Genomic DNA, 261,649 nt, shown 5'->3' on the forward strand with positions numbered 1-261,649 from the left:
TCCCTTAATTTTTGGAATAAAATATCATTAATTATTTTTTGGGGGAAGGGGGGATTGGGTCATGGGGGGCCTGGGTTTAGCTCCCATAAGGTTTTTTTGTCAGGGGGCAGGCCTTGGAAGGCTAGGTTTCAGCTCCCATAAGTTTTTTGAAAAAATGTGATTAATAATTTTCTTTTTTTTGGGGGGGGGGGGTCATTGAGGTCCAGGGGTCAGGTCCCATGATTTTTGGAATAAAATATCGTTAATAAGCGGTTTTTAGGGGGGATCGAGCTATGGAGGGAGAAACAGGGGTCAGCTCCCATGATTTTGGAGTAAAATATTGTAAAAAAGTTTTTTTTTTGTTTGGGGGGCACGAAGGGAGGGTCAGGGGTCAGATCCCATGATTTTTGCAATAAAATATCGTTAATAAGTGTTGTGGGGAGGGGATCAGGTCATGGAGGGCGGGCCCCGGGTCAGGTCCCATGATTTTTGGAATAAAATTTCTTTAAAGATTTTTTTGGAGTGGTGTCGATCCATAGAGGGAGGGCCAGGGGTCAGCTCCCATGATTTTTAGAATAACATGTCGTTAATATTTTTTGAGGGGAGGGGGGTCAAGCCAAGGAGGGCTAGGGATCAGCTTCCATAAGTTTTATAATCAAATGTCCTTGTAGTTTTTTGGGGGAAAGAGGACCAGGCCATGGAAGGACAGGAGACAGCTCCCATAAGTTCTGGATTAAATATCTTTCTTTTTTTTGGAGGGGGGGGGGTTGGTCCATGGAGGACCAGGGGCGAGGACAAAGCTCCCATAGGGTCTGGAATAAAATATTTGGGCCATGGGGCCAGGTATCAGCTCCCATTAGTTTTAAAATAAAGTATCGTTCCCATTTTTTTTAGGGTTTTCGGGCCATGGGTCAGTTCTCATAATTTTTGGAATAAAATATTGTTAAAATTTGTTTTGGAGGGGGGGGGGGGTCAGACCATGGAGGGCCAGAGTTAAGCTCACATAAGTTTTGGAATAAGATATTGTTAATAATTTTTACTGGGGGGGAGGCTGGACCAAGGAGGGTCAGGGGTAAGCTCCCAAAGTTTTTTTAAAATAAAATATCGTTAGTAAGTTTTGCTTTTCGGATGGGGGGGGGGGTCAGGCAATGTTAATCTTTTGAGAATCCCCAAACCATTTTATGATTTGATCTTATAAACGAAAAGGGTCACCCAAATTGACTATTCAATTTTGCTTATTTATTTTTACAGTTCTTAGGTCTATTATGTTTTTGGATAGGTTAGGTTTGGTTAGACTAGCTAGATGGCTCTTGGGTGTTTGTTTTATAAACGACTTTCAAGACTTGGAGGAAAGACAAAATATTGAAAAATGTGATTGAAAAACCGGTAAAACAAGAAAAATAGTGAGGATAAAGGTGCTCCCCCAGGTAAATATGTTAACTAGGATAATTTTGCGCATTATGAAGTAAGAATTGTTTTTCTAACATGTCTCCTTATTCTGGGGATTGGTCCTAAATTTATACCAGTATTAGATCTCGAATAAAGGAAATTATTAAATATTTTTGGCCTCTAAGAATTGCAGTCGAAAAGTTAAATTTGAAAAAGTCAGAAAACGGCGTTGAATGGTTTTAATGAATTTAGCTTCAGTATTAATCAAACAACAAAAGGAGGGTGAAATATTAATACTTTCCTTCCAATTAAAACTGTTTTTCTTTCACAAACAGCTCACTTTGTTCAACATACTATCTGTCATCCTTATACAGTATTCTCATCTTCAACTGTAAGCTTGGGATGCTTACGGTTAAGCATATTCTTTAATCTCACCGCCAGAGCCTGGCGGTAAACGCCGGGCCCCGCTCCAATATCAAGAAGAAATCTCATATGAGTGAAGATAAAAATAGGGTTTTATAGTCTTTTTTGACGTTAGTACTGCTTGATTTTGGAATTGTAAAATGTGTTATGTGACATTATTTTGTATTAATTTAAATAAACTTTCCGAAAAATAAGTTTTTCAAAGAAAAGTAAAGACCATTTTAAACTTAAGCTCAGGAGATACAAATACCTGTTAAAATTCAAACTCAATACAACCAGAAATTACTATTAAAGAATAAATGAAACCCGAAACGGAACAGATATTAAATAAATAACCCATAGCAAACAAACATACAACAAGTAATAATATAAATGAATAAATAGATCTTAAAGCGAGTAATGCTTAGATTGAATATGAAAATCAAGCTTAAAACGAAAACAAATATTTTGCTATTAAAGAATAAATGAAACTTAAAACGAACAGAAACTAAATAAAAATCAATGCAAACAAACATACAATATATATTAATGTAAATGAATAAATAAAGCTTAAAACGAGTGAAACTTAAATTGGATATGCAAATCAAGTTTGAATCAAATAAAAATAACTACAAAGAAGAGTTTGGGTATCGTATCACTGCAGAAGCCTAAAACCTACTGCGTCATTGGCGCTTTACTGAAAACGATTCTTTGAAATATTTTCACTTTTGTAACTTTAAGAAATCAAAAATTAATTAAGATTTTAGGGAATAAATATCAGCATATGTGTATTAAATTGACAATGCACATTTTTTTTTCAGTAAACTCATTTGAATTTTTTTTTCAGTAAAGTACAAATTATATTCTTGTTTTTAGAAAGCATAGGGGTTTTGAACCCTACTCACATTAATTTATGCTCGTTTCGAGTTTGACTCTAATATTTATTTTAATTTTTGTTCGTTTTGGGTTTCATTTATTTATTGACACTAATTTGGGGTAGTTGTATGCTTTGTAGATTATATGATAGTCCGGATGCCAGGTATTGAAAATGTGAACCATACCACGACAGAATGGGGCTGCTACGAGAATTAGCCTACCCTCCACCCCCTAAATTAACCATGTGGATTCAAAAATACCAATGGCACTTGCTTGCGAGTGGTGGAACACTCCGAAACTTGACATTTTATTATATTTTGGTGTTTCATGCAAGAAAATGCATGTTCCACAAAGTTTGAGGTGCAGTTTTCCGCTCAAATAGAAATGCCTAGAAGCCATAGAATGTTTTCATAACAAACTAACACGATTAGTTACAAAAATGGCAGACTTAAAAAAAAATGGCAAAACTATATGAGTCTTGGAAAGTATAAACAAAATCAAATTGAATATTAGATATATAATGATATTAATTGTTGATAGATCCATCAGTTCAAGATTTTTTTTTCACTGCAATTTTTATTTTCATTTTCAATGCTGTAAGAACTGGAAAATAGTAAATTTGTAATATACGAGTAATTCGTTTTCATTGAAGCACCAATGACGCAAAAGGCTTTAGGTTTTTACAGTTAAAGAAGCGAGCAGTGTCCAAATTTTGCTTGTAGTGAAACTATATTTGTCTTGACCAATCTTGAAAAGAACTAATAAATTAAACTGAATATTTGATGCATAATGATATTAATTGCTAAAAGCTCATCAGTTGAAAATTTTACTGTAATTTTGATATTTATTTTCAATATTAAGTACAAAAGAAAACATTTGTAATATAATTCGTTTTCAGTAAAGCGCCAATGACGCAGTAGGTTTTAGGCTTCTGCAGTGATACGATACCCAAACCCTTCTTTGTAGTTATTTTTATTTGATTCAAACTTGATTTGCATATTCAATTTCAGTTTCACTCGTTTTAAGATTTATTTATTCATTTACATTGATATATATTGTATGTTTGTTTGCATTGATTTTTATTTAATTTCTGTTCGTTTTAAGTTTCATTTATACTTTAATAGCAAAATATTTGTTATCGTTTTGAGCTTGATTTTCATATTCAATCCAAGCATTACTCGCTTTAAGATCTATTTATTCATTTATATTATTACTTGTTGCATGTTCTTTGCTATGATTGTTTATTTAATTTCTGTTCGGTTTGGGTTTCACTTATTCTTTAATAGTAATTTCTGGTTGTTTTGAGTATGAATTTTAACAGGTATTTGTATCTGCTGAGCTTAAGTTTAAAATGGTCTTTAGTTTTCTTTCAAAAACTTATTTTTCAGAAATTTTTTTTTTAATTAATTTTTGTTTGTTTGTGATTGCAAAAAGTTTCAAGTTTTAATGGCATGGGGGGGGGGGTTGCTTACAGTCCGATTATTCTTGACTTTAAAAAAAGGATCCAGAGCTTTCAATTCAAATCGAAAGAGGCTTTTTCAAAGTTTATACGATTACTTGTTTGATAAAAACCTTATATTAGAACAAAAGAAAGCGTGCACAACTTGAAGACAATGATTGAAAACAATGAATGGATTGAAAAATAGCTCCAATAAGGGGGTTTAGACCATTTCACTTGCTGACACAAAGGGATCATAACTGTTTGGAATTGACCTTAATAGGAATTTGTGTGCCAAAGCAATTTTGCACCTATCAGAGAGTATGTATTTTAACCTTATAATTGGATAATTATAATAGATTTCCTATGTGTTCTTCCCATACAAAACCCCTTCCCATAAGTTATAAACCCCCCTTAATAAGTTATGCCCCAGGGCATTACTTACAACGCCTACCCCTGGGCCCTGGTGGGCTGTGTTAACACCGGAGTGCTATCAGAACTGTGAACTATTTTAACAAAATGTATATCTCAAAATTTTTATCTGATGCATTTAGGGCGTGGAGGAGTGAGAGGGGCTAGTTGCCCTTCAATCTCTTTTTACTCTTAAAAAGTGAACAAGAACTTTCAATTTTTAATCAAAAGAGCCCTCTTTAAAGTTTATACGAGCATCCCTTCTATAAGAAATAATATAAAGGATTCGGAGAATCATTAAACTACTACCCTTGCCCTGAAAGCTTTGGGGAACTTTAATCCTAAAAACCTAATTTTCAAAACTGAAAACTACGCTTAATAAAATGGCTGTCTTAAAATTTTGATTGGATGTGTTTGGGGAAAAGGTGGGCGTGAGAGGGGGGTGAGTTGCCCTCAAATCACTTTCGACTATTACAAAGGGCACTAACCCTCGGAATTTCCAATCGAATGAGCCTTTTTTGAATTTTCTACGACACCGCCTTTTTTAAAAACCTTATATGCCCCCAGGGCATAACTTAAAACCCTTGCCCCGAGGGTTGTGGGGGATTGTCCTCCTCAAAAACATATTTTTATCGGGAAATCAACTACGCTGAACAAAATGGCTATCTCAAAATTTTGATTGGATGTGTTTGGGGAAATGATGGGCGTGGAGGGGAGGGGGGCTAGTTGCCCTCCAATCGCTTTCGACTATTAAAAAGGGCACTAGATCTTTGAATTTCCAATAGAATGAGACTGTTTTGAAGTTTCTACAACATCGTCTTCTATAAAAACCATATATGCCCCCAGGGCATAACGTAAAACCCTTTCCTTGAGGGTTGTGGTGGAGTGTCCTCCTCAAAAATATATTTTTAATCTGGAAATCAACTACGCTGAACAAAAAGGGCTATATCAAAATTTTGCTTGGATGTGTTTAGGGGAATGATGGGCGTGGGAGGGGGCTAGTTGTCCTCCAATCACTTTTGACTGGAAAAAAGGGCACTAGCCCTTAGAATTTCCAATCGAATGAGCCTTTTTTGAAGTTTCTATAACGCCGCCTTCAATAAAAACCTTATATGCCCCCAGGGCATAACTTAAAACCCTTGCCCTGAGGGTTGTGGGGGATTGTCCTCCTCAAAAAGATGTTACCTATATGAAAATCAACTATGCTGAACAATATTACTATCTCAAAAATTTTGTTTGGTTGTGTCGTGGGCAATGATGTGGGTGGGGGGGGGCTATTTGCCCTCCAATTACTTTTGACTATCAAAAAGGGCACTGGCCCTTTGAACGTCCAAACAAATGAGCCTTTTTTGAAGTTTCTACGACAACACCTTCTATAAAAACCTTATATACCCCCAGGGCATAACTTAAAACCCTCGCCTTGAAGGTTGTGGGGGAGTGTCCTCCTCAAAAACATATTTTCTATCTAGAAATCAACTACACTGAACAAAATGGCTATCTCAAAACTTTGATTGGATGTGTTTGGGGAAATGATGGGCGTGGGGGGGGGCTAGTTGCCCTCCAATCACTTTCGACTCTTAAAAAGGGCACTAGAACTCTCGATTTCCAATCGAATGAGCCCCCTTTGAAGTTTATACGACGACCCCTTCCATATGAAGTGCCTCTAGGAAAAAAAAAATAATAATAATAAAACATTGGAGCCGTATGGCCTTGACTATAGGCAACGCTACAGCGTTGCCTCTGAAAAGGGCACTATTGCTTCGAATTTCCAATCAAATGAGCCTTTTTTGAAGTTTCTATGACACCACCTTCCATAAAAACCATATATGTCCCCAGGGCATAACTTAAAACCCTTGCCATGAGGGTTGTGGGGGATTGTCCTCCTCAAAAACATGTTTTCTATCTGAAAATCAACTACGCTGAAAAAAATGGCTGTCTCAAAATTTTGATTGGATGTCTTTGGGGGAATGATGGGCAGGAGGGGGGGCTAGTTGCCCTCCTATGACTTTTGACTATTAAAAAGGGCACCGTTCCCTTGTAATTTCCAATCGAATGAGCCTTTTGTAAAGTTTCTACGACAACGCCTTCTATAAAAACAATATCTTAAAACCCTTGCCCTGAAGGTTCTGGGGGAGCGTCCTCCTCAAAAACATATTTTCTATCCGGAAATTAACTACGCTGAACAAAATGGCTATCTCAAAATTTTGATTGGATGTGTTTGGGGGAATGATGGGAGTGGGGGGGGAGTTGCCCTCCAATCATTTTCGACTATTAAAAAGGGTACTAGCCCTTTAATTTACAATCAAATGAGCCTGTTTTGAAGTTTCTACAACAACGCTTTCTATAAAAACCTTATATGCCCCCAAGGCATAACTTAAAACCCTTGCCCTGAGGGTTGTGGGGGAGTGTCCTCCTCAAAAATATATATTATATCTGTAAATCAACTACGCTGAACAAAATGGCTATCTGAAAATTTTGATTGGATGTGTTTGGGGAAATGATGGGCGTGGGGGGGGGGGGTGGGGATCTAGTTACACTCCAATCACTTTTGACTATTTAAAAGGGCACTAGCTCTTTAATTTCCAATCGAATGAGCCTTTTTTGAAGTGTCTACGACAACGCCTTCTATAAAACCTTATATGCCCCAAGGGCATAACTTAAAACCCTTGCCCTGAGGGTTGTGGGGGAGTATCCTCCTCAAAAATAATTTTCTATCTGAAAATCAACTACTGTGAACAAAATGGCTATCTCAAAATTTTTATTGGATGTGTTTGGGGGAATGATGGCCGTGGGGGGGGGGCTAGTTGCCCTCCAATCATTTTCGACTATTAAAAAGGGCACTAGAACTCTCGATTTCCAATCGAATGAGCCTGTTTTGAAGTTTCTACGACAACTCCTTCTATAAAAACATTATATGCCCCCAGGGCATAACTTAAAACCCTTGCCCTGAGGGTTGTGGGGGATTGTCCTCCTCAAAAACATGTTTTCTATCTGAAAATCAACTACGCTGAACAAAATAGCTGTCTCAAAATTTTTATTGGATGTCTTTGGGGGAATGATGGGCAGGGGGGGGCTAGTTGCCCTCCTATGACTTTTGACTATTAAGAAGGGCACTATCCCTTTGAATTTCCAATCGAATGAGCCTTTTGTAAAGTTTCTACGACAACGCCTTCTATAAAAACAATATCTTAAAACCCTTGGCCTGAAGGTTTTGGGGGAGTGTCCTCCTCAAAAATATATTTTCTATCTGGAAATCAACTACGCTGAACAAAATGTCTATCTGAAAATTTTGATTGGATGTGTTTGGGGAAATGATGGGCGTCGGGGGGGGGGGGGGGGGCTAGTTACACTCCAATCACTTTTGACTATTAAAAAGGGCACTAGCTCTTTAATTTCCAGTCGAATGAGCCTGTTTTGAATTTTCTACGACAACGCCTTCTATAAAAACCATATATGCCCCCAGGGCATAACTTAAAACCGTTGCCCTGAGGGTTGTGAGGGAGTATCCACCTAAAAAATATATTTTTTATCTGGAAATCAACTATACTGAACAAAATGGCTATCTGAAAATTTTGAGTGGATGTGTTGGGGGGAAGGATGGGCGTGGGGGGGGGGGGGGCCCTAGTTGCCCTCCAATCATTTTCAACTATTAAAAAGGGCACTAGAACTCTCGATTTCCAATCGAATGAGCCTTTTTTGAAGTTTCTTCGACAACGCCTTCAAGAAAAACCTTATATGCCCCCAGGGTATAACTTAGAGCTCTTGCCCTAAGGGTTGTGGGGGATTTTCCTCATCAAAAAACTGTTTTCTATCTGACACTCCACTATGTTGAAAAAAATAACTATATCGAAATGTTTATTCGATGTGTTTGGGGGAATGATGGGCAGGGGGGGGGGCTAGTTGCCCTCCTATGACTTTTGACTATTAAGAAGTGCACTAGCTCTTTGAATTTCCAATCGAAGGAGCCTTTTGTAAAGTTTCTATGACAACGTCTTCTATAAAAACAATATCTTAAAACCCTTGCCCTGAAGGTTTTGGGGGAGTGTCCTCCTCAAAAACATATTTTCTATCTGGAAATCAACTACGCTGAACAAAATGGCTATCTCAAAATTTTGATTGGATGTGTTTGGGGAAATGATGGGCAGGGGGGGGGGGGGAGGGGGCTAGTTACACTTCAATCACTTCCGATCATTAAAAAGGGCACTAGCCCTTTAATTTCCAATCGATCGAGCCTGTTTTCAAGCTTCTACGACAACGCCTTCTATAAAAACCTCATATGGCCCCAGGGCATAACTTAAAATCCTTGCCCTGAGGGTTGTGGGGGAGTGTCCTCCTCAAAAATATATATTCTATCTGAAAATCAACTACGCTGAACAAAATGGCTATCTCAAAATTTTCATTGGATGTGTTTGGGGGAATGATGGGAGTGGGGGGGGGGGGAGTTGCCCACCAATACCTTTTAACTGTTAAAAAGGGCTCTAGCCGATCAATTACCAATCGAATGAGCCTGTTTTGAATTTTCTACACCAACAGCATCTATAAAAAACGTATATGCTCCAAGGCATAACTTAAAACCCTGGCCCTGAGGGTTGTGGGGGATTGTCCTCCTCAAAAATATATATTATATCTGGAAATCAACTACGCTGAACAAAATGGCTATCTGAAAATTTCGATTGGATGTGTTTGGGGAAATGATGGGTGTGGAGGGGGGGGGGGAGGGGAGCTAGTTACACTCCAATCACTTTTGACTATTAAAAAGGGCACTAGCCCTCTAATTTCCAATCGAATGAGCCTGTTTTCAAGTCCCTACGACAACAACTTCCATGAAAACCTTATATGCCCCCAGTGCTGAAAGTAGAACCCTTGCCTTGAAGGATATGGGGGATTGTCTTCCTCAAAAGTAATTTGCTATTTGGAAATCAACTATGCTGAACAAAATGGCTATCTCTAAATTTTGATGGGATGTGTTTGGGGGACGGCTGGGCGTGGGGGGGGGAGGCTATGGGCCCTCTAATTACTTTCAACTATCAAAAAGAGCCCTAGAACTCTCTACTTCCACTCGAGTAAGCCTTTTCTTAAGTTTCTGTTATAACGTTTTTAATAAAAACCTTTTATATTTCCCGGATCGAAAAGATCTTCCGGGCCTTATGGGTTGTGGGGGCATCCTCATGAAAATTATAGTTTATATCGGTACATCAACGACGCTGAAAAGAATATCTATTTCAAAATAGTGATCGGATATATTTGGGGGAATGATGGGCGTGTGGGGGGGGGGGCTAGTTGACCTCCAATTACTTTCGACTATTAAAAAGGGCACTATCTTTCTGAATTTCCAATCGAATGAGCCTTTTTTGAAGTTTCTATGACAACGCTTTCTACAAAAACCTTAGATGTCCCCAGGGCATAAATTAAAACCCTGGCCCTAAGGGTTGTGGGGGAATATCCTCCTCAAAAATATATTTTTATCTGGAAATCAACTACGCTGAACAAAATGGCTATCCGAAAATTTTGATTGGATGTGTTTGGGGAAATGATGGGCGTGGGGGGGGGAGGGGAGCTAGTTACACTCCAATCACTTTTGACTATTAAAAAGGGCACTAGCCCTTTAATTTCAAATCGAATGAGCCTTTTTTGAAGTTATTAAGACAAATCCTTCTATAAAAACCTTATATGCCCCAGGGCATAACTTAAAACCCTTGCCCTGAGGGTTTTGTGGGGGTATCCTCCTCAAAAATATATTTTCTACCTGGAAATCAGCTCCGCAGAACAAAATGGCTATCACCAAATTTTGATTGGATGTGTTTTGGGGGAATGATGGGCGTGGGGGGGGGGCTAGTTGCCCTCCAATCACTTTCGACTATTAAAAAGGGCACTAGAACTCTCGATTTCCAATCGAATGAGCCTGTTTTGAAGTTTCTACGACAACGCCTTCTATAAAAACCTTATAGGCCCCCAGGGCATAACTTAAAACCCTTTCTTTGAGGGTTGGAGGGGAGTTTTCTCCTCAAAAAAGTATTTTCTGTCTTGGAATCATCTACGCTGAAAAAAATGGCTATTCCCAAATTTTGATTGGATGTGTTTGGGGAATAATGGGCGTTGGGGGGGGGGGCTAGTTGCCCTCCAATCACAATCGACTATCACAAAGCGCCCTAGCTTTTTTAATTTTCAATCGAATGAGCCTTTTTTGAAGTTTATACGACAGTACCTTCTATAAAAACCTTACATGTCCCCGGAGAATAGCTTAAAACCCTTGTCCTGAGGGTTGTGGAGGAGTGTCCTCCTCAAAAATATATTTTCTATATGGAAATCAACTACGATGAACAAAATGGATATCTCAAAATTTCGATTGGTTTTGTTTGGGGAAATGATGGGCGTGGGGGGGGGGAGGGGGCTAGTTACACTCCAATCACTTTCGATTATTAAAAAGGGCACTAGCCCTTTAATTTCCAATCGATTGAGCCTGTTTTGCTGTTTCTACGACAACGCCTTCTATAAAAACCTTATAGGCCCCCAGGGCATAACTTAAAACCCTTGCCTTGTGGGTTGTCGGGGAGTGTCCTCCTCAAAAATATATTTTCTATTTGGAAATCATTTACGCTGAACAAAATGGCTATCTCAAAATTTTGATTGGATGTGCTTGGGGGAATGGTGGGCGGGGGGGGGGGGCGAGGGGCCCTCCAATCATTTTCGACTATTAAAAAGGGCACTAGAACTCTCGATTTCCAATCGAATGAGCCCCCTTTGAAGTTTTTACGATAACCTCTTCCATATGAAGTGGATCTGGGGAAAAAAAAATAATAAATAAATAATAATAATAAAACATTGGAGCTGTATGGCCTTTACTATAGGCAACGCTACAGCGTGGCCTCTGAAATGAGGTTACTGCCCCATTCTCTTTAATAGCATAACAATGGTCCAATTTATTTTTAGGTGGCATATTTGGTTTCCATGAGCCGAGAGGTTTCTTTTTTTCTGAATTGAGGTATATGCACTTTTAAACTTGAAAAATAAACTTGATATTTAAACATTGATATAAAAAGATATTTGCTGCGTCTTGTATGCATTTTCAAATTTCAATTTCCAATCAAATAGCCCTCTCTGAAGTTTTTACGAGCATCCCTTCCATAAGAGCCATATATTCCCCCAGGGCATAACTTACAATTTCTGCATTCGGGCCATGGGGGCTGTGTCGACCCCGGAGTTTTGGTTATATGGTCTTTGAACTATTTTAAAAAATGGCTATCTCAAAGTTCTTATCGGATTGGTTTGAGAAAAAAAAGCGTGGAGGGGGGGGGGGTTAGGTGGCCTCCAATCTCTTTTGACTCTTTAAAAGTGAAATATAAATTTCAATATCCAATCAAATGAGCCCTTTTTGCAGTTTATACGAGCATCCCTTCCATAAGAACCATATATGCCCCCAGGGCATAACTTACAACGCCTGCCCCCGGGCTCTGAGGGGCTGTGTCGACACCGGAGTTTTTTTTTATATTTGAACTATTTTTAACATAATAGATATCTCAAAATTTTTATCGGGTGCATTTGGGAAAAAAGGGCGTGGGGGAGGGGGGGCTGGTTACCCTCCGATATCATTTGACGCTTAAAAAGTGAACTAGAACATTCAATTTCCAATCAAATGAGCCCTCTCTTATTTTTATACGAGCATTCCTTCCATAAGAACCATATATGCCCCCAGGGTATAACTTATAACCCTTGCCCTGAAGACCTTTGGGTGGGGGATGTCAGGCTCAAAGATATCATTTCCAGAATTTTCAACCACGTTGAACAAAATAGCTATCTCAAAATTTTTATAGGATGTGTTTGGGGAAAAGGTGGGCGTGAGAGGGGGGTTAGTTTCCCTCCAATCACTTTCGACTATTAAAAAGGGAACTAGCCCTTTGAATTTCCAATCGAATGAGCCCTTTTTGAAGTTTCTACGACAAAGCTTCATATAAAAAGCTTATATGCTCCCAGGGCATAACTTACAACCCTTGCCTTGAGGGCTGTGGGGGAGTGTCCTGCTCAAAAACATAATTTTTATCTGGAAATCAATAACGTAGAATAAAATGGCTATATCAAAATTTTGACTGGAAGTGTTTGGGGCAATGATGGGCGTGGAAGGGGTGTTAGTTGCCTTCTAATCACTTTCGACTATTAAAAAGGGAACTAGCCATTTAAATTTCCAATCGAATGAGTCTTTTCTGAAGTTCCTACGACAACGCTTTCTATAAAAGCCTTATATGCCCCCAGGGCATAACTTACAACCCTTGTTTGTGAAACCATTGTGCATATAGCAAACTTGTCTATGATCAATGGAGTCTTCCCAGAAATAATTAAATCAGCAATTGTTATCCCGATTCATACAAAAGGCGATCCGTCTGAGATAAGTAAGTATCGTCCAATCTCACTTCTCCCAGTTTTATCAATAGTGCTCGAGAGAATTATCTTCCGACGTCTTTCTTCCTTTTTATTTGGGATTAATCCTTCAGATTCGTTGATTTCTTCTCATCAATATGGCTTCCGTTCCAAATTTTCAACTGCTCATGCACTAATCGACGCCACACAGTTTATCCGTTCCCAACTTGACCTTAAAAATACTGTAATTGACTTATTTATGGATTTTTCTAAGGCCTTTGACATGGTTGATCACAGTGTTTTATTAAGTAAACTTAAGAACATAGGGATTCGTGGAATTCCTTTCTCATGGTTTGGCTCCTATCTCTCTTGTAGAGTAGAGAGTGTGAGTCTGGGTGGCATGACCTCTCATCCCCTACCTGTCCGGAGGGGCGTCCCGCAGGGCTCTGTTCTTGGTCCAATACTTTTTCTCCTTTATATTAATGATTTGGTTACAGTCCTGGGTCCATCAATGCGCCCTGTACTTTTTGCTGACGATACCAACTGTTTTATCACCGGCCCTAATTTACCATCCGTCGTCACCTCTGCTCAAATTCTTCTGAATAGAGTACAGGAATGGTCTCTCGTTAACTGCATGATAATTAACAGCAAGAAAAGTCAAGCTGTATTATATCGAACCCCTTACAAAAAAAATGAAGCTCAGCAAGCACTTGACCTAAAATATTCCACCACTCTCCTCCTGCCGGTCAAAGTTTCCAAGTTTCTTGGTGTCCACGTCGAATCCTCCCTATCATTTACAACTCATATATCCTGCATCAGAGCCATAATCTTGCGACAGGTAAGTATGATTAATCGTGTGAATAATTTTCTTCCCCCTGATATTCTTGTCACCCTTTATTACTCTTTTATTTACCCATATATCTCATACTGCGGATCTGTTTGGGGCAGCACTTATCCTTCAGTTACCAATAAATTAAAAACTGCCCAAAACCGTGCCATCAAAGCAGTTTTTCGGCTGCCCCGACTATATCCCACCCAGGACGATTTTGGTATTATTCCTTTTGAACAAATTATTAAAAAATTAAATTTATCCGTTGCATACTCCGCTTACCATAAAAACCTTCCTCCCCAATTATTATCTTATTTTAATTGCAATAATTCTGAAGGCCTATGTCTCCGTTCAACCAACCGGTCCTTTAGTGTACCCAAGTGTGTCTGTAACTGCACCCAGCGATCCCCCCTTTATATATCTATACTTCAATGGAATATGATACCCCCAGTATCGAGCTATCCACAAGTTTTCGCACGCTGTATAACAATGTTACTAAACTTTGATATTATAAATCTCTAAATTTTTAATCAATTTGCTTTAATTTACCCGTGTTTTCTCTTTTTTTCTGTTTTTTTTCTCTCTTGTTCATTTTCAATTTTTTGTTGTTATGGTCCTCAACAAGTTCACTTCCAGGATCCATATTATTATTGGTGTTATGTTTCATCTTGTTTTTATTTAAAGAAATTGAATTGAATTGAATTGCCCTGAGGGCTGTGGGGGGTTATTATCCTCAATGACCTAATTTCAAGAATTTTCAACTATTTTGAGCAAAATGGCTATCTCAAAATTTGATTGGATGTGTTTGGGGAAAAGGCGGCCGTGAGAGGGGGGTTAGATGCCCTCCAATCACTTTTGACTATTGAAAAGGGCAATAGCTCTTTGAGTTTCTAACCGAATAATCTCTTTTTGAAGCTTCTATGACAAAGCTTTCTATTAAAACCTCATATTCCCCCAGGACATAGCTGACAACCCTTGCCCTGAGGACTGTGGGTGGAGTATCATCCTCAAAAACATAGTTTCTATCTGAAAATCAACTACATAGAACAAAATGGCTATCTCAAAATTTTGATTGGATGTGTTTGGGGAACTGGTTGGCTTGGAAGGGGTTTTTGTTGCCTTCCAATCACTTTTTACCCTCAAAAAGGGCACTAGTACTCTCAATTTCCAATCGAATGAGCCCCCTTTGAAGTTTCTACGACGACCCCTTCCATATGAAGTGCCTCTGGGAAAAGAAAAATAATAATAATAATAATAATAATAATAATAATAAAACATTGGAGCCGTATGGCCTTTACTATAGGCAACGCTACAGTGTTGCCTCTGACAATTGCAGGCCAAAAACTTGACACACTTTCATCTGTGGTAGGACTTCATGACTCAGGAGCAGTTTTTGACTTGGATTCAAAGGTAGAAGAATTGAGGCTGTTTCAAAATCCATTTGAAGCAGATGTTGCCACTTGCTCAGAAGACTGCAGCTCCAGGTCATTGAGTTGCAAACAAATGACCTCCTAAGGGACAAGTTCGAAAAGGAATTTTGATTTTTTACCAATTTTTGCCAAAGGAAGACTTTCCTAATGTCAAAGCTTTTGGATCACACTACCTATCAATCTTTGGAACAACATACTTGTGCGAACAGACATTTTCAAGGATGAAATACATGAAGAGCAATATGAGAACTAACTTGTCTGATGATAATTTCAAGCCACTGTTAATGTTAGGAACATTAAACCTAAAGCCAGAAATATTTACTATTTTGGCATCCAGAAAAAAATTTCACCATTCCCACTAATGTGCAGCGCATCGGTGTAAAATTAAATAATAAAAAATATAACATTAAGTAATATTAATATTACAAACATAATAATATCAAATATACAATCACCTCTAGTGTGTAGTTTGCCCCCAAACTGCTTTTTGAAAGTTAATACAGCCCTCTGACAGAAATGTTTGGTGACCCCTGATTTAAAATATAATTTGTTATGAAGTAGCAATCGCGATAAAACAGAAAAAAATAGTGTTTCAGATAGATTTGTGCGATATGTTTCCACATAATTGGCGTACGATAGATTTGCTCGACAAGTTTTATATTGGGAGAGCCCAGTCAAAGATTAAACCCCTCCCATCGTTTGATATTTAAAATTACCGATACGCCAACATAGGTGAAATTCATTATATCTCAGTCTTCAATCTAAATTAAATGTTTCATCAATTGTTAAAGTCCTCTACATTATTTGACTTTTAAAGAACAGTTGTCCTACCCAATTTAGATTCATTTAATTGTCCTTAACTTTTACTAAAAACTCACCCCTTTCACTTTTTCCAAAATCTTAGCTTTTCTACCAAAAAACTCAGCTCAGTCCCCATCCAAAACAGCGATTGTTCTGCATTTTATATATAATATTCCTTTTGATATTGTGCCCTTCTAAAACATAGATATCTTCTACATATATGATATATTTCGAAATATCGGCAAATCTTGTCTAGTCCTGGTATTGAACAAAGGCATATAATTAGAAACTTTTCCAGGGTGGCATAGTAAAAAAATTCTAAGGAAAATTGCCCAACATTAATATTTAAGGGATGGGGTAGGTGCCCAGCCCCCAAGACTTGTTTCTTGTCAGTATTGTTTTATATGCCAAAATGCAATAATATTTTTCTAGTGCCCGTCATTTTCCAGTGCCTAAGCATAATCTGATAGTGTATCCCCTCCCACGCGCATGGCTTATAATTAAATAAAGATAAAGAAATGTAAAAATCTACGCTAGCAAATAAAAGATGTTGGGAAGTTTACAGCCTCCATAAGAGCTTATTATGCGGGTTTATGCGGTAATAAAACTTTATTTTCTGATCAAGTTCAAACTTGAAATAATATGTTCTTGGGTTGAGGGAGATGGTCAAGGAGACAATTAGAGCATAAAAATAGATATCTTACATCAAAAAACAAAATTCTTAGATAGGGATAAAGGCGTGACAGATGCTTTTAGTTTAGCAGCTGGCTGTTTCGGTTGCACTTTAAGGCTGCTTAAGAACGAGACATAGGAAATGTCCAAGGAAGTGATGGATTTCTATGGCCGATGTTATGATGAATGATCAGCTCCTGTAGCCGATGTCTTGAGAAGTATTGAAAAATATAGCTTCTGGGAAGCCTGGTACCCACTCTTCTAGTAGCATCGAGCTAAAATGAAATTGTTCTGTGGAAAGCGGTGTTAATCACTCCTCTTGGTAGTTATCGCATCGCTTTAGCATTTTTGTGTTTTTCGGTTCAAGTTCTTTCTGCTTTTTTTATATTTTTTTATATTTATTTGATTTTGCTTTTATTTTTTGTCAGCAATCCTCTTCTTACTTGTAGAGAAGATCACTGAGTATGTGTAACTCATAAGAGTCGAAACTGGTGCCAGTATCACAAAAACACATTCTCTTATCCCATCTAGCGTTTGGAATTTTCTGACGTTTTCTAGTGTAAAAATATACTAAAAATCTGATCTTGTGTAAGTATTAAATTAAAAAAAACAAATTTTTTTTAACTGAAAGTAAGGAGCGACGTTAAAACTTAAAACGAACAAAAATTATTCCGTATATGAAAGGGGTTGTCCCCTCCTCAACGCCTCGCTCTTTACGCTAATGTTTTTTATTGTTTAAAAAATAGAGTTGTGAGAATGTCAAACTTTAGCGTAAAGAGCGAGGCGTTGAGGAGGGGACAGCCCCTTTCATATACGGAATAATTTCTGTTCGTTTTAAGTTTTGACGTCGCTCCTTACTTTCAGTTAAAAAAACTAGTTTTTTATTTAATTTTTGAACGTTTTTGAATTAATGCAGGTTTTGATTTTGGACCACCGTACATGAATAATTAAAACAAAATTTTCATATTAATTTTACTTTTATTTGGTTAAATGGCTTTCTCGAAACTTGTTTAATTTAATTTACGAACGTTTTTATTAATAATAAATGAATAACTTACGAATTTTGGATTTTACCAAAATTTTGCCATCTCAAAATTTTGATCGGGTGACTTTGGGAAAAAATGAGCGTGGGAGGGGCCTAGTTGCCCTCCTTTTTTTGGTCACATAAAAAGAGCACTATAAATTTTAATTTTCGTTCAAATGAGTCCTCCCACGATATTCTAGGACCACTGGGTCGATATATAGATAGGAGCTTAAAACCTCTACAGAAGGATTCTCTAATACGCTGAATCTGATGGTGTGATTTTCATTAAGGTTCTATAGCTTTTATGGAGTGTTTCTTCCTTTATCGAAAACCAGCCAAATTTTGAGGGGTGATGGGTGATGGGTAGGACTAAATTTGATGAAACTCATATATTTGAAATCAGCATTAAAATCCACTTCTTTTGATATATCTATTGGTATCAAAATTCCGTTTTTTAGAGTTTCGGTTACTTTTTAGCCGGGTCGCTCCTTAATTACAGTTCGTTACCACGAACTGTTTGAAAGAAAATATAGTTTTTTCGTAAAAAATTGATTTTATGATGACAATTATTTTTGTCAATTACAGAAGGCTTTTAAATACGCCAATTTCCTTTAAAATGAGCCATTAAACAGCTCTCTATGATGTTCCAGTGCCCCGCTTGCTGCGGAGGAAAAAAAAATCGGAAAGAAAAAAAGATACCGTCGATGCAGAATATCGTAGTTCAAGCAACTTTTCGTGTTTTTCATACCAATGGATTTTCTTCGTTATTTAAGCTAATGAGTTGTAAGTCTTCTACATAAGGGTTTCTGACAAGGCGGTTCTAATAATGTACTTTGTTTTTGATCTGATTCTGGTTTTAGGAGTTATGGGCTATTTTATTTTTACTAAGGGGTGTGATTGTCTCTTACTAGGTTGCTAGCTACCACTGCAACCCGGATTTGTAGTAATCGGATTAACTACGCTTCTTGACTACTAAGGTCCGTGCGTCAGTCCTGTAGTGTATTGCTACAGCCAGGTTTGATCTCTGGGTCCCCTATTACCAAGCGAAGGTCAAGGCCACTGCGCCACCTCAGGAATCTGATTTTGTTAAAGAAATACAATTGTGAAACTTGAAAAAATACCAAGATACACTTAACGCTTGATGGCATTGGCGATTTATCCCCCCAACACTAGCACCAGTTTCTCCTCTTATCAGTTACCCGCACTCTATGGAGAAGACAACAAATAGATTATTATTACCATTATATACACTAGAGACTTGGTTCTAGGAAATGCAAATTTCAAAAAACTTTTTCAAATAAATACCCCAATTTCTATCCTAAAATATATGCCTGCCGAATTGATACTCTGATAATTAACGACTGTATTGTACTGTAGTTAACTGACTGAGATTAATGCTACTAACAGAAATGGTGATTAAACTTAAAAATGCTATAGCGGAATGGAGTATTAATTTGTTGTTGAATGTATTTATAAATTAAAAAAACTAAATATTTTGTTGAAAGATTTTAGACCCGTGATTCCCAAAGTTGGGTGCAGGTCCTACCGGTGGGGTATGGCAATATTTTGGTGGGTCCTAGGCAGGAAGTGTAATATTTGGTTGACTGACTATACTTTAAAGCCTTAATCTTGAAAAAAAAAAAATTCCACGTAAATGACGTCAGATTCATCTGCATTTAAATAGCTAAAACATGTACATAGCAGTATTGTGCAAAATACACAACATTACACAACACAATCTACAAATGTACGAATGTAAGAAAAATGTACATGAAAGTATTGCAATAACGGCATGCATTGTATAAAACATGTTTTATATGCAGAACATTTTTCATTAGCATAAAATATGCCTAGAGGATGAGCCAAGCTAATGGCCTTTGAAGCTTCCTTCAGATGAATGCTGAATAACAAAATTAAAAGATCAAAAGGAGGGGGGCAAATATCAAAAGGAGGGGGGATTTTAGAAATTCCTAGTGGAATCGTTCGGTTGGAAACCACTGGTTTAGACACTATGTGAAGCATTTGTAGACAGTAGTTAAATCTATTTTTTTTATTATTTGGGATTTGTATTTGGACTTTTTATCGTATTTTTCTTTTTTACAACACCATAATTTTTTTTATCCTATTCAGCTCAAAGAATAACAAAGAAACTAATTACTTTGATTAAACTTTATTTCCCATTTTGGACCCTAGCCCAAATATAAACTATTCAAAATCACTACAACAAATACAGAATATAGCAATAAATAGAGAGACTAACAAAAATTGATAAAACTTCACTAAATACCATTAAAGCAAAATATTTTTACACTATATTTTCTTCACCTCTTTTATTGTATCACAACTAAGACAAAATAAAATTGTTAATGGGCAATTCCAGGTTATTAATATTTACCAAATAAAAATATAAATTCATAAAAAATAAACAAAATTATTTCTTTCATTAAGAGTTTGGATTCACGGCAACTCACTTAAATCTATAAGGGGGAGGGGGCAAATTTCTGGAAATGAGATTATTTTTCCAAAAGCTGCAAGTTTTCAAACAATTTGTGTTTTTCTCTTTTTTTAAGGGGTTAATTTCTTGTATAAGCCCCTCCCCCTTGCTGTGGCCTCCCCCTTGCTGAGGAAGTGCTGAATCTGAAAAATTACGATGATACTCTGAGCTACAGGCATTGGTGTAAGACAAAATGGGTTTAAAACGTCCCCCAAACTAAGTAGAAGCTAACCATAGGTTTACTCAGCTGCAACTCTTTTTTTGACGCAAAGTTCCTCGGTCAGAGTAAATGGAACTGCGCAAATCAAACAGGTTATTTCTGTTTGTTTTTGCGGCAAAGTTAGAAACAGGAGATCCAGTAACAAATTATTACCATCTTTTTAACTGATGCATTTCTTTCTATATTTTGGTTGAAATTTTTCAACAAAGCCGTCGGACCGTCACGACGCAGGATCTCCCAGCAAAAACCGAATGAAATATGACAAAAAAACGTAAAACGGCTTTTTATATGGTAAGACGCGCCTGTGTGAGCTTAAGACAAAAATGAAATCGTTACAAGAATTTCTATACAGATTTTCAATTTTTTTTTTTTTTTTTTTTTTTTTTTTTTTTTTTTTTATTTATGAGAGGCTACGGTTGACATCAGAGGCTTTAATTGTGGGCAGAGAGGGTATAATTACCCCCCTAGATTTTGAAAATACTTTTTTCGTATTTTCATTACAAAAAATTAAAAAAGTCATTACCTCCCCTACATTCACTTGAATTGACGTACCTCTTTGACATAAAGAAAGCAATTAATTAATTTTTTATAAATATCTTTGGGGTCTGACATATATTTTCAACCAGAAAAACAGTTTTTAAACTTTATAACCAAACGTGTTTATTTCACTTACTTTTTCATGTTTAAGGATTAGGGGTTGAAATGCGGTATGGTCTTGTTTAAAAAACTGTATATAATTAAAGCAGGATAAGATAACATTTCTGTAGTAACCTGGAATATACCCCTATATGCATGTTATGTAAGATCTTATGACTAGGTTAAATTAGCGCCATTGTAAAGGTATGAAAAAACAAAAAGTATACACAGATCTTTGTTTATGCTAATCATCAACAATTGAGATTCATAGAGAAGATGAAAGGTAAGGTGCTAAGGACCTGACCTTAAGGTAAGGTATAGAAAAGGTAAGGAACAGTCACTCACTACGAACTCTAGCTAAATATTATAGTGATTGGAAAGCTTTTTGTGACTTATACTAATATACAAGGTTGAAAATATAAATAATTTTCTGATATAATAAATATTTTATTTATTTTGCTAATTATTTATAAAAATTTTAATCTCACAACTACTACTACTCACAGTTCACTGCAGCACTAAGCTAAATGAGGCCAACCCAGCTGAGCGTCTGCTCCTCTTCCACCCTACTCTATTCAAAGCTTAGGCTTTATCCCCTCTCATGAAATTCCAGTAGATCCTTCTTTAAGACCTCCTTCCACCTCATTCAGCAAGGTGCAAGGGTGCTTTTCGTTTGGCCTTAGATGTCTTACTGTCTTTCAACCTCTATCTTTACTATCTTTTTTAACCTTCTTTATCCTATTTTTTAACCTTCTGTTTTACTATCCCCAGATTATTTACTATCTTAGGGCGTAGAACACTATTTATCTTTCATTGTTTTGAAGGGTAGTTGGGAAAACCCGGTAACAAAGGGTAACCCTTCACTATATGACGGGCAGCTGGATAAGTTTTTCTGGAAAATGGGGAGAAAGGGAGAGAGTTGGAAAATCTTCTAGTGAGGAAAAATGTTTGAAAAGGTCATGTTATGCCAAAAATGAGAAGTTTGCAAATTTTTTTTGATTTTGAAATATCTTTGCTTTTTTAGAGAAATGGGAAGGGAGCAGTTTCCCACTGTCCTCATCGTCTGCACGGAAACCATATGTTTTTCTTTTTGCCCTTAAGAAACTTTTTTGGATATAGTATTTTTACTATAAAAAAAAATTAAATCTGAAGAAGATACATTTAAAAAGAAGAAGAATTAAATATAGTAAAGAACGAAATAGAAAAAGAAGAAAAGAAATAAGTATAGAAAAGAAAAGAACTACATATAGAAAAAGACGAAAAGCATTAAATATAAAGAAAAATTAGATATGGAGAAGATAAATATATAAAGAGGATGAAGAATTAAATATAGAAAAGAACTTCACATAGAAAAAAGAAAAGAACTAAACTTAAAGAAGAATTAAGTTATGGAGGAGAATTCCTAATAAATTCAAGAACCTGTTGCAATACAGATATATCGTAAACTAAGAACCTTGAATATCACAAAACAAGTACTTTTTTTTAAATCTAGAGTGGCACATTCAAAACTACACGTCAGTTGGTGTAAACGTGGCTTAAATTAGTTTACTGATACATCAATATGAATACTACATCAAATGCAATATTTAAGCTTTAAAAAAATTTAAAAGTCGGAAAAATTTAAGCTTTTTTTCGACTATATATAAGGGTTATGGAAAAGCTTCATCACTTTATTTAGCTAAAATTTTGAAAAATGAATCGAAAATACAAAATAAAATTAGCCTTAATAAAGGGGTAAAAATATTTAGGGGGCTTTAAATTTTAATCTTTGAACCCCCTTTATCTCTTTCCCTATTTTTTCGGCAACTATTAATTTAAATATTTTCATGATGTTAGGGTATAAATTTAGGAAGACGTGTTATCATGAGGTGACATGTTAAGAAAACAATTCTTACTTCTTATTATGCAAAATAATCCTAGTTAACATATTTTCCTGGGGGAGCACCTTATCCTCACTATTTTCAGTTGTACAATTTTTTTTAACAAAATTGTGAAAAAAAACATATTTGACTGCATTTATCCATTTTAAAATATTTTATATATGAAAGTTTAATAGCATCACTGCCATCTACCAAGAAGATGCAAATAGGCTAATATTGACAAATTTGACGTAGATAATTCCGGAGACCACACTGCCTTTCCATGACGATAAATAAAAGTTCATATAGGGATAAAATCCATTTAATAGACAGTGATGATGATAACAGTGATAGAAATTCACAAAAATACCAGATATTTCGGTCACATATACAGTGACCGTCACCAGTAGTAAAAGTTTCCCCGTCATCAGTTTTACTACTGATGACGATCACTGCATATGTGACCGAAATTTCTGGTATTTTTGTGAATTTCTATCACTGCTATCATCATCACTGTCTATTAAAAGGATTGTATCCTTATTTGAACCTTTATTTATTAATAAATTCAGATTAGGTTAGATTAGCTAGATGACTCTTGGGTATTTGTTTTAAAACGATTTTCAAGACTTGGAGAAAAGACAAAATATTGAAAAGTGTGAATAAAAAAACGGAAAAACAAGGAGAATAGTGACGATAAATGTGCTCCCCCAGGAAAATATGTTAACTAGGATAATTTTGCGAATTATGAAGTAAGAATTGTTTTTTTTGTAACATGTCTCCTTATTATGGGGACTGATCCTAAATTTATACCGAAGTTAGATCTCGAATAAAGGAAATTATTAAATATTTTTGGCCTCTAAGAATTGCAGTCGAAAAGTTAAATTTGAAAAAGTCAGAAAACGGCGTTGAATGGTTTTAATGAATTTAGCTTCAGTATTAATCAAACAACAAAAGGAGGGTGAAATATTAATACTTTACTTCCAATTAAAACTGTTTTTCTTTCACAAACAGCACAGTTTGTTCAACATACTATCCCGATATTGTCGTTCTTATACAGTATTCTCATATTCAACCGTAAGCTTGGGATGCTTACGGTTAAGCAAGTTCATTAATCTTACCACCAGAACCTGGCGGTAAACGCCGGAACCCACTCCAAGATCAAGAAGAAATCTCATATGAGTGAAGATAAAAAGACTGTTTTATAGTTTTTTTTTTTTACGTTAGCACTGCTTGATTTTGGAATTGTGAAATGTGTTATCTGACATTATTTTGTAAATGAGGTTGCTGCCCCATCCTCTTTAATAGCATAACAATGGTCCAATTTATTTTTAGGTGGCTTATTTGGTTCCCATGAGCCGAGAGGTTTCTTTTTTTCTGAATTGGGGTATATGCACTTTTTAAACTTAAAAAATAAACTTGATATTTAAATATTTATATAAAAATTATTTGCTGCGTTTTGTATGCATAAGAGCTGCTTGTTTAAGCAGATTAATTTTTCAGTTTCTATGCTCTGCTCTGAAATTTAAGCTACATACCAGCTTTTGAATTACAAAAAAATCTGCCACAATCAACTACAAGGCTTTCAAGTTTTTACTGCCAAAGTTGCCAATATAAAAAACCTGAAAAAAATTCATAAATAATTTACTTTCTGGGTTCAAAGATTTAAGTAAATAGACAGATGGTATCAAGGCAATTAATAACGCATAGTTAGACAAAACAAAATATAAATCTAGGCTCTGACAGAAGTCGAACTTCGGTTAGGATGTGGAACCTAACTCGCCAAGTGAAAAAAGTCTGGTTTCGCACCTGTTTCGGTTCAAAGCCGAAAACCGGCTCCTCAAACCATATAAATCGTAATTCACAACAGGGTAATATACTTGTTACCGGTCAAATATCATTACAGCGGTACTGTCCTATTTTTGTCATCATCGTTTGCTATCATTGGTTGCCATTATGTGTTGTTGGAAGTGGCGTCAATTGGGGGGAGGGGAGGGGGGGGGATTCGCCCGGCCCCTCAAGATCTTCATTATAAAAATAGAAAACAGCAAAATATCGAAAAATACGTTTTTGTCTCCCCTGCATTGCCGTGATTTGACGGCAATGATTGTTTTGGTTTTTATTAATATCCGGTTGATGGCTGGGTAAAGGGAGATTTAAATTTTTAGGGGTGCCACTTCACGAAAATGTAAACCCGGAGAGGGGCACGGATTTTTCTCCAATTTTTGTTAATGAAGATACAAAAAAGTGTTTCCTAAATCTAGGGAGGACAATTTTTTTAGTTTTTTCAGTGAAAATACAAAAAGATGTTTTTTAAATTCAATCACCTCCTATCCCTCCCTCAGCCTCCATTGGTGCCTCTGGCTTCTTTTCAAGCAGCCAGAAAGGTAGCAGCTTTTTAAAGGTAGCAGCATTATTAATATGAAAATGGTAATTTTTCAACATTTCCAGTGGACGCATTTTAAAATAATATGTTCTTCTTGGAATTTAGTAAATTGCAAGTCAAACTATCATTATTTAAAGTTAAAATGTTTTTCGTTACCTATAAATGGTACATTACCCCAAATAAAAGCTTATGCTTTCAAAATAAAACTCCCACAAGCTTTCTAAGTAAAAAGTTTCTGAATCAAAGCTTTCTCTTTTGCCTCGATAAAACTAAAAATTGGTATTAAACAAAGTTATTTTTCTAGAAAGTTTCTAGTAATTATTAGAACTTTTCTAGGAAGACATCACCAGATCTAACTTTTATTAAGACACACTAGCCACGATTCTCAGCCAAGCGACAACGCTTGGCTGCGATTTGCTTACAAAATTCGTCGACTTCTCTCAAAACTTAGCCTAAATCTAAATATATAAAACATCAATTACAATTATTTATGAAATAGAAATAAAAATTTCAAGCAAAGGTTTTCCTAGATATGGAATGATTACAATGATATGAGTTGATATGCTGACAAAGTCACCTAATGATATTAAATGACTTTTACGTATGTTCCAGCAAATTCATGTGTGTGAGTCAAACTATAAACTAACACCAAAACATTCAGCGAACAAAGAGACGAAATAAATCCTCTGATACCTTACTATTCCAATTTTTCAATTAATCTAAGTAATAATAATTACAGTAGAAATAATTATAACAAACAATTACTGTAACAGGCAAATTTCATAACTATTGCAAAGACAAATCTTTATTACTGTACAAGGCCTATCTGGAATAAACTTAAAGTGATCGAGAAAGGTCATTTCTATATTTTATTATTCATATATTTTATATAATCTTTTTCTTTTCTTTTTTTCTTATTGATTAAATTACATAAATTATTTATTAATAAGTTTAATATTAATTTATTCGTTATATTCTTTATTTTAATGATATTCTTTAATTTAATTAAATTAACTAATTTAATTATTTTTGTTTTAGTTAATAATTTATTTAATTTAATTTTGTATTTGTTAGTCGGGTTTTTTTTACTCTGCCGTATTTTTTCGATTATACGATAACAAAGCTTTCAATATATTTAAATGTACACTTTTTAGTTTGATTTTAAATCATATTTTAAACTATCCTTCTATGTCACCAAATTAACCCACATTAAACAACCAACTTTCGAAACTTAGAAGATTCTCATTTTCACTAGAGACGCATGTGCTCTCAATAGAGACGCATGGGAAGGGCTCTTCGAGAGCATGATTCCCGAAATATCTAGATTTTTACGACTTTTCACACATTTTTGCTTTTTTCATATTTTTTTCGGTTTAAATTTACGAATTCCTCTCCCCCTCATTCTGGGTAGAAGTGATTTGTGCAAACACGCCTGAATCTAGATAGCTAGAATTGTTTTAGTTTTGTATAGTTTGACTCACTTTAAAGGACCATAATGTACACAGTTAAGACAAAATTAATAAAAACACGTTGCTAAATGGGACTAATAAAAATAATCCCAGCTCAGAAATTATATAACAAACTGCTCATCAAATACTCCTTCACTTAACAATCTCTGGTAGAATCAACACTTAGATAAATCTTTAACAACCATGGGTACCTCCAGAAATGACGATGGGAACCCCAAAAAGATTCAGTAAAGCTGGAAAAGGTTTGAAAAAAAGACTATTATCCATCAAAAAATTATTCTATCTTTTTTGAATTTGAAGAAGAGAGTGAGTTAAATACCAGGTCTAACCCATCTTCTTGCAAGCATCAAATCCCCTCCAAGATGTAACAAATTTTAGTGGTATTTACTGTGAAAATTCTGCCACCTGTGGCACTTACACACAAGGCCGAAGTGCCACAGATGTTTGGCAGCTCTAACCAGTGGAAGGCCAATAAAAAGTTTAGTTATAATGGCCCACCGATTGACATATTTGAAGGTAATATTCTTTTATCACTATAATTTTTGTATATTAATTTTATTTCAAGTTGTCATAAGTAATTTTTCTACTCAAAATTTTGGATTTTATTTCATTTTCAGTTCAAAATTTTTACCATTTTATAGATTGAAATTCCAAGTGAGGCCGCTTTCACAAAAAGAATGTCAAAAATATTAAATTTTTATTTGAAAAAAAAGCAAATTTTACCTATTCGGCTTTAAATTTGATGTAGTTAGCTTAAGGAAAAATGTGATGACAATTATAAGGAATTCTTAACTAAAAGTCGAAGTACATCACGCACTAGAAAGTTGAAATATCTTTTAAGTTAACTATTTACTTGAAACTATATTTTCATTAAAATAATCTACAATAGCTACTAGTTCAGAGTTACAGAACATTGAAAGACAATGTGAAATACAACTAGGGAACAATTAGAATCTAATTCATTAAAATGAATATAAAATCATTATTTCCTACCAAACTTCTTTGAGGGAGATAAAACATACTATCAATTTCATCTCTTAATTCATTAAAATGAATATAAAATCATTATTTCCTACCAAACTTCTTTGAGGGAGATAAAACATACTATCAATTTCATCTCTTAATTCATTAAAATGAATATAAAATCATTATTTCCTACCAAACTTCTTTGAGAGAGATAAAAGATACTTTCAATTTCATCTCCTAATTCATTAAAATTAATATAAAATCGTTATTTCCTACCAAACTTCTTTGAGGGAGATTAAACATGCTTTCAATTTCATCTCCTAATTCATTAAAATGAATATAAAATCAACATTTCCTACCAAACTTTTTTGAGGAAGATAAAACATACTTTCAATTTCATCTCCTAATTTGTTAAAATGAATATAAAATCATTATTTCCTACCAAACTTCTTTGAGAGAGATAAAAGATACTTTCAATTTCATCTCCTAATTCATTAAAATTAATATAAAATCGTTATTTCCTACCAAACTTCTTTGAGGGAGATAAAACATACTTTCAGTTTCATCATTATCAGTTTCACCTAATTCATTAAAATGAATATAAAACCATTATTTCCTACCAAACTTCTTTGAGAGAGATAAAAGATACTTTCAATTTGATCTCCTAATTCATTAAAATTAATATAAAATCGTTATTTCCTACCAAACTTCTTTGAGGGAGATTAAACATGCTTTCAATTTCATCTCCTAATTCATTAAAATGAATATAAAATCAACATTTCCTACCAAACTTTTTTGAGGAAGATAAAACATACTTTCAATTTCATCTCCTAATTTGTTAAAATGAATATAAAATCATTATTTCCTACCAAACTTTTTTGAGGGAGACAAAACATACTTTCAATTTCATCTCCTAAGATATTTCTTTAGAGATTTACAATGATCAAATATTCTTCAGCATCATCAGATACTGATACAACACATCATTTAAATGCAGTGATACAATATATTTTTGATAGTTCAAACATATTCAAAAGCTAAAACACAAGATCTAAAAATACTAAAAAAAAGTTTAACAAAACAACCAAATGATATCATTGAGATACACCCAAGCTAATTAAACGTCAAACTTTAGTAGTCTCCTCAAGGCCCATTCACACCTAGAAGTAGCTAATACAGGGATTACGCTAACATCAAGATTTAACCAATTCCCAGACTTTGGCTAGACTCATTCATAATTAAATGTTGTTAAGTTCCAGAATAAGATAGAGCCAGCCAATCACAAACCTTCGCTTAAAATCCCAAGCAGCATAGAAAAAAACTGTATAAAGATTTTATATATAGCACAAAGTTTCTATTTCAATTAGCCAGCCAGATGAACCTTAGTTCAAATGAGTCAGGTATACTAAATTCTTGACAACAGCTAAATTTCAGTGTGAATGAGCCTTTAGCTTTTAGCATTAAAAGCTATTCATCAAGTAAAAGAGACAACACAACATCAACAGCGTATTAAAATTTTAGAATGGACGGATTTCTTCGGCAAGGCTAAAATTGAATTTGTGCAACGTTAGACCAACCGCACAAAAATTTGAATTGCCTTTTATACCGAATCTATTTACATACTCGATCGATACGGGGGTTTAATATACACCAAGAACAATGCGCCGTCATAATGAAGATTAGAAAAATATACTAAAAATTAACAAACGATTCTTTGGTTTTCTAAAGTAACTAAATTTTAAAGGAACTCATTAGTACCCATTTTTCTGACAAAATACCAACACAAAAGTCACTTACTACCTATGTCGAAAAAGTGCTAATGAAGGGGATGAGTTTAGAGAATTGTTTGAGGGATGAGTTTGGGGAATCTGGATGAGTTGAGCTAAAGAGGGATGAGTTTGGAGAATCTGGTTTATTCAGCTCAACAACAAAATTTTAACTGTTTAGGATTATAAAATATTACAAGGCTTAGAACTAAAAGATATAGTGGAAAAAACTCCATAGATTGGCTATTCAAACCAAAAAATTTGCACTACGAGACGAATAGCCTCCAAAGGAGCTTATATTTGAAATTCAAAGGTATTAAATAAGAATAAACTTCCTTCATGTCTCTTCTATGCGATAAGGATAGAATTATCCTTCAGCAATAAATACCCCTTCGAGGGATCTAACTGGACCATGCCCCACCAAGGCATTTCTAAAATCCTGATGCCCCCCTCGGGGTATTTAAATGTTGTAACTCAAAATTTTATGTATATTCATCTGAAGGAAGCTTAAAAAGCCATTAACTTGGAATTTGTTTTTGGCAGTCCTCTAGGCATATTTTATACTAATGGCAATTTGTGTCTGTATACAATATGTTTTATCCATTGTATGACTTCATTGTAATACTATCATGCATCATTTTTGTTCTTTAAATGTGTTTGAATATGACGTCATTAATAGGAAAATGTTTTTTTCAAAATTAAGGCTCTAAAGTATAGTCACGCAAATGTGTTTGAATATGACGTCATTAATAGGAAAATGTTTTTTTCAAAATTAAGGCTCTAAAGTATAGTCAGGAAAATGTTTTTTTCAAAATTAAGGCTCTAAAGTATAGTCAGGCAAAGGGTGTACGTCCTACCCATGACCATAATATTGTCATGGCCCATTACCGGTGGGGCTTGCGCCCTACGTTGGGAATCACGGACGTTCAATTTAATGTTATTATGCAATCTATGTAAGGTATAAATATATGTCATTGATTATTCAGAATTCCTCCCAAGTCATATGATCATTTTGCCATTTTTTTTCCGTTGTATCAATAGCGGAAACTGCCAAAACTCAGAGAATACCAGAGCCACGCCCCACTCATACATCTCAATAAAAATCCAGGATTTATGAGTCACTTTAGCTTTTTTCCTGATTTGAACGTCCCATTTTTGTTTTAGAAGCATAAAATTCAGATTGCAAGAAGTTGGTTTGAAAAGCTTGTATCACTAAACTTTTGACGCAACAGAGAATAGATGATTCTATAATAGAGTCGTTGCACCAGATTGTAAAAACTCGTCCATTGTAATATTTGGGTACAATGAGCTAGATTACTGTTAAAAGCGCCGCTTTTATCAAGAAATGTATAAACCGAGACAAAAATAAATAGAAAAATAGGTTTTCTATTAAGTGCCATCTAAATTTCGGATGCAAAATCATAGATAACTCTAGGAGAGGGCTGGTGCATCTGGTCTTTAAATGCCATCTAAGTTTCTATTAAAATTTCTAGTAGAAATTTTCTATTAGAATAATTTAAAAATTTCAATAAAAAAAAGAAATAATTAAAAAAAAATATATAGAAAAATTTATATTCTATTGAGTTTCTAAGAGGGCTGGTCTATTAACCGCCATCTAAGTTTCGGATGCAAAAACATAGATAACTCTAGGAGAGACGGCTGGTGCATCAGATTGTCAAAACTCATTCATTGTAATATATTGGTATAATGGGCCAAGTTATAAATTCTACAGGTTGCAAAATTTATTTCTCCAAACGTTGGAGAGGGAGGGGGGTGGGTGGGTGGAATTCGTCATTTTTCCAATGGAGATACCAAAACAGCCATTTTTCAATGAAAATACTAAACAAGAGTGTCTTCAAAAATATTAGGGTGGGGGAGCACTCCCCCCTCCCCCTGATTCACGAAACTAAATCATCAGCAGTTACGGGATGAATATCTCTATAAGAATCATTTGAAGACAAATTAGACAATAGGGAAATTGCGTATAGTCCTACGCAAAGGAATTGTGCATTGTGCACAGCTGCATAGTCCTAATTGTCCTCACAGTTAAATTGTGAAAGCAATTTCAGCTTCTTATACAAATGACTAGTTAAGTCACAAATTCACAAAATAACGCAATTTTTTCAAACAGGCAACACTGTATCGACGGTTAACTTCATTATCACACTTTAATCGACATGGCTGGCAGCACAAGCACCACTAATTTGGTGGTGTGAGTCTTCACGAACCCTTGAATTAAATATTCTCGCTTGAAAATAGTCACAAGTCTAGTAAGTGATGATTGTATTGGTAAGTTGGTAAGTGTATCGATTATTGCTAACAGACGATAATCTGACTAATCTGTTCACTATGTTTACTAATCTGTTCACTGTTCACTATGCTGATTGTCCAGGGCGTTAATTTAAATTAGGAAAGGAGGCCAAAGGAGTTTTCGAGTTCACTCTTTGCCCATCGAGGATCCCTGAAAAAAAGAAAATTATTTTTTTGTTACATTATAGTTTTTTTTTATTATTTATATTTGTAATATTTTTTTTTATATTATATTTTTTTATTATATTTTATGTTGATTATTATTCAATTTTTAAATTAAATACTATATTTTTAATATTTTAATAATAATAATATTTTATTATTTCAATACTGGAGATTTACTGTAATAAAATACCCTACTGTGATATATTAACATATCAAAATATGTATATACATACCAACGTTACACATCTAAACTATCTATACTTATAAAAGGTTAGATTTTCTAAAATGCTTTATTTATGAGTGATTTAATAAATATACAAATTTTGATATTTTAATAATTTGATTGATAATTTCATAAATTGAGGATTTGACATTTTTAACATTAATTCATCGGGGCAGATTTTTACACATTGAGCCTTGATTATTAGCGGCACATAGACTATGATTGAGGTCAAAATAATTTAAATATGGCATGAAGGAACAGCCCCTGAGAGCTCTTATCATCACCCCGTTGTCTCTTGTTTTGTTTTTCTAATATTTGTAACTAATAAGTTCGTCAGAAGCGTCATTTTCAACTTATACATCATATCTCTTAGGCAATTATTATGACAAATATATCTGATTCAATGACAAAAAAAGGTGAAGTCACAAAAATGAAAAAAAGAGAAAGCTATAGAAAAAAAACAAGCATCTAGATCTTCATATTTGCGATTTTTTAAAATCTTTTTTAACTTTATTTCCTTTAGCTTTGACTTGTGCTCCAGATTCATATCAGTCTCTATATATAAGCTAAACTGTTTGCTTATACCACTAGTATTTTAAATTTATAGCTGTTGTAATTACAGATAAACTGTTAAATGGTTTAAGTTCAGGCAATGCAGGGTGATCTTTTGACCAGTGTTACTTTCCATGATATTAATAACTTTGTTAGAATTTCTCCTTTGATTTGTAAAAACTTTTCGAGTTATTTGCCTTGTTTGTTTTTTCCAAATACATTCCCCCCCCCCCGAAAAAAAGGTATTTTTCAAAATCTCGAGGGGTCAAAAAATTCCGGGGGCACCCCTCTTCCCCCTTCCAAATAGTGCCACTGATCCTAAATAAGAAAAAAGTATAAAAAAAACTCGAGCTAAATAGGCTTCCTTCTTGCAGTAGAAATGTCTAAATTTATTTATATTTTATAACCCCTCAACCAGAAGAGTAATAATCAATTTAGCCTTTTTTAAAATTAAAAAGTATGTTCATTACTAGTCCATTTCTTCAACTTAAGCACGAGCTTTCTCTCCCTAGTTCAATTAGAATTTGCCCTTTCATTTGATTATCTCCAAGCAAACAACTCTTTGTGAAAACGGTGTCGTGAAACACAAGCTAAGAAATTAGTCAATGGGGAATAATGTCACGTCCCAGTCCCTTGATCTTTCTATCAATAATTAATTTCTATTTTGTGGTTAGGCTGTGTAGATCCAAATAGAAGGAAAAGGGAAAATTTTCACTTTGTTTCAAGGGGGCTTTATTTTGTCCTGACAATACCCAGGGAGGTTAATTTACGAAAATGTACGGTGGGAGAGAGAAACGAGGGTGGTAAATTAATTGTTTCTTTAATTTTTGTTCAATGCAAATGGGAAAACAATATATCTTTCAATGAAAATCCCAAAGAAAGGTGTTTCAAAAAATCTTGGGGGGGGGGGGTCTAGTGGGAGTATTGCCCAAAACACTCCCCTACCCATTTGACGTGCCTGATTATATGAACGCTCCTTGTAATTTAATGTGTTTATACGTTAAATTACTCAGTAATGTAAATGACAAAATTTGATATAAGATGACATATTATGATATAGGCTATGAGGATCCAAATAGAAAGAAAGAGGGGAAATCCTCTCTCTTATTGAATAGGGATGCGTCTTTATTCTGACCACACCTGCTCTCTTTACATTTCAACAAAGTATCAACACATCAAATTACTCAGTAAGGTAAATTGCAAAATCTGATATTATTATGATTTATTATGATGTAGGCCATGTCTTCATAGGCTTTATTTAGGGAGAGGGGGGGTGTTGTTTAATTTTTTTTCTATAGGGGAGAATCAAAGGAGAAATTGACCCCTGCCCTCCCCCAACCAATTAACGCGCCTGACTATATCAACACTCTTTATAATTTAAATACTAGTTTCACTAATTTGCTCAGCAATGTGAATATTTCAACAAGTTTACATTTTAACAGATATCTGTATGCCGGATTATTCAGTATTTAAATTATAAGTCTAATTTTTTATGATGTTTTATGATTTAGGCTGTGTGAATCCAAATAAAAAGAGAGGAGAAAAAGCTGCTCTTACTGAAGGGTATCTGTATTTATCGTGACTATATCTACATCATTATATTCTAATAAATGTCGCTATAATAAATTCCACAATTATGTTAAATTAATAAAGTTTAATGCTATACAATGTATGGGCTGTTTGGTTCCAAATAAAAAGAAAAATGAAAAAATCCTTAATGTTACTGAAAGGGGATTTATCTTTATCTTGACTATACCTACACTCTTCATATTTTAACGCTATTTTGATATATTAAAACTCAATAACACAGATGATAAAATCTGATATTATATAAGAGCGTGGCTAAATTTTGATTTTATTATTAATATTCTCATTTAAGCCGCTTTGGCGGAGTTGTCTAGGCCACTCGGCAAAGACTATCTCGGTAGACCTTCTTCCATGTTGGAAGTCGGGAAAGCATTCGTTCGTACCTCTTCGGGCCCATTTTTTCGACGCCCTATGTGACAGTAATGGCTCAGTAGGATCTTTATCTTTTATTTTATCCTATTCTCATTTCATTTTGTTACTTAATTATTTAGTTTTATTAATCAATTATATTTTATTTTTAATTTATTTCGTTAGTTAACAATTTGGTTTTTACGAGAAAAGAGACTTTCGACAAAGAATTCTGATTTATAGACAACAAAAATACCTAATATTTTTAGATAATATAATAATAATATTATAAGTATATAAACTATTATTCTATAGAGAACAAAATACTTAAAGCCTACCTGACTAGCCATGACAAAATTATAAAAAAATATCGAAAAAAAAGGAAACGTGGACTTCAGTAAGATTTTAAGAAGAAAAGTATATCGCGAAATTTACAAGAAAAAAAATAAACAAGAAGATAGAAAGAGACGAAAAGACACTAGGGAACTAAAAGAAATAGCGAAAAAGTAGAGAGAAGGTAGAAGTGAATCTAAATTTTAAATTCAGACAAATAATTGGATCGTTCCTTTCCAGTCAAAAGCTTGCTGAGAGGAATTATGAACCATTTGTTCTACAATTATATTTCATGACAAGCATCCTCAGCTGAAGGGGAAAAAAATAAACAAAAACGAGATTAAGAAAGAAAAAAACAACAAGAATTTAGAAACAGAGAAGAAACACCAAAGCGCTTAAAGTAATAAGAAAAAGAAGAACAAACAGCAAATCTAAAATTTTAAAGAGGAATAACGAACAATATTATTCATTTTCCAGAATAATTAAGTTTTACATGCCTTTTCATGACATGCAATGTCGCTGTAATTTTTCATTCTCGATACATAATTTCCTCAAGATCGGTTATTCATGAAAAGTTGGATCTTAAGTTTCTTCCCAGACTCCATATCTTTCTCGCCCCTAATCCTTTCTCACTTCTAAATTGGGGGCAAAAGAAAATTTCAAGAATTAATCCAGATACTTAATTATCCCTAGGGAAGGCATTTTGAAGTAGCTATCTTCCCTTCTTCCCCCATCAAAGGGCACTGACCTTTGATGATCTTTTATAATATCTGAGTTAGACAAATGAAACCTTGGGAAATAGACCTACTGCTCAAATGAGACACAAGGGAAAAATTTTTAGCCTCGTACCTTTGCTCATTCCTGGCTTGTAAGGTTTTAAAATTTGTAAATCGATTTCTTTTAAACTTGAAAAAAAAACCTTGATAAGACTTAAAATCCTACTGAAGTGCTCAGAATTGTCTTTCCAAAATTTACAGCCAATGGACAAGACATTGAAAACCCAAACTTAATATAGAGTATTTTTTTACAGAGGCGGTTTTAGGGGTGTCAGAGGAGGTACTTGCCAAGAGCGTAAAAATTTTAGGGGTGCAAAATTTCAAATAAAAAATCTAAAAGTTTTAATAATTTTGTAATATTTAAAATTGTATTTTTATAAGAAATAGAGTACAGAGCGAAGTTGGGAGTAAATATAAGCCAATTCAATCCAAAATTCTCATTTACCCTCCTCTCCATTCCTTAAAAATATTAAATAGAAAAAAAAACAAGTTTTTTTTAACTGAAAGTAAGGAGCAAGATTAAAACTCAAAATTTTATTCCGTATATGAAAGGGGCTGTCCCCTCCTCAATGCCTCGCTCTTTATGCTGAAGTTTTTTATTGTTCTAAAAAGTAGAGTTGTGAGAAAGAGTCAAACTTTAGCGTAAAGAGCGGGGCGTTGATGAGGGGATGGCCCCTTTTATGTACGGAATAATTTCTGTTCGTTCCAAGTTTGAATGTCCCTCCTTACTTTCAGTTAAAAAAAACTTGTTTTTTTTATTGAATTAATTAAATAAAATTTTTCGGAAAAATAAGTTTTTCAAAGAAAAGTTAAGAGATTCAGTAAGCCAAAAATGATTAAAAATAAAATCATATAGTCTACGAAGCGTTAAAGTATCACAAATCAGCATCGATATACAAATGAAAACCAAAATGAACGGAAATTACAACAAACAAGCGTGTCAAACTGAAAAAAAGCAGAAATTAATATAGGTAGGGCGCAGAAACCCAATACCTTCTCAAGGCCAGAACATAATTTGCAGTTTACTGAAAAAAATTTGAATGTTTTTACTTTTATAACTTTAATAAATCAAATAATATTAGCATTTTGATTACTAAATATCAGTATAAGTATATTAAACTGACAATGCACAATAATTTGTATTTTTTTCAGTAAAGTGCAAATAATGTTCTGGCCTTGGCAAGGTATAAGGGCTTTGAGCCCACCTTGTGTTAATTTCTGCTCGCTTTGAATTTGACTCGGTTATTTATTGTAATTTATGTTCGTTTTGTAATGACATAAGCGTTTCAGGGAAGAAGAAAATCATTCTATAAATCTTTTCGTTTTTTTAAGACTTGATAGTTTGGCCTGCTATTTGTGTGCTGGAGAAAAATTTTCAGCAATTCTTAACACTATACACCCTTTTAAAAATCTGGACACAAATAGTAGTGTTTAGTTTTGTTTCATACCTCATCTAGTTGGCCTGAAATGGAAAACTTGATACCATTTGCAAAAAAATCTGTTCACTTTCTTTGATAGCTTAGATTATTTGGTTAAATTTTAAGAGCAGAAGTAGCCCCGAAAGTTTCAACATAATACCCTCAGTCGTTCTTGGGATACTGCTGAGATGCCTTATTGGGAATTAGTATTAACACAGTACATTTTGATTTAATCTTAAGGCAACATTTAGTTTTTAAACATAATGACCAAATGGGAGGGTGGGCGTGGGAGGGGGATTAGTTGCCCTCTAATTACTTTCGACTATTAAAAAGGGCATCAGCCCTTTCTATTTTAATCGAATGAGCCCTTTTCGAAGTTCCCACGACAGCTCCTTCGATACGAAGTGTCCTGGTCACCAGGGCACTTAAAAAAACCTTATATTCCCCCAGGGTATAACTTACAATCCTTGCCCTGAGGGCTGGGGGGAGGGGGTTTCATTCTCAAAGACCTAATTTTCCAGAAGTTTCTACTACGTTGAACCAAACTGCTATCTAAAATTTTTGATTGGATGTGTTTAGAGGAATGGTGGGCGTGAGAGGGGGGTTAGTTACCCTTCAATTACTTTCGACTATTAAAAAGGGAACAAGCCCTCTCAATTTCCTATTGAAGAAGCCCTTTTTAAAGTTTTACGCCGTAGCTATCTGTAAAAACCTTATATGCCCCCAGGTTATAACTTAAACCTTTGCCCTGGGGGTCATGGGGGGTTTGTCATTTTTAAATAGATAAGTCCCAGAACTTTCAATTACGTTGAACAAAATAGCTATCTATAAACATTGATCGAACGTGTTTGGGGAAATGGTGGGTGTGAGAGGGGGTTAATTACTCTCAACTCACTTTCGAGTATTAAAAAGGGCACTTTCAATTTCCAATCAAATGAGCCCTTTTTGAAACTTTTCTATAACAGCTTTCTATATAAACCTTATATGCCCCCAGGGCATAAAATACGACCCTTGCACTGAGGGCTCTGAGGGGGTTATCATCCTAAAAAAACCTAATTTCCAGAACTTTCAACTACGTTAAACAATATGGATATCTCAAAATTTTGATTGGATGTGTTTGGGAAAATGGTGGGTCGCTCTCCAAACACTTTCAACTATTAAAAAAGGTACTAGCCCTTTCAATTTCCAATTGAATGAACCCCTTTGAAGTTTGTACGAAAACGCTTTCAATAAAAACCTTATATGCCCCCAGGGCATAACTTACAACCCTTACCCTGAGGGCTGTGGGGGGGGGGTTGTAATCCTTAAAGACCTAATTTCCGAAACTTTCAACTACGTTGAATAAAATGGCTATCTAAAAATTTTGATTGGATGGGTTTGGGGAAAAGGTGAGAGTGAGAGGGAGGTTAGTTGCCCTCAAATCACTTTTGACTATTAAAAAGGGCAGTAGCCCTTTGAATTTCCAATCGAATGAGCCCTTTTTCAAGTTTCTACGACAAAGATTTCAATAAAAACCTTATATACCCCCTGGGCATAACTTATAACTCTTGCCCTGAAGACTGTGGAGGGAGTGTCCTGCTCAAAGGTACAATTCCCTGAACTTTGAACTGCTTGGAACAAAATGGCTATCTCAAAGTTTTAATTGAATGTGTTTGAGGAAATGGTGGGCGTGGGAGGGGTATTAGTTGCCTTCCAATCACTTTCGACAATTAAAAAGGGCACTAGCCACTTCAATTTCCAATCAAAGGAGCCCTTTTTGAAATTTCTAAGACAACATGTTCTATAAAAACCTTATATTCCCCCAGGGCATAACTTACAACCCTTGCCCTGAGGGCTGTGGGGGCGTGTCCTCCTCAAAAATATATTCTCTATCTGTAAATCAACTACGCTGAACAAAATGGCTATCTCAAAATTTCGAGTGGATGTGTTTGGGGGACTGATGGGCGTGGAGGGGCTAGTTGCCCTCCAATCACTTTCAAATTTTTAAAAAGGCACTAGCCACTCCAATTTCCAATCGAATGAGCCCCTTTCAAAGTTGCTGCGACAACTCCTTCGATACGAAGTGCCTTGGTCTGGAAAAAAAAAAAATAATACATTGTGCCAACATCGTTCTTTACTTAGGCAGCGCGATTGCGCTGCCTATGATTTCTGAACGTTTTTAAATTAATGCAGGTTTTGATTTTGCCTCACCGTACATGAATAATTAAAACGAAATCTGCATATTAATTTTACTTTTTCTGGCTAAATGGCTTTCTTGAAGTTGTTTAATTTTATTTACAAACGTTTTTATTAGTAATAAATATACGTAACTTACGAATTAACTTACGCAACGAACTTCTATATTCGTATATTTTTATTACGTATATTAGGCGGGTTCGACCCCCTAGTCAATGCCTCGCTCTTTACGCTAAAGTTCGAATTTGTTTTTTCCAATTCTTTAAGAATGACTTCTTTATCACGAGGGCCGTTTAATTAGAATAAATAGCTCTTGTGAAAGTACTAAAAATTTTAGCGTAAAGAGCCAGGTATTGACTACGGGATGAAACCAATCATATACGTAATAGTTTCTGTTCATTTTAAGTTTTAATGTTGAAAAGTTTTCAGTTTAAAAGTTTTTCAGTTGAAAACTTGTTTTTTTTAATTTAATTTCTGATCTTTTTTTTTTAAATAATGCTGGGATATCTGGCGCCCCCTTCACAGCAATATCCCTTCCCCAATAAAAACTTGCTCCATGGAAAGATCCTCCCAAACGACCCCCGACCCCCTCCCCTCACTACCAGAAGAAATTCCCCCTGGAAACGTCTGTATGCTTCCCAATAACCAATACTATATGTTAACATTGGGCAATGTTCATAGCTTGCAGCCGTCTCTCGGGGACTGTGGGGGATTAAGTAATCCTCAAAGACATAGTTATTATATTTTTCGACCATGCTGAACAAAGTGGCTATCTCAAAATTTTGATCGTGTGACTTTGGGAAAAAAATTAGCGTGAAAGGGGACCTAGTTGCCCTCCATTTTTTTGTTCACTTAGAAAGGGCAATGGAACTTTTAATTTCCTTTTGAATGAGCCCTCTCGCGATATTATTGGACCACTGGGTCGATATGATCACTCCCGAGAAAAAAAAAAAAAAAAAAAAAAAAAAAAAAAAACACGCATCTGTGATCTTTCTTCTGGCAAAAAATACAAGATTCCACATTTTTGCAGATAGGAGCTTGAAACCTCTACAGTAGGATTCTCTGATACGCTGAATCTGATGGTGTGATTTTCACACCATGACTTTTAGCGCGTGTTTCCTCTTTTTTTTTCGAAAATAAGACAAATTTTCTCAGGCGCGTAACTTTGGATGAGTAAGACTGAACTTGATGATATATTTAAAATCAGTATAAAAATTTGATTCTTTTGATGTATCTATCGGTATCAACATTCCGTTTTTTTTAGACTTTCGGTTGCTATTGAACCGGGTCACTCCTTACTTACAGTTCGTTATCACGAACTGTTTGACAAAAGTGAGCAGACCAAATTTAAATCGTTTTCATTTGTGTGACATTTTGTATTGAAATTTTGTTTTTACTGATAAAAATTTCGAAAAAATTTGGTCTGAAAAAAACTTTTGAATGCAGGAAAAACGGGGGGGGGGGGGGCACTTATCAAGATTTTGCTTTGGGCGCAAAAGAGGCCAGGACTACCACTGTTTTTTTTTTTGTCAAAATTTAGTTTGGTGTAGACCTGTCATTTATGCAATCTTTTTAGCTCTTGAAATAAGAAAATGGTAGAGGTAGTAGCTTGAGAAAATATTCCCGGCACAGGTCTTAGGCTCTGGATTCATTCCTGAAAGCTTTCTTCACCCAGCTCAAAGACGTTTCAAAGTAGCAAGGAGTCAGGTATTCGAATGTTTTCAAATCAAATGTCCCAAGTAATGGTAAATCTCTAGTTCAAAATTACATACTCGAAGAACTTTACACAAATCTTTGTTTAATTTTAAACTAAAAAATTGCGATAAATTTACTTTTTGTAAAATTGATTTTTTAATTAATATAAAATAATATAAGTTTTATAATCTATAATTACAAATTATGTAATGAAATTAAAACAATATTTTGATTAATTCAATGTAACTTAAAGTGTAATTAAAATATTCGGATATTTTCAGATTAATAGTATTTCTACTGTGATATACATTGCGTCCCAAACAACGACAAATCTTTATTTAAAAGTTACATACTTGAAGAACTTTACACAAATCTTTGTTTAATTTTAAACTACAAAATTACAATAAATTTACTTTTTTGAAAAATTGATTTTTAATTAAAATAAAATAACTTAAGTTTTGTAATCTATACTTATAAATTTTGTAATAAAATTAACACAATATTTTGATTAATTTAATGTAACTTAAATTATAATTAAAGCATTCAGATATTTTAAGATTAATAATATTTCTACTGTGATATATATTGCGTCCCATACAACCAAAAACCTTTATTTAAAAGTTACATACTTGAAGAACTTTACACAAATTTTTATTTAATTCTAAACTACAAAATTGTAATAAATTTACTTTTTTGAAAAAATTGATTTTTTAATTAAAATAAAATAACATAAGTTTTAGAATCTATAATTATAAATTTTGTAATAGAATTAACAAAATGTTTTGATTAATTCAAGGTAACTTAAATTATATTTAAAATATTCGAATATTTTCAGATTAATAATATTTCTACTGTGATATATATTGCGTCCCATACAACGAAAAACCTTTCTTTAAAAGTTACATACTTGAAGAACTTTACAAAATTTTTTATTTAATTCTAAACTACAAAATTGTAATAAATTTACTTTTTTGAAAAAATTGATTTTTTAATTAAAATAAAATAACATAAGTTTTATAATCTACAATTATAAATTTTTTAATAGAATTAACAAAATGTTTTGATTAATTCAAGGTAACATAAATTATATTTAAAATATTCGAATATTTTCAGATTAATAGTATTTCTACTGTGATATATATTGCGTCCCATACAACGAAAAACCTTTATTTAAAAGTTACATACTTGAAGAACTTTACACAAATTTTTATTTAATTCTAAACTACGAAATTGCAATAAATTTACTTTTTTGAAAAAATTGATTTTTTAATTAAAATAAAATAACATAAGTTTTATAATCTATAATTATAAATTTTGTAATAGAATTAACAAAATATTTTGATTAATTCAAGGTAACTTAAATTATAGTTAAAATATTCGAATATTTTCAGATTAATAATATTTCGACTGTGATATACATTGCGTCCCATACAACGAAAAACCTTTATTTAAAAGTTACATACTTGAAGAACTTTACACAAATTTTTATTTAATTCTAAAATACGAAATTGTAATACATTTACTTTTTTGAAAAAATTGATTTTTTAATTAAAATAAAATAACATATGTTGTATAATCTATAATTATAAATTTTGTAATATAATTAACAAAATGTTTTGATTAATTCAAGGTAACTTAAATTATATTTAAAATATTCGGATATTTTCAGATTAATAATATTTCTACTGTTATACACATTGCATCCCATACAACGACAAATCTTTATTTAAAAGTTACATACTTGAAGAACTTTACACAAATTTTTATTTAATTCTAAACTACAAAATTGTAATAAATTTACTTTTTTGAAAAAATTTATTTTTTAATTAAAATAAAATAACACAAGTTTTATAATCTATAATTATAAATTTTGTAATAGAATTAAGAAAATATTTTGATTAATTCAATGTAACTTAAATTATATTTAAAATATTCGGATATTTTCAGATTAATAATATTTTTACTGTTATACAAATTGCGTCCCATACAACGACAAATCTTTATTTAAAAGTTACATACTTGAAGAACTTTACACAAATTTTTATTTAATTCTAAACTACAAAATTGCAATAAATTTACTTTTTTGAAAAAATTGATTTTTTAATTAAAATAAAATGACATATGTTTTATAATCTATAATTATAAATTTTGTAATAGAATTAACAAAATATTTTGATTAATTCAATGCAACTTAAATTATATTTAAAATATTCGGATATTTTCAGATTAATAATATTTCTACTGTGATACACATTGCGTCCCATACAACGACAAATCTTTATTTAAAAGTTACATACTTGAAGAACTTAACACAAATCTTTGTTTATATTTTTAAACCACAAAATTGCAATTAAATTCATTTTTTATTATTGATCCAATCTATCTTTCAGGTATGACAAAGACACGATACATTGCATGTAAAAGAAATTTACTTTAGGGAATTCTATAAAAGTTTCAATGTTGATTTTGGACCACAAGAAACTCTGGAAATTTTGTGGAATGCAATACTATTTCGGTGCATAATCAAGACAAAATTTTGGAAACTATGTTTAACATAGATTTAGCAAAGACAGAGATTTGTCGAAAAGTATTCATCAATCCAAGGAAAGAGAATTTAGCTCAACTAGGAGAAACAAAATGGAACTTAGAACTTACTGTTGACTGCACGAGTGCCCATACAAATTTTCCAATGGGACCGTCTATAAACAAAATTACAGAGAGGGAGGGGAAAGACAGAGAAAGGGGGGCAGAATCCAGGTTAAAAAAATTCCCTGGCTTAATTATATAATTCTTGATGTATATTACAACAATAAAAGGGGTTGGGGGATAATGGCTAAACCCGCGCCTTTGAACTTATTCCTGGCTGAATGGGTCACTATAGAAATTTTCTGACTGAATAGTCTCTTAACAAAATTACATACAAATAAAAAAATTTCTGGATACTTTAGTCACATATATATAGATTTTTGTTGTTGTTTCACTGTCAAATAAAAGGATTTGTCCCAATTGAACTGTTATTTGTACGTCATGGAAAGGCAGTGTGGTCTTAAAAAACAACAAAATTACAGAAATGAATGGAGAAGACAGAGAAAGGGGGTAGGGTCCAGGTTAAAATAAAATATTTCCCATGCTTGTTTATATAATTTTCTTTCTTATTATAACGTTAAAAGAGAGGGGGGTCATGGCTAACCCTACCTCTTTGGACTTATTGAGGGCCGCATGGGTGTCCATAAAATTTTCCAATGGGTTAGGCTCTGAACAAAGTTACAGTGACAGAGGGGGAAGACAGAGAAAGGTGGAAGGGTCCAGGTAAAAAAAATTCCAGGCTTATTTATATAACTTTCATATCATAACTTTAAGGCCAACCCCGCTCCGTAGGTGTCCATGGTAGGGTATAAAGTTTTTTTTTTCACCCGGACCAAAAATAAATTTGTGCACAACTCATTGCAGGAGCAATTCCATAGTAAGAATTTCAATAGTTGGAAAGCATTCAATACATCGGGAAGAATTCAATAGTTAGCTTTACAATTAAGAAACTTCTTCCCTTATAAATCAGATTGTACGAACGCAGGACACGTATCGACAAGTTAAATTTAAACATTCAACTCTTATATTATTTACTCCATTTATTTCATACACACTAACTATTTTCCGAATTTGTGGACCAATCTTTCATATCATCATAATTCGGCATAAGCTGTGTTATTCCCCTTTCCTCCAAAATCCTCAAAACGAATTGAGTGTCATTGAATTTTATTGAAAACAATATGCATTTGGAACGGTGTATTTTTATTTATAAAAAAATTAAAATTACAGTTCGTGGTAACGAACTGTAAGTAAAGAGCGACCCGGCTCAATAGTAACCAAAAGTCTAAAAAACGGAATTTTGATACAATAGATACATCAAAAGAATTAAATTTTTATGCTGCTTTCAAATATGTCAGTTTCATCAAGTTTAGTCTAACCCATCAATAGTTACAAGCCCGAGAAAATTAGCCTTATTTTCGAAAAAAGGGGGAAACCCCCTAAAAGTAATATAATCTTAATTGAAATCACACCATCAGATTCAGCGTATCAAAGAACCCTACTGTAGAGGTTTCAAGGTCCTATCTGCAAACATGGAGAATTTCGTATTTTTTGCCAGAAGAAAGATCACCGATGTGTTTTTATTTGTGTTTTTTTTTTTTTTTTCAGGGGTGATCGTATTGGCCCAGTGGTCCTAGAATGTCATGAAAGGGTTCATTCGAACGAAAATTAAAAGCTCTAGTGCCCTTTTTGAGTGACCAAAAAAATTGGAAGACAACTAGACCCCCTCCCACGCTCATTTTTTCCCAAAGTCATCGGATCAAACATTTCAGATAGCAAATTTGTTCAGCATAGTTGAAAAATTAAATAACTATGTCTTTGAGAACGAATTAATCCTCCACAGTCCCTGGAGGAAGGGCTGCAAATTTTTCTGGCGGGGGGGGAGGGGGTCGGGAAGGTGGTTACATGGGAGGATCTTTCCATGGAGGAATTTTTCATGGGGGAAGAGAATTTTAATAGGGAAGAGATCGTTATTTAAAAAACCATGAAACATTAAATAAAAAAAAGGTTTTTCAATTGAAAGTACGGAGCAACATTAAAACTTAAAACGAACAGAAATCATTACGTATAAGAGGGGGTTCGCCCCTTCGTCAATACCTCGCTCTTTACGCTACAGTTTGAATTTTGTTCTGATTCTTTAAGAATGGCCCCTGAATCACAAAGCCCGTTTAATTAGGATAAATGGCTGTTTTGAAAGTACTAAAAAAACTTTTTACTAGGGCAACTAGGGGGCCTAATTGCCCTCCATTTTTTTGGTCACTCAAAAATGGCATTTGGACTTTTAATTTCTGTTCGAATGAGCCCTATCATGACATTCTAGGACCACTGGGTTGATACGATCACCCCTGGAAAAAAAACAGCAAAAAAAAAAAAAATAAATAAACACGCATCCTTGATCTTTCTTCTGGTAAAAAATACACAATGCTACATTTTTGCAGATAGGAGCTTGAAACCTCTACAGCATGGTTCTCTGGTACGCTGAATCTGATGGTGTGATTTTCATTAAGATTCTACTACTATAAGGGGGTGTTTCCCCCTATTCAAAAATAAGGCAAATTTTCTCGGGCTCGTAACTTTTGATGGGTAAGACTAAACTTAATGAAACATAAATATTTGAAATCAACATAAAAATCCAATTCTTTTGATGTATCTGTTGGTATCAAAATTCTGTTTCTTAGAGTTTCGGTTACTATTGAGCCGGATCGCTCCTTACTTACAGTTTTTTACCACGAACTGTTTGATTTCAGTTTATTTTAAGTTTGAATTATGATACACATTATTTCCACTCATCTTAGGCATTACTATGGCTCTTTAATTTTCTTCGACAGAGTCTCTTTCCAAAAAGTTAAAAAAAAAAATTCATATTACAGCTAGAGAGAATTTACAGTCCATTTTCTCCCTATAAAATCGAAGAAATTATTTGTAAATCGGAAATCTTTGAACATACATAGTTATAGAGAAATTACCCCTTATCTGAGGTCCCCCTATAAGAGAGTTGGATCCCCTCCAAAACAGATGACCTATGATTAGTGTGCCCTTCCCTACTAAGATGGTTATTATACCTTTGATATAGTTTTCTAATTTTCGGAAGAAAGATATTCTCATAATATACACAAAAGATTAATGGATAAAATTTGAATAAATACTAATAGATTCGAAGCCGCAATCAACGAAACCATTAATATTTCTAACGATATTCCGGAAGTAAGAAAAATAAACACGGAAGAATTTCTTTTTGCCCAGGAAAGTTAATTATCGGAGAACAAGTTTGAGGAATGACCTCACATAACATTCACTACGCTTTGTTAGGGCAGACAATCAAATTTCTAGACTGGAGGGAAATTATCGACTTGATATATGAATCCACCCTTACACATTTCCTTTATAGAGCGTTAAGACAGAAAACAATAATAATTGATTCATTATTTTGGATCAATATTTATAAAATTTTAAATTATAAAATTATTATAGATTGGATCAGTAATGATTAAATTATCAAAACAGAGATAATAACTGTTTTAATCCTTATAAATGAATCAATTTTGATTAGCTTTCTAAACAAATATGCCCTTAAAAATCTCTTTAAAAAGTTCTACGACAAAAAATGGATCAATATTTATAAAATTATAAATTACAAAATTATTACAGATTGAATCAGTAATGATTAAAATTATCAAAACAGAGATAATAACTGTTTTAATCCTTATAAATGAATCAATTTTGATCAGCTTTCTAAACAAATATGCCCTTAAAAATCTCTTTAAAGAGTTCTACGACAAAAAATGGATCAATATTTATAAAATTATAAATTACAAAATTATTACAGATTGAATCAGTAATGATTAAAATTATCAAAACAGAGATAATAACTGTTTTAATCCTTATAAATGAATCAATTTTGATCAGCTTTTTAAACAAATATGCCCTTAAAAATCTCTTTAAAGAGTTCTACGACAAAAAATGGATCAATATTTATAAAATTATAAATTACAAAATTATTACAGATTGAATCAGTAATGATTAAAATTATCAAAACAGAGATAATAACTGTTTTAATCCTTATAAATGAATCAATTTTGATCAGCTTTCTAAACAAATATGCCCTTAAAAATCTCTTTAAAGAGTTCTACGACAAAAAATGGATCAATATTTATAAAATTATAAATTACAAAATTATTACAGATTGAATCAGTAATGATTAAAATTATCAAAACAGAGATAATAACTGTTTTAATCCTTATAAATGAATCAATTTTGATCAGCTTTCTAAACAAATATGCCCTTAAAAATCTCTTTAAACAGTTCTACGACAAAAAATGGATCAATATTTATAAAATTATAAATTACAAAATTATTACAGATTGAATCAGTAATGATTAAAATTATCAAAACAGAGATAATAACTGTTTTAATCCTTATAAATGAATCAATTTTGATCAGCTTTCTAAACAAATATGCCCTTAAAAATCTCTTTAAAGAGTTCTACGACAAAAAATGGATCAATATTTATAAAATTATAAATTACAAAATTATTACAGATTGAATCAGTAATGATTAAAATTATCAAAACAGAGATAATAACCGTTTTAATCCTTATAAATGAATCAATTTTGATCAGCTTTTTAAACAAATATGCCCTTAAAAATCACTTTAAAGAGTTCTACGACAAAAAATGGATCAATATTTATAAAATTATAAATTACAAAATTATTACAGATTGAATCAGTAATGATTAAAATTATCAAAACAGAGATAATAACTGTTTTAATCCTTATAAATGAATCAATTTTGATCAGCTTTCTAAACAAATATGCCCTTAAAAATCTCTTTAAAGAGTTCTACGACAAAAAATGGATCAATATTTATAAAATTATAAATTACAAAATTATTACAGATTGAATCAGTAATGATTAAAATTATCAAAACAGAGATAATAACTGTTTTAATCCTTATAAATGAATCAATTTTGATCAGCTTTCTAAACAAATATGCCCTTAAAAATCTCTTTAAAGAGTTCTACGACAAAAAATGGATCAATATTTATAAAATTATAAATTACAAAATTATTACAGATTGAATCAGTAATGATTAAAATTATCAAAACAGAGATAATAACTGTTTTAATCCTTATAAATGAATCAATTTTGATCAGCTTTCTAAACAAATATGCCCTTAAAAATCTCTTTAAAGAGTTCTACGACAAAAAATGGATCAATATTTATAAAATTATAAATTACAAAATTATTACAGATTGAATCAGTAATGATTAAAATTATCAAAACAGAGATAATAACTGTTTTAATCCTTATAAATGAATCAATTTTGATCAGCTTTCTAAACAAATATGCCCTTAAAAATCTCTTTTAAAGAGTTCTACGACAAAAAATGGATCAATATTTATAAAATTATAAATTACAAAATTATTACAGATTGAATCAGTAATGATTAAAATTATCAAAACAGAGATAATAACTGTTTTAATCCTTATAAATGAATCAATTTTGATCAGCTTTCTAAACAAATATGCCCTTAAAAATCACTTTAAAGAGTTCTACGACAAAAAATGGATCAATATTTATAAAATTATAAATTACAAAATTATTACAGATTGAATCATTAATGATTAAAATTATCAAAACAGAGACAATAACTGTTTTAATCCTTATAAATGAATCAATTTTGATCAGCTTTCTAAACAAATATGCCCTTAAAATCTCTTTTAAAGAGTTCTACGACAAAAAATGGATCAATATTTATAAAATTATAAATTACAAAATTATTACAGATTGAATCAGTAATGATTAAAATTATCAAAACAGAGATAATAACTGTTTTAATCCTTATAAATGAATCAATTTTGATCAGCTTTCTAAACAACTATGCCCTTAAAAATCTCTTTAAAGAGTTCTACGACAAAAAATGGATCAATATTTATAAAATTATAAATTACAAAATTATTACAGATTGAATCAGTAATGATTAAAATTATCAAAACAGAGATAATAACTGTTTTAATCCTTATAAATGAATCAATTTTGAACAGCTTTCTAAACAAATATGCCCTTAAAAATCTCTTTAAAGAGTTCTACGACAAAAAATGGATCAATATTTATAAAATTATAAATTACAAAATTATTACAGATTGAATCAGTAATGATTAAAATTATCAAAACAGAGATAATAACTGTTTTAATCCTTATAAATGAATCAATTTTGATCAGCTTTCTAAACAAATATGCCCTTAAAATCTCTTTTAAAGAGTTCTACGACAAAAAATGGATCAATATTTATAAAATTATAAATTACAAAATTATTAAAGATTGAATCAGTAATGATTAAAATTATCAAAACAGAGATAATAACTGTTTTAATCCTTATAAATGAATCAATTTTGATCAGCTTTCTAAACAAATATGCCCTTAAAAATCTCTTTTAAAGAGTTCTACGACAAAAAATGGATCAATATTTATAAAATTATAAATTACAAAATTATTACAGATTGAATCAGTAATGATTAAAATTATCAAAACAGAGATAATAACTGTTTTAATCCTTATAAATGAATCAATTTTGATCAGATTTCTAAACAAATATGCCCTTAAAATCTCTTTTAAAGAGTTCTACGACAAAAAATGGATCAATATTTATAAAATTATAAATTACAAAATTATTACAGATTGAATCAGTAATGATTAAAATTATCAAAACAGAGATAATAACTGTTTTAATCCTTATAAATGAATCAATTTTGAACAGCTTTCTAAACAAATATGCCCTTAAAATCTGTTTTAAAGAGTTCTACGACAAAAAATGGATCAATATTTATAAAATTATAAATTACAAAATTATTACAGATTGAATCAGTAATGATTAAAATTATCAAAACAGAGATAATAACTGTTTTAATCCTTATAAATGAATCAATTTTGATCAGCTTTCTAAACAAATATGCCCTTAAAATCTCTTTTAAAGAGTTCTACGACAAAAAATGGATCAATATTTATAAAATTATAAATTACAAAATTATTACAGATTGAATAGTAATTAAAATTATCAAAACAGAGATAGTAACTGTTTAACTCATATAAATAAATTAATTTTGATGAGAAATCTACGCAAATCTGCCCTTAAAAATCTCTTTAAAGAGCTCTACGACATAAAATGACAATAATTGTTTGATACAGCACCGTGAGTGTTTCGGGCTTTGAGAATTCTTGTTTTAGTCAAGTATTTTTGGTCAAAACAAATTAATCAGACCCTCTTTGATTAAAATATCATTTGTCAAGATATTTTTAATCCAGGCCTTTGCCAAAGCTTTTTTTTTGCCAAAACATGTTTTAACATTTTTTCAAGTAATTTTCTAGTCACTTTGTATAACTTAAGTCTGGAGATTGACAAACAGAATCCTAAAACAAAAATTTTATCTGTGAATCCTCTTTTTTTTATCAATTATTGGTCAAACATCCAAGAAACATATTAATGGGTCAAATATATAGTATATTGGTCAATAGATTTTGGTGACAAAAAAGTTGTTGATCCATAATTTATCAGGAGAATAACTTATTTTCAGTAACTTCGATCAATAAGATCGTGAATAAAACGCTTTATTATTCTACCTGAAAAGCTGCTGTTTTAAGCACCTGCGTATGTTGTCGGCTTCAGTTACTCTTGTTTTGGTCATGATTTATTGGTCAAGACTGAATTCGTCGACTATTTTTGACAAAGGCATTTTTTGTCAAAATATTTTTTGATCTAGGCGTTTGCTGATCAAGTACTTAGTCAAAGCTTTTTCTTGTCTAGACATTTTTTTTGCCAAGGCTGCTCCCCGTCAAAACTTTTTGGTCAAATAATTTTCCCCTAAGAAGCTTCAAGTTTAAGGACCGCGTTAATCGTAATTTTTATTAGTGATTCCAGTTTAGAAAAAACTGGTTTAGTCAAAGTGTTTTGGTCAAAATGATTTTCGTCAAGTTATGGCATTCAATAATTCCGACTTTTTGGTCAAAACTTTTTTTTCGAGGCATCCTTTTTCTCAAGGCCTCCCTAATTCAGCCCATTCTTTTGCCTAAAAATTCTGCACTTAAGCATGGTGTTTACCAAGGACTTCACCGGTGAGTGTGCGTAGCGAGAAAAAAATTGTGAACTCTGTGAACCTCCTTGATTGACAAAAAGTGCATTTATTAAACTATGTGCTGACGAGTTCACATCACAAGTACCTTAGCACAGTCTTGAAGACTGGGGGGGAGGGCACAAATTTGACCAACGCAGATTTGATCTACAGCTTCCATCTACCAACTAACCTTGCAATCGCATCCTTTACAGCCTGCTCTGACATGCAATGTCCCATATTAGCAGTAACATAAAATGGAGCACCGGATACGTTCTGGATACTGGGGTTTGAAACTTGTTGGTTGACCTGGGCTGAAGTAAATATATTGGGCAGTGATCCTTGTAGTGACGCCAATGCTGCAGGATTGAAGGAATACCCCTTAAAAACGAAAAGGTCAAGTTAGAAAATGTGTTTTTGAAAGCTTAAATAATTTTCATGGTTTTTCTTAAGTGGAAATTGTTTTTAGTTTTTCCCATATTATTGGTTGATTTTTTTACTGTGAATTACTAATTCGGTCCATGTGTGCATATGATAGTTGGTTTTTTAATAAGATTTTCTTAATGATGGTATGGAAAGTTGGTGTTAATCAACTGACCTGGGTCGAAGTAAGTTTAGTGAGCCTTGTAGTGATGTCAATGCTGTAGGATTAAAGGAATACCCCTTAAAAGACAAAAAGATAAATTAGCAACTGTACTTTTTGAAAGCTAAAAGAAATTAAATGCCACTTCACAAAGAGACTTTACCAATACCGAGTTTTAGCTAGCGCTAATTTAACTCAATCAGAATTTCCCTTAGTATTTTTCAGCCAATCAGAGAGTTGCATGAAACAGCTGAAGTTATCTCAAGTTTAGCTCAAGTTACCGCTACCTAATTCTTGCTATTAGTAGAGCTCATCGTGAATGAACCATAAGTAAGTTTTGTCTTTCCTGTTTTTTCTGATGCTATTGGTTTGTGTTTGAATCCAAAATACGAATTAGGTCCATCTGGCTTTTTTGAAATAAATCTCTATTTAATGACGATGTGAAAAGTCTGTTTCATTTCGCTGGGTTACAACCACACATTCAAAAATAAAAAGGGAATGGAAGTTCCCTTATCCTAAGATCTGCCTCATGAACTATCCTTTCTAAAACAAAATTGTGGCTCTAAAAACATATCTTTTTTCTATAAAATGCTCGGTAGAAATGACAATCAATTATATAAATTGCAAATCACAAATAGTTTTTTTTTTTTTTTTTTTTTTTTTTAGAAAATTATACATTTCGACAAAGGGCTTCACTAAACCAGAAGCCCTTGTTTGTTTTTATTGATTTTAAGTAAAAACAATTTTTATGTCTGCTTTATTTTTCTTGCCGTTTTAGTTTATTTTACTAAACTTTCAAACATGTAGAAATTGTACATAAATTAAGAGGATATGATATTCTGGACCAACCACGTAAAAAACCATCTTGTTCTTCAAACATTCGAGTTTTTACGATACGTATAAATACGAACAAAACTCACAAAAATATGGCCTTTTTCCGTAATAACATATAATCTGCGCTAATTCGCTATCACGGTATATAAATTATAGGCAGTATGATCTTTCCATATCTCACCCTTTGTACAAACCCGAACCGAGGTGCGAGTGCTCCAGAGAACGTATAAACATAAGCGACATTAGATCTTTTCACGGGTAGACAAGTCAGATTCTCTTGAACACGAAACTTGGCTTCAACGTTGGAACACTAAACTTTGAAGAAACTAATCTTAAATTAATTTATTCCAATACATATATGAAAATCGGTAATTAGCAGTGCGATGTTATTATTTCAAGTTGGTTTCAAAGGCATTTTGAGAAAGTTTCTGCCAAAATACGTGTTCCAGGGTAATTGGACCGCTGATGGCAGATCAAATGAGAGTAGCTGTTTGTACGCGCTAATGCAAGAATAAGTGGGAGGAGCTGTTTGTCCGCACCGAGAATGAAGAGCCAGAAATTATCTGCAGTAAACTTACTGGTTTATATTTATACTGTGTTCGCTATCTTGGACACGGAAACTATACAGGGGGATTCCAGCTCCTGAACACATTAATACTATTAGTCATTGTCTGGCATTCATCCAGATAAAATATTAACAATGTAAAAATTAAAAATACACATTTATAAGATAACTATGTAAATAGTATATATACAAATTTATAAAACATCTCATGTTGTTAAAAACGTAACATATAGAAAAAAAACTAGAAAAAAGTATTTTACACAGGATCTTTGTATTCAAAATGAAAGTAAAGAGAAAAATTAAGACTTGAAAGAATATATGAGGATTATGATATATAAATATGAGACTTAATCCCCTATTAATCACACAAACTTTATGCCAAAGCCTGACTAATGCTTCCCAGAAAGTATATTACGGGATAGCAAATACAGCCAATTTGTGATTCATTGAATTTTCTTTACCAAGCGCCCCCCAAAACAGCTGAACTAAAAATCTTAAAATCGAAAGCAAATGCAAGATTCAGCTTATGTGATAAAAAGAGTTAGGAGTACCACGGACAGTGTAAATGAAATCCAATTGTTTGTGCATTTGGTCACTTGCCTGGTTAAGTGGCCACGTGCCTGACCATATTTAAGGAATTAGCAAAAACTAAGAATTCAACTTTTAACGAAAAAGATCTCCATATACCTACAGCTATCCCGTTTTTGATAGTAGCAAGCCCCTCCTCCCAAACACATCTAATCATACCCCCCCCCCTCCATAATAACTGGTACACAGCTACACAGGACTACATACTGCTATTACTACTAACAACTCACCGCAGCACCAAGCCACCTGAGGCCAACACAGCTAAGCACGCCCCACCTCCATTTATTCTATCCAAAGCCTTCCTCTTCACACCCTGCCAAGAAGTTCCAATTTCCGTCAAATATTTTCCTACGACATCTTACCACTCGAATCGAGGACGACCTGCTTTCCATTTAGCCCTAGACGGTTGGCCGAAGAGGTCAATCTTTGGCAATCTGTCATCTTTAATCCGCAGAACATGCCCTAGCCATCTCAACCTTTCTTTCATTATAGCCCTAGAAAGCGGGCTTGACACACATGTTTTTGCACAGCTGACTGTTTGAGACACAGTCAGTCAATTGGGTCAGACCCTGACGTTGGCAGCTATCCTGACTGAACAGCAATATTGAAATTTTAACGCGATGCCAAATTTGCCCTTGAGCATTTCCAGTGCTTAAAACGGGCACTATAGCTCATGATTTCCGTTTGCGCGGAACCCATTTCTTAACTATATGACTACTTATTCAATACGATCACCCCTGGTGAAAAAAGGTATACTCTTGACGTGAAAAATTTGAAATTTATATTTTTTTTAGTGTAGGACTTGATAATTCTGTTGGTCCCCTAGAATTTTGTCGTACAAGTTTTTGTTATGATATCCTCCAACATCCTCCCACCACATTCGGAGATGATTTGTTTTTCGTTTTGCCCTGGACGGTTGGCCGACAAGGGCGATCTTCAGCAATCTATCATCCTTCATCCGCAAAACGTGTCCCAGCCATCTCAACCTTTCTCTCATTATAGCCCAAGAAAGAAGGACTGATCCACACTTTTCGTATAGCTTACTGTTTTCTTCAGTTTTCGCTTGTTTTTTCTTTTTTTTTTAAATAATAAAGTGATTACATTAGAATTTTCATGAAGTTTTTTTTTTGGTGACATAAAAAGATTATTTTTTTTCACTTTTTAAGCATTGAAGTGAAGAGTTAGTCAAGATCTAGTTTTCTGAAACGAAACCGAAACTCTAAAAACCAAAAACTTGATACCAATATATGCAAAAATAGAATACGATTTTTTGTTGATTCTGAATATGTAACAACTGTCCGGTCTGTAAAAACTGTTCATTTATATAGCCTAGGTATAGGGTACGCACTAGGGTGGAGGTAAATTCACCACTACGTGGGAGGGTCGTTTCTGAAATTAGGGGGTTATATAACTTTATAACTTTTTATTAATATATAACTTTTTGATGGTTCTAAAGCTGTTAGCTAGTTGAAGAAGAATTAGTTTATTAAACGGATTTGTGGATATTCAAAACTTCTAATCAGAATTTTTTCTGGTTGAATTTGTTAAAAATTATATACCCTTGACCTTAGAACCTTCAGTTCAAGTAAATACAAAAATTTCACTAATAATGAAACACAGAAATGGCAAATGATCCACAATGGAGACGCGATTCAATCCACATTTTCAGCTGTTTAAATTCCTAAAATATACTTTGAATTTCGTTATGTCAGATATTTCGGTAAAAACAGCGAAAAATAATAACTATTAGCACCCAAATTTCAATTCTAACGCCATGCTTCAGCTAAAAGAGGATTAAACAAAGAGTGTACAGCACTATTGCAAAGTGAACACACTGTAGATTTTTCAAATTTAAAACTTCTATATAAATAATATATAATATATATAACAAAGATATTTTTAAATTGAAATATTAAAAATAAAATGTTGACATGAAGCACTTAAAAAAAAGGAGGAGGAGGCATAGCGACCACGTGCCAATAATACACGTAAATAATACACGTGTCAATAATATGTGTCAATAAACCTAATTGAAATAAAAATATAAACGGGTAAAAGTATTAATGAAGAGAGTGAATGTTGGAAGAAAAGCCAAAAACATTTATGAGTCTGAATAGTTCAGTTTCATATCTGGAAGTCTTTATCCACTGAAAAGGAAGAAAAAAATACATTGAAATTTTATTTTTGAACGTTCACGGTCTTAATTAAGAGTTTTACCAATTTATTATGTTCGTATTTCACAGTGGTAATAAGACAGCACTAGGGAAATGGTAGCCCGTTGGTACCCTGTAGATGCCCCATGGAAAACATCTAACCTCTGTCGACCTTAACGACTTTAATTTTACAAAATTACTACTAAAAACAAATTTGGCTCTTTTTTAAGCTATTCTTAATGGCTATTCCATTTTTTCATTTAAATTACCGGATTGTCAATGAAAATACAAATTTCAACAATCCAGATTATGGTCACAATCCTGCAGTAATCAAACTTGTTATGAAGGAATATGACATTTAGGCAGTAATTAAACTTTTCGCAAACGAACCGCCTTGAATCCACCCAGGGCGTATGTTACGAAAGTTAAGCTTGGAAACATCTTTAGAAAGCAAAACGATCATATACCAGGGGGGGCATTTCCCTAAATAGTCTAAAAGTGGATTGAAGGAAAACGAGACAGTCCAAATCTCCAACTCTGCCTTGGTAGGCGGGTTAACTCAATGTATACACCAAGAAAGGGAGGTCTAGAGAAGGATTAAAAGGGAAGGAAACTGATGCAAAAGGAGGAAAAAAGAGCTCAAGATGAGATAATTTCAGAAAAAGAAACAAGAATACTCTGCCCTTAAAATAGTTTTACTAAGTAGCTCGATAGGTGCAAAAAGAAACAGGACAACTCACGTTCTCATGAATTGAGCTTTATTAGTATAGATAGTGGTATTTTTCTTGTTACACATCATAGGAGGAACTTTGCATATTGGGGATAGACTTTCATTTGGGCTTAAACATTCGGTTTATATTTCTTCTTTTTTTTCAAAGTATGCTAATTTTCAGTAGTACATTTCTATGTTGTTTGTGAAAATGAAAGAAAATAAAGCATGCACTAGTTTTCTGCCCAGAGTCCTTGTTGATTAGAGAATAATTTTAGGTTTCCCCCCTCCCTGGGCATAGCGTAAACGCTAGTAAAATGTATTCTCCTGCGACTCATAAAGTTTATTTAAATTTTTTGAGAACATTTGATTTATAATACACATTAACTAAATAAAGAAAAAGATGGATGGAGAACTTCCGCTTCGACAACCTCAAGATAGCCCAGTTATCACGTATCACACCAGACAGAGCAATGTACCGATCCCTTACGCACGAGCTAGCAAGAGGAGTGACCCCAAAACGTCCCACAAGGATGGTCGGAACCTAAATAAGTAAATAAGTAAACTAAATAAGAAAAACATTGTGACCAGGGCTCAATCTCTGGGCATCAAAAATCAGACGAAAATTTTTTTTAGCCGAGAAAATTTGACAAATGAGTAAATTAAAATTTCAAAGGAAAAGAACTAAAAACATCCTCTTGTAAATTGACTTAAAGCGACAAGGACAACGAAATAAAAAAAATTCTCGGGCTCTGAACCTGTCTTATGTCCATTCATATCGGAAAACTGCAGTTTTTTAAGATTTTGATTTTGGTTGTTTCAAAATAGTGAAGTCTTTACGGCTGTGCCACATTTTCATCAGTGTTGCCAAGTTGAAACGTGAAAATAAATGACTGAAAGTAATCAGTTAAATTTGACAATACTTTCTTCTGTAAAAATGCAGACGTTAACTGTCTGTTAATTCTGAAAGATAACACCTTCAAAGGAAAGCAATAATTCTTAACCTGTTTGATGCCACAAATTGGTGCCGTTGGTGCGATTTGGTACCATGGCTTACTTTTTACCCATATTTCTTTTTGTTAAATTTGGCGCTATTACCGACACATATTGTATACAGAGGTGTATTTCATTAGAAATTGAATTCCCAAATTTACCTAACCTTTTAAGTTACGTAAGGTTGTGTAAGTATTTACTTGGTCAGTTTAAACAATCAAATATTATTTTTCAGTGTTCTTTCTACTTTAAAAATTAGTGAAGTATAGATATCGTTGGATAAAAAAGTCAACAGAAAAAGTTGAAAAGGACAAGAAAAAAAAGAATATAAATCGAAAAATAAATCCAAAAACATAAATAAAAAAAAATTGGTCAGTATATCCAAAAATACAAATCAGGCCCATAAAAAGCCCTTCCTCCACCCATAAAAATATAGTCTTTAAGAGTTTAATAATTTTCCTATAAATCACATGCTAGCTTCAGTTTGGGAAAATCCCCCACCCCAAACCCGAAAAAATATCATTCAAAGTGAAGGACATAAATTCATAGCTTACAGAAAGTAAAGATGATATAAAGCTACTCATAAATGTCACTGTCTTTCGATTTTAGATTTCTAATGATATAGAAGTGATGACATAATCAATTAACTGTTGACATAAACATATTTCTGCATGATTAATTTCTGTTTTGCATTTTTGACATACAGAAGATGACAGAACTAGGCTTGGAAACTATTTGAACTACTTCATTTAGTTTAGTTGGTTTAACTTCTGCCCAATTTTTTTTAACGAATTAATTAAAGTCTTTTGTTTTTTTGAGATTCAAATATTTAAAACTGATTTTGCATCAGGAAAGTAAAATAGTAAAACAAAAATAAAAATATTTAACTTAGTTTCTTAGAATATTAAAAAAACGATCGCAAAAAAATGATCGTCTTCATAATTCATTTTGTGTTTATCTTAAACTAATTTAGTCACTCAAACTAAACTGATTTAGTTATTTTAATTAGTTCAGTTTTAATTTATTGTTTCAGAGCGGACAAATTGGCTCATTAAGACTCGTTTTCTTATGAAAATTAATTATTTCAAAACCAGCTTCTTTACATAAAAGCAAGAAGCGATGCTAAAAATTCAAACAAAAAGAAATAATCTCATATTAGGCGGGCTTCCACCCTTTTAGACTCCCAAGTTTGACTAGTGCTTTCCTGAAAGCATTTTAGAATGAAGCAAATGTAGATAACTAGTAGTTGTAAGTGCTTTTTCCCCCCATTAGTAGATATTTGAACTAAGAATTTCACTGTTTGAACCAATTACAACAAAATACGTCTTTCTGATTGCTCTAAGAAGTCTTTCTAATTTCATTCCCTAAGCAATGGTACCCCACTTTGTAAGCAAAGTTATTTAACCTCATTTTAAGTTTTAATGTCGTTCATTACTTTCATTTAGAAATATTTCTTTTTATATACTTAATTTCTTTCTTTTTAATATGATTACAAGGGCTATCCCATGGCCGCTGCTTCTTTAACCTTCCGCTCTAATTTCGAAGAACCCCAGGAGATTCATCCTATACATACTATTCATCCTATTCTTTAACCTTCCGCTCTAATTTCGAAGAACCCCAGAAGATTCATCCTATACAAACAATTTTGTCTCCTAATTTTTAACTGCCCCTAATTAGTTGAGTAATTCAGAAGGCCACTTGAAAGCAACCACTAATCTAATTGTAGATTATCTACAAATAATTATAAAAACATCAATGAGACAGCACTGGGGAAACGGTAGCCCACTGGTAGCATCTAGATGCCCCATGGAAACATTCCTCTGTTGACTTTAATTGCTGTAATTTTTACAAAAATCACAATCAAAAACAAATATAGCTCAAATTTAAGTTATTTTCAATGACTTATTCATTTTCCACTTGGTATATCAAATTGTCTATTGAAAATACAAATTTTTACAATCCAGATGATGGTCAAAATCATACAGTAGTCAATCTTATTGTGAATGAATATGACATTTTGGCAGTCATTAAAAAATTCAGTTTGTTAATTACAAACAAATACATAATCCAACTATCACATCATACAGTAGTCGATCTTATTGTGAATGAATGACATTTTGGCAGTCATTAAAAAATTCAGTTTGTTAATTACACACAAATACAGAATCAAACAAATGAAACAATCATAATCGTACCTTAGTCAATCTGGTTTTGAATAAATATGACATTTTGGCAGTCATTAAAAAATCAAGTTTTTTAATTACACACAAATACAGAATCACAAAATCATAATCATACAGTAGTCGACCTGATTGTGCATGAATATGACATATTGGCAGTCATTAAAAAATTCAGTTTTTTAATTACACACAAACACAGAATAAAAAAATCACAATCATACAGTAGTCGACATTATTGTGAATGAATGACATTTTGTCAGTAATTGAAAAATTCAGTTTGTTACTTAAAAACAAATAATGAATCACAAAATCATAATCTTACAATGGTCGATCTTGCTGTGAATGAATGATATTATGGCAGTCATTAAGAAATCAATTTTTTTAATTACAAACAAATACAGAATCACAAAATCACGATCATACAGTGGTCAATCTGTTTTTGAATAAATATGACATTTTGGCAGTAATTAAGAAATCAATTTTTTTAATTACACAGAAATACATAATCAAACGATCACAATCATACAGTAGTCAATTTGATTGTTAATGTGTATGACATATTGTCAGTCATTAAATAATTTAGTTTGTTATTTAAAAACAAATACATAATCAAACAATCATATTCATACATTATTCGACCTGGTTGTTAATGAGAATGCCATATTGGCAGTCTTTGAGAAATTAATTTTGTTAATTACACACAAATACATAATCAAACGATCACAATCATACAGTAGTCGATCTGATTTTGAGTGAATATGCCATATTGGCTATATTTAAATAATTAATTTTGTTACTTCCAAACAAATACTTAATAACAAGATCATATGAATACCGGTGTCGATATGGCTTCTCGAGAATTCCATATTGGCTATATTTAAAAAATTCATTACTTTAATTACACACAAATAAAGAATCCAACAATCACAAGCATACCGTAGTCAATCTTATTGTGAATGAATATGCCATTTTGGCAATCATTAAAAAATTAAGTTTGTTAATTACACACAAATACAGAATCACACGATCACAATCATACAGTAGTCAATCTTATTGTGAATGAATATGACATTTTGGCAGTCATTAAAAAATTCAGTTTTTTAATTACACACAAATAGAGAATCATAAAATCATAAGCATACATTTGTCAATCTTGTTTTGAATCAAAATGCTATTTTGACAATCTTTAAAAAATCCATTTTGTTAATTAAACACAAAAACAGAATCACACAATCATAATCGTACCGTAGTCAATCTTATTTCGAGTCAGTATGACATTTTGGCAGTCATTAAAAAATTAATTTCGTTACTTAAAAATAAATACAGAATCAAAAAATCATAATCGTACAATTGTCAATCTAGTTGCTAATGAAAATGACAGAATGACAGTCTTTGACAAATTAATTTTGTTATTTACACACAAATACAGAATCACACAATCACAAGCATACCGTAGTCAATCTTATTGTGAATGAATATGACATATTGGCAGTCTTTAAAAAATTAATTTCGTTACTTACAAACAAATAATTAATCAAACGATCACATTCGTACATGTTTCTATCTGGTTTCTATTGTGAATTAAATATTGGCAGTCTTTAAAAAATTCATTTCTTTAATTCCAAACAAATAATGAATCCAAAAATCACAATCGTTAAGTAGTCGATATGGTTGTTAATCAATATGACATATTGGCAGTCATTAAAAAATCAATTTCTTTACTTAAACACAAATACTTAATCAAAAACTAACATGCATACCGTATTCGATCTGGTTGCTTATGTGTACGCCATAATTTCAGTCTTTGAAAAATTCATTTCGTTAATTACAAACACATACAGAATACAACAATCACATCATAAAGTAGTCGACCTTGCTTTTAATGAACGACATTTTGGCAGTCATTGAAAAATTCAGTTTGTTAATTAACTATTGGTTTTGTACTGAATAGTCTAAATTCTTTACTGGAATATCTGAAACTATGAATTTTTTTTCAAGTTTCATTTTCGTCAAATTGGAAATTGGAAAACTGATTATGATATTTACATTCAAAAAAGGGCATAATTGAAAAGCAAAAATACAAGCAAATACGCTGGTCCCTTTGGGTCCTTCTCTTTTCTCCAAAATCCTCAGCTTTTTTAAATTCTTCGCCTTATTTTTTGTTATATAATTTCACTATTTTTTGAACTTTGTTTAAAATAATATATTTCCCAAAACAAAGCCTTGCGCACGTTGAAAGTAAACGCAAAAATATAAACCTTGTGAGAATGGAAAAGTATCTGATCAAATTGTAAATAAAAATGCAGTCAGAATATTTAGATAGAATAGGTCAGAACAGAAAAATATTTTGACAGTGAAAACACAAATGATTATAGTTTGAAATGAAAGTAAAGAGCAAAGTTAAAACTTAAAATGAATATAAGATATTCTACTGATGACGTGGCTAATCACCCCTTAAAACATGCTTTTTAAGTTAAAATTTTAATTTTAAAAACAATTTAAACAACATGGTTAATATATACAATATTTATATCTACAAGAGATTTTAAACATTCAGTAAAGAAAATTCGGTACTTGTGCATAATATGGTACACACAAAAGAAGTCAAGTTTGGTTAATGCTAATAAAAAAACAGGATGAATATATAATAGTTTAGAAACAAATTTGGGCTATATGTTTGCACATTAGGGGGTAGGGGGGGGTGGGGGGTAAAGCATAGCATATATTAAATACGTAACCTAACCTAGGTACCCCCCCCTAAACCCCAAAAAACAACAGTTTAAATATGGTAAACGCAATGAAGACCACGCTTTGTATTCCACTTCTCTATTGCAAATACCCGTTTTGCGGGTTTCGTGTCTCGTTTCCTTGATACAGTTATAGCGGTGGGTACCAGATTTGACCCCCCCCCCCTCCGAAAAGTTTGTCTGACTCGTAAAAACGTAACAAAAATGGATATAAAAAATTTTGTATGCGTTTTTTTAGTTTTTGTTTGTGTACCTCCCCCCCCCCCAAAAAAAAAAATTAGTAAAACCCCCTCCGAAAAAAAATCCTGGTACGGCCATGCAGCTTAGTAAACGGTTTTTGGCAATCATTTATGAAGTGTCAAGTACAACCTTTAGGGCTGACTGCCAACTGGACAAATTTTATATGAAACGGACGTATTCCATGTGCCGGGACGTATTGTCATAAAAGGGAAAAAAATTACATATTTTAGAAATTTGAGACACAAAAGGACAAAAAGAGACATATTTTGTAAATTTATGACATAAAACAAAACATTTCTCAACTAGATATATATTTTGATAAAAAAAAATGTTACTTTTCGCCGAAGTAATGCTTTTTCTTTTTTTTTTTTTTTTTTAGCATCCAGGTTTTGCAAGAGTAAATGATCGTAAGTAAATGATTTTTTTGCAAACTAAGGGATTTACATATTTACATGACTTTCGTACATTCACACTAATTCATTTTGTATTAATGATTTATATGGATTTCTTTTTGTTTTCAATACATTTCATGTTAATTGACCACTTTACAAAGCGGGTTTTGGTCTATAAAACAACTGGTAAAAAATAACCTATAGTTTTGGAAATTCCAAGATGGATACGTTTTAGCTAAAAAAAACAACAACACATTTTTGGATGCTCAGGGGACACATTAATCGACCAAAAAGTCGGCAACCCTGAATGAAATAGTGTGAAATAACAAATTAAAGCTAAAGCATAAGTAGAAAAGTGCAGAGAAGAAACTATTAATCACCGTAACTACGCTTGCCTCCCCCTTTCCCAAGTTCCCCAAAAGTCACGGCTGTCCAAAAAAACGTACTGGCAGTTGAGGATGAAGTGCTGGGTGAACAAGAGCTGCGTGCTGCAGTGCTGCATTTGTATGTTCATTGGCAAATGCTGCCGAATAGGCTAGTGCAGGATGATGTGTCCAGATATCTGCTGCGGTTGGGAAAAATGCTTGACTTAGTTCCTCTGGAAATAAAAACAAAATAAAAAGTTGGCTAGAACCTAAAAAAAAAATAGTTTACATGAATCAGCCGATACTTAGCCTGGCCTTAATCGGTATAATAATCATTTTAAGAGTTAGAGAGGAAGCTTATACAAAAATTATGAGAACATATTTAGCCTTGTCTTAATTTCTACATAAGACTACTAAAAGAAGCCCCCTACTTCCCAACTTGTTAGTCCAATATTAATAGATATAGGGGGATTAGAAAAGACAAATCTTTTCTAATTTTATCAAAATAAGTTTAATTAACATAAACAGCAAATTCTTTTAATTTACCTTTTTTTATTCAATTTTTTTTTTATAGCTTTGGTTACTCGTCGCACGAGCTGCTTTGTATATAACAAATCAACTTAAAAACGCGTTGTTCAAACGTTTATAAATAAAAAGTCCCTTCTCGATATATATTAATAGATATATAATAATATTAATTATATATATTAATATATATATATATATATATATATATATATATATATATATATATATATATATATATATATATATATATATATATATATATATATATATATATATATATATATATATATATATATATGTGTGTATATATATATATACGATATATATATATATATAGACCTTAATATATATAGACCTTTAGGTATAGACCTTAAACAGAGACAATATAGAGTATAAAAGGTATAATAGGCCTTTAGCAGAGACAGACACAAAAAATTCAAACATTTTTTTACCTATTAGAAATTCAATACAGAGTAACCTGGCTTATAAACCGGATGAGAAACGTAAAAACCAACAGAGAGAAAAATCTCAATGAAAAAAATAACAAACGAGACTGCGGACAGTGGAAAGAAAAGACGAAAAATAAAACAACGCGGATATTTCGCCTGTATCCAAACAAGGCGTCTTCAACACGAAAGAAACACAAGAAGAACATAAAAAAAAACAAAAAAAAACAAAAACTTAAAAACAAATAAAACCACCACCAAAAAAAATATAAAATTAGCGCAAACTAATCCACGTCAGGAGAAACAGTTATTATAATTACTTCAGTGAGGACACCAAAGCAAGATAAAAATGAGAAAAAAAAATTTCTTTAATTATTCTGTTGCGAAATGAGAAACGTGCAATTTTGAAAAAAAAATAAACAAAGAGAAAGACAGGCAAAATATACGAAAAACACTGGAAAGCAATGAAAAATCGAAAGAACGTTGATATTTCGAGGGAGAACCCGGGCGAGGCCCCTCCGCATGTCATTTCACTTGATGCTTTAAGTTGTTTCACTGATTTTAGAAAAGAAGCTGGGAAAAGACATTTATTTTTTTTTGTTCCAATCCTCGTACATTTTCCCTGGATACGACCTTGATCCTACATCAGATTTGAATTTTCTCCACAAAGTCTGAACTTATTTTCAGAGAAGTCACGAAGTAGAACCTCGGCTATACCTTCCACACCCCAACTTGGGGTTTCAATCTAGCTCCGAAAGCTTTCCATTTAGAAAAAGAATTTTCAGAGTCCGTGAAAATTCAAGCACTCTAACCAATCAAACAAGTGAGGCATGAACTTGAAAAGACAATCGCAACTTGAGCTTTAATTCCATTCCCGAAAATTTCATTCACTCCATTTTCAGAGTTAGAAAGACCCCTCTTTTTCCATTACTGATCCTCAGCCCCTCTTTTAAAAATCGAAGTTCTTATAGGTTCCAGAAGTTAAAATATGGGGATGTTCCATGCCCCTTGTTTGGTTACAGAATAGACAAATCCAACAGTCATTCTACAATATAATCCCGGTGCATTCCTTGACATATCTCTAAACTAGATTAATTAAGGCACTCCTGTACTAAACGGACTCTTTTATATACTGCAATGGAAACCAGTCACGAAATAGACCGAGACGCGTGATAATAAACAGGTTTACGCTACCTTGTGGGATATAAACAAAAGGTTTCTCACTTCAGGAACTATATTTAAACTGTTGTTTTTTGGGGTTTAGGGGGGGGGAGGAGGAGAAGGTACCTAGGTTAGGTTACTTATTTAATATATGGTATGCTTTGCCCTCCCCCCCCCTAATATGCAAATATATAGCCCAAATTTGTTTCTAAACTATTATATATTCATCCTATTTTATTTTATTTCATTAGCATTAACCAAACTAGCACTATATAAAAGAGTCCGTTTAGTAAAGGAGCATCCCAATTAATTTAGACTAAAATTAGACTGATTAATCAGCCAATGATGCAAATCATTTATGTTGCTGCAAATAATACTCAATTCTGTTTCCAAGAGCAAGGCGATAAGAGCAGAGAAAACATCATTCAAATGGCATGTATGTTCCATTTTTTTTATCAAGGAAACCAAGTAACACATGTTTTAACAGGTGGTGACACAGACAATTAGGTTCATTATTGATTGGAGGGAGGTTTACAAATTGGGATTTCCATTAGTTTCACCTGGCGAAATAGACGTTGTATGAAAAGAGTATCACCCCACAGAGACCTATTAAAAACAACAACAAAGAGTTGGTACATCTAGAATTACTATGGGGAAGAAAAAATACAAATCTCGTGGAAAAACTAGGGAGATTAATGAGAGATAACAATTTTTTATTTTTTCAACTATCATAAAAACATGTTGTAAATAGAACGTAAGTGTTTTGGCCCTTTCGATTAAAATTAAATAAAACAGAATTTTTTCAAATAAAAGTAAAGAGCGACATTAAAACTTACAACACTCATAAGCTATTCCCCCCCCCCCCTGGCTTCGCGATAAAGTTGCATAGTGAAACCATTCGTGAATGCAAGTAATTGGCATTAATATGTGCAAAAACGTTCAAATGATTAGCTAAAACAGTATTTAAATGTGCAAAAATGAAAATTAAAAAAAACAATTAAATTGTTTAAAGCAAATGTACATAAATATGCTCTTCCATTCTTACGGTATAGTGAAAAATACTTTCTATACAGTTCCAATCGCCCTTGTGCTAGAGCAGTCGTTTTTAAAGCATTTGGGACATAAAGTTGAACTTTGAAGTAAAGAGCGGAATGCTGAGGAGGAGACAGTCCGCCACGTATACCCAATGATGTCAACAATTGCTCTTTACATTCATTTGAAACAACTTTTTCTTTTTTTTTTAAATTAGCTATCTGTTAACTGCTAATACCATTCCCAGGATTACCCTAGATGTGATGAGGATAACTGAACCCGTAAACCCGACTTTTTAAATCTACGTTTTACTTGGCAAAACAGTGTTTTGATAATAAGTAGGCCTATTTGACCGGAAATTAAAAGCAAAAAGGATTATGTCACATTGAAGTGGCGTTTTCTGCCACTTTGTGGGACAGGGCAACATTTTTATCCCAAAGAGGGAGAAAAGCTACCGATTGAGAAATTACTTGAAAATTAATGAAAATTCTTAGATAGCCCATTGACTTAAAATAATCGAAAAAAAATCTATATTGAGCTTCACAGTTTCAGAGCACTAATGCGGCACAGTTACGCATTCGATGCACGCAGTCCATACAAAGATAAACGGTTATTATACACGTATGAATGTTTATTTCAATTTTTTATTAAATTAAGTTAATTCATTTTAGGCTTGATAAAATTATGTAGAATGATATATAATTGTGCATCTGCTACTACAGAGGGGAGTCGAATGGCCTTTGTGTAGGTGTGGGGGGAGGAAGTTGACCTGAAACCTCAAAGGGGACAGTTTTATTCCCTAATTTTCTCCTTCTCGGTGAACGTTCAGATAAATTAGAAGATGCTTTTTTGGGGCTGTTATCATACGTTAGATGATTGTCACTGTACCAAAGCTTCACATTTTATGGCCTGTTGATTAGCGGTTATTATTTTTATTTTATTTTTTTTTACTCTTCGTATTCGGAGGAAATAAAAAGTTTGAATTGAATTGAATTATTCTGCAGCTATGTGAACAGGAGGGTGGGAGTTTCAAAACGCTGCCCCTCTCCCTAAGTCTTGAGGTTTTACAACGATTTCTATAGTTTCTTATATATTCCTTCTATAAGAGATTATAATTTGGTCTTATAATTTGTCTAATATTAGATATTACTTGGAGTTATACTCTTCCCTCCTCACAATTCAAAACTTTAAATGACAAAAAATTTATATATTTTTTTCCATTTATTTTTTAGTATTCGCCTACACTTTTTTTCTTGTATTCAATTCTTATGACTAAAAATGAAGATAGACCCTCTCCTCAACTCCCTGCTCTTTATACTAAAGTTTTACAGTGCGATACTGAAAGCATTTATGAGTACATTTCAGCTTCAGTAGTCCTTTTTAAAGTGTCGGGGGACAAAAAGTCAAACTTTAGCGTAAAGAGCGGAAGATTGAGGAGGGTGCAGCTTCCCTCATATAAGGAACAGTTTTTGTTACTGCTTGCAGTAAGACCAGCGGTTTCCACCGCACACAGCATGTGAACTTCATGTTACATGGGGATTTGGTTAACATTAAACTCTCCATGCTTAAGGTGGCTGAACTTGTTGAGCCACACCGCCGTCCAAACTCCAAGAAAAAGGATTGGCGACGGTAGGACTCGAACCTCCAACCCAAAGGACATGGGATTGCTCACGGAAGCTGCACCCTCCTTAATATCTTGCTCTTTCAAACAGTTCGTGGCAACGAACTGTAAGTAAGGAGCGACCCGGCTCAATAGTAAACGAAACTCTAAAAAACAGAATTTTGATACCAATACATAAATCTAAAGAATCAAAATTTTATGATGATACCAAATATATAAGTTTCATCAAGTTTAGTCTTACCCATGAAAAGTTATGCGCCTGAGAAAATTTGTCTTATTTTAGAAAAAAGGGGGAAACAACCCCTAAAAGTCATAGAACTTTAATGAAAATCACACCATCAGATTTAGCGTATCAGAGAACTTTATGAAACCTGATGAGGTTTTAAGCTCCTATCTTCAAAAATGTGGAATTTGTATTTTTTGCCAGAAGAAAGATCACGGATGAGTGTTTATTTTTCTTTTTTTTTCCAGGGATGATCGTATCGATCCAGTAGTCCTAGAATGTCGTGAGATGGCTCATTCGAACGGAAATTAAAAGTTCTAGTGCCCTTTTTAAGTGACCAAAAAAATAGAGGGCAACTTGGCCGCCACCCCCGCTAATTTTTTTCCCGAAGACCCCCAATCAAACTTTCGAGATAACCATTTTGTTCAGTATAATCAAAAATCGAGTTAACATGTCTTAGAGGATGATTGATTGTCACACAACTCCTGAAGAACGGGCAACAAGTTGTAAACTTTTCCCATTGTTTACATATAGTATTAATTATTGGAAAGTATAAACGCGTTTTCAGGAGGAATTTTTTTGGAGTGGGGGGGTCAGGGGTTACGGGGGAGGATCTTTCCAAGGAGGATATTTCCTTGGGGGAAGGGACATTTCTATGAAAGGGGTGCCAGATTTCCCAGCATTATTTAAAAAATGATCTGAAATTAAATAAAAAAACTATTTTGTTCAACTGAAAGTAGCCTAAGAAGCAACATTAGAACTGACAACGAGCAGAAATTATTACGTATATGAGGGGGTTTGCCCCCTAGTCAATACCTCGCTCTTTACGCTAAAGTTTTTTTAGTACTTTCAAAAGAGCTATCTATTTTAATTAACCGACCTTTGTGATTCAGGGGTTTGTGGTTCGGACAAAATTCGAACTTTAGCGTAAAGAGCGAGGTATTGACTAGGGAGCGAACTCCCTAATATACGTAATAAAAACATACGAATATAGAAATTTGTTACGTAAGTTAATTCGTAAGTTACGTCAGAACAAAATTTCCAGAAAGCCAAATAGCCAAAAAAGGGAAAATTAATATGCGAATTTCGTTTTAATTATTCATGTACGGTAAGCCAAAATCAAAGCTGCATTAATTCAAAATAGTTCAGAAATTAACTAGTAAAAAACAAATTTTTTTTTAACTGAAAGTAAGGAGCAACATTAAAACTTAAAACGAACAGAAATTATTCCGTATATGAAAGGGGCTGTCCCCTCCTCAACGCCTCGCTCTTTACGCTAAAGTTTGACTCTGCCTCACAACTTTGTTTTTTAAAACAATAAAAAACTTTAAAGTAAAGAGCGAGGCGTTGAGGAGGGGACAGCCCCTTTCATATACGGAATAATTTCTGTTCGTTTTAAGTTTTAATGCCGCTCCTTACTTTCAGTAAAAAAACTTTTTTATTTATTTAATACACTAAGGTTTGACTTTTTGTCTCCAACGCTTTAAGAATAACTGTTAAAGCTCAAATACACTCAATGCTTTCAGAATGGCACTGTAAAACTTTATTGTAAAGAATTTGAGGTTGAGGAGAGGGTCTGACCTTTTTAATAATCCCAAGAAGAAAAAAAAAAAAAAAAAAAAAAAAAAAAATTGATGGTTATAAACAAAAAAATTAAAAAAAAAGTTTAAGTTATGTCATTTAAGATTTATAATAGCTGGTTTTTTTTCGAAGAGGGGGAAGAATACAACTCAGAAAAAACTGTCAACATTAGACAAATCATAACAAAAATTTCATATATAAAGAATATATAGGGTATTATAGAAGACATCTTAAAAACCTCAAGATTTGGGGGGACTTCCAGAGACCCCACCCTACTTTTTACATCCCTGTAGCAAAATGTAAAGGTTCAGTACAGCAATAATTTTCTAACTTATCATAAAAGTTTATAACTAGAATTAAACTAAAACCAATTTGCAGTTAATTATCAGTATAATTTGCACTAATTTGCTAAATTATAAATTTTTCACTTAAATTATTCTCAAATTGATCAATTCATAGCATTTAAGGTCGTGAAATGAAATTAATTAGAGTTGAAATTCATAATGACATGTAAAATATTGAATGTTATGCCCTGCTAACTTAACTTGAAAGTCGTTTACTAAGTGTGAGTTGATCTGGAACAACTAACAAAAATGACAGAATTTAATAAAAAAGAAAGGAAAACCCAAATGAATTTGAAAATAATGATTTCACAGTCTATGATTTGATTCATGGTTTCAGAATAATAGCTTTGAAATAATAGATAGCTTTATGCAGTTATATTTTGATCAATGAGTTGATGGACCTTCAGAAAAAAGATTATCAGTTTCTTGTTTCTTCAACTTATCTCTTATGTTTTTCCCGATAGAAAATAGATGGGAAAAGGAAGAACCAAAAAAACTATCGATGAGAAAAAATATTCAATTTGGGAAACTCTTGTCAGATCATTGTAAAATATGCGTACCCATACACAAATTTCTTCAGTTCCCCCTTTTTCCCATTATTCCTTTCTTATTTACCATTGTTGGTCATTTTTGCCCTTCACAACATTTTTGGCTTGACAGTGAATGTCAATTTTATATTTTTCACGTGCAGAGTTGGGTCTCCATTATCAGTGTTTCATAGTTTCCATTTGGCAATTTTTTCGCCCTTTATCTTGTCAAAAATAAGAAAAAAACCTTCTTTAAGCCGATATTTTAATTTTTTAACAGTAGGAGTGGATGGGGGGCGGGGGGGGACTGCATTGAGATGTGGATTTTTCATATTTTACTCATTACTCATTAAAATTACTCATTTTTAATCATTAATTATAATGCGAATCAAGGAATTAGTTAATAAAGCGTTCCAGGTTCACAGTGAATTCGCATTAAACTTTAAGTAAATACAAATTAAATTGCAATTTCTATCCGGAACGCACTGTAACCCGTATCAACAACCAGTACAACGACGACCCGACTATCAGTGACCATCATTGTGCTGTTTCTTTTATCCCAGAATCCGGAGAAAATGGTAGCTCATGCACACAGGCAGATCCAGGGGGTAGCTTTAGGGCCATGTGTCTCCCCCAGAATGTCGAAAGCTGTAAAAATTAAAGAAAGGGTAAAATTACTAACGGGGGAGCCAACTTTTTACATATACCCCTCCCCCAAACATTACAATTCGTATATACTTTTAACTTTCTGTAATTTAGGCAAACGATTGAAAAAACCCAAATGCTACGACAATTCAAAAATTCGGGATGTCAGGTTTTCTAGGGTTTATGAGTATTAGCTAGTTGATAAGGAAGACTACCACTACTACTGCTACTAACAACTCACCGCAGCAGCAAGCCGCCTGAGGCCAACACAGCTACGTACGTTCCTCCTCCATCCCAATCTATTCAAAGACTCCCCTTTGCACCCGCCCACGAAGTTCCCATTTCCTTTAAATCTTTCTTTATGAAGTCCTCCCACCCTAGACGAGGACGACCTACTTTCAGTTTAGCCCTAGACGGTTGGCCAGAAAGAACAATCTTCGGCAATCTGTCATCCTTCATCCGCACAACGTGCCCTAGCCACCTCAACCTTTCTTTGATTATAGCCCTAGAGAACGGTATTGAACCACATTTTTCGTATAGCATATTGTTTAAAATACGGACCGAAATAAAACGCTTTAACCATTTCTTTTATTCCCGAAGCTGATTAAGTAACAAATTAATGAACGAACCAATGAGAAGAAAACTCAATTAATAAGTTATCTTATTCCTACTGCTTCCACTACTTCAACTGTTGCAACTATTACTAGGTCTAGCGTACAATCACTCCTCCGCAAAACGAAATGCTATAGTATCATTCCTAAAAGTATTTGCACTGTGCTTTATCCCCTCCCCCGTTATGCAAATATATAGCCCTATAGATGTGTTCTCACAGCTGGAGGTTAAGAGGCTAATTGAGCCAATCCCTCTTTACGACTGGAATCGGCTCAAATGCCAAAACCCAATTTTTCGCTTTTCCCAAATGTACATTTTTCCTTACGTCACTCTTATCCGTAAATTAAATAAAAAAAAACAACAAATTTTTCAACTGAAAGTAACGAGCAACATTAAAACTTAAAACGAACAGAAATTAATGGGCATATGAAGGGGTTCACCTCTTAGACAATGCTTAACTCTTTACGCTAAGGTTTAAATTTTATTCGAACCACAAATCTCTGAATCAAAAGGGCTGTTTAATTAGAATAGATAGCCCTTTTGAAAGTACTAAAAAACTTTAGCGTAAAGAGCGAGGGCGAGAGCAATTTTTTCATCCGTGAAAAAATCGAATGTCGCTTATGTTTATACTTGTTTAAATGTTCCCCGGAGCACATGCATCTCGGTCCGTCTTTGTATAACGGTTGAGATAGGGAATGATCATACTGTATAATATTTATAGACAGTGCTAACAACGGAGGCACTTGAAACAGCTGAAATAGTGGAAGCAGCGAGCACAGCATGACTCATTAATTAGTTCGTTGATGGTTGATCTTTTAATTCATTCCTTAATGAATATGTTGAGGTATTACACACAATTTGTAAAAGAGAACAACATACAAAAGTATCATACATTATTATAACTCCATATAATGTGGGGCATAGAAACTACCCTAAACAGCCCTGGCTACGACTATACTTATGAAAGAAATGCCACCCTTCCTAATAATAATCCGGGAACGCCCAATAAAGTAACTACATGATTTTAAGCTTATTCAAACTTTCTCCACCCTCAAGGACAAAGTTTTAATAAGAAGTGTCCAGAAATTCAAAAAAGCGTAGGAACTAGACCCGAAGTCTCCCCCCTCGGGTATATTTCTTCACATCACGCAATATATGATAATCTTATCCTTATTCGAACTATATCAACCCTCACAAATTAAAGCTGAATAAAAAACGCTCAAAAATTTATCAAAATCTAGAATTTTGGGAGTACGGGTCCTGAGCTCCCCCCCCCCCACCTGGGTACATTCCTTCACCCCACGCAATGCACACTCAATGTTATGTTTAACAGAAGACTCTCTCAACTGTCACGGATTAACATGTTTGAAGTTTCGTTACAAATCCATCAAAAAGGTTTTTATCTCCCTAATCATAGTTTATTTTCTTATTTGACAAGCATTTAATCTAATAACGAAAATGGACCACTCGTCTCAACAAGGAGACAAAAGGTTGAACAAACTTTCGTTCCTCGGAAAAGAGGATTCGAAATAAATTGAAATTTCATATAGCTTCAAGCCAGTTTTCGAGTTTTCATTCAATTATTTCAACTAAATTAAAAGAATAATGAAGTCATTATCTTTGAATGATTATTTCTTTTTAGTATTAATCAAAAAAACTTTTTGCACGTAACAAGTTTTTCAAAAAAAATGTAATGAACTCCATTAAAACAAAAATGAAAAAAAAATAGAATCCAATAATCTACCAAGCATACTGCTAACACAAATCAGTATTAATAACTAAATGAAACCCAAAACAAACAGAAATTAACAATAGTCAAACTCAAAACGAGCAGAAATTAATCTGAGTAGGGTTCTAAACCCTATGCTTTCTAAAGCATAAAAATGTTGTAAAAATGTGTAAAGCATAAAGCTAATCAAAACGTTGATCAGAAATGTTTTAGGAAATGATGGGCGTGGGGAGGATTCTTCTTCTGATTACTTTAGACTATTAAAAAGGGCCATAGCCCTCTCAATTTCCAATCGAAAGACCCCTTTTTTAAGTTTTTACGACAACACTTTCTATATGACATTATATACCCCAGGGCATAGCTTACAAACTTAGCCCTGAGGTCTGTGGGGGGTTGTCATACTCAAAATATAATTTCCGGACCCTTCAACTACATTCAACAAAATTGCTATATCAAAAAGTTGATCGGAAGTGTTTGGGGAAATGATGGGTATGGGGGGTATTCGCCTTCCGATCGCTTTTGAATATTAATAAGGGCACTAGCCCTCTCAATTCCCAATAATAAACACCTTAAAAACCTTATATGCCCCTAGGGCATAAATTACAACCCTTGCCCTGAGGGTTGTGGGAGGGTTGTCATCCTCAAAGACCTAATTTCCAGAACTTGAAACTAGGTTAAACAAAATGGCCATCTCAAAATTTTGATTGAATGTGGATGGGGAAATGGTGGGTGTGAGAAAGGGTTAGTTGCCTTTCGATCATTTTCTATTATTCTAAAGCATACTAGCCCTCCCAATTTCCAATCGAATGAGCCGTTTTTGAAGTTTCTAAACAACTCTTTCTATAAAAACCTTATATGGCCCCAGGGCATAACTTACAACCCTTACCCTGAGGGCGTGGGGGGCTGTAATCTTCAAAGACCTAATTTCAAAAACTTCCAACTACGTTTAAAAAATTAAAAATCTCAAAATTTTGATTGGATGTGTTTAAGGAAATGGTGGGCTGGAGAGGGGGGTTAGTTGCCCTCCAATCACTTTCGACTATTAAAAAGGGCACTAGCCCTTTGAATTTCCAATCGAATGATTCCTTTTTGAAGTTTCTACGACAGAGCTTTCTATAAAAACCTCATATGCCCCCAGGGCATAGCTTACAACCCGTGTCTTGAGGACTGTGGGTGGAGTATCCTTCTAAAAAACATAATTTCTATCTGGAAATCAACTACGTAGAACAAAATAGCTATATCAAAACTTTGATTTGACGTGTTTGGGGAACTGGTGGGTGTGGAAGGCGTGCTAGTAGCCTTCCAATCACTTTTGACCCTTAAAAAGGACACTAGAACTCTCAATTTCCGATCGAATGAGCCCCCTTTGAAGTTTCTACGACGACCCCTTCCATATGAAGTGCCTCTGGGAAAAGAAAAATAAATAAGTAATAATAATAATAATCATAGGCAGCGCAGTAGCGCTGCCTAAGTAAAGAACGTTGTTGGCACAATGTATAATTATTATTTTTTGGTTTCTACACCTGGGCACTTCATATCAAAGGAGTTGTCGTAGAAACTTCGAAAAGGGCTCATTCAATTAGAAATGTTGGGCGTGAGAGGGCGGTTTGTTGCCCTCCAATCACTTTTGGCAATTTAAAAGGGCACTAGCCCTTTGAATTTCCAATCAAATGAGCCTTTTTTCAAGTTTCTACGACAAAGTTTTCAAAAAAACCTTATATGCCCCCAGGGCATAACTTACAACCTTAGCTCTAAGGGCTCTGGGTGGAGTGTCATCCTCAAAGACCTAATTTCCAGAAATTTCAACTACGTTGAACAAAATGGCTATCTGAAAATTTTGATTGGATATGTTTGGGGAAATGTTGAGCGCGAGAGGGGGGTTAGTTACCCTCCAATCATTTTCGGCTATTAAAAAGGGCACTAGCCCTCTCGATTTCCAATTGAATGAGCCGCTTTGGCAGTTTCTACGACAACTCTATCTATAACAACCTTATATGCCCCCAGGCCATAACTTACAACCTTTGCTATGGGGGCTCTGGGGGGTTTGTCATCCTTAAATACATAATTTCCAGAACTTTCAACTACGTTGAACAAAATGGCAATCTCAAAACTTTGATTGAATGTGTTTGGGGAAATGGTGGGCGTGGAAGGGGAGTTAGTTGCTCTCCATTCACTTTCGACTATTAAAAAGGGCACTAGCCCTTTCAATTTCCGATCCAATGAGCCCTTTTTGACGTTTCTACGACAATACTTTCTATACAAACCATATATGCCCCAGGGCATAACTTAAAACCCCTTGGCCTGAGGGTTGTTGGGGGGGGGGGGGTTGTCATCCTCAAAGACCTAATTTTAAGAACTTTCAACTACGTTGAACAAAATGAATATCTAAAAATTTTGATTGAATGTGTTTGGAAGAATGGTGGGCGTGAGAGAAGGGTAAGTTGTTCTTCAATCTCTATCGACTATTAAAAAGGGCTATAGCCTTTTCAATTTCTAATCGAATGAGCCCTATTTGAAGTTTCTACAAAAACTCGTTCTATAAAAACTCCATATGCCCCCAGTGCATAACTTAAAACCCTTGCCCTGAGGGCTCTGGGGGGAGGTGGGGGGAGGGGGGCTGTCATCCTCAAAGACCTAATTTCCAGAACTTTCAACTACATTGGAAAAAAATGGCTATCTCAAAATTTTGATTTAATGTGTTTGGGGAAGACGTGGGCGTGAGAGGGGGGTTAGTTGCCCTCTAATCATTTTCAACTATTAAAAAGAGAACTAGCCCTTTGAATGTCAAATTGAATGAGCCCTTTTTAAAGTTTCTACGACAAGGCTTTCAATGACAACCTTATATGACCCCAGGGAATAACTTATAACCTTTGCCCTGAATACTGTGGGGGGAGTTTCCTGCTCAAAGATATAATTACCAAATCATTCAAATAAGTTAAGCAAAATGGCTATCTCATAATTTTGATTGGATGTTTTTGGGAAAATGATGGACATGGAAGGGTTGTTATCTGCCTTCCAATCACTTTCGACTATCAAAAAGGGCACTAGCCCTTCCAATTTCCAGTCGAATGGGCCCTTTTTGAAGTTCCTACCACAGCGCTTTTTATAAAAATCTTATATGTCCCCATGGTATAACTTATAACCCTTCCCTAAGGGCTGTGGGGGGGGTTTCATCCTCAAAGACCTTATTTTCAGAGCTTCCAACTACGTTGAACTAAACAGAAATCTCAAAATTTTGATTGGATGTGTTTGGGGATAAGGTGGGCGTGAGAGGGGGGTTAGTTGCCCTCCAAACACTTTCGACTATCAAAAAGGGAACTAGTGCTTTGAATTTCCAATCGAATTATCTCTTTTTGAAGTTTTTTTTGAAGTTTCTGAGCTCTTTTGAAGCATTGAGAGTTGTGGGGGAGTGTCCTCCTCAAAAACATAATTTCTATTTGGAAATCAACTACGCTGAACAAAATGGCTATCTCAAAATTTTGATTGGATGTGTTTGGGGAAATAGTGGGCGTGAAAGAGGTGTTAGTTGCCTTCCAATCACTTTCGACTATTAAAAAAGGCACAAGCCACTCCAATTTCGAATGAGCCCTTTTCGAGTTTCTACGACAATTCCTACGATACGAAGTGCCCTGGCCTAAAGGAAAAAATAAAATAAAAAATAACACATTATGCCAACATCGTTCTTTACTTAGGCAGCGCGATTGCGCTGCCTATGATAACTGCACTCTTTTTGAGTTCATGTTAACTATAAACAATACAATAGGCGCGCTCAGTTTCGAGACTCAGCGAATTAGGGAGGGGAGGCATCAGAGCCTTTATACCAGGGAGGAGATGGTAAATAAAAAAAATTGATAATTTTCTTTTAATTTTTCGGGGGAGAAGTGTAATTGAAAATGTCGTTTTGGGGCCAATACTCTTCAATTCATATTGAAGCATCTCACATTTAAGTAATTCATTATTTCATAAAATTGAAATATTCAATTTTTCAATTTCAATTCAATTGAAATTTCAATTCATAATGTCCTGTGAAAATTGAAATATTCAGGGTCCAAATCTCAGCTTGCTATTTAGTTACTGTTTAGTGAATATTTAATATTTAACGAATATCTAATAAATATGTACTCGTATTTAACGAACATATTTAACGAAAAAACATTTAACGAATATTTAATGATTCACTGTTAAGAAAAATTAAAATTTAATGCCAAAATAAAGGTGTTTGGGTATCGGCTCTCTCCTCAAAATCTTCACAGAAAAAAGCGTCGAATAAAATTGACAAAAACAGTTCAACTACCAAACAAATACAGACCGAATATTTCAAACATACTTGTAATATGCTTAAAGAAAGCAAGTTTATTTGCTATTACATGAAACATAAGGAAAGTTTTTTTATTTTGATATAAATGTAAAAAAATTGTTTAAAAATAATTCTGGATGTTGTTCGAAATATTATAGTAGCTATTCGTATTTTTATTCCAATGTCTTTATATAAATTTGTTGATACGATTTTGTTTTGTTTTTCCATCTGGTTTTTAAACATAAGGGCAGTTTGCACAAAGAGCTTGTTGGTTCATTTATGTTTGTGCTTTTTGGTCATATAATGGTAAAATCACCTTTTTGCCCTTTTTTAACAGCTCATGAATGGACTACCATACCCAAGGGCTGGAAGACCTTATGAAACTAATTCTTGGTTAGACGACCCACGATAAACTCCAGAAGACTAATTTGGGATTTCCCCCGAAAAATTGTAGTGTGAAATGATCTGAAATAAATTTAATTTTCACAGTAATGTACAGGGTGGGCGGAAAGTAACTCCCTATTTTAAAGTACTTATAAATTGTATATAATTTGTTACTGCTTTGTCATATTTTTATGATTAATTCTCTCAAATGGTACAATTTTATTGATAGTTTTGTTTTTGATTTCTGATAAAACCATAACATGGCTCAGCAGTTAACACTTCAGGAGCGTGCCCAGCTGGCGTCACGATATGAAGTTTGGCAATCTGTCGTACGAGTTCAACGATGGTGGCGGACTATTCATGAACCACGTGCCCAAGTGGAACCAAAAACAATAAGAAACTGTCACGCGAAGCTCATGACCACAGGATCTGTGGTAGATGTTCGCAGAAGTGGACGCCCTTCGACATCCACGACCCAGGAGACAGTGCGCGCAGTCCAAGCAATGTTCCAGCGTAGTCCAGGAAAGTCAACTCGCCAGGCAGCTCGGGAAAGTGGACTCACCCGCTACACAGTGCGAACTGTGCTCAAGAAAAAGTTGAACTGGAGTGCGTGGAAGCGCACTACTGCCAATCACTCTCGGATGAGGACTGTGACATTCGCAAGGAGTTCGGAGAAATCATGCTGGCTGGGCATGAAGAGTGGCCTCATCTCTTCCGCAACATCCTCTGGACTGATGAGACTGTATTTCACGTCGGAGGCTTTGTCAATCGTCACAACTGCCACTACTGGGCAGGAGAGGATCCTATGATGACAGTTGAAAAACAGCAAAATCGACCCAAAGTAACGGTGTGGTGTGGTATCACCTCAGATCAGGTTGTGGGCCCATTTCTTCTGCGCAACACCATGAATGCTGAACGATACCTTGATATGTTGCGTGATAGAGTCTGGCCAGTTGTCAGCACATGGGAGAACATCGACGAGTTGATATTTATGCAAGATGGCGCCCCACCACACTTTGCTCTTGTTGTCCGCGAATGGCTGGATGCTCGCTTTCCGGGGCGTTGGTTGGGACGTCGTGGTCCACATGAATGGCCATCCCGGAGCCCGGATTTGACACCCTGCGACTTTTTTCTTTGGGGTTGGGTAAAGGAAGAAGTCTACCGCTCCAAACCAAAGACACTCGAAGAACTGGAGGATCGAATTAAGGAAGTCATGTCCACCATCCCAGTGGAGTTTCTGAGAAAGTCAGTGGATGCCATTCCTGAACATTTGCAATAGCTGGTGGAAAGATCTGGGGCACATATTGAATTTTAGAGATAACTTACCATTTATGCCTACCTTGTATGATTAATTTTTTTGAGAATAAATAAATATAATGTACATTGTTTTATTAATCAAAATAGGGAGTTACTTTCCGCCCACCCAGTAGTTTTTAGTTGATAGCTGATCGAGGTGTTCTCCAATTTCGAGAACACTTTACACCACATGACACTCGCCGTGCACAGCAGAAGTGTGTCGAATGGGGTGTGACACAGCATAGTTAAATTGTGCCACATTTGTGGAATAATCGATACTCTGAAATGTAAACCAAGTGGCAGATAATGGGCAACCCCCCAAAGGTTATAGTACTGAACACAGTCAGGCTAAGTCAGTGTGGGTGTGGCCTTCTGTTGCTATGAGAGTAAATAAGGTATTTTTAATGCATTTCAGTAAACACCGAGATTTTTTCATCAACGTGCGCTTAAATTTTGGTTCCCATTGTTGCGATTTTTTTTATCGCAAAACGGCTCACGGAAAGTGGAAGCAGGAAAATCACCAAATTATTTACATAGAAATAGTTCACTGCAGCCGTTAAAGCACAAAGAATATTATGAGACATCTAAAAAGCATACGCATAGGAATAGGCTAAATCAAGTTCTAGAAGCCAATAAAAATTATTCAAAGGGCTAATCTGTATTAGCCTAGGCTATCAATGCGTAATTAGGCTAGCTAGGTTTAGCTAGGCCTAATTCGTCTAGGCCTAATAGTTCTTATATTCTATGCTTATTTCTTTGGAAATATTTCCCCTCCAGGCCTTGAGTAATAAAATCTTGTATTAAAAGGACACGATCCTCTTGTTGTTAGTCGAATATTAATGGGATTCTTCTGATAAACATGTTTAGTTTCTCAGTTACTATACTTGCAATTTATTGTTCTACAAAGCTTTTAATTGGGAATAACGGATGCGATTCTCAACGGCTCAGTAGAAAAATTTCAACGCAGCTGTTGAACTGTTGTGACGCATAAGCCTGCAGCAAAAACTAAAGTAAGTTTGACAAATTACGCCAAAACAGCCGCTTTTGTGTAAAATCGCATCAGTGGGAACCCAGGGTAACATTGTTCGTGAATTCAGTAAAGAAATATGAATACCCTATCAACAATATTTGGGTGTCTGTTACTACTACTAACAATTTATTACACCATCAAGTCGCCCTAAGGTCAGGACAGCTGCTAAAAATCCCCTGGCGTCCAGCTCTGTCCAGAGATTTACTCCCTCCCATGAAGTACCACTTTCCGTTAAGTCTTTTCTTATGACTTCTTCCCACCGCATGCATGGCTGTTCTGTTTTTTGTTTGCAGAACTTCCAAACTTTAAGAATAAAGGAAAAAAAATGCTTTGCTTCCACCCTGAACTCTTAATTGATCTCTTTAACATTAAAAAAAAATGATTAATCTAGCAATTGGCTGTATATAAGTAACTGATCATATAATCACTAAATAAAAGCAGCTTGAAACCTGGTCTCCACTTTTATTTGCATAAATTCCCTACGGTTAAGAACCCTTATGACCAGGGTCGTATCTATTTTTTTTTGGGGGGGGGAGGGATAAATACAAACTTAAAAAAAGTACCAAAAATTAGTTTATATTCATTTTTGTTACGTTTTTACATGCCCGACAAACATTTCGGGGGGGCGGGGCAGCTCAAACCCCCTAACCCTCCCTCCTGGATACAGCATTGCTTATAGTACTTATTACACCAATCAAGACGGGACTTATATGGAGAAAACAACTCTGGTTATCTGTATCACAGAGCTGTAAGATAAAGACATGAACAGTAGGTAAAAACGCACAAGTACATAGCTTAATTTTGAAACTAGAAAACAACCAAGTTAAGAATAGTAAGTAAAGTGCTACTCACGGCCTGTGAGGGGGTGAACGAGTGCAGGGTGCGCAGCTGCAGGAGGTGAAGTTTGTTGTTTGGGCTTGCTCACTTTAGTGTTGCTCTTCGCAAATTCTAGGCGAATAGTTTGTGGTATGTCAGGATCGAAGCGTACACCCTGCGTGAGAGAAAAAACAGGTCAACATATTTGTGATGGGAGTTAGAACAAGCGAAAGGTGTGATCCTGTTACCTGTCTTACCAAGAAGAAAATCATATGTGCAAAATACTGATAATGAAGAAATGAGTCAGGTTTAAAATTTGTGACAAAGGGGAGCTTCAAAATATGTCTAATTGTCAATAGCGTTCAGGCACGTACTCAAAAGACCTTCAAACTGAGTTACCTCCCCCCTAAAATTTCAAGATTTGCAAAATTACATTTTACAAATTATTACAAAAAAATTTCACAAAATTACAAAAAGAGATCATTTTTAAAATTACAAATAGGTTTTGCACAATTCCCGTTTTTTCTCGTTTTTTCTTGATTTTTACCCATCTTCCCGAAAAGGCCAAGCATAAAGTAAGTTTTTGAATACATTTCAAAAATGGGATGGACAGCATGAAAAGCGAGAAGGTCCAAAATAATTAATTTTGCACTTAATGCATTTTCGTCAAGGTAGCATAGCAAATTATATATTCAGTGACAAATATGCAGCACAAACATTGAACAAATGATATAATTGCATCGTTGTATTATTAGGACAATTTCGATAGTGTGGAACAGATTTAAAAGCTGTGTATTGTATAATTCGACAACGGCATTCCAAAAGGCGTTATGTAAAATTCTTTGTGAGTCTGATTTTTACACCCCATACGGTTAAGTTTAAAATCCTTATCGACTGGTCTAATTTCCTTTACTTTGTGTTTTATTTAGTTCTCAGGATGCTTAGTAGTTACTTTGTTTTTCCGAAATATACTAAATATTCCTTTATCGTTTGCAGAAACCCTTAAGAATTAGAGTATTTCAACTCAAATAAATTTTCAAACATCTTGGAGGCAAAAAAAAACAATTATATTTGACTGCTCGTTCATTTCAGTCAAAAACCCTTAATGGGTTTTCAATTATTTTTTTTTGATTTTGCTCTCCTGTAGAATTTACGTCATACAACATAACACCTTTTGAATTGCTGTCACCGATTATCAAGTAAAACATGCAAAAATTATACTTACTTCATGTTTTGCATTTACTGCGGTCTCGCAAGACCTAGTACATTCGCCAGGAAGAAGCCGCCAAGCCAGGTACAAAAGAGATTATGATGGGAATAATTTTGTTTCTATAATCCCCTCTTTTTTTGACGAATTCCCCCCTTTCTCAATGAACAATGCTTTAAAAAAATTATGAAAAACAAGGGGGTTGTCCCCTCCTCAATACCTCGCTCTTCACGGTAAAGTTTTCAGTTATTTAAAAAAAAACCTTCTTATTGTTACAATTAAACGGCCCTTGTGTTTCAGGAGTCGTTCTTTAAGAATTGAGACAAAAAGCCAAACCTCAGCGTAAAGAGTCAGGTATTGAGGAGGGGGCAATTCCCCTGATATACGTAATAATTTCTGTTCGTTTTAAGTTTTGAAGTTGTTCTTCATTACTTACAGTTGAAAAAACTTGTTTTTTATTTAATTTCTTATCGTTTTTTAAATAATGCCAAGAAATCCGGCTCCCTCTCCATAAAAAATGGAGGGAATGGAAAATTCCATTCTCACTGGAAATTCCCCCCGGAAGACTTCTTGTGGACGATTCCGCCTGAAATATTACTTCAACAGTTACTTTATCACGGCCTAAGCCGGACTTCAGATCTTACCTCCGCACGTCTTGTGTTAAGTCTATGTTTCTAGAGCCAGTAACAGTAAGTGAAATTACTAAAATTGTTAATGGCTTGAAAAACTCGTCCTCATCTGGGCCAGGTTCTATTCCTACTATGGTAGTTAAACTTATTCTTCCTTCAATAGTTTTGCCTCTAACAAAACTTGTTAATCTTTCTTTTGAATGTGGAGTTTTTCCGGATGCTCTCAAGCGTGCTCGGATTATTGTTTTGTATCCGGCAAATTATCGACCTATTTCAATTTTATCAGTATTTAGTAAAATCTTTAAAAAGACTATGCTTTCTCGGCTCTTACTTTCCCAGAATCTAAAAATTTTCTTCATGATTTTCAATTTGGTTTCCGAATGAAGCACTCCACTGAACATGCCTCTATGACCCTTTTGAATTTTATTCATTCTGCGTCAGATTCGGGATTGATTCCGGCTGCTGCATTCCTTGATATTCGTAAGGCTTTCAATTCCCTAACCCATGAAATTCTTCTATCGAAGATGTCTCATTTTGGCATAAGGGGAAGTGTATTTTCTTGGTTCCAGTCTTATTTGAAGGATAGGTTAATTTCTGTTGATCCACTTTTCCGATCACCCTCACAAGTGAATTTTGGCGTCCCCCAGGGATCAGTTTTAGGGTCTGTGTTATTTTTGATTTATGTAAATGATCTTTATTATGTTGTAAAAAAGTAGAAACTTAATAATTGCTGTAGACTTTGTCATCCTAAGCCTTCCCTCGCCCATAGTGGCAACTATAGTTCGCCTTCTTCTGATGTCCTTGTTTGTTTTGCTGATGACAGCACACTTGGCACTTCGGAAAACTGCGAATCAGAGCTTCGATTAAATTTGTAAAATTTGTTTGGGAGGGTAATTTTGCGGCTTGATGCTAATTATCTTACCCTAAATTTTTGCAAGTCCAATTTTTTTTCGCGTGTCTCTTAGGTTTATCTCCGGTTATCTGAAACTCACAAGCCAAATGGGTTAATTCACAGATCTAAATACTGATATTTTCATTTTTTGGGCATTCTTGTTGATGAAAACCTATCTTTCAAACGTCACATTGATTGTATTAAAATAAAGATATACAGGAGTCTCGGTATTTTAAGGAAACTTAAACATACTTTTCCTGGATCAATTTTGAAAATCCTTTTTCATTGCTTGATCCAACCTTACGCTTCTTACTGTCCAATAGTGTGGATGTCAACCTTTTCTTCACTGTTAAAACCACTTTCTAAGGTTTACAATAAAGCTAGACACCTTTTTCAGGAAACTAATCGTTCATTAGTTATCCCACTACATGATCTTGAGTCAGTATACATTCTTTCATGTGCATGTTTTACTTTTTCTCAGCTTCATGGTGACCTCCCCCGGCCCCTAAATATTCCACTATCTTTTACCTCTGATCATAATAATTATAATCTTCGCAATATGGCAAATCATCTTCAAGTTATATTGTTTGGAATAAGTTGCATGAATGAGCTCGAGGGTGCCACTCATTCGGTTTGTTTAAAAAATTGTTAGGAATTCTTTGGCTTCGTAGAAGTTATTTTTATCTGTTTTATTATTATTATTATTATTATTATTATTATTATTTTTAGTCTATTTAATCAACTTAATTAATTTAGTTTATTTCATCTATCTTTTTCTATAATTTTATTTTATCTATATTTTCTTTTCTTCTCCTTTTGCTCTTCTGACTGTAAGTGATCATTTTAAATTTTCTTTTGTTTTTAATCTCTGAGTAAGTAACTTATTTGTCTTCCCCCTTCTTTACAGACCAATGAGCCTTTGTGGGAATAACAACATGTATTATTGTATGCGTATTTAATATTAACATTTTCATCATAGGCAGCGCGATAGCGCTGCCTAAGTAAAGAACGATGTGGGCACAATATATTATTTTTTTTCTTTTTTCTTTTCCACACCCGGGCGCTTCGTATCGAAGGAGTTGTCGTAAAAACGTCGAAAAGGGGTCATTCGATTGGAAATTGGAGTGGCTAGTGCCCTTTTTAATAGTCGAAAGTGATTGGAGGGCAACTAGTCCCCCCACGCCCATCATTCTCCCAAACACATACAATCAAAATTTAGAGATAGCCATTTTTTTCAGCGTAGTTGATTTCCAGATATAAAATAGTTTTTTGAGGAGGACACTCCCCTACAACCCTCGGGACAAGGGTTTTAAGTTATGCCCTGGGGGTATATAAGTTTTTACAGAAGGCGTTGTCGTAGTAACTTCAAAAAAGGCTCATTTGATTGGAAATTCAAAGGGCTAATGACCTTTTAATAGTCGAAAGTGATTGGAGGGCAACTAACCCCCCACGCCCATCATTCCCCCAAACACATCCAATCAAAATTTTGAGATAGCCATTTTGTTCAGCGTAGTTGATTTCCAGATAGAAGATATGTTTTTGAAGAGGACATTCCCCCACAACCCTCGGGGCAAGGGTTTTAAGTTATGCCCTAAGGGCATATAAGAACAATGTTGGCACAATCTATTATTTTTTTCCTTTAGAGCAGGGCACTTCGTATCGAAGAAGTTGTCGTAGAAACTTCGAAAAGGGCTCATTCAAATGGAAATTGGAGAGGCTTGTGCCCTTTTTAATAGTCAAAAGTGATTGGAAGGCAACTAACACCCCTTCCACGCCCACTATTTCCCGAAACACATCCAATCCAACTTTTGAGATAGCCATTTTGTTCAGCGTAGTTGATTTCCAGATAGAAATTATGTTTTTGAGGAGGACACTCCCCCACGGCCTTCAGGGCAAAGATCGTAAGTTATGCCCTGGGGGAATACAAGGTTTTTAAAGAATGCGTTGTCGTAGAAACTTCAAAAAAAGCTCATTCGATTGGAAATTCAAAGGGCTAGTGCCATTTTTAATAGTCGAAAGTGATTGGAGGGGTACTAGCCCCCCCCCTACGCCCATCCTTCCCCCAAAAACATCCAATCAAAATTTCGAGACAGCCATTTTGTTCAACGTAGTTGATTTCCAGATAGGTTTTTTTTAGGAGGACACTCCCCCACAGCCTTCAGGGCAAGGTTGTAAGTTATGCCCTGGGGGCATATAAGGTTTTTATAGAAAGTGTTGTCGTAGAAACTTCAGAAAAGGGCTAATTCGATTGGAAATTCAAAGGGCAAGTGTCGTTTTTAATAGTTAAAAGTGATCGGAGGGAACTAACCTCCCTCTCACGCCCATCTCTTCCCCAAACACATCCAATCAAATTTTTCAGATAGTCATTTTATTTAACGTAGTTTTAATTTCTGGAAATTAGGTCTTTGAGGATGACAACCCCGTCACAGCCCTCACGACAAGGGTTGTAAGTTATACCCTGGGGGCATATAAAGTTTTTATAGAACGTGCTGTCGTAGAAACTTCAAAAAGGGCTAATTAGATTATAAATTGAAATGGCTAATGCCCTTTTTAATAGTCGAAAGTAAATTGGAAGGCAACTAACACCCCTTCCACGCCCACCATTTCCCCAAACACATCCAATCAACATTTTTAGATAGCCATTTTGCTCAGTGTTGTGGATTTCCAGATAAAAATTATGTTTTTGAGGAGTACACTCCCACACAGCCCTCAGGGCAAGGGTTGTAGGTTATGCCCTCGGGGCATATAAGATTTTTATAGAACGCGTCATCGTAGAAACTTCAAAAAGGGCTCATTCGATTGGAAATGGAAAGAGCTAGTGCCCTTTCTAATAGTCGAAAGTGATTGGAAGGCAACTAACACTCATAATGAATGTGCACAAATGAATGTGCATTGTAAGTTTAATATACATATACTGATATGTAGTAATCAAAATGTTAATATTATTTGATTTATTAAAGTTATAAAAGTAAAAACATTTACATTTTTTTCAGTAAAGTGCAAATTACGTTCTGGCCTTGGAAAGTCATGTGGGTTTGGAGCCCAACTTGTATTAATTTCTGCTCGTTTTGAGTCTGACTCGGTTATTTATTGTAATTTCTGTTCGTTTTGGGTTTCATTTATTTATCGATGCTGATTGGTGGTAGTTTCACGCTTGGTAGATTATTTGATTTTATTTTTGCTTATTTTTTGTTTAATGGAGTTTTTTACTTTTCTTTGAAAAACTTATTTTGTGGAAAAAGTTTTTTAAATTCATTTTAAGAAAAGACTTTAATTTTTGATTGTTTTGAAAAAATACAGAAAACAAACAAAGAAACACGCATCCGTTTGCAGATAGAAGCCTGAAGAATTCTCTGATACACCGAATCTGACGATGTGAATTTCAGTAAGATTCCTTGACTTTTAGGGGGTGTCCCCTTCCCCCTTTCTCGAAAATCAGGCAAACTTTCTCAGGCTCGAAGGTTTTTATGGGTAAACATAAACTTAATGAATCTTATATATTGGGAATCAGGATAATAAGCTAATTTTTTTTATGTATTTATCGATTCCGAAATTCCGTTTTTAGGGTTTCGGTTACTATTGAGCCGCGTCACTCCATACTTACTGTAAGGAGTGACTTACTTACTTGATAGAATAATATCCAGAGTCAGTTTATTTGAATTTGTTCTGCAGATACAAGTTGCCTAAACCGCGAAACAATAATTTTGTTCGTTCCAAGTTTCAACTTTGCCCTTTACTTCCATCAGGAAAATTTCTTTTTTTTTCTTTTTTTTATAAAAGCAGTTGCGTCTGCTTTTATAACTCTGCTTTATACTCTACTTTTCTCTTACAGCAGAAATAAACCGACAAATAATGAAAGGGCTTCACTTTGGCAAGACAGTGAATATAAACAAAAGTTGACCCCAAAAGTTTTAGATGTTTATTTTGACAAAATCGCTATCAGTGAATGAATATTGAATTTCAAAGCTTGTACACAAGGCATGTACACATTAATTTTTTTGTGGGGGGGGAATCATAAAAACAAGTTTTATTTTGATAATTTCAATAAGAATCACCCAGACATTCAGATATATTTGGTATTTTGGGTGTTAGGGTGCCCCAGGCCACACCTACGTACATTCCTGTTGTGAGCTATATACAAAATAAATTATAACTATAAAACTAAAACAGGTAGCAAAACAAATATTTAAACAAAATAATCAAATTCAAACTTTTGATAGAAAAGTCTATCAATCTAATTATAACTTGAATTCACAAAAAATTGAATGACACCCTTTTATGAAGTTGCCAATGGTGACTAGAGGCCTAGGAGGAGTTGATGTTGATATAGAAAGAAGCTCCTCCCCCCCCCCCCCCAAGAGTGATCTGAGGATCGATCAAAGACAGAATCCCTTGTCAGGAGTGAGTAACATTTAAGACAAGCCTACTGCACCTCAGCGCATCGTTTTTTGTATGTATCTAGACTGTATTCATGCATCTCAATGGATGTATCTGTTTTGAATTAAATTTTGTTTTTTTTATACCAATAAATCATGGCCCTTAAGAAGCATATTCAGAAAAAAAGAGACTAAACGATCGACAGAAGTTCGAACAACATATTTTTTGTGAAAACGTCCAAGAATTTCCAAACCTGGAGCAAAATTTCGAAATGTTGGGCCCAAAGAAGTTCTTAATATTCCTATTTCGAATTTAGTTTTGGCTTTGTCTATACCAGTAAAATCATAGCTCTTAAAAAGGATTCCAAGGAAAAGAGGGTAAGCAGTCGACAGAAGTTCGAAAAACGTTTTTTTGGGGAAAGCATCTTAGAATTTCTAAGATAATCTAGCAGAAATTTCAAAATGTTGGGCCCAAAGAAGTTTTTATTATCACTGTTTTGAGTTTAATTTTGGCTTTGTCTACTCTGTACCAGTAAAATCATGGCCCTTAAAAAGGATGTCCAGGAAAATGCAGCTAAACAATCGACAGAAATTTGAGCAATTTCCGCATAGTTTAGTCTACTTCCTCTTAAAACAGGATGAAAATACCAGGTACTACTTATTGTCTATAATTTTCAAAGGAGGAAAACTGCATATCGTAAGGCGGACAGTAACTTAATATGCGTTATCACGTAGGAACGGTTAATCCCAAAGACTGTGTTTCTTTCACAATCTGCATTTTCTTCTCTCTACACTTGAATTCCAAACAGCCTGTAATATGAATTACAGTCATCCATTCAAAGAGCTGCTTTCTTTCTAAAGGGGGTGAAAACTAATTTTGAATCTTAAAATGAGCTTCAAAAGAAAAATCTAACAGGTCGGACTTTATCTGGAACAATTCTAAAAACCTAGAATTTGAAAATACTTTTTTTTATATATTTTCATTTAAAAAATCGAAGAAAGAAAAATGTAGCCACTCTTAGATTTAAAAAAAAATAATCTTTTTATGTATTTTCGCGGAAAAAGACAAAAAAAATTCTTGCCTTCCCTACATTTTCATGAATTGGCATCACAGTGTAGGCCTTTAAAGGGTCCAGTAAGCCTAAAACCCTCCGAAAATATTAGAATTTTTCATAAGTGCAATTAGGAGTTGTTAGTTTTTTGGAAATAGCCTACAGCCTTCCGCAGGTCTTAATCAAACAGTTCGTGGTGTAACGAACTGTATGTAAGGAGCGGCCCGGCTGAATAGCAACCGAAACTCTAAAAGACTGAATTTTAATACCAGTAGATGTATCAAAAGAATTGTTTTTTTGTGCTGATTTTCAATATATAAGTTTCTTTCAAGTTTAGTCTTATCCATCAAAAGTTACGAGCCTGAGAAAATTTGCCTTATTTTCGAACAAAGGAGGAAACACCCCTAAAAGTAATAGAATCTTAATGAAAATCACACCATCAGATTCAGCGTATCATAGAACCCTACTGTAGAGGTTTCAAGTTCCTATCTGCAAAAATGTGTAATTTTGTATTTTCTGCCAGAAGAAAGACCACGGATGCGTATTTATTTGTTTTTTTTTCCAGGGGTAATCGTATCAACCCATGGTCCTAGAATGTCTCAAGAAGGCTCATTCGAACTTAAATTAAAAGTTCTAGTGCCCTTGTTAAGTGACCAAAAAAATTGAAGGGCAACTAGGCCCCCTCCCATGCTCACTTTCTTCCAAAAGTCACCGGATCAAATTTTTGAGATAGCGATTTTGTTCAGCATAGTCAAAAAATCTAATAAGAATGTCTTTGAGGACGACTTAATCCCCCACAGTCCCCGGGGGGAGGTCTGCAAGTTATGAAGTTTGCCCATTGTTTACTTATAGTATTGGTTATTGGGAAGTACAAATGAAAAAATACAAATGAATGTGCATTGTCAGTTTAATATACATATACTGATATTTAGTAATGAAAATGTTAAAATTATTTAATTTATCAAAGTTATAAAAGTAAAAATAATTGTGTTTTTTTCAGTAAAGTCCAAATTTTGTTCTGGCCTTGGGAAGGCACAGGAATTTTGCACCCAACTTGTGTTAATTTCTGCTAGTTCTGAGTTTGACTCGGTTAATTATTGTAATTTCTGTTCGTTTTGGGTTTCATTTATTTATCGATGCTTATTTGTGGTAGTTTCTCGCTTGGTAGATTATTTGATTTTATTTTTGCTCATTTTTTGTTTAATGGAGTTCTTAACTTTTCTTTGAAAAACCTATTTTGTGGAAAAAGTTTCTTTAATTATCTCTAATTAAACTGCCTTTGTGATCCAGGGGTCATTCTTAAAGAATTAAAAAAAAAATCGAACTTTAGCGTAAAGAGTGAGGTATTGACGAGGGGGTGAACCCCTTCATATACGTAATAAAATAGTACGAATATAGGAGTTCGTTACGTAAGTTAGTTCGTAACTTACGTATATTTATTAAAAATAAAAACGTTCGTAAATAAAATTAAAAAGTTCTAGTGCCCTTTTTAAGTAACCAAAAAAATTGGAGGGCAACTAGTTCCCCTCCCCCGCCCCTTTTTTATCAAAATTGTCCGATAAAGAATTTGAGAAAGCCATTTAGCCAAAAAAGGTAAAATTAATATGCAAATTTCGTTTTAGTTATTCATGTACGGTGAGACAAAATCAAATCCTGCATTAATTCAAAAAACGTTCAGAAATTAAATAGAAATAAAAAGTTTTTAAACTAAAAATAAGGAGCGACATTAAAACTTAAAACGAACAGAAATTATTCCGTATTTGAAAGGGGCTGTCCCCTCCTCAACGCCCCGCTCTTTACGCTAAGGTTTGTATTGTTTTTAAAAAAGTGGAGTTGTGAGAAAGAGTCAAACTTTAGCGTAAAGAGCGAGGCGCAGAAGAGGGGACAGCCCCTTTAATATACGGAATAATTTCTGCCGGTTTTGAGTTTTATTGTTGCTCCTTACTTTGAGTTAAAATAAAACTTGTTTTATTTTAATTTAATTTCACATTATAGGTCCATTGACTGAAAAGTATATCTGCAAGCAGGGCCGTTATATGGTTCTGCTTACTCACAAGGCAGTAGAGCCACTTTATGTTTGGAGAATAGATTTTATGCTTGGACGCACGCTCCTCCTTCAGTTCAATCTATTCAAAGCCTCCCTCTCTACGCCATCCCAGGGATTTCCCATTTCCCCTAAATCTATCCATACGACATCTTCCCACCCCACCCGAGGACGGCCTGCTTTTCATTAGCCCTAGACGGTTGGCCGAAAAGGACAATTTTTGACAATCTATCATCCCTAAATTGCGGAACGTGCCCTAGTCATCTCAACCTTTCTCTCGTTATAGCCCTAGAAAGTGGGATTGAACCACATTTTTCGTACAGCCTACTGTTTGTTATAAGGTCAGTCAGCCGGGTACCCAAAGCAATCCGTAGGCAATGTCTCTGGAAAACATCTAACAAACCGTCATCCGCTTTTCGGAGTGCCCATGCTTCAGAACTATACTGTCACCTCTGTAGCTTCCAATATTCTAATCTCGGTTCACAGACATATCTTCGTATTTTTCCGAATCGTTTTCCACTGTGAAAAAACACCCTGGGCCTTGGCTATTCTACTTTTAACATATTCACTGCACTCACCGTCTTTACTAATAATAATGCCTAGGTAAGTGAAGCTGTCCACTTGATCGATCTTTTCGTTACTCAACGTCCCCTTTTCATCTTCACTTATTACTGGATATTTTTAGTATATTTTAGTTTTGACACGAAATAATATTTTTGGACTTGTGAAAAATGTAATCGAGGTTTAATACATCTCCATTTTTTGCGATATTTTATCGTTGGTGGTGAGTTCTGTGCTACAAATTTTCGTTGGTGGTGAGTTTTGTTCGAATCTCAAACCCCTGAATCACAAAGGATCGTTAATTAGAACAGATAGCTCTTTTGAAAGTACTAAAATAAACTTTAGCGAAAAGGGCGAGGTATTGACTAGGGGGCGAACCCCCTCATATACGTAATAATTTCTGTTTGTTTTAAGTTTTAATGTTGCTCCTTACTTTCAGTTGAAAAAACTTTTTTTTATTTAATTTCTGATCGTTTTTTAAATAATGCTGGGAAATTTGGCGCCCCCTTCAGAGAAATGTCCCTTCCCCCAAGGAAGCATCCTCCATGGAAGGATCCTCCCCTGTAACCCCCTCCTCTGACACCCTCCCCTCATCAGAAAAAAATCCCTCCTGAAACGTCTTTATACTTCCCATTAACCAATACTATATGTAAACAATCGGCAAAGTTCATAACTTCCAGCCCTTCCCCCGAAAAACTGTGGGGGATTAAGTCATCCTCAAAGACATATTTATTAGATTTTTGACTATGCTGAACAAAATGGCTATCACAAAATTTTGATTGGGTAAATTTGAAAAAAATGAGTGTGGAAGGGGGCCAAGTTACCCTCCAATTTTTTCGTCACTTAAAAAGGGCACTAGAACTTTTAATTTGCGTTCAAATGAGCCCTCTTACGATATTATAGGACTACTGGATCCATACGATCACCCCTGAAAAAAAAGAGAAAAAAAACAAATAAACACAAATCCGTGATCTTTCTTCTGACAAAAAATACAAAATTCCAAATTTTTGCAGATAGGAGCTTGAAACTTCCGCAGTAGGGTGTTCTGATACGCTATCTGTTCTGATATATGAAATCAGCATACAAATCTGATTCTATTGATGTATCTATGGATATCAAAATTCCGGTTTTTTAGAGTTTCGGTTACTATTGAGCCGGGTCGCTCCTTACTAATAGTTCGTTACCACAAACTCTTTGATTAATAATGTGGGTTAGTTCCAATTCAAAAAACACAAATGAAGCGAATTCTCTTGGGTAGAAATTAAATAATTTCAAACAGTTCGTTGTAACGAACTGTAAATAAGGATCGAACTGACTCAATAGTAACCGAAACTCTAAAAAACGGAATTTTGATACCAATAAATAAATCTATCGAATCAAATTTTTATGATGATTTCCAATATATAAGTTTCATCAAGTTTATTCCTACCCATCAAAAGTTATGCGCCTGAGAAAATTTGCCTCATTTTCGAAAAAGGGGGAAACCCCCTAAAAGTCATAGAACTTTAATGAAAAGCACACCATTAGATTCAGCGTATCAGAGAAGTCTACGGTAGAAGTTTCAAGCTCATATCTGCAAAAATGTGGCATTTGTATTTTTTTTCCAGAAAAAAAAAATCACGGATGCGCGTTTATTTTTTTTTTCCCCAGGGGTGATCGTATCGACCCAGTGGTCCTAGAATATCGCTGGATGGCTCATTCGAACGGAAATTAAAAGTTCTAGTGCCCTTTTAAAGTGGCCAAGAAAATAGAGGGCAACTAGGCCCCTTCCACGCTCATTTTTTCACAAAGTCACCCGATCAAAATTTTGAGATAGCTACTTTGTTCAACATGGTCGAAAAATACAATAACTATGTCTTTGAGGATGACTTAATCCCCCACAGTCCCCGGGGGAAGGTCTGCAAGTTATGAACTTTTCCCAATGTTTACATATAGTATTGGTTATCGGGAAGTATACAGAAGTTTTCAAGGGGATTTTTTTCTGGTAGTTGGGGGAGGGTGGTCGGAGGTTACGTGGGAGGATATTTCCACGGAGGATGTTTTCATGGGGAAGGGAAATTGCTATGAAGTTGGTGCCGAATTTGCCAGCATTATTTGAAAAAAAAAACGATCAGAAATTAAATTAAAAAAACAATTTTTGCATCCGAAAGTAAAGAGCAACATCAAAACTTAAAACGAACAGAAATAATACGTATCCTGATTTTTACGTATCTTTCAGACGCGAGGCCCGATTGGGTCGAATCACTCCAATCGCCCTTTATTCGGCCTTGGGGGGTAGGGGATTTGAACCCCCCTTCCCCACGAAATGTTTGTCCGACTCGTAAAAACATAACAAAAACTAATGTAAACAAATTTCTATTGCGTAAAACAAATTCTAAAAACACCCAGAAAAAAATTCTTTCCTACCCTCCCCCCCCCAAAAAAAAACCCTGGGCACGGCCCTGATTGTTGGAATATCAATGGCGTATGACCAAAACTACATCAAACATTTCAATGAGAGTAAACTACTGCGACCAAATATCAAATATTTTCTTTTGGAAACCCAGGCGAAGAAAGGTTAATAACCCCTACAGGGACGTATCCTGGGTTTTGTTTGGGGGCTATTTTTTTCGAAGGGGATTTTACAAAAAAAATAAAACACACATAAAAAATTAATGCTAAAGTACTTAATAAAAAACGTACACAGAGAAGGAGAAGGTGACCCTCCGGACCCAAGCCCCAGCCCCCGAGAAAAAATTCTTATAGCTGTTACCATAATCTTCAATATCTAAAAAAATTGCCTGTTTAATGCGTCTTAAAATGTGGCCTCACATATATACATTCCTACGCATTATGTGAATTAATAAATTTTCGCTGTTGTAGCCAGTACTGAACAATTGAGGGTTCACAGTTAATTCAGGTCAACATCCATTTCCCTGTACAAATATATTCTTTTTATTATGACAGAACAATTCTAGCCTCACTTGACCTCAGTTTGACTCTGCCACTCATCTAAATCCTTCCTCGCTGTTTTTATCTCATTCCGGAACTAAATTCCCCTTTTATCGCTTACTCCCTGCCTTGTAGCACTTTGTAAAGGCTCAAAAGGATTTCAAGAAATAGTTCTTGTTTGTTTTAGATCAACGATTTACAAGAGGAACAACCGAAACGGTGCTGATAGCTCTGAAAAGGTTTTGAACAAAAATTTCCCGGGAAAGGGGAGCTTGTGAGGAAAAGGGAAGGTAAGACGGAACTACATGAGTCTTTGAAATCAATTTTTCTAATGAGATAGGGCAGAGGTAGAAATGGGGCGTATTTGTTCCCAAAAATTGCTTTTGGTAATTAATGATAGCATTCAAAATGTGAACGTTAAAATAGTATTGATTTAGTCATTGTTGTAGACAAGGAAAAAAAATCACCCTAAGAAAAAACTGAAGACTCCCCCAACAAGTATAAATTCACGAAAAGTTTGATAAAATTGCACAAGCTTAGCAAAGCAGCTTAGGATAGCTTGGGAAATAAGTTTCTGTTCCCCGACAATTTCTGCGAATATGGAAAGCGGGTGTAAAGCACTTGAAAAAAACAACAACAACAACCTGACGTAAATACATTCTAAGACCACACTGGCTACACATGACTAATGAAACTCAGAGAGGAAAGAAAATAACAAAATGAAAAATAAAATCAAAAGGGTGAAATAAACGAGGATTTTGTCAGCCAGTGGCGAACTATGAAGAAGAAGAAATAAGCAAATATTTCGACAAGGGCCTCCGCCGAGTCGTCATCAGTGCTAAACAAAACAGAAAGAAAACAAACCAACGAAACACGATTTTCGTTGGTTCCAAAATCCTCAAAACCCACTGGCTGACAAAATCCTCGTTTTTCTCACCTTTTTTTATTTTATTTTTCATTTTGTTATTTTCTTTCCTCTCTGAGTTTCATTTAACAACAACAACAAAACAAAAAACTTGTATTTGTCTTGACAACTAATTAAGGTAGTTTACTTATTTCTAATTAAGGCTAATTAAGGATACACCGTATTTTTATTTAAGCGGGCGGGTTATGCTTTTAAGTTTTACAAAAAAACGTGACAAAATACATAAAATAAATTTTCTATTGAGATAGGGCATAGGTAAAAAGAGGATGTATCTGTTTCTGAAAATTGAACGCTTTCGATAATTGACGAGAGTGTTCTGAGCATGAATTACAAATTTTGAATTACAAAATTTAAATATCACGAGGGGGGGATGTCAGGATTTTAGAAATGCCTAGGTGGGGCATGGCCCAAAATCGCTTGGGAACCACTGCTCTAGACTCTTCTCTGAGGCTACTTGGATAATTCTTATACTTAGGCTGATTTACCATAGTCACCATTAGACATTTGCTATCTGCTGGGTTTTACTCCTCCAACTAATCAAATGTTTTAAAAGTATGAGCATCATTTGCAAGTTTCAAACTAGTTACCCATGTGGTTCCCTTATATTTAAATCTATAAATTGCTGGAAATACAATTTCAGGTATTCAACGGTCAATTTTTTCTTTCTCATTTGTGAAAAAAAAAAAAAACTTTCTCTTAAAGCATATTCTTGAAAAGTATGATATAAAGCTATTTAAATAACCAATAGATATAACCCTGTCCAGTAAAATATAACAGTTTTACAGCTCAGAAGTGCAGCCGTTGCAGCAACTGAGCTGAAAGTGCCTTTTCTTGCAGCATCTTCATGATCAATATGATATCAAGCTATTTAAATGAGAGATAAATGCAGGCTTTCTGGTTGATGTATTCAACTCAAACTGCTTTTTGACTCAAAACATTGTTTAACCCCACCAATATTCGTGTTATTGAAATGTTTTTATAGTTGACAAATATCAAATTACAGAGCATTAAAAATCCACATAAAATATACATGTAGATAATTTTTAATAAGGAAAAACAAGTCATGCAACTTATAGAATAAGTAAGTAAGGGGGAAATGTTCAGCTTTCATTTTCACTTTCTTTCTTTTAAATTATCTATGAGACAGGAGTATAAATAAAATATTTCAAAAAGAAAAGTAGAAGATTTATTATGTGCATCTAGAAAGCAAAGACCGACTTGAACTTTTCATAATTAATGGTATAAGCTCAGGGTTACCATGGCATTTTTACAGAACTTGGGACATTTATTAATCATATATAGTTTTTTGTTTATGAACCTGATTTCGATGTCTGTTATGTCTCCATAGTGATGATAGGTTTGTTATTAAGGTTACCAATGTAAGGAATTACGAAAAATATCCAATTTTCATTAGTCACCTTTGTCATATTTTTGCTTTGATGAGGATTATAGAAGCTGTTCTGTCATTAAAATCTTTGTTTGAACAGCTTTGATTATATCTTCAAATAAACAATCAAATTTTTTGGAAAAAAACATGCTTTGATGTTTTAAATGTTGAGCCTATAAAGGTAAGGCTAGGAATATATATATATATATATATATATATATATATATATATATATATATATATATATATATATATATATATATATGCGTCTTAGAGGGCGTTTTGCGTCTTAGAGTACGCTCGGACTAAGTCACCTAAGACACTACAGAATGCCTTCTTCACAAAATTTGCAAAGAAAAAACCAATTATAAAACAAAATAGGACTTGGCACCTAAAATTTTAAGAAAACGGCTGCTTATGCATATTTAACTCGCCAGGACAGCCATCAACATCAGCAGAGACAGTGGAGCAGGTTTGTGAAGCCTTCCTGCGTAGTCCTCGGAAGAGTGTTAGAAGAGCAAGTGGTGAAACCCACATTCCACAAACAACAGTTTGGCGAATTCTGAGAAAACGATTGCGATTTAAACCTTACAAGCTTCAGCTCGTTCAGGCCTTGAGGGAAGGTGATAAGCGAAAACTTAAAGAATTTTGTATTGACATGCTAGATAAACTCGAAGAAGACGATTTCGATGATCGGCTAGTCTTTAGTGATGAATCCACGTTTCACACGAGTGGCAAAGTTAATAAACATAATGTTTGCATTTGGGGCGAAGAAAATCCTCAAGACACAGTTGAACACGAGAGGGACTCACCAAAAGTTAATGTGTTTTGTGCAATATCCAAGAAAAAAAGTTTTTGGGCCATTTTTCTTCGAAGGAAATGTGAACGGAGGTGTTTATCTTCAAATGCTTCAGAATTGGCTAATTGATCAACTCATAGAAAATGAAGACGAAAGTTTCATTTTTCAGCAGGATGGGGCTCCACCTCACTGGAAGCTCACTGTACGAGCCTACCTCAATGAGGTTTTGCCAGAGAGATGGATCGGTCGAGGTAGTGAAGAAGACGATTTGCTTCTGACATCGCCACCACGATCACCCGACCTTTCGCTGTGTGATTTTTTCCTCTTGGGTTATGTGAAAGGACTAGTCTTCGTACCTCCTCTTCCAGCTAACATTGAAGAACTGAAACAGAGAATTACAGCTGCACTGGAGACTGTTACCGAAGACATGCTACAGCGAGTTTGGCAAGAGCTCGAATACCGACGTTGAGGAGGGGACAAGGGACTGTCCCCTCCTCAACGCCTCGCTCTTTACGCTAAAGTTTTTTATTTTTTTAAAAAATAAAGTTGTGAGACAGAGTCAAACCTTTAGCGTAAAGAGCGAGGCGTTGAGGAGGGGACAGTCCCTTTCATATACGGACTAATTTCTGTTCGTTTTAAGTTTTAATGTCGCTCCTTACTTTCAGTTTAAAAAACTTGTTTTTTTTATTTACCAATACTATAAGTTAACATTGGGTAAAGTTCATAACTTTTAGCCCTCCCCCTGGGGACTTCGGGGGATTAAGTCATCCTAAAAGACGTATTTATCATATTTCGACCATGTTGAACAAAATGGCTATCTCAAAATTTTGATCGGGTGACTTTGGGAAAAAAATGAGCGTGGGAGGGGGCCTAGTTAACCTCCTTTTTTTGGCCACTCAAAAAGGGCACTAGATCTTTTAATTTCCATTCCAATGAACCCTCCTACGATATTCTAGGACCACTGGGTCGATACGATCACCCCTGGAAAAAAAACAAAAAAAAACAAATAAACACGCATCCCCGACCTTTCTTATGGCAAAAAATGGAAAATTCCATATTTATGTAGACGGGATCTTGAAACCTCTACATTAAGGTTCTCTGATACGCAGAATATGATGGTGTGAATTTCATTAAGGTTATATAACTTTTAGGGGGTTTTCCCCCTTTTTTTCGAAAATCAGCCAATTTTCTCAGGCACGTAACTTTTGATGGGATTAAACTTGATGAAACTTATATATTTGAAATCAGCATTAAAATCTGATTCTTTTAATGTATCTATTTGTATCAAAATACCGTTTTCTAGAGTTTCGGTTACTATTGAGCCGGGTCGCTCCTTACTTACTGTTCGTTACCACGAACTGTTTGATATTTCATTAGGAAATACCGAAAATTTTTATGACATGATTTGCGTAAGGGTGAATTTTTTGGGGATACTTTTACACATATCCTTCGTTTTTACAATAATGTTACATCCTCTCCCTTCTTTCTCTAGCCCTACCAGGGTCAATTTCTGTTTGATTAAATTGTAAAGATAACATTATTCTTCCCTCCTTCCCATCCTTTCCTCCTTCCTCTTCCCTTTTGTAGTCTTTAATGACAACGATTGTTGACAAAGTAGATAAATGACGAAGTAAATTCGTAAAGTAAGAGATGAAAGTTTGGGGGCATTAATGATAAATTATTTCTGACCGGGGAGGCTAATTGTTACATTATATCTTCTTGGGTTTCCCGAGGCGTATTTTTCTCACTGAGAGTGTTATCCTAATCCAATCGATCTCGGAGGCAGCGGAGAGTGTAATTGAGTTTTCCGTTAGACACCACTACATTACAGCCACAATGACAAAATTCTATCCGATTAGCTCGAGGAAACCTCGAATAGCATCGATTAGCCCAACTCCAGACAGAAAAAAACCCTTGAACCTAATTGTATTACAGTAATTGCAAAAGGTTCTCCGCCTCCCTCCATGGATTGACGATAATATTAAATAGACTTGATCCCTTTCTAAAATACATTCTACATAAAGGTTCAATAAAAAATGTACCAATGTTTTTGTCTTTTTGTTTGAAATCACTACAACCAATATGACAAATTAATTTGTCACTCTCTGATTTTGAAGCCAGATTAATTTCTTTTTACTTTTATTATACTACCAACTAGGTTTTTAGATATTTCCTATTCTGTTTGGTTTTACCAGCAATTCACAATATATATATATATATATATATATATATATATATATATATATATATATATATATATATATATATATATATATATATATATATATATATATATATATATAAAACACCTTTTTGAATTACAAGCAAAATATTTTGGTAAATTCGTTAGCTTCTTAGACAATATACTTCAGTTAAAAATGACCCGTTTTATATCCTGTAAGTTTCCTGATCAAAGTTAAAATAATTTAATAATAATTTTCCATTATTTATTTCTTAAACGCTTTAAAATTAACTTGATAATTGGGTTAAAGTACCAAGAATGCAAAAAAAAGAACATTTTTACTCCAAAGATCAGTGGCGGTTCTGGCCTCTGTTGCGACGTGGGAAAAATCTTGATTACCCCTCCCCCTTGTCATCCAAAAATTTTCAGGCCGAATCTTAACAAAATTTTCATTTATTAACAGTATTTCCATTTATTAAAAATTCTGAACACAAAATGTCACAAAACCAATAAATATTAATTAAATTCGGTCTACTTACTTTTATTTTCAAGAAATGGTGGTGAAGATATGGAAGAAATGAAAGTTTTTGATCCAATTTGCTTTACAGATAAGATGCTGATTTTCCATGAATTCTAAGTGAGGTCATAACATAGTAATAGAAATGTTACAAAACAAGATAAGCAATTCCGCCAATACTTCTCTATTTAATTCTTGCTCTATGCAAATACGCTGGATGACGCATTGATCCTCCATTTTCTATTCAAATCATATTTTCTATGGAAATTTAGAAGGTGGGTGGCTATAATTAAATTTTGAACATTATTCCACTTTTTCAAGAAATTTCTTTTGTTGCTCTTGAATTATCCTTTCTTCTAAGCAAAGTTTTCATTGATCTTGTTTAGCCTTAGTTACTCTAGAAAAAATTGGAAGACTAATAGGAATGCTAATATATTCTGCCTCAGTAAGGACGAGTGTGTTAAGTGGCCTTAACACTATATATGTCATTTTCCAAGCCCAAGGGGTTAAGTTAGTTTGCGTTAAGTATAATCTTTTGCACTTAAACAAGTCCTTTCACAATAGGCTAACACAAAAATCTGTAAAACCATCATAATCATCGCATAATTATCATAAGAAAACCATTTGAAAATTAAAAATATGACACGGTGTGGAAATTTAAGCTCTGATCAAGCTTGAAAGGTTTTCAAGGAAAGTTTACGAATTCATTTCCAAATTCCTTAATAGCTCATCCAGAGACTCCCTTTTCTTGCTGCTATGTTGAGTTTTCCAACAGTAACATAAGCTTACGTTATAAAAAATTATGTACAGAACTCCAGTTTACTTGGAGCTTCCCACGTTCCGGACAAAATCTGCTCCGCAAGATCACATAACCTCGCACATAACGTAATGTAAAATTTCATGCTAGTTTGAAAGGATCTACGGTGTAGTGTGAAGGTACAATTCACACAAAATTTTATGTTCTGCATGATTTACCGTTGTGCTTGTGATATATTTTTAAAACAGGAGAAAAACTCCACTTTGACGTAGAAAGAGCGGACAAGTTGGGATTTCCCTGAAACCTACCCCTAAACCAATATTTAAAGAAAATGACAATACCTGTTTCAAAGAGTTCTAAATTCATTATGCGAGGGTAGGGAGCAAGAAAACGCTACTTTTACTGCAGTATAATAAATACTTCTCTTTCCGATAAAATATTTAAAGTTTTTAAATCCCCTCCCATTAACCCTTCCCAAAATGACGTTCCGGAGTTTTCCCATGAATTCTAAGCAGGATCGTTATATAGTAATAGAAATGTCACAAAACAAAATAAGCAATTCCACCAATGCTTCCCCAATTTATTCTTCCTCTTGCAAATAGACCGGATGACACATTGAATCCCCATTTTCTATTCAAGTCATATTTTGTATGGAAATGTAGAAGATGGGTGGCAAATATTGAATTTTGGAAGTTGCTCGATTTTTCTAAGAATCGTATTTTGTTGCTCTTAAAATATACTAATGTATTATAATTTTTTATAATAAATAAACTACAACAAATATATTGTAACATTTTTATAATTATATGTAATCATAATATGTAAAATTATAAAATAAACATAATAATAACTATAAAACTAATAATTATGACAATAATAAATAATTATAGTTGCATGTAAAATACTAGTGTAAAAAAAAAAAAAAATAATATAAAAGAAATTACAATGAGCTGTTTTGGGCTTGGTTACTCTAGAATGAAGTCAGAAAACTATAATGAATACTAATATATTCTGCTTCAGATTAGGCCGACTACCTTAAATAAGAAATTTTACATTTTGAAGTATTTATCGTCCAGATAAAACAAATAGGTGAGAGTTATCACGTTGGTGTTCTCTTTTATTTATATAGTTATTAAATTTCTGAATAATTTATAGGACGAAAACTTCAATATTTAAAATGTATGAATATTTAGGTGGCCATGATGTTTTACTTTTTTTAGTGCTATTGCTATTATTATTGTCATGATTATTATTGTTGACAGACTATTGGATTCCTTTTTTACTAACAAATTATGTTTCACTATTTTTACCAAATATTCCAAAAAATGAGTTATTGCACTCCTCCTGCTTCTTCAGTAGAGCGTTGTTAAAGGTGTGGTTCGCAACGTATCCAGGATTTTTCTCGGAGGGGGGGGGGGTATGTATAGAAAAAAATTTAAAAAAACCCATCAAAAATATGTTTATATTCATTTTTGTTACGTTTCTATGAGCTGGAAAAACATTTCGGGGGGGGGGGGTGAAAACATATACTCCCTGGATACGGCCTTGGTTTTGAGACCTTTTAACAAACTGAATTTAAGTTAAAAGCAAAAAAATTAACGTGTAAAACATTCAAATAGTATTTTTGGTATATGTAGTGGTTCATTAATGATTATATGATTATATTAATAATTATAATGGTTATATTAATATTATAATTAATATTATATTAATATTAATATATTAATATTATTATAATATATTAATATATTAATATTATTAATAATAGATATATTAATATTATAATGATTATATTAATAACTTATAAAATGATACTTTATGGATTCTGGGAGCTCAATATGACGGTAATAGCCTGATCGCGGTAAAGCAAAAGCTGTTATGTTGCATTGCGAATATTTTACAGGAGAGATGAAAACTGAAAACCGGTTTAGGAGTTTTTCGCAGTAGTTACTAGTTGGTTTCATAGTTGCAACGCAAATATTGAAATTATAAATAATGAAATATTCTCGAATTATTTCCAGAATTCTTGTCATTAAAAATAGTGATTCCATGCCTAACATTGGTGTTGAAATAAGTTTTTGATCCACCTGTTGTTGTTACAATAATGACATACATCCTGTTCGTCAGAGTCTAATTCAATTGACATTGTGATATGCGAAACGTACTTTTCTCATGATTTTCTAATGATCCCCCACCAGTTGAAGCCAGTGCAAAACAGCCTCTTTTTCATCTTAGATCGGGACTCAATAACCGGGAAAAGTTTGCCACTGTTTGACCTTCAATTGACCAAGACCAAATTAGTCTATTAAAACCTAGCAGCCTTGAGTTCTTATCAGTAGCCTAAGTACCTCTCATTTGCCGGATCGCTTCTCATACAGTACCATACTTGTCACTGCCATTTAGGGCTTCTAATGCTCAGCAACGTTTATCGACAACTCGCTCTAAAGGGCTAGGCACACGTAACTGATTTCGGGAACCGATTTCAGCATCAGTGGACAAACGATAGCGGTAAGAAAAATTTTTTGAAAGAAAAATTTATTGCGCAAAATTTTCAAAACAAAAAATCATGGACACAAATAGTCAACTGGAGTTTATTAATAGTTGCTTGATTGATCTCAGCTTAGTTCTCAGCTCAGTAGTGGGGTCTTTCTCCACAGATACTTCTGGCTGACTATTTATTTGTATCCCTATTTTTTTGTGATGATCCTGATGAAAATCAGTGCTGATTTTGTAAATCGGCGCCGAAAACTAGAAAATTTTTAAAGCTGAAATCAACACCGATTTCTTTTAAAATTGGCGCTGATTTAGAAATCAGTTCCCGAAATCAGCTACGTGTGCCCAGCCCTTAAATGCCTTTTCACTTACATCTTTGAAGAAGGGTAAAACCCTATGCTCTGCGAATCATGTAAACCCCTTACAGTTTACTCTGAAATTAGTAAGCTTTTTGAAGAGCTAATTTTCTAAGACTTAAGCGTGTAGTGCAAGAATAGCTGGCACATACGCAGGGAGGGGGGGCTCTGGGCCCACCTTTTCCCGAAATCTCACGATTTTTTATTTTCCCATAATTTTCTGATACTTCTGACAGAATAGGGGATTTGAAGCATTTGGGCCCTCCCCAAAACAAATTCCCGAATACGTGCCTGAAGCATAGAGAGATTTAGTTTTGTTTATGCGAAGGCGGTGCGTAAAATCCCACACAACTTTTTCGGCTATTTTAAACCGTCATCGAGAGTTGAAAAACAATGCAGGCTATGTCTATTCACGATTATTATTTCGAAGGCAATCAACTCGGTATTATATTTACAGATTATTCTTTCTCTGTTGAGAAGTGGAATTGACAATTTCTCTGCAGTCTGCTTGGGAAATAGCATAGCAATGTGTCCTTTATGGGTATGGCTGGAAATTCACATTAACAACATCAATCTGCGAGATATACAGCAAGTTCTAGTCCAAGCTTTTTATTCAGCAATGTCATTCGAACTTTTACAAAACATATTACTTCCTACCGTATAAAACCGTATCGTATCTGTTCCCAGGGCCACATCCAAGATTTGTTTTCTAGGAGGGGGGGGGGGGTTACAAAATAAAACTTTAAAAACGCATCAACAAGGCCGTATCCAGGAGGGTTACCCAGTTTGAACCCCCCCCCCCCCCGAAATTTTTGACCGAGTCGAAAATAAGTCGAAAATTAGTAAAACCTAGGTAAAAATCAGTATAATTAGTCGAAAACTGAGTCAAAAATTAGTACCCCCCCCCCCGAAAAAGTCAAAAATTAGTAAAAGCCCCCCGAAAAAAAATCTTGGATCCGCCCTTGCGCATCAACAAATTTGTTTATATTCATTTTATTACGAGTCGGAAATCATTTCGGGGGGGGGGGTTCAGACCCCCTGAACCCCCTCCCTTGGATACGGCCTTGTCTGTACCATTTCATATTAATCCCATTCAAAAACCAGGTGTTAAGCTGCGTTTCCAATTGGGGTTTTACAGACAAACAGGAAAGGAAATGAGCCAGTGAAACTGCGTAAACGATTTTTTTTTTCAACACGGTATGGGTAAACGCTAGTTGGTTCATTCGTTTTGTATTTGGTCCGCACAACACCAGATAAAAACTAGGCTTTATTATTTAACAGCCCAAGTTCACTTACCTGCAAGTCCTGCTTTGCTATGTCTGCTCCGGCCCTAGTTGTGAATGTGACAAAACCAACTGGCGACGATGTTTTTCCGTTTTTACTTGTGATTTTTAATTGTGAATTTTCATAACCCTAGAAAGTACAAAATAGTTTCAGAAGATATTTTTGAATAATTTAGGTCACTTCTAACAAAAATTTTCTAGTCCTTAATAGAAGGCAGTGACTATAAATTAGCACGAGGTTTATATCCCACGTTACACCGATGGACTATATTAGGCACGTAAGTAGGATTTTTTTTAAAGTGGGCAATGATAAAAAAATCTTATTCGACAATTGAATAAAAGTGCCAAAATAAGGGAAAATTTATGATTTCGAGCGGCATGGACCAATAGCTTACCCCCTCCCCTGCCTACGTCCTTTGGATGCAACAATTCAATTGGTATTACATAACATTATATAATTACTTATTTACATCAAGCTTCCCTCTACCTAACTTAACAAGTTCAACCGATTGTTCCAATCTGTTATGTTTGGTTTTCGGAAATATTTATAAGTTTCTGGTCTTTTACAGGGCCAAATCTAGGGGGCTAGCACCGCGGGGGGCATGTCCGGTGGGCGGCAAAACTATCTTAAATTGTAATATTTTTTATATTATTTTTTATATCCTCCACCAAGTTCATCGTATTATTATTTAGAAAAATATATAATTTTTAGCCTTATAGGCTAAAATTATGGATGCAACAATGTTGCATCCATTATTTTACAGATATAAGGTTATTATGTTAGGAGGAATAGGAGGATAAACCTGCATACTAAGAATAGAATTTTCTAAGCCACGGTAATCATGACCGTGTCCAAAAAGGGGGGGGGGGGGAGGGATATGGGGTTCCAGCCCCCCTGCGAAATATTGTCCCAACTCGTAAAAACGTATCAAAAATGAAAATAAACAAATTTTTCATTCGTTTTTAAAGTTTTTTTGGTACCCCCCCCCCAGAAAAAATCCTGGATACGTTCTTGACAGTAATAACAGTGGTTAAATATGGTTCTAAAACTTTGGCACTTTGAAAGACTGAGGAAGATTTCTTACATGTTTTCAAAAGTAATTGTTGTCTTAGGTTCTTGTTTGGCTGTTCTTTTGTAACTATCCACCCCCCCCCCCCCAAAAAAGAACAAAAAATCAGAAAAAGTGGCTTGACCACACTTTCTAGGCCAAAATAACAGAAATCTGGGTCACGTTTTACGGATGAAGAATGTCAAATTGGCAAAGATTGTCATTTTTGGCCATGTTTAATAATAATAATAAATAAGATACGAGAAGATCGATTGAACCAATCATTAGAGCTTGCTTTTTTGAGGGGTTAGGACGCAGTTCTGACCTTTCCAAAAAAATGTTGACCATTTATTTGAGGCCCAGAGAAAAATAGGTCGTTCCCGAATAGGGGGACAAAGGTCATAAGAAAGGATTTAAACGAAATGCGAACTTTATGGGGCGTGGTAAAGAGTTAAGCTTTGCTTAGATTAAAAAGGGTACCAGAGCTGTTGATTCCCATTCAAGTTGCCCCTCTCTATGGGCTAAGGAAAGTGTACTCGATGTGCAAAAAATAATCAAAATTATCAAAATAATATACTCTTTTTCAAAATTATATTCTAGAATATGCAAATAAAAACGTATTCTTAAACATGCAGAAACATCGTATTTTCCACAAGTATGTGAATATTTAATGTTAAACAATACAGTCATAAGAAGAAAGAGTTTAATTTCAAAATTCTAGTTAAAAGACACAACAAGATATCCTGTAATTGTTTTATTCCTATAAGGCTAAAAATTATATATTTTTCTAAATAATAATACGATGAACTTGGTGGAGGATTTTGAAACTTTTTGAATTTGATCAACTTGGTAAAAGTGATTAAAGACATGAGAGCCAAGCCATGGCTAATTGGAGTAAAGCCAAGACCCATAGTCTCTGTGAGAGGTAAAGCTGGCTTAACTTCTCAGAGTTGTACAAAAATGACTAATTTCACTTTTTGATAATAGTCTATCATCCATCCTAGGGCAGAACTAAGGTAGACAGGTATACAGTGAGGGAAATTCAAATAGTCTATCAGTTTTCTGATCCATTTGAAGGCAACTGGCTCAAACCCAAAAATGATTCAAAGATTTATTATTGACCATTCTTTACTATTCCAGGATCAAAGGCCTAGCAAAGTGGAGCATAAAGAAGCATACAGGGTGGACGGGACTTCGGGTTCGTGACACTCCTAAATCTACGAGATTTTTATGATTACCAAATTACCATATTATTACCAAATTATTTTTTGGAGTATTTACATAATTTGCCTTGTTTATGTTTTGTTTCTAAATTTGGGCGTCCAAGAAATGCAGCCTTCCAAATAAATATTTGTGGTAAATGAATCAGTGTATACATGCTGAGAAATAAGAATTAATTCTCGAAAACACTGTTTTACTTATAAATGCTGGTTTCAGATTACCAGTGTAAGGAATGGCTTACGATTATCAGCTTGGGAGTACCCTGGGGGCGGGGGTAAGGGCAAAAGACAGAAGTTTGAAAATTTAAAGTAAATGCCAACAGCGGAAATTTGCTTTTTAGGATAAAGTAAACAACAGTATTTATGTATTCTAAGCCAGAGAAGTTACGCATAAATAGAACTTGAGTAATAACAGTGAGGGTAATTTTGAAGTTTTATATGGTCAATCTATTTTCAATGTACAATATATCTACAATATATGTATACATAGTATATGTATATCTAAAATATGTGTACGACCATTATAGACGGCGCTGGAAACATAAATTCAAGTGTATTTTCCCTTTTCTCGGTCTTCCTTTTATTCTTATCAGAAGTTTGAGTTTTCAACTGACAGGATATTTGCCCTCCAATGACCTGTAGATTTTTACAGTTTCTTTCATATATTTTAGTTTTAAAATGAACCACCTATTTATAAGTTGGGTCTAGAGTTATTCTCAGCTTGAAAACAGCCGTTTTTTCGTCCTGTTTGGCGATTTTTTGAATGAAAATATCCAAAAAAGGAATTGTCTCAAAATATAGGGGAGGAACAATTGCTACTCCCTATCCCCCACTCAATTGGTGCCCCTGTTTGGTATTTAGCAGGTCTATTGTGTGAGCAATATATAGGCTCGGAAATTGCATGAATAAAAAAATAATAAATATATGCTTTTAGATCCTGGGTTTGAAACGCATTTGAGCTAAAACTTAAATTTCAAATGTTAGATCTATAAAATAGCTTGAACTTATTTCATCCCGCGTTTAAAAGGACAGTATTTCCACCATTTAGAAACGTGAGAAATTCTATTCTTTATTTCCATCGTTTCTCAAGTTTTAGATCCAGTCCCTAGGGGATGTCTTCCAAAGAATATACTTAAGCACCTTAGGAAACGGGATTAAAAGGAGGGAAGAGAAGCAATAAAGTAGGCCTTAAACATTTTTATATTTTACTTATTTCATGTTAAGGTTCTTAAACCTCTACGAACACATGTTTGGGGCAATGGGCATGCCCAAATAATGTACTTGGATTTTTGAGGTCTCCTTTTAAACACATACATGGAACATTAATTCCATATATGAATAATGCAATTGTAGCAGTGAATTTATTTCACTAGATATTTTCCCCTTCGGACATATTTTTTTTAGCTACGATCCTATTTAGGGCAGATTTACTTAAATTAACGCTAGAATTACCCCAACATGCATACACACATACATATAGCATATCCAAGACAATTTTATGGAGAGGGGGCAAACATTTAGACTTATATATTTTAGACTTATATTTTAGACTATATATAGACTTATATATTTAGACTATATATATATATATATATATATATATATATATATATATATATATATATATATATATATATATATATATATATATATATATATATATATATATATATATTGGTTATTCCTGTTGGCAGGTATAAGTCTATTATAATGTGTTTTATTTATGTGAAACAATTTCTTTTCCCATTATGTTAAAATTACTATGTTATGTTATATGTTATAAGTCTATTATGTTATACATTATGTTATAATTCTATAATACATTATGTTATAAGTCCATTATAATTAGTTTTATTTATGTAAAACTACTTCCTTCCACAACATTATGTTAAAACTGTTGTCCTTTTAGATCCAACTCGTACATCAAAATTTTAAACTTCTACTATTTCCTGACTTCTCTCATAACAAATACTAATTCTTGAAAATACAGACCCTCCCCCCTAAAAAAAATATGGGTACACGTTTTGTCCCACATTTATACTATAGCCTTTCGAATAAAACAGAAAGGCCCTGTTTCATATTCTCCCTTATCGAAGGCTTTTCTAAAATTTCTTGATAAAACAAGGGATAAAAATGCCCCTCGGATTCACCCCCAGACGGTCTCCAGCACCATATTTGACAACATATTTGACATATTTGACAACAAGCATATTTGACAACAGTAAGCTTTGTATTTACCTCATATCCCCTAAATAGTAGATACAGCTCTCTTGGTTTTGCGTCCATTGGTAGACCACTGACAAATAAAGTTCTAACCTGCAACAAAAAAAATAAAAAAATTATCATGTGGATTTCAGTTATTAGTTTTTAATTTTTTTAATTGATCCTCTTTTTATCAGTACTATTTTTGTTTACATGTCCCATCCCTCTCTCAAGTACCAAACGACAGTGTAGAGAAAAATCAAATTTATCTACGTAGTATAATGGGCGGGGAAAGGTCGGTGCAGTAAATCAAAAGGCTTTATGTTACACAACCTAATTTAAACAGAAGTTGGAAAAAAAATATGTTTCGGGTCTTTTTTATTGTTATTAAGAAGCTTAATTTGGAAGCTACGAGAACATTATTTTACAGATATAAGGTTATTATGTTAGGAGGAATAGGAGGATAAACCTGCAAACTAAGAATAGAATTTTCTAAGCCACGGTAATCATGACCGTGTCCAAAAAGGGGGGGGGGAGGGATATCGGGTTCCAGCCCCCCTGCAAAATATTGTCCCAACTCGTAAAAACGTATCAAAAATGAAAATAAACAAATTTTTCATTCGTTTTTAAAGTTTTTTTGGTACACCCCCCCCCAGAAAAAATCCTGGATACGTTCTTGACAGTAATAACAGTGGTTAAATATGGTTCTAAAACTTGGGCACTTTGAAAGACTGAGGAAGATTTCTTACATGTTTTCAAAAGTAATTGTTGTCTTAGGTTCTTGTTTGGCTGTTCTTTTGTAACTATCCACCCCCCCCCCCAAAAAAAAGCACAAAGAATCAGAAAACGTGGCTTGACCACACTTTCTAGGCCAAAATAACAGAAATCTGGGTCACGTTTTACGGATGAAGAATGTCAAATTGGCAAAGATTGTCATTTTTGGCCATGTTTAATAATAATAATAAATAAGATACGAGAAGATCGATTGAACCAATCATTAGAGCTTGCTTTTTTGAGGGGTTAGGACGCAGTTCTGACCTTTCCAAAAAAATGTTGACCATTTATTTGAGGCCCAGAGAAAAATAGGTCGTTCCTGAATAGGGGGACAAAGGTCATAAGAAAGGATTTAAACGAAATACGAACTTTATGGGGCGTGGTAAAGAGTTAAGCTTTGCTTAGATTAGAAAAGGAGGAGGAGCGTACGCAGTTATATAGGCCTAAGGCCTCATTATGAGGCCTATATTGGCCTCATTATTCCGGCACTGAGTTACTATTAGTTGTTGAATAACAGTCAAAGTCAAAGTATGAAGAAGCTGTTGGAAAAATGATTTTTTTTTATTTTTTTATTTTTTTTGCATCCTAGATGTGACAAACAAAATTGCGATATGAAAAGCTCCAGTTCAAAGTTATGTGGATAAAACTTTTAAATATTTTCAAAATAATTATAATAATATAAGATATATAATAAATAATGATAATAATGAGAAAATGGATCAAACCCATTCACTAGAGGTAACTTTTTTAGGGGCTGGGATGGAAATTTGACTTTTCCGAAAAAATTCCCAAAGCACTTTTTGAGTTACCACGGCTGATCTTTACAGGTTGGTTTTGACCACTGTATATAAATATAATACAGTATGATCATTCCCTATCTCAACCATTATACAAAGCCGGACCGAGATGCAAGTGCTACGGTGAACATTTAAACAAGTATAAACATAAGCGACATTAGATTTTTTCACGGGTAGACAAGTCAGATTTCTCTTGAGCGCAAAACTTGGCTTCACCTTTGTAACACTAAATTTTAAAAAATCCAATTTTAAATTAATTTATTCCAATACATATATGAAAATCAGTAATTAGTAGTGCACTGATATTATTAGATGTTTTTTAGGAATTACAAGTAGGTTTCGAAGAATCGAGTTGGTTTCAAAGGCATTTTGAGAAAGTTTCTGCGAAAATAAGTGTTAGGCCTACAGGGTAATATACACTCAACCGCTGATGGCAGATTAAATGGGAGGAGCTGTTTGTACGCGCTGAGGATGTAGTAGCCAAAAATCACTAAGTCGTGATCTTACTGTTAGATTATTTATACATAGAGGTTTTGAAAAAAGACGGTAAATTTTCGTCAAGCGAAAATAACCTTGCAACGTTGCTATGCAAACTCCATCTGATATCTTTGACTAAGAGCGGCATATTCTGAGGTCTTCCTTAAAAATTTTAACTATCAATAAACGGTAGGTACTTTATTTTGGGTAGGTATTTTGGATATGGATCTAAAGAACGAGCGTTATCTCTAGCATTGCCTTTTCGTATACATATACATTAATCCCACTAAAAATATGAAATTTTAAGCCTTAAATTTCAAGAATATTGTTAGGGGTTACCCACTCTGATAAATCATGTACCCCAGGAAACCCTTCCTAATTCAAGAATATAATTAAATAAAAAACGAGTTTTTTAACTGAAAGTCAGGAGTAACATTAAAACTTAAAACGAACAGAAATTATTCCCTTTATGAAAGGGACTGTACCCTCCTCAACACCTCGCTCTTTACGCTGAAGCCTTTAATTGTTTTAAAAAATAATGCTGTGAGACGGAGTCAAACTTTAGCGTAAAGAGCGAGACGTTGAAGAGGGGACAGCCCCTTTCATATACGGATTAATTTCTGTTCGTTTTAAGCTTTAATGTCGCTCCTTACTTTCAGTTTGAAAAAACTAATTTTGGAAAGTTTTTGAATTAATGCAGCTTTGATTTTGGCTCACCGTACATGAATAATTAAAACGAAATTTGCATATTAATTTTAATTTTTTTTGGCTGAATGGCTTTCTCGAAATTTTGATCTGACGTAACTTACGAATTAACTAGCGTAAAGAACTTCTATATTCGCATATTTTTATTACGTGTATTAGGGGATTAGCCCCCTCTTCAATACCTCGCTCTTTACGCTAAAGTACAAATTTTGTTCCATTTCTTTAAGAACGACCCCTTAGTCACAAAGGCCGTTAGCTCTGATGAAATAGAATAAATAGCTTTGATGAAATAGAATAAATAGCTCTGATGAAAGTACAAAATAAAACTTTAGCGTAAAGAGCGAGGTAATGACTAGGGGGCGAACCCAATCATATACTTAATAATTTCTGTTCTTTTTAAGTTTTGATAATGCTCGTTACTTTCAGTTGAAATTTTTTTTTTTTTATTTAATTTCTGATCGTTTTTTTAAATAATGCTGGGAAATTCAGCGCCCCCTTTATAGCAATCTCCCTTCCCCCATGAAAACTTCCTCCATGGAAGGATTCTCCCACGTAACCTCCTAACTCTCCCCCTAAACTACCAGAAAAATCCCCACTGAAAACTTCTGTATGCTTCCCAATAACGGATACTATCTGTAAACATTGGGCAAAGTCCATGGCTTGCAGATCTTCCCCCAGGGACACTGGAGGATTAAGTCATCCTCAAAGACATAGTCATTTTATTTTTAGACCATGCTGAAGAAAATGGCTATCTCAGAATTTTGATCGGGTGACTTTGGGGAAAAAATGAGTGTAGGAGGGGGCCTAGTTGCCCTCCAGTTTTTGATCACTTAAAAAGGGCACTAGAACTTTTAATTTCCATTTAAATGAGCCCTTTTGCGTTATTATAGGACCACTGGGTCGATACGATCACACCTGAAAAAAAAACAACAAAAAAACAACGCATCCGTGATCTTTCTTCTGGCAAAACATAAAAAATTCCACATTTTTGCAGATAGGAGCTTGGAAATTCTATAGTAGGGTTCTTCGATACGCTGAATTTGATGGTGTGATTTTCATTAAAGTGCTATGACCTTTAGGGGATGTCGCCCTTTTTTCGAGAGTAATGCAAATTTTCTCAGGCGCGTAGCTTTCGATGTGTAAGACCAAATTTGATAAAGCTTTTAAATTTGAAATCAGCATAAAAATTTGATTCTTTTGATATATTTATTGGTATCAAAATTCTGTTTTTTAGAGTTTCGGTTACTAATGAGTCGGGTCGCTCCTTACTTACAGTTCGTTAAAACGAAATGTTTGATCAGATTTCACTAAAATTTGAACTGTGCCAAGCGTGGTGGAACTGTGCGGCATACGTGAAGTTTCGAGATTTACACCAGGTGCCAGGAAGTGGGCAACCCTCAGAATACTGCGAGTAAAAGAAGATGGTGAAAATATACGAAATTTCTTGCAACTTTCAAGCCATACTATATTTGCCATACTATACTTTCAAGCCATAATATAATTGTATTTTTACTTTCCAGTCAAAATGTTTAAAAGAAAGAAACGCTTCAATTAGCTTCCAACTTTTTTTGGTTTGCTTTTTTGAGGGGTCGGGATGCTAACCTAACTTTTTCGAAAAAAATTCCACAGCCTTCTTCGGTAAGTTTAGACCCAAGACGGTGAAAATCGTCAAGCAGGGTTTATAGGTGAACCTATGTTTCACCTATGTTTTCACCTATGTTTTCTACATGCAGCCTAGTATGTCCTAGTAATTTACCAAATCACAAATTTGGTAATTAATCAGGTTGACGGAAGATTAACGTAAAATAGCATAAGATGTAATTAAAAATGTGGTAAAAACAGTGTGAAGACAGACATGCGGAATTGCTTAAGATAAGATAAGTTTTATTCTTCGTTAGACACACACAATATTACATGTTATTATTCCCCCAAAGGCTCAGTGACCTTTACAAAGGGGGAAGACAAATGAGTTGCTTACTCAGAGATGAAAAACAAAAGAAAATTTAAAATGAGCACTTACTTACATACGAAGGAGAAAAAAAGAAAAGAAAATATGGATAAAATGAAAACTATAGAATAAATAAACTAAATTAATTAATTAGATTAAATAGACTAAAAAAAATAATAAAATAAAATAAAAACATAAATAAAAATTACTTCTACGAAGTCAAAGAATTTTTAACAATTTTTTTAAACAAACCCTCGAGCTGATTCAGGCAACTTATTCTAAACAATATAACACGCCATTAGAGGATTAAAATTTGACCTTATGCAAGGAGTAAATATAACAACTCTTAAATAGCTCTTGAAGAGCTTGCAACTCTCAAATAGAATATGTGTGCATTTTCAATTTATCAGTCAAAACATTCAAAGAAAGAAACACTTTAACTGGCTTCCAATTTTTTCTGCAAACTCCCAAAATAGTATTTAAAAGTATTTCCACATTTAAAAATAAATTAAGAATTTCCCCATCATGTCCATCTTGTTCAAACATCTGCTACGATCACACTATTTATTTTGCAGAAAGAAAAGGAGACGTTTGTCTCTCAAAACTCCTTACACTTCTTTATGAAGATTAAATAAAAAAAACAAGTTTTTTAAACTGAAAGTAAGGAGCGACATTAAAACTTAAAACGAACAGAAATTATTCCGTATATGAAAGGGGCTGTCCCCTCCTCAATGCCTCGCTCTTTACGCTAAAGTTTTTTATTTAAAAAAAATGAAGTTGTGAGACAGAGTCAAACTTTAGCGTAAAGAGCGAGGCGTTGAGGAGGGGACAGCCCCTTTCATATACGGAATAATTTCTGTTCGTTTTAAGTTTTAATGTCGCTCCTTACTTTCAGTTAAAAAACTTGTTTTTTTTATTTAATTTCTGATCGTTTTTTAGTTAATGCAGCTTTTATTTGCATAAAAATTTTACTTTTCTTTTGCTAAATGGATATCTTTACAAATTAACTTACGTAACTAACTTCTATATTCGTATGTTTTTCTTCTGGCAAAAAATACAAAGTTGCAGATTTTTGCAGATATGAGCTTGAAACCTATGTAATAGGGTTTTCTGATACGCTGAATCCGACGGTGTGATTTTAATTAAAATTCTTTTACTTCTAGGGGATGTTTCCCCCCTCTTTCAAAAATCGAGTAAATTTTATCAGGCTTGTAACATTTGATGATTAATACTAAACTTAATAAAATTCACATATTTAGAATCAAAATTATAAACACATTCTTTTGATACATTTATTGACATCAAAATTCCGTTTTTAAAAGTTTCGATTACTATTGAGCCGTATCGCTTGTTTTTTTATTGTTTTGTTTTTTTATTAAGTATATGTTATTACGTATATAAGGGGGTTCTCCACTTAGTCAATACCACGCTCTTTACGTTAAAAGTTAAAAAAAATGTTGATTCACAAACCCCTGAATCACAAAGGCCGTTCAATTACAATAGATAGCTCTTTAGAAAGCACTAAAAAAACTGTAGCGTAAAGAGCGAGGTATTGACTTGGGGGAGAACACCCCTCATATACATTATAATTTCTGTTTGTTTTAAGTTCTAATATTCCTTCTTACGTTTCAGTTGAAATGTAATTATTCCGTATATGAAAGGGGCTGTCCCCACCTCAACGCTTCGCTCTTTACGCTTAAGTTTTTTATTTTTTTTAAAAATAAAGTTGTGAGACAGGGTCAAACTTTAGCGTAAAGAGCGAGGCGTTGAGGAGGGGACAGCCCCAAACCCCTGAATCACAAAGGCCGTTTAATTAGAATAGATAGCTCTTTTGAAAGCACTAAAAAAACTGTAGCGTAAAGAGCGAGGTATTGACTTGGGGGAGAACCCCCTCACATACGTTATAATTTCTGTTCGTTTTAAGTTCCAATATTCCTTCTTACATTTCAGTTGAAATGTAATTATTCCGTATATGAAAGGGGCTGTCCCCTCCTCAACGCCTCGCTCTTTACGCTAAAGTTTTTTATTGTTTTAAAAAATAAAGTCGTGAGAGAGAGTCAAACATTAGCGTAAAGAGCGAGGCGTTGAGGAGGGGACAGCCCCTTTCATATACGGAATAATTTCTGTTCGTTTTAAGTTTTAATGTCGCTCCTTACTTTCAGTTTAAAAAAGTTTTTTTTTTTATTTAATTTATGATCGTTTTTTAGTTAATGCAGCTTTTATTTTCATAAAAATTTTACTTTTCTTTTGCCAAATGGATGTCTTTACAAATTAACTTACGTAACTAACTTCTATATTCGTATATTTTTCTTCTGGCAAAAAATACAAAGTTGCAGATTTTTAAAGATATGAGCTTGAAACCTATGTAACAGGGTTTTCTGATACGCTGAATCTGACGGTGTGATTTTCATTAAAATTCTTTCACTTGTAGGGGATGTTTCCCCCCTCTTTAAAAAATCGAGTAAATTTTCTCAGGCTCGTAGCCTTTGATGAGTAATACTAAACTTAATAAAATTTATATATTTAGAATCAGCATTATAAGCCCATTCTTTTGATACATTTATTGACATCAAAATTCCGTTTTTAAAAGTTTCGATTACTATTGAGCCTTACCCCAAAGAAACATCCTCCACGGAAATATTCTCCAGAGTAACCCCCTCCTCTAGCCCCCCCCCTCCAAAAAAAATCCTTCCTGAAAATGGTTGTATACTTCCCAATAACCAATAAATAATGCTGGCAAGTCCGGCGCCCCCTTCATGGCAATTTCCCTTCCCCCATGAAAACTTCCTTCATGAACAGATCCTCCAACATAACCACCGACCCCCCCATCCCACCCCCAAACCGAAAAAAAAACCACCTGAAAACTTCTGTATACTTCCCAATAACCAATACTATATGTTAACATTGGGTAAAGTTCATAACTTTTAGCCCTCCCTCTGGGAACTTCGGGGGATTAAGTCATCCTAAAAGACATATTTATCGTATTTTCGACCATGTTGAACAAAATGGCTATCTCAAAAGTTTGATCGGGTGACTTTGGGAAAAAAATAAGCGTGGGAGGGGGCCTAGTTGCCCTCCATTTGTTTGGTCACTTAAATGGGGCACTAGAACTTTTAATTTCCGTTCCAATGAGCCCTCCCACGATATTCTAGGACCACTGGGTTGATACGATCCCCCCTGGGGAAAAAAACAAAAAAAAACAAACAAACAAATAAACACGCATCCGTGATCTTTCTTCTGACAAAAAATGCAAAATTCCACATTTTTGTAGATAAGAGCTTGAAACCTCTACAGTAGGGTTCTCTGATACGCTGAATATGATGGTGTGATTTTCATTAAGGTTCTATGACTTTTAAGGGGTCTTTCCCCCTTTTTTTGAAAATCAGCCAAATTTTCTCAGGCGCGTAACTTTTGATGGGTAGCACTAAACTTGATGAAAGTTATATATTTGAAATCAGCATTGAAATCTTATTCTTTAGGACTTTTATTCCGTATATGAAAGGGGCTGTCCCCTCCTCGATGCTTCGCTCTTTACGCAAAAGTTTTTTATTTAAAAAAAAAATAAAGTTGTGAGACAGAGTCAGAATTTAGCGTGAAGAGCGAGGCGTGGTGGAGGGGACAACCCCTGCCAAATAAGGAATAATTTCTGGGCGGTTTAAGTTTTAATGTCACTCTTTACTTTCAGTTTAAGAAACTTGTTTTTTTTTATTTAATTTCTGATCGTTGTTTTAGTTAATGCAGCTTTTATTTGCATAAAAATTTTACTTTTCTTTTGCTAAATGGATGTCTTTACAAATTAACTTACGTAACTAACTTCTATATTCCTGTATTTTTCTTCTGGCAAAAAAAAAATACAAAGTTGCAGATTTTTGCAGATATGAGCTTGAAACCTAAGTACTAGGATTTTCTGATACGCTGAATCCGACGGTGTGATTCTATTAAAATTCTTTCACTTCTAGGGGATGTTTCCCCCCTCTTTAAAATATTGAGTAAATTTTCTCAGGCTTGTAGCCTTTGATGATTAATACTAAACGTAATAAAATTTATATATTTAGAATCAACATTATAAACACATTCTTTTGATACATTTATTGACATCAAAATTCCGTTTTTAAAAGTTTCAATTACTATTGAGCCGTATCGCTTGTTTTTTTATTGTTTTTTTTATTACGTATATGTTATTACGTATATGAGGGGGTTCTCCCTTAGTCAATACCACGCTCTTTACGTTAAAAGTTAAAAAAAATTTGATTCACAAACCCCTTAATCACAAAGGCCGTTTAATTAGAATATATAGCTATTTTTAAAGAAATAAAAAAACTGTAGCGTAAAGAGCTAGGTATTGTGTTGGAGGACACCCCCCTCATATACTTTATAATTTCTGTTCGTTTCAAGTTTTAATGGTCCTTCCTATATTTCATTTGAAATGTAATTATTCCGTATATGAAAGGAGTTGTCCCTTCCTCAACGCTTCGCGCTTTAAGCATAATTTTTTTTTTGTTTTTTAAAATAAAGTTGTGAGACAGAGTCAAAATTAAGCGTAAAGAGCGAGGCGTTGAGGAGGGGACAGCCCCAAACCCCTGAATCACAAAGGCCGTTTAATTAGAATAGATAGTTCTTTTGAAAGCACTAAAAAAAAACTGTAGCGTAAAGAGTGAGGTATTGACTTGGGGGAGAACTCCCTCACATACGTTATAATTTCTGTTCGTTTTAAGTTCTGATATTCCTTCTTACATTTCAGTTGAAATGTAATTATTCCGTATATGAAAGGGGCTGTTCCCTCCTCAATGCCTTGCTCTTTACGCTAAAGTTTTTTATTGTTTTAAAAAATAAAGTTGTGAGACAGAGTCAAACTTTATCGTAAAGAGCGAGGCGTTGAGGAGGGGACAGCCCCTTTCATATACGGAATAATTTCTGTTCGTTTTAATTTTTAATGTCGCTCCTTACTTTCAGTTTAAAAAAGTTTTTTTTTTTATATTTAATTTCTGATCGTTTTTTAGTTAATGCAGCTTTTATTTGCATAAAAATTTTACTTTTCTTTTGCTAAATGGATGTCTTTACAAATTAACTTACGTAACTAACTTCTATATTCGTATATTTTTCTTCTGGCAAAAAATACAAAGTTGCAGATTTTTGCAGATATGAGCTTGAAACCTATGTAATAGGGTTTTCTGATACGCTGAATCTGACGGTGTGATTTTCATTAAAATTCTTTCACTTGTAGGGGATGTTTCCCCCCTCTTTGAAAAATCGAGTAAATTTTCTCAGGCTCGTAGCCTTTGATGAGTAATACTAAACTTAATAAAATTTATATATTTAGAATCAGCATTATTAACACATTCTTTTGATACATTTATTGACATCAAAATTCCGTTTTTAAAAGTTTCGATTACTATTGAGCCTTACCCCAAAGAAACATCCTCCACGGAAATATTCTCCAGAGTAACCCCCTCCTCTAGCCCCCCCCCCCCTCCAGAAAAAATCCTTCCTGAAAATGGTTGTATACTTTCCAATAACCAATAAATAATGCTGGCAAGTCCGGCGCCCCCTTCATGGCAATTTCCCTTCCCCCATGAAAACTTCCTTCATGAACAGATCATTCAACATAACCACCGACCCAGCCTTCCCTCCCACTACCAGAAAAAAAAAACCTCCTGAAAACTTCTGTATACTTCCCAATAACCAATACTATATGTCAACATTGGGTAAAGTTCATAACTTTTAGCCCTCCCTCTGGGAACTTCGGGGATTAAGTCATCCTAAAAGACATATTTATAATATTCTCGACCATGTTGAAAAAAATAGATATCTCAAAATTTTGATCGGGTGACTTTGGGAAAAAAATTAGCGTGGGAGGGGGCATAGTTGCCCTCTATTTTTTTGTTAACTTAAAAAGGGCACTAGAACTTTTAATTTCCGTTCCAATGAGCCCTCCCATGATATTCTAGGACAACTGGGTCGATACGATCACCCCTGGGAAAAAAAAAAAAACAAAAAAAAAACAAATAAACACGCATCCGTGATCTTTCTTCTGGCAAAAAATGTAAATTCCACATTTTTTAGATAGGAGCTTGAAACCTCTACAGTAGGGTTTTCTGATACGCTGAATCTGATGGTGTGATTTTCATGAAGGTTCTATAGCATTTAGGGGGTGTTTCCCCCTTTTTTCGAAAATCAGCCAAATTTTCTCAGGTGCGTAACTTTTGATGGGTAGAACTAAACTTGATGAAAATTATATATTTGAAATCAGCATTGAAATCTGATTCTTTTGATGTATCTATTGGTATCAAAAACCCGTTTTCTAGAGTTTCGGTTACCATTGAGCCGGGTCGCTCCTTACTTACAGTTCGTTACCACGAACTGTTTGAACAAGTTGAAAGGGTAAAAAAAGAGGTTAAAATTTTGTTTTGGAATGCCTTGAAGCAAATGGTGAAATCGTGCCACTTTTGCTAATCATCTAGAGAGATTTGCTCCGGGCAACGCAAATCCGAAAGCGTGAGGTAATTCAGTTATGTTCAATCGATGGGGGAGATATAAAAGGAAGATGTGCTTGGATAGATTCTTATTTTTCATTGAATTCTAAACCTTATAAATGATAATCACGAGTAGAATTATATCCCATTTAGGAGAAAATAATTAAAATTCAAAAAAAGAAGGTTTTTAAAGAAAAGTAAAGCTCCACATTAAAACTCAAGACCAGCAGAAATAATGTCATATAATAACTCAGACTTTAAACGACCAGAAATTGCTATAAGAGAGTAAATAAAATCCAAAACAAACAGAAATTAAAATAAATGATCATTTCAAACATAAAAATAACAAATGCTGATATAGATGAATAAACTAATCCAACCAGACAAGAACTGAAATGAATGCTCAAGTCGAACTTAAAACGAAAAGAAATAACTATAAACGGGAATTCCCCCCCCCCCCTAATGGCAATCCCTCTAGAGTGTATTGTGTTACTTGCGTTCTACTGAAAACTTTATGAATTTTGAACAATGCGCTTTAATTTTTTAGAACATCGTTCTAAACATGACAAAATTAAAATCACTATAATAATCAGCCTGATTAGAACAAAGTAATGAAAATAAAGGGAATTTTGACTCTACAGTGATATGAATTCTTGGAAATCTCAGAAATTCAAGATCAAAGAATTACTTAACATCATTTTTTTCAATGTTATATTACAAGAAAATGCTGAAAACTTATTTGTTTTCAGTAGAGCTCAAATAACGCAATTCCCATTTCAAATAACGCAAATAACGCTCAAATAACGCAATGCCCCCTCCCACGTTTCTACGACCAACCATTGTTTACGAAGTGGTCAGAGAAAAAATACACATAGAGGCTACATTGTCCTTTACTAAGTGTCCCCTATCAGGAGACATTTGATGAGGTTTCCCCGTGAACATAAATTTATTCCTGTAAGAGTGGGGATGTGGTCAATTCAAAGGAGCAGTCAGAACCTTCGGACTAGAGGCAATGGGCTTAACTCTGTTTTATTTTTATTTCAGACAAGACATATATATATATAAATAGAAAGTAGACAATACTACCGCCATTACTGCTAGAGACCCTCTGTAGCATTAAGCCGTCCGTGGTGAGCGTACTGGCGATCACTCCTTTCCCAACTCTTATTTTGGCTACCCCCCCTTAAACCATAGTTCTAACTCCGAACACTTCTCTTGTAGAGTGTGGATTCCTATTTTTTTCAATAAAACACCAAAAACTGAAATTTCATTAAATCTAGGGTGGGCGAAAATCTAGAGGGGGGGGCCTTCCCCAAGACAACTCTGAATATAAAATGATTGCAATTTTACAATAGTTCAATTTGATTATTACAACGCAGTTAGTGAAACATCATCACTTGCCAATGAAAAAAAAAAAAAACAGCACAAATAACTACCAAGCCTTTCACAAAACCCAGAAACACTCATTTATTAGCGACCATGCGAATGTGCGAACCTCAAATTACAGCATTAAAAGAGTGCAGTTCAAAATAATAGGGTTATCTTTTTTACCTTCAGTTTATTAATAAAAAATAGAACTTGACAAAGTGCATACATATATATATATATATATATATATATATATATATATATATATATATATATATATATATATATATATATATATATATATATATATATATATATATATATATATATATATATATATATATATATATATATATATATATATATATATATATATATATATATATATATATATATATATATATATATATATATATATATATATATATATATATATATATATATATGTATATGTATATGTTTATAATAAAATACATAATTCCTTGCTAAGTTACTACTGGAGTCACCGTAAAAAAAAAAAAAAAAAGAAGAAAAACTATCCAAATAATCCACTATACTCCTTCACATTATATCCTCTTGCTTTCAAACAATTTAAAAGTTGACCTAAGCACCTCTAGCATAGAGCCTACAAGGAAGTGCTCTTAAGCCTCAGTATTATCACTCTAGCTTTTCAGATCTCAGAAACTCTGTGACTTTCTAAGATCTTTGATTATTAGAGGCTTTATTTATCTTTGAATTGGAATAGGTAATTACTGGCACGAAAGCGAAAGCCAGATCATTTTGACGAGGACAGAACCAATTTCCGTGGATACAACCAAGCAAGCTGTTATCTGTTTATTTTACTAACTTTCAAAATTAGCTTTACATCATCTGTCTGATTTGCGAGTGTTCTTCGAAGATTCTCTATGACGAATAGAACAGTCGAAACATCTTAAAAATGAATGATGTTTTCCTTGGGATAAGTTATGCTCTTTTCCTTTTTCTATTTTTATCTTTGTTTATCTTATTCGTTTTATTGACGCGAACAGTTCGTCAAAGGCTTTCCAGTTTTCTATTTTGTTTACTTCGGTTTAAATTTTGTAATTGTTCAACTTTTTACTATTTTGTTTTTATTTCATTGACAAATTAAAGGCATTTTAACCTGTCAATACTAATTATTAGTATTTCCTGCTTTAAATATACAATTGTGTATATTTATTCTGACGAAGAAAAAATTCTTCTGACTAAGAATTCTGGCTTTGAAGATCTGTTTTACAAAAAATATCGAACAACACATTTTGAATAGTATCAGCAGGGGTCTTACCCCCGTGCCGTATTTAGGTATTAGGCAATCTATTTACTAGCGATAATTAACTGGAGGTTCAGTATTAACTGGAATGTTCTACCGCAACTACTTAGTTATTTTTTCTAAAGAGCATTGGAAAGTCAAAATAGAGGAGCTTCAAAGTCATTCAATGAGAGAAACAACCAACAATAACTAGAATTAACCAAAAAATCACCAAATTAGTACAAAACAAGTTGTTATGTATTTTTGGTTTTGATATTATGGTTCCCTCAATATACCCCTCCCCACCGACCGGCATAACGAAGGTCCTTTCTACGCTTTGGCTGTAGTGATTAAAAGGATGATGTGTGAATGATTCGTGAACTGGTTTTTCTAGTCCAGTATTTATTCTGACCGCGTTTGGTCCATCTAATTGATCAGTTTATTAAGGTTCAAATTTATGGTCCTATTTTTTAAATCCTAAAAATATTTGGGAAATTGACAATTCGATTTCAAAATGATTGCGTTGCTTGCGAAGCCCTGAAAAAAATTACTCTTGTTCAATCAACTGGTCTATTATTACTAGTCTGAACTAGGGGCGTAGTTGGCAAGGGGGAAGGGGGATTATCAACCCCCGAGTAGAGAGGGGTCATGAGGTACAAACAGGACCACGTGGTTTATGGTTTTCTCAGTGAGAATGAAAAAACAGGAATTTTCTCACTTGAAAAACCATGAATTTTGTCAGATTTATGGTTGTTTTCATGGATGGATATGTGTGTTGTTCGATTTATTTGATGTTTTTCTCGGATGTCAACATCAAATTATGGATGTTTTATGGTTTTTGTCAGTGAGAATTTGAAAAACATGAATTTTCTCACATTTATGTCTGTTTTCATGGATGTTTAATGGTTTTTTTCAGTGAGAATTTGAAAAACAGGAACTTTCTCACATTTATGTCTGTTTTCATGGTTTTGTCAGTGAGAATGAAAACAGGAATTTTCTCATTGGATGTAACATAATTCATGTCTGTTTTATGGTTTTCTCAGTGAGAATGAAAAAACAGGAACTTTCTCACTTGGAAAACCATAAACCACGTGGTCCTGTCACGAGTAGCACCTGTGAACTTGATTTACATAATCGCTAGGGGAAATTATTGATTCACGAAGGGGAGAATTAAGAAACATTAAGGCTTCTTTAATCTTAGGTCTGAGGGATAAACGTTCTTTAGTTCAGAGAGAAAAATTAATATTCTATTTTCAAATAGGGCTTCATTGATCTTTAGTGTCAGGAATTATAATTGACATCACTTGTTATCTTGGAATTATGCGGGAGTCTAAAGAGATAGAAATTCTATTTTTAAATACGGCTTCACGGAGCTTTAAGTCGGAGAGATAAATTGATATTCTAACGAAACCCTAATAGTTTAACTAGGAACATTTATGAGGTGAAGAGATTAACGTAGGAAAGGGTTTTCTAGAAATTTGAAATGCGTTAGCATAGAGATGCCATACAAAAGGAACACGCTGAAATTACGTTTAGGGATTATTTGGGCGAAACCGTTTTATCCATTTTATGGGATTATTTCGGCGAAACAGTTAGAGACATTTTGAAAGAAGATTTTAGGAAAGGTTTTAGAAGAGAATTTGAGGGTGAAACTCTGTGGTCGTTATAATACACAAGTTCCATTTGAACAGTGTTGTGAGGTCCTCTACCCCAACCCCAAAGGGTTCCGATCCCCCCCCACCACCCCGCAGGAAGTCCTCGGTACTCCAAGGTCCCCCAAGCTCCCCTAGAGCCCCCCCCCCCCCACCGCCCGCCTCAGACCCGCAAAGGCCCTCCTCTGGTCCTCACAGGGCCCCCGGACCCCCAAAGGGCCCCCGAACCCCAGAGGTCCCCCCCCGGTCCTCACCCGCCCCTCGGGCGCCCACCGGACCCACTGGGACCCAACCGCCCTCCACTGGTCCTCACCGGGCCACCGGACCCCCCCCGGGCCCCCCGACCCCCCCGGCCCGCCCCCCGGTGTGCCAAGGTCCCTCCGGCGCCCCCCGCGCCCCTGCTGCCCCCAAAGGCCCACCCAGACCCCCCCCGGCCCTCCCCACGCCCCCCAAAGGCCCATAGCGCGCCCAAAGGACCAACGGGGTCCCAAAGGCCATACCCCGGTCCCCAAAGGCCCATCGAGCTTCCAAAGGACCAACGGGGTCCCAAAGGCCCTCCCCCGGGCCCCAACTGCCCCACCGGCCCCCCCAAGCCCCTCCCTGTGCCCCAAAGGCCCCCCCTGTGCCCCAAAGGTCCTCCTCCGGTCCCCAAAGGCCCATTGAGCTCCCAACGGTCCAACGGGGTCTCAAAGGCCCTCCACCGGTCCCCGCCGGCCCCCCAAAGGCCCTCCACCGGCCCCAAATGTCCCCCAGGCACCCAAAGGTCCCCCCGGCGCCCCAAAGGCCCACCCAGACCCCCCAATGCCATCCCCGGACCCCCAAAGCCCCCCCCCCGGTCCCCAAAGGTCCCCCCCCCCCCGAGCTCCCAACGGACCACCGACCCTCAAGGGACCCACAGACCCTCAAAGGCTCTCCCCGTGCACCCGTCTTTCGTTGATGTGTGTTGTCTGAAACCTATGATTTGGGATGTGTCGTTTGCTACTTCAGGCTTTTCTGAGCTAAGGTTTCTTAGTCTTTCGTTGGTGTTTGTTGTCTGAAACCAATAGTTTGGGATTTGCAATTTGCTATTTCCGACTTTTCATAACCGGATTTCTTAGTCTTTAGTAGGTGTGTGGTGTCTGAAACCTATGATTTGGGATGTGTGGGTTGCTATTTAAGTCTTTTCTGAGCTAGATTTCTTAGTCTTTCATAGGTGTGTAGTGTCTGAAACCTATGATTTGGGATGTGTGGGTTGCTATTTTTGACTTTTCTGAGTTGGATTTCTTAGTCTTTCATAGGTGGGTGTTGACTGAAACCTATGATTTGGGATGGTTAATTTGCTATTTTTGACTTTTCTGAGCTAGATTTCTTAGCCTATCATATGTGTGTCCTTTCAGAAAATTATGAATTGGGAGGCGTAGTTTGCTTTTTGGACTTTTCAGAGCTAGGATTCTTAGTCACTCATAGGTGTTTGTTGTCTGAAACTTCGAGTTTGGGATGAGTAGTTGGCTATTTCAGACTTTTCTGAGCTAAGGTTTCTTAGTATTTCGTAGGTGAATGCTGTCTGAAACTTATGATTTGGGATATGTAAATTACTTTTTCGGGCTTTTCTGAGTTGGATTTCTTAGTCTTTCATAGGTGTATAGTGTCTGAAACCTATGATTTGGGATGTGTAGTTTGCTATATTCGACTTTTCTGAGCTAGGTTTCCTAGCCTTTCATAGGTATGTGTTGTCAGAACATTATGATTTGGGGTGTGTAGTTTGCTATTTCAGGCTTTTCTGAGCTAAGGTTTTCTAGTATTTCATAGGTGAATGATGTCTGAAACCAATATTTTAGGATGTGTAATTTGCTACTTCCGACTTTTCATACCAGGATTTCTTAGTCTTTCGTAGATGTGTAGTGTCTGAAACCTATGACTTGGGATGTGTAGTTTGCTATTTCAGGCTTTTCTGAGTTGAATTCTAAATCTTCTTAAATTCAATTCCGACCTTTCTCAAAGAGATGAAAAAAATTAAAGTTCTGTTCCAAATATTTTCCCGGAAGAAGAAAAGTTCAACTTCAATTCTGAATTTTCTCAAGGAAAATGAAAAAGTTATTGATCAAATCTTTTTTCCCAAAAATAATATAAAAATTTCCACTTCAGTTCAGATTTTTTTCTCAAAGAGAAGAAAAAATTAAAAATATTGTTCCAAATTTTTCATAGAAGATAGGAAAAGTTATACTTTGATCGTGAATATTCGAGTTCTAATCTGAATTTTACCAAAGAACACAATTCAATTCTAATTTCCCCAATAAAAAATTTAAAGTTCGATTCTAGATTTTTCGGTGGAAGATAGAAAAAGTAATACCATACTTGTGAATATTTTCATGGAAGATAAAAATTTCTAGTTCAATTTAAAATTTTCTCAATGAAGTGAAGAAGAATTCAAGTTCTCTTCTAAATTTTACCAAAGAACACAATTCATTTCTAATTTCACCAGAGAAAATAAAAATCTTCCACTTCAGTTCTTTATTTCACAAAGACATAAACAAATTTAATGTTCAATTCTAAATTTTTAGGTGGAAGATAGAAAAAGTACTACCATACTTGTGAATATTTTCATGGAAGATAAATAGTTCTACTTCAATTTTAAATTTTCTCAACGAAGTGAAGAAAAGTTCAAGTTCTCTTCTGAATTTTACCAGAGAACACACTTCAATTCTAATTTCTCCAGAGAAAATAAAAATCTTCCACTTCAGTTCTTTATTTCACAATGACATAGAGAAATTTAAAGTTTAATTCTAATTTTTAGGTGGAAGATAGGAAAAGTAATACCATACTTGTGAATATTTTCACGGAGGATAAAAAGTTCTAGTTCAATTTAAAATTTTCTCAACGAAGTGAAGAAAAGTTCAAGTTCTCTTCTGAACTTTACCAAAGAGCACACTTCAATTCTAATTTCTCCAGAGAAAACAAAAATCTTCCACTTCAGTTCTTTATTTCACAAAGACATAAAGAAATTTAAAGTTCAATTTTAATTTTTCGGTGGAAGATAGAAAAAGTAATACCATACTTGTGAATATTTTCACGGAAGATAAAGTTCTATTCAGATTTCAACTAGCTTAACGAAGTGATAAAGTCAAGTTCTTTTCTACGAAAACACATCAATTACTCAGAGAAAATGTTCAATGTTCCTTTAGTATCTACGCAATTAGACTAAAAATGAAGATATTCATGCAGAGTTTCAACTAGCTATGGCTAATTTTGCTAAAGACAATCTATTTTCTTGCAAAAACACACAAAATCACAAGTAAATTTTTAAATGTTACTCTTGTACATATGAAATTAGGCAGTTATGACTATTTTTATTCCGATTTAAAAATACCTCTGGTGAATATATATAATGACAATTCATTTTAGTCCGAAAAAACAAAAACTAAGAAGTAATAGTTTAAATTAGAATTTAGAAAAAAGGCAAGTGGGCTAAACAGGATTGTATGTATTCTGATTTTCAACTAGCACAGGCTAAGATTACTAAAGAGAAGATATATTCTAGCGAAAACACTCAAAATCAGAAAAAATGTTCAATGTTCCCTTAGTACCTAGGCAATTAGACTAAAAATGAAGATATTTATGCAGAGTTTCAACTAGCTATGGATAAGTTTGCTAAAGACAAGCTATTTTCGTGCTAAGACACACAAAATCAGAACTAAATTTTTAAATGTTCCTATAGTACATTTTCAATTATGCTTAAATTAAGATATTTATGCAGAGTTTCAACTATCTATGTCTAAGTTTGCTAAAGACAAGCTATTTTCTTGCTAAAACACACAAAATCAGAAGAAAAATGTTCAATGTTCCTTTAGAACATACGCACTTAGGCTTAAATGAAGATATTTATGCAGAGTTTCAACTAGCTATGGCTAAGTTTGCTAAATACAAGCTATTTTCTTGCGAAAACACACAAAATCATAAAAATGTTCAATGTTGCTTTAGTACCTAAGCAATTAGACTAAACAAGAAAATATTCATTATGAGTTTCAACTATATCTTGCTTATTTTGCTATATACTATAAAATATCGAGAGAAAATACACTATCTCAGAAGAAAATTGTTAAATGCTCCTCTAGGACCTAGGCACGTAGGCTAAAATGAAGGGAATTATGAAGAGTTTAGACTACCTCAATCTCAGTGCTATCTTGACAAGATATTTTCTTGCGAAAACACACAAAATCAGAAGTAAAATGTTCAATGTTACATTAGTACCTACACAATTAGGATATATATGAAGATATTTATTCAGAGTTTCAACGAGCTATGTCTAAGTTTTCTAAAGACAAGCTATTTTCTTGCGAAAACACAAAACATCATAAAAAATATTCTGTTTTCATTTAGTACCTACGCAATTGGTCTTAAATGAAGATATTTATGCAGAGTTTCAACTATCTATGGCGAAGTTTGCTAAAGACAAGCTATTTTCTTCCAAACACACACAAAAACAGAATTAAAATGGTCAATGTTACTTTAGTACATACTCACTTAGGCTAAAAATGAATATATTTATGCACAGTTTCAACTAACTATGTCTAAGTTTGCTAAAGACAATCTATTTTCCAGCGAAAACACACACAAAATCAGAATTAAAATTTTCAATGTTACTTTAGTACCTATGCAATTAGGCTAAAAATGAAGATATTTATGCAGAGTTTCAACTAGCTATGGCTAAGTTTGCTAAAGACAAGCTATTTTCTGTGAAAACACACAAAATAAGAAAAAATGTTCAATGTTCCTTTAGTACCTACACAATTGGGCTTAAATGAAGATATTTATGCAGAGTTTCAACTAGCTATGGCTAAGTTTGCTAAAGACAGGCTACTTTCTTGCGAAAACACAAACAAAATTAGAAGTAAAATGTTCATTGTTCCTTTAGTACATACACAATTAGTCTAAAAATGAAGATATTTATGCACAGTTTCAACTAGCTATGGCTAAGTTTGCTAAAGACAAGCTATTTTCTTGCGAAAACATACAAAATCAGAAGTAAAATGTTCAGTGTTCCGTTAGTACCTATTCAATTAGACTAAAAATGAAGATATTTATGCAGAGTTTCAACTATCTTTGGCGAAGTTTGCTAAAGACAAGCTATCTTCTTGCTAAAACACACAAAATCAGACAAAATGTTCAATGTTCCTTTATTACATATGCAATTAGACTAAAATGATGATATTCTTGCAGAGTTTCATCTATATCTGTCTAAGATTTCTAAAGACAATCTATTTTCTTGCGAAAACACACAAAATCAGAAAAAATGTTCAGTGTTCCTTTAGTACCTACACAATTAGGCTAAAAATGAAGATATTTATGCACAGTTTCAACTAGCTATGGCTAAGTTTGCTAAAGACAAGTTATTTTCTTGCGAAAACACACAAAATCAGAAAAAATGTTCAATGTTCCTTTAGTACCTACGCAATTAGGCTGACATGAAGATATTTATGCAGAGTTTCAACTATCTATGGCTAAGTTTGCTAAAGACAAGCTATTTTCTTGCGAAAACACACAAAATCAGAAAAAATGTTCAATGTTCCCTTAGTACCTACCCAATTAGATTAAAAATGAAGATATTTATGCAGAGTTTCAACTAACTATGGCTAAGTTTGCTAAAGACAAGCTATTTTCTTGCGAAAAAACACACAAAATCAGAAAAAATGTTCAATGATCCTTTAGTACCTACGCAATTAGTCTAAAAATGAAGATATTTATGCAGAGTTTCAACTAGCTATGGCTAAGTTTGCTAAAGACAAGATATTTTCTTGCTAAAACACACAAAATCAGAAAAAATGTTCAATGTTCCTTTAGTACCTACGCAATTAGGCTAAAAATTAAGATATTTATGCACTGTTTCAACTAGCTATGGCTAAGTTTGCTAAAGACAAGCTATTTTCATGCGAAAACACACAAAATCAGAAAAAATATTGTTAGGTTAGGTTAAGTTAGATTAGGTTAGGTTAGCCTACGTCCGCGCGCATATAGGTTAGGTTAGGTTGGATTAAGTTAGGTTAGGTTAAGTTAGGTTAGGTTAGATTAAGTTAGGTTAGGTTAAGTTAGGTTAGGCTAGGTTAGCCTACGTACGCGCGCGTACGTAGGCTAACCTAGCCTAACATAACTTAACCTAACCTAACTTAATCTAACCTAACCTAACTTAACCTAACCTAACTTAATCCAACCTAACCTAACCTAGATGCGCGCGTACGTAGGCTAACCTAACCTCATCTAACTTAACCTAACCTAACAATATTTTTTCTGATTTTGTGTGTTTTCGTATGAAAATAGCTTGTCTTTAGCAAACTTAGCCATAGCTAGTTGAAACAGTGCATAAATATCTTAATTTTTAGCCTAAATGCGTAGGTACTAAAGGAACATTGAACATTTTTTCTGATTTTGTGTGTTTTCGCAAGAAAATATCTTGTCTTTAGCAAACTTGGCCATAGCTAGATGAAACTCTGCATAAATATCTTCATTTTTAGCCTAATTGCATAGGTACTAAAGGAACATTGAACATTTTTTCTGATTTTTTTTGTGTTTTCGCAAGAAAATAGCTTATCTTTAGCAAACTTAGCCATAGTTAGTTGAAACTCTGCATAAATATCTTCATTTTTAGTCTAATTTCGTAGTTACTACAGTAACATTTAACATTTTTTCTTTTTTTTTGTTTTTTCGAAATAAAATTGATTTTCTTTCTCAAACTTAGCCATTGATATTTTAAACTCTGAATAAATATCTTAATTTCAGTCTAATTGCGTAGGTACTAAAGGAATATTGAACATTTTTTCTGATTTTGTGTGTTTTCGCAAGAAAATAGCTTGTCTTTAGCAAACTTAGCCATAGTTAGTTGAAACTGTGCATAAAGATCTTCATTTTGAGCCTAATTGTGTATGTACTAAAGGAACACTGAACATTTTTTCTGATTTTGTGTGTTTTAGCAAGAAATTAGCTTGTCTTTAGAAAACTTAGCCATAGATAGTTGAAACTCTTCATAAATAACATCATTTTTAGCCTAATTTAGTAGGTACTAAAGGACCACTGAACATTTTTTCTGATTTTGTGTGTTGTCGCAAGAAGATAGCTTGTCTTTAGCAAACATCGCCATAGAGAGTTGAAACTCTGCATAAATATCATAATTTTTAGTCTAAGTGCGTAGGTACTAAAGGAACACTTAACATTTTACTTCTGATTTTGTATGTTTTCGCAAGAAAATAGCTTGTCTTTAGAAAACTTAGCCATAGCTAGTTGAAACTGTGCATAAATATCTTCAGTTTTAGCCTAATTGTGTATGTACTAAAGGAACACTGAACATTTTACTTCTGAGTTTGTTTGTGTTTTCGCAAGAAAATAGCTTGTCTTTAGCAAACTTAGACATAGTTAGTTGAAACTCTGCATAAATATCTTCATTTAAGCACAATTGTATAGGTACTAAATGAACATTGAACATTTTTTCTGATTTTGTGTGTTTTTGGAAGAAAAAAGCTTGTCTTTAGCAAACTTAGCCATTGATAGTTGAAACTCTGCATAAATATCTTCATTTCAGAATAATTGAGTAGGTACTAAAGGAACATTGAACATTTTACTTCTGTTTTTGTGTTTGTTTTCGCAAGAATATAGCTTATCTTTAGCAAACTTAGACATAGATAGTTGAAACTGTGCATAAATATCTTCATTTTTAGCCTTAGTGCGTAGGTACTAAATTAAAATTTAAAAATTTAATTATTTGTGTTTGTGTTTTGGGACGAAAATAGCTTGTCTTTAGCAAACTTAGCCATAGATAGTTGAAACTTTGTATAAATATCTTCATTTAAGCCCAATTGCGTAGGTAATAAATGAACATTGAACATTTTTTCTGATTTTGTGTGTTTTCGCAAGAAAATAGCTTGTTTTTAGCAAACTTATCCATAGCTAGTTGAAACTCTGCATAAATATATACATTTTTAGCATAATTGAGTAGTTAATAAAGGAACACTGAACATTTTTTCTGATTTTGTGTGTTTTCGCAAGAAAGTAGCTTGTCTTTAGCAAACTTAGCCATGGATAGTTGAAACTCTGCATAAATATCTTAACTTCAGACTAATTGCGTAGGTACTAAAGGAACATTGAACATTTTACTTCTGATTTTGTGTGTTTTCGCACGAAAATAGCTTGTCTTTAGCAAACTTAGCCATAGATACTTGAAACTGTGCATAGATATCTTCATTTTTAGTCTAATTGCATAGGTACTAAAAGAACACTAGACATTTTTTCTGATTTTGTGTATTTTCGGACAAAAATAGCTTTTCTTTAACAACCTTAGCCATAGATAGTTTAAACCGTGCATAAATAACTTCATTTTTAGTCAAATTGCGTATTTAATAAAGGAACACTGAACATTTTACTTCTGATTTTGTTTGTGTTTTCGCAAGAAAATAGCTTGTCTTTAGCAAACTTAGCCATAGCTAGTTGAAACTCTGCATAAATATCTTCATTTTTAGCCTAATTGTGTAGGTACTAAAGGAACATTGAACATTTTACTTCTGATTTTGTGTGTTTTTGGACGAAAATAGCTTGTCTTTAGCAAACTTATCCATAGCTAGTTGAAACTCTTCATAAATATCTAAATTTAAGCCTAATTGCGTAGTTACTAAAGGAATATTGAACATTTTTTATGATTTTGTGTGTTTTCTGTAGACAAAATCTAGTCTTTAGCAAACTAATACAAAGCTCGATGAAACTCTGAAAAAATATCTTCAATTAATAAGAATTGCGTAGGTACTAAAGTAACATTGAACATTTTACTTCTGATTTTGTGTGTTTTAGCAAGAAAATAGCTTGTCTTTAGCAAACTTAGCCATAGATAGTTGAAACTCTGCATAAATATCTTCATATCAGCATAATTGGGTAGGTACTAGAGGAACATTGAACATTTTAATTCTGATTTTGTGTATTTTCGCACGAAAATAGCTTGTCTTTATCAAAATTATACATAGATATTTTAAACACTTCATTAAGAAATTAAATTTTAGAATTAGTGCTTATTTAATTAAGGATAATTGAAACTTTTTTCTGATTTTCTTGGTTTTCACAAGATAATATCTTGTCTTTAGCAAACTTAGCCATAGATAGTTGAAAGTCTGCATAAATATCTTCATTTTTAGTCTCACAAGTATGGTATTAATTTTTTTATATCCCACCGAAAAATTTAGAATTGAACTTTAAATTTCTTTATGTCTTTGTGAAATAAAGAACTGAAGTGGCAGCTTTTTGTTTTCTCTGGAGAAATTAGAATTGAAGTGTGTTCTTTGGTAAAGTTCAGAAGAGAACTTGAACTTTCCTTGACATCGTTGATAAAATTTTAAATTGAACTAGAACATTTTATCTTCCGTGAAAATGTTCACTAGTGTGGTATTACTTTTTCGATCTTCCATTTAAAAATTTAGAATTGAAATTTAAATTTATTTGTCTGTGTGAAATAAAGAACTGAAGTGGAAGATTTTTGTTTTCTCTGGAGAACTTAGAATTTAAGTGTGTTCTGTGGTAAAGTTCAGAAGAGAACTTGAACTTTTATTCACTTCTTTGAGAAAATTTTAAATTGAACTAGAACTTTTTATCCTCCGTGAAAATATTCACAAGTATGGTATTACTTTTTCTATCTTCCACCGAAAAATTTAGAATTGAACTTTAAATTTCTTTATGTCTTTGTGAAATATAGAACTGAAGTGGAAGATTTTTATTTTATCTGGTGAAATTAGAAATGAATTGTGTTCTTTGTTAAAATTCAGAAGAGAACTTGAATTCTTCTTCACTTCATTGAGAAAATTTTAAATTGAACTAGAAATTTTTATCTTCCATGTAAATATTCACAAGTATGTTATTACTTTTTCTATCTTCCACAGAAAAATCTAGAATTGAACTATAAATTTTTTATTGGTGAAATTAGAATTGAACTGTGTTCTTTGGTAAAATTCAGATTAGAACTCGAATATTCACGATCAAAGTATAAATTTTCATATCTTCTATGAAAAATTTGGAACAATATTTTTAATTTTTTCTTCTCTTTGAGAAAAAAATCTGAACTGAAGTGTAAATTTTTATATTATTTTTGGGAAAAAAGATTTGATCAATAACTTTTTCATTTTCCTTGAGAAAATTCAGAATTGAAGTTGAACTTTTCTTCTTCTGGGAAAATATTTGGAACAGAACTTTAATTTTTTTCATCTCTTTGTGAAAGGTCGGAATTGAATTTAAGAAGATTTAGACTCCAACTCAGAACAGTCTGAAGTAGAAACCCACCCATCCCAAATCATATGGTTCAGACAGTACACGCCTATGAAAGACTCAGAAATCAGGTTATGAAAGGTCGGAAGTAGCACAGTACGCATCCTAATCAATTGGTTTCAGACATCATTCACCTACGAAATACTAGAAAACCTTAGCTCACAAAAGCCTGAAATAGCAAACTACACATCCCAAATCATAATGTTCTGACAACACATACCTATGAAAGGCTAAGAAACCTAGCTCAGAAAAGTCGAAAATAGCAAACTACACATCCCAAATAATAGGTTTCAGACACTACACACCTATGAAAGACTATGAAATCCAACTCAGAAAAGCCCGAAATAGTAATTTACATATCCCAAATCATAAGTTTCAGACAGCATTCACCTACGAAATACTAAGAAACCTTAGCTCAGAAAAGTCTGAAATAGCCAACTACTCATCCCAAACTCGAAGTTTCAGCCAACAAACACCTATGAGTGACTAAGAATCCTAGCTCTGAAAAGTCCAAAAACTACACCTCCCAATTCATAATTTTCTGAAAGGACACACATATGATAGGCTAAGAAATCTAGCTCAGAAAAGTCAAAAATAGCAAATTAACCATCCCAAATCATAGGTTTCAGTCAACACACACCTATGAAAGACTAAGAAATCCAACTCAGAAAAGTCAAAAATAGCAACCCACACATCCCAAATCATAGGTTTCAGACACTATACACCTATGAAAGACTAAGAAATCCATCTCAGAAAAGCCTGAAATAGCAACCCACACATCCCAAATCATAGGTTTCAGACACCACACACCTACGAAAGACTAAGAAATCCGGTTATGAAAAGTCGGAAATAGCAAATTGCAAATCCCAAACTATTGGTTTCAGACAACACACACCAACGAAAGACTAGGAAACCTTAGCTCAGAAAAGCCTGAAGTAGCAAACTACACATCCCAAATCATAGGTTTCAGACAACACACATCACCGAAAGACGGGTGCTCGGGGAGAGCCTTTGAGGGTCTGTGGGTCCCTTGAGGGTCGGTGGTCCTTTGGGAGCTCGGGGGGGGACCTTTGGGGACCGGAGGATGGGCTTTGGGGGTTCGGGGATGGCATTTGGGGGTCTGGGTGGGCCTTTGGGGCGCCGGGTGGCCCTTGGGGTGCCTGGGGGACATTTGGGGCCGGTGGAGGGCCTTTGGGGGTCCGGAGAGGCAGTTGGGGACCGGTGGAGTGCCTGGGGGACCCGGTTGGTCGTGTGGGAGCTCGTTGGGCCTTGGGCGACCGGTGGTGGACCTTTGGGGCCCCGGGGAGGGCTTTGGGGGCACTGGGTGGGCCTTGGGGGGTCTGGAGAGGCAGTTGGGGACCGCTGGAGGGCCTTTGGGACCCCGTGGGGCCTTTGGGCGCCCGATGGTCCTTTGCGGCCGGGGGGGAGGACGTCGGGGGTTGGGGGGCCGTGGGGTGGTCCGGGGGGCCCTGTGCGGACCCGAGGAGGGCCTTTGAGGGTCGGAGGTGGGCGGGGGGGGGGCGGGGGCTCTAGGGGAGAGGGGGGGATCTTTGAGTAACGAGGACTTCCTTCGGGGTGGTGGGGGGGGAACGGAACCCTTTGGGGTTGGGGTAGAGGACCTCACAACACTGTTCAAATGGAACTTGTGTATTATAACGACCACAGAGTTTCACCCTCAAATTCTCTTCTAAAACCTTCCCTAAAATCTCCTTTCAAAATGTCTCTAACTGTTTCGCCGAAATAATCCCATAAAATGGATAAAACGGTTTCGCCCAAATAATCCCTAAACGTAATTTCAGCGTGTTCCTTTTGTATGGCATCTCTGTGCTAACGCATTTCAAATTTCTAGAAAACCCTTTCCTACGTTAATCTCTTCACCTCATAAATGTTCCTAGTTAAACTATTAGGGTTTCGTTAGAATATCAATTTACCTCTCCGACTTAAAGCTCCGTGAAGCCGTATTTAAAAATAGAATTTCTATCTCTTTAGACTCCCGCATAATTCCAAGATAACAAGTGATGTCAATTATAATTCCTGACACTAGAGATCAATGAAGCCCTATTTGAAAATAGAATATTAATTTTTCTCTCTGATCTAAAGAACGTTTATCCCTCAGACCTAAGATTAAAGAAGCCTTAATGTTTCCTAATTCTCCCCTTCGTGAATCAATAATTTCCCCTAGCGATTATGTAAATCAAGTTCACAGGTGCTACTCGTGACAGGACCACGTGGCTTATGGTTTTCCAAGTGAGAAAGTTCCTGTTTTTTCATTCTCACTGAGAAAACCATAAAACAGACATGAATTGCTGTTGTAATCCTTAAATGTGACAAAATTCCTGTTTTTCCATTCTCATTGAGAAAACCATAAAAACAGACATGAATGGCTGTTGACATCCATAAATGTGAGAAAGTTCCTGTTTTTCAAATTCTCACTGACAAAAACCATTAAACATCCATTAAAAAAGACATAAATGTGAGAAAATTAATGTTTTTAAAATTCTCACTGACAAAAACCATAAAACATCCATAATTTGATTTTGACATCCGAGAAAAACATCAAATAAATCGAACAACACACATAACCATCCATGAAAACAACCATAAATCTGACAAAATTCATGTTTTTTCAAGTGAGAAAATTCCTGTTTTTTCATTCTCACTGAGAAAACCATAAACCACGTGGTCCTGTTCGGACCTCATGACCCCTCTCTACTCCCCCGGACCCCAATATCCTCCCAGCTGAAAGTTAGCATCTTCAAGAATCATGTCAAACTAAGATAAGGCTGCATAGTTCAAATATCCACAGAAACAGATCACTATTCTTTAGTATATCTTTGCCTTTATACCACTAGGTTATTTGGCTCATTTTTCATTTTCACTCGCCTGGGAAAATTTGCTCCAGCTTTGCCCCCCCCCAGGATTTTGACACCACTAGTCAGGACAAATTAATTTACTTTCAAGTTTACATCTCTCCCCCCCCCCCTCTCCCCCAAATTTATGTCTTGTAATTTAACGCAACTGAATGACCTTATAAAATGTACCTGTAGGATGTAATCCCAGAGTATAGAAATTCCCACATAAACCAACATTGAACAATTAACTTTAATAAACAATTTAAAAATAAAGCAAAGATGACACCTATTTGTGTAGCTCTAATTTTTAAACGACTTTACACCTGTCATTTTGTATAATGGCTTTTTATTCTGTCAAATATGCTTTGACAGAAACCGTATTCCAAAAGATAAGGAGTTGCCCATTATTTCGGAACACATTAGACAAACTGTCAACTCCTTAGAAACTCAGATCTCAGTTGAAAATATAATGATTAAATGGGAGGATTTAGTTTCTTACTGTCCCTCTAAGCCTAACAAGGTGTATCTCAGGAAACCCTAACTTTCGCTAATGAGTATTATACTTGTATCGTCTTTTGAACCACCTCGTGGATATTATTTCACAAGTAATTTTAGAACTTTTCTAAGTAATAAATGAACTACATATTAAAAGTAGAAATATTAAACCCCTTACCAGGGTGCATATAAAAAAACATTCCAAGGGGGATGGGGAATAGGTCTGTATACTTTTTCCTGGAGGGTGAGCGGCTAAAAAAGATATTCACCAGAGATGTGTCATACTATTTCAAGTATTACTAAATAATATACTTCCTTAGATATATACTATCTTTTAAATGAGAGGAGCACCTGGTCTCTTACCCACTCCTTTGAGTATTCTTGATAAATTTTTTTGATAAGCTGAAAAGTTTATCGTATTTTTACTTAGGTAGACAAAAGGGAAAGGCTAATATTTAAATCTAATTTCTCGTCCACTGTCCTCCAAGCACCATTTCTTATGACCATATTCTGAATTATTCTATAATTTTTGGCTTTTCATCATTTCCATTCTTATTGCCTTTCTTTTTTGCAACCAAATAAAATTAGTTTGATCTTTGTCAAATTATTAAAGAATAGAGCGTCAACATTTCAGGATAGGAAATACTAAGAAAGAAGCAAAAAAAAAAAAAAAAAAAAAAAAAAAAAAATGCACTTCGTTCTAGACTCTCCGAAACAAGTAATGATTCATTTGTCTATCCAAATAGAATGTTGTGTTTTTGTTAATGTATATTTTTTTACAGATTATTACAAGGATGAGCCTCGGGATGTTTCCCCTTTTTTTGCCCTGTCTTGTGAGAAAATAGGGGCGTTTCCATCGAAAACTCGAATTCTCAGTCTAGATTGTAAGATTGCGAAAGGAAAAGTAAATTTACAATAAAAATTTTAAAAAATCCCTCCAATTAGATACTATAAAAATAATTAAATTTTGACGTAAGATTCAAATAGTTGAAAAGGTGGAAATTCATTGTCAATTGTAATTTGGAAGTTTAGGAGACTTCAAAGCAAATTTGTACTGTAAAGTTCAGGAAACCATTTTATAACTCAACCAATCAGATCCCAAAAAATCAGATCCCAGATATCTTGGAGCCTATCAAGGAAAACAACATCAAATATTAAAGAAAAATTAGAAAAAAAGAAAGGAAACTAGCTGTATGATTTCTTGAAAAAGAAGATTGCCATCTTTTAAAGCAACACAAAATGTATACATGTTCTAAGCTTTTGAAACTTTCCAATAATCTTACAATACAAAAATACCTAACTCTTGACTGAAAGAGTGTTGTCGATTTTACAATTCAAACAGAATACTAATTGTTTGGGCTGTGAATCGAAACAAAAATCCATGGTCAGACTGTGAAAAAAAAAACAACTTCGAAGATTGGACTTTGAAAGTGAGAACCGAGAATGTCAATTGAAAAGGTCCTATGTTCGCCTCTAGAAAAATTTAAGCGTTTAGGATTGTCATGTGCAGTTGCAAAGGCCCTATGTTCGCCTCTAGAGAAAGGCAAGTGTTTAGGACTGTCATGTGCAGTTGCAAAGGCCCTGTGTTCGCCTCTAGAGAAAGTCAAGTGTTTAGGATTGTAATGTGTAGTTGCAAAGGCCCTATGTTCGCCTCTAGAGAAAGTCAAGTGTTTAGGATTGTCATGTGCAGTTGCAAAGGCCCTATGTTTGCCTATAAAGAAAGTCAAGTGTTTCGGATTGTCATGTGCAGTTGCAAAGGCCCTATGTTCGCCTCTAGAGAAGGTCAAGTGTTTAAGATTGTCAGGTGCAGTTGCAAAGGCCCTATGTTCACCTCTAGAGAAAGTCTAGTGTTTAGGATTGTCACGTGCAGTTGCAAAGGCCCTATGTTCGCCTCTAGAGAAAGTCAAGTGTTTAGGATTGTCATGTGCAGTTGTAAACGCCCTATGTTCGCCTTTATAGAAAGTCAAGTGTTTCGGATTGTCATGTGCAGTTGCAAAGGCCCTATGTTCGCCTCTAGAGAAGGTCAAGTGTTTAGGATTGTCATCTGCAGTTGCAAAGGCCCTATGTTCGCCTCTAGAGAAAGTCAAGTGTTTAGGATTGTCATGTGCAGTTGCAAAGGCCATATGTTAAACTCTAGAGAAAGTCAAGTGTTTAGGATTATCATGTGCAGTTGCAAAGACCCTCTGTTCGCCTCTAGAGAAAGTCAAGTGTTTAGGATTATCATGTGCAGTTGCAAAGGCCCTATGTTTGCCTCTAGAAAAAGTCCAGTGTTTAGGATTGTCATGTGCAGTTGCAAAGGCCCTAAGTTCACCTCTAGAGAAAGTAAAGTGTTCAGGATTGTCATGTGCAGTTGCAAAGGCCCTATGTTCGTCTCTAGAGAAAGTCAAGTGTTTAGGATTGTCATGTGCAGTTGCAAAGGCCCTCTGTTTGTCTCTAGAGAAATTCAAGTGTTTAGGATTGTCTTGTGCAGTTGCAAAGGCCCTATGTTCGCCTCTAGAGAGAGTCAAGTGTTTAGGATTGTCATGTGCAGTTGCAAAGGCCCTATGTTTGCCTCTAGAGAAAGTCATGAGATCTATAGATTGTCATGTGCAGTTGCAAATGCCCTATGTTCGCCTCTAGAGAAAGTCAAGTGTTTAGGATTGTCATGTGCATTTGCAAAGGCCCTATGTTCGCCTCTAGAGAAAGTAAAGTGTTTAGGATTGTCATGTGCAGTTGCAAAGGCCCTATGTTCACCTCTAGAGAAAGTCAAGTATTTAGGATTGTCATGTGCAGTTGCAAAGGTCCTATGTTCGCCTCTGGAGAAAGTCAAGTGTTTGGGTTTGTCATGTGCACTTGCCCTGACTTTAAATGTACTTTGAAGAAAGTTGATTCTCAAAAATCTTCACGAATTTTGGTCTTAGGTTTAGATTTGCTTGTAGGGATTCTAATTTCACTTACACTTACACATTAACACGAACATCTAATCTGGATCACGTTGCATTGTCTTGCGCCATCAGATCTGACTATACAAACGATTCTCTGTGAACACCAGCTACCAAATTCTTTCCTCTTTGTTTCTTCTATTAGAATTAACATCTTCCCCAGCAAACATACAAAAACAAAATTTCGAACATCTCTACTTTCGGAGATTGGTCGAAAATTGACGTGCAACTTTTCTTGTCTTGTTCGCATTTCATCTTCTTGCAATTTTACATAACTTCTTGAAAGATGAAATACAATTTAAACGAAACATACATTCAGCCGATATTAGCCAGGCCCTTCGTTTTGCCGAGAGCCAAGCCGTTTGCTGAAAGCAGCCAGGCCAACAACTCCTAAAGATATCATCTGGAGGGGGTTATCAAACCCTGACGACTTAGTCACATCTTAGAGAGACGCAAAATCTTGGGTTCAATCCATGGAACCGTGATAATAAATGGTTTGGTATCGCAACTGATTAGCGTGCCAGGACGAAGAGAAACCTCGCCGAAGCTCTAGTTCTCCATGTGAAGATGCTAATTGACCGCTATTCTCCGAGAGCCAAGTATGACCATACTTTATTCATCTGACTTGTTGCTCAGACACACAACCACGGGCCCTTATGGTATCCTTGAAATAAATCCGATGATGAATGGTATGCTCACTTTCAATCGGATATTTTTCTCCAAACTCCGTCTTCAAAATCTGTATGGCCAAAAATTGGACCCTCTCTTAGCCTTCTTTTCTGAAAACACATTACGCTGTGGCTACTCATACAGTTAAAAAACTGATCCAACAATTAAAATCCTAGCCTTCCAACGCCGCTGCTTGTGTGGGAGCTATGCGTGAAAAGAATAATAGTCTTCTTTTGACTCAACATATAGATAACATTCACACAGTGAACTCTGTCTGGAACTTTCCGTATTAGTGACCGTATTCTGATCCCTAAGAAGGAACCTAGCAGCTACAAGTTTTTTTTGAAAGTTCATTGAGCTTCCTTTTTTTTTGAAGAACTAGAAGCAACTTGGTATATTTCCCCCTCCCAATTAAGCTTCAATCGGAGGAACTGGTAGCTCGGACGTCCTTATCTCCAACTAGTAGCAAACGAATCACAACGTATTATTCGTAGCACATACTCTCCTTGATGTTGAGGTAGAGGGAGAAGGTCGAACTCTTGCTGTTCAAGAATGGCTTTTGATTCACTTATACACTCTGCAATGCTTCTTAAAGCTAATAAATGTGGTATGAACCTGCAAGAACCGTGTGCTTAGAGGTGTTATTCAGTTATTCAGTTATTCATTTATTCAGTTATTCAGTTATTCCTGTTATTCAGTCTTCCTAGTTATTCATTTGCCTGAAACTCTGCAAGATAAAACACCTCTCCAATGTCACGAAGAAAGCTCATACCCGTCTTAAAGTCTGCCCCGCAGGAGGCAGTTTCTTTGCCTGTGTCCTAGAGGTGCAAGACTAAATTCTTCTTCTTGATTAAATTAAAAAAAAAACAGTTTTTTTTAACTGAAAGTAAGGAGCGACATTAAAACTTAAAGCGAACAGAATTTTTTCTGTATATTAAAAGGGCTGTCCCGTCCTCAACGCCCATCTCTTTAAGCTAAAGTTTGACTCTTTATTACAACTCTGCTTTATAAAACAATAAAAAACTTTAGCGTAAAGAGCGGGGTGTTGAGGAGGGGACAGTCCCTTTCATATATGGAATAATTTCTTTTCGTTTTAACTTTTAATGTCGCTCCTTACTTTCATTTAAAAATATTGTTTTTTTATTTAATTTCTGAACGTCTTTGAATTAATACAGGTTTTAAATTTGGCTCATCGTACATGAATAATTAAAAAGAAATTTGCGTATTAATTGTACTTTTTTAAACTAATAATAACCTTATAATAACCTAAGTTTGATTTTTATCCCAGTTATTCAAGAATGACTCCTGAATCACAAAGGCTGTTTAATTAGAATAATAACCTCTTTTAAAAGATAAAAAAAAACTTTATCGTAAGAGCAAGCTATTGAGAGGCAACCCATCTCACATACGTAATATTTTCTGTTCCTGTTAAGTTTTAATGTTGCTTCTCACTTTCAGTGGAAAAAACTTGTTTTTTTTATATTTAATTTCTGAACGTTTTTGAATTAATGCAGGTTTAAATTTGGCTCACCGTACATGAATAATTAAAAATAAATTTGCATATTAATTTTACGTTTTTTAAACTAATAATAACCTTATAATAACCTAAGCTTGATTTTTGTTCCAGTTGTCTAAGAATGACTCCTCAATCACAAAGGCTGTTTAATTAGAATAATAACCTCTTTTAAAAGTTAAAAAAGAAACTTTAGCGTAGGAGCGAGCCGTTGAGAGGCAACCCATCTAATATACGTAATATTTTCTGTTCCTGTTAAGTTTTAATGTTGCTTCTCACTTTCAGTGGAAAAAACTTGTTTTTTATTTAATTACTGATCGTTTTTGAATAATGTACGGAAATTCAACTCCCCCTCCATGGAAAAATTCCCTTCCCCAACGAGAAATTATCTCCATGGAAATATTCTCCCACGTAACTTAAACTAACGATATGTGCGGAACTAATTTTGTAAGGCGTAACAAAACGGCCAAAGAGGTCGAAACAATTTTTTTGAAAATGAAAGTCACAAGCTGAGCAATTCTCAAATCACTGAAATGAATGAAAGAAGAGATTTTTAAAAGATATACGTACTCATTTATGTTCGTTTTAAGTTTTAATGCTATTCTTTACTTTCAGTTGGAAAAAACTTGTTTTTTATTAAAATAAAAATATTATAATAAAAACTTGTTTTTATTATAATAAAAACTTGGTTTTTATTAAACTTGTTTTTTGAATAACAACCACAAGCCAAAGACGCACAATATCTTTGGATTATTATCACATAAAAATCATAGTTATGAACAAGGGCACCCATAAGCTGAATTCCAGGGGGGGGGGCAAACCTCGTCTAATTGGCACTTTTAATGCTATATAAGAGAAATCTCAGAACAAAAATAAAAAAAAATGGCAGCATCATTCAGCCAGGGGGGCGGGAGCCCCCCCCCTGTCCCCCCCATATGGGCGCCCATGGTTATGAAGCTTCTTAAGGTAAAATTAAATGCTAAGATTGGCCTGAAAATAACACAAACAAATTATTATTTATATCGGCCATTATTTAACAAAATTTGAACTTTAGCGTAAAGAGCGAGGTTTTGACGAGGGGGTGAACTTCCTTACATGGATAATAAGAGGGGGTTCACCCCCTCGTGGATACCTGGCTCTTACGCTAAAGTTCAAATTTTGTTCCAATTCTTTAAGAATGACCTCTGAATCACAAAGGCCGTTTAATTAGAATAAATAGCTCTTTTGAAATTACTAAAAATACTTTAGCGTAAAGAGCGAGGTATTGAGTTGGGGACGAACTCCCTCATATATGTAATAATTTCTGTTCGTTTTAAGTTTTAATGTTACTCCTTACTTTCAGTTGAAAAAAACCTTTTTTTTATTTAATTTCTGATTGTTTTTTAAATAATGCTGGAAAATCCAGCACCCCCTTTATGAAAATTCTCTTCTTCCATGAAAAATCCCTGCATGGAAATATCCTCCCATGGAATTCAATACCCCGACCCCTCCCCTCCAGAAAAAATCCTCCCCTGAAAACGTTTGTATATTTACCAATTACCAATACTATATATAAAGAATGGGCAAAGTTCATAACTTATAGCCCTTCCCCTGGGGACTGTGGGGGATTAAGTCGTCCTCAAAGACATAGTTATTAGGTTTCACGGCTATACTGAAAAAATGGTAATCTTAAAATGTTGATCCGGTGGCTTTGGGGAAAACATGAGCGTGGGAGGGGGCCTAGTTGCCCTCCAATTTTTTGGTCACTTAAAAAGAGCACTAGAACTTTTAGTTTCCGTTCAATTGAACCTTCTCGCAACATTCTAGTACCACTGGATCGATACGATCACCCCTGGAAGAAAAACGAAAAATAAATAAACCTGCATCCGTGATCTTTCTTCTGACAAAAGTACTAAATTCCACATTTGTGCAGATAGGAGCTTGAAACCTCATCGGTGGGGTTCTCTGATACGCTGAATCTGATGGCGTAATTTTCATTAAGAATATATGACTTTCAGGGGTGTTTCCCTCTTTTTTGAAAATAGGGCAAATTTTCTCAGGCTCGTAACTTTCGAAGGGTAGGACTAAAATTGATGAAACTTATATATTTAAAATCAGAATAAAAATTCAATTCTGTGCATGCTTCTATTGTCTCAAAATTCTGTTTTTTGTAGAGTTTTGGTTACTTTTGAGCCGGGTCGCGCCTTACTTACAGTTCGTTACCACGAATTTGATACTGAAGTCTACCAATCTATATTAGTTTATTACGCGGATGACATTCTGAATCTAAGGCGTACGTTACAGCGGATCAGTGAAACTTTCAGTGTCCTTAAGATGAACACATCAAAGTTGCGCATCATTTTGACTCAACAAAGTTTGAAACAGTACTTTTAAAGAGCTCACTACCCTCGTCAATACCACTTGGAAGTTCAACGTTCGATGTCCTGACTGCTGGTACATTCAGGCCTCCCATTAGGGGTTCTTTGTGTTACATGAGATATCTTCTAATTGTTTAAAATAAAATATTTTTATCTATTTTTAGGGACAAAACCAAAACGCTCTATCTGATTCTGATAGTATTTCCTGGAAAGAAGCAAAATGGGTCTCTCTTATTTACAGTTACTGACTTTCATTTTTTATTTCAAAAGCATTATTATAGGCTGATGATTTCGAAATGAATTACAACACCAGGTTTGGGAAAAATTAAGTGAAAATTAGATAATTATAATGCTAAGCGACAATCTGGACAGAGAAGTAAATGCACAAACAAATGCAAATAAATAAATATCCCTTTTTAAAACCATATTTGTTCTTTTGTTTGAAATATTAAGCCAGTAAAAGAACAAAACTTTTGGTACGCTTATTCACACCTAACTATGTTTACATATTATGAGTTGGTCTTACCCTTTTCTTGTCTGACGACCTCAGAAGAACTATCTTCTCGAGTTATATATTGTTGCCGCTTTTAATTTAGTTACTTAAACATCTGATCTTTTCCCCCCTTCTATTGAAATTGGGAAGACCATTTATTGATTTTGTAGGTAAATGTTTTCTTCAAAATTTACTTAAATTTTCCTGACTCAAGTGTTTTTGAAAGGCACTCTTCAATATAAGCAACCTTTTCAACCTCTTGAGCTTTTGAGTCTTGTGAGGGGACCATTGATTTTGTTATAAAAGATGTTCTTCTGATACAAGAAGTCATGATTTCAAGTTGAACCGTGCCCTATCTAACTCAGCCCCTTTGCTTAGTTCTAATTTCATGAATGGTGACTTTTGAAAAATTTCGAGTAGTCTAAACTACAAAGGCTAGGAAAAAAATTTTTTTTTGCCTTTATTTGACCTTAGTAGAAATTCGTTTGAATCTTCGCTAGTTAGATAAAAGCACGTATCACTTTTTCAAATAACAAGCCCGAAAGAAAATCAGATTCAATACAAATTTCTTATTCAGCGAAAATTCAATTTCGTTATTCAAATTGGAATGACGAAAATAAAACATTCCCTCAGTTCTATAACGTACAGAGAAGACACATACGGCACGCCCATGGCCTACAGGCATATACCTATTCAAAATCTAGGCATTATAACAAACGATTTTTTTTAATTTTCTATATTTTCAATGGAATTCGCCTATTTTTGTATTGTTTTTTTTTACCCTTGCCAAATAAAATTCTTGTATACGTGCCCGATGTGGATTATTGAATTTTCCCGATTCATACTTCCCGATGACACTTTCTCAGTGTCAAAGTTTTCATAAATTTTTTTAGGAAATTTCATGAAAATTCATTCAGACTTCCCATTTCCTTTATCCTACCCCAGGTAGAGGTTTTATTATTTTGATTGGAGCAGTAAAAAGAAAAATAAACCAAACTGAGAAATTAGCATTAGAAATTGTAAATAAAAAATAACAGAATGAATATATCGTTTAAGAAACACAAAATTCATGAATCTTCTCCTGTCAGTTATCCATGGGTAAGAAATTACCTTACAAGTATTAATATATATATATATATATATATATATATATATATATATATATATATATATATATATATATATATATATATATATATATATACGCAATAAGCACAAACTATACAAACTAGTATATAATAAGATATCAAATGTTTTTTTTTTTGAAGCCAAACTGATTTTTGAGGACTTACAATTGGATAATTGGTTTTTATTTTGACATAACAATTTTAATTGAATGCCGCGTTTCTAATATCAAAATATTTTCGAGGAGTCAATATACTTTCTCATTCCTGATTCCCTTTGATCAAATTTATAACTGTAAATACATTTTATTAAGGAACTTAATTTGTAAAAATCTCTACGTCCAACCTTGACAAAATACACACAAAAAGAAGAAAAACATAATTAAATATGTCTACACCATGAACTAATGTTCTTTTTCAAGTCATACTACATTAGCATAGAAAAATAAAGTAGAAGATATTACCTGGCTTATTCGAGGTTAATTTTTATTTACTCGTGAACAGGCACGTAACCTCGCTAGACGGTCATCCAGGCCCATGTCCTCCTTTAACTTGGGAATGTTCAAATTCCCCTTATTAATCATATTTTCTGTAGAATTCGCTATGGCAATTTTTTTTTAAGTTTTGCCCCCCCCCGCACTAAACAAACTCGTGTATACGTCCTTGTTAGAAGGCATTCCTGGACATAAGGTAGGCTATATGTTAAAGTTATGCGTGTTTATTGGTAAATAGCAACTAAAATGTAAATTTTGAAGGTTATTCTGTGGCGTTGCAGATGTTGTCTTAGGCCTATATAAAAAATGTCTATATATATATATATATATATATATATATATATATATATATATATATATATATATATATATATATATATATATATATATATATATATATATATATATATATATATATATATATATATATATATATATATATATATATATATATATATATATATATATATATATATATATATATATATATATATAAGAGAAAGCGACAAAGTGTGATTTTAAATTGTGCCCCAAAGATGATATCTGACATAGGGACAAAGAGTATATCCTGGACATATCCTGAACTGTAAGTAAGGAGCGATTCGGCTCGATAGTAACCGAAACTCTAAAAAACAGAATTTTGATACCAATAGATACATCCGCCCCTAAAAAACCCCTAAAAGTCATAGAACTCTAATAAAAATCACACCATTAGATTCAGCGTATCAGAGAACCCTACTGTAGAAGTTTCAAGCTCCTATCTGCAAAAATGTGGAATTTTGTAGTTTTTGCCAGAAGAAAGATCATGGATGGGTGTTTATTTGTTTTTTTGTTTGTTTGTTTGTTTGTTTTTTTTCCCAGGGGTGATCGTATTGATCCAGTTCCTAGAATATCGTAATAGGGCTCATTCGAACGGAAATTAAAAGTTTTACTGTCCTTTTTAAGTGACCAAAAAATTGGAGGGGAACTTGGCCCCGTCCCACAGTCTTTTTTCCCGAAGTCGGCCAATCAAACTTTTGAGACAGCCATTTTGTTCAGCATAGTCGAAAATCTAATAAATATGTCTTCGAGGATGACTCGATCCCCCACAGTTCCCAGGGGAAGGGCTGCGAGTTATAAACTTTGCCGATTATTTACATATAGTATTGGTAATTGGTAACTATACAGGTGCTTTCAGGAGGAATTTTTTTCTAGTGGGGGGTTGGGGTCGGAGTAGGGGTTCCGGGGGAGGATCTTTCCATGGAGGATATTTCCTTGGGGGAAGGAACATTTCCATGAAGGGGGCGCTTGATTTCCCAGCATTTAAAAAAAAAACGATCAGTAATTAAATAAAAAAACAAGTTTTTTTCAACTGAAAATAAGGAGCAACATTAAAACTTAAAACGAACAGAAATTATTACATATATGAGGGGGTTCGCCCCCTAGTCAATACCTCGCTCTTTACGCTAAAGTTTTTTAGTACTTTCAAAAGAGCTGTCTATTCTAATTAACCGGCCTTTGTGATTCAGGGGTTTGTGATTCGAACAAAATTGAGAGCTTTAGCGTAAAGAGCGAGGTATTGAATAGGGAGCGAACTCCCTAATATACGTAATGAAAACTTACGAATATAGAAATTCATTACGTAAGTTAATTCGTAAGTTACGTCAGAACAAAATTTCGAGAAAGCCAATTAGCCAAAAAAAGGAAAATTAATATGCGAATTTCATTTTAATTATTCATGTACGGTGAGCCAAAATCAAAGCTGCATTAATTCAAAAACGTTCAGAAATTAACAAAAAAGAAACACCTATTTTTTTTTAACTGAAAGTAAGGAGCGACATTAAAACTTAAAACGAACAGAAATTATTCCGTATTTGAAAGGGGGCAAGGGGCTGTCCCCTCCTCAACGCCTCGCTCTTTACGCTAAAGTTTGACTCTGTCTCACAACTTTATTTTTTAAAACAATAAAAACTTTAGTGTAAAGAGCGAGGCGTTAAGGAGGGGACAGCCCCTTTCATATACATAATAATTTCTGTTCGTTTTAGGTTTTAATGTCACTCCTTACTTTCAGTTAAGAAACTTGTTTTTTTTTGTTAATAGCATCATAAATGCAGATTTTATAGGTTATTGCACCACAAATCATGTCTTAGGCCTTTATAAGAAAAAATTGTCTTAGGCCTATATAAAAAAAACAAACTAAGAAGACGAAAAAGAGATAAAGTGTGATTCTAAATTGACTTTTGCCCCAAAGTTAACTAAAAAACGGGATTTTGATACCAATTGATACATCAAAAGAATTATATTTTTATGATGATTTCAAATATATAAGCTTCATCAAGTTTAGTTTTACCCATAAAAAGTTACGCGCCTGAGAAAATTTGCCTTATTTTCAAAAAAAGGGGGAAACACCCCCTATAAAAGATAGAACTTTAATGAAAGTCACACCTTCAAATTCAACGTATCAGAGATCCCTACTATAGTTTCAAGCTATTTGCAAAAATGTGGGATTTTGTTTTTTTGCCAGAAGAAAGATCACGGATGTTTATTTATTTTTTTTTTTTTCAGGGGTAATCGTATCGACTCGGCGGTCCTAGAATATATTGGGAGGGATCATTCGAACGGAAATTAAAAGTTCTAATGCCCTTTTTAAGTGACAAGGAAATGGTGGGTAACAACTGCCCCCTTGCCCTCCCCCCCCCCAAACGAGACCCCCTGGTCAGAGCTGTATTTAACTTGCTTATTTTAGACGCATTTTTGAATGTAGTTAACTGAACCATATTCCCGGAGATACCTAAGAAAAACAAGTCTTTTAGAATGATCAAAAGAAAGCCCCAAAAAGTTGTTTTGGGCTTTGACTATATTTTTGTTTTGTTTTGACTGTATAACAAATGTAAAGACTGTTTAAGTAAACCACAGTCTTATATTGCTTGGCTTTTTGTTACAGGGTAGGTATTATTGAAGTGGCTATGAATTAAAAAATAAGCGATCAGTACCCAAAAACATGCGCATATAGGCCTACAGGTTTTTTTTTCTCAACCTAAAATTTATACAAACTCATTAATAAATTGGGTAGAAAAAATTATTGTTCCTTTAAATAAGATTGTAAAAGTGTCAAGGATTGTAAAAAGCGGGCCTACCGCTTACGAAATTTATAATATATTGAGCCAATTATCTTTGTAAATTTTCTAAAAAACCAGGGAAAATCCCAATCTTTTCAATTTGAATTTTGCAGTAAGTTAGCTTCATTTTTCTTAAATCCATCGATTATAATTTTTAATTACCCACTGATTTCGATCATTTATGTCATTGCATTCTTGGTTCCGATAATAAGTTAACAATTACTTTTACTTATTTTCTTCCATGGTTCTATATTATTTTATTCTTTCTGCCTTTATTTCCTTCTATCTTCATTCATTTATTTGTTATTCCTTTCATGGATTAGAAACAGAAAGAGATATCAACTATCCGTTTTTTTAGACATTGAAAAAGAATTCCGAATTGTGCCGGATCTGAGAAATAATTTGCATGCGTTTCATTTTCGTTTCTCAGAGAGATCGGTTTGTATTCAGATAAGCCGATTGAGAAACAAACTTTTTGCCGTTAGAATAAGAAGTGCCTCAATTTAAAAAAAAAAATAAAATAGTTTGACGAATGCGATGATCAATCAAACATGTTCTGTAGCTGTAGCTTAGATCAAGATGTAGCTTAATCAAACAGTTCGTGGTAACGAACTGTAAGTAAGGAGCGACCCAACTCAATAGTAACCGAAAAACGAAATTTTGATACCGATATATACATCAAAAGAACCGGATTGTTATTCTAATTTCAAATATATAAGTTTCATCAAGTTTATTCGTACCCATCAGTTACGAGCCTGAGATTTTATTTTTATTTTCAAAGAAGGGGAAAATGCCCCATAAACGTCATAGAATCTTAATGAAAATTACACCATCAGTTTCAGCCTATCAGAGAACCATACTGTAGAGGTTTCGAGCACCTATCGGAAAAAATGTGGAATTTTGTATTTTTTTGCTAGAAGAAAGATCAGATGCATGTTTATTTGTTTGTTTGTCTTTGTTTGTTTTTTTCCCAGGGGGGGGGGGAGTCGTATCTACCCTCTGGCCCTAGAATATCGTGAAAGTGATCATTCAAACGAAAATTAAAGGTTCTAGTGACCTTTTTAAGTGATCGAAAAAATTGGAGGGCAACTAGGCCTCCTCCCACGCTCATTTTTTCCCAAAGTCACCGGATCAAAATTTTGAGATAGTAATTTTGTTCAGCATAGTAAAAAATCTAATAACTATGTATTTAAGTGTGACTCAATCCCCCAAAGTCCCCGAGGGAAGGGCTGCATGTTATGAACTTTGCTTATTGTTTACATATAGTATTGGTTGTTGGGAAATATACAGACGTTTTCAGCGGGGATTTTTTCTGGGGGGGGTGGGGGTCAGGGTTGCGCGGGAGGATCTTTCCATGGAGGGATTTTTCATGGGGAAGGTGATTTTCCATGAAGAGGGCGCCGGATTTCCCAGAATTATTTAAAAATGATCAGAAATTAAATAAAAAACAAGTTTTTTTAACTGAGAGTAAGGAGCAACATTCAAATTTAAAACGAACAGAAATGATTACGTATATGAAGGGGTTCGTCCCCTAATAAATACATCGCTCTTTACGATAAAGTTTTTTTTTAGTACTTTCAAAAAGCTATTTACTATAATTAAACGGACTTTGTGATTTAGGCATCAGTCTTAAAGAACTGGTCGAACTTTAGCGTAAACAGTGAGGTATTGACTAGGAGGCGGCCCCCCTCATACACGTAATAATTTCTGTTTTTTTAAGTTTAACGTTGCTCCTTACTTTCAGTTGAAAAAAAATCTTTTTGTTTTATTTAATAGAACTCTAAACAGTGCATCGAGACACCAATTCGCTTGGCACGGAATACCGTTGTGAATCGAAGCGCGCTTAACGAAGAAACGAGTTTTTAAGAATCATCGTATTCCACACAAGGCTAAATCGAAAAGGGAATTTCTACAAAATTTTTCAGATGTCATAAGCCGATAATTGTATAAGTAGGATAAATAGATAAACAGATATAGCTCACCACATGAAGCGCTGACTGGGAAAAATGACACAGTATTTCAGTGGCAACACTATAGCGTTGCCTATAGTAAAGGCCATACGGCTCCAATGCTTTATCATTATTATCTTTTAATGGAACTTCATATGGGAGGGGTCGTCACATAAACTTCAAAGGGTGCTCATTCGATTAGATATCAAGAGTTCTAGTGCCCTTTTTAAGAGTCAATAGTGACCGGAGTTCTAGTGCCCTTTTTTCCCAAATGCATCTGATGTAATTTTGAGATAGCCATTATGTCGAAAATAATTCAAAGATCACAAAAAAAGCTCCGGTCGCGACACAAGCCCCTAGGACCCAGGGGCAGGCGTTGTAAGTTATGCCCTAGGGGCATATAAGGTTCTTATGGAAGGGGTGCTCGTATAAATTTCAAAGAGGGCTCACTTGATTGAAAATTGAAAGTTCTAGTTCACTTTTTAAGACTCAAAAGAGGTCAGAGGGCAACTAGCCCCCCCCCATCCACGACCTTTTTTCCTTTAACCCATCTGCTGTTTTCCTAAAGTTGTTAGTTCATAGATTATAAAACGAAAACTGCGGGGTCAACACTACACCCCCCCCCCAGGGCCTGAGGGTAAGCGTTGTAAGTTATGCTCTGGGGGAATATGTGGTTCTTAAGGAAGGGATGCTCGTACAAACTTCAGAGAGGACTCATTTGATTTGAAATTGAATGTTCTAGTTCAATTTTTTAGAGTAAAAAGAGATTGGAGGGCAACTAGCCCCCCCCCCATGCCCCTCTTTTCCCAAATACATCTGATAAAATTTTGAGATAGCCGTTTTGTTAAAATAGTTCAAAAGTCAGATAACAAAAAAACAGGTATCGAAAAAAAAAACCAGGACACGGGAGCAGGCGTTGTAAGTTATGCCCTGGGGGCATATATGACTCTTATGAAAGGGATGCTCGTATAAACTTCAGAGAGAGTTCATTTGGTTGGAAATTGAAAATTTGAGCTTACTTTATAAGAATATAAAGAGACTGGGGGGCAACTAGCCCCTCCTCACACCTTTTTTTCCCTAACCCATCCGAAAAAAATTTGGATATAGCCATTTTGTTAAAAAATAGTTCAGAGGTCGGATAAGGAAAACTTCAGTGTCGATACAAGCCCCAGGGACCGGGGGCAGGTGTTCTAAATTATGCTTTGAGGGCATGCATGGCTCTTATGAAAGGGATGCTCGCATAAACTTTAGAGAGGGCTCATTTGATTGGAAATTGAAAGTTCGAGTGCCCATTTAAAGAGTCAAAAGTAATCGGAGGGCAAATAGCCCCCCTTCCCACGCCTTTTTTGCAAACCCATCTGATGAAAATTTTGAGATAGCCATTTTATTAAAAATATTCAAAGGTCAGATAAGAAAAACTCCTGTGTCGACGCAACCTCTAAGGCCCTGGGGGCAGGTGTTGTAAGTAATGCTCTGGGAGCATATATGGTTCTTATGGAAGGTCTACTTTTATAAAGGCTACTCTCACTGTAGAAGTCTAAAGCCTACTGCGTCATTGGCGTTTTACTGAAAACTATGTGTGTCTTGAACATTCTTGGAAAGTATAAACAAAATCAAATTGAATATTTGATACACAATGATATTAATTGTAGAAAGATCCATCGGTTCAAGATTTTATTTCACTATAATTTTATTTTCATTTTCAATGCTGTAAGAACAAATAAAGGAAAAGAAAAGAATAAAGAAAAGGAAATAAAGGAATATTTGTGACTTTACGCTAAAGTTTTTTATTGATTAAAAAAATAAAGTAGTGAGAAAAAGTCTAACTTTAACGTAAAGAGCGAGACGTTGAGGAGGGGACAGCCCCTTTCATATACGAAATGATTTATGTTCATTTTAACTTTTAATGTCGCTCTTTACTTTCAGTTAAAAAAACTTGTTTTTTTATTTAATTTCTGATCGTTTTTTAGTTAATGCAGCTATTATTTTTGCTCACCATCATTGAATAAGTAAACAAAATTTGCATAAAAATTTTACTTTTCTTTTGTTAAATGGATGTCTCTAAATTTGGTTATGACGTAATTTACAAATTAACTTACATAACGTATATTTTTTACGTATATTTTTCTTCTGGCAAAAAATACAAAGTTGCAGATTTTTGCAGATATGAGCTTGAAACCTATGTAATAGGGTTTTCTGATACGCTGAATCTGACGATGTGATTTTCATTAAAATTCTTTCACTTGTAGGGGATGTTTCCCCCCTCTTTAAAAAATCGGGTAAATTTTCTCAGGCTTTTAGCCTTTGATGAGTAATAATAAACTTAATAAAATGTATATATTTGGAATCAGCATTATAAACACATTCTTTTGAAACATTTATTGACATCAAAATTCCGTTTTTAAAAGGTTCGATTACTATTGAGCCGTATCGCTTGTTTTTTTTATTATTGTTTTTTTTTATTACGTATATGATAGGGTTCTCTCATTAGTCAATACCACACTCTTTGCATTAAAATTAAAAAAAAAAAATTAATTCACAAACCCCTGAATCACAAAGGCCGTTTAATTAGAATAGATAGCTCTTTTGAAAGCACTAAACAAAAAATGTAGCGTAAAGAGCAAGGTATTGACTTGGGGGAGACACCCCTCATATACGTTATAATTTCTGCTCGTTTTAAGTTCTAATGTTGCTTCTTATTTTCAGTTGAAAAAACTTGTTTTTTTTAAATTTAATTTCTGATCGTTTTTTAAATAATGCTTGGAAATCTGGCGCCCCCTTCATAGAAATGTCCCTTACCCCAACGAAACATTCTCCATGGAAAGATTCTCCCAAGTAACCCCCTCCTCCAGCCCCCCCCCCCTCCAGAAAAAAATTATTCCTGAAAATGTCTGTATACTTCCAAATAACCAATAAATGAGGCTGGAAAGTCCGGCGCCCCATTCATGGCAATTTCCCTTCCCCCATGAAAACTTCCTTCCTGGACAGATCCTCCAACATAACCCCCGACCCCCCCCCCCCACTACCATAAAAAAACCCTCCTGAAAACGTCTGTATACTTCCCAATAACCAATACTATATGTTAACATTTGGTAAAGTTCATAACTTTTAGCCCTCCTCCCGGGGACTTCGGGGGATTAAGTCATCCTAAAAGACATAGTTATCATATTTTCGAACATGCTGAACAAAATGGCTATCTCAAAATTTTGATAGGGTGACTTTGGGAAAAAAATGAGCGTGGAAGGGGGCCTAGTTGCCCTCCATTTTTTTTGTCACTTAAAAAGGGCACTAGAACTTTTAATTTTCGTTCCAATGAGCCCTCCCACGATATTCTAGGACAACTGGGTCGATACGATCACCCCTGGGGAAAAAAAAAACAAAAAACAAAAAAACAAATAAACACGCATCTTTGATCTTTCTTCTGGCAAAAAATGCAAAATTCCACATTTTTGTAGATAGGAGCTTGAAACCTCTACAGTAGGGTTCTCTGATACGCTGAATATGATGGTGTGATTTTCATTAGGGTTCTATAACTTTTAGGGGGTCTTTCCTCCTTTTTCTGAAAATCAGCCAAATTTTCTCAGGCGCGTAACTTTTGATGGGTAGCACTAAACTTAATGAAAGTTATATATTTGAAATCATTATTGAAATCTGATTCTCTTGATGTATCTATTGGTATCAAAACCCCGTTTTCTAGAGTTTCGGTTACCATTGAGCCGGGTCGCTCCTTACTTACAGTTCGTTACCACGAACTGTTTGATTTCTGGTCGTTTCGAGTTTTAATTTTAGCAGGTATATGTATCTGCTGATCTTAAGTTTAAAATGGCCTTTAATTTTCTTTGAAAAACTTCTTTTTTGGAAAGTCTTTTTTTTATTAATCACTAAAAATAGAGAAAGAGATTGCTATCCTATATATCCACAGTACTAAGTATGTTTTGATGTCATTGATCTACATCTGTGACGTAGTTTTGTAATCCAATCAAATTGTTCCATAGTTCTGGAGAGACAAATAAATCCTCCTTTCTAAATACTGTTTGGTTTTAAAACCTCCTATGGGGTATTTTAAGCTTTGAATAGACTGGGGTGAAGGAGGAGCACACGTAGGAGTGTTGTCCAGCTGTACTGCAGCACTGGTTTGATGCTGCGACGATTAGTTAGTCAAACCTTTCTGCTGAATCGATATGTGAACCCAATTGTCAACATTTTCTTCAATTAACTGAGTTTATAAGAAAAAACGTACTGGCGGGCACCGCTAAAGAAGTCAAGTTTGGTTAATGCTAATGAAATAAAATAAAATAGGATGAATATATAATAGTTTATAAACAAATTTGGGCTATATATTTGAACATTGGGGCAGGGACGAGGGTAGAGCGTACCATATATTAAATACGTAACCTAACCTATCCTAGGTACCTTTTTCCCTCTTAAACCCCAAACACAGTTTATATAATTATCCAGTAAGCTTATCGCAGATCATTTCTGGTCTTCGTTCTCGGTGCGAACAAAAAGCTCCTCCCACTTCTTTCTTAACTTATGGATCAGTGTGTTTGCGTCTATCAATGAGTAATGGTTACATAGTGCATTATTCGTAATAGCGGCTTTCCACTTGTTTCTCCCCTGACTTGTCTGCCCTTTAAAATATATCATGCCGCTTATGTTTCTATCTGCAAAATTTTCCCCCGGGGCACTTGCACCCTAGTCTAAATTTTTGCAATGGGTGAGAAAGGGAATAATCATACTGGATAATTATATAAACTGTGACCCCAAAAAAACAATCGTTTAAGTATTGTAACTCATTGAGAAACCACGGCTTTGCAATCATTTATCTATAACGGTCTCTTGCAAATAGCCCGCTTGACGGGTTTCGTGACTGGTTTCCTTGTACAATATACAGCGGTGCCCGCATAATTCGCCAGTACCGAACAAACTTGTATTTCTTAAGCATCACATTAGGAGGGCAGTAGGATGTTTTAGAGGACAGTGAAATATCCTAAAAACTTCCTTCTACCCTTTAAAACATTCTTCTACCCTTCAAGGCCGTAACCAGGATTTTTTTTCGGAGGGGATTTTACCCCCAAAAAAAATTTCGGGGGGGGGGGGGTTACACAAAAACCTCAAAAAACGCATACAAAGTTTGTTTATATCCATTTTTGTTGCGTTTTTACGAGTCAGAAAAACTTTTCGAGGGGGGTTCAAACCGGGTAACCCCACCCCCCTGGATATGGCCCTCCTACCCTTTAAAAACAACCTACAAACCTCTAAAAACCTTCAGCTACAAACCTTCAAATAGGACTTTTCTGACAGTTTTTCAATCACAATCGTTATCAAACAGTTTGTGGTAACGAACTATAAGTAAGGAGCGACCGGGCTCAATGGTAACCGAAATTCTAAAAAACGAAATTTTGATATCAATAGATACATCAAAAGAATCAGATTTTAATGCTGATTTCAAATATATAAGTTTCATCCAGTTTAGTTTTACCACGCTCATTTTTTCCCCAAAGTCACCCGATCAAAATTTTTAGATAGCCATTTTGTTCAGCATGATCGAATATATGATAACTATGTCTTTTAGGATGACTTAATCCCCCAAAGTCTCCGGGGGGAGGGCTGAAAGTTATGAACTTTACCCCATGTTAACATATAGTATTGGTTATTGGAACTATACAGACATTTTCAGGGGATTTTTTCTGGTAGGTGGGGGTGGGGGGGGTCGGGGGCTATATGGGAGGATTTTTCCATGAAGGAAAGTTTTCATTGGGAAAGGGAAATTGCTTTGAAGGGGCGCCGGATTTTCCAACATTATTAAAGAAAAAGATCAGAACTTAAATAAAAAAAAACAAGTTTTTCAACTGAAAGTAAGGAGTAACATCAAAACTTAAAACGAACAGAAAATTTTACGTATAAGATTTGGTTCACCCCCTAGTCAATACCTCGCTTTTTAAGCCAAAGATTTTTTAGTTCTTTCATAAGAGCTATTTATTCTAATTAACGGCCTTTGTGATTAAGGGTTCATTTTTAAAGAATTGGGACAAAATTCGAACTTTAGCTTAAACAGCAAGGTATTGACTAGGGGAGATCCCCCTAATATACGTATTAAAAATCTATGAATATAGAAGTTCGTTACGTAAGTTAATTCGTAAGTACGTATATTTATTACTAATAAAAACGTTCTTAAATAAAATTAAACAAGTTTCAAGAAAACCATTTAACCAAATAAAAGTAAAATTAATATGCACATTTTTTTTAATTATTCGTGTACGGTGAGCCAAAATCAAAACCTGCGTTAATTCAAAAACGTTCAAAAATTAAATAAAAAAACCAGTTTTTTTAACTGAAAGTAAGGAACGACGTATTATATCAATTATAATAAGCTCCTGAAGTTTTGAGAGTTGTAACCGATAGGCTGTATCAAACTTGCAAAACAAATTCTTTTTTGCAAAAGCAACGCACTCTTCACTTGCCTCTTGACAAGATTAAATAAAAAAAACAAGTTTTTTTAACTGAAAGTAAGGAACGACGTTAAAACTTAAAACGAACACAAATTATCCCGTATATGAAAGGGGCTGTCCCCTCCTCAACGCCTCGCTCTTTACGCTAAAGTTTGACTTTCTCACAACTTTAATTTTTAAAACAATAAAAAACTTCAGCGTAAAGAGCGAGGCGTTGAGGAGGGGACATCCCCTTTCATATACGGGATAATTTCTGTACGTTTTAAGTTTTAACGTCGTTCCTTACTTTCAGTTAAAAAAACTTTTTTTTTTTAATTTAATCTTGTCTAGAGGTAAGTGAAGAGTGCGTTGCTTTTGAGCGAATCTATTTGCAAAAAAGAATTTGTTTTGCAAGTTTGATACAGCCTATCGGTTACAACTCTCAAAACTTCAGGAGCTTATTATAATTGATAATTTAAAAATAGATAGTTTTATGAGTTAGAATAAATTTAATTTCCTTGGAGTCTTTCGCAAGTATGATTATCCTTGAATTCGATTAAACATTTAAGGACATTATCCGCAATTCTGAGAAAATATGAAAATTCAGGTAGTGGTTATGGCTTGCACGTATCAGTTATGTCCCAACACTTACAATACGTTCTTGCAACCCGAATGAGAAAAAATGGCAGCAGCAGCGGGGTACCCCGAAGACTAGCGAGTAGAGACTCCTTGTCGATGCCCTAGGTGTCTCTTGAGACACAGGAGGATCTAAGATCTATTTATGGCTAAAAAAATTATATCGATTTGGAATTGTTCACAATGGCCAGAATAAAACCTTTGCAGACCAAACATTAGTGTGTCGATCTTACTTTTATTCCCATAAGAGAGTGGCATGTTGATCACCGTTACTAAGGTGATAGCCTAGAAACTTTTCATATCCCTCTAGATTTCATCATACCATTAATGCAAAACTGTCAATTATCCCTTTCAAAAGAAGATAATGGTAAACCGGCCCCTCTCATCCACAGACCTTCCTTATGACATAACAAGGAATCCCTTTTATCGTAGCCACAAGCAAAGTACAACCTTACTTCTAATTGGGCCTTACTTTTGTTAAAAGAAGAACCAAAACTTTCTAGACAACTCCCTGCCCTTGCTATTGAATCGATCTTGTGTACGGAGAAAGTTAGCTCGCCCCAGGGACCACCTCAATGTGGAAGTACCGCGATGTTATTTCGGAATTACGGAAAAATAGAGTAGGAAGAATGAGGGATGAAGTTGTCTAAAATGTTTTCTAAAGATTACCATTGTGTTCTGGACTTAACTCTTAGTTACTTTGACCGTTCACAGTTCTAAAGGTCTTAAATTAACTGGAGAGTTAAGTTTAAAACTCTTGGGGCGAGGAAAATTACACAATCGATTTGATTTCGCGAAACTTTTCTATTTTTGGGGAGCTGATCAGAGCAATTGACTTATCGACAGAGAATATTCCAAGTACTTGGAATGTTTTGAAAAGATTGTCTAATGATAAAGAAAACAAAAGAAAATTGAAATTTGAAATTGAAAATTATAACTCGCAACATGGAAGAAGATGCAATATATCGGTAATGGATGTATAACTTCTGTTAAATTAAATTAAAAAAAACAAGTTTTTTTAACTGAAAGTAAGGAGCCACATTAAAACTTAAAACATACAAATTATTCCGTATATGAAAGGGGCTGTCCCCTCCTCAACGCCTCGCTCTTTACGCTAACGTTTTTTATTGTTTTAAAAAATAGAGTTGTGAGAAAGAATGAAACTTAAGCGTTTTTTAACGCTTACCTTAAGTTTTTTGTTGTTCTAAAAAATAGAGTTGTGAGAAAGAATGAAACTTAAGCGTTTTTTAACGCTTACCTTAAGTTTTTTATTGTTTTAAAAAATAGAGTTGTGAGAAAGAATGAAACTTAAGCGTTTTTTAACGCTTACCTTAAGTTTTTTGTTGTTCTAAAAAATAGAGTTGTGAGAAAGAATGAAACTTAAGCGTTTTTTAACGCTTACCTTAAGTTTTTTATTGTTTTAAAAAATAGAGTTGTGAGAAAGAATGAAACTTAAGCGTTTTTTAACGCTTACCTTAAGTTTTTTATTGTTCTAAAAAATAGAGTTGTGAGAAAGAGTCAAACTTTAACGTAAAGAGCGGGGCGTTAAGGAGGGGACAGCCCCTTTCATATACGGAATAATTTCTGTTCGTTTTAATTTTTAATGTCGCTCCTTACTTTCAGTTAAAAAGATTTGTTTTTTTATCTAATTTCTGAACGTTTTTGAATTAAGAAATTTGCATATTAATTTTACTTTTTTTGGCTAAATGGCTTTCTCAAAAGTTGTATAATTTTATTTGCGAACGTATTTATTAGTAATAATATAGGCTACGTAACTTACGAATTAACTTACGTAACGAACTTCTATATTCGTGTATTTTTATTACGTATATTAGGGGGTTCGCCCCTAGTTAATACCTTGCTCTTTACGCTAAAGTTCGAATTTCTTACCAATTCTTTAAGAATGACCCCCTTAATCACAAATAACGTTAATTAGAATAAATAGCTCTTATAAAAGGACTAATAAAACTTTAGGGTAAAGAGCGAGGTATTGACTAGGGGGTGAACCCAATCATATACGTAATAGTTTCTATTCGCTTTAAGTTTTTATATTGAAAAGTTTTTCCGTTGAAAACTTGTTTTTTTTTTAATTTAATTTCTTATCGTTTTTTTAAATAATGCTGGTAAATCTGGCACCCCCTTCATAGCTGTGTCCCTTCCCCCATGAAAACTTCCTCCATGGAAATATCAACCCACGTGGACACGACCCCCCCCCCAGCATCAGAAAAATTCCCCCCGAAAACGTCTGTATACTTTCCAATAACCTATACTATTTGTAAACACTGGGCAAAAGTTCATAACTTGCAGCCCTTCCCCGAGGACTGTGGGGGATTAAGTCATCCTCAAAGATATAGTTATTATGTTTTTCGACCATGCTGAACAAGATGGCTATCTAAAATTTTTGATCAGGTAACTTTGGGAAAAAAGAGCGTGGGAGGGGGCCTAGTTGCCCTCCATTTTTTTTGGCTACTTATGAAAGGACTAGAACTTTTGATTTCCGTTCGAATAAGCCCTCCCACGATATTCTAGGACCACAGGGTCGATACGATCACCCCTGAAAAAAAAAACAAAAAAAAAACAACAAATAAACACACATCCGTGATCTTTCTTCTGGCAAAAAAATACAAAATTCCACAGTTTTGAAGATAGAAGCTTGAAAACTACAGTAGGATTACTTACTTACCTTACTTACAGTTCGTTACCACGAAACTGTTTGATGTTTTTTGACGTTACCACGAAACTGTTTGATCATTTTTGGTCACAATATGCTTTCACTAAATACTATAAGACACATTTTAACTGATAGACCATGTATATTCACAATATAATTTATTTGGTTGCAATGTACTTTTCAGTGTCTAGAAAGGTGGAAGGGGGGAGGTGGCTTATTAAAAAAAGATCGTCCAAATTCGTTGCAAGCAGCAAAAAACAGGCCAGACTACACGGTAAATAATAAAAACTATGTGAAAATTGTAAAATAATGGCATTACTAAAGAGAAAGCCTGCAGGTCCCCTTCTGTAGGAAAGATATTCTACGTAGGTTGGAACGATTTTAACTTTCTAGAAAATGATCCTACTGAAAGAGGTACCCAGTAGTCGATCAGCTGAGTCTAAAGCCAGGGAGCATTTTTTTCGGAAAATATAATCCAGCCAAAACAAATAAGATTGACGAAAGATCGCATCACCCATTGGATATTTGTGAGCTGGCTACACAATGTGCTCTGGCGGGCTGCATTTGGCTCAGGGGCCATATAATGCGCTCGGGTGGGCTATCTGTGACTCACATGCTATTTTTCGCCATTTTGGTCTAAAGGATCGGTAAAACCACCAAAAACAATAATAATCGTTCAGAAAACGCCTTTAGTTGTTTGATTTAAAACAAGGTTGTTGTTGTTAGGTAAAGATTAGATCAAAATTATATTAGAGTATTTAGTATTAAAAGATTAGAGCAAAATTAGTAAGGGAGTATTTTTTAATTATAGATTTCTTTACTCTAAAAAGCAAGAACCATTTTCCTCTTATTTAACGAATCGAATACATGATGCCAAAATGTAACAAAATGACAATATTTGGTTCAAATTTGGGAAGTGTCAAGAAAACGTCGGTCAACCAGAATGGCATTTCCCCAGAAATGACTAGCCAAGATATGTCCGTATCAAAATAATGCTGCGCCTTTAATATCTTCCGTAAAATAGAATACAAAATTGAAAACGAAAAAAAAAAAAAAAAATTAAAGAACTGAAATTGCAAAAACAGTAAAATTGAAGAAACAGCAAAAGAAATTATCTGTATATTCATAAGTGAATAAGAAATGTAACTGCTGCTATAATCAAAAAGTAACGGCATAATAAGCTTTAACTTACTAACGAGTGAGACTTATTGGGAGATAAACTAACACACTAGATTAGACCGATATATAAAAAAAAGCTCAAAAGTGAAAACTAAGTAAAAAAAAAAGACTAAGTTGACTCAAACTAACTTGGTTGCTCAATTTACTCAAGTACATGAGTAAATGTTCTTTGTATATTTTTGCTCTTAATCAGGAAATATGAAAAATAGAAAACATTTGGTAGATATTAGTAAGGCATCCAAAACACGCTTATAGAAAAATATTTCCACTGAAAAAAATCAGATCCAGGGAAAGAAGCCCAAAGAAACTACATACCTCGAAAAAAGGTCAAAACCCAAGAAGATAAAACTTAGCCCAAAATAGGATGTGTTTACCCTGTCAACTGACTTAATTACTCCAAATTTCCTCAAAACTGTTCTTGAATAAAATTGTACTTCATTCTTAAGCAGTTAATAATTGAATTTTCAAGTCTTACTTTTGATACAGGTTTTATCTTTTTACTATATGAAATGAATATGAAATGAAACATACGTTACTTCAATAAACAGGACAAGGCTAAGATTAAAAAAATGTTGCTGAAACACAGATTGAAATACGCACAAATAAAATTGGTTGAAAACTATGCATTGCTTGAAGCAATGGCACCGGCAGAAAATTTGCCAGGGAGGGGGGCAGGCGCCAAAATAGCAGGGGTGGTTGGGTGACAGGGAATATATTGCAGGATGTTTTTTCGTAGGAATAAGATTATTTTTAAATACTTTTAGGAAAAACTCTCAAATAAAAAAGCAATTAAATTGATGCAAAATGAAACAAAATACATTAAATTTTAAACGACAAGGATTCCTGGCAAAGGAATCAATTATTTAATCAATAATATATTTAACTATTATGCATTTAGTCTTAAAAGAAAATCAAACTCAACCTAAAATTACAGGAAGGTTTATTGCTTTAGTAGATTTTAACAGATATAGACTTGTCTTTGTGCAATTTCCTACGCCTTAGTATAGTTTACAGAAGGAGTAGAGATACTCAAAAATCATCCTGCCTGCATAAATACCACGTTTTGATTTTATAACAGCCATGTAAAAAAATGTACCTCTTTCATAACAGGGCAGTTCCTCCCCCCCCCCCCTGGAACTTAAATCCCTTTTATATTGAGACATTTAAAAAAATAGAATAGCAAAAGAAAGAAAAAATTAAACCTAACTATCCAGCTGTCAAATTAACCCTCTTTATTTTTTTTTTCATATTCAACGAAATAAAACGAACAGTTTCAAAAAAAAAAAAAAAAAAAAAAAAATCGTCACAAGAGAATCTTATCAAATAGTTTGTGATAAAAAACTGGAAGCAAAAAGTGACTTGGGCCCAAATTCACCAAAGCTAAAAATGGATTTCTCATGACAATTGACCGATACTATTGGCTTTTTATGCTGATTAAATAAAAAAAAGAGTTTTTTTTAACTGAAGGTAAGGAGCGACATTAAAACTTAAAACGAACAGAAATTATTCCGTATGTGAAAGGGGCTGTCCCCTCCTCAACGTGTCGCTCTTTACGCTAAAGTTTGACTCTGTCTCACAACTTTATTAAAAAAACATAGCGTAAAGACCGAGGTGTTGAGGAGGGGACAGCCCCTTTCATATAATATCACTCCTTACTTTCAGTTAAAAAAACTTGTTTTTTTATTTAATATCTGAACGTTTTTGAATTAATGCAGGTTTGATTTTGGCTCACCGTAAATGAATAATTAAAATGAAATTTGCATATTAATTTTGTTTTTTTGGCAAAATGGCTTTTAAAAATTTTGTTCTGACATAACTTACGTAACGAACTTCTATATTCGTGTATTTTTATTAGGCCTACGTATATTAGGCAGTTTACCCCCTAGTCAATACCTCGCTCTTTACGCTAAAGTTCTAATTTTGTTCCAGTTCTTTAAGAATGACCCCTTAATAGAAAAGGCTGTTAATTGGAATGAATAGCTCTGATGAAAGTACAAAAAAAACTTTAGCATAAAGAGCAATCTAATGACTAGAGGGTCAACCAATTCATCTACGCAAAATTTCTGTTCGTTTTAGATTTTGATGTTGCTCCTTACTTTCCGTTGAAATTTTTTATTTATTTAATTTCTAATCGTTTTTTAAATAATAATGGGAAATCTGGCATCCCCTTCATAGCAATATCTCTTCCCCCATGAAAACTTCCTCCATGGAAAGATCTTCCCACGTAACACCCGACCCCTCCCCGACTACCAGAAAAAATCCCCCCTGAAAACTTCTGTATACTTGCCAATAATTAATACTATACGTAAAAATTGGGCAAAGTTCACAACTTGCAGACCTTCCTCCGGGGACTGTGGGGAATTAGTTCATCCTCAAAGACGTATTTGTTCTATTTTTCGACCATGTTGAACAAAGTAGCTATCTCAAAACTTTGATCGGGTGACTTTGGGAAAAAATGAGTGTGGGAGGGGGCCTAGTTGCCCTCCATTTTTTGATCACTTAAAAAGGACACTAGAACTTTTAATTTCCGTTCGAATAAGCCTCCTGCAATATTCTAGGACCATTGGGTTGTTACAATCACTCCTGAAAAAAAAAAAAACGCATCCGTGATCTTTCTTCTGGCAAAAAAAAAATACGAAATTCAATATTTATGCAGATAGGAGTTTGAAACTTATACAGCAAAGTTCTTTGATACACTGAATCTGATGGTCTTATTTTCGTTAAAGTTCTATGACTTTTAGGGGGTGTTTCCCCCTTGCTTCAAAAATAAGGAAATTTTCTCAGGCACGAAACTTTTGATGGGTAAAACTGAAATTGATGAAACTTATATATTTGAAACCAGCATAAAAAATTGATTCTTTTGATGTATCTATTGGTATCAAAATTCCGTTTTTTAGAGTTTTGGTTACTATTGAGCTGTGTCGTACCTTACTTACAGTTCGTTACCATGAACTGTTTGATTGGAAATATAGAAAATTCTCTCAGTTTATTGTTACCCGCCCAAAACCTAATATCTGAGAAAATTTGCCTCATTTTTGAAAAAAGGGGAAACACACCCGAAAATCTTATTGAAAATCCTTTTATTAGATACATCATATCAGAGAACCTGCCGTAGAGGTTTCAAGCTTCAATCTGCAAAATGTGAAATTTCTCTTTTTTCAGAAGAAACATCGTAGGTGCATGTTTATTTGTTTTGTTAATATCCTTGTTAATATAAAACTATATTTTTTTTGTTAATATCGTTGTTAATATAAAACTATATTTTAGGCTTCCCTGTTGCGAAAGTATTAATGCCACACAGTGGCAATACTGGATTCAACCAAGTCGATTCGCTTTATCAAACAGTTCGTGGTAACGAACTATAAGTAAGAAGCAATCCGGCTCAATAGCAACCGAAACTTTAAAAAACGGAATTTTAATACCAATAGATACATCAAAAGAATCAAATTTTTATGCTGGTTTCAAATATGTTTAGTTTAGTTTATAGTTTAGTCTTACCCATCAAAGGCTATGAGCCTGAGAAAATTTGCCTCATTTTCTAAAAAAGGGGGAAACGCCCCCTAAAAGTAATAGAATCTTAATGAAAATCACACCATCAGATTCAGCGTATCATAGAACCCTAGTGTAGAGGTTTCGAGCTCCTATCGTGCAAAAATGTGGAATTTTGTATTTTCTGCCAGAAGAAAGACCACGGATGCGTATTTATTTTATTTTGTTTTTCTTCCCAGGGGTGATCGTATCGACCCAGTGGTTCAAAAATATCTCGAGAGCGATCATTCGAAAAGAAATTATAAGTTTTAGTGCCCTTTTTAAGTAACCAAAAAAATTTGAGGGCAATTAGGCCCCCTCCCACGCTCATATTTTCCTAAAGTCACCCGATCAAAATTTTGATATAGCCATTTTGTTTAGCATAGTCAGAAAAATCTAATAACTATATCTCTGAGGATGACTTAATCCTCCGCAGTCCCCTGGGGAAGGGCTGCAAGTTGTGAACTTCGCACATTGTTTACATATAGTATTGGTTATTGGGAAGTATACAGACATTTTCAAGGGAGATTTTTTTGTGGGGGCGGGGGGGGGGGGCTCGGGGGAGTAGATTACGTGGGGGAATCTTTCCGTGGAGGATTTTTTCATCGGGGAAGGAAATTTTCCATAAATGAGCCACCGGTAACAAAAATACAATACTGGTAACGCAAAAAAAGATCAATATTTCAATGATCTCTGTTTGAATTTTGATGGGTAATCAAACAGTTCGTGATAACGAACTGTGAGTAAGGAGCAACCCGGCTCACTAGTAACCAAAACTCTAAATAACAGAATTTCCATACCAATAGATATATCAAAAGAATTCGAATATTATGCTGATTTCAAATATACAAGCTCCATTAAGTTTAATCTCCCATCAAAAGCTACGAGCCTGAGAAAAATTTGTCTGATTTTCGAAAAAAGGGGGAAAGACCCTCTAGAAGTAGTAGAATTTTAATGAAAATCACACCATCAGATTCAGCCTATCAAAGAGCCTTACTGTAGAGGTTTCAAGCTCATATTTGCAAAAATGTGGAATTTTGTTATTTTGACCAGAAGTGAGATCACGGATGTGTGTATTTCTCTAAAGATATACTGTCTTATTGGTCCCAGTGGGAGTTGTATCAAGCCTCCACGAGGACAAGACCTAGGGTAGCGTCGGGAGGCAGGATTCGTTATAACTACTCAAGATGTTGCTAAAACTACTTTATTAAACTAATCAGACAAAATTACAAGTCAACTAGAGTACCCTCGTGACACAGTTTTCTCTGAAGTCGTAGAGAATCCGAGCTATTGTGCAAGCTATTCATTGGCTGGCACCGTTGATATGGCCCAAGTAGCTACTGCCTTTGGAGATAAACTCATCCGTCTACAGCCCGCTAGTGGAGGTTTCTAAGATATAAAATCTACCGACGGCAGTTGATGTATGATATTAAATTGGGAAGCTATCGCAACACATCTATATTAGGTGGGGAGGTGGAGGTTGCTCGAATTCTCTGCAGCGGATGATTCCTGCATGGGAACCACTTGTCACATGTAGTGGAATTCCATGAAATTTTCCATGGACTGTTTACATTCGGTGAATTTGCCAGATTTCCTATACGAAATTTCTTTATATGTCTTGCTTTCTCTTTACCGATTCAATTTCACGCGTGGAGATGTTAAAGGTAATTGTCCAGGGTAAATTTTCGCCAGGATTGAATTGCTCAGAAGATATTTTTGTGCTGAGGGGGATTTTTCCGCGGAGGTTGGGCCATATATCATGGTATTATTTAAAAAACGATCAGAAATTAAGTAAAAACAAGTTTTTCAGCTGAAAGTAAGGAGCAACATTTAAACCTAAAACCAACAGAAATAATTACGTATTTAAAGGGGTTGCTCCCTCTTGAACACCTCGCTCTTTACACTGAAGTTTGAATTTTGTCCCAATTCTTTAAAAGCGACTCCTGAAACACAAGGATCATTTAATAAGAACAATAAGTAACTATTTTTAAAGTGGCTAAAAACTGTAGCGCGAAGAGCGAGGTTTTGAGGAGGCGTCACCCCCCCACCCCTATATACGCGATGATTTCTGTTCGTTTAAATCAAGTGTTTTTCCTTGTGTTTTCTGTAATTATACGAACTTTCTTGTGTACTAATAACTACACTAATTACTAATGAACAAATATATATTTAGGATCACCATAAGAAGCTGAGTCTTTGATTTAATGTTATCAGTAGTTAGGCTCTTATATTTTTGTTGTTGACAAGGATCGTTATTTACTTCCAATTCATTACTACAAAGAATTTGATTTTTTTTTGTTACTCCAACCAAATCATATAGAAACAATGTTTGTGGGAAACTGGAAAGGGATCACTCAGTCACAAATTAGAAATTATATTTTCCTTATTAAGGGTCAAAATCTATTGGCAGACAGCCAACAATGGGGTAACACCCATTTTTCCCATGGTTTTTCCCTATTCTATTTTCTTTCCTGTGGTTTCCTTATAATTACTTTATAGTCCCAAATTTCCAGGGTGCCATGCCCCCCCTGCCAACGCCTATGGCTTTAAGTACATAAGCCGTTAAAAATCGCCTGACTCCTGTGAAGTAGCCTTTACTCGATTTTGGGAGGGTTCCATTACATCTTTGGACGGGGGATTTTCAACTTTTGAAAAATATTTTTGTTTTATCGTTTGATAAGCGAAAGGACATAATGTTTAATTTTTTTTTGGGGGGGAGGGTCTGAGCCCAAAAGTTTTTTCTTTTTTCTACAGCACTGCATAAATCCCTCCTAAAGTTTTTGCAGTTTTCAACTGTACACATAAGCTTTTACACAAAGCATGTACGTTCAAACTTCCATTTGGAAAGTAGTAAAACTTTTCCAGAGTTTCCCACAAAATTATTTCCTTGAACTTCCATTCCGAAATTACCTAGTTAAGAAGAGAGATCTGATTGACTTTCCAGAAAGTTAAGAGCTAGCATCTCGTCGAACAGAAAAGCGACATTCTAGTTTCGCAGAGAGCATAATTTCCAAATATTTCAGTAGGTAAAATTAGTATCTTAGTTTACAAGTATTTGGAGCGATTGATGAAATAAGGTTCTAATTCTAATTACCGTCAACTTTACCATTCTAATTACCACCATAATCATCAAATATTTCAGTAGGCAAAATTAGTATCTAAGTTTATAAGTATTTGGAGCAGTTGATAAAATAACGTTCTAATTCTAATTACCATTAATTTTTACCATTCTAATTACCACATAATCATCAGATATTTCCGTAGGCAAAATTAGTATCTTAGTTTATAAATATTTGTAACAATTTATGAAATAACGTTCCAATTTAATTACCATTAATTTTACCATTCTAATTACCAATATAATCGTCAGATATTTCAGTAGGGTAAATTAGTATCTTAGCTTAGAAATATTTGGTTGTAGAAAAGTCTACAGGAGCCTTTCCTGTAGGAAAGTTGTAGGTAAGTCTCATCTAGAGCTACTAAAACATAGAGGCAGAGGCGTTTTTAGGGGGAGACAGAGGGCACTTGCGCCGGACGTAGATATTTTATTGGCGCAAAATTTTGAATAAATAATCGAACATTTATAATCATTTTGTAATTTTTTAAATGTTGTTTTTATTAAAATAAATTAGAAGGCGCAGTTAGCCGTAAGTATAAGAGAAGTCATCCGAAATCTTCACTTTTCCCATATGTTCTCCCACATAAAGTAAGAAAAGTCAGATTTAAATAAGTGCAAAATGTTATTAGTAAATGAAAATTTCGTTAAAATTTGGGATACAAATTTTTAGGAGAGAAGGAGGGGGGTTACTTATCAAGATTTTTCCCTGGGCACAAGAGAGGCAAGAGCCACTACTGCATAGAGGACAAAAAAAAATCTTAAAACTTGAAAATACTGCAAAGAACTCCACAGACTTTCGTTCTCCAGAGCAAATTCTAAGCTAATCCTTGAGTGAACTTACCGTAACAAAAACAAAAGTATCAGAGCGTACGAAAAATTTGTGCAAATAATAAATTAAATATAAAATAGTCTAATAATAAATATGACATAAAATGTAGTATAATCATATAATAATAATGATAGATAATAATGATAAAAGTTTTGATTTAAATACAGTTATAAAACAAAATTATACAGTAGAATTATAAAAGAGGTTGGAGAATTGAAGGGTTCAATTTTTAAGCAAAAGAAAAAGAAGCCAGTTAGAGAATTTTTTCAAAGCTGCGCCCATGTTCAGGGGCGTCGTTTTGGGGTGGCAAGGGGGGGAGGAGGCAGTTGCATCCCCCAATAATGTGGAGAAAAAAAATATTATACATCCCATGCCCTTTGACTATCCAGATATGGACCACTCTTGCCCCCCATAAAAATGCCGGAGAATCGCCCCTGCCCTTGTTCCTGCCTCTGCTCATGATATTGTGACGCAACACATATTCAAAACTACTGGTAAAAATCTAATTTAGAAATAATAATAACAATAATAATAATAATAATGATAATAATAATAGTAATAACGATAACAACAGTAATAATAAAAATAATAATAATAATAATTACAATTATAACAATAATAGTAATAATAATAATAACGTAACTCTTATAATTTTAAAATTATGTAATAATACGTACCAATGATAACAGTGCTACCGATAATAATTACGGAATAATGGTTTTAACATAAATATAATTGTAAAATAAAATAATAAAAACAGTTGAAAGACTTGAGTGTAAAGTTTTTAACTAAAAAGATAATTACAGAATTTTTCAAAGTTACACCTTTGTAACTGCCTCCGGTGATGACATTTGGTCCCACAAACATTTAAAAATTTAATTTAATAAAACATATTAGAGATCAAAACAAGGCCACAATGTTTGAACTTGTTTTTCTACAGCTTAAATATTTCATAGTGACTATGAAAACGCACTAACCGTGCTTTCGAATTTCTAGGACAACTATAATGGTTTCCGTAATTATTCCGTATATGAAGGGGGCTGTCTCCTCCTCAACGCCTCGCTCTTTACGCTAAACTTTTTTTATTGTTTAAAAAAATAGAGTAGTGAGAAAGTCAAACTTTAGCGTAAAGAGCGAGGCGTTGAGGAGGGACAGCCCCTTCATATACGGAATAATTTCTGCTCGTTTTTAAGTTTTAACGTCGTTCCTTACTTTCAGTTAAAAAAACTTGTTTTTTTAATTTAATTTTTGAACGTTTTTCAATTAATGCAGGTTTTGATCTTGGCTCACCGTAAATGAATAATTAAAACAAAATTTGCATATTGATTTTACTTTTACTTGGTTAAACGGCTTTCTCGAAACTTGTTTAATTTTATCTACGAACGTTTTTATTAGTAATAAATATACGTAACTTACAAATTAACTTACGTAACGAACTTCTATATTCATAAATTTTTAACACGTATATTAGGGGGTTCACCCCCTAGTCAATACCTTGCTCTTTTAAGCTAAAGTTCAAATTTTTTCCAATTCTTTAAAAATGACCCCTTAATCATCAGTTGATCAGTTGAAATCAGTTGAAAAACTTTTTTTTTATTTAATTTCTGATCTTTTTCTTTAACTATTGCTGGGAAATCCGGCGCCCCCTTCATAGCAATGTCTCTTCCCCCATAAAACTTCCTTCATGGAAAGATCCTCCCATATAACCCACCCCTCCCCCCACCAACCAAAAATAATACCCCTTGAAAATGTCTGTATACTTTCCAATAATCAATACTATATGTGAACATTGGGTCAAGTTGATAACTTTCAGCCCTCCCCCCAGGGACTTCGGCGGATTAAATCATCCTAAAAGACTTTTTTATCATTTTTTCGACCATGCTGAACAAAATAGCCATCTCAAAATTTTGATCGGGTGACTTTGGAAAAAAATGAGCGTGGGAGGGGGTCTAGTTGCCCTCCATTTTTTTGGTCCCTTAAAAAGAGTAGAACTTTTAATTTCCGTTTAAATGAGCCCTCCCATGATATTTTAGAACCACTGGGTCAATACGATCACCCCTGGGAAAAAAACAACAAAAAAAACAACAAATAAACGCGCATCCTTGATCTTTGTTCTGCCAAAATATACAAAATTTTATATTTTTGTAGATAGGAGCTTGAAATCTCTACAGTAGGGTTCTCTGATACGTTGAATATGATGGTTTGATTTTCATTAAGGTTCTATAATTCTTAAGGAGTCTATCCCCCTTTTTTCGGAAAATCAGCCAAATTTTCTCAGGCGCCTAACTTTTGATGAGTAGGACTAAACTTGATGAAAGTTATAAATTTGAATTCAGCATTGAAATTTGATTCTTTTGATGTATCTATTGCTATCAAACACCCGTTTTATAGAATTTCGGTTACCATTGAGCCGGGTCGCACCTTACTTACAGTTCGTTACCAGTTAAGTTTTAACGACGTTCCTTACTTTCAGTTTAAAAAACCTGTTTTTTTATATCTAATTACTTAATAAATTGCTAGGCTAATTATTAAGCAATCAAATAATTAGCTTATATATGAATTAACACACAATTATAATAATTAATTAACAAAATTAATTAATTAGAACAATAAAGGTTAGTATCCCTTTGTATACCGCTATCCTTTATAAACATCCAGCTCCTTTATAATATTGACTAAACAAGGCCACAATGTTTGAACTTGTTTTTCTACAGCTTAAACACTTCATAGTCACCATGGAAACACGCTAGTCGTGCTTTCGAGTTTCTAGAACACATGCAATGGAATACATAATGGACTTTTAAGGGCTCTCTAAGAAGTCAGTAACGACAGACCTTTAAGGACCTTCCTAGCCTTTCCAATGAATGTTTACTTATTTACATTAAGCTATTAGATAGATCCTTTGAACAAGATTGCATGTCGTCAGAAAAAATACGTTCAATCATAGGCAGCGCGCTAGCGCTGCCTAAGTAAAGAACGATGTGGACACGATGTGTTTTTTTTTTTCCCATACCCGGGCACTTCGTATCGAAGGAGTCGTCGTAGAAACTTCGAAAAGGGCTCATTCGATTGGAAATTGGAGTGGCTAATACCCTTTTTAATAAACGAAAGTGATTGGAGGGCAACTAGCCCCCCCCCCCCCGCCCATCATTTCCCCCAAAACTTTTAATCAAAATTTTGAGATAGCCGTTTTGTTCAGCGTAGTTGATTTCCACATAGAAAATATATTTTTGAGGAGGACACTCCCCCACAACCCACGGGGCAAGGGTTTAAGTTATGCCCTGAGAGCATATAAGGTTTTTATAGAAGGCGTTGTCGTTGAAACTTCAAAAAAGGCTCATTCGGTTGGAAATTCAAAGGGCTAGTGCCCTTTTTAATAGTCAAAAGTGATTGGAGCGCAACTGGCCCCTCACGCCCATCATTCCCCCAAATACATCCAATCAAAATTTTGAGATAGCCATTTTATTCAGCATGGTTGATTTCCAGATATAAAATATCTTTTTGTGGAGGACACTCCCCCACAACCCTCGGGGCAGGGGTATCAAGTTATGTCCTGGGGGCATATAAGGTTTTTATTGAAGGCGTTGTCGTAGAAGCTTCAAAAAAGGCTTATTCGATTGGAAATTCAAAGGGCTAGTACACTTTTCAATAGTCGAAAGTGAATGGAGGGCAACTAACCCCCCACGCCAATTATTCCCCCAAACACATCCAATCAAAATTTTGATATAGCCATTTTTTCAGCGTAGTTGATTTCCAGATAGAAAATATATTTTTGAGGAGAACACTCCCCCACAAACCTCGGGGCAAGGGTTTTAAGTTATGGCCTGGGGGCATATAAAGTTTTTACAGAAGGCGGTGTCGTAGAAACTTCAAAAAAGGTTCATTCGATTGGAAATTCAAAGGGCTAGTGCCTGTTTTAATAGTCGAAAGTAATTGGAGGGCAACCAGCCCCCTCCCCGACGCCCATCATTCCCCCAAACACATCCAATCAAAATTTTGAGATAGCCATTTTGTTCAGCGCAGTTGATTTCCACATATAAATTTTTTTTTTTAGGAGAACACTCCCCCATAACCCTCGGGGCAAGGGTTTTAAGTTATGGCCTGGGGGCATATCGAAGGCGTTGTCGTAGAAACTTCAAAACAGGCTCATTTGATTGGAAATTCAAAGGGCTAGTACTCTTTTTAATAGTCGAAAGTGATTTGATGCAACTAGCCCCCCCCTCATGTCCTTCATTCCCCCAAACACATCCAATCAAAATTTTGAGATAGCCATTTTGGTCAGGGTAGTTGATTTCCAGATAGAAAACATATTTTTAAGGAGGACACTCACCCACAACCCTCAGGGCAAGGATAATAAGTTATGCCCTGGGGGCATATAAGGTTTTTATTGAAATCTTTGCTGTAGAAACTTGAAAAAGGGCTCGTTCGATTTGAAATTCAAAGGACTAGTACCATTTTTTAAAGTCAAAAGTGACTTGAGGGCAACTAACCCCCCTCTCTCCGCCACCTTTTCGTAAAACACATCCAATAAAAATTTTTAGATAGCCATTTTATTCGACGTAGTTAAAAGTTTTGGAAATTACGTCTTTAAGGATGACAACTCCTCCCCCCACAGCCCTCAGGGCAGGGGTTGTAAGTTATGCCCTGGGGGCATATAAAGTTTTAATAGAAAGTGTTGTCGTAGAAACTTCAAAAGAGCTCATTCAATAGGAAATTGAAAGGGCTAGTGCCTTTTTTAATAGTTGATAGTCATTGGATAGCGACTAACGCCCCTCTCACGCCCACCATTTTCCCAAACACATCCAATAAAAATTTTGAGATATCCATTTTTTTCAACGTAGTTGAAAGTTCTGGAAATTAGGTCTTTTAGCATGATAACCCCCTCAGAGCCCTCGGTGGAAGGGTTGTAAGTTATGCCCTTGGGGCATATAGGGTTTATATAGAAAGTTGTTGTATATGATTTGTAGAATAGATTTTAGATTTCCTTAAATCCAATTTTTATATGTTTAAAAACTAAATGTTGACTTAAGATTAAATCAAAATGCACTGTGATAATGCTAATTCCCAATAAGGCATCTCAACAGTATCCCAAGAACGACTGAAGGTATTATGTTCAAACGTTCGGGGCTACTTCTGCTCTTAAAATTTAACCAAATCCGAAAAGCGAAAGTGTATCAAAGCAATCAAAGAAAGTAAACAGATATTTTTGCGAATGGTATCAAGTTTTCCATTTCAGGTCAAGTAGAGGAGTTATGAAACTAATTTAAACAGTCCTATATGCGTCTAGATTTTTAAAAGGGTGTGTGCTGTTAAAAATTACTGAAAAATTTTCTCCAGCATAAAAATAGAAGGTCAAACTATAAAGTCTTAAAAAACGAAAAGATTTAAAATATTATTTTCTTTTTCCCTGAAAAGACTAACAGAACTTAATTAAAAAAAAACTTTTTCCACAAAATAAGTTTTTCAAAGAAAAGTAAAGAACTCCATTAAACAAAAATGAGCAAAACTAAAATCAAATAATCTACCAAGCGTGAAACTACCACAAATCAGCATCGATAAATAAATTAAGCCCGAAACGAAGAGAAATTACAAAAATTAACCTAGTCAAACTCAAAACGAGCAGAAATTAACATAAGTTGGGCGCAAAACCCATATACCTTCCCAAGGCCAGAACAAAATTTGCACTTTACAGAAAAAATACAAATGAATGTGCATTGTCATTTTAATATACACATACTGATATATGTATAGTAATCAAAATGATAATATTATTTGATTTATTAAAGTTATAAAAGTAAAAACATTTTTTCAGTAAAGTGCAAATTTTGTTTTGGCCTTGGGAAGGCATAGGGGTTTTGCGCCCAACTTATGTTAATTTCTGTTCGTTTTGAGTTTGACTTAATTTTTTAATTAATCGCCCAAAAGAAGGATCGGAAATCGCTTAAATGTAATGGGAAAGCAAGTTGATTCCTAAACTAGGAAATTCAGCTTTCCAAAAATTGTTCAACATCAATCCATCAACATCACCACAACACCAATCTAAATTCTTCAACTCTTGTTAATTGTTGAGTTTAATATATTATAGATTGTCTAATAAAGCTATGGCAAGTAAGTTCTATTGATACAATCTTTTTCTGTAATATTTTATCTATTTTTCTTAGGAATTCACATTAATTAGAATATGTAAAAATATTTCTATAAGGTGATTTGAGGCGTTTGATTTTTAACAATTTTGATAAAGAGCCTATTTTCTATTAAGCGCTTAAACATTTGAAATATTGAAAGGCATGTTCAATGTATTTTATCGAGTGCCCTTCAATAATTGACTATTAACTGCATCAGAACGCAATGCTTAGCTTGGGTTTCTTTGTTTGTATGGGGACGAACATATTTTTTGTATGTGAAATCAATGAATATAATCATTTTGAAGGCAATTTTTTTTTTTTTTTTTTTTTTAAATTTGATACATTGATACCCTTTAGAAGCCTTTTCTCAGTGAAACACTGCATCAAAACAGTTTCAGTCATGTACCAGTAATTCAAGTTGAGTATATGCTGTTGAATTATTCCTACTTCTCAATGATTATATCCATGGAACATACAAAAGAGAAAATTTTCTTGGCTTTAAGAATTAAATATTCATTAAATTAAAAAAAACTCTGTCTCTGAGTTACTAATTGCTCAAATTCTAAAGATGATATCAGTTTGTTTTTCCGCAAAATGCCTAAGTAGGCCAGTAAAATGATCTCGCTTAATCTAGAGTTAAACATTTGCTTTTAGTAAGGCCGCGTTCAGGTTTTTGTTTCGGGGGGGGGGAAGGTATTTTTCTTCGGGGCTTGAGGGGTAAAAAAAACACATTAAAAACATATTAAAAATTTCTGAAGTAAAAATTGCTACTTTTTAATAGTCATACCTAAAGTTCAGGGGGTGGGGGTTCAAACCTGGGGCCCTCCCCATTGATACTACCTTTTTCCAGTGATTTTGTGTGATTTCATTTAGGTTTCTTTTACAAGGAATTTACTTTCCTGTAGCTCCAATCCAGAAAAATAAATTGCTGTAATTGTAATTTTAATGAAAATTGTTTTCGTAAGCCAATAATAAGCATTTATAAAATATGATGGGCACTCTGTGAAATTTTAACAATACTTGTATTTCAAAATTAAATTCTTCAGCAAAAATGACCCACAATGAAAACTGTTTTTAGGATATATATGTGCACAATTTGATTTATGAAGTCTTAGGGACTTGTTTATTTTTTAATTAGAAATGAAAAATCATCGACACAGTTTAAGCTTAAGCTAAGATAATGGAAACTAATTTTAAAGACTTAGAGCAAAAGAAAAAAAAAACAATAAACACCCGTAAATTTCGGTAAAACTTTTTTGTGAAAATGGAGATGGTCTCCTCTTCAATTCTCTACACCCTAAAAATGACAGAAAAGTAGAGACAGTAGCTCAAAAACATCCCAGGGTAGTAGCTTGAAAATACCTCTATGTTATTCATTTTAGACTTTGGATTCGTTTCAGGAACTTTAATTTGATTGATTTAATGTATTTTCAAGGTAAAAAAAATCCGCTCTGATCAAGCAATCTGGCTTCACAATTTAGTATGCGTCACCAATCATAAGCAACGCGCTAGCGCTGCCTAAGTAAAGAACGATGTGGGTACAATGTGTTTTTTTTTTCTCCATACCAGGGCACTTCCTAACGAAGGTGTTGTCCTTGAAACTTCGAAAAGGGCTCATTCGATAGGAAATTGGAGTGGCCAGTGCCCTTTTCAATAGTCGAAAGTGATTGGTGGACAACTAGCAACTTTACCCTCTGCCCCTCCTACTAATGTGCAAATATATAGGCCAAATTTACATGTACTCCATAGAATTTCCTAAGGCCAACTCTTTTCTTCAAATTAATACAACACTGAACTTGAAACGTCAACGGCAACAAGCAATGGAAAATTCATGGGGTGTGTGTAAGTTGGGCTAAATATTTGCGCCTTAGTGAGGGGGAGGGGTAAAGTAAGGCGATCCGCTTTTAAGCGTGATATAAGTAAGTGTATCAAAAAATTTTCAAGCGGTTTTCAGAATTTAATAGTGTTTCCTTTTAGAGGCAATTAAATATATAGCCGAAAACTTATATCAGTTAGACCTTTTTACAGAAAAATTATTTAAACCGAAAATATTGCCCCCTTTACCCGTCAAACTCAAAAACAAAATAAAGCCATGGCTTTCTCATTGATTAGAAACATAAAAGCCAATTTGAACAAGTTAACATTTCTTTCTCTTCCATATTACTCCTTTCCACAGAAATTGTAGATTTTGCAGCTGAGCGAAGTTTATTTCATGGTGGATGGACAAGATAATAAAGAGAGAAGAGAGGTGAATATTTTACATGGTAATGTAGTGATTTATCAATATTAACTAATACTAAAGGGACTGTTCCCGGTTTTAATTCAATTTACTTAAAGAAGAATTTAAGATTGAACAAAAAGGGGTATAAAAATTAAAACAGGCTTGTTTTGTTAATTGTTTAAGCGTGTGAAAAATATTCAATTAATAATCCAAACGATATTCCCAATTAGTTTTAATACTGTTTTTATTCTTTTTTTTCAATTTCAGTCGATTTTATTTTTAAGAAATTAAGGAAAGTCCATAATAATAATAATAAATTACAAACTTATATAAATATATTTATAATACAAAGTTGTAATACAAATCAATGTGTCATAGTTACAAATAAACCGCTATATATGGTCGTTGGAATTAATTAAAATTAAGTGCTACAAAAAGCAGCAAATTTAAAGCCATAAATTTGTCAGTACATTCATAGGGATAGAAAATCCTTGCATAATCCTGAATCAACATAAGTCAGCATACCTATTTTTTTACTAAACAGTTGGTGTTCGAGGAGGGGGGGGGGTACGGAGAGGCCATCGAGCAAAATTTGTACAATAAACAAGATACAATATGACATCATTTCTTCCAAACAATTGACAGAAGGTGAGAGGGAAGGGAGATGGAAAATGTTGGGAATACTGATGGAAATATTGTAATTCAATAAATTATACAAATTATATTTTCAATCGCTTTTTAATAGTGCTTACCAGAATTTATAATTTGTTCTCCAAATTAGTTCAAAATAAGGGCCACAATCAAGCCATAAATCTAGAAAGACATGTAAGAAATGTGTTAGAAAAATGGAGGGAGGGAAATTTAATTATTTATGCAGTTTGTTTTAAAGATCGATAATATTGATGATTCGTGTTTTTAATTTCACAAATATACACATAGGGGTTCGGGTGAGTCCCCCAAGATTGGTCTGAAGGTTGCCACTTCAGGATAATTTGCCAAAAGATTCCCTTTTTGGTAGATTTAGACATCCACACAAGAAATTACTCAGAAAAAAAATGTTAAAGCTCCAAACTTCGGATATTACTACTAGTGCTACTACCACTAACAACTCACTGCAGCACCAAGCCGCCTGAGGCCAACACAGCTACGCACGCTCCTCCTCCATCACAATCTATTCAAAGCCTCCCTTTTTACACCCGCCCACGAAGTTCTCATTTCCTTTAAATCTTTCTTTATGACGTCCTCCCACCCCAGACGAGGACGACCTGCTTTCTGTTAACCCAAGACGGTTGACCGAAAAGAAAATATTTGGCAATATGTCATTCTTCATCCGTAAAACGTGCCCTAGCCGGAAATTAGGCCTTGTTTACTCATGCCCATTTAACAACAGAAATGGAAAAAAGCAGAATATACAAGAAGAAAGAAAGCAAAAAAAAGGAGACATAAAGAATATCCATTAGCATTTAGCGCAACGCACAGTTGTGGCAACCTCGCCATATTATCGTGAATACCATATCGACGGCTGTATCGATACCATATCGATACAATATCGACACAGCATCCAAATTTTTACTGCTAAACCCGACAGGAGCCTCGCAAATCGAAAATAAATAGATTTCTAAGAGCCAGAGCACCCTCTGGACAAAATTGGTTATCCTCCTCCCTCACCTTTCTGGATATATAAAACTATAACTGCTGGTGTTTTTTTTTATTTTGTTTTTGTACATTTTTGTATTATTGGAAGAGCCAAAAGGCACTTTACAAAATATGACGCGTAGATATTCCATTGAACCTTATTTCCACTTTGACCTTTTAAGAGCAAACCGAACATACAAAATAGATTGAGTGCAAGCCACCGGATCTGTTGGTCTAAAGCAGTGGTGGATCCAGAGGGGGGGGGGGTGAGGGGGGCGCGCGCCCGCTTAACGTAGTCTAAAGTAGTGTAATTTACTTAACGCAAGTTTGCTTTAACTAAACTTGCTCCTAACGCAAGTTTATCGTATCAACCTATTTAGCGGATCAACCCTAAAAAAAAATCCTGGATCCGCCCCTGTGCTTACCAGCCCCCTCTGTCCCAACTGTTCCCATCCGTCCCGAACTGTTCGCAGTTCATGATAGTCAACACTCGACAGTGGCAATCCCACCACACGAATCACAAATACAAAATCGATGGCATACCGCAGTTTTTGAATTCCTTAGAGGTAAATTCGACAGGAACTTTGCAAACCAAGAATAGATTCATTGTAAAAAGACAGAGCCCCCCACCCGGCAAAATTGTAGATCTCCCCTATGACTGCTCGTGTTTTTTCTTACATTTCTGTACTGTAGGAAAAGCCAAAAGTCAGATTGAAAAATGTCTGAGGTATCCAGGATTTTTTTTTGGGGGGGGGGGTACGGAAAAAACGTTACTTACGTGTTATAGCGACCAAACAAAAGAAGTGAAGTTGGTTTGATCCTAATGAAATATTCAAAATATGATAAAAATATAATACTTTAGTAACCACATTACGGAAAATACAACAGAGAACTATGGAAAGCAGGCCGATCAGAGCGCATTATATTAAATACCTAACGTAGCCACCTCTATATATTAAAAACTTAATTAATATACCTCCATAGTTACCGTGTTTCTTCCTCAGATCAGACCTAAGTTGATTATCTCCAAGTGGACACAGAGAATCGGTTTCATTAAAGATCATAGGCAGCGCAATAGCGCTGCCTAAGTAAACACAACGTATTATTTTATTTTTGGTTTTTGGTTTTAGACCAGGGCACTTCGTATCGAAGGAGTTGTCGTAAAAACTTCTAAAAGAGATCAGGCGAAGGGCTTGTGCCATTTTTAATAGTCGAAAGTAATTGGAAGGCAACTAACACCCCTTCCACGCTCACTATTTCCCCAAACACATCCAGTCAAAATTTTTAGATAGCCATTTTGTTCAACGCAGTTGAAAGCTCTGGAAATAGAGTCTTTGAGCAGGACACTCCCCCACAGTCTTCAGGGCAAGGTTATAAGTTATGCCCTGGGGGCATATAAGGTTTTTATTGAAAGCTTTGTCGTAGAAACTTGAAAAAGGGCTCATTCGATTGAAAAATCCAAGGGCAGTGCCCTTTTTAATAGTATAAAGAGATTGTAGGGCAACTAATCCCTCTCTCACGCCCACCTTTTCCACAAACACATCCAATCAAAATTTTTAGATAGCCAATTTGTTCAACGTAGTTGAAAGTTTTGGAAATAAGGTCTTTATAGAAAGTTTTGTCATAAAAACTTCAAAAAGGGCTCATTCGATTGGAAATTCAAAGGGCTAGTGCTCTTTTTAAAAGTCTAAAGTGATTGGAGGGAAACTAACCCCCTCTCACGCCCACCTTTTCCCCGAACACATCCAATACAAATTTTCAGATAGCCATTTTGTTCAGCGTAGTTGAAAGTTCTGAAAGCTTTGTCGTAGAAACTTGAAAAAGGGCTCATTCGATTGGAAAATCAAAGGGCAGTGCCCTTTTCAATAGTATAAAGAGATTGGTGTGCAACTAACCCCTCTCTCACGTCCACTGTTTCCCCAAACACATCCAATCAAAATTTTGAGATTGCCATTTTGTCCAACATAGTTGAAAGTTCTGGAAATTATGTAGATCAGGATGACGAACCCCCCACACATCTCAGGGCAAGGGTTATAACTTATGCCCTGGGGGCATATGCGGTTTTTATAGAAAGCGTTGTCGTAGAAACTTCAAAAAGGGTTGTAACAATTGGAAATCGAAAAGGCTAGTGCCCTTTTTAATAGTCGAAAAGGATTGGAGGGTAACTAACCCTCCTCTCACGCCCACCTTTTCCCAAAACATCCAATAAAAATTTTGAGATATACATTTTGTTCAGCATAGTTGAAAGTTCTGGAAATTAGGTCTTTGAGGATGACAACCCCGCCACAGCCCTCAGAGTAAGGGTTGTAAGTTATGCCCTGGGTTCATACCAAATTTTTAGATAGCCATTTTTTTCAATTTAGATGAAAGTTCTGTAATAAATGTATTTGAAGATGACAACCCCCCACAGCCCTCAGGGCAAGGGTTGTAAGTTATGCCCTGGGGGGATATAAGGTTCTTATACAAAGCGATGTTGTATTAACTTCAAAAGGGGCTAATTCAATTGGAAATTGAAAGGGCTAGAGCCTTTTTTATTAGTCCGAAAGTGATTGAAGGGCAACTAGCCCCCCCCTCTCACACCCACCATTTCCCCAAACATATCCAATCAAAATTTTGAGATAGCCATTTTGTTCAATGTATCTGAAAGTTCTGGAAATTAGGTCTTTTAAGATGATAACCCCCTCAGACCCCTCAGGGCAAGATTTGTAAGTTATGGTCTGGGGGCATTTAAGGTTTTTATAGAAAGTGTTGTCGTAGAAACTTCAAAAAGGGCTCATTTGATTGGAAATTGAAAGGGATAGTGCCCTTTTTAATATTCAAAAGTTAATGGAGAGCAACTAACCCCCCTCTCACTCCCACCATTTCCCTAAACACATTCAATCAAAGTTTTGAGACACCCAGTTTATTCGACGTAGTTGAAAAATCTGGATATTATGTATTTGAGGATGACAAACCCCCCAGAGCCCCCAGGGCCAAGGTTATAAGTATGCCCTGGGGGCATATAAGGTTTTTATAGAGAGGGTTGTCGTAGAAACTTCAGAAGGAACTCATTCAATTGGAAATTGAAACGGCTGGTGCCCTTTTTAATAGTCGAAGGTGATTGGAGGGTAACTAACCCCCTCTCACGCCCACCATTTCCACAAACACATCCAATCAAAACTTTGAGACAGCTATTCTGTTCAATGCAGTTGAAAGTTCTGAAAATTAGGTCTTTGAGGATGACAACCCCCCCACAGCCCTCAGGGCCAAGGTTGTAAGTTATGCCCTGGGGGCATATAATGTTTTTATAGGAAGCATTGTCGTAAAAACTTATAAAGGGATCTTTCGTTTGGAAATTGAAAGGGATATTGCCCATTCTAATAGTCGACAGTTTACGGAGGGAGAATTCCACCCCCCCGCCCATCATTTCCCAAAACATTTCTAATCAGCATTTTAATATGACCGTTTTGTTCAACGTAGTTGAAAGGTCTGGAAATGATGTCTTTGATTATGACAACTCTCGCCCCATAGCCTTCAGCACAAGGGTCGTAAGTTATGCCTTTGGGGCATATAAGGTTTTTATAGAACGTGTTGTCGTAGAAGCTTCAAAAAGGGCTCATTTGATTGGAAATTGAGAAGACTAGTGCCTTTTTTATTAGTAGAAAGTGATTAGAGGGTAAATTCCCCCCCCCCTCATGACAGTAATTTCCTCAAACACTTGCAATCAAAGTTTTGAGATAGCCATTTTTTTTCAGCGTATCAGAACGGTCTGGAAATTGTGCCTTTGAGTATAACAAAACCCCCAGCACTCAGAGTAAGGGTTGTGGGGTATGCCCTTGGGACATTTAAGGTTTTTTATAGAGAGCGTTGTCATATAAACTTCGGAGGGGGCTCATTATATAGGTAATCAGACGCTCTAGTGCTCTTTTAAGAGTCAAAGTGATCGGAGGGCAGCTACCCCTCACCACACACACACACACATCGTATTGTCCCGAATTGCATCTAATAGAAATTTTGAGATAGCCATTCTATTCAAAATAGCCTAAATATCATATAGCAGGGACTTTTGGGTTGTAACAAACCCCAGAGATTAGCGGGCAAGAGTTGCAAGCTATGCCCAGGAGTTTTTTGAGCTTTTATGGAAGGGATGGATGTTTAACTTTAGAATAGGCTCAGTCTTTCTCCCTGAAAAAAACTATGTCAATATAAAACGAACAAAATTAATTAAAAAAAACTTTTTCAACAAAATAAGTCTTTAAAAAAAAGTAAAGAATTCCCTTAAACCAAAATGAACAAAAATAGAATAAAACATCTACCAAGAATACAACTACCACAAATCAGTATCATTACATAAATGAAACACAAAACAAATATAAGTTAAAATAAATAAGAGTCAAACTCAAAACGAGCAGACATTAATATGAGTAGGGTTCTAAACCCCAAGCTTTCTAAAAGCCAGAATATAATTTGTACTTTACTGAGTTTTTTTTTTAATATTTTCACTTTTCTAACTTTAAGACATCAAAAATCAAGTGAGTTTTTAAGGAATAAATATCAGCAAATGTATACTAAAGAGACAATGCAGATTTTTTTTTAATAAATTCATTGGAATTTTTTTCAGTAAAGTAAAAATTAAAACTTATTTTGTTTTTAAAAACTTAAAACTTTTTTTTTAAATTTAGTTTGTTAAAAAAGTTTTTTTTTTAGTCAAGAAAAAGGTGTGATCGCTATAGAACGAAAGGACCAACAGACTTAAAAAGCGCATGAAAAATTTATATTATTTTTGTTTCGCTATTACAAGTCAGACCGACATTCCGGGGAGGGGGGGGGGTTAAGCCCTCCTGGATACGGCCTTGTCTATTACAGTGACGCGACAGCACTTTGTGAATCAAAAATGGAAACATTTGAAAGAGCCAGACACCCCTCCAGAAAAGAGTTTTGACATACCCCACTCCCTTGATATATGGCTATATAAAAACTACGACTGTTGTTTTTTTCTACATTTTTGTACTGTGCAAGAGAGAAAAGGCATTTTTAAAAACATAATGTCTACCTATTCCAATGACCCTTACTTCCATTTTGACCTTTTAAGAGCAAACCAAATCTAGAGAATTTTACAAGTGCAAACTACCAGATATTTTTGTATAAATAACGGAAACTATTCGTGGTTCATGATAGTCGAACAGTGTTTTTTTCCAATGTTTATGCTTGGCTAGTAGTCCAGAAGAAAATCTACCCAGAGTCGAGAAATTTATTAACCGCAGAATTCGGGTATGTTTAAGCAACAGCCTATAACAATATACAAATTACAATATTCTTACTACGCTAAGAAATAGCGTGAAATAATTTCCTTCTTGGGAGGAAAGGGAATCTTGTTTTGACGACTCTATTTCGCTTGAAATATTACACACTAGAATAAAATTTTCTTATTGCTACCCAAACGATAAAAGATTCATATTTGAACGATGTATAGGATATTGTCTGAGATATTGTTTGGCTAGCGATAATATCAGAACCATTATTCGATAAACCGGAGCATTTATCCTTGCCATACCTCAGCCAAAAGAAACAGTCTAAATTAATTCTGAGAAATGTCAAATCACATGTAACTGTAGAAAAGACTAGTTTTCAAATTATATTCATTTTCTGAATCAATTTAGGATCTCTGTCTATACCAAATCTTAATTTCTTTTTTTTCTATACTTCAAACGCTTCTATTGCCCGTTTTGAAAGACCTTCATCATCAGATTCTTCCAACAATAAGTTTCTTTGAAGACTTGGCCCTTCCCCTAGAAGTCTTTACTTACGCCCTTGAGTCAGTATTGAAGTTGCCGTTAAATACTCTACAAAATTTGGTTCACGCATGCAGAGACGATAGAAAAACGAGTAACTCCCCTTTGCCCTGTCCTCCAAGGGGTCGAATTTGGTAAAACATACAGACTATATGAATTGGTTATTGGAAAAGGGTTAACATCTAATAAGATATCCTTTCCGTACGGAGGAGCGAAAATCTGGGGGATGCACCACCTTCATCGAAAGAAATTCCGTGTTTTTTACAGTTGCTTATTAATTTCTTATATTGTTTATATAATTCCCTTTTTTTATTTGCGCTCCCCCTCCAGAGTAAATTCTGTCACAGGTGGCTGAATTCTATAAATCACATTCGGGGAGACTGATTTCGTAAGAATAGTTTATATTCAACAAGACAAAAAGGATCAATTACTATTTCCTAAAATTGCATGCAAAAAAAAATATTGAAAATTTAATTACAAACATTTCAAAATCGTTGAGAGAAGTGTAACACTGGACAAGTGTTAAAGCAAAAAATTTAGTGCTACATGCAGCTAAAAATCAGTGGTGGTTTCAGGGGTATATAGGGGGCACTTTCCCCGGGCGCAGAAATTTTAAGGGTGCAAAATTTTATATTTTATTTTTATTAAAATAAGGTAGAGGGTGCAATTAATAAATGAAAGTAATTAATAAATTATTAATTAATTAGTAAAATAAGAATAACTTAAAAATAATAAAAAATAATAATAATTAAATTCAGATAATAATGATTAAAAAATAAAATATTGATGAATAAAATAAGAATTAAAATAATGAAATAATGATAATTATTAAACTAAGATAATAACAATAAAAAGACAAATCATTAATTAACTAATAAATTGAAAATAGTTTTGTTAATAAATAAAAACTTTCTCAAAATCTGGCCTGAAAAATTTTGGGGGACAGGAGGGGGAGGGCGCTAATCAAGGCTTTACCCCGGGCGCATGAGAGGCGAGTAGGCCAACAGCAACTCCTAAAAATGCTACCAGCTAGTTATAAGCGAAATAACCTACATGAAAAATACGAAGCAAAAAAGAACTTCTGAATGTAGCTCATTCATCACTTTGATTATATGATTTGAAGCAAGGATATAACCTCAAAATATAAAATTTTTTTCCTTTCACATTAATAATGGTAATTCAATAAAAATTTTAATGTAGGCAGGGACAGAATCAAGGGGTGAGTCTCGGAAAAACGTCCCCACCCGGAAGTTGAAAAATTACATTAGTCACAGAAGTTGAGAAGGGGAAAAATACCAATAGGGAAGCCCAATTCTTATTGGTGCGCCTCAAACATTAATTCAGTAAATGCCCCTGATTGAAACACTTAAGTCATATTACAACAAAATAAAAGAAATAAATAGAATAGTACAAATTTAAGGCGGAATATTTCAAAAATAGCAAAAAATTGGAACTATTTCCCCTGATTGAAACACTATTAAGTCATATTAAAACAAAATAAAAGAAATAAATAGAATAGTACAAATTTAAGGCGGAATATTTCAAAAATAGCGAAAAATTGGGACTATTTCCCCTGACTGAAACACTTATAAGTCATAAAAGACTGAACAAATTTTGGGCAAATAAACAAAACAAGAGAGAAAATACTCGAGCTTGAAAATCCATAAAATGGTTAAGTTAGCTTTGTACTCATTTTTCCAGAATGTTATTCTTATTGCAATAACAGTTCAGTATTTATTTTTTTATGATGGCTCAAGAAGAAGTTTTAAAATTTTATAATGTCTCATGTTCTAGTAGACATATTTCAGCAGTCTTCATGCCCGCATTAATATTTTCCACGTTATTATTATCGCTGTTATCCGATACAAACGGCCCACAGTTTAGGAAAACTGATACGCTAAATGAGAACCACTTTGCACATTCAAAGCTGGCAGCTGAAACTTTATCTGTATGCATTTCATGCAATTATGGCATGATCTTGACGTCTACAAAACATCAAAATATGCTCGTATCATTAGACTTTAAAACAAGGCGAGGAAATAGGAGTATTGACGGATTTGCAACTATAAATCGATGAACTTTAAACAGGCCCCCCTCCCTTCTCCACAGATGACCCAAACACAATCATCAATGAAAAACCCCTGTTGATATACGAGCCAGTCTTTTTGTATTTCATGGAATTGTGACATGACCTTAACGTCTACAAAAACACAAAAATATGCTCGTATCATTAGACTTTATAACAAGGCGAGGAAATAGGAGGATTGACGGATCTGTATTTACAGATTAGGATTGATAGATCGAGGATCGACTTAAAGAATTCTGGATTTTGGAAGAGGCGGGCTGGATGCATTCTAAAAGAGCCTTGTTAACAACCACCGAAAAATTTATGAAAATGATTAAGAAGCTGATCTGATTCCTTGCAGGTTCTGATCTCCAAATATGGCAGATTGGCTAAATATGACTAAATATGGCTTAATATGGCTAAGTCTACGAAATTTAGTGATCACTTTCTGATTTTTCAAGAGCCAACCAAAGTAAAAACGAAAAATGATAATGAATTAATAATTGTAAGACAGTTAAGAAAACGCAACAAAAGCTTCAAATACTTTATTATACCTTCTGCAATCGCCTTGTTCACAGGATTTTATTTTCTACTTTTGTAGAACACTTACATTTTTCATGATTGACATGATTCACGATCTTCGAATCTCATGGTTTGGTTCTATGTACATATTAGAGTTCTGTAGAAAAGCACTTATTAATTGTTGATATTAATAACTTAATAAATCAAGTATTTGATATAATATATATTAAATTCTTCGATATAAAGCTGTGACTTAAATAGAAATGGGCACTTAGTTTTCCCGAAAATTCTTCTAATAATGGGGAAGTTTTAACCATAGGATGCTGGCTTATAATTTAAATTAAAATAGAACTTATAGCTCCATCTCCACCACCTCAACTGACAATAGAAAAGTAGTACTTTCATCTAGTGTTCGTGAATTTAGAATCAGGAAAAGAGCATCACATCAAAGCTCCAAATTGAATGTAAAACTGGAAAAAATTGTCAAAATAGAGTTCAAAGTTCATTAACGATATTGTCGGATACTAAATACTAAAGCCTCGTTTGTTAACCTAATTTTCTAAAATGCATGAGAAAAAGATTAAAAAAGAGGAAAAAAAATCGTGTAGACCTAGAAGTTAATTCTTTCTTTACGCCAGTATGTCATACACCAGTATGTCATACACCAGTATGACAACTTACGTGGTACAAAGATTTTGTTCCATTTTCAATTTGAAAACAATGGTAAAACATAGTATTATAGAAACGGAACAGAATAAGAAACACCATATAATATTTTAAAATTACAATTAGTATAAGTCTGAAATGTATAAAGACAAGATTTAAAAAGAGGGGGAGGGAAAATACGTATAGAGTTAAAAGTTCATTTTCTCCACATGCCAGGATGACAACTCCCTTGGTACAAGGATTTTGTTCCAGTTTCAATGTGAAAAACAGTGGTAGAATATGCAAATTACATGCCAAATTTTATAGTAGAATGTAACATACTACAATGTGAGCTGGTTTTTTTCTAGTTTATATGTTCTAGCATAGGACATTCTAGTTTTATATATATATATATATATATATATATATATATATATATACATATACATATATATATATATATATATATATATATATATATATATATATATATATACATATACAAAATATATATATATATATATATATATATATATATATATATATATATATATATATATAAATATATATATATAAAAAAATATATATATATATATATATATATATATTCCATTATTCTAGTATTTTTTATGCTATAATATATATATTAGTATTTTATACTATATACATATAGTATTTTTACGTAATATATTCTGGTATTTTTTTTCTAGTTTCTAGTATATTCTAGCTTATATATCTATTTTCTAGTTTCTAGTTTCTTCTTGTTTCTGTATTATTTATTCTAGTACATACATTCTAGTTTCTATATTTTTTTTTTATGTGCGCAAAAGACACTATGTGCCTTAGAGAAAACCTGCATAGAAGCCATATAGAAGCTATGGAAGTAACTTCACAAAGTCTGCTCTTAAATGATGCAATATCGTAGTAACGAATCAAACAGTTCGGGGTAACGAACTGTAAGTAAGGAGCGACACGGCTCAATGGTAACCGAAACTCTAAAAATTGGAATTTTGGTACCAATAGATACATCAAAAGATTTAGATTTTAATGATGATTTCAAATTTATAAGTTTCATCAAGTTTAGTCTTACCCATCAAAAGTTACGCGCCTTAGAAAATTTGGCTGATTTTCGAAAAAACGGGGAAAGACCGCCTAAAAGATATAGAACCTTAATGAAAATCACACCATCTTATTCAGCGTATAAGAGAACTCTACTGTAGAGGTTTCAAGCACCTATCTACAAAAATGTGGAATTTTGCATTTTTTGCCAGAGGAAAGATCACGTATGCGTGTTTTTTTTTTTTTTCCCCAGGGATGATCGTATCGACCCAGTGGTCCTAGAATATCGTGGGAGGGCTCATTGGAACGGAAATTAAAAGTTCTAGGGCCCTTTTTAAGTGACCAAAGAAAATGGAGGGATACTAGGCCCCCTCCCACGCTCATTTTTTCCCAAAGTCAACCGATCAAAATTTTTAGATAGCCATTTTGTTCAGCATGGTCGGAAATATAAAGAATTTTTCTTTTAGCATGACTTAATCCCCCGAAGCCCCGGGGAGAGGGCTGAAAGTTATGAACTTTACCCAATGTTAACATATAGTATTGGTTATTGGGAAGTATACAGACGTTTTCAGGGGGGATTTTTTTGGTAGGCGGGGGGGGGGTCAGGGTTTATATGGGAGGATCTTTCCATGAAGGAAGTTTTCATGGGGGAAGGGACATTGCTATGAAGGGGGCGCCGGATTTCCAATCTTTATTAAAGAAAAAGATCGGAAATTAAATAAAAAAAAGTTTATCAACTGAAAGTAATGAGCAACATCAAAACTTAAAACGAACAGAAAATATTACGTATATGATTGGGTTCAACCCTTATTCAATACCTCGCACTTTAATCGAAATATTTTTTAGTACTTTCATAAGAGCTATTTATTCTAATTTACGGCCTTTCTGATTAAGTGGTCATTTTTAAAGAATTGGAATAAAACTCGAACTTTATCTTAAAGAGCAGTGTATCGAATAGAGGGCAACCCCCTAATATTCATATTAAAAATCTATGAATATAGAAGTTCGATACCTAAGTTAATTCGTAAGTTACGTATATTTATTACTAATAAAAACGTTCGTAAATAAAATTAAACAATTTTCGAGAAAGCCATTTATCCAAATAAAAGTAAAATTAATATGCAAATTTTGTTGTAATTATTCATGTACAGTGAGCCAATATCAAAACCTGCATTTATTCAAAAACGTTCAAAAATTAATTAAAAAAACAAGTTTTTTTAACTGAAAGTAAGGAACGACGTTAAAACTTAAAACGAACAAAAATTATTTCGTATATGAAAGGGGTTGTCCCCTCCTAAACGCGTCACTCTTTACGCTAAAGTTTTTTATTGTTTGAAAAATGGAGTTGTGACAAAGTCAAACTTTAGCGTAAAGAGCGAGGCGTTGAGGAGGCGACAGCCCCTTTCATATAAGGAATAAGGTTTTCATTGTTTAAAAAAAAAAATGAGTTGGGAGAAAGTCAAACTTTAGCGTAAAGAGCGAGGCGTTGAGGAGGGGACAGCCCCTTTCATGTACGGAATGATTTCTGTTCGTTTTAAGTTTTAATACCACTCCTTACTTTCAGTTTAAAAAACTTGTTTTTTTTTTATTTAATAGCTTAAAGAGCGAGGTATTGAGGAGGGGGCAATCCCCTCATATATGTAATAGTTTCTGTTCGTTTTAAGTTTTAATGTCGCTCCTTACTTTCAGTTGATGTTTTTTTGTTTTTTATTTAACGAATAATAAGTATTCAACACCTTAGGAGACTTGTACACAATTGCGGAGAGCAAATTTCGCCTTGTTTCAATCCATGTGTAAGGCGATTAAAAGAGGTCATCCTTCCTATTCCTTATTAATCTGCTTATTACAAGAAAAAAAATGATTAGAAGAAGATATGCTGTTTTCTCTTTGTGAGCCAATAGTCATTTCGAACCTGTAACCTGTTACTAAGATGAATAAGAAAATAGAACAGTGTCTCATCTCAGTGTCATTAGTGCCCATAAAGATCACTTTATTACCGTCGTTCCCCAACAAGGACAGCTCAACACATATTACCAAAATCTTTTGGGGCAATTCATATATTTCCAAAATCTATTGGAGCATTTTTTTTTAAACTTTCTCAATGAAGGACGAAAACAAAGGCATGTTTCAATGAAAATACCGAAAGAGCTATTTTCAAAATCTTGGAAGGTGAAAAAAATCAAGGGTGGGGGCGAATGTTCCCTCTCATATATGCCACATTTTTTAAGATTTGAGGTCTTGATCTAGAGCCACCTCAAAATAAAAAAAAAGTTCAGAATTCTATTACTATTTTGTTTTAATTTTTGGACTGATCCTTATTTTTAAGGAAAATGAATTGACACAAAGCAATACATCAATCAAACGCTTTAATACTGAAAAGAAATGACCCATGAATTTGATCAGATTGACTTTTGAAAGGCTTTCATGTTCCTCTTAAATTCTAGAGTCTTACCATGTCACCCCTTTTTTCTGGCAAATAATTAAGTGGCATTTTACTACAGAGGCAAAGTCCAGACATTCCTGGCTTTCCTTATACCACTAGAAATGAGACAAGAAACAAAAAAACTGCTATTACATCTCCACAAACTCATATTTTACACAGCAAAATCTCATCTAAGAGTATCCGAGGCCAGTAAAAAGCAAGGTTGTGTCAAGATGTGTTGATAAGTTTGAACTATTAATTGCATCGTTAGAACAACAAATTAATTCAACTTCAGAAGTGCTACTGGAACGCGGATAACGGTGCAAAATTAGTATTTTACCTCTAATATTAAAGTGATGTTTAAATAGGCATAAAAAGCTTTTTGTAACAAATACGGAATACGCAACGTGGTTCAAGAATTTGGAACCACGTCTCAGCAGTAGAAACCAAATTATGTTATATTTTATTTATTAATTTGATTTTCTTCTGATTTCAGATCTCCGGATTCGAGTCCTTTGGATTTTTTTTATGGAGACATCTTAAGTTAGTGGCTTATGCTCACAGACAAAGAACATTAAAAAAAAGTAACGTCAAATAATAAATTGAGACAACAAGAGGAAATAAATCTAAGCTTGAAATCGTGAAAAGAGTTGACTTTACGCATATGTGTTCACACTTGCCGTAGATTCCAAAATAGTAAAATTCTAAAATAGTTGAATTTTCATAAGTAAATGAACTATTATATGTAAACAATCAATTTTCTTAACAAACTATCTATGGTTCCAGACTTTTTCAGAAACCTGTATATAGGTTTGTGAAAAACCTGTGTATAAACATACAGAAAAAGCCTCAACCTTTTACGTGTCGGGATTAGGATATTTTTCTGATGGGAAGTCAAAACTACGAAATAGTTCGCTTAAGCCCCTATTAATCAATCTTCATATTATGATATACAGCATAACTTCAGGCTAATGGCTTAATCTGGCCATGAAATTTTGCAGAATTTGGTCTTCTTTCTATCTCTAAGATCGTATTCAAAACTAAATTTTTAATCTATCATTTCCCTGGTTCTAAAAGAAATAATAAGCAACATTTTAAATCTTGTTGTGTCAACAGTATTTTTGTTCGGGGACTCGAATAAAAAAAAAAAAAAAAAAAAAAAAAAAAAAAAAAAAAAAACAAGAGCAGTGAAAGTTGGAGCGCATAACTGAGTAGGCGGCTTTCGGAATATCGATTCTGGAGGTCTGCAGCAATTTTTTTTTCTGCTGCGGGTTTTCCTAAGTACATTCTAAAGAGCACAGATTCTGAAATAAACTGTTAAGACAGTCTTCCCATTCTACTGTGAATTATTAGGCCTCTGCAAATAAGGCCAGGGGATACAAATTAACTAGAATAACCTCTCTCACTTTCAAACTTATTTTCAGAGATTATAAAATTTGCCTATTCATTTAGGCAAGACGATATTCCAAATTTTTATTTACTTTTGTCATTTTCATTGTTTCAGCGGAAGGGTAACTTCTGTGGCAGAGCCCATAATTACCCCCTTTCATTCACTAAGGCTAAATACTTTTGCCGAGGCTTAGCCTCGTTTCTACAACGGGTAAAAATGAGTAGTAAATGTCTTTGCTCCACCCAAGTAGGCATAGTTACAAAATAAATAAATATTTATTAAATGAAAATATACAGCATTTCAATCAATATGAATTCACCTAAAAATAAGAAGACCATTTTGTCTTACCTCATCCTCAGTGACTGCAGTGTTGACAGAGTCCATACTTTGACTCAACGTTCCGTCGACAGATATTAGCCCGTTATGAATTGGCATTTGTATAAACAAGACGACAAACTACTGTTCCGGTTAAGAGGTTTCTCTAGAAGTCCTGAAATAACAAAATAAAAAAAAAATCTTGCTAGCAAATTCTATTGCAATCAACATTAAAAAATATAATTTGAAAGAAATACGAACAAAATTGTTCTGTTGTGATTTATGGGTTATTTTCCTCATAATAATTGAGACTATTACGTATTGGCGTCAAGAAGGTGTTGTCAATTCTTTTTTTTTATTTCAAAAAGCACTTCTATAAAAAAAGAAGAAAATATCCGTAATAAAAAGGATTTCTTCTTGATGAAAACACCTTGATGTAAACACCTAGAACCTAGAAAACCTCTCATATCTACAAAAATATGGAATTGTATTTTTTTTTTTGGCCAGAAGAAAGATCACGGATGCATGTTAATTTGTTTGGTCCTCAGTTTTATAGATTATGAGCAAGCGTTCGATTCTGTTGATAGAGGAGCTTTAGTAAAGGTTTTATCCTTGTATGGTATACCAGACAAATACATTAAAGTGATTAGTGCTATGTACGAGAATAACACTGCTGCAGATAAGGTTAATAAGGTTAGCAGCTGGTTTTGTATTAAATCAGGAGTTAAGCAGGGTTGTGTTCTATCCTCCTTTATATGGATTATTTTGATGGACTTTGTTTTAAGGAGCACAGGAAAGGCAATGGGAGACCAGGGAATCAAATGGGGAGGAAAAAGTCTCCTGGACTTGGATTATGCTGATGATTTAAGCATCCTAGATGAAAGTGTGAGCAAAATGAAGGAAGTTTTAGAGGTTTTGCGAGTTCAGGGTGCTAGAATTGGTTTGAAAATTAATGTTAAGAAGAATAAGTCACTAAGGCTAGGAATAAGTGAAGATGAAAAGGTGACGTTAGGTAATGAAAAGATTGATCAAGTGGGCAGCTTAACTTACCTTGGTAGTATTATTAGTAAAGATGGTGGGAGTAGTTAAGATGATAAAAATAGAATAGCGAAGGCTCAGGGTGTTTTTTCACAGTTAAAAAAAGTCTGGAAGAATAGGAAGATAAGTCTGCAAACCAAGATTAGAATCTTAGAAGCTACAGTGATGACAGTGGTCAAATATGGCTCTGAAGCATGGACGCTCCGAAAAGCGGATGAAGATTTGCTAGATGTTTTCCAGAGAAATTGCTTAAGGATTGTTCTGGGTACCCGGCTGACTGACCGTATTTCAAACAATAGTCTATACGAAAAATGTGGTTCAATACAGCTTTCTGGGTCTATAATGAAAGAAAGGTTTAGGTGGTTAGGGTATGTTGTGCGGATGATGGATGACAGATTGCCAAAGATAGTTCTTTTTGGCCCACTATCTAGGGTTAACCGGAAAGCAGGTCGTCCCCGTCTGGGGTGGGAGGACGTCATAAAGAAAGATTTAAAGGAAATGGGAACTTCATGGGCGGGTGTAAAAAGGGAGGCTTTGAATAGATTGGGGTGGAGGAGGAGCGTGCGTAGCTGTGTTGGCCTCAGGTGGCTTGGTGCTGCGGTGAGTTGTTAGTAGTAGTAGTAGTAGTCTTCTTGATGATTAATGTGAATATTGCTAGTAAGTCCTTATTTATGCTATAGGAAATGCCTAATGGAGAGCGTGGAGACGATAGAGCAACCAACATTCCAGAAGTAAAATTTGCTAAAAGTGAACCAATAGTCACTAATTGAGTACAGTGGCACCAATCGAGATGGTGGAGAGAGCATTTACCCCCCCCCTCCACCCTTTCTCCCAAATTTAACCCCCCTTGATTTCGGAAAATGTTGTTTTTTGTATTTGCAATGAAAATACTTTTGTTTATTTTTTCATTGGAGAAAACGAAAAAAAAAAATGCCCCCTAAGTTTTGAAAAATATATTTACACCCTTTACCAACATTTTTGTGAATTGACGCCACTGATTGAGAAGCAGTTAATCATATCGTCATAGATAGCATCCTTGAATTCTTTCAGAGATTAAATAAAAAAAAAGTTTTTTTTTAACTGAAAGTAAGGAACGCCGTTAAAACTTAAAACGAACAGAAATTATTCCGTATACGAAAGGGGCTGTCCCCTCCTCGACGCCTCGCTCTTTACGCTAAAGGTTTTTTATTGTTTTAAAAGATAAAGCTGTGAGACAGATTCAAATATTAGCGTAAAGAGCGAGGCGTTGAGGAGGGGACAGCCCCTTTCGCATACGGAATAATATCTGTTCGTTTTAAGTTTTAACGTCGTTCCTTACTTTCAGTTAAAAAACTTGTTTTTTTTATTTAATTTTTGAACGTTTTTGAATTAATGGTGGTTTTGATTTTGGCTCACTGTACATGGATAATTAAAAAAAAATTGAATATTAATATTACTTTTATTTGATTCAATTGCTTTCTCTAAAGTTGTTGAATTTGATTTACAAACGTTTTCATTAGTATTGACCATGCATAACACACGAATTAACTTCCGCGACGAACTTCTATATTCATATATTTTAATACGTATATTAGGGAGATTGCCCCCTAGTCAATACCTCGCTCTTTAAGCTAAAGTTCGAATTTTGTTACAATTCTTTAAAAATTACCCCTTAATCACAAATGCCGTTATTTATAATAAATAGCTCTTATGAAAGTAATAAAAAATCTTTGGCTTAAAGAGCCAAAAGGTATTGACTATGGGGTGAACCCAATCATGCACGTAATATTTTCTGTTCGTTTTAAGTTTTGATGTTACACCTTATTTTCAATTGGAAAACTTATTTTTTTATATTTAATTTCTGATCTTTTTTTTAAAATAATGCTGAGAAATTCGACGCCCCCTTCATAGCAATGTCCCTTTCCATGAAAACTTCCTTCATGGAAAGATCTTCCCACATAACCCCAGACCCACCCACCCCCCTACTACTAGAAAATCTCCATGAAAACGCCTGTATACTTCCTGCTCACCAATACTATATGTTAACACTGGGTAAAGTTTATAACTTTCAGCCCTCCCCCCCCAGGGACTTCGGAGGATTAAGTCATCCTAAAGGACATACTTATCATATTTTCAACCATGCTGAACAAAATGGCTATCTCAAAATTTTAATAAGGTGACTTTGGGAAGAAAACGAGCGTGGGAGGAGGCCTAGTTGCCCTCCATTTTTTGGTCACTTAAAAAGGGGACTAGAACTTTTAATTTCCGTTGCAATGAGTCTTCCCACGATATTCTAGGACCACTGGGTCGATACGATGAGTGTGATTCTCTGATACGCTGAATTTGATGGTGTGATTTTCCTTAAGGTTCTATAACTTGTAGGGGGTCTTTCCTCCTTTTTACGAATACCAGCCACATATTCTCAGGCGCGTAACTTCTGATGGATATGACTAAACTTGATGAAAGTTATATATTTGAATTCAGCATTGAAATCTGATTCTTTTGATGTACCTATTGGTATCAAAAACCCGTTTTCTAGAGTTTCGGTTACCAATGGTAACCGAAACTCTAGAAAACGGGTTTTTGATACCAATATGGTAACCAAATGGTAACTTACCATTGAGCCGGGTCGCTCCTCACTTACAGTTCGTTACCACGAACTGTTTGAAAACGAAATTTATAGATTGTAAAAAAAATTCTGATTTCCTTGATCTTGGTGTTCAGTTAGAACGAGAGCATTATCAATTAATTAACTATGTTTCATAAACAATTAAAAGAGGGATTCCCACGCCTTGGCTAAAGACGGATGGTATGTTTTAATTTATTGACTGCTCTATTGGAACATCAAAAACTCATATGTTTAAAAGATGACCCATATGAGCATTAAAAGATGACGTAGATAATTTCGGAGACCACATTGCCTTTCCATGACGATAAAATACAAGTTCAAAATAGGGATAAAATTCTTTTTAATAGACAGTGTATAATAAATTCACTACTGATGACGGTCACTGTATATGTGACCGAAATATCTGGTATTTTTTGTGAATTTTATTATACACTGTCTATTAAAAAGAATTTTATCCCTATTTTGAAATTTTATTTTAGCCTTAAAAGATGACTTTAAAATCGTACCCTATGAGCGCCAACACTCTGGCTGGGGCAATTCAAAAGGGGTTGTATAACAATTTTGTCAAATTTTTAATCTGCCCTATTAAACGAAAAATGTTCAATTGGTCTAATTCCCTTTCCTACATCTTATTTAGGTTTGAAGATCGTTAAAAGTTTCAGTGTTTTTAATGTATTATATCTCTTCTCTTCAAATGCAGAAATCTTTCTGAAGTTTCTGAAATCTTTAGCTTTGTGCCTTCCCTTTTTTGGTTTTACCTTTTTTGGAGTAAAACCAAAAAGTTTTTTCCAAAGTTTTTTCCAGGAAAAAACCAGAAAGTTTTTTCCAAAGGAAAAAATTTCTTTGTTCATAAAAAATTGGTTAGTAACAATTAAAAGCACAAAACTTATTCTTCAGTTTTCTTGCTCTTCATTGAAATTCATATTGTGAATTAATGAAAAAAAGTTTTTCTGGTGAGCGGTAAGAGCGAGATTGAAACTTAAAAAAAATACTACTTCACAGTTAATGTGAGGTAGTACACACTATTTAATGTGAGGTAGTACACACACTATATGAGGTAGTACACACACTATATGAGGTAGTACACACACTATATGAGGTAGTGCACACACTATATGAGGTAGTACACACACTATATGAGGTAGTACACACACTATATGAGGTAGTACACACACTATATGAGGTATTACACACACTATATGAGGTAGTACACACACTATATGAGGTAGTACACAAACTATATGAGGTAGTACACACACTATATGAGGTAGTACACAAACTATATGAGGTAGTACACACACTATATGAGGTAGTAAACACACTATATGAGGTAGTACACACACTATATGAGTTAATACACACACTATATGAGGTAGTACACACTATATGAGGTAGAACACACACTATATGAGGTAGTACACACACTATATGAGGTAGTACACAAACTATATGAGGAAGTACACACACTATATGAGGTAGTACACACACTATATGAGGTAGTAAACACACTATATGAGGTAGTTCACACACTATATGATGTAGTACACACACTATATGAGGGAGTACACACACTATATGAGGTAGTAAACACACTATATGAGGTAGTACACACACTCTATGAGGTAGTACACACACTATATGAGGTAGTACACATATTTCTGAAAATCTGAAAATCTGGCACGTGATTATTATTTGTAGGATTAAAAATTAAAATTTTCAAAAAAACAAAACAAAATTAGGAGTTGAAAACTTCTTAAATATTTTGGAGACATTGTAAGGCTAATTTATAAGGCTATTAGTAGTCAATATTTTCAATTTTTTCAATTTTTCAAAATTGAACTTTTTCAAGTCAATTTTTTCTCACTAGACTGTTTTTTTTCCGAAGCGCGTTTTTAAACATTTTTAAACTTTTACGAACCAAATTTTCACTCTTAGATTAATAATTGAGAAACGCATGAGAAGTTTTGCGAGTTCAGGGTGCTAGAATAGATTTGAAAATTAATGTTAAGAAGACTAATTCCTTAAGGCTAGCAATAAGTGAAGATGAAAAGGGGGCGTTGGGTAACGAACAGATTGATCGGACAGCTTCACTTAACTTGGTAGTATCATCAAACAGTTCGTAGTAACGAACTGTAAGTAAGGAGCGACCCTGCTCAATGGTAACCGAAACTCTAAAAAACGGAATTTTGATATCAATAGATGCATCAGAAGAATCAGATTTTAATTGTGATTTCAAATATATAAGTTTTATCAAGTTTAGTCGTACCCATCAAAAGTTATGCGCCTGGGAAAATTTGGCTGAATTTAGAAAAAAGGGGGAAAGACCCCCTCAAAGTTATAGAACCGTAATGAAAATAACAGCATCATATTCAGCGTATCAGAGAACCCTAGTGTAGATGTTTCAAACACCTATTTACAAAAATGTGGAATTTTGCATTTTTTGCCAGAAGAAAGATCACGGACGCGTCTTTTTTTGTTTGTTTTTTTTTCCAGGCGTGATCGTACCGACCCATTATTTCTAGAATAACATGAGAGGACAAAATAGAACAAAATTTAAATTTCCTACTGCCTTTTTTAAGTGCCAAAAAATGGAGGGCAACTAGGCCCCCTCCCACGCTAATTTTTTCCCAAAGTCACCTAACCAAAATTTCGAGATATTCATTTTGTTCAACATTGTCGAAAATATAATAACTATGTCTTTTAGGATGACTTAATCCCCCGAAGGCCCCGGAGGGGGAGGGCTGAAAGTTATGAACTTTGCCCAATGTTAACATATAGTATTCGTCATTGGGAAGTATACAGGCGTTCTCAGGGAGGATTTTTTTCTGGTAGGGGAGGGGTTATATGGGAGGATCTTTCCATGAAGGAAGTAATCATGGGGGAAGGGACATTGCTATGACGTGGGTGAAGGATTTCCCAGCATTATTAAAGAAAGAGAACAGAAATTAAATGAAAAGAAAAAGTTTTTCAACTGAAAGTAAGGAGCAACATCAAAACTTAAAACGAATAGAAAATATTACGTATATGATTGGGTTCACCCCCTAGTCAATAGCTCGCTCTTTAAGCAATAGATTTTTTAGTACTTTCATAAGAGCTATTTATTCTAATTAACGGCCTTTGTGATTAAGACGTCATTTTTAAAGAATTGGAACAAAACTCGAACTTTAACTTAAAGAGCAAGGTATTGACTAGGGGCGAACTTCTAATATACGTATTAAAAATCTATGAATATAGAAGTTCGTTACGTAAGTTAATTCGTAAGTTACGTATATTTATTACTAATAAAAACGTTCGTAAATAAAATTAAAACAATTTTCGAGAAAGCCATTAAACCAAATAAAAGTAAAATTAATATTCAAATTTTGTTTTAATTATTCATGTACGATGAGCCAAAATCAAAACCTGCGTTAATTCAAAACCGTTCAAAAATTAAATAAAAAAAACAACAAGTTTTAACTGAAAGTAAGGAACGATGTTAAAACTTAAAACGAACAGAAATTATTCCGTATATGAAAGGGGCTGTCCCCTCCTGAACGCCTCGCTGTCGCTGAAGTTCGACTTTCTCACAAATCTATTTTTTTAAATAATAAAAAACTTTAGTAGCGTAAAGACATCTGGTACTGCGATGAGTTGTTAGAAGTAGTAGTAGTAGTACTTTTTAACTTTTAGTTACTATGGGTCATTGTTTGCTCTTTGTAAGCTGCAGTTGGAGCTGCAACCATGAACATAATGTATTTTCAATAAGAAAAACCATTCTAGTGGTGGTGGTAGGGGGGGCAACAAACCAGGAGGAACGCCTCCTTACTCCCACTAATTGACGGTACTGGGTCGGGGGTTCTGTAAAACCCCCTCAGCAAGTTCGGAAGCGCTTTAATGTAGCAAATATGGGAGTTACTAAATGTATATTTATCCTCTTACTGAGGAAATCTCCAATAAGGATTATTGGAAACTTTTAAAAGTGAAAATCTGTGCTACTATTAAAATAAAAAATCACCAACGCCATCTAGAGTTTGGCGGCTTTGTTTGACCCTAAAATACTCAATACTTGTCTTTTTAGGTACTAATGCAGGGGAGGGCAAATAAAGCTCTCCCCAGTAGGTGTACCTGCTTCACCTAGCCTGGTTAACCTGCCAAGACTCTCCCAAGCTAACCTAAGGATTTTTTATGCACACTAGATTTTGAGTTTAACTAAATCTTAGTGTTGCTGATTAATTATCACTTACTACCGAATTTCTGCTTTAACCGTATTGCATTGGCTGCTAATACTTTCAAATATACAACTTCTTTCTACATTTTCACCTTATTTAATGAAGGCACCAGAAGATATATTACAAGTCGTGCTAATAATTTTCTAATCCCTTTATCCTCATGTTAAGTTTCCGAATATCCAACTCTTATAAGTTCATTGTTTCCTTCGGTCTCCAATATGGCCCTTGATAAAATCTGAGGTGACGAGAGCAACTGTTGGAACCTAGCAATATTTACAGTCAGCAGGAGATTTCTAATCAAGAATAATTTTAAAACCACTTTATCAGTAAAGTTTCTACCATTCAAGAAAATGATATAAAAAAAAGATTACCGCTGAAAAAAAAAACTGGTTTATAGACTGCTGATGAAACATAAATAAAGATTTGAAAACTGCTGGTAAAAAAAATGACCTGTGCTTTACCACTCTTTTATAGCATGACATAAAAATACTGAACCCGTTTTGACTAGAAATACTGTCTCAATTCAAGACTGTGACAGGATGGGGATCAGAATGACTTCAGCCCCGTAAAAGGCAAAATCATGAAAATTTTCAAGAAAATGATTAAAAAAAAATTACCGCTAAAAAAAAAAAACTGGTTTAAAGAATGCTTATGAAACATAAATAAAGATTTGAAAACTGCTGGTAAAAAAATGACCTGTGCTTTACATCTCTTTTATAGCATGACATAAAAATACAAAACCCGTTTTGACTAGAAATACTGTCTCAATTCAAGACTGTGACAGGATGGGGATCAGAATGACTTCAGCCCCGTAAAAGGCAAAATCATGAAAATTTTCAAGAAAATGATATAAAAAAAATTACCGCTGAAAAAAAAACTGGTTTAAAGACTGCTGATGAAACATAAATAAAGATTTGAAAACTGCTGGTAAAAAAAATGACCTGTGCTTTACCACTCTTTTATAGCATGACATAAAAATACTGAACCCGTTTTGACTAGATATACTGTCTCAATTCAAGACTGTGACAGGATGGGGATCAGAATGACTTCTACCCCGTAAAAGCAAAATCATGAAAATTTTCAAGAAAATGATATAAAAAAAATTACCGCTGAAAAAAAACTGGTTTAAAGACTGTTGATGAAACATAAATAAAGATTTGAAAATTGCTGGTAAAAAAAATGACCTGTGCTTCACCACTCTTTTATAGAATGACATAAATTTTTGACTAGAAATACTGTCAACTGATATTAGATTTTAAATTACGAATTAAAATTGCGAATTAAAATAAAATTAAATTACGCATTAATGTAAACAAGACTAGAAGAGTTGGTCTGAATTAGAGAAATGATTTCTCATGAAAATCCTATGATCAATTTTTATTATTATCAATTAATGAATCATCAAAATACCTAACATTGATTAATCAATCACAGTGATATAGTGGAATCAGGGGAATATTTTTTAGGAAATAGTTTGACTGTTGTTTTAAAACAGAAAGAATAACTGTTCAATTTTATGGTATAATTGAATTCCAAATGATTGGTATATTAAATTGTAAGTTGAATTTAATTAATATTTAGTAGGTAGAATTTTAATAAAGTTTTCCCAGCATCATATTTTTAATTATGAGAGAATATTTTGCATCTACAGTGCCATGTAATAACTGCTATTTCAGAGCACAGTTAAAAGTGCAATGAAAATTAATAAAATATGAAACAAACAACATTATTCAAAGGAATAAAATTGTCATTATTTAACAACAATAAACAATTAACAAACGATTGAGAAAAGTCAATACCCTTAAGAATAAAATCATTAACGTATGCAAAAAATGGTTTGGTCGCATGCTTCATCATCTGCCGAATCATGTATTTCCTACCAAATGACCAAAATCGAATTTAAATAGCGGAATTAAAACCAAATAACTAAAAAAATAATAACCATATAATCGAAAATGACAGAAGTGTAGCTAGGGTTTTCAGAGCCCGAGGAAAATGTCAATACACCCTCCCCCCACCATCATTATCACAATATATGTGAACCATAGTATTGACAAAAAAAAAACAGTTTGGTGTCCCCTCAGAGACTGCGCCAGGGAAAAAAACACAGTAAAGATTCTCGCCTCTCTTGCGCTCGGGACAAAAATTATGATTAATCCCCCCCGTCCTATCTCCCACAAAATTTTCAGGCCAAATTTTAACAAAATTTTCATTTATTAACAAAATTATTTTCAATTTATTAATAAATTAATAATTAAGTTATAATTATTTTTGTGTGTATTATTTAGATTATTTAATTATTTAGTTATTATTAATTATTTTAATTTAGATATTTTAATTATTATTATTTCATTAATTTTTACTTTTTACATTATTTTATTTATCAATTAATTAATCATTTATTAATTATTTGCATTTATTAACTGTATCCTTTCCAACAAAATTTGCACTTTACGGAAAAAATATAAATGAATGTACATTGTCAGTTTAATATACATATACTGATATTTAGTAATCAAAATGTTAAAATTATTTGATTTTTTAAAGTTATAAAAGTAAAAACATTGATATTTTTTTTTTTAGTAAAGTGCAAATTTTGTTTTGGCCTTGGGAAAGCACAGGGGTTTTGCGCCCAACTTATGTTAATTTCTGTTCATTTTGAGTTGGATTCGGTTATTTATTTTAATTTCTGTTCGTTTTGGGTTTCATTTATTTATCGATGCTGATTTGTGGTAGTTTTAAGCTTGGTAGATTATTTGATTTTATTTTTGCTCATTTTTTTTTAATGGAGTTCTTTACTTTTCTTTGAAAAACTTATTTTGTGGAAAAAGTATTTTTAATTAATTTCTGTTCGTTTTATATTGACATAGTCTTTTCCGGTAAAAAGAAAATAACATTTTAAATCTTTTCGTTTTTTAAGACTTTATAGTTTGACCTGCTATTTGTATGCTGGAGGAAAATTTTCAGCAATTTTTAACAACATACACCCTTTTAAAAATCTGGACACAAATAGTACTGTTAATTTAGTTTCATACCTCCTCTAGTTGACCTGAAATGGAAAACTTGATACCATTCGCAAAAAAATCTGTTTACTTTCTTTGATAGCTTTTATACACTTCAACTATTTTGATTTGGTTAAATTTTAAGAGCAGAAGTAGCCTCGAAAGTTTGAACATAATACCCTCAGTCGTTTTTGGGATAGTGCTGAGATGCCTTATTGGGAATTAGCATTATCACAGTGCATTTTGATTTAATCTTAAGGAGAGTTTTAAAACATAATGGGCAAATGGGAGAATGGAAGTGGAAGGGGGATTAGATACCCTCCAATCACTTTCGACTGTTAAAAAGGGCATCAGCACTTTCGATTTTCAATCGAATGAGCCCCTTTCGAAGTACCCACGACAACTCCTTCGATACGAAGTGCCTTGGTCTAAACAACAAAAAAATATTACTAATCACTTTCGACCAGTAAAAAAGGCACTAGCCCTTTGAAATTCGAATCGAATGAGCCTTTTCTGAAGTTTCCACAACAACGTCTTCTATAAAAACCTTATATGCCCCAGGGCATAACTTAAAACCCTTGCACTGAGGGTTGTTGGGGAGTGTCCTCCTCAAAAACGTATTTACTATGTGAAAAGCAACTGCGATCAACAAACGGGCTATCTCAAAAGTTGGATTGGAGGGGTGCGCGGGAAGCATGGGCGTGGGGGGGGGGCTAGTTGCCCTTCAATCACTTTCGACTATTAAAAAGGGCACTAGCCCTTTGAATTTACAATCGAATGAGCCTGTTTTGAAGTCCATACGACAACGCCTTCTATAAAAACCTTATATATCCCCAGGGCACAACTTAAAACCCTTGCCCCGAGGGTTGTGGGGGGAGTGTACTCCTCAAAAAGATATTTTCTATCTGGAAATCAGTGACACTGACAAAATACCTATCTCAAAATTTTGATTGGATGTGTATGGGGCAATGATGGGTATGACGGGGGGGGGGTAGTTGCCCTCCAATCACGTTCGACTATTAAAAAGGGCATTAACCCTTTGAATTTCCAGTCAGATGAGCCTGTTTTGAAGTTTCTACGACAACGCCTTCTACAAAAGCCTTATATGCCCCCAGGGCATAACTTAAAACCCTTGCCCCGAGGGTTGTGGGGGAGTGTCCTCCTCAAAAACCTATTTTCTATCTGGAAATCAACTACGTTGAACAAAATGACTATCTCACAATTTTGATTGAATGTGTTTGGGGGAAAGATGGGCGTGGGTGGGGGCTAGTGGCCCTCCAATCCCTTTCGACTATTAAAAGGGCGCTAGCCCATTGAATTTCCAATCGAATGAGCCTTTTTTGAAGTTTCTACGGAACGCCTTCTATAAAAACCTTATATGCTCCCAGGGCATAACTGAAAACCCTTGCCCTGGGGGTTGTTGGGGATTATCCTCCTCAAAAACACATTTTTTATCTTGAAATCAACTACGATGAACAAATTGGCTACCTCAAAATTTTGATTGGATGTGTTTGGGGGAATGATGGGCGTGGGGGGGGGGGTAGTTTCCCCCCAATCACTTTCGACTATTAAAAACGGCGCTAGCCCTTTGAATTTCCAATCGAATGAGCCTGTTTTGAAGTTTCTACGACAACGTCTTCAGTAAAAACTTTATATGCCCCCAGGGCACAACTTAAAACCCTTGCCCCGAGGGTTTCCTCCTCAAAAATATATTTTCTATCTGGAAATCAACTACGCTGAACAAAATGGCTATCTCAAAATTTTGATTGGTTGTTATGGGGGAATTGATGGGCGGGGGGGGGGGCTAGGTGCCCTTCAATCACTTTTGACTATTAAAAAGGGCCCTAACCAATCCAATTTCCGATCGAATGAGCCCTTTTCGAAGTTTTTATGACAACTCCTTTGATACGAAGTGCCCGGGTATGGAGAAAAAAAAAAATACATTGTGCCCACATCGTTCTTTACTTAAGCAGCGCTAGCGCGCTGCCTATGATGAGCACAATGGCTATGTCAAAATTTTGATCGGAACACTTTGGAAAAGAAGGGACGAGGGAGGGGGCTAGTTTGCCATCCAATCTTTTTGGGCACTTAAAAAGGGTACTAGAACTTTTAATTTCCGTTTGAATGACCCATTTCACGATATTCTAGGACCACTGGGTCGATGCGATCACCCCTGGAAAAAAAAGAAAGAAAGAAAACCAACAAATTAAAACGCATTCTTGATCTTTCTACTATCAAAGAACCGACTTATTGTGCTAATACTAAATATTTATATTCATTAAGTTTAGTGTTACCCATCAAAGGCTACGAGCCTAAGGTAATTTCCTTGGTTTTCGAAAAAGGGGGATACAACCCCCTAAAGTCAAATAGTCTTAATGGAAATTACACCATCAGATTCAGCGTATCAGAGAACACTTCTGTAGAAGTTTTGAACCAATGGTCGTAGAATATTGCAAAAGGGCTCATTCGAGCTGAAATTAGAAGTTCTAGTGCTCTTTTTAAGTGATCAAAAAATTAAACGGCAATAAGTCTCCTTTCCATGTCCTTTTTTCCCAAAAGTCTTCTGATCAAAATTTTGAAACGGCCATTTTGATCAGTATAGTTGAAAGGTGCAATAGCTTTGTCCTTGGAGATGACATTACCTTCCCCCTCCCCCCCCCCGGAAAACCACCGGGGGAAGAGCCGTAAGTTATGAGATTTACTCATTGTTTACGTACAGTATTTGTTATAGGAAAGTATATCCACATTTTTCAGGGGGAGGACATATGCTGGGGATGGATTTTCCCCGGGGAGAATTCCACATTGGGATGGAAATTTCTGAGGGCAAACTCTCCAGGGGAAATTGTACATGGAGGGAATTTCCCACCCCACTTTACATGTGGCGATGCTTTAGGGGAATTGCCCGGGGAAAATTTTTAGTGGAGTTGAATTCTCTGGTTTTTCAGGCGGAATCATAAACGAGAAATTCGCTGGTTTTTCAGGCGGAATCGTAAACGAGAAATTTTCGGGGGAGGAGGGGGGAATTCGCAGCGAGGATGGAATTTTCCAGGGTTTTTTCCGACAGAAGAATTTTACGTGGGAGGAACTTTCTAAGGAGGAATTTTTCGTGGGGTGACTTCCCACGGAAGAGGGCGGATTTCCTGGGTTTATTTGAAAAATGATCAGAAATTAAATAAGAAAATATTTTTTTTCTACTGAAAGTAAGGAGCAACGTTAAAACTTAAAATGAACAGAAATTATTTTCGTATATTAGGTGGGGTGGCTCCTCCTCAATACCCCGCTCTTTAAGCTAGCGTTCGACCTTTTGTCTCAATTCTTTAAGAACGATTGCTGAAACACAAGGGCCATGTAATTAGAATTAGAACCTTTTTAAAAGCGCTTACGAAACTTTACCGTGAAGAAGAGGGGTACTGAGGAATGGCAGCCCACCTCATCTACGGAATAATTTCTGTTCGTTTTAAGTTTTTAACGTTGTTCCGTACTTTCAATAGGAAAAACTTTTTTTTAATATGACATAAAACCATCCTAGCGAATATATAAGCCACCCCACAGTGGCGAAACTCAAAATTTGGAAGGGCTGAGTAGCTTGGTTGAAACAAATAATTAGGAAAATAGCAAACTCCGAAAATTATATTTTAAATAAAACTAGAATGTCGTGACTTTCAGTCATTTCAAGCTTAAGGTGATTAGCTTTTTGTCTCAGATCACCTGGGCAAAGGCAATTAAAAAAGTGTTATGTTACGTTTTTGGGAAATCGTAAATATGCGTTTAAAAACAAACTGCAAGTTCTATAATTAGTTCAATCGATTTTTCGCCTATTTTATTCGGTTTCTCAGGTTTTTCGAAGTTTTTTTTTCCTTTTTTTAATGCGTTCAATACAATCCAAAATTTTAACTCACAGACTTAGTGAGAAGTTGAAGCTTTCAACATCAAAATCTGCTTCATATCATTATTGCCTATTCAAAATATCTTCCATGTACGATCAACTGATCATCTTTGTTTATCAAATGATCAACTTGAAAATCTTTAGCACCTTTTTTCATATTCCAAAATGCATTAAGCATAATCCAAAAATTTTAATTCACAGATATAGTGGGAAGTTGGAGCTTTTGAAATCAAAATTTCTTTCGTATCATGATTGCCTAGTTAAAATATCTTCCTTTGTCGATCAACTACTTTTTCATAACAATCATTAACACCTAACACAGTTTTCCAGTTTTTCCATTCTCCCATGCCACTTATGATGTCTAACATGCAGCCTTTTGAGTCACCAATGGCACCCTAGAAGTCCAATGATGGACTTCTAGGCTGTTTGAGAGGTCAAGAGTAAAATGAACTATCTAGCCCTACGTGTGCTTAAAAATAAAAGCCTGTAACAAATTGTTCATTTTTTCAGCTGTCCTTTAAACATAACACAAACGGTGTAATATTCAGGGGCGGATAAAAGATTTTTTAGGGGGGGGAGCAAAATAGGTTGATCCGATAAATTTGCGTTAGAACCTAATTAACGTAAACTTGCGTTAATTAGGTAAATAACATTACTTTAGACTTTGTTAGGAGGGGGAGCTCTTTGCCCTCTCCCTGGATCTGCCCCTGGTAATATTGATATTATATATTTCATTGCATATAATTTTTTCTAGCAATACAATATATATTATGTTAAAAATATGAGGTTATGTCGATTTTGTTTTCTATGTTAAGAGGGCGCGTGCTTGTGTCGAATAATGAAGAAGGGGGCCCTATTGCATGTTAGTGAAGAACCTTTTATATTATGGTTCTCAACACATATACTGTCACAGAGCAGGGGATTTTAAGTTTATTCATTTCATTTTTGTTAATTAAATACGATTGGCCTTAAATTTCGGACGGTTTGAACCATTTCCCCAAATAAAATATCGTTTTCTTTCCTAAATGGTATTTGACTCGAGGCTGAGTCCATGGTTTTAGGTTTTTTCAGCCCCCCCCCCACCCCGAAATTTTGTCCGACTGGAAATTTAGAAATCCTGGCTGTGGCTTTATATTGACTACTTCAATATTAAACGCAATATTTTAAAGAAATGACGCATAAGGTATAAATAAGAATCCTTCTCTAGAATCTTCCAAAAATTACCCCCTCTTCTTCCAATTCAGCCCCCCCCTCCTAAAACTTGCGGCGACAGCCCCATCAAAATGTACAATTTTCCGTCAAACCAAAAAAATTCACCACAGGAAAAGCAAACTGTTTCCTTTCTTAAATGATACGGAAGCCATACGTATAATAACATAAACTCAGAGATATATCATTTCAAAATCAAGGCATACACACTGTTTGTTTGCTGTTTCTAAGGCTTGTTGATACGTGTAAGGCTTCAAACATCTCCTAATTAACGGATAAAAAATGATTATATTAAGCTTTGCCTCATTGGCATTTTTTGTTGATAAAGACGTGCTTATGAATGAAAGCGTTTAATTAAGCTCAGGTTTCAGCCCTTTCCAGATTGTAATTTGAAAAATATAACTCGTTCGCGAAATGTAGCCCGATAAACACTTTATTACTGTTTCAAACGCTTTAGCTTAGCATTCTGAAACAGTTTTTTTTTTGAATCGGTTGGAAATGCCTACTATAACGCATTAGTGGCGCAAACTCACGAAAGTTTAGAGGGGGTGGATGTTTTTTTAGATTTTGTTAAAAAAAAAATAGAAGGTATATTTCAAAATTTAAGGGTGCATTTTCATCTTCCTTATTTTTCCTAATTGAATTACATAAAAGGGTGTTTTCAAAATTTTAAAGGGCAATTCCATACCCCCCCCCCCCAATTGGTTAAGCTATGCATATAAGGGTCAAGTCCGTTTTTAAAGAGACCGAGTCCCCATTTAAAGAAAATGACCCGTCTGAGAGACGGGGCAAATTTTGTCTCTGCTAGTTCAAAGCCGGTATGTAGCACAACATAAATTTGAAAAAAGCGGAAAAAAAATGTATTTTTATTTTTGTTCACTCTTGTCAAAAGCAGTTTTTTTTTATAAAATGAAGATTTTGTTAGGCAGCCAAAATACGATGAAAACAAACCTTGATCCCAAAATATTTAATTTCTAAATATTTTTTTAAACAAAACTGAAACATTTCGAAAAAAAGAACTTTCTAACTATCTTAGAAATCAAACAAGATAGGATAAAACTTGAACGAATTGATGAGATTATCCTTATTAGACAGGTGGGGTTGAAAATCTAGCTTTTCTAAGAACTTCATAAAACTCCTTTTCAGGCATGTACGCTGAGGTGAGGGGGGCTCAGGTTATATCCCCCTGAAAATCGACTAATGGAAAATAACCCCACTTGAAACTAAGACACGGAGCAACAGATGTAGGGTAGGGAAGAGAAAAGACTGTGCAATGGAAATGTAATTGATACTACAAGGCTTCCGTTACCATCATCTTCCTCAAGAGGTTTTCGACGATCTGTTAATTGTACAGTTTTGGTAACATTTCTCAAAATATTTCCCTGATGCTACTTTATAAATTCGTGAAATTGTGCATAAACATGCAGGCTCAATTTCGGGAAAATAACGGCTACTTATCTGAACTCTTAAAAAACGCTGCAGGATAAGTAAAAATCGCAAAATATTGCTCTATGTTCCTTTCATTATAATATACAAGATCGTGACGCTGATTTAATTAGGCTGCTAGTCAAGACCGTATCCAAGGTAGTAGGAAGTTTGACCCCCCCCCCCAAATGTTCTTCGACTCCTGTTTTTAAAGTTTGTTTTTGTAACCCCATCCCTTCCCGAAAAAAAACGCTCCCCCCGAACAAAAACCCTGGATACGGCCTTGCTGTTAATCCTTAAATTTGACTTTTTGTTGGCAAATTTGAACGTAGTAAATGTTACGTATTCGGAATCAACTTAAAGGGCATATTTTTAGAATTCTGGGAATTTGCGAAAGACAATTTTTCCTCTTTACTTAGAAATAAAAAAATTGGGTTGCAGTTTGCTTCACGAAGATCGTGGGCTTTGGCAAAGTGGTTCCCCAGGACTTGAGCTGGTAAGATCAAATGATAAGATGACCTGGCTTGGGCTGACCTGGTTTGGATGCTAAGCCAAACTTCTGTATTTTTTAAGTTAAGGGCTATATTCATAGAGCCTTCCGATCTCAAAATTAGGTAATGGGTAAATTGTAAAGTCAAACTATTCATCGAATTTTGTTTAATCTAGTACAAATAAAACGCAATTTATAAAAAAAAAAAAAAAAAAAACACTCTCTTACCGGATGCGCCAATTTACGAAAATATAAAGGGGGGAAAGGATTTTTCATTTCTAAAAATTAAGATACAAAAAAACATTTTTTAAAAAATCTAACATGGGGCAGTTTTGTTTTTATTTCTTTTTTTCAATGAAAATGCCAAAAAAAAGTATTTTCAAAATCTAGAAGAGGGAGGGAGCAAAAAATCCGAGGGATAATTCAGTTGGCGCCCATGCCTCTTTCTATTACCAGGTTTTATTTAATTTCTTAGTTATTGCTACGCATTTTAAATTATCCCAATTGAATTGAATATAACTCAATTCGAGATAAACATTTGCAAAATAATCAAGTAACTTAAAACTAAGATTTTTTGCACTCAATAGGCTTTGATTTTGTATTCCAACGACTGGTATTTGCAATATTATTTAGCCGCGGTAAGAGGTAAGTATCAGCAAAAATAGCAGTCTTTCAATCAACCAGCTGGTAGCATTCGGCGCCTCGCAAATTGGACACCTCGCAAATAAGAAACAAATAAACGGTTGCTATGGCTGACGCAACCAATTGCGTTTTGAAAATAAACTTCTCAAGTAAGTCGATAGAATGGATAACGACAAATGGAGATGAAAATAATTTTAGTACTTGCCAATTCTTAAAATTATTTCCAATACACATATTTAGGTAAACAGTCTTTTTAAATAGAAAAGCAGCATAATCTTTTTCCATCTTTTCTTTCTTTTATTGAAATTTTATTTCACAGTAGAAATATCTAGATTTCTGATATACTTACTACTTAGCAGGGCCGTATCCAGGATTTTTCACGGGGGAGGGGGACTACAAAAACATTTTTTCTGTGGGAGGGGGGGGAGTACAAACAAACTTTAAAAATGCATCTAAAAATTGTTTATATTCATTTGTGTAACATTTTTACGAGTCGGTAAAACATTTCGGGAAGGGGGGTTAAAAACCCTAACCCCTCTAGATACGGACTTGCTATTTAGTGTAAAAGTTGTACCATGTTTAGGCACAAAAAACCGACTTTTCTTTCAAATGGAAAATAAAAAGGACATTAAAATGTAAAACAAGCAGATATTGTTCCATATAGGCTATAGTGGGGCCTTCCCCTCCTAAACCCCCCACTCTTTGTGCTGAAGTTATGGCATCATATATGGACAGCATGAATCATGGACAGCATATCATGGACAGCATGAATAAGATTGTTGGATTTCCAACGCAACAGTTATTTATATAATATTAATCAAATCACTTTTTGCACAAAAAAAGTTTTTCAAAAAAAGAACTCCATCAAACCAAAAATGAACAAAAATAGAATCAAATAATCTACCAAGCACACAACTGCCACAAATCAGTATCAATAAATAAATTAAACCCAAAACAAACAGAAAATAAAATAAGTCAAACTCAAAACGAGCATAAATTAATCTGAGCAGGGTTCAAAACCCTATGCTTTCTAATAGCCAGAATATAATTTGTCCTTTACTGAACAAATTCAAATGGATTTACTGAAAAAAAAATGTGCATTGTCAGCTTAGTATACATATGCTGATATTTATTCCTTAAGATCTTAATGAATTTTTGTTTTCTTAAACTTATAAGTGTAAAACTTTAAAGGAATCATCCTCAAAGACATAATATCCCGAATTTTCCAATACGTTAAAAAAAATGGCTACCTCAAAATTTTGATTGGATGTGCTTGGGGAAATAATGGGCATGAGAGGGAGGTTAGTTGCCCTCCAATCAGTTTCGACTAGCCTATTAAAAAGTGCACTAGCCCTTTCGATTTCCAATTGAATGAGCATTTTTGAAGTTTCTATGACAACATTTACTATAAAAAAACCTTATATGCTCCGAGGGAATAACTTACAACTTTAGCTCTGAGGGCTCTGGGGGGGGGGGGGAGAGTCATCCTCAAAGACCTAATTTCCAGAACTTTCATCTACGTTGAACAAAATGGCTATCTCAAAATTTTGATTGGATGTGTTTGGGAAATGGTGAGCTTGAGAGTGGGGCTACTTGCCAACCAATCACTTTCGTCTATTAAAAAGGGCACTAGCCCTGTCAATTTCCAATCGAATAAGCCCTTTTTTGAGTCTCTGCGAAAACACTTTCTATAAAAATCTTATATGCCCCCAGGGCATAACTTAAAACACTTGCCCTGAGGGCTGTGGGGGAGTGTTTTCCTCAGAAACATAATTTTTATGCGGAAATCAACTACGCTGAACAAAATGGCCATCTCAAAATTTTGATTGGATGTGTTTGGGGTAATGGTGGGCTTGGAAGGGGTTTTAGTTGCCTTCCAATCACTTTCGACGATTAAAAAGGGCACAAGCCACTCCAAGTTTCAATCGAATGAGCCCTTTTCGAAGTTTCTACGACAAGTCCTTCAATAAGAAGTGCCCTGGTGTAAAACCAAAAAAAATAATACATTCTGCCAACGTCGTTCTTTACTTAGGCAGCGCAATTGCGCTTCCTATGATAATGTCTGTGGAAGGCCCAAAAACCGAAAATTTGCAGTTGCAGTTACTATAAATAATGATTCTGTGGAACCAACCCCTGAAAACGTAATAAGATGTGAAATTTGACAACCTGGACCATTAATTACGACAACACCAATACGGACAGCTAAAGCAAAGGCCAATGCTAAATTGTCTAAAGTAATCAATCCGAAAACGTGTCAAAAACGACACGACAGAAGAGCAAAGACACGGGCGGCTCGAATATATGCGAAAACAACAATTAGAGCGTGTTAAAAATGAAAATGAAGAGCAAAGACAGAAGCGGTTAGAAGACGTACGACACCAAACAAGTGAGGGAGTCAAAAATTAAAATGAAGAGCAGCGACTCAGTGAAAATCAACCTGAACAGCGAGAATAAAAACGTGTCAAAATTGAAAAACATAGCGATGGGTTTGGGATTTTGACATGGATAAGGTCATCGATGCCTTCCATGCCTTTGTTGTAAAAAAACAAACAAAAGTTCTGAGATAGGTATTTCATAATGACGAAAAATAAGCCGAGGTGTAACAAAGCAAACAAATTGAAAATGATAGCGATGATGATTAGGTTTTTGATTTTGACATGGATAAGGTCATCAATATCTACCATACCTTTGAAAATCAAAAATATGGACAGGATAAATCGTTGGAAGAAAAAGAAGTGTTTGCCCCACAACCTGAACAATTAAAAGAAACAAAGATTCGGAGATATGTCTTTCTTAATGACAAAAGACAAGCCAAGACAAAAGAAGAAGTATTTGTCCCACCACCTGAACAATTAACAGAAACAAAGGTGGTCGGCAATGCCTCCACGCCTTGTAACATAAAAAACCTGGACTAGATAAATCGTTGGAAGAAAAGAAGTTTTTGTCCCACCACCTGAGCAATTAAAAGAAACAAAGGTTCGGGAATATGTCTTTGACAAAAGACAAGCCGAGGCAAAAGTTAAAAGTCCAATAATAAAATGTAATTTTACAAAGGCACCACTTCTAATTCAAGGTCTATTTGGACGTAATGACATCAACAAAAGGCTCAAACTGTCTGCGTTTAGAAGACAATCGACAGTAAGAATCCACATATAGGAGACTGCCGCGTGCCCCATACCTTTGTTTAAAAAAAAAATTAAAGGTTCGGCAATATTTATTTCGTGATGACGAAATACACGAAATACTCTCGGTTTATAGTCCGAGGTGTAATGAAACAAACAAATTGAAAATGATAGCGATAATGATTGGCTTTTTGATTTTGACACGAATAAGGTCATTAATACCTACCATACTTTTGAAAATCAAAAATATGGACTGGATAAATCGTTGGAAGAAAAAGAAGTTTTTGTCCTAACTCCTGAACAATTAAAAGAAACAAAGGTTTGGCGACATGTCTTTCATAATGACAAAAAAACAAGCCAAGGAAAAATAAAAAGTTTTTGTCCCACCACCTGAACAATCAAAAGAGACAAAGGTGGTCGTCAATGCCTTCCATACCTTATAAAATAAAAAAAAACTTGACTAGATAAATCGTTGGAAGATAAAGAAGTAGTTGTCCCACCACCTTAACAATTGGAAGAAACGAAGGTTCGGCGATATATCTTTCATAATGACAAAAGACAAGCCGAGACAAAAGTTAAAGGTCCAATAAAAAAAAAATTTTATTTTACAAAGGCACCACTTCTAATTTAAGGTCCATTTAGACGTCATGACATCAAGAAAAGGCTCAAACTGTCTGCGTTTGAAAGACAAGCGACAATGAGAATCTATATATAGCAGCCTGCCGTGTGCCCCATACCTTTGTTAAAAAAAAAAAAAAAAGTTCGGCAATACGTGTTTCATAATGACGAAAAATATGCCAAAGTGTTACGAAGCGTCCAGACTGAAAATGATAGCGATGATGATTGGGTTTTGGATTTTGACATGGGTAGGGCCATCAATATCTACCATACTTCTGGAAATCAAAAATACAGCTTGGATAAATCGTTGCAAGAAATAGAAGTTTTTTCCCACAATCTGAAAAATTAAAAGAAACAAAGATTGGGCGATATGTCTTTCATCAAACAGTTCGTGGTAACGAACTGTAAGTAAGGAGCGACCCGGTTCAATGGTAACCGAAACTCTAAAAAACGAAATTTTGATACCAATAGATACATCAAAAGAATCAGATTTTATTTTTAATTTCAAATATTTAAGTTTCGTCAGGTTGAATCTTACTTATCAAAAGTTACGCGCCTGAGAAAATTTGGCTGATTTTCGAAAAAAGAGGAAAAGACCCCCTAAAAGTTATAGAACCTTAATGCAAATCACACCATCATATTCAGCGTATCACAGAACCCTACTGTAGAGGTTTCAAACTCCTATCTAAAAAAATGTGTAATTTTACATTTTTTGCCAGAATAAATATCACGGATGCGTGTTTATTTTTTTTTTTTTTTTTTGTTGTTTTTTTCCCAGGGGTGATCGTATCGACCCATTGGTCCTAGATTATTGTGGGAGGGCTCATTGGAACGAAAATTAAAAGTTCTAGTGCCCTTTTTAAGTGACCAAAAAAATGGAGGGCAACTAGGCCCCCTCCAACGCTCATTTTTTCCCAAATTCACCTGATCAAAATTTGGAGATAGCCATTTTGTTCAGCATGGTCGAAAATATTATAATTATGTCTTTTAGGATGACTTAATCCCTCGAAGCCTCCAGAGGGAGGGCTGAAAGTTATGAACTTTACCCAATGTTAACATATAGTATTGGTTATTGGGAAGTATACAGACGTTTTCAGGGGGAATTTTTTCTGGTGGTGTGGGGTGGGGGTGGGTCAGGGGTTAAATGGGAGGATCTTTTCATGAAGGAAGTTTCCCTGGGGGAAGGTACATTGCTATGAAGGGGGCGCCGGATTTCCCAGCATTATTTAAAAAAAGATCAGAAATTAATTATAAAAAAAAACAAGTTTTCCAACTGAAATAAGGAGTAACATCAAAACTTAAAACGAAAAGAAAATATTACGTGTATGATTGGGTTCACCCCCTAGTGAATACCTCACTCTTTAAGCCAAAGATTTTTTAGTACTTTCATAAGAGCTATTTATTATGAATAACGGCCTTTGTGATTAAGGGTCATTTTTGAAGAATTGGAACAAAATTCGAACTTTAGCTTAAAGAGCGAGGTATTGACTAGGGGGCAAGCCCCCTAATATATTTATTAAAAATATATAAATATAGAAGTTCGTTATGTAAGTTAGTTCGTAAGTTACGTATATTTATTACTAATAAAAACGTTCGTAAATAAAATTAAACAAGTTTCGAGAAAGCCATTTAACCAAATAAAAGTAAAATTACTATGCAAATTTTGTTTTAATTCTTCGGCCTTTGTGATTAAGGGGTCATTTTTAAAGAATTGGAACAAAATTCGAACTTTAGCTTAAAGAGCAAGGTATTGACTAGGGGGTGAGCCCCTTAATATACGTATTAAAAATATATGAATATTTGTTCATTTGTTTCCTCTTTAAAACATTAGGAACTTGTTGCTTTAAGTGTTTTGCATAATTGTAATTCCTTGTTTTTGCAAATATTCTTTCTTGCCCTCTATGTCAAAAGGCACTTACCGCCATAATTTGGCAAAGTCCGTGTCCACATTAAAACTAATAGTTTTATAGTTGTGCCATACCCATGTAGTATCATGTAGCATCCAAATACACATGATGGCCTATATATTTTTCATGATTGCTGTTTTTATAAAACGAACGAAAATTATTCCGTATATGAAAGGGGCTGTCCCCTCCTCAACGCCTCGCTCTTTACGCTAAAGTTTTTTTGGTTTTCAAAACGAGGGTAACTAGGCCTCCTCTCACGCTCATTTTTTCTCAAAGTCACCCAATTAAAATTTTGAGATAGCCATTTTGTTCAGCATAGTCTAAAATCTAATAAATATGTCTTACAGGATGACTTAATCTCCCACAGTTCCCAGGGAAAGGGCTGCAAGTTATGAACTTTGCCCATTGCTTACATATTGTATTGGTTATTGGGAAGTATACAGACATTTTCAGGAAGAACTTTTTTCTGGTGGGGGGGGAGGGGGGCTGGAGGAGGGGGTTACTCAGGAGAATCTTTCCGTGGGGTAAGGGATATTTCTATGAAGGGGGTGCCGGATTTCCAAGCATTATTTAAAAAACGATCAGAAATTAAATTAGAAAAAACAAGTTTTTTTCAACTGAAAGTAAGAAGCAACATTAGAACTTAAAACGAACAGAAATTATTACGTATATGAGGGGGTTCTCCCCCAATTCAAAATTTCGCTCTTTACGCTACAGTAGTAGTAAGCGCCTAATGCATTGAAAACTTACATTCAAACTTACGCCTGAGGCATGGATATGTGTGTAAGTTTTCAACGAATCGTGTTCCTTCCGGTTTTTCTGGTAGGTAATTCTAATCTAGAGGTCAATACATCTTTCAAAGAGGAACGAGTACGCAATACCGGTCCTAGTGTGATTGATTTTTTGGACAATTGCCTTTAGTCAAGAATAGTTTGTTAGGAATGTGTCGTTGCTAAAGCTAACTCTCATTGGAAAAAAGGGGCATAAAGCTTTTTTTTTTGATAAGAATTGCACAATGAATGTATAGTTTGATGTGGGCATTTTTTATGAGCCATTCAGAGGTTGTTCAATATACGATAACTTGATTTGCGGTTGGGATTTAAATAAAAGAAATGGTTATGTTATTTGCGTGCGTGTATAGGAATTCCCATGTTATTTGCTTGCAGGTAGAGATAGTCCCGTGTTATTTTCTTGCATTTAGAGGAAGTTCAATGTTATGAGCTTGCATGTTAAGGAATTAACTTGTTATGTGCTTGCGTGTACAGGAATTCCCATGTTATTTTCTTCCATGTATAGGAATTCCCTTGTTATTTGCTTGCGTGTATAAGACTTCCCTAGTTCTTTGATTGTATTTATAGGAATTCCCTTGTTATTTGCTTTCATGTATAGTTATTGCGATGTTATTTGCTTGCTTGTATAGGAATTCCCATGTTATTTGCTTGCTTGTATAGGAATTCCCTTGTTATTTGCTTGCATGTATAGGAATTCCCAAGTTATTTGCTTGCGTGTATAGGAATTCCCTAGTTATTTGCTTGCTTGTATAGGAGTTCCTAGGTTTTTTGCTTGCGTGTATAGGAATTCCAATGTTATTTGATATGGAGTTTATTAAATCACATGTATTGTGCTTGAATTTATTGGAATTACCAAGTAATTTTCTTTAGAGACTAGGAAGTAAAATGTTATTTTCTTGCGGGTATAGGAAATCCCAAGTTATTTGTTTGCATGTATAGGAATTGCCACGTTATTTTGCTTGCGTGTATAGTAATTCCTATGTTTTGCGCTTTCGTGCATAGGAATTCCCTTGTTATTTTCTTGCATGTATAGAAATTCCAATGTTATTTGCTGGCTTGTATATGAAACCCCATGGTATTTTCTTGCATGTATAGGTAATCACACGGTTTTTTGATTGAGTTTATTTGATTTCCCATTTTATTTGCTAGCTTTTTTAGGAATTCCCTTGTTCTTTGCTTGCATGTATAGGAATTCCCATGTTATTTGCTTGCGTGTATAGGAATTCCCATGCTATTTTAAGGGCTTATGTCCCCCCATGCTATTATAAGAGTTTATGTCCCCTTCCTATGCTATTCCAGGAGCTTATGTTCTAGGTTCACATTGATCTAGGTTCACTTAGAGCGGCGCGCCACTCTAAGTGAACTTAGATAAAGCCAAATGTTTGGATATCTCTCTCACTATGGCTCTGTTTGTGTGTCGTGTCCGTGTGTGTCTCGTCTCTATGTGTTTGTTATCACAGAGACTCTGTGACGACAAAGAGACGTCACTTTTTTGCAATGTGTAGGAATCAGTGGGGGATCCCCGCTCGTTTGGAAAGGTGCCAAGGAAAGGCAAATAACTAGTAGGTTCGGAAAGAGTTTGTTACTTGCTTACACTGTTTTCATAATTTATTGAATGAAATTTCAGTATTGTGTGTCCAAGAGTTGACTTTCAGAAAGAACTTGTTACTTACTGAGAATTTTTTCATAATTTCTTGAATTAAATTTTTACATCATTTATCTGAGTCGTGAAAACGATAATGAATTTGTGACTTACTTGGAATTTTGTCATAATTTCTTGAACGAAATGTCTTTTTGTTTATCCAGCAGGTGAATTCAAGAAAGAATTTGCTACTTACTTACAATTTTTTCATAATTTCCTTAATGAAATTTCTACATTGTGTATCCACGAGGTGACTTCAGGAAAGAGTTTGTTACTTGCTTACAATTTTTTCATTATTTATTAAATGAAAATTCTGCATTATGTATCCATGAGGTAACTTCAAGAAAGAGTTTGTTACTTACTTAGAATTCTGTCATAATTTCTTGAATGAAATGTCTTTTTTATTGATCCAAGAGGTGAATTAGAGAATGAATTTGCTACTTACTTAAAGTTTTTGATAATTTCTTAAATGAAATTTCCGAATTGTGTATCCACAAGGTGTATTAAAGAAAGAGTTTGTTACGTGCTTAAAATTTTTTTCGAAATTTCTTAAATGAAATATCTGTATTTTGCAGTCATGATAAGTATACACGAAGCAGATTTGTAATTAATTCGAATTTCTTCATAGTTTATTAAATGAGATGTCTTTTTTGTTGATTCAGAAGGCGAATACGAGAGAAAATTTGACACTTAATAACAATTGTCTATAATTTATTAAATGAAATTTCTGCGTTGTGTATCCATGAGGTAAATATAAGAAATGATTTTTTAATTATTGATAATTTTTACATAATTTCTTTAATTAGATTACTTTTTTTTTGTTTATCCAATAGGTGAATTCAAGAAATAATTTGCTAATCACTTACAATTTTTTTATAATTTATTAAACGAAGTTTCTGTATTGTGTATACGAAAGGTGACTTCAGGAAAGGTTTTAATAATTTCTTACATTTTTTTGTTACTTGCTTACAATTTTTTCACAATTTCTTAAATGAAATTTCTGCATTGTGTATCCATGAGGTAAATTCAAGAAAGAGTTTGTTACTTACTTACTTACTTACTTACTTACTTCCTTACTTCCTTACTTAGTTGCTTACTTACTTACCTACAATTTTTCATTCTGATAGCTAGATTTTGACAATGTTATCCCATGTGTTTGACAATAGATGTACGCAAATTCCTTTTCTTATATTGTCGGTGTTTTAATATACATTCTAAACGCTTGATGTGCTAGCTTACTCTAAAAAAAATTGAACACATTACAATGTAATGTTTTTAATGAAATAATTCTATGCAGAATATTAATACAAAAATATAGTATGATACATTATTAATATCAGTGATTAACTTTGGACATTTTCAATCTATTCCAGTAAAATTGTTCACCATGTTCTCTCTTGATATTGTAGTTATTGTCTTCTCTTAGTTCGTAATCAGTAGAATAATTATTATTCAATTTTGAATCATACACAATTTTTACTGGTGTCTCATGAACAGGCTCAATATGCTTTTCGTCTTTGGTATTATTTGATTCATTGACTGTTTGATCAATGTCAGTAAAATTTGCTGGTGCTTTGTTTTTAATCGTTTCATCTTTATAGTCCATAGTGATATTTTTCTGACAAGAACCTTTTTATTTTTCTGGCAATTTCAATGTCTATTATCTCATTATGTTGACAAAGGAAACAGTTAATACACGTGGAAAAGATATGGTTTATAGAAATAATAGTAAAGAAGGCCTTTCTTTCCCTCTTTGCTTTCATTTGAATGATAATAGCTAAAAGTCAACGAAAGCTTTAATCAATAGGTAGCGTGTTACCTATAGAGCTAGCATGAAGATGCCCCTCTTCATCAACTATTATTTTTATGTTGGCATTCTCTTTGAGTACTAACATCTCTGGAAATGATACTTTCCCATATCCACCTTTTGTATAATTGAATTTTTTGGTACTCCAAAGAAATTTAATTCCATAGTGTCATGACAACGCACGCATACGTTTCCGATAGTGCTACCACTTGTTCTTGTTTCATAGTTCAAATACTTCTCCTTCTCAGCATTCAATGCTACAATAACACTAGCATGTGAACACATTTCTAATGGGGGGTCATCCACATGTTCAATATGCACTTCATCTTTGCTATTATTTGGTTCATTAATTGTTTGATTAATGGTAGTGACGTTTGCTGGTACTTTTTTTTTCATCGATTCATCTTTATATTCCTTAGTGATATTTTCTGCCAATGCCCTTTTTATTTTTCCGGTAATTTCACTGTCTATTAACACATTATACCGACACTGGTTTGTTTTACTGATCGTCAACATTGCCTGGTCTAAGATATTTGTAGGGGAGTATGAAAATCTCAGTTTGTTTTTCCGATTAATGCAACAAAACAACATTCCACGCTGGAGTGTAACACGAGATAGCTTTTTAACGTAAGCACTGGCAAGAAGATGTCCCTCTTCATTAACTATTATTTTCATGTTCGCATTCTCTTTGAGTGCTATCATTTCTGGAGATCTCACTCTTGCATATCCATCATGAAAAGAGTTGAATTTTTTCGGTACTCCAAAGAAATTAAATTCCTTACTGTCATGACAATGCACACATACATTTCCAATAGTGCTACCATTCTTACTTGTTTCATAGTTTAAATACTTCTCCGTGTCAGCATTCAATGCTACAATAATATTGGCATGTGAACACACTTTATTAAAATTCTCCATCTTCACTTTTTTTAAAGATATGACTTATGTGCTTATTTTACTACTGCGTAAAAAGTACTGATTTAATACATGCAATAGACTAGGTACTGTCAATATCCGAACATAGAATGCCAGTGGGAAAGCCACATAGTGTCAATGGAAAATAACATATTAATTTTTTTATCTTCTTAAGCTTATTTTATCTATTTAATATACTTACAAAAAAAAAAAGTTGAATAGGGAAGTTGTTAAAAAAAAGTATTGTTCTTTTAGGAAAAAAAAAATATTGAAGAATAAAAGAAATAACACAAAATTACTATCAACAAAAGCTGGAATAAAGTTTCACATTTCAATTAGATAATTTACCTAAGTTTCACATTTGAACGAGAAACTTATATTTTCCATAATTTTCTTACATGAAACTAGAGTTTATGATCAAAAACCCTTATTAGCTCAGGTTCTACAGAAATAGTTTATTTTTCGATCCATACCTAGACTTAAGTTTCACCTATGAACCAACAAATAGTATTTTCCATACTTTTTTTACAAAAAACTAGAGTTTACGGTCAAAAACCCATATTAGCTTAGAGTTTTCACTAGCAACTTCCATCCACTATAACTTCGCTAATACATCCTTCTGCCAATCAACCCATCTCCCCCAAAACACTTTTCAGACATTTCTTGTTAAAAATTTTTATTTCAACTCATCCAAACGGGTTTTTCGCTAGCAACTCGGCCTCCACTATAACTACGCTAATACATCCTTCTGCCAATTAACCCATCTCCTCCAAAACACTTTTCAGTCATTTCTTGTTAAAAAATTTCTATTTTAACTCATTCACACGGGTTTTTCCACATTTGAACCAGAGAATGGACCTAAGTTTCACATTTGAACGAGAGAATTGTATTTTGCATAATTTTCATACAGGAAACTAGAGTTTATGGTCAAAAACCCTTATTAGCTCAGATTCTACAGAAATAGTTTATTTTTCGATCCATACCTGGACTTAAGTTTCACCTATGAACCAACGAATTGTATTTTCCATAATTTTCTTACAAAAAACTAGAGTTTACGGTCAAAAACCCCTATTAGCTTAGATTTTTTTCGTTAGCAACTCGCCCTCCACTTTAAATTCGCTAATACATCCTTCTGCCAATCAACCCATCCCCCCCAAAACACTTTTCAGCCATTTCTTGTTAAAATTTTTTATTTCAACTCATCCACACGGGGTTTTCGCTCGCAACTTTTTTAATGGGCACCAAGTAAAGAACAATCACAGGGAATTAGACAACCGAGTCTCTCAAACCCCTTAAAGCTCTTTTAAAAGATACAAGAACTACTTATTTAACAAAAAAATTTAGTTTTTAATGAGCACTAAGTAAAGAAAAATCAAACGGAATCAGGCAACAGAGTGTCTCAAACCCCGTAAAGCTCTTTTAAAAGATATAACAACTACTTATTTAACACAAAAATTTTGTTTTTAATGGGTACCAAGTAAAGAAAAACCACACGGAAAAGCCCTTATAATAGCATAGGAAGGAACATAAGCTCCTGGAATAGCATAGGAAGGGGAAATAAACTCTTATAATAGCATGGGGGGGACATAAGCCCTTGAAATAGCATGGGAATTCCTATACACACAATCAAATAACATGGGAATTCCTATACATGCAAGAAAATAACATTTGAATTCCTATACAAGCAAGCAAATAACATGGGAATTACTATACACGCAAGCAAAATACCGTGGGAATTCCAATACATGCAAGAAAATAACCTGGGATTGCCTATAAAATCAAGCAAATAACATGGGAATTACTATAAAGGCAAGCAAATAACAAGTGAAGTCATATACACTCAATCAAATAACATGTGAATTACTATAAAATAAATCAAATAAAAGTGGAAATACATATACATGCACGAAAAAAACAAGGGAGTTCCTATACATGCAAGCAAATATCATGTGTATTCCTATACACGCAAGAAAATAACCTGTGAATTCTAATAAATGCAAGCAAATAAAATGGAAAATCCTATACACCCAAGCAAATAACATGGGAATTCCAAAACAGGCAAGCAAAATAAATGGGAATTCCTATACCAGCACGCAAATAACAAGGGAATTCCTATACATGCAAGAAAAGAACCTGGGAATTCCTATACAAGTAAGCAAATAACATGGGAATTCCTATACACGCAAGCTAATCCTCTGTGAAGTACTATACACCCATGCACATAACAAAGGAATACCTATACATGCAAGCACATAACATGGGTCTTCCTATACATGCAAGCAAATAACATGGGAATTCCTATGCACGCAAGCAAATAACATGGGAATTCCTATACATGCAAGCAAATAACATGGGAATTCCTATACATGCAAGCAAATAACATGGGAATTCCTATACACGCAAGCAAATAACATGGGAATTCCTATACATGCAAGCAAATAACAAGGGAATATCTATACCTGCAAGCAAATAACATGGGAATTCCTATACACGCAGGCAAATAACATAACCATTTCTTTTATTCAAATCCCAACAACAAATCAAGTTATCGTATATTGAACAACCTCTGATTGGCTCATAAAAAATGCCCACGTCAAACGATACATTCATTGTGCAATTCTTATCAAAAACAAAAAGCTTTATACCCCTTTTTTCCAATGAGAGTTAGCTTTAGCAACGACACATTCCTAACAAATTATTCTTGACTAACCTCCTGAGACCTGACCATAGAAATACTTTCCTGATTATGTTCATTTCTTTGTAGTTGACTTAAAAAAAATCATTTTGACCATTGATCAACTAAAAAAAAAGTTGACCCCCCCTCCCTCCCTCTGGAGGATGTCCACAGGTGTGGACATTGGGACCCTATCGAGCTAAGAGTATAGTAAAAATCTGTTTCGTCTATTAAAAGAGATATGTCAAAACGTTGAAAACAAAACATTACTCTTCATGAAATTTCTTGAAGCAGTTGTTGTCTTGTGTCAAGCAGAGAATGATTTTACACTGCGAGCACATCCATCTTGACCTTTTGCAGCATCCAGGCCTTCTGCATCGGGCTGCATTCGCCAAGTCACAAAATTCTGGTAGATGCAGTGCAGCTCTGGCATATGGTGGAGGGATTGGCCTCTTTTTCACACTCAAAACGCGGTGTTGAGTTTCACCCAATGGCTCTTCGTTGCTATTTTCTTAACCTCGTGACTCCGAGCTTCCAGAATTGAGCAAAAACTCGGCCACGTTGAAACGAAAATCAATGAGCTGTTTGAGGTCACCAGAAACTTCTGGGCCATGGCCTTTCAGCTCATGAAATGCATTGGCTAGTGCAGCATCCACAAAATGATGAAACAGACGCACAGTCCATTTTTTAGTACGCGTCTCAAACCGGTAATAGCTGACCATGCGGTCCACAAGGTCAACCCCACCCATGTAGGTGTTGTAGTCGGAGACTACTTGTGGAAATTTGACCTGCACGTAAGACCCATGGCGCTTGTCATACCGTTTGACCTCTGTCTCCTGTTCTATACCTTTGCAGTTTGAAGACAGGAGAACCACTTTGTTATCATACCACTGGGTCACGGCTACTTTTCTATCTGAGCGCACAGACATGACAGAGGTTCCTCTGCTCTTTCTTTTCATTTCTGTTTCGGTAAAAAGCGTTGGGCTGTTGGCGCCCAAACGGTTCTTCATGATAGTTCCGGTAGCATTTATTTTTCTTTCAGCCAGCATGTCGAGGAGCTTAACAGATGAGAAGAATCGGTCAAAATAGAGGTATGTACCTTCTGGTAGGGTTTCAGACAAGCGCAGTACGATCCCAGCTGACAAGCCATGTGCTACCAGCTGCTCTCCCAGGGTGGTGGCTCCCTGGTAGATTTGGAATTCAAGTATCAGCCCTGAGGAGCTGGCAAGGACAAAATTCTGTAATCCAACCGGATTGGGCTTGTTAGGTACATATTGCTTGAGAGTCGACATATCCTGGAAGGGTATCATCTGTTCGTCAATTTAACAGTTACTGTCCCGTGACAACTGGAGACAGATTGTCCTGAAGTTGTCAAGGATCGGCTGCACCTTCCAACACCTATTTTTGGTTTTTTTTTCGTCTGAGATTTCCGAAAAAACAACAAACATAAGGTTCGACCGGAGTGTGAAGAATCTTTCTAGAGTCACCTTTTTTTATATGGAATCTACCCTAAAATTCCCAGACCAGTACATGCGGATCCGAGGAAACTTGAGGTTCCCCATCAGGCTGACAATGCCAACAAAAATTTTCAGCTCGTCTGGAGTTACATTCAAGCTTTTGTGGTGAGCCAACTGATAGTTGTAGTTCATGCGAACAGCTATACGTTCGAAGAAGATCTCCGGGTAATACTGCAAAAACAATTGTTCTCTACTCCAATCGTCGTGTTCCTGGAAATGAGCGGGGCCCATGTCCGTGCCATAATGATTATCAAACTGCTGAGACTTCCTGCATGACAAGGTTGCTGCTACTTTGTCAGCCTTGAAGCGTTTTGCACGGGTTGCTAAGGGTACGTCATCATCAGATTCTTCACTTTCAACATCTAGAAGAACAGCATAACTGCTTGATGATGGAATGGCTGCAACAGCTGATTCGCCCTCACAGTCTGAAGAGACAAGGAGTGGTTTTTTATCCATTCCTCATCATCATCTAAATAAGAGAGGTCCAGGTCACTCTCATCGAGCATTCCAAGGGCGTCATCAAGGGAAACTACAATAAAGGAACAGGCTAAGTAAGCTTGAAAATAATAGATAGATAGATATATAGATAGATAGTGATTGGCAAAATAACTATAACAAACCCTTGTGTAACAAATTTTAATTTACTATTAAAAAAAAAAAAATACAATAACAAAATAATACAATAACCACCAATATTTCCTTATTTAAAAAAGCACATAACTTAAAATGTCAGAAAAAACAAACTAAAACCCACATAAATAAATGTAATAACAATAATATATTTTAATGTTCGTAAGGTAAACAGATAAAAAGGGTCATGAATAAACTAACCAAATATAAAACAAGGAAAAATAATATATACAAAATCGTTTAATTTTTAGCAGACTTACGGGTTGTTATGTTGGTTGATTTTACTTGCAAAAAAGGGAATTAAAGTTTTTTATAAAGTAAGGAAGAAAAGGGTAGGGGATACAGAATGGGGGTGGGTTGGGACACTTTACGGGGGTGGCGATTTCTTATGGGTGAGTGGCGGCTAGGTTGTTGCCAATTTAGTAAATAAAACAATCATTGGCTTCTGCTATCCCCATTAGAATCAAGATTTGAACTACGAAAAATCAACCCTAGCTTTTTACTCGATTGGAACTGCCTGTCCACAGACGTGGACATGGAGGTTTTCCAAGTTCCAAAAGATGGCACTTATCAGACTAACTGCTTATAAAACTATCTAAGCACTTTCTAGAATCAAGAGAGTACACCTGATTTTTCTCAGAACTCGTTCTCACCACTTTTTTTTCTTTTTTCTTACCTTTGCTTTTTTTAATATCCTTATTTTGGCCGTTTCTAGTTTGTAAAAAAACCACTAAAAGTCGCAGAAACTTTCTGAAAAAAATCGTAGATGGCTTTCCAGGTCCAAAAAGCACGTTGAAATAACGAAATCTTTGCTAGATGGCGAGGCCTTTGCACAAAAAATATTTTATGGGGGTGTCCACAGACGTGGACACCAGGTCCCAGGAGGCTAAAGGCAATTGTCCAAAAAATCAATCACACTAGGACCGGTATTGCGTACTTGTTCCTCTTTGAAAGATGTATTGACCTCTAGATTAGAATTATCTACCAGAAAAACCAGAAGGAACGCAATTCGTTGAAAACTTACACACATATCCATGCCTCAGGCGTAAGTTTGCATGTAAGTTTTCAATGCATTAGGCGCTTACTACTTACAGTTTTTTTTAGTGCTTTCAAAAGAGGTTTGTGAATTAAATTATTTCTAAATTTTAACGTAAAGAGCGTGGTATTGACAAAGGGGAGAACCCCCTCATATACGTAATAACATATACGTAATAAAAAAACAAGAAAAAAAAACAAGCGATACGGCTCAATAGTAATCGAAACTTTTAAAAACGGAATTTTGATGTCTTAAAACGAACAGAAATTATTCCGTATATGAAAGGGGCTATCCCCTCCTCAACGCCTCGCTGTTTACGCTAAAGTTTGACTTTCTCACAACTCTTATTTTTTTTTAAACAATGAAAACCTTACTCCTTATACGAAAGGGGCCCTCGCCTCCTCAACGCCTCGCTCTTTACGCTAAAGCTTTTTATTGATTGAAAAATAGAGTTGTGAGAAAGTAAACTTTAGCGTAAAGAGCGAGGCGTTGAGGAGGCGACAGCCCCTTTCAAACAGTTCGGGGCAACGAACTGTAAGTAAGGAGCGACCCGGCTCAATGGTAACCGAAACTCTAGAAAACGGGATTTTGATACCAATAGATACATCAAAATAATCAGATTTTAATGCTAATTTCAAATATATAAGTTTCATCAAGTTTAGTCCTACCCACCAAAAGTTACGCGCCTGAGAAAATTTGGCTGATTTTCGAAAAGAGGGAGAAAGACCCCCTAAAAGTTATAGAACCTTAATTAAAATCACACCATCATATTCAATGTATCACAGAAACCTACTGTAGAGGTTTCAAGCTCCTATCTACAAAAATGTGGAATTTTGCATTTTTTGCCAGAAGAAAGATCACGGGTGTGTGTTTATTTGTTGTTTTTTTTCCCCAGGGGTGATCGTATCGACCCAGTTGCCCTAGAATATCGTGGGAGGGCTCAATGGAATGGAAATTAAAAGTTCTAGTGCCCTTTTTTTAAGTGACCAAAAAAAATGTAGGGCAACTAGGCCCCCTCCCACGCTCATTTTTTTCCCAAAGTCACCTGATCAAAATTTTGAGATATTCATTTTGTTCAGCATGTTCTAAAATATTATAAGTATGTCTTTTAGGATGACTTAATCCCCCGAATTTCCCGGGGGAGGGCTGAAAGTTATGAACTTTACCCAATGTTAACATATAGTATTGGTTATTTGGAAGTATACAGACATTTTCAGGGGAGATTTTTCCTGGTAGTGGGGGGGGGGGGGGGGGTGGGGGTTATGTGGGAGAATCTTTCCATGAAGGAAGTTTTCATGGGGGAAGGGAAATTGCTATGAAGGGGACGCCGGACTTCCCAGCATTATTTAAAAAAAGATCAGAAATTTAATATAAAAAAAACAAGTATTTCAACTGCAACAGCAGCAACATCGAAACTTTAAACGAATAGAAAATATTACATATATGATTGGGTTCACCCCTTAGTCAATGCCTCGCTCTTTGAGCCAAAGATTTTTTAGTACTTTCATAAGAGCTATTTATTCTAATTAACGGCCTTTGTGATTAAGCAAAGAATTGGAACGAAATTCGAACTTTCGCTTAAAGAGCAAGGTATTGACTAGGGGGCGAACCCCATAATAAACGTATTAAAAATATATGAATATATAAATTCGTTACGTAAGTTAATTCGTAAGTTACATATATTTATTACTAATAAAAACGTTCGTAAATAAAATTAAAGAAGTTTCGAGAAAGCCATTTAACTAAATAAAAGTAAATTAATATGAAAATTTTGTTTTAATTATTCATGTACGGTGAGCCAAGATCAAAACCTGTATTTATTCAAAAACGTTCAAAAATTGAATAAAAAAAACAAGTTTTTTAAACTGAAAGTAAGGAGCGACATTAAAACTTAAAACGAACAGAAATTAGTCCGTATATGAAAGGGACTGTCCCCTCCTCAACGCCTCGCTGTTTACGCTAAAGTTTGACTCTGTCTCACAACTTTATTTTTTAAAACAATAAAAAACTTTAGCGTAAAGAGCGAGGCGTTGAGGAGGGGACAGCCCCTTTCATATACGGAATAATTTCTGTTCGTTTTAAGTTTTAATGTCGCTCCTTACTTTCACCTTAAAAAACTTGTTTTTTTTAATTAATAATGACAAAAGACAAGCCGAGGCAAAAGTTAAAGGTCCAATAAAAAGATGTAATTTTCACAATGGCACCAGTTTTAATTTAAGGTCGATTAGGACGTCATGACATCAAGAAAAGGCTCAAATTGTCTGCGTTTAGAAGACAAGCAACAGTGAGAATCTATATATAGAAGCCTTCCGCGTGCCGAGTGCCGGGGCCCGGCGGCTCATTAAATGAAGTTTTAAAGTAACTGTCTATTAACCAATTTTTTTTTGTATGGACTAAATGCACCTTAAGAACGAATGCGCCAATACGCGACATTGCTGTTTCTGAAACTGATAAAATGATAACTGATAGGCAATACCTAGTTTTCTGATAATTTTAAACTCATTGACAATCTCAAATTTACTATCCTAATATTTTAGGACCATTAGTTTGATACGACAAAATAAATAAAATAAAAACAAAATAAAAAACAAATAAACGCCCATCCGTAATCATCCTTCTAGGAAAATTTTAAAATTTCGCACTTTGTAGACGAGGATTTGAAACCCCTCAACTAGGAATTTTTGATTCATGGAATTTGATGGTGATCAAATGAATGGTGATCAAATGACCATGGAATCTGATCAAGATTATAAATATTTATGAGTGCGTTTTCCCCCTTTTCCAGAATCAGTCAAATTTTCTCCACTTCGCAGCTATCGGTGAATTACTTTAAACTTGATGAAATTTACATGTTTAGAATCACACATAAAAAGCAAGTTTCTTTGAACATATATGCTATTATCAAAACTCCATTTATTGGAGTTTCGGTTAAAATCAGCACGAGTCGCTCTTTATTTACAGTTTATTACCACGGACTCTTTAATTTAAACATTTATTAGAAACTGCACAGATAGAAAAAATTGTAAATAATTATAGCTTCATGTTCAAACAGAGCAAAAATAGTAGCAAACACAAGGCTATGTCTGGAGTTGGAGTGAGGGGCGAGGGATGTAATAGGTTGCGTTTAAATAAAAATGTATATTTTGAATAAGCAACGTCTAAAATAGATTTTTTCATAATTTGGCCCCCTCCTCTTGAGGAAAACAGAATGCCTAATATGTCTCTTATTAAGACGTATACGATTTTTTTTTGGTTATTTAGTCTTGTTTTCAAACAGTTCGTGGTAACGAACTGTAAGTAAGGAAAGATCATAAATTAAATGAATCGGCTTGTTATGCTGATTCCAAAATACAAGTTTTATTAACTTTAGTGTTAACCATCAAAGGCTACGAGCCTCGGAAAATTTGTCTGATTTTCGAAAAGGGAGGAAACACCGCCTAAATGTAGAGAAAATCTTAACATACCACCACATTCAGTGTATCTAGAGGAGTACCCTGCTCTAGAGGTTTCAAGCTCCTCTTTGCAAATATGTGGAGTCCTGTATATTTTTTGGCCAGAAGTTAGATCAGAGATACGTGTTTATTTGTTTTTTTCCTAGGGGTGATCATATCGACACAGTGGACCCAGAATATTGGGAGAGGGTTTATTCGAACGGAAATTTTAAGTTTTAGTTTCTTTTTTAAGTGACCAAAAAGATTGGAGGGTAACTAGGACCCCCGCCCACGCCCCTTTTTTCCCAAAATCGTTTAATCCAAATTTTGAGACTGCCATTTTGTTCAACATAGTTGAAAGACCCAATAACTATATCTTTAGAGATAATATAACCCCCCATAGCCCCTGGGGAAAGATCTTTAAGTTATAAAATTTACCCATTGTTTACGTGTAGTTATTTTTTATTGGGAAGTATGCATACATTTTTCGGGTGGGGGTGCAAATTTTCTGCTGTTGGAATTTTCTACGGGAAGAGTTTTCCATGGAGAGCAGAGTTTCCAGGGCGGTGAAACTTTCAGGGGAAATTTACACTGGGGGAATTTGGCAGAATTCCTATACGAATTCTTTTTGTATGTTTTGCTGTAGCTTCGTCAACTCAATTTTACGCATGGAGATGTTATAGGTAATTGTCCGGGGTAAATTTTCCCCGGGATTGAATTGTCTAGAGGATATTTCCGTGGGGAGGGTTTTCCGTGGAGGTGAAGCCAGATTTCCCGGCATTATTTAGAAAAACGATCAGAAATTAAACAAAAATAACAATTTTTCTCAGCTGAAACTAATGAGCAAAATTAAAACTTAAAACGAACAGAAATTATTACGTATATGAGGGGGCCTGGCCCCTTCTCAAAACCAAGCTCTTTGCACTAAAGTTTGATCCAAATTATTTAAGAACGACGATACTTATCTGTTAGCCAGTACACACTCGAGAATTTGGATCCACAGATAGAGGGTTGAAACAACTGAGACAATTGGGATATATATATATATATATATATATATATATGTGCATATATATATATATATATATATATATATATATATATATATATATATATATATATATATATATATATATATATATATATATATATATATATATATATATATATATATATATACCTAATATGGGCTGTATGTTTGCACATTACAGTGGTTGCGGGTTAAGTGTAGCGGGGCTGCATGCAAAATGTAATCTAGCCTAACCAAAATACGAATTAAAAATTTATAAAAATATACCTACAATGTTGTTTTCCACTGAGCCGAAGCTAACTGTGTATACAAATAGCAATAAAGTGATTATTGCCTGATTTTATAGATCCAAATTCTCGAGTGTGCACTGGCTAACAGATATGTTCTAGAACGACTCCTAAAACACAAGGGTTGTTTAATTAGAACAATAAGAAGCTCTTTAAAAGTACTAAAAAAAACATTAGCGTGAAGAGCGAGGTGTTGAGGAGGGAGCAACTCCCCTCATATACGTAGTAATTTCTGTTCGTTTTGCATTTTAATTTTGCTTCTTACTTTCAGTTGAAAGAACTGGTTTTTTATTACCATATTTTACCACTACTAATTAATTTATTATCTTATTTATAATTGTGATCAGCTTATAATTCAAATGATCAATTTACAACTTAAAATTATGTAAAACTCCATCACAAATCTTCGTTCAGGATGACTTCCACACAAAAGAATAAATAAGTCTCAGACAGGAAATAACGGTAGGGTAAACTCCACGGTTCTTTATTGACAGAAAATAATAAAAAAACTGAATCAAATCTTTTTTCTGTCATGTGTGCCATATTATACGCTCATAAATGTGTTTGGCTAAAAAATAGAATTTGCTGTGCAACTGTCCATATTATGCAAAATTCTCCACATTTTACTAATACTGTTACAACTAAAAGTTTCTAATAAGTGTGTTAGTCTATGCATAGTTAATAATTCTATAGATAAATTCCTAAATTCTAGTTTAGGGAATTCTTGATATCTTGGAAAGCATTAGAGTTAATTGAATGAAGTTTTTGAGAATTAATCCAGGGCCAAAAATTCTACTCCGGGAATCTACCCTTTTCTTATTTCTAGGGCTTAGACGATTGCATAAATGACAGGTCTACACCGATCTGAACAATGCAGAAATGTTTATCTTAATTTTGAGCTTCCAATCTCCCAGGAGCGGATCTAGATCAGAATTTTGGGGGGTGGGACAATTGGACACGGGCACCAATTAGCATAATCTTGGGGGGCCCAAGGTGACAAAGGTGCCAATAATTGACCAAATTGATAAATTTATTTAAAGAAAAACAATAAAAAAAAGAAAAAAGGAATGAGGGCGCCAGAAAAAATCTTGGGGGGGGGGTCCCCCGATCCACCAGTTCAACTACCTTTTTATGGGCCATGGGCTTGGAAAATATAATTTTTGTTATTTCAGTAGAACTTTAATTTATATCAAGGGTTTCTTCCTAAATTTAAGAAATAGTTCGACGGATCTTTGAAACCTTATAAATTGGAATTGAGAAAAGATATGAGGCTCAAAACAATATCTTGCGCCTTATTTGAGCAGAAGATCTTGCAAGATTTCCCTTTTATAGCACAAAGATTGGCAAAGGTCTGTGCCCTCGGAAGGGAGAAGACTTAGAGTGATGATAGAAGCTTCAAAGTATCTTCCCAGGAGATTATTAAGACTGTGGATGCCTTTGCCGAGAGTTTCATTCATCTAACCTAACTACCTTCCAAGATAGCGAACAATCCTAAACTAGAATCGTATAACTTGTACATAAAACTCCACTGTCATTTTCTTTTAAGCCCACTTCCGCACAAAAGCGTAAATAAATCGCAGACAGGAAATAGCGGTACGACAAACCCCATACTTCCTAATATAAACATCCTTCTTTACCTTGTTTTCACAAAGAAAAATGTAAACACCCCACTGAGTCTTCTTTCAAGTGATATCACAAACAATCCTATTCCTTGATTCGTACTATATTAATTTAGAAACAGTACTGAATCAGAAATCCTCCAACATAGGTGGTGCGAAGGTGAGGAAACCTTTAGTGACAGGCGCATAAGGAAGGCGCATTTCCGCCCAGGTGAGAAATTTATCGATTGTTTCGATCTGTGCAGCGGAGCAGCATCGCGCTGCTACTCGTGTCTAATTGGCTCAACAACATTGACATCATTTCGATCTGCTCTATTGTCTCCGGGACTGGTGTTTATGAAGTGGAGGGCGTTTCAGGTTAATAGGGTGAAATAAAGGGGTGTCTTATGAATAGGAGGCTATATGGGATTTAATGAAGACGTTTTCTGAATGATTTGACTTCTATAATGATGATAACTTACTTTATTTAAAAAGTTGGAAGAAACGCTCAAGTTAAAGCAAACTTAATTTGCTCATCAAAATGAAAAATGTATGACAGGGCGGTATCCACGATTTTTACTCGGGAGGGATTGCCAATAAAATTTGTTTAGGAGGCTAAAAAAGAACTTGTATGAGGGGGAAGGGGTAATTGAATTCTTGTATCCATATTTAAGAACAAGTTACGAGTGAGACAAATGTTTTTTTTTCGATTTTTAGGAGAAATAGTCTTTTTACCTACATTTTCATGACAAATTGACGAGTCGGAGAAATATTTCGGAGATGTTGGTTAAAACCCAGTAAACAATCCCCCCTTGAAATTCCCCTGATGTTTGGAATTTTAAAAGAATATTTTATCTAAATCTTATCTGTCTTCCTAATTTACAAAAATACCAGGAAGGGGGGGGGGGTATATTTTTCGAAATCTTAGGGAGAATTTTTGTCGTATCCAATGAGTTTACCAAAACGGGTATTTTTCAATAGAAACGTCATAAAAATGCATTTCCCGAAATATATAGAAGACGAAAAATCCAGGGGAACGAATGAACCCCCCCCCCTACCACCTTCCACCGATTTATATCACTGATGCCATCCCATGAGAAGAAGTACGAACTCACAGTCCCTATGAATCTGGTGGAGGGAGGGACAAATTCCACTATTTTACCATAAGGAAACGGGGCATAATTTTTCTAGTAGAACACCAATCCAAATCAATTGCTAAAGTATAAGACATTTCTCAAATTGCATCAAATAAATTTTAATTACTCCTGATGAAGTCGATGCGAGGTCTCATCTCCGATAATAGTGTCTGGCGTGGAGGGCAGTTCAGGTTAATGCGGTGGAATAAAAGGGGTTCGTTTGAATAGGAAGCTACTTATGGTTTGATGAAGAAATTTAATGAATGACTGCTTACTTATGGTGATGGTTACTGAATGCGTTCATTATAAAATAAGAAAGAACTAAGAAGAATGGAATTGAATTTGAGACTTCCCAAGAAAAAAAAAATCAATGAACTAAATGTTTAATAATAAAAACTGCTATGGGTTTACGGGTTTGCTTCTATTTTGCTCCCAGGTACAGGGGAACAATTAGGGCAGGTGAGGGGGAGGCATACGACCCCTAGACTCCCCCATCCCTACATTTTTAAAAGTATTTTTTGGGGGGTATTGTCGATGAAAAATACATTTTAATTTTTTCCGTTAAAAACTGAAAAAATAACAAATTTGTCCCTCTCCCCAAACATTTTTGTACATTGATGCCACTGCTTAGGGATACAGATACGAACTAGAATGTCCCAAAACCGTTTAGAAGTTCACTTTTGGATTTCACCGACAGATGGAGTAGTATAATGCATGCAGGTATGGGTTCTAACTCGGAAATCTCGGGATTTTGTGGATTTTCCCAATATTTTCCCCCATGAATTGGAACATTTTCAAGGTTTTCCCAACCCCCTGAATACTCCTCCTCGGGATAACCGTTCCTCAAAACATAATCTTGGACTAAAGGGAAAGCAGGTATACCGCGTTTGGGGTGGCTGGAAAAGAAAGACCCCTTGGTTGGAGTCGTTAAGACAGATTTACGGGAAAGGGACACTTCCTAGGAGGGTGTAAAGAGGAAGGCTTTGAATAGATTGGGATGGAGAAGGAGCATTCGTAGCTGTGTTTGCCTCAGGTGGTTTGGTGCTGCAGTAAGTTGTTTATAGTAGTAGTAGTAGTATATTTTCGTATATTTTCCAGGGGAAAGGGGTATTTTCCGGGAGGTAAACGCTGACAGATCAGGTCAATTGAACTTTGAGAGTAATCTTAGCAGGATATTCAACTAAAAATTTCAGTATTGTGGACTGTGTAAGTCTGTATCCCCTTTGTATAGGATACAGCTAAATCTAGAAACAAAGGTTTTTTATTGTGTGAATCAGGGCATGGGGGACTGTATTTTCGTAGCGGGAATTTTCCGCAGGGGGGTTTTAAACGGTCAGGGGAATACAATGGATACCGTTTTTAAGTTTAAAATTCGCTTTTCACTAGTGCTTCAAGTAAAAAGTAAGAAATATTTTTAAGTTTAGCTTTTATTTAAGTCAATAGCTGAAACCTAATTTCATTTATTTCATTTTTGAAAAATTTCATTTTTCAAAACCGAATTTTATTTATTTAAGCTGAAACCACTTAATGGACAAAGTAAGTAAAAAACCATAGAATAATTTTGGGTTTTGATTCAACTTTTTCTATATTCTCTCCTAAGCCTAGCAGGGTATCTCAATTAGCCTATTAAAAGAAATTGACATCGTTCATGACAAGTTCGAGCTGCCGAGATTGTTTCTGAGTATTTACGAACTGCAGGCCTTTGACGTTAATGCAGTAGAATAAAGTTGTTTCGTAGAAAAACAAGGCTTTTGTGATTTGATGAAGAAGTTTCCTGAATAAATTTGCTGTAAGATAAGATAAGATAAGATAAGTTTTATTCTTCATTAAATCCACATACAATATTACATGCTGAATTTTGTCGGATTTTACCTACTTCTGTGAAAATCAAATTTTTATAAATGTATATTTTCGATTGATTTAGAGTTTTACCAGGGGCTTAGCTACAGTAATTTTGATGGGGAGGGGGCAAGAAAGGGCGCTGTTGAGGTAGGTTTATTCAAGCGGTAGCGAAGAAAAGTGACTATTTAAATAACACGCTATTTGGTGAATTTAAAAACACTACGCTGTATATTATAGACAATAAACACAAATTAAACAATCATCAAACTGTTTGTGGTAACGAAGTGTAAGTAAGCAGCGACCCAACTCAATAGTAATCGAAACTAAAAAAAACGGAATTTTGGTATCATTAAATATATAAAAAGAATCGGATGTTTATTCTGACTTCTAATATATAAGTTTCATTAAGTTTATTCTTACCCATCAAAGGTTACGCGCCTGAGTATATTTGCCTTTTTTTCAAAAAAAGAGGGAAATACCCCCTAAAGTTATAGAATCTTAATGAAAATCACACCATCAGATTCAGCGTATCAGAAAACACTAATGTAGAGGTTTCAAGCTTCTATCTGCAAAAATATGGAATTTTGTATTTATTGCAAGAAGAAAGATCACGGATGCGTGTTAATTTGTATTTATTTATTTTTTTTTTTTCCCAGGAAGGATGGTATCGAGCCAGTGGTCGTATAGTATCGTGAGAGGGGATTTTTATATTTCTTGCTTTTTCTTTTCTGCCTCAATTTTACGGGTAGAGTTGTTAAGGGTATTTGTCCTGGGTAAAAAAATTATTCCATATATGAAAGGGGCTGTCCCCTCCTCAATGCCTCGCTCTTTACGCTAAAGTTTGAATCTGCCACCCAAATTTATTTTTTAAAACAATAAAAAACTTTAGCGTAAAGAGCGAGGTATTGAGGAGGGGACAGCCCCTTTCATATATGGAATAATTTCTGTTCGTTTTAAGTTTTAATGTCGCTCCTTACTTTCAGTTAAAAAATCTTTTTTTTTTTATTTAATTTGTTTAATTTGTTTAATTTGTAAGATTTAATTTGTTGCACTAAAACTTTTAATACACGCGATTTATTGGAATTTTTTTTTTGGGGGGGGGGGTTCGGTTTGTTTGTGGGTTTGCCGATTTATATTAATAAATAGCATGATATCAGCGGGCAACATAAGCCCGAAACAAAAATAATAGGCAGTGTAATAGCGCTGTCCAAGTAAAGATACAGTATAAGTCAAAGTATTACCACAGATAGTGTAGCATCATATTGTGACATATTCCCCACATTTAAATAGCGACCGTATTTCAAATTTGAAAGTAGTCGAAAAATACAGTTAGAATTATTAACTTATTTGTTGAGCATTCTTTGATAAAGAATATCCAGAAAATCTTAACAATTCTTGGCATTATTGCGGCAGAAACTTTAAATTAATTAAAAATTGCCACGGACGCCAGTTAGAGGGGAAAATTGACGCCCAGAGTTTGAAAATTACCTTCCCCCTTGTATCTTAGTTTTAGAAACAACGAATACCATAAAAATTACACAAAAGTTTTTCTTGTCAGCTATGGGGGGTATGTATTTCTGGAGGGAGGTTACAGTGAACATCATTTTTATGTCTATAATTCCCTTCACAAACAAAGCTTGGTCTCCTAGTGCAGCATGATGAAACTGATAGCAGTAGAAAAAGAGAATGAATTGGTACGGCTTATACGTGCACACATAATTTCTAAATTGTGAGAAAAATGTACATATTTTGTTTCAATTTACTTTCTTCTTTTTTCAGCAGGCATTTCGAACAGCATGCTGATGCACGGATAAATGTCCCACAAGTACCGCAGGCGCTATGTGATGTGCGACTAATCTCAGTCATAATTTGTAGCACATTTATGACAATTCTTTTTTTTGGAGTTGGTTAAAAGAAATATTTAGAAAACCAAAAATAGCAAGAAGTCAGCATATTATCAAACAGTTCGTGGTAACAAATTGTAAGTAAGGAGCGACCCGACTCAATACTAATCAAAACTCTGAAAAAAACGGAATTTTGATACCAATAGATACATCAAAAAGATCAGATTCTTATGCTGATTTTAAATGTATAAGTTTCATCAAGTTTAGTCTTACCCATCAAAAGCAAAGAGCCTGAGAAAATTTGTCTGATTTTCGAAAAAAGGGGGAAATACCCTCTAGAAGTCATAAGATTTTGATGAAAATCACACCATCAGATTCAGCGTATCAAAGAACCTCACTGTAGAGGTTTCAAGCTCTTATCTGAAAAATTGTGGAATTTTGTATTTTTGGCCAGAAGAAAGATCACGGATGCGTGTTTATCTGTTTTTTGTTTTTTTTTCCAGGGGTGATCGTATCGACCCAGTGGTCCTAGAATATCACGGGAGCTCTCATTCCAACGGAAACTAAAAGTTATAATGCCCTTTTTAAGTGACCAAAAAATGGAGAGCAACTAGGCCCTCTCCCACGCTAATATTTCCCAAAGTCACCCTCAAAATTTTGAGATAGCCATTTTGTTCAGCATGGTTGAAAATACAATAGCTATGTCTTTGAGGATGACTCAATACCCCACAGTCCCCGGGGGAAGGTCTGCAAGTCACGAACTTTGCCTAAGTCTACATATAGTATTGGTTACTGGGAAGTATACAGAAGTTTTCAGGGAGGATTTTTTCTGGTTGTTGGGGGGGGGGGGAGGAGCTCTGGAATTAAGTGGGAGGATTTTTCCAAGGAGGCAGTTTTCATGGGACAAGGGACATTGCTATGAAGGGGGCACTGGATTTCCCAGCATTATTTTAAAAAAATATAATAAATTAAATAAAAAAACAACAATTTTGTCAACTGAATGTAAGGAGCAACATCAAAACTTAAAACGAACAGAAATTATTACGTATATGATTGGGTTCGCCCCCTAGTCATTACTTCGCTCTTTACGCTAAAGTTTTTTTTTGTACTTTCATCAGAGATATTTATTCTAATTAACGGCCTTTGTGAATAAGAGGCCATTCTTAAAGAATTGCAACACAATTTGAACTTTAGCTTAGAGAACGAGGTATTGACCAGGGGGCGAACACCCTAACATACGTAATAAAATATAAGAATATAGAAGTTCGTTACGTAAGTTAATTCGTAAGTTACGTCAGATCAAAGTTTCGAGAAAGCCATTTAGCCCAAAAACAGTAAACTTAATATGCCAATTTCGTTTAAATTATTCGTGCACGGTGAGCCAAAATTAAAGCTGTATTAATTCAAAAACGTTCAGAAATTAAATAAAAAACAAGTTGTTTAGCTGAAAGTAAGGAGCGACATTAAAACATAAAACGAACAGAAATTATTCTGTATATGAAAGGGACTGTCCCTTCCTCAACGCCTCGCTCTTTACGCTAAAGTTTGACTGTGTCTCACAACTTTACTTTTTCAAACAATAAAAAATTTTAGCGTAAAGAGCGAGGCGTTGAGGAGGGGAAAATCCCTTTCATATAAGGGATAATTTCTGTTCATTTTAAGTTTTAATGTCGCTCCTTACTTTCAGTTAAAAAAAACTTGTTTTTTTTATTTAATTGTACATTGAGGCATCCCCCTCTACCAAATTCCATGACTAAAACCGATTGTACATTCATGGACTATTATTTGAATCTGAAACACAAGGAATAGGATGTTTTTGTCGCTTGTTAGGCGTTTGAAATACAAATAACATAATTTGGAGCTTACAAAATAAGAATTTGGAGCTTACATTAGCTATTATTATCAGCATTTATTAGGCATTTCAATGACAAATAAGAGAATTAGAGTTTCAATTAAATGCTGGAAATAAAAATTAAAACAATTAAATCATTCCTGGAGCGGATCCCCCTCTACCAAATTCCATGACTACAACCGATTTGATCGAATATCTGAGTACAACCGATTTGAGTCCGAATATCTTTCTAAATAGTATTTGAACCGAATTTTCAACTGATAGATTTTAGGAAGTAGAAGAACCTTAAATATCAGGGGAAAAATTGACCCGGGTAAATTTGGCAAAACAGGAAACATTGAACATTTTTCAATTTTGTCATTAGGTAGGCTCGCATTTTTACTTAATGATAAGGTTTCAAAGGCAATATATTTGGAAAATATTAACGTGGAACACATCATGAAGTTTAATGGACCCCTATTTTTCTGGTTTTCCTTGTGTTAAAAACGAGCATGGATTAATATAAAAAAAAATTAGCTGCTCAAAGTAAAGAGAAAATTTAACACTTAAAACAATCTACAGTTTTAAAGCTGCTTAATAAATTATAGTTTTTTCCAAATTACTGAGGGGGACAACTGCACCCCCCTACCTTGCACCCCCCCCCCCTCAACGACGCCACTGAGTTTTGAATATTCATACAGATGTCCATTAGCATAAGAATTAAAATTTACAAAATTACTTTAAAAAAAGGAAAAAAAACTATTCAGCGAATAGCAATTTAGTCATTTACTTTTTTGGCTGATTCAGAATTTTAAGCATTCACAAGAATATTCCAAAATATAAAATGAATGAAATGATAAAAAAAAGAAGAAAAGTGGCCATCAAATAGTCATTTAGCAGTTACATTCTTGACTGATTCTGAGTTCTCTATTAATTTATAAACATGGAAATCAAATAATTCCAATTATAAAAATAGATACAATAACAAAATATTAAGAAAATTAGCCATCAAATAGCCATTTATTTACTGGGTTAATTCTGAGCTTAAGGCGCCCCCCCCCCAGGGGGTTGAAACAGGCACAGGTTTCATCGAAAGAAACTATGCATCAGGTTATCAAAATCAATGTCCAAATCTAAGCCAGATCTAAGCCGGCACTTTGCACAGAGCAAAAAAGACCCTTCCTTAAAGACCCTTCCTTGATCTACTGAAGAATATTCTAAAGTATAAAAATGAACAAAATATCAGCAAAGGGGAATTTAGCCATTAAATAGCCATTTACTTTCATGGTTGATTTAAAGCTTTGTATACCGAAAGATATTCATAAATATAAGAATTAAGCGTGTAAAATTACAAAAAAGGGAAAAAGCATCCATAGACTAGACATCACCCTTTTACTTCCGTGGCTGATTCAGTTTTTTATACACCAATAAGTATATTCCAAAATATAAATAAAATGAAAAAAATTTCAGCCACAAAATAGCTATTTAGCCATTTATATTCTTGATTGATTTAGAGTATTGTATACTCATAAAGATATCCTTGAATGTAAGAATTAAATGTATAAAATTACCAAAAGCGCGAACGAGTTTTTCAAAATATACGAATAAATATAAAAATATAAAAACCAATAAATATAAAATATAAAATATGAAAGCAAATAAAATGAAAAAATGGAAGTTCAGCCATAAATTAGTCATTTACATCGTTGATTGATTTGAGGTTGTTTGCGTTCATTAAGACATTTCTAAATAAATAGGTCGATTCAGAGTTTTGTATGATCTTAACGATATTCACGAAAGTTAAGATTAATTTCATGACTATTAGGAATTTCATGACTATTATTTAATGACAATTAATTTCATGACTATTATTTAATGACTATTAATTTCATGACCATTATTCAATGACTATTAATTCCATGACTATTATTTCATGACTAGTATGTGTAAAGATTAAAAAAATTGGTCACCCCTAAATACTGAAAAAATTTGGTACTTTTGTCTCATAGCCACCCCACTCAAGATCTTGTATTGCAAACATGAGACAATAACCGGTTTTCCAGGTCTTTATGCTCCATAATATTAGCTTCGGCTAGTTGGGAAAGTACATTGTAGCTATATTTTAATTAAATATTTAGTTGGTATTTTGGTTAGGTTAGGTTAGTTTAGGTTACGTATTTAATAATGTAGTCTGGGCGGCCTCCCCTTCCATAATTTTTTGCTGTAATTTTCATAATTTTGTTGATAAAATGTTATATTTTCATTATATTTTGTTTTATTCCATTAGCATTAACCAAACTTCACTTCTCGACAGAACTTGAGTGTGGGGGCTATAAGATACAAGTACCAAAAATTATTACGACACGGTTCATATTTAAATTTAAGTTGTTATTTTTGCCTGCTGATTCCAATGTTAAAACAAACTACATCTTCTTTTTTTACTCGTCTTTGTTGTTTGTTTTACGGAATGTTTTTTTTTTTTGCCTGCTGATTACAATGTTAAAAAAAAATACATCTTCTTTTTTTAATCGTGTTTGTTGTTTGTGTTACGGACTGTTTTTTTTGCCTGCTGATTCCAATGTTAAAACAAACTACATCTTCTTTTTTTACTCATCTTTGTTGTTTGTGTTACGGACTGTTTTTTTTTTTTGCCTGCTGATTCCAATGTTAAAACAAACTACATCTTCTTTTTTTACTCGTCTTTGTTGTTTGTGTTACGGACTGTTTTTTTTTGCCTGCTGATTCCAATGTTAAAACAAACTACGTCTTCTTTTTTTAATCATCTTTGTTGTTTGTGTTACGGACGGTTTTTTTTTTTTGCCTGCTGATTCCAATGTTAAAACAAACTACATCTTCTTTTTTTACTCATCTTTGTTGTTTGTGTTACGGACTTGGTTAATTTGACACCTGAACAATCTATAGTAGAAAATAAATTCGGAATAATTCCGAGGTTTCAGCTTTGGCTGTTGTACTGTTGTTGTCCTATTTGTACTGTTGTCCTCTTATTCCAAAAGACATGTCTAAAATATATTTCCTGTTGTCCTGTTGTCCTGTTTCCTGTTGTCCATGTTGTCCTGTTGTCCTATTTGTACTGTTGTCCTCTTATTCTAAAAGACATGTCTAAAAGATGTTTCCTGTTGTCCTGTTTGTCCTGTTTCCTGTTGTCCATGTTGTCCTGTTGTTCTATTTGTACTGTTGTCCTCTTATTCTAAAAGACATGTCTAAAAGATGTTTCCTGTTGTCCTGTTTGTCCTGTTGTCCTGTTGTCCTGTTTCCTGTTGTCCATGTTGTCCTGTTGTCCTATTTGTACTGTTGTCCTCTTATTCTAAAAGACATGTCTAAAAGATGTTTCCTGTTGTCCTGTTTGTCCTGTTGTCCTGTTGTCATTGTTGTCCTGTTGTTCTATTTGTACTGTTGTCCTCTTATTCTAAAAGACATGTCTAAAAGATGTTTCCTGTTGTCCTGTTTGTCCTGTTGTCCTGTTTCCTGTTGTCCATGTTGTCCTGTTGTCCTATTTGTACTGTTGTCCTCTTATTCTAAAAGACATGTCTAAAAGATGTTTTGAATTTTTCCATCTCAGAGCCCCGAAGGTGCTGACGGACCTTGTAGATATCAGAAAGATATCAAACCAAGACATATCCAAGCAGATTGATCAATCAAAATACGCACAAAAAATTTTAAGTTTTTTTAGATACACCCAGAGCCTTAAATTATTTGCAAAACTAGCAACAGATAGGTTGCCGAGGGATGAATGGTTTTAAATTTTTGGTTGAACTCTTACTGACAAAAAAAAATAGTCCCAATTAAGGCTGTCAAGACGCCTATAAATAAATGACCAAATTTATTTATTTAGCCAAAAATGACCTTGCAAAAAGCATTAAAACAGTTAAAAACATGTGACAAATACAACAATAGGGGCAGAAGAGAAACATCAGTGTTGAGTGAAACAGAACTAGGAAAATCAACTTTGAGAAAATAGCTACAGGCTTCCCAGCTGTTGCAGCCGTAACAGTACGGACTATATGATTAAAAAAAAAAAACTGTTGTTCTTTCCCAAATCGTCTCCGAAACTTCTAAACAAGCCAGGGAATTGCCAACCCCAAAAAGAGCAAATCCCATCAAATGAACTGCCAGGCACTTGCAAAAAAAAAAAATTCCCAGGGCCTCCTACCCCGTCCCTTGGGGAAGAGTAATCTGCAACTGAGACTACATTTTTTATAAACCTTATAAAACTATATATACCAAAAGATAATATTTATTTAAGACAGATTAATAACATAAAGAATAATAACGGTAAAGCAATTAAATGTCAATTTTAACCTGTTCAATTAAATGTTACAATGATATTTTATTATTGACACAAATTGACACAATTTGACACAGATTGACACAAATGATATTTTATTTTATTGGCAATCTCTATTCACGATTTATATTCTTTCTTTTAGTATAGTTCGTCATTTACGATCCATCGGAAATTGTTTTCCAACCAGGCATTAATGGGTATAATTCGGCGATATGGAAGCAACATACATTTCAAGATATAGAGTATATTGAAGTGAAGCGTGTAAATACCTTAGACATACTGCAGGAATTATCTTATATTGACAACTTGCAATTTTATATCAATAATCATAGATTGGGTGCATTAAGTAAATAATTTCATATCAATCTCAACTATCTGAATTGAGGAAAATCAAACTTGGTGATTTTGATAAGCTACCAAGTTTTTGATAAGACCCAGAAACCCCTGCTTCGAATGTTTTTACGAATTAGAAAAACGTTTCGGGGGGAGGGGTCAAACACCTTAACCCCCCTGGATGCGGCCTTGCATTCTAGGGATCGCTTTCTTGCACTGGGAGTACGTTCCACATGGCAACTGATTATCCAAAGTCTTTCATTCAGACCTATATTTTTCTGGACCTGTGGTTTCAGGGCAAAGCCAAGTGTGTAATAAGCATATGTAGTTAATCTTATGCTATAAGGGGCATTATAGTAATCAACCATGCTTTAAACCCTGTAACACCTGCCCTGTCTCTTAACGGAAAAGCAGGAAAGGACTTTTTCAAAACACTTTCAAAAAAGGAAAGGCCTGCTTCCGATTGTTTTCGGGGAAGATTGCTTCCGATTATTCTGGAGGTCTAATAAGATCGATAAATCATTTTGTTAGTATATATTGCGGAGAGTTTGTCAGGTCTTTTAGCTACAACAACAAGAAATACCCGAAGCTAGAAAATGATAAATTATAGGTTTGGTCAATGGGGCAGCGAGCAATTGCATCCCTATTTTTTGCCCCCCCCTAAATTTTGAAAATTTCATTTGATGCATTTGAAAAATTCGAAAATACATTATGTCCCTAAATTTTCGTGAATGGGTGCTTCTGTCAATGTCGACTGGATTTCTCGCTTCCGTTCCTTTTTTTGGGGGAGGGGGGGGGGTAGGGGTTGCGGTTAGAACTCTGGTGAAAACATTATGCTGAATCATTTGCGAGTTCTCACTGATCAAATTTTCATCATATTCATTCGTTTCATCTCTGTACATTCATTCATCTAAGTATATTCATTTCAAATAAGCATTATATTCAAATAACCGTTTTTCAATCTTCTTTCCTTTTTACTTCAAATACATAAATACTCTACGAATTATTATTTATCCCCCCCCCCCTTAAAAAAAACTCAAGATTGTCATAATGATCAGAGTTCCTTCAAATAAAATTATATTTTTTCAGGGGTGCCGGTGGAGAGGAGGGGTTGATTACCTCCGTAGACTCTCCCCACGCATTAATCTTAAAAGATACCTTTTTTTGACATTTAAAAAAAAAGCTTTTGGGTTGTTTTATTGAAGAAAAAATAAAAAAACTAATGAAATTGACCCCCCTTTCAATATTGCAAAATAAACTTTGCCCCCCCTACGTTTTGTGAATTGGCACCCCCTATATCTTCGTCCCTAATGTCTACCTATTAATATTAATATCGTTCTACTATTGAAGTACACAAGCCGTGTAAGTATCCGCAACCAACAAAAACAGGTGCATCAGAATTACACGCGCCCAACCGCATTCTACCTTGAACATGTGGCAACCGAACCATCAGCCGGGTGTTTATAAAAACCATAAGGGATGTTTATTCTTTTCAATAGACAAGTCTGTTATCCCTCCTCATTAATTGAGTCTACAAGGATTGTCGATTTTATGATATTGTTAAATTTTTTTTGTCATAAATTCAAACTTATTATAAGAAATCCTTAGAACACCCCTTGGACACCCCTTGGACACCCGCATAAGATTACCAAATGGGGGAGAGACTAACCATCATCTAATTTTCTTAGCATAGGAGAAAACATTTGATAAAAAGCCACAAAACTGTCAGCTCTGAACAAGGGCAGATCCAGGATTTTTTTTCGGGGGGGGGGGGGGTTTACTAATTTTTGAATTTTTCGGGGGGGGGGGGGTTACTAATTTTTGACTCAGTTTTCGACTAATTTTACTGATTTTTACCTAGGTTTTACTAATTTTCGACTTATTTTCGACTCGGTCAAAAATTTCGGGGGGGGGGGGTTCAAACCGGGTAACCCCCCTGGATACGGCCATGGCTCTGAACCAACAACCCTGTAAAAAAAATACAGAGAAATCAATATGATAAATGAAAAACAAAGATAATAAGAAGAACATCATTTTAGCAAATCTCGATTTAGATTATCATTTTAGCAAATCTCGTTTTAAATAATCATTTTCAGTGTTTATTTGTCATCTTTATTTATTTCCAATTCTTTTCTTTTTCTTTCTGCTGACATGATTTTTTTTATAGAGAGTAGTTTAAATTTATTTGTATTAATTTTTAAGAGGTTTGACCTTATTTTATTCATCTTTTTTACCCCTTCCTTCTTGTCGTTATTTTGTGCATATTTTGTTTATTTGTTAATCTTGAGCATTGTTTATTTTTCTTTCTCTTATTTTATGTAATTATTTTAGTGTACTGTAAAGGCTAGAATATTAGTTGCTGCGCTCCAGCAATGCCCCAGTTGTTTTTTTCCTAGCGCAGTGGTTCATATTAAGACATGTTTTCAATGTTGTGAATTTTTGGGTTAAATAAATTAAAACTACAGTAAAGCATTATGCAAATAATTACTAGGGGCAAGGATGTTCTACAGATTAAGGCTTCAGCTAGTTATCGAAGGCTCATGGGATCACTTCCCACAACGTCAGCAATATTTTCTAACATTTTCTAGCATCAAAATTACAAACAGGGGCAAAAATATGATTTAGTAACCAACCCCTCATTCAAAAGCTTGTATACCAACCGCACCTGCAGAACATAGATCATATAATCTTAACTACTTAAGTAATCATAGCGTCTTTATGTGTTTAGCATTCTTCAACTTCCTTGATGGTTTATTGTCTTCCTTCAATGAAATTATTCTAATTTCCTTGAACGGTACCTCAAGGAATACTTTTTGCTCTTTCCTTCCTCTTCTGTATATTGATTAGAATAGCGTGCAGAATTATAGCATGGTTCTTTCCTTTCTTTTGACTAAAGTCATGACATTTTGAGAAATAATAACCTAGATTCGGCCCATAAGTTATAACATGCAAGGCAGAGGTAGTAAACATGTCTTTAAAGAAGTTTCAATAACATAAAACAACATTATTTAGAAATTAAAATCCATAGAAATCAGACACGCAAGCAGGATTTTTTTCAGGAAAACACCCAATAATAAACAAGAATAAGAACAAGAAAAATTTTGGTACTTTTGTTTTATAGCAACCACCCTTTGTTCTTGATCTGTAGTTAAATAATAATAAAAAAAACATTAACTCAAAAAACACGTTTTTTTAACTGAAAGTAAGGAGCGACATTAAAGCTTAAAACGAACGTATATTACGTGTATGAAGGGGGTTGCCGCCTCCTCAACAGCTCGCTCTTCACGCTAGAGTTTTTGAGTATTTCAAACAGTTCGTGGTAACGAACTGTAAGTAAGGGGCGACCCGGCTCAATAGTAACCGAAACTCTAAAAACAAAATTCTTATACCAATAAATACATCAAAAGAATAATATTTTTATGCTTATTTCAAATATCATAAGTTTCATCAAGTGTAGTCTTATTCATCAAAAATTACGCGCCTGAGAAAACTTGCCTTATTTTCGAAAAAAAGTTGGAAACAACCCCTAAAAGTCATGGAACTTTAATGAAAAACAACCCATCAGATTGAGCGTATTAGAGAACCTTACTATAGAAGTTTCAAGCTCCTATCTGCAATTAAATAAAAAAAACAAGTTTTTTTTTAAACTGAAAGTAAGGAACGACGTTAAAACTTAAAACGAACAGAAATTATTCCGTATATGAAAGGGACTGTCCCCTCCTCAACGCCTCGCTCTTTACGCTAAAGTTTTTCATTGTTAAAAAAAAAAAATAGAGTTGTGAGAAAGTCAACTTTAGCGTAAAGAGCGAGTTTTTTTAAATTAATTTGTAAACAATGGGAATAGTTCGCAACTTGCAGCCCTTCCCCCGGGGACTATGGGGGATTAAGTCATCCTCAAAGACATAGTTATTACATTTTCCGACTATGCTGAACAAAATGATTATCTTAAAATTTTGAGCGGGTGACTTTGGGATAAAATGAACGTGGAAGGGGGCCTAGTTGCCCTAACTGGTTTGCCCTAGTTGACTTAAAAAGTGCACTAGAACTTTTAATTTCTATTTGAATGAGCCCTCTCCCGATATTCTACGACCACTGGGTCGATACGATCACCCCTGGGAAGAAAAAACAACAAATAAACACGCATCCGTGATCTTTCTTGTGACAAAAAAATCCACATTTTTGCAGATAGGAGCTTGAAACTATTTCAGCAGGGTTCTCTGATAGACTGAATCTGATGGTGTGATTTTCATTAACATTCTATGACTTTTAGGGGGTGTTTCCGCTTTTTTCCGAAAATAAGGCAAATTTTCTCAGGCTCCTAACTTTTGATGGGTTAGACTAAACTTGATGAAACTTTTATGTTTGAAATCAGCATAAAAATTTGATTCTTTTGATGTATCTATTGGTATCAAAATTCAGTTTTTTAGAGTTTCGATTACTATTGTGCCGGGTCCCTCCTTATTTACAGTTCGTTACCATGATCTGTTTGATGAAACCGGTTTTCTGTGTCTTCTCGGAGACAATCAGCTTAGCCTGAGCGAGATAAAATACTATGCAGGTATATTTTAATCAAATTTTCAATATATAGAGGTGGTTAGGCATTTAATTAATCCGTTCTGGGCGGCTTGCTTTCCATAATTCTGTATTGTAGTTTCCAAAATTTTGTTACTAAAGTATTATATTTTCATCAGATTTTGGTAAATTTCATTAGAATTAACAAAACTTCACTTCCTGGGTGTGATCGCTATGACAGATAAGTACCATAATTCTATTTGATGTAAATAAGAAGCGGCCAGAAATTTGGTATGACTTGGGATTTCTTGGGACAGCCTCTCCCTTCTCCCTGCATATGGCCCTGACAGAAATAGCCATTATCAGTCAGAAACACAATTATTCTAACGTGTGCACGAGTAGAGAGGGGTCAGGAGGCGCCACCCCTCACCCCTGCTGCCACCTATAACTTTTTTGCACCCCATATATGGGCATAGCCTCCCTAAGGAGAACACGTGGTTAATGGGGTCAATGACCTCTTTTTCCAAGATTGATTTATTTGTTGTTTCTATGTGTAATAGCTCCGGGGCGAAGGTTGTATATGTGCAGTGAATTCTAACGGGAACAATGTTATTGATCTTGGACTTGAAGGGGAAAGGACTGTCCGAGAGCGTGATTGCGCAATCAATGTATGTCAACAACAACAACAATGATCTAGACATTCGTTGAGAGCGTGCACCTACAACAACATCGACCTTGGAACACCTGTGCAGTCGACCTCAGTTCACCTATCGTGAATCAATAATTCCCCTTAGAAACAACAAATTAATTTCCCCTTTCTTGACAGATCAATCAATCAATGACATCATCTGTCAGACTTTAAAAATTTTCGCCTAGAAACATTTCTCCAGGAATAGATCCAAATCATTAATGTCTTTGCCTCGAGAACAACTCTTTTGGTCGAACTCCAAAGGATATTAATAACCAAAGGCCACGGAAACAATTAGGCAAGAAACATCTTAGCGATGAATTGTTTTAGCGCTGGAATCAGGTTTCTTATTAATTTGAAATGCGTTAGCGCAGAGATGCCAATAACAAAGGAACACACTGAATTTACGTTTAGGGATAATTTGGGCGAAACCGTTTCGACCGGTTATGGAACTATTTTGGCGAAACAGATAGAGACATTTTAAAAGAAGATTTTTGAAGAGATTTTAGAAGAGAATTTAATGGTGAAACTCTGTGGTCGTTATAATACACAAGTTTCATTTGAACAGTGTTGTGAGGTCCTCTAACCCAACCCCAAAGGGTTCCAATCCTCCTACCCCAACCCCGAAGGAAGCCCCCGGTCCTCAAATCTATCCAAACTCCCCCAGGCCCTCCCCCGGGCCCCCCCACTGCCCCCCCGACCCCCAAAGGCCATCCCCAGGCCCCAAATGTCCCCCAGGCTCCCAACTGTCCCCCCGGGCACGCAAAGGCCCCCCCCAAGCTCCCCAAGGGCCACCGGCGCCCCAAAGGCCCCCCCCGCCCCCCACCTGGCAGCCCGGGGGCCCCCAAAGGCCCAGCGAGCTCCCAAAGGACCCACGGGGTCCCAAAGGCCCTCCCCCGGTCCCCAAATGTCCCCCAGGCCCCCCCCTGCCCTCCCGGCGCCCCAAAGGCCCACCCCCACCCCCCCATGCCAACCCCCGCCCCCCAACGCCCATCCCCCCGTCCCCAAAGGTGCCCCCGAGCTCCCAAAGGACCACCGACCCTCAAGGGACCCACAGACCCTCAAAGGCTCTCCCCGAGCACCCGTCTTTCGTTGATGTGTGTTGTCTGAAACCTATGATTTGGGATGTGTAGTTTGCTACTTCAGGCTTTTCTGAGCTAAGGTTTCCTAGTATTTCATAGGTGAATGTTGTCCGAAACCAATAGTTTGGGATGAGTAGTTTGCTATTTCAGGCTTTTATGAGCTAGGTTTCTTAGCCTTTCGTTGGTGTGTGTTGACTGAAACTTATGATTTGGGATATGTGGTTTGCCATTTTTGACTTTTCTGAGTTGGATTTCTTAGTCTTCCATAGGTGTGTGGTGTCTGAAACCTATGATTTGGGATGTGTAGTTTGCTATTTTCGACTTTTATGAGCTGGATTTATTAGCCTTTCATAGGTATGAGTTGTCAGAAAATTATGATTTGGGATGTATAGTTTGCTATTTCAGGCTTTTCTGAGCTAAGGTTTTCTAGTATTTCGTAGGTGAATGTTGTCTGAAACCAATAGTCTGGGATGAATAGTTTGATATTTTTTACTTTTCTGATCTAGTTTTCTTATTCTTTCGTTGGTGTGTGTTGACTGAAACCTATGATTTGGGATATGTAGTTTGCTATTTTTGACTTTTCTGAGCTGGATTTCTTAGTCTTTCATAGGTGTGTGTTGTCTGAAACCAATGATTTGGGATGGGTGGATTGCTACTTTTGACTTTTCTGAGCTGGATTTCTTAGCTTTTCATAGGTGTTTGTTGTCTGAAACCTATAGTTTGGGATGACTAGTTTGCTATTTTTGACTTTTCTGAGCTAGTGTTCTTAGCCGTTCATATGTGAGTGTTGTCAGAAAACTATGATTAGTGATTTATAGTTTGATATTTCCTACTTTTCATAAAAGTATTTTTAATTCTTTCGTATTTGTGTGGTGTCTGAAACATATGATTTGGGATGTGTGGGTTGCTATTTTTTTTTACTTTTCTGAGCTGGATTTCTTAGCCATTCTTAGGTGTGTGTTGACTGAAACCTATGATTTGGGATGGCTAATTTGCTATTTTTGACTTTTCTGAGTTGGATTTCTTAGTCTTTCATATGTGTGTGGTTTCAGAAACCTATGATTTGGGATGTGTAGTTTGCTTTTTCGACTTTTATGAGCTGGATTTCTTATCCTTTCATAGGTGTTTGTTGTCTGAAACTTCGAGTTTGGGATGAATAGTTGGCTATTTCAGGCTTTTCTGAGCTAAGGTTTTCTAGTATTTCGTAGGTGAATGCTGTCTGAAACTTATGATTTGGGATATGGAAATTACTATTTCGGGCTTCTCTGAGTTAGGTTTCGTAGTCTTTCATAGGTGTGTAGTGTCTGAAACCTATGATTTGGGATATGTAGTTTGCTATTTTCGACTTTTCTGAGCTAGGTTTCTTAGCCTTTCATAGGTGTTTGTTGTCTGAAACCTATAGTTTGGGATGACTAGTTTGCTATTTTTGACTTTTCTGAGCTAGGTTTCTTAGCCGTTCATAGGTGAGTGGTGTCTGAAACCTAGGATTTGGGATATGTAATTTGCTATTTCCGACTTTTCTTAGCCTGTTTTCTTAGCATTTCATAGGTTTATGATGTATGAAACCTATGATTTGGGGTGGATTGATTGCTATTTTTTGACTTTTCTGATATAGATTTTATATAATTTCGTTGGTTTGTGTTGACTGAAAAAAATGATTTGTGGTGGTTAATTTGCTATTTTTGTCTTTTTTGAGCTGCATTTCTTAGCCTATCATATATGTGTCCTTTCAGAAAATTATGATTTGGGAGGTGTAGTTTGCTTTTTGGACTTTTCAGAGCTAGGATTCTTAGTCACTCATAGGTGTTTGTTGTCTGAAACTTCGAGTTTGGGTTGAGTAGTTGGCTATTTCAGACTTTTCTGAGCTAAGGTTTCTTAGTATTTCGTAGGTGAATGCTGTCTGAAACTTATGATTTGGGGTATAGTATTTCGTAGGTGAAAGCTGTCTGAAACTTATGATATTGGATATGTAAATTACTATTTCGGGCTTTTTTGAGTTGGTTTTCTTAGTCTTTCATAGGTGTGTGATGTCTGAAACCTATGATTTGGGATGTGTAGTTTGCTATTTTCGACTTTTCTGAGCTAGGTTTCTTAGCCTTTCATAGGTGTGTGTTTTCAGAAAATTATAATTTGGGATGGGTGGATTGCTACTTCTGACTTTTCTGAGCTAAGGTTTTCTAGTATTTCGTAGGTGAATGTTGTCTGAAGCCTATAGTTTGGAATGAGTAATTTCCTATTTTTGACTTTTATGAGCTAGGTTTCTTAGTCTTTCGTAGGTGTGTGTTTACTGAAACCTATGATTTGGGATATGTAATTTACTATTTCTGACTTTTCTGAGCTGGATTTCTTAGCCTTTCATAGGTGTGTGTTGACTGAAACCTATGATTGGGATGAGTGGTTTGCTATTTTTGTCTTTTTTGAGCTAGATTTCATAGCCGTTCATAGGTGTGTGTTGTCTGAAACTAATGATTTGGGATGTGTAGTTTGCTATTTGAACTTTTCAGAGCTATAATTCTTAGCCTTTCATAGGTGTGTCCTTTCAGAAAATTATGATTTGGGAGGTATAGTTTGCTTTTTAGACTTTTCAGAGCTAGGATTCTTAGTCACTCATAGGTGTTTGTTGTCTGAAACTTCGAGTTTGGGATATGTAAATTACTATTTCAGGCTTTTCTGAGTAGGATTTTTTAGTCTTTCATAGGTGTGTGTTGTCTGAAACCTATGATTTGGGATGGGTGGATTGCTACTTTTGACTTTTCTGAGTTGAATTTCTTAGCCTTTCATAGGTGTTTGTTGTCTGAAACCTATAGTTTGGGATGACTAGTTTGCTATTTTTGACTTTTCTGAGCTAGGTTTCTTAGCCTTTCATAGGTGAGTGTTGTCTGAAACCTATGATTTGGGTTATGTAAATTACTATTTCGGGCTTTTCTAAGCTAGATTTCTTAGTCTTTTGTTGGTGTGTGTTGTCTGAAACCTATGTTTTGTGATGGAGGGATTGCTACTTTTGAATTTTCAGAGCTGGATTTCATAGACTTTCGGAGGTGTTTGTTGTCTGAAACATATAGTTTGGGATGACTAGTTTGCTATTTTTGACTTTTTTGAGCTAGATTTCTTAGCCTTTCATAGGTATGTTCTTTCAGAAAATTATGATTTGAGATATGTAAATTACTATTTCGGGCTTTTCTGAGTTGGATTTCTTAGTCTTTCATAGGTATGTGTTGTCTGAAACCTATGATTTGGGATGTGTGGGTTGCTATTTTTTTTACTTTTCCGAGCTGGATTTCTTAGCCGTTCATAGGTGAGTGCTGTCTGAAACTTATGATTTGGGATGGTTAATTTGCTATTTCCGGCTTTTATTAGCTAGGTTTCATAGCCTTTCATAGGTGTATGTTGTCAGAAAATTACGATTTGGTATGTGTAGTTTGCTATTTTAACTTTTCAGAGCTAGGATTCTTATTACATAATAGGTGTTTGTTTTCTGAAACCAATAGTTTGGGATGACTAGTTTGCTATTTCAGAATTTTCTGAGCTAGATTTCTTAGCCGCTCATAGGAGTGTGTTGTCTGAAACTTATGATTTGGGTTATGTAAATTACGTTTTCGGGCTTTTCTGAGTTGGACACATCTAAATTTTTCCACACACGAAAACTTACACACACACACGTCAAAACTTACACACACAAAATCTTAGACACACAAAAAATTACACACACACACACACAAAAAATTAAATCCCCACTCAAAAACTTACACCCACACGCAAAAACTTATATGCACACAAGAACTTACATGTACACAAAAACTTACACACACACAAAAACTTACACACACTCACAGAAACTTACACACACACACAAAAAAAATTACACACACAAAAAAACTAAAACACACATACACACACACACACACACAAACAAAAAAAAAAAACTTACACATGCACAAGAAAACTTACATGCACAAAAAAACTTACATGCACACAAAAACTTACACACACTTACAAAATCTTACACGCACACACAAAAAATTACACACACACACTAAAAATTAAACAAACACAAGACAAAATACACACACACACACACACAAAAACTATCAAACACACGCATTAAAACTTACACACACACACCCTAAAACTAACACACTCACTAACAAACTTACAAACAAAAAAAATTACACACACACAAAAACTAACACAACCACGCTAAAACAAACAAGCACACAAAAACTTACATGCACACAAAAACTTACACACACACACACACACACACACACACACACAAACAAAAAAACAAAAAAAAAAAAACACACAAAAAAAAAAAAAAACAAAAACAAACACAAAAACAAAAAAACACATAAACACACAAAGACACTCAAACACACACAAACACACAGACACACACAAACACACACACACACACAAACACACACACACACACAAAGCCACACACACACAGACACACACACACACAGCGACACACACCCACACAGCACACACACACACACACACACACACACACACACAAACACACACACACACAAACACTAAAACTTACACACACACTCAAAATACTTAAACATTCAAACAAACTCAAACACACACACACACAAACACACACACACAAACTTACACATGCACACGAAAACTAACACACACACAAAAACTAACACACACACACACACACACACACACTCACACACACACACACACACACTAAAACTCACACACACACATACACAAAACTTACACACACAAAAACTTACACACACACACACAAAAAACAAAAACTTACACTTGAACACAACAAAAACTCACACACACACGCACAAAAACTTACAAACACACACACACACACACACAAAAATAAAACATACACACACACACACAAAAACACACACACACACAAAAACAAAAACAAAAAAACACACATAAACACACAAAAACACAAACAAACACACACACACACACAAACACAAACACACACCAAAAAACAAACCAAAACACACAAACACACAAACACAAAAACACACACAAACAAACACAAACACACAAACACTTACAAACACACACACAAAAACTTAAACACACACACAAAATCTTAGACACACAAAACCTTACACACACACACACACAAAAACTTACACCCACATGCAAAAACTTACATGC

General features: G+C 34.7%; 1 protein-coding gene across 3 annotated transcripts; it reads right to left on the bottom strand.

Moving 5' to 3' along the window:
- Nucleotides 1–23,340: 23,340 nt before the first annotated feature.
- On the bottom strand, nucleotides 23,341–239,088 carry cpo (RNA-binding protein). Of its 3 annotated transcripts, none has more exons than XR_016142217.1 (8): nucleotides 238,955–239,088; nucleotides 197,436–197,577; nucleotides 111,188–111,265; nucleotides 106,694–106,810; nucleotides 82,326–82,464; nucleotides 64,099–64,250; nucleotides 51,778–52,049; nucleotides 23,341–31,857 (listed from the first exon to the last, which is right to left on the bottom strand). XR_016142217.1 is itself a non-coding variant. In XM_089094294.1 (8 exons), exons 2-8 carry the CDS (start codon nucleotides 197,520–197,522, stop codon nucleotides 31,803–31,805), a joined length of 816 nt encoding a protein of 271 aa, XP_088950420.1. In that variant the 5' UTR covers nucleotides 197,523–197,577; nucleotides 238,955–239,088; the 3' UTR covers nucleotides 23,341–31,802. The 3 variants fall into 3 exon arrangements, 2 of the variants coding, with proteins under 2 accessions (XP_088950420.1, XP_088950421.1); XM_089094294.1 differs by having other exon boundaries at nucleotides 51,862–52,049; XM_089094295.1 differs by lacking the exon at nucleotides 238,955–239,088 and adding an exon at nucleotides 237,302–237,429 and having other exon boundaries at nucleotides 51,862–52,049.
- Between the last annotated feature and the right edge of the window lie 22,561 nt (nucleotides 239,089–261,649).

Source organism: Artemia sp. Qi Xiang Cuo, chromosome 9, assembly GCF_049724085.1.
Source record: "Artemia sp. Qi Xiang Cuo chromosome 9, ASM4972408v1, whole genome shotgun sequence".
NCBI lineage: Eukaryota > Metazoa > Arthropoda > Branchiopoda > Anostraca > Artemiidae > Artemia > Artemia sp. Qi Xiang Cuo.

Bases quoted from the DNA above. Each gene is read 5' to 3' on its own strand.
- cpo (XM_089094294.1), bottom strand. From the start codon at position 197,522: ATGCCAATTCATAACGGGCTAATATCTGTCGACGGAACGTTGAGTCAA. The intron at 111,266-197,435 runs GTAAGACAAAAT...TTTTTGTTGCAG, and splicing joins CTGCAGTCACTGAGGATGAG to GTTAGAACTTTATTTGTCAG. The intron at 52,050-64,098 runs GTACGTTTTTTT...TTCGTTTTTAAG, and splicing joins CACTTCATCCTCAACTGCCA to GGGTATTCCTTCAATCCTGC.